This window comes from Tachyglossus aculeatus, chromosome 6 (genome assembly GCF_015852505.1).
Source record: "Tachyglossus aculeatus isolate mTacAcu1 chromosome 6, mTacAcu1.pri, whole genome shotgun sequence".
In the NCBI taxonomy this organism is placed as follows: Eukaryota; Metazoa; Chordata; class Mammalia; order Monotremata; family Tachyglossidae; genus Tachyglossus; species Tachyglossus aculeatus.
In genome coordinates, this window is record NC_052071.1 from 19,664,940 (window position 1) to 19,936,095 (window position 271,156).

General features: G+C 42.5%; 2 protein-coding genes across 6 annotated transcripts; both read right to left on the reverse strand.

The window, feature by feature from the left end:
* Positions 1 to 30,796: 30,796 nt before the first annotated feature.
* STAG2 (stromal antigen 2) lies at positions 30,797 to 183,652 on the reverse strand. 4 transcript variants are annotated; one of them, XM_038748534.1, is made up of 35 exons: positions 183,465 to 183,652; positions 175,486 to 175,865; positions 121,571 to 121,717; positions 118,810 to 118,888; positions 107,036 to 107,200; positions 101,693 to 101,789; positions 95,145 to 95,221; positions 90,025 to 90,229; positions 84,538 to 84,689; positions 82,459 to 82,532; positions 81,992 to 82,115; positions 80,703 to 80,801; positions 80,519 to 80,598; positions 79,207 to 79,314; positions 74,464 to 74,575; positions 72,107 to 72,224; positions 71,684 to 71,787; positions 71,016 to 71,108; positions 70,777 to 70,866; positions 70,092 to 70,295; positions 66,929 to 66,999; positions 65,939 to 66,026; positions 65,772 to 65,852; positions 58,536 to 58,628; positions 56,615 to 56,789; positions 55,058 to 55,197; positions 54,270 to 54,371; positions 53,511 to 53,659; positions 52,648 to 52,776; positions 50,088 to 50,293; positions 46,206 to 46,395; positions 46,008 to 46,121; positions 40,557 to 40,683; positions 35,548 to 35,625; positions 32,941 to 32,964 (listed from the first exon to the last, which is right to left on the reverse strand). In XM_038748534.1, exons 3-35 carry the CDS (start codon positions 121,612 to 121,614, stop codon positions 32,941 to 32,943), a joined length of 3,792 nt encoding a protein of 1,263 aa, XP_038604462.1. In that variant the 5' UTR covers positions 121,615 to 121,717; positions 175,486 to 175,865; positions 183,465 to 183,652. The 4 variants fall into 4 exon arrangements, with proteins under 4 accessions (XP_038604464.1, XP_038604461.1, XP_038604462.1 ...); XM_038748536.1 differs by lacking the exon at positions 46,008 to 46,121 and having other exon boundaries at positions 30,797 to 32,964; XM_038748535.1 differs by lacking the exon at positions 183,465 to 183,652 and having other exon boundaries at positions 175,486 to 175,873.
* A 49,500-nt stretch (positions 183,653 to 233,152) lies between these two features.
* Positions 233,153 to 260,698, reverse strand: LOC119929887 (X-linked inhibitor of apoptosis). Of its 2 annotated transcripts, none has more exons than XM_038748231.1 (7): positions 260,633 to 260,698; positions 255,545 to 255,671; positions 239,453 to 240,362; positions 237,617 to 237,716; positions 235,970 to 236,048; positions 234,375 to 234,411; positions 233,153 to 233,443 (listed from the first exon to the last, which is right to left on the reverse strand). In XM_038748231.1, the coding sequence occupies exons 3-7, from the start codon at positions 240,360 to 240,362 to the stop codon at positions 233,250 to 233,252; spliced, it is 1,320 nt and encodes a 439-aa protein (XP_038604159.1). In that variant the 5' UTR covers positions 255,545 to 255,671; positions 260,633 to 260,698; the 3' UTR covers positions 233,153 to 233,249. The 2 variants fall into 2 exon arrangements, with proteins under 2 accessions (XP_038604159.1, XP_038604158.1); XM_038748230.1 differs by having other exon boundaries at positions 239,453 to 240,367.
* Positions 260,699 to 271,156: the final 10,458 nt, after the last annotated feature.

Sequence of the window (271,156 nt, forward strand, 5' to 3'; positions counted from 1 at the left end):
AAAGTTTTTAAAATGATAGGTATATTTTAAGATGCTATTTTTGAAACATCCTTGAATCCAATAACTTTGTTATATACCAAGGAGTGAGAGACTGCTAGACATTGTCTTAGTAGCAATAGTATCCAATGTTTATTGTGAGCAGAGCAGTGAACTAGACACTGGTAAAAAAAAAAAATACTATTACTACTAATAATAATATTTGTTAAGCACTTACTATGTGCCAGGGACTGTGCTAAGCACTAGGGTGGATACAAGAAAATCAGGTTGGACAAAGTCCCTATCCTGCACTGGGGCTCATAGTCTTAATCCCCATTTCACAGATGCAGTAACAGACACAGAGAAATTAAGTGACTTGCCAAAGGCCACAAAGACAAGAGGCGGAGCCAGGATTAGAACCCTTGACCTTCTGACTCCCAAGCCCCTATTGTCTCCGCTACGCCATGTAAGGTAACAGCAGGACATGGTCTGGGCCTCCACTGGCTCACATCTAAGCAAGTCACTTAATTTCTCTGGACCTCAGTTTACTTCATCTGTAAAATAGGGATTAAATCCCCCTACCTCTGCTAGACTATTAGAGACAGGGACCGTGTCCAACCTGATTATCTTCAATTTACCCCAGGGCTTGGAACAGAGCTTGGCACACAGTAAGCATTTAAGCCTTTAGAGAAACAGCGTGGCTTAGTGGAAAAAGCATGGGCTTGGGAGTCAAAGGACATAGGTTCTGATCCCAGCTCCGCCACTTGCCTGCTGTGTAACCTTGGCCAAGCTACTTAGCTTCTTTGTGCCTCAGTTACCTCAACTGTAAAATGGGGATTAAGATTGTGAGCCCCACACAGAATAACCTGATTACCTTGTATCTACCCCAGGGCTTAGAACAGTCTTTGGCACATAGTAAATGCTTAACAAATACCATCATTATTATTTAATGCCATAAAAATAATAATAATAATAATAATTTTGGTATTTAAGCACTTACTATGTACATAAAGTAGGCATAATAGGAAAGGTCAAGTGATATCCCCTCTCCCAATGCCTCCGCCCTTGCTGATTCACCAGACCTTCCACTACCTACAGATTATTAAAAGCCCTCCCCACCCGAAAGACTAGCAAATTAGGAAATTATCAAAATAGTTCTTCCAAACTGTAAACTCCCTGTGGGCAGGGAACATGCCTACTAAATCTACTGTATTGTACTCTCCTGAGAGCTTGGTACAGTGCTGTGCACACGGTAAGCACTCAAATACCATTGATTATCAAGCCCCATCCCCCCAATAAAAAAAAACAACAAACCACACACACACCCCACCCCTGACTGTTAAAACCACACCGCACGGATCAGGACAAAGCTAACAGTGAAAATGAATTATAGAAATTTCAGCCAATCAAAACCAACTTTCTTCATTATTCAATAATGATCTTTTCCCCCTGAAACAAGCAATGCATCCATTAGTCAAGGTACTATTCTAGGACTTTAAAACCAACCGAATCACAGGTTAAGAATGATAACCTTAACAACTGTGGCTCCATCATCCAAAATGATTACATCTCTGGTAGGTCTTGGGTATAATAGAAAAAGCATCATTGCAGTAAAACATTTACAGAGCTTTGCCTGTTTTATAAACAAACATGTTGGCAAGATCTATTTAGCAGCAGGAAGCTTTTATGAAACAGCAGCCTTGTTCTCCATTAACATTCCTGTTTAATCGTTATTGCAGCTCTTGTTTCCTTTAAAAACTGTTAGGTGGCAATGGGGGATTTTTGTTTGTTTGGATTTTGCAAAATAAAACTTTTCCTTTCAGGATTTAAAACTAAAGTAAGTACATTAGTACAGGGGATGGTGCTGCTTTTGTTGCTTGTTTTGTTTTAACAAAAAAAAGTCTTAGTAAATTAGAGTGCAGATCCCAATGGGAAGCAGTGTGGCTTATTGGACAGAGCACAGGCTTGGGAGTCAGAGGTCATGGGTTCTAATCCTGGCTCCGCCCTTGTCAGCTGTGTGACTTTGGGCAACTCGCTTAACTTCTCTGGGCCTCAGTTACCTCATCTGTAAAATGGGGATTAAGACTGGAAGCCCCATGGGGAACAACCTGACCACCTTGTATCTACCCTACTGCTAAGAACAGTGCTTGGCACATAGTAAGTGCTTACTTAATACCATCATTATTATTATCATTAAATGAAATTGTTGTGGTGGGACGAGGGAGAAGAGGGGGAGAATAAGAGAAAGTGTACAAGCTCGGAAGAATAGACTCTCTTTAGGCTTGGAAAAAAAATTCACATTACTGGCAGGCTAAGATTTTATTGGGGTGCTGGCAAATCCCTGTCTGACAATCCCTTCCTCATCAGTGAATCAGACAGAATGCCTTTAGCCCTACTGTTGCATTTGTAACCCACTTGTCGGGGACTGTCTTCATCTCTGTCTTGGAGAGCTTCTGTTAAATTAACCCCATTTCTAATTGCTGGACAGCAGGCTGATCTGTTTTCTACGGGAGTGTCATGTATCCACCACAATTCCCCAATCATATCTCAGTTGTTAGCACTGAGCTGAGAGGGGGCAATCGAAGACACAATGACTGCCCACAAGGAGTTTACAATCCCGCATCATTTGAAGCTTGGTATCTTCAAGGTGCTTCTTCCATTTACCGTACTTAGTGTTATCCCATTGCAGGTAACTGAAGAGTAGCTGTTTAGGTGACTTCCCACCCAGCAAACTTCTGCTGTGATAGACAGTCCTTCTATGCTTAGGATCTAATGATGCTCTAGGACCTCATCGCTTAATAATAATAATAATAATAATGATGGCATTTGTTAAGCATTTACTATGTGCCAAGCACTGTTCTAAACACTGAGGTAGACAAAAGATAATCAGGTTGTCCCATGTGGGGGTCACAGTCTTAATCCTCATTTTACAGATGAGGTAACTGAGGCACAGAGAAGTGAAATAACTTGCCCAAGGCCACACAGCAGACAAGTGGTGGATCCGGGATTAGAAACCACAACCTCTGACTCTCGAACCCAGGCTCTTTCCACTAAACCATGCTACAACCCAATTATTATTATAACTATTGCATGTAAGTGGCACTGACAGCATGGCCTAATGGTTAGAGCCCAAGCCTCAGAGTCAGAGGACCTGGGGGCTAATCCCAGCTCCACCCTTTGTCTGCTGTGTGACCTTGGGCAAATCACTTCACTTCTCTGTCCCTCAGTTCCCTCACCTGCAAAGTGAGGATTCAGTGCTTGGTCTGTGCTCTCGACTTAGAATGTGAGTTCCATGTGGGACATGCTTATCTTGTATCTATCAGCTGTGTGACTTTGGGCAAGTCACTTCATTTCTCTGTGCCTCAGTTTCTTCATCTGTAAAATGGGGATTAAGATTGTGAGCCCCACGTGGGACAACCTGATTACCTTGTGTCTACACCAGCGCTTAGAACAGTGCTTGGCACACAGTAAGCGCTAAACAGATACCACTAATATTTTTATTATCTCCCTCAGCCCCTAGCACAGTGTTTGACACATAGTAAGTGCTTAATCATATTTATTGAGCACTTACTGCGTACAGAGCACTGTAGTAAACCCTAGGGAGAGTACAATAAAAAGTTGCATTGCTGTTCTTGTTAGCAAATATTACTACTATTATTTTTCCTACTTTCTTCTCTCACTTGACCCATCTCACCCTCTTCATTCCTCTCAAGCCAGCCTCCTCAGTGGGTCTCCTCATGTCTCCCACCTCTGACCTCTTGCTCACTATAAACTTAAACAGGTTACACAGTGCTGCCCATTTTCAAACCACATCTCTTTCAGAAAGGCTTCCCCAATTAACCTCTAATCTCCCCAGTTTATTACACCTCCTAAGGACTCAAGTTCAACACACCTCCCGATCCCCACCAACAAGAAGCTCTTCCTCTAGACCTTAAGCTCGTTGTGGACAGGGAATGTGTCTGTTTATTATATTGAACTCTCCCAAGCATTTAGTACAGTGCTCTGCACACAGTAAGCATTCAAATACAAATGAATGAGTGAATATGTACATCTTCTATACTCCGTAATTTCCATGAGACCATCACTACAGCTTCATTGTTCATGGTTGCTACAGACTATAAAAAAAAAAAGTTTGCGTACTGTTTCCTTAGGCAGGGGAATGATTTTTAGTGTATCTGCAATACTGAACTTAGTTCCTCAAAGGTGCCTAATTAACCTCAGGATGAGAATGCGGGCCCGGAAATAGCTGTCTTGTATTCTTGAATCAGTCCAGGTACTCATTTAGGGATGAAGAAGGATACCTCCTTGACAGCATGAAGATGGGAATTCAGCCCCAGAATATCTATGATAAGGGCTAATTTGAGACCACAGCCTCCTCTCTGCCTTCACCATCCTCCAAAAGAAAAATATGTTTTAAATTCCCTCTGCTACAGTATGTCAATCACTGTTCACCAAAAAGTGTTTTCTGGGGCAGACTTTCCCAAGCCAGTGTGCCTGCAGTTTAACTACACTCTGGGGCCACAGTGGGAAAAATTTAGAGCCCTGTAGTGATTTGGGTCTCAATGAAATAAACTTGGTCCCCATACAATGTCACCAAGTACCTTTTAAAATAGAAGAGAATCAAGTTAATAATTAAGCCTTTCATAAATAAGCCTGAAAAACTGCAGAACACAGTGGGATCCTTCCACTTGCTAATCCCTCAATGCCCTGGCTGAATATCCACTCCAGGAAAGAAATCCTTCTCATCCACATCAAACTCTCACAGATGGCAAAACCTAAACTTTTGGGAGGAATGAGCAATGACTAAGGGAAAGGGCTGCCTTTACTTCACCTGCATCAGAACAGGACCAAGAAGTATCCACTTTGATATTCAACCTAATCCCATGCCACATATAAATACCCTTAATACCCTATTTCCCCTATCAGTAATCTATTTTCATGCCTGTCTCCCCTTGTATACTTTATATTCCTTGAGGACAGGGATCATGTCTACTAATCAATTGTATTTATTGACCACTTACTATATGCAGAACATACTGTTTGGGGGAGTACAGTATAACAATATTACAGAGTTGGTAAACATATTGCCTGCTCAGAACAAGCTTACAGTCTAGAGGGGGGACACAGACATTGATACCAGCGCTTAGTATAGTGTCCAGTACTTAGTACAGTGCCTGACATAGTAAGCACTTAAATACCAATTATAAATAAATTATAGACACATATAAAAGTGCTGTGGGTCTGAGGGAGGGGTGAATAAAGGAAGCAAATCAGGGTGACAAAGACAGACCCCCTTTTCCTCTCCTCCTCCCCATCCCCCCCGCCGTACCTCCTTCCCCTTCCCACAGCACTTGTATATATTTGTACAGATTTATTACTCTACTTGTTTTACCTGGACATAATTACTATTCTATTTATTTTGTTAACGATGTGCATATAGCTATAATTCTATTTATTCTGACGGTTTTGACACCTGTCTACATGTTTTGCTTTGTTTCCCCCTTCTAGACTGTGAGCCCATTGTTGGGTAAGGACAGTCTCTAATATTGCCAACTTGTACTTCCCAATCGCTTAGCACAGTGCTCTGCACACAGTAAGCACTCAATACGATTGAATGAATGAAAGGGAGTGGGAGAAGAATGTGTCTGTCAACTCTTGCATTGTTCTTTCCCAAGCGTTTAGTACAATGCTCTGCACACAGCACTCAAATGCCACCGATTGATTGTTTTGGGCCCCTAAATGGGCATTCGCTCTACGACTCACAGTCCCAGGAGGCTCAATGAGTGGCACCAAAGCTCCCTTTGAAGTTCATATGATGCACTTGGCCCCTTCCCAAGAGATCCAGCTACCAAACCCACCTCAGGCTACTTGGGAGAAGCTCCGAAGTGGAACACTGGAGGTGCCTAGTAGCCCCTTGAGCAGCTACAGTCAGAATGCCAATGCTTTGTTCACTCCAAAGAGGGAGTGGAGTTCTTGGCGAGAGTCTGTCAAATTCCCTACGCCCCCTGCCACCTGTCTCCCCTTCTAGTCACTCATTTTATCATATTTATTGAGTGCTTACTATGTGCAAAGCCTAAGCACTGGGAAGGTTACAAGGCAATCAGGTTGTCCAACGTGGGGTTCACAGTCTTAATCTTGGACAGTGCCTAAAACTAGAAGTATTTTTAACCCATTGGCAGAATTCAGTAAGATCTAAATGGAAATCCTCCATACTCCTTACCTCTCATGAACAACTTTCCTGCCACCCATGAATGGAAAAAGAACCACAAGCCCAGACAACAAAAATCCAGAGACACTCTAACCTGCTGGATGATCATGGACAAGTCCCAGCTTCTCTGCACTTCAGGTTCCTCTTCTGTAAAATAGGGATAAAATACCTGTTCTCCCTACCTCAAGACTGTGAGCCCTGTGTGGGTTTGGGGCTCTGTCCCCTCTGATTATCTTGCTTCTACTCTGGGGTTTAGCACAGTGCTTTGGCACAGCGTATGCACTTAAATCCCATCATTCATGACAGGGGAACGCACAAGAAGGTCTGAATGCCTGGCTTACCACTTGACTAGACGAATAAAAATCATCTTTTCTGATCCGCAGATACATCTCTCACATTCTTTGAAGGGATAAATCAGAAAACTGGTATGAAGACTGAGTTCCTCCTAAAAGGTCACACTATCTGGAACTCTAAAAGAACCCAGGCTAGGAGTGAATATAACAACTTGAGGAAAAACTTCAGGGCAGAGGATGAGCAACGGGGCACAGACGGCTACAGATGGGTGGGAGAAAATGTGTAGGAAAATGGGAAGAGAGCGTGGTAGTGAAAGCCTGGAGGGGAGGACCTGGTCCTCTTTCTGAGAAGCAGGGCAAAGGGTGGAGAGAGCAGCAGCGTGGCTCAGTGGCAAGAGACCGGGCCTGAGAGTGGGAGGACATGGGTTCTAATCCCGGCACCGCCACTTGTCTGCTGTGTGACCCCAGGCCAGGCCACTTCACTTAGAGAAGCATTGTGGCTTAGTGGAAAGTGCACGGCTTGAGAGTCAGAGGAGGTGGGTTCTAATCCCAGCTCCGCCACTTGTCTGTTGTGTGATCTTGGACACGCCACTTAACTTCTCTGAGCCTCAGTTACCTTATCTGTAAAATGGGGGAGAAGATGGTGAGCCCCACTTGGAACAGCCTGATTAACTTGTATCTATCTACCCCAGCATTTAAGAACCATGCTTGGCACATAGAAAGCGCTTACCAAATACCATCATCATTGGGAGACATTGTGGCTTGGTGGAAAGAGCATGGACTTGGGAGTCAATCAATCAATCAGAGCACTACACTAAGCGCTTGGGAAGTACAAGTCGGCAACACATAGAGACAGTCCCTACCCAACAGTGGGCTCACAGTCTAGAAGGGGGAGACAGAGAACAAAAGCAAACATACTAACAAAATAAAATAAATAGAATAGATATGTACAAGAAATAGAGTAATAAATATGTACGAACATATATACATATATACAGGTGCTGTGGGGAAGGGAAGGAGGTAACATGGGGGGGATGGAGAGGGGGCCGAGGGGGAGAGGAAGGAAGGGGCTCAGTCTGGGAAGGCCTCCTGGAGGAGGTGAGCTCTCAGCAGGGCCTTGAAGGGAGGAAGAGAGCTAGCTGGGCGGATGGGCAGAGGGAGGGCATTCCGGGCCCGGGGGATGATGTGGGCCGGGGGTCGACGGCGAGACAGGCGAGAACAAGGCACGGTGAGGAGAGTAGCGGCAGAGGAGCGGAGGGTGCGGGCTGGGCTGGTGAAGGAGAGAAGGGAGGTGAGGTAGGAGGGGGCGAGGTGAAGGACAGCCTTGAAGCCCAGGGTGAGGAGTCAGAAGATAATGGGTTCTAATCCCAGCTCTGCCACTTGTCTGCTGTGTGACTTTGGGCAAGCCAGTTAACTTCTCTGTGCCTCAGTTACCTTATCTGTAAAATGGGGATGAAGACTGTGATCCCTTCGTGGGACAACCTGATTACCCTGTATCTCCGCCAGCACTTTGAACAGTGCTGGGTACATAGTAAGCACTAAACAAATTACCATTATTATTATTATCTGTGCCTCAGTTACCTCAGCTGTAAAATGGGGATGAAGACTGTGAGACCCACATGGGACAGCCTGGGTATCTACCGGAGCGCTTAGAACAGTGATGGGAGCATAAGTGCTTAACAAATACCATCATTATTATTGTCCATGCCTCAGTTACCTCAGCTGTACAATGGGGATGAGGACTGCGAGCCCCACATGTGACAGCCTGATTAGCAGGTATCTACCCCAGCAGTTAGAACAGTGCTGGGCACATAGTGAGTGCTTAATATCATTATAATAATAATAATGGTACTTAAGTGCTCACATGTGCCAAACACATTCTCTGTGCCTCAGTTTCCTCAGCTGTAAAATGGGGAATGTAAAATTGCAATAAGAGCTATTTCATAGAATGGCAGGTGAGGCAAATATGAGAAGCAGCATAGACTAGTCAAAAGAATGTAGTTCTGGGAGGCAGATTCTAATCCAGGCTCTTCTACGTGTCAGCTGTGTGACTTTGGACAAGTCACTTCACTTCTCTGAGCTTCAGTTCCCTCATCTGGAAAATGTGGTTTGAGACCGTGAGCCCCATATGGGACAGGGACTATATAATAATAATAATAATGGTATTTGTTAAACACTTACTATGTGTCAAGCACTGTTCTAAGTGCTGGGATAGACACAAGGTGATCAGGTTGTCCCACGTGGGGCTCACAGTCTTAATTCCTATTTTCTAGATGAGGTAACTGAGGCACAGAGAAGTCAAGTGACTTGCCCAAAGTCACATAGTTGACAAGTGGCAGAGCTGGGATTAGAACCCACGACCTCTGACTCCCAATCCCATGCTCTTTCCACTAAGCCACACTGCTTCTCTATCTGTATCCAACCTAATTTCCTGGTATTAACCCCAGCACTTAGTACAGTGCCTGGCACATAGTAAGCACCTAAAATACCACAATTTTTACTATTATTATTCACTTCTCTGAGCCCCAGTTTTCTCATCTGCAAAACGGAGATACCTGTTCTCTTTCCTACTTAGACTGTGGGCCTCATGTGGGATCCGATTTACTTGTACCCCAGAGCTTAGTACAGTGTGTGGAACATAGTAAGCACTTAAACACCACAATTATTTTTATAATTACCGTAACCACTGTCCCATCACCATCCAAGTGGGTAAAATAGACCTTCTCACCTCTTGCTACGAAGGGGAGGGGGACAAGGACGCTCGGTAGGGAGAAGATATTTGTAAGGGAGAATATCCGCTGCCCATAGCCCGCTCCCTAATCCCTATAGTTGCCTCCAATTCGATCAGTGGTATTCATTCAATTGTACTTATTGAGCACTTATTGTGTGCAGAGCACTGTACTATGCGCTTGGGAAGTACAAGTTGGCAATATAGAGAGATGGTCCCTACCCAACAGTGGGCTCACAGTCTAGAAGGGGGAGACAGAGAACAAAACAAAACATATTAACAAAATAAAATAGACCAAATATTTACAGAGTAATAAATACTTACAAACATATATACATATATACAGGTGCTGTGGGGAGGGGGAGGATGGTATTGATTAAGCCCTGCTGGGTGCAGAACACCATCCTAAGCATCTGGGAGAGTACAACAGGACTTGGCAGAGCCGATCGCTGCTCTCAAAAAGCTTACAGGTCCCCAGGGAGGTTGGGATGCAAAGAGAAAGCAGGGAGCAGGAACATGAAGGGAGCGAATGCAAGGAAGGGAGATGGCATGTGCCAAAAACACAGGGGCAAAAGTCCCTCTACCTAAACTAGGTTCTTCCTCTAATCTGATGAATCTTCAAATTTCTACCCCCACTATACCTCCCTGCCCTCCTCCATCCCACCCCTTGTCCCCAACCCCTCTCTACCCCGCACACCACAGAAAAACGCACAGTTTTAACCTTAAACCACTGCCCAGTATGCCGCCTGACCTCTCCTTAGCTTTTCTCTCTGAAGGATTATCATTTAGGGAACAAGACCTTCCCTGGCCAGAGCAGGATCAAAGAGAGTTTTAAACATGAGAAACTGGTGTAAATGCTAGAGAATCTGGGTTGTTAAATGCTCGTTTGAGTTATTGAGGAAGGGAGGGATATCTTTTCTGGATCTATTTAAACACATGATAATAATGGAATTTAATAATAATGATAATTGTCGTACTTGTTAAGTGCTTGCTATGTGCCAAGCACTGTTCTAAGTGCTGTGGTCAATAGAACACAATCAGTTCAGACACAGTTCCTGACCTACATGGGGCTCACAGTCTTAGAGGGAGAGAGAACAGGTGTATAATCCCCTCATGGTACAGGTGAGGTAACTGAGGCCCAGAAAAGTTAGGTGACTCATCCAAGGTCACTTAGCAGGTAAGTGGCAGTGCCAGTATTAAAACCCAGATCCTCCAAGTCCCAAGCCACTTTCCATTAGGCCACACTGCTTCTCTGCACAGTAGAGTCTCATGTGTCTCAGATGACTTGGGTGTGAGCCTGCCTCCTCGCTAAGCCTTTCCCAAACCTTCCATTCCATGAAAGAAAGCTGGATAGATTTATCATGAAGAAAATGATCAGAACATCCCAATGACACAAGGCGGGGTGAAACTGTACTAATGGATCTCTTCTGACACTCCATTTTTCTGTTAAACCTTCAATTAAGTTTTTCTGCTGTAGAGAGTACCCTCCCACACATTCTCTTTCCTCGCAACCATTCACACAGACACACACACATAAAAAGTTCTGAAAAGCACTTTAGAGAATCATTTCAAAAATCAAATCTCTCTTCAGCAACAATCGTATCATTTTTTAGCGGCAAACAATCCATAAACATGGGTATATTTTGCATGAAGTTTTAGGGGAAAAAAAAATCTAAATTGTTAAAGTAATTTCTAGTTACGCTAAATACATATCCCCATCATTGTTTTTAAGCATCTAAATATTTATTATTGGGAACCCATCATTTGTAATCTTTTTTCCTCAACCAGTTCTAGCAAGTCATATTTAAAAATACCCATATTGACTTCAAACGGCAAATTACTCTTGAAGACCCCTATGTCCAATCTCTCATTTTGATGTTTCATTTAAAAGATGTTTGTTTAAACTAGCAGCACGTTTTCCACAGTGCATTTGTACACTGGACCTCTGCCCTGTGTGTAAAATGGATGCGGTCAGGCTTCAGTTGCTCTATTGGCTGGGAGTCAGAAGGACCTGGGTTCTAATCCCAGCTCCACCACTTCTCTGCTGTGTGACCTTGGGCATATGTCACCGTTTCTCTGTGCCTCAGTTACCTCAAATGGAAAATGTGGATTGAGACTGTGAGCCCCACGTGGGACAAGGACCGCATCCAACCCGATTTGCTTGTATCTACCCCAGTGCTTAGTACAGTGCCTGGAACTAAGTAAATGCTTAAGAACTACCCAGTTGTTATTATTATGAGTACTTGGCATATGTGAACAGCTGCAACTGAGCTTGGTGGGATTGGGGTGGAGGAGAATGGAATCAGGCCTTGTGACCAGAGCTGGGGGAAACAGAAGCAAATTTGTTTTGAGCAAGGAACGTGTCTGCTGATTCTGTTGTGCTGTATTCTCCCAAGCACTTAGTACAGAGCTCTGCACATAGAAAGCACCCAATATGATTGATTGAAAATGACCACCTTCTATGCCAGGACAAATCCTGGGAATTTCTTTCCTTTTCCCTGGTCTCTGGTCTTTGCTTGGGTCAATAACAGAGGCTCTACCCATTTGGCTGAATTGTGGAGAGAGGATTCAAGTAGGGCCCCAAGGAGAGCAGTAAGTTAGGTAGTCAGTCTATCTTATTTGAGAGCTTACGGTGTGCAGAGCACTGTCCTAAGCACTTGGGAGAGTACAATATAACAGACAACACATACCCTGCTCAGTGAACTTCTGTTAGTGGAAATAAGAAAAGAGGACGAGATGAAAAGGCCGAGAGGCAGCCTGGCCCAGGGGTCAGAAGGATCCGGGCTCTAAATCCGGCTTCACCATGTCTCTGCTGTGTGACCTAAGACAAGTCACTTCATTTTTCTGGGCCTTAGTTCCTCATCTGTAAAATGGGGAAATGAGCCTTTGAACACCATGAGGGATAGAGACTGTGTCCAACCTGATTAGCTTCTATCTACCCCAGCATTTAGTACAGTGTCCGGCACATATTAAGTGTTTAATACCAAAAATAGAAAAAAAGATAATGTCAGGGACCAAGAAATGGACAGATTTTAATGCTTCCTTACCTCCTACACCTACAGCTTTTACCAATGAATCAATGGTAAAATATTGAGCGCTTACTATATATGGAACACTAACTAGGTTCTTATCCCCTAGAAGTCCAAAGTACTTAAAAACATGCATATTTTGAAATCTAGTTCAGGCTCACAACATCCATAGTGGGTGCGGCTCCTGTCCCTGTTTTCGAGATGTGCCCCCATAGGCCCAGCCACGTTAAGGCTTTTGCCCAAAGACACACAGCAGTGGTAAAGCTGAAAGCTCAGAACATGGCTATGCTGATTCCCAATCAAGAGTTTAGCCCTTAACCCCTGCAAAGAGAACCAAAGCCAAGCCATTGTTAAAACCCCGAGATTAAAGCACTCAAGTGCCTTGAAATAAAAGGTACAGTATCAATCCAAGGCAGGCCGTCAGTTGTGCAAATTCATTTGGGCCTAGACGGTAGTGGAGGTCTCCAAGCTTCGAGGTTACTTTCGTCATGTCTCTCTTTTTCACTTCAGACCTCCTGGCATTTCTCTTTCTCCAGGAAGAATCTCTTTCCACAGAGACCCAGCTTTTGGTTTGCAGAATGGCTTAGAGAAGCAGCGTGGTTCAGTGGAAAAAGCACAGGCTTTGGAGTCAGAGGTCATGGGTTCGAATCCCAGCTCTGCCAGTTGTCAGCTGTGTGACTTTGGGCAAGTCACTTAACTTCTCTGTGCCTCAGTTAACCTCATCTGTAAAATGGGGATTAAGACTGTGAGCCCCACGTGGGACAACCTGATCACCTTGTAACCTCCCCAGTGCTTAGAACAGTGCTTTGCGCATAGTAAGCGCTTAATAAATGCTATCATTATTATTATTATTTTAGCCTAGATTTTGTTGCTGTCAAAACAGCCAACTGCAGCGAGTAGTGCAGTGAGCCAGACAGGGGAGATTCTTTTGTTCCATGGTCCAAGCCCAAAGAACATTTGCACAGCCTGGGCACCGTCCCCAGGTGTCTAATGGCTCTGACCTGTGACCAGTTGAGCTGGCACTCTCTGGTGTCACGGGGCAGCCTTCCAATAGTCCCTCCAACCGGGGGATTTTCTTTGCAATTGGCAGATGTGAACAGCTGCTGCTGGGGTCACTGGGATGGGAGGAATGGAATCAGGCCATGTGACCTGGCCGCAGGGAGAGCGAGAGGTAAGTTATAGCGCCTGGAGATTTCTCTCCCCCTTTATATTGGACTCCGGTCCATGCTTGGATGAACTAAAGAGCCTTTGCCCACCTGACTGAACTGGTGACTAGACCCATCCCCCTTGTTCTGTGATCCCGGCTTAATTCTTTTCATCCAGGTGGCTGCCGATAACTAATTCATTAGCCATCCCCATCTGCAACCCCAAATGGCTCTGTGCCACCAAAATAATTACCCCCTCTCCCCCTCAGAATATTAAAACAGCTTCCTCCCTCAGTTCTTCAAGCAGTGCTACACTGCCCTCTTGGGTGACAAATCTCCTCAAATCTGAAAGGTAGAAGTTCCACATAAGCAGTGTTCATTGTGGAGGGACAAAACCACCAAGTGACACTCACAGCCAGGGAGGGAACGCTGGCGGATGTTCTGTCTCTCAGATCCGCCAGAGTAAAAGAAAAAAGAAAAGAAAACCACTTTTTTTTTTAATTTGCACCGTTATCACACTTCTGCTTGAAGAAGAATATGTGATGAAATCATAAACACAGTGCATTGTTGTCCCAGCTTGTTTCATACAGGAAGACTGATTGGAATAGACGGGTTATCTTAAAGCCACGCTGCAAATGGGAAACTCAGATAAGGGGTGACATTTCCAACGGGAAGCCTTGTGGAAAAGTAATTGATGGGAGAAGCTGTGTAGTTGGAAGAGAAAAAGAAAAAACCTTCTTCCTAATAAGAGCCTCACGGGGGTAAAGGTCGGGGATAAAGCCTGGGCTAGAAGCAGAATATTTTGTACCTGCAAGGTCATGAGGCCTTGGTAGGCTGAATCAAATAGATCCCCTAATTCTTTGGCTCCTCAAGGGGGGATGCGGGCAATGCTTTGATGATAAGAATAATTGTGGTGCTTGTTAAGAATGCATTACGTGCCAGGCACTATACTACTGAGCGCTGTGGTGGATAAAGGATAATTAGGATGGACAAAGTCCCTGTCCCATATGGGGCTCACAGTCTGGGGGAAAAGAGAACAGTTATTGAATTTACAGATGAGGAAACCAAGGCACAGAGAAGCCAAGTGACTTAACCGAGGTCCCACTGCAGGCAAATGGCAGAGGAAGGATTAGAACCCAGGACCTCTAACTCCCAAGCCCATGTTCTCTCTCCAATAGGTCACACTGCTGTCTGGGTCCAGGGGTTCAGTGGTTCTCAAATGTCCGTTCTCACTGGAAAGAGCCCAGGCCTGAGTCAGAGGTCCTGGGTTATATTCCCGGCTCTGCCAGATGCCTGCTGTGTGACCTTGGGCAAGTCACAACTTCTCAGTGCCTCAGATACCTCACCTGTAAAATGAGGATTAGGACTGTGAGTCTCCTGTGGGACAGGGACTGTGTCCAACCTGATTACCTTGTATCTACCCTAGCACTTAGAAGATTGCTTGACACAATGTAAGTACTTAATTAAGTATTATTATTATTAAATAGCTGATGCTTCGCAGGAGCTCTCAAAGGGATGGAACTCTTCGAAACTGTTCACATGGAGAGAATGTGTGGCCCTGGGACTGGTGAACATGACAGAAAACTATAAATTCCTCCAAGACTCCAGACAACTATCCTGGATTCACAGATGCAAACTACCCTGGAAATAGCCTCCTCCGATTACAGGACAATTAGTAGTAAGTTAACCAAGCCATTCAGTCCCAAGGCCAGCAAGGACCAAATCAATCTCTCTCTCTCCTTCTCACCATGGTCCTGGCTCCCCACTAAAGACTAAAATCTGTGTGGTTGTCCTATGTAGCCATCAAGGAAAAGAAAGGATGGAAATTCTGTGGCCACAGATTAAAAGGACCCACTCCAGGGTCTGTCAGAATTCCCAAGGAAATTAAATATCCCAGTGGTCTGAGATTCCCAGTTACATCCTCCGCTATCCAAGATGAATTTATCACTGAATGAGGCTTTGCTTCTAAGGCAAAGGTGCCATCTTCTGGCCGGGTGAAGTCCTTTCCAGCAGTTGTGTTTTATTTTACTTTATTTTTTTTTAAGGTAATTTGTATGTGCCAGACACCATTCTAAGCCCTGAGGTAGATTCATTCAATCGTATTTATTGAGCACTTACTGTGTGCAGAGCACTGTACTAAGCACTTGGGAAGTACAAGTTGGCAAAAATAGAAACGGTCCCTACCCAACAGTGGGCTCACAGTCTAGAAGATACAAGCTAATCAGGTTGGAAGTGGTCCGTGTCATTCATTCATTTCATTCAATCATATTTATTGAGCGCTTACTGTGTGCAGAACACTGTACTAAGCATTTGGGAAGGACAAATCCATAATTTGTACTTTTGCCCTGAGTCCCACCTGGGGCTCACAGTCATAATCCCCATTTGACAGATGAGGTAACTGAGGCCCAGAGAAGTGAAGTGACTTCCCTAAGGTCACACAGAAGACAAGCTGCACAGTCAGAACCCTGGTCCTTGCTCTATCCAGTAGGCCACACTGCTTCTTGTTTTCTTAACGAGATTCCTAGGCAGAGCAGCCCCACAGCAAAATGAAAATTCATGGCATCTCAGAGTCCTAACAGAGGGAGATGCCATTTCTACTGGTCCAAAACCGAGACTCCCAATGGGAATTCCAAAAACAGACAAGCCAGCTATTTGGTCAGGACTACTCCTGAGATGTACATGAAATGTGAACAATTACAGCAGGCTTCGCATTGCAGAGTTTTCAAAATGGCTCTGCAATGAGAGGGTGTTTTGCAATCGATTAATTTTTAAAATGGTAGGTGACGGTAGTATGAACTTGATCAGTTCTTGGGAGCTGCTAGTTAGGTGGTCCTTCACAAAGCCCACAGGATTCACCTTCAAAAACCTTCAGAAAAGCTGCAAAGCAAAGGCCTGGGGGTCAGAAGGACCTGGATTCTAATCCAGCCTCCTCCACTCATCTACTGTGACCTTAGGCAAGTCACTTCACTGGCCCTGAGTTACCTCATCTGTAAAAAAAATGGGGATTAAGACTCTGAGCCATATGTGGGACGTGGACTGTGTCCCACCTGATTACCTTGTACCAACCCCGGTGCTTAGAACAGTGCCTGGCACATAGTAATACCATTTAAAACAAACAAAACCCAGCAACAACCTGAGAAAGCCAGAATCAAGGCCCATAGCTGCTATCCTTCTTCCCACAATTTACATGCAAAGGAGGCCAAATCACATGATCAATGAGCACAATTTGGTGAGATTGCCGCGATAGGGTAAGAAAAGCCAGGTGGATGTGGTTTACTCATTTCGGGGCTAAGTTTTTTAAAAACAGCTTAGAATTTCAACCTCTGAAAACATGTTGGAGAGAGAAAGATCAGTTGAGCTATGACACTCAGAAACTGTGGTTTTTAACTGCAACTTATAAGAAAAGCAACACATTTGTTTCCTGGAACTCACAGTAGGCTACAAAAGGCAATTCCATGAGTAATGGACTAAAACTAAACCAAAAGCTGACCCTATTCAAGTATATATATTGAGCGCCTACTGTGTGTAAAGCACTGTGCTATGCGCTTGGGAAGTACAAGTTGGCAACGTATAGAGACAGTTCCTAGCCAACAGCGGGCTCAGGTGTTGGACCAAGTCCACAACCTAAACAACAACTAAGTTCTCATTTCTTCTACTCCAGTCTACGTCCTTGCATTTGGATTTGCACCCTTTCTTCACCCTACCATCAGCCCCACAAAACTTACGTACGTACCTGTAATTTCTTATAATGTCGTCTCCCCCTCTAGACTGTAAGCTCATTGTGGTCATGTAATTTGTCTAACTGTTGCATTGTACTCTCCCAAGTGTGTCTACCAACTCTATCCATTGTACTCTCCCAAGTGCTTAGTACAGTGCTCTGCACAAAGTGCTCAATAAATACAACTGATTTATGTATTTTAGCTGTCCATCATATTCCACTAACCTGTAAGCTCCCTCAGGGCAGGGAACATGTTCGTTCATTCAATAGTATTTATTGAGCGCTTACTGTGTGCAAAGCACCGTACTAAATGCTTGGGAGAGTGCAATATAACAATCAACAGACAAATTCTCGGCCCATGACAAACTAACAGTCTACAGGGTGAGACAGACATTAACATAAATAAGTTATAGATATTCATCATTCACTCAATCGCATTTGAGCACTTACTGTGTGCAGAGCACTGTACTAAGTGCTTGGGAAGTACAAATTGGCAACATATAGAGACGGCCCCTACCCAACAATATTTACATGTCTATCAAACTTTACTGTATTGTACTCTCCCAAGCACTTAGTGCAATGCTCTCCATACAGCAATTGCTTAATAAATGTCATAAAGCCACCCGTGGACAGAGAACACCCCACTAAACAATTTGGGCTGATGTGGTGCTCACAGGCCCCACAATTCATTCATTCAATTGTATTCATTGAGTACATACTATGTGCAAAGCACTATAGTAAGCACTTGGGAGAGTACAATACAATAACAGTCACATTCCCTGCCCACAATGAGCTCACAGTCAATGCTGGCACTTCTTCAGAGAGTGCCCACTCCAAGAATGAATAAAAATAAAAAAACCTGAGAAAGTTACCTATTTCCAAGTGTAAAAATCATATTTTCTTTTATGAGTTTAAAACACTTAAACTCTGTGATTTGTTTCCCCCGTTCCCCCTCCCAATTTTTTCTTTCCATAAGGAGTCAGGGTCTCCATTCTTTATCTCAGAAGACCTAATCCAACGCCTTCTCAACACCAGCTTTTCCCAGGTGAGTTTGCCAAGTGTAGTGATTGCATTTCTCTTGTTTCATTTTAAAAGATCTTACTTTCAAAATGTCTTGATATTCATAATAAGAGTTGTGTTAAAGAACTTACTACATGCAAAGCACTGTACTAAGCACTGGTGTAGATATAAGATAATCAGCTCCGTCATGGGGCGCACAGGCTAAATAGAAAAACAGCTCCTGAATCCTCATTCTGCAAGGACTTGCCCAAGGTCACACAAGCAGACAAGTGGCAGAGCCAGGATTGGAACCCAGATCATCTGACTTCAAGTCTTTCCATTAGACCATGCTGGGGCTCATCAAAAACTTCCCAGAACACTTATTTCAACCCTTTACTTCTCAGGATCATTTTTTTTTTAAGTACAAAAAGTATTGTCCACGGTCATCCATCTTCTTACAATTTTATCATCCTACAGACTGCTCGCTCACTTCCAAGAGTCATTAAATTAACAGCGTAAATGCTGTCATTATCTGGTGTAATATGAATGGAAATTATTTTCCAAAAATCCATGCGAACATATTGCTAATATTCTACAGCTAACCTTACTTCAATCTTCCTGTAACTTCCAACTGGTGGCATTCGAGTTGACGTCAATCACATCTTTATCTCTCGTGCTGCTTTCTCTAGAAGAGGCTGTCCCTTCTTCCACCCTCCCTAATGGGAAAAGGTGGAAAAGTTGTCCTGCTTTTGCTCTAGAACACCCCCACCTTCTCTTCCCTCCTAACAATGATTGTGGTATTTGTTAGCACCTATGTGCCAAACACTGAACTAAGGGCTTATGAGGGAGATACAAGATCAGCGGATCGGACACAGTCTCTGTCCCACGTGAGGCTCACAAGCTAAGGTGGAGGGCGAACCCATATTTCATCCCTATTTTACAGATGAGGAAAGCGACTTCCTCAAGGTTGCCCAACAAAAACACTGATTCAGGGGCCAGTGTTCTTCCCACTATGCCATTCTGCTTCTTTCGATCCCTAATCATCTATCTTCACCACCCTCTACAACTCCTAGTGGCTGTTACCTACTGCCGGCCTTCCTCGTCTCACCTCTGCCACTCTTTTTTCCTTCCTACTCTCACTCCCTTCATTCTACTCCATTCCTAGGGCATTTGAATCACAGTGCTGATGTGCTCTCCCACCCCCAGGCACCACCCACTTCCTCTCCCTGCTCAATTCTGCTGACCACCTGCTTCAACCCAAGAAGTATGTTGCCAACTTGTACTTCCCAAGCGCTTAGTACAGTGCTCTGCACACAGTAAGCGCTCAATATGATAGAATGAATAAATGAATGAAAGTAACATGGCCTAGTTAGTAGTGTGTGGGCCCGGGAATCAGAAGCACCTGGGTTCTAATCCTAGCTCTGCCACTCGTTTGCTGGGTGACCTTGGGCAAGTCATTTCACTTCTCTGTGCCTCAGTTATCTCATCTGTACAATGGAATTAAGATTGTGGCCCCCACGTAGAACAGGGATAGTATCCAATCTGATTTGCTTTTATCCACCCCAACGGTTAGTACAATGCCCAACACAGTTGGCACTTAAATACCACAAGTATGTAGGACACAGACTGTATCCAACCCAATTAGCTTGTACCTATCCCACCACTTAGTACGTGTTTGGCACGGGCTTTGGAGTCAGAGGTCACAGGTTTAAATACCAACTCCACCAAATGTCAGCTGTGTGACAAGGCAAGTCACTTCACTTCTCTGTGCCTCAGCTCCCTCATCTGTAAAATGGGGATTATGACTGTGAGCCCCATGTGGGACAAACTGATCATCTTGTGTCCTCCCCAGCGCTTAGAACAGTGCTTTGCACATAGTAAGCGCTTAATAAATACCATTATTATTATTATTGGCACATAGTAAGTGCTTAATACCATAAAAAACCCACCTCAGCCACACATCTGTGCAGACACACCCAAGATCAAATTGCCAGACTATAACCTACAGTCTTTCAACCTGCCCCCTCGACCATATTCCCTCCTCAGCAAACTTGGTCTTCAACCTATTCCATAACTTTTGTACCTCGAACCTAGTTCTCATAGCCCAGGTTACCATGTTTCTCCCCAGTCATATATACTGAACACTTACTGGGGGGGAAGTGCACTGTACCAAGCGCTTGGGAAAGTAGAACAGAGTTGATAGACACAATCCCTGCCCACAAGGCACTTTTAATCAATCAATCATATTTATTGAGCACTTACTGTGTGCAGAGCACTGTACTAAGTGCTTGGGAAGTACAAGTTGGCAACATATAGAGACAGTCCCTACCCAACAGTGGGCTCACAGTCTAGAAAGGGGAGACAGAGAACAAAACCAAACATATTAACAAAATAAAATAAATAGATTAGATATGTCCAAGTAAAATAGAGTAATAAATATGTCCAAACATATATACATATATACAGGTGCTGTGGGGAAGGGAAGGAGGTAAGACAGGGTCTTACAGTCTACCTGTCTCCTTGGCTCCCTACCCCAACTTCCTTGAGGAAAAGGTGCAGGCCTTCAGGCCCTTTTCAGATCCTCTGTTCCTGGCCTTCATGGCCCTGGTCACAGCAGGAGGAAATCCAGGCACTAGCCCGAATTAAAAGTTCACTCAGTTCTCTCTTCCACATTTCTATTCTTACTTCATCAAATCCCATGACCACAATTCCCTTTACCTCTTTCAAACTGAAGAACCTCCTCAAGTCCCCAGGGCCCCCTATCTTTTCCTAAGCCCTGATGACTTTGTCAAGTACTCTGAAGACAAAAATCGAAACCATCTGGTGAAAACTTCTCAAGTCTTCTCCATCTTTTGCTCACCATTATACTAGCTCTTGTCTCTCTCCTGCTTCTACAAAGTCTCCCATTTACTTTCTAAGTGCACCTTTTTGAACTCTGCCACACTTGCCCACACCTCTTATTTTCTATAGGGTCCATTCCTTACCATCCTCCTGAAACCCCACAAGTTCCAAGCTGCTTTCTCCGATTAATTCCCAGCATCCCATCCTATAAACTCATCGACCATTTAGATGATGTATGTACTTCATGATAATTCTCAGCACTTACAAATTCGCTCATTGAATGTACATTTACTTTCACTACTCTTTTGGAAAATACTTTGATATCTGTCTCCCCCATGAGAGTTAAGCAGGGGACACGTCATACATTTTGTATTCTTCAAGTGTTTAGCACAGTGTCCAGTGGGTGCACAGTGTAATTGTTTCTGTTGCTCATGATTGTATAGAATAAGCCATTTCTTGTGACACTGCTGATTGTGTTCCAGCACCTCATCATTGGCCAAGTTCATTCAATCATATTTATTGAGCACTTACTGTGTGCAGAGCACTGTACTAAGTGCTTGGGAGTACAAGTTGGCAGGATATAGAGATGGTCCCTACCCAACAGTGGGCTCACAGTCTAGAAGGGGGAGTTAACTAAGTTAACTTGTCTTAACTAAGAACTTCTTAGTTAAGACAACTCAAATCAGTGGCCTTACACTGGGCAATTTCCCCATCTGTAATTTCATTCAATGGTACTTATAGAGTGCTTACTGTGTGCACAGCACTGTATTAAGCACTTGGGAAAGTACAGTACCAACAATAAACAGACATTCCCCGCCCACAATGAGAGTTTGTTTTAATGTCTATCTTTGTAATAATAATAATAATAATAATAATAGTATTTGTTAAGCACTTACTAGGTGCCAGGCACTTTTCTAAGTGCTAGGGTAGATACAGGGTAATCAGATTTGAAACAGTCCCTATCCCACATGGGGCTCACAGTCTTAATTCCCATTTTACAGATGAGGTAACTGAGGCCCAGAAGTGACTTACCCAAGGACATACAGCAGACAAGTGGCACATCCTAGATTAGAACCCATAACCCACAGACTCCCAGGCTGTGCTCTATCCACTATGCCATTTAAACTGTCAAGTCATTGTGGAGAGGAATCATGTCTGTCAACTCCATTGTATTCATTCATTAAATTGTATTTATTGAGCGCTTACTGTGTGCAGAGCACTCTACTAAGCGCTTGGGAAATACAAGTTGGGAACGGGTTGGTCCGTACCCAACAGCGGGTTCACAGTCTAGAAGGGGGAGACAGACAACATATTAACAAAATAAAATAAATAGAATAAATATGTACAAGTAAAACAGAGTAATAAATCTGTACAAACATATATACATATATACAGATGCTGTGGGGAGGGGAAGGAGGTAAGGTGGGGGGGAGGGGGAGGAGGAGGAGAGGAAGGAGGGGGCTCAGTCTGGGGGCTCATTGTATTGAACTTTCCCAAGCGCTTAGTACAGTGCTCTGCACACATTAAGTGCTCTATAAATTCCCTGCTGCCTATTTTTCAATATTACTAAGGAGGGTGATTCCAGTCTCCTTAGATAATCCAAATATTTCATTTTAATAGTATTCATTAAGTGATTACTGTTTGCAAAGCACCACACTACTGCTGGGGGGAAAAAAATACATCAGTAAGAATAAGACATAGCATGGCTCAGTGGAAAGAGCCCGGGCTTTGGAGTCAGAGGTCATGGGTTCAAATCCCAGCTCCACCAACTGTCAGCTGTGTGACTTTGGGCAAGTCACAACTTCACTGTACCTCAGTTACCTCATCTGTAAAATGGGGATTAAGATTGTGAGCCCCACATGGGACAACCTGATCACTTTGTATCCTCCCCAGTGCTTAGAACAGTGCTTTCCACATAGCGCTTGAACACCAAAATTATTATTATTATTATTATTGTTAATACCTGGTCCTTAAGGAGCTAAAAATCTATGAATAATGGGGCAGGAGGGGAAAAATATAGGCAGATAAGCAAAGATAAAATAATAAAGACACAAAAACCAACATAAAGGAAAAGGACAGTGATCTTGGACCTTCCCAGACTGAGCCCCCTCTTTCCTCTCCCCTTCCCCATCCCCCCACCCTACCTCCTTCCCCTCCCCACAGCACCTGTGTATATGTTTGTGCAGATTTATTACTCTATTTCACTTGTACATATTTTCTATTATATTTATTTTGTTAATATGTTTTGTTGTCTGGCTCCCCCTTCTAGACTGTGAGCCCGTTGTTAGGTAGGGACCGTCTCTATATGTTGCCAACTTGTACTTCCCAAGAGCTTAGTACAGTGCTCTGCACACAGTAAGCGCTCAATAAATACGGTTGAATGAATGAATGAATCTTGGGGCTTATGAGAGTAAATGGACACCAAGTTGATCAAGTGAAATAGAATCCACCTGCTTCCTACGAGTATTGATGAACCTGAATTGAGTCAGCTAGCTATTGAAAAAATACTATGTCTTGGAGGTGAATGCAAGGATATCAGGTTGTTAGGCCTTGGGCCCTTCAAAATGACACCACAGTTCAGAATGTAAGATTGTTAGGGGCACGGAATGTGTCTGCTAATTCTGTTGTATTGTACTCCCAAACATTTAGCACAGTGCTCTGCACTCAGTGAGCATTCAATAAATGACTGATTCAGCTCCACAGCACTGTATAACAGAGTCACAAGGCCTTTTGTGAAAGCAAAAGAATTGATGCTTAATTAAGAATCAACTACTGTTTATTACAGGGCCCAGTCAAACATGGATGTAACATGTTCCAGGTGAGCAAGAATCCTGTCTACTGACTATTGAACTTACCTTTCCCAAGTATTTAGTACACTGCCGTGCCCACAGTAAGTGCTCAATACCACTGTTTATGCAAAAATTCAGATTTCATATTGTACTCCTCAAACAGCCCTATGCACACTACAGGTGCTCAGTAAACCTACTAATTGCTCTTTACTCAATAAATGCTCAATGATTTTTAAGGATCACTTATGAGATGCAGTTCTCTTCCTGTTAACCAGATCTGACTTCATCTTTTTACCTTAGACTGATATCTACTGTAAGCTTGTACTTCCCAAGCACGTAGTACAGTGCCCTGCACACCGTAAGCGCTCAATAAATATGACAATGAATGAAAGTCTCGTTCAATGCCAGCCAAGCCTTTTTATTTGAGTTACCTTTTGGTTGTTCTGGTAAAACCATTTTATATCTTTGCTAATATAAAGAAAGAATCACTTTATCTTGTGTTCTGAACACGCCCCAGTTCTCCATGGGCAGGGAATGTGTCTACCGATTCCTTTATATTAGACCCTCCCAAGCCCTCAGTGCAATAGTCTGCATGCGCTAAGCACTCCATTCATTCAATCATATTTACTGAGCACTTACTGTGTGCAGAACACTGTACTAAGCGCTTATACGATGGATATCGAAACTGCACAACTCAGGCAAGAGTTGTGGTCCCGAAAACCCTTTCAGGGAGAGTTATTCTGGCATTCATTCATTCATTCAATCATATTTATTGAACGCTTACTGTGTGCAGGGCACTGTACTAAGTGCTTGGGAAGTATAAGTTGGCAACATATAGAGACAGTCCCTACCCAACAACGGGCTCACAGTCTAGAAGGGGGAGATAGACAACAAAAAACAGGTGGACAGGTGTCAAGTCATCAGAATAAATACAAAAAAAAACAGATGCACATCATTAACAAAATAGAATAGTAAATATGTACAAGTAAAATAGAGTAATAAATCTGTACAAACACATATGCAGGTGCTGTGGGGAGGGGAAGGAGGTAGGGCAGGGGGTTGGGGAGGAGGAGAGGAAAAAGGGGGCTCAGTCTGGGAAGGCCTCCTGGAAGTCTTCCTGGCACAGTGTCTATCGGGTAGGGCCTGATAGGTCATGATTAAGCCATGGATCATTGCTGGCCATTTACCAGAGTAATCAGGGGCACTCTAGCTGGGAAAGAGGAGGTTCAGGACCTCAGGATGAACATCAACTCCAAATTCATTCATTCAATCGTATTTGAGCGCTTACTGTGTGCAGAGCACTGTACCAGGCGCTTGGGAAGTACAAATTGGCAACATATACAGTCCCTACCCAACAACGGGCTCACAGTCTAGAGGGGGAAGACAGAGAAGACAAAACATGTGGACGGGTGTCAAGTCGTCAGAACAAATAGAATTAAAGCCAAATGCACATCATTAACAAAACAGAATAGTAAAAATGTACAAGTAAAATAGAGTAATAAATCTGTACAAACATATATACAGGTGCTGTGGGGAGGGGAAGGAGGAGAGGAAAAAGGGGACTCAGTTGTGGTTCCAACCAGAAGGAAGATGGTAAAAGGGATACAAGTAGGAGAAGGGTACTATAATAATAATAATAATATTTGTTAAGCACTTACTATGTGCAAAGCACTGTTCTAAGTGCTGGGGGGGATACAAGGTAATCAGATTGCCCCATGTGGGGCTCACAATCTCATTTTACAGATGAGGGAACTGAGGCACAGAGAAGTGAAGCGACTTGCCCAAGGTCACACAGCTGACAAGTGGCAGAGCCGGGATTAGAACCCATGACCTCGGACTTCCAAGCCGGGGCTCTTGCCACCGAGCCACGCTATTCACCCGGGAATTTTCTTCAAAGGCTTATGCACCGTGTTCAATATTCAATTTACCACACTGCAGAGCAACAACAAAACCCAAAATTACCTAAGAACTCAAAGAGGTAAATCAAGTAAATGTGTGAAAGTAATCTTATATGCCACCAAAATGAAAAAATGGAAAAAAAATCCCAGAGATACAGCAGTCTGTTAACAAAGGCAGTAATATGATAGTCTCAAACTAGGTCAGCAACAGTGGGACAATATGATAGATTAACATGAGCAATGATGTCAGGGGCAGATAGCAATTAGGTTAGGTAATGTGTGGAAATAGAAGATGGGCCAGCTCCAGATAAAAATGTGGAGGGTACTAGAATTTAATTATGAACCTTAAATTACATTAATAAAATCCTGGTGAAGATTCTTTAGATGAAAATCAACATAAATTTATCATCTAACCCTGTTACCTGCACTTGCACCAGATTATAAATTTGGCTAACATACTATGAGAAAAATTATGTCTAATTTCACCATATTGTTTACCAATAAATCAGCAGTAATGTCATAAAAAAGTCTCTGACACAGCTTAACTAAATTATCTATTCGTATTACTTGAGTATCTTCCTAAACATCTCTTGCCCCTCAAATACCAGCATGATTTTCTCACATCTACCATTCAATAGCCTTGAATAATTAGCCTTCTCTTTCCTGCACATATCTATTGTAATGATTTCTAAACTTTTCTACCCGTACATCTATCATTTAAGAGATTTAAATTCTTCAACACTACTGAGTCCTGGAGAAACTGATAGTGCAGATAGGGAAATGAAGATAGATCCCAGAACAAGGAATTTTCATTCCAATTTATGCCAATATAGTTTTTCAAAAGGGTAATTTTTTTCTATTTTTTTCATGCACAAAAGGAATTCTGATGCTCTTAATTCACAACAACACTGCATAAAAATTTACCAATTGGAGAAAACCAAAAGCTAGGTAGAGTGTATATACATATATGTATATCCATACACATTTATATAAACCAGAAGCATTATTCTAGCTGCTTTGAATATGAATGCCCTAGACATCTGTAATTATCAATAACTCAAATACAAAAATCCTGTAAAGTATTTCTTTTTCCAGGTTACCTGAATACAATTCAGGATGAACAAACCACAAGCATCAGTTTTGGAACATGTATTCACCCAACCTCCACGGATTCCAGTTGTTAACAGAAGGGCATAAACTAGCCTAAACCCAAGCATTTCAGTTGTCAAGTATTAAGGCCTTATCTGTAAATACCCAAGCCAGAAAATTATTCTGAAGTCATATGCTACACTTTCCATTTCACCCCTTTGTCTGCAACCTTCAAACTATCTAATTCTATATTGCTGGTTTTTCTGAAATATCAAAAATAAATGATACCTACCTATAATAATCCACCCTGTCCCCAAAATCACCTGGAACTTTTCTTTATACATACACTAAAATGTTAAACGAGTTTTTAAAGTACCCATGCCTGATTTTCTGTCAGTAGATACTCTGACAATCCATTAATTCACTGTAAATATGGGCAAATACATTTCCCCAACAGACCTCAGGCACTTAGTACAGTGCTCTGCACCCAGTAAGTCCTCAATAAATATAATTGAATGAATGAAACAATTCAGTTTGCCACTTCTGCCTTACATTTAGAGAGATAAAAGGTATGTAAAATGATGAGGGTAAAACTTGCAAATTACAAATGAGTGTGAATGGCAACACTTAAAGCTGCTAAATCCTCAGAAGTTTGAGAACTTCCAGAGCAAAGATTTGCACATACCTGTTCCTCACAATGACTCCTCTTCCTCCTCCATCCTTTGAGAAATGACTACTATTCTTCCGGAGCAAGCGCTTTAAAACTTAAGTACAGGTGAACCTCATTAGAGGGAAGGCCAGGAAGAGACAGGTGGGGTAAATTAAAGACAAACACCCAGCCCGAAGTCACGAGTTGGTGGGTGGAAAATCAGAAAGTGTGTGTCCTGGGAAATCAATCATATTTTAATTTCCGAAGAGCTACAAATATGGCTCGAGGTTCAGTTGAACCCCCTTTGTTAGTGCGCTTTCTAGTCAATATATTTTTCATGACTGTACATAATTTCAACACACCTGGGGGAAAGGAAAGTTAATCAAGACCTCTGATTAACTCCTAGCCTGAACTAGATGAGTGCCAGGTGAGAGTGAGCAAGTTATGTAAACTGGCATGATTCGAAAGGCCCAAGATCATAAGGAAATTTGGCTGTATCTAAAACAATAAACTGTGTGCAGGTCTCAATTCTAATCATGTGAAAATATGAAAATGCAAATTTGTCATTGCCCCTTTAAACATCTTCAGATTGACACTAAAGAAAGTGAGGAATAATGCCTATGGACTTGACCTAAAACTTGAAAAGGACCATCTGTGTGAAAAAACCCACCTACTTACTATGCAAACATGGGTTCTCAATGACTATCTCTCAAGTTTACATTTCTTAACAAGGAGATGAACAATGGGGGGGGGCGGTGGCAGACATTGGAAACACCAGTTAATAAATGCAAAACAATTAACCTGTATGCTATTACAGGTAGCTGTCCCAAGAATTGGAGGAATCTCTGATGTTTGTAAATAGATTTACTTTAAACCCAAATTAAAAGCTTTTATTTTGTGTGGGCAATATGAAGGTATTTATATATATACCAATTTCACACTGCCATTTTTTCTTTGAATGGATTCATTAAAATAAAGTATTTACATTTACCTGACATTGGATAGTAAATTTCACCTTGTAAATCTCCCCCCCCCCCCCCCCCCCCGCTCCCACTCCCGATACCAAATAATAAACTTTGAATTTATGGCTAACAAATTTAAAGCTTGGTCATTACCAAAGAATAATGAAAAATGTAAACAGTAAAATTTAATTAAGGATGGGTAAATTAGCGCCAATTTATCAATTAATGTCTGTTTTTAAGGTCATGAAATAATGGGCTCAATGTTGAGATTTTTGTTATGTGTTTTCTGCAGGGAGACCTCCTAACTATTCAATTAGGGTTCTACCTTTGTGGAAAGCTAATCTAAATGGCACGTGGAGGCAATTTTACAGAATTCAAGTTGCTTGTTCATTGCTGTTTGGCCTTAATACCAATTATTTTTGTCATAAATCAGAACACTGGGGATTTTATATGTTAGGTTAAACTGTTTCTGACAGGGAATTCTCTTCCATGAGTGTCTTGCAAATGCCACCTGTTGCTTGGACTGTTGGTGGTGGCTCTTGGGTTTTTTTCCCCTTAAATTTCCACCAGCAGGCCATATTCTGGAAACTTCCCTGAGCACGGGACTGGGAGGCTGGGGACCTGGGTTCTAATCCCAGCTCGGCCACTTGTTTGCTGTGTGGACCTTAGGCAAGTCACTTGACTTCTCTGTGCTTCAGCTCCCTAATCTGCTCAATGAAGGTTCAATACCTATTCTTCCTAGACTGTGAACCCCACATGGGACTTGTTTATCCTGTATCCATCCCCAGCACTTAGTGTAGAGTAAGCACTTAATAACACTATTCTTATTATTTTAGTAGTAGTAGTATCATTATCTCACACCCAAGGAAGGAATAGAGCAGAATAGAATAGAATAAGGAATAGATCAGAGAGTGGAAAAACAGAAAAAGCTATCTCTCAAAGAGGATGATGGCAAATATCAGATTTCTCAAGGAGAGCTAGGTCTTGTTAGATACAGTGCCCCGAATATTGCTTAATTCTCTAGCCCAATGGGTCTGGGAGTTGGGGCACCTGGGTTCTAGTCCCAGCTTTTCCAGTAGCCTGCTCTGTGACCTCAGGCAACTCACAGAACTTCTCTGTGCCTCAGTTCCCTCACCTGTACAATGGAAATAAGATGCCTTCTCACCATCCCTTTGCGATTGTGAGTTCCATGTAGGATAGATGCTGCTTCATCGGATTATATTGTATCTACCCCAGCACTTGCGTGGTGTTTGACGGATAGTGTTTAATGTCAAAATGGTGAGTATTCTGCCCGCAGGGCATCATCTATCATCCAATAATTAATGATGGCATTTGTTAAGCGCTTACTATGTGCAAAGCACTGTTCTAAGCCCTCACCTCTCACAGATTGAACTGAAAAACAGAATTTTCTTCAGGGGAATTCTTTTCAAAAATTTTATCTAGCAGGCTGCACAGGGACCCGCAGAAAATGTGGCTGTATAGAGAATGTTATAAAGAGGTTTCATTGTATTTCGGCTCTTCAGATATGGAACTGACAAAAAAAACGAATCAACTGCTAAGCTAGTCACTACCCATCTGGGGACATGCACTTAATGATATTCTCCAGTAGCTAATGCACCTTCAAAGAAACACTTCGCTTCCAGGAAGGGGTTATTTTGGGCAGGGTAGTGCCTGATGTGTTTGAGATATATATATATATATATCTCAATAGTAGTTATTTCTATTACTAATAACCATTACTAATAGTAATTAATATATTATATTACTAATGTAAATTGCCAATCATTTCTTTTATTAACATATAATCCATAGCCACTTAATTACCTCATAACCTCAGAAAAAAATACAAAACTTATTCAAAAAATATTAACAGACTAGTGAGCACCATGTGGCTTAAGGCACCCTAAGGTAACTAGCCTTTGGTAGCCTGGGCAGTTTCTCAGAAGGAAATGCCAAACCAACAGCAACCGGGCTTCCAGTCCCCCAGCTATCACTTGCCCCGTTCACTGCATCTGTTATCCCGATTGAAGTTTAGTGAGCTGATCCAGACGGTACCCTAAGATAATTCCGACGGAGCAAGATGGAACCGCTGTAAGAAGCGGCTGAGAAACTTTCTGTGAACCGAGGGATGTGTTATGGCAGCGACAAAGTAGTTATGTGATCAGTAACTAGACTCTGGGCCACTGACAACAAAAAAAGGTTCCCATCATGTGCAGGTTGTGGACTACCAATTTCCTTTTCAGCACCCCTCTAAATCGGAATACGATAGCCCGAGAAATCGCCGGTGCATAAGACATAAGGTGTTAGTGAGTGTCAGTCGTTTATGTGGTAGATTTTTGGAAGATGATTACTGAATATTTTAAAGGGCCCAAGTACCTCCGACATGACCTATATTAGGAATTATTCTTTGGAAAGACACTTACACTTTTATCCCAAGTTAGAAAGCAGTTAAAACAATCATGATTGCGTAGCTTTTCTATTTTAAATTATTAACCCAATTAGTGCTTTATTCACATTAAAAAACTTGTACAATTTATTACAAATATAAAACAGTGCAGTTTTCCATACATTATCCCAACTCTGAGACAAACACTTAAAAGACATGGTAAAAGATTTAATTTCTATAAACATAACATTTGCATCAGGATCAACCTCATCTTAGCTGCCCCCCCCTTTCTGATTCCAAAAGATCAAACATACAACATACTGTAGGTTTATTTTTATTCAAAAAGTTACTGTCTCAAGACATAAATACAAATCAGAAAACAGTACAATTAGGACAATAGAATGTGGAGGACAACAGGTTAAGGTAAATATATAAAACATTTTTAGCTGGTTGAAAACAAAGCTGTAAGAACTGCTTTCACAAAGAAATACTCCTTCAAGAGTGAGAAAAATCAACTTAAGTTTAAAATCATATATACAGTCCTCTCAGCAGTTCTATTAAATGCAGTGGTGTGAAAAAGAAAAACAATATAGGCAGTACTTTCAGACATGAAGAATATTTGCTTATGGAAAATGAGTTAGGCAGATCGGGATTTGTGTTATCGTTACCCCACGACTTAGTAAAATAATTCTATTTTATCATGAGCCTTTAGATTATCTATGGTTTTTGGCTACCACAGCCCAATGTTTAATTTCTGAATCTAAACACAGGAAGCCTGTTTGTATTCGCCCACTTGGGGATGTCCTTGTATTGCGAGCATATTAAGGCATGGAATGATTAAAATAATATACCTCAAGAACTGAGAGACAACTGGCAAAAAAATATACATATGTAATATAAGTTAATATTTCCTTTAAAATGATGTCTAGCTGCCTAAGCCTTGCAAAATGAGTTGAAGTCAAGATGGCAGGTGGCCACTCTCTGTTTTAGACTGATTTGTGAAAGGACACAAAATGGAGTTTAAAGCTTAGCTTTCAAAGAATATTATGAGTTGTTTATGGACTTCTATTATCCCATCTAATTTACATACAGAGGAAATGTACTGTAACCTGTTAGAAGTATCTTTAACCTGAAGACTGCTTGCAAAGACAGATAGATAAAACAATATAAAATACAAATTTAAAAATCATTTTAAAGCATGAACATTCATGCTTTTCTATTTTTAAACATTGTTAAACTTTCAATATATTTCTGAAACCTCATAATTTTAAGTTGGAATTTAAAAGTAAGAAAAAACTAAACAAACTGCGCAATTATAAAATCAGCACCAATTTATATATATATATAATTTTATTTAAAATTTAGATCCCTATTCCCACACTCTAATAAGCTGTATAATTTTTGTTTAGAATTTTTCTGCAAACATACTACAATAAGCTTCTTTTATTTGGAGACAAAATACAGTGGCACTACTGGAAGGAATTTCACAACATTACATTTTTTCTTAAAGGACAAGCAAACTTTCAGGGTTGATAATGGGCAAGCATGTTTGAGATTTGTTACCTTCTGGGAGTTCAATGTTTCTGGTTATTTCTGAGAAGGCATAGAGAAGTTTTTTTGGATTTTAAAAATATCTTAAAATACATTTTAGATGAAAAAATTGTAAAAGTTCTGCTCGTAAGTTTACGTTTCTCCATGATTTCGGTATTAAAACAAAGATCCTTTTGATTGCAGTTTTAAGCATTTACAATTTAAAACGCCCAAACTCTTCTGTTCTACAACTCCAAGGTGGGAAAAATCAATCCATCTTGTCATTTCAGTTCATGGATGTAAACAGAAATCCAGCAGAGGAGCATGATTATTTAGTACACCCAGTAAATGTGGCGGAGAACAACTCCAATCTGTACCAGGTATCTCTCAGATTACTGTTAGATTCGAAAAGGAGGGAATACTTCTCATGATTCGGAAATAAGCTGATAGCACATAAATAAAATATTTTCTTTCCAACAAAAACTGTAGCTTATCCTCAATTTGTTTACTTGTCCTTTACTTTTCTGTTTTTCAGGCAAACAAAACTGCCCCTCAACGCACTTGATCTTGGTAAGCATGTCATAATTCTCCTTAGAGAAAAATCTGTACAGAATTTCACTGTATCTACCACAACTTATTGAAAAATTTCTTCTTCCACTTAGAAAATGACTTCACCACAGATTTCATCGCGGAACTGGTATTAAAACATGGACACCCCAAGAACCTACAGGAAGGAAAAGAAACAAATTAAGAGAGTACAGTGGTTGATGAAAAAAATCTCTGTTTGATCCATTTTGAACAGAAGGAAAAACCATGAGTAATACCTTTCAAAATGACACACTGTTACAGAAATAACGTACTAATTGACCGTCAACAATTCTCCTGAAATGCAGGTACTGTGTTCCACAAGAGCCTTACATTATGGACCAACACTCTCCTTCACCAATGTCAAATGCTCGATAGTTTGGCTATGTGCACCGTGGGTAGAGAGCTAATTCCAATCAGTAAAACAATTAATGGTATTTACTGAGAGTTTATAGTGTGCAGAGCACTGAACTGAGCACTCAGGAGGGTAGGCTACTAAAGAATTGGTAATAGACATGATCCCCTGCCCTCCAGGAGTTTATAACCTAGAGTTTTATGCAAAACACGTAATGAAAAATACCCAGCTTGGCAGAACTGACTGACCTGAGTCACAACACAAATTGTGGACAAAATAAAAATGATTTCAAGGCCACGTGATTATTTTTTTACAAGAGTACAGTGACTAAAAACCAGGATGGAAAACTAGGATGTTATTTACCTTTCACACATAACTGAGAGGACAGCTGAAAACAGGTTATCAAACCAAAGATGTACATTCTTGACAGAGTTCCTATTTATGAGTGCCCAACTGAATTGTGGAAATTACACTCTTAATGTGGATACAATCCAAATGCACGTAAAAGTATGCACAGACCAAATGCCCAAAAGCAACTCAGAAGGAGCCAAGAAAGGGGTATCACCTTTGTAAAACGGCAATTTTCACCTTGTAACATTAAAGATCATCTTTTTAGGGCTTTTCCATCTTTACAATATAAGAAAATCAGAAACAGTACTCAAAGTTGGGTGTGAAATTTGGAAAAAATGCCCAAGAATTGTAACTTTAGGATGCAATCAGGCTCCGGCTTTTAAGTTATCATTACCACATTACCTCTTATAAGAAAAAAAGTTACATATCTTAGAATATCAAAAGAACTGAAGAGACTACTTTCAAAAGTCAACAACTGATATCCTAAAATGTCAGAACATAACAGACCCAAGAGCGGCATTTCCTCCTTTGTCTTCACTTCTTAAACCCAAATCCATTTCAACGTGTCAGTGGACAGCTACCCAGAATCTAATACAATAACTGAATATCAGAGAATGAGCTTCAGCTGAAGCTGGCTACACCCAATTTTTTCTGTACTTTGCAACAGAGGACGTCCAATTTAAGAAGGAATAGCGAAAAAGGGCAAATCTGGCTCTTAATGAGTACCACAACTAAGAGAAATAGAAATGCTTGACACATTTCAGGCATTTAGTATCTTGGTAAAATGTGTGTTAAATCTGGCAGATGAATCGCTATTTTGAAAACAAGCTAAATTTTAATCTTGTTTAATTCTAGCATATTGACAAATAATTTGATCCTGCTGCCATCAAGTGGTGGATCTAATAAATTGCACACCGAAGTGAATTATGACAAGTCCCTATTTCAAGAACTACCTTTTAATAATAATCTTAGGCTGCCTCTAAGCAGCTATTGCTCACAAAAGCAAATTAAAAAAAAAAAAAAAGACTAGCCCTGACTTACTTTCTGACCCTCAACCGATCACAGCCTGTTTTAATTTTCTACGAAAAACACTGACCTGTTTTATACAATCCCCACAAAACTAAGTAACCCAAAATTGTAGAGCCTGTGTGTGACTGGTGTAATCCCTGAACTAGCCTCCAAAATTCGTCTCATCCAGAGAATGCCGCAAAAAAGGCCCCCAGATTTTTAATCGTGTTTGTTAAGCACTCGTAATTACGTGCCAGGCACAATACTGTGTGCTGGATTTATTGCTGTTAAGTTTCTGAAAAACATATTTTAATTGACAGTCTGACTATCCCTAAACCCTGATACGGATGATCTAAAAATAAATTTTTAGAAATATAATTAAGGACCTCACCAACAAAATTTGAAAAATTGGTGCTTCACAAATAAAAAAATTGCATACATTATCTTATGTTGCATCCAAGTACCCCATTAATGTGGAGGGTTGAAATTTTGCAAAGCCCATGTTACAAAAAAACCCTCAGTGTAGTGTTCACACCCTGCTCCACCCTACCCACGTGTAAATAACTGTGTCCTAACTTTGCCGTTGATTCCTAGGCAAAAAGCAGAGTGAACATATGCGTTCTGGTAGAATTGCATGTAGGACATGTGCAGAATCAACAAACATCAAAGTGGGGAGAAAAATAGTAAAATGACTGTTTTAATTTGGGGGCCTGGAGCTCCAGAGCTGAGTTTCAACAGTCATAAAAAGATATAATGACTGTTTTCAAGGAATGAAAATAACACTGAATAGGAGAAAATGGAAAAACCTAAATGGCCACCTTTCTCATTTTCCAAATTAACCTCCCCGACCTGCCATCATGGGTTAAAACAAATTAGATCTGAAACGTAACTTTCGGAGAGTTTCTTTTTATCTGATTTAACTTAACACAACTTATTTTTTTAAAGTTAAATTCAAGTTTTACATTAGTTTTGGCTTTCGCAATTCAGATGTACTTAAATGAAACCTACTGATTCATCCATAATTGAAGCGGGATCAAAGAAATCGGGCTTCAGTTCTGTCCTCTCTCTTCTGTTCTTTGACGGTGGCTAAGAAAAAAAAGGAAATCAGTTAACTTTCATAAACTCTCACAAAGCTTGTGACTGAAAATTGTAAATTCTTATTTATGAATTCCAGAGGACTTGAAAAACCTGAATTTCAAGAAAATAAGACATTCCCACAAAACCACAACATTTCAGGAGTGCAATTTTGATACAGTAATTTCCAAAAGTAAGGGAAAATAAATCAAATAAATATCTGCATACTGCAAAACTGACTGATACCCTATTTTAGAACGTCACTCACGATCATTCATTTGCTCTAACATCGCATTGCAACAATCTGACTTGAAAACCCAAGGACTCAATTCCATTTTTGAAATAGTGTTTCTTTTTAACTCGAGATTCTCCTTCTTCAAGGAACTACTTTGAGAGGCAGCTTCCTCAAAAACTACATTCAGTGGTACGTACTGTGTGAAGAGTGGCTTAGTGGAAAGAGCACAGGCCTGGGTTCTAATCCCAGTGCAGACACTTAGCTGTTGTGTGACTTTTAGGAAGCCACTTAACTTTTCCGTGCTTCAGTTTCCTCATCTGAAACAGGATGAAATACCTGTTCTCTCTCCTATTTAGGCTGTGAGCCCCATGTTAGACAGGAACCTGGTACATATTTAGAGCTTAACGAATTCCATAATAATTGCTTAGGAGGAGCGTACGGTTCAGTAGGGAGAGATGTGGACAAAAACTGTCCACGACACAAAAGGTAAATGAATAAGAGCATAATTGCCGACTAAGCAAATTAATAATTGAATAATAAGATAAACATGTGAAAGACTGAAAGGATAAGATGGAAGGAATGGCATGACAAGGAAGGAAAGAAGGAAAATGAAGGAATGATCTGGAAAGGGGAGATGAGGTAAAAGGAGAGGAGGAGGAAATGAAGAGGAGGGAAGGGAGAGAAAGAAAAAGAAAGGAATAAAAGAAAAAGGAAAGAACAGGAAATACCCGGAGAAGGAAAGTGAGGGAAGACTAAAAGCAGCAAAACACGAATAAAGATAAAAACAAGAAGAACTACAGTACATAATGGGAAAAGTGTCAAAAGAGCAATGTGTCTTAGTGGAAAGAGCCCAGGCTTGGAAGTCAGAGGACCTGGGTTCTAATTCCAGCTCTGCAACTTCGAGCAAGTCACTTTACTTTACACCAGCAGGTCACAGTCCAAAAGCAGCAACAACCTTTGAAACATTCAAGTACACGTAACTAAATTCCTCTATGATGTTATTGCTGCTATTTCCGCACCTCACCCCAACCCAGTCACCACCTTGGCAGAAACCACCTACTACTGTTGGAAGGAATCGGCAGTGGTAGCATAATCCGGACAAGTGCCGACAATGCAAAAGCGCAGTTTTCCCTGGGTGAAGAACTGACTATAATCACAGAGGCAGTGAAGACCTGAGCAGGGTGAAGCTCGTTGTGGGCAGGGACTGTATCTGTTTAGTGTTACACTGTACTCGCCCAAGAGCTTAGTGCGGTGCAAACAGTAAAGCGCTCAATAAATACAACTTAATGAATGCATGAATGAAGTGAAGCAGGGACAGAACCTAACAGGTTTCCTGGAATCCTGGGCCTGGGCCCGCCAAAAAGAGGTGGGAAAGGGCAAGTGTACACCCTCCTGGTTTTCATGATAACAGACTCACTAGAGTAATCTCAATCTTCATATCCCCCAGGTGGTTCTATTATCGGCTTCTATTATTTACTTTTAAAGAGCGAAACTTTGGGTAAATTCCACGGAAAACACACTACAGTTAAAGAAAAAAAAGGTGCTTTTTCAAAAATGGTATTTGTTACACGCTTGGTATGTGCCAGGCACTGTACTAAGTGCTGGGGTAGATACGAGCAAATCAGAGGCTCATAGTCTTAATCCCCATTTTCAAGGTGAGTTAATAGACACAGAGAAATTAAGTGACTTGCCCAAGTTCACACAGCAGGCATATGGTGGAGCCAACAACAGAACGCAGGTCCTTCTGATTCTCAGGCGCATGTACTATCCACTAATCCATTCTGCTTCTCAGCTTTTACCAGGATTTGCGTGATTCCTAACTTTTCTCTTGAGGAGATTCCTGACCTGAATTGAGCGCATGGAAAAACCTCTCAAAATTCTTCCACGAAGTATTCTGCACATTATATTTGTACAATCAACTAATCAGCAGCAGCATCTCCATGCCTCCCGGGAGCTGATGACTATGATATGTGCTTGAGACCGTATAAAAGAATTATGGAGCATGATCACTTCTCATGGAGTTTAAAATCTAGTAGGGGAGGCGCACACTATAGAGAAGCAGCTTGGCCTAGTGGAAAGAGCACAGGCCTGGACGTCAGAAGGACCGGGGTTCTAATCCCGGCTCTGCCGCTAATCTGCTGTGTGACCTTGGGTAAGTCACTTCACTTCTCTGTGCCTCAATTACCTCATCTATAAAATGAGGAATTAAGACTCTGAGCCCTATGTGGGACAGGGACAATGTCCAACCTGATTAACCTGTATCTTCCCCAGCGCTCAGTACAGTGCCTGGCACATAGTAAGCACTTAACCAATACCAAAAAAAAAAAACCCTAAAATAAAAACACTATAAGAAATTTCAAATAGGAGAAAGTGATAAAGAGTACGATGCATAAATGCTATAGGGAAGTGTGAATATCTAAGTATCCAAGGGCTTGAGGTTTGCCAAAGTGAAGTGGCATTCGAAGGGGGATATAGAGTTGGGGGGACAAGAGGCTGATTGGGGAAGACCTCCTGGAGGAGATGGAATACCAGAAGGACTTTGAAAATGAGGGGAACAGTGAAGGGAAAGGGTGAGGAAAAGACTGGCGGAGAGAGAGATAAGAAAGAAGGAGGAACTGTGAGGAGGTTAGTTTGAGAGCTGGTTGGTTCCCTTACCACAGCTGGGGTGTGGTAAGAGAAAAGATAAAGCAAGGATGAGAGCACAGGAGTTTCAGTTTTATGCCAACAGGGAACACTGGGGGTTTCTGAAAATCAATCAGTGGTATTTAGTGAGCACTATGCACACAGCATTGTACTAAACACTTGGGAGTGTACAATTCAACAGAAATTGGTGGTCACGTTTCCTACCCACAACAAGCTAGGGAGATGTAAAAGGAATGTTTTAGAAAAATGATCCAAGCAGCAGACTGCAGTTGTTAGATAAGGTTATGAGCACTCCCTGGGCCAGGCTTGTGGCAGTGTGGTTGGAAAGGAAGGGGTGGATTCTGAAACGTGCAGGAGGAAGATCCGGTAGGATTTGGCAACAGACTGAATACGGGGCTTGAAAGAAACAGAGGAGTCACAGATGACAGATAGCGATAAGGCGAGGAGCAGTGTGGCTTAATGGAAAGAACCCAGGCCAGAAAGTCACAGGACCTGGGCTCTAATCCCAGCTCTGGAACTTCGGGCACGTCACATAACTTCTCTATAACTCAGTTCCCTCAACTGCAAAATGGGGATTCAATACCCGTGCTCCCTCCTACTTAGACTGTGAGCCCCATGTGGGACCTGGTTATCCTTTAAATTCCCCAGTGCTTAGGACACTGCTTGATACATACTAAGTGTTTAACAAATGTCACAGTTATTGTAATGCCATGGGTAGGGGCTTAAGGGACTGGGAGGATGATGGCGTTGTCAATCCATGAAGGGAAAATTTAGTGAAGGAGAGGATTTGGGAGGATTTGAGAAGCAGCATGGTCTAGTGGTTAAAGCACAAGGCTGGGTGTCAGAAGGACCTGAGTTCTAATCCCAGCTCTGCCACTTGTATACTGGGTGACCGTGGGCAAATTGCTTCACTTCTCTGTGCATCTGCAAAATCGGGATTAAGACCGTGAGTCGCATGTGGGACTTGGACTCTGTCCAACCTGATTAGCTTGTATCTACCCCACTGCTTAGCCCAGTGCCTGGCACACAGTAAGTGTTTAACAAATACCACCGCGGGCAAAAAAAAAAAAGAAAGATGATGAGTTCTGTTTTGGACATCCATGAAAAGTTACCTATCGAAGAGGTTGTAGTTGAAGCAACTACAGTGCACAGCACTGTGTCAAACACTTGGAAAGAATACAGAGGCTCCCTGTTCCTCGGGAGGGGTTCACAGATGACCCATCCCAAAGGTGATGAGTGTAGGTAGATGGAGGAGAGGAGCCCAGGACTGAACTTTGTGGGCCGCCCGCAGTTAAAAACGGGAGGCGGAGGAAAAGTCGGTGGTGTAAGAGACACAGAAGGTTCAGGCCATAGGGGCAGGAGAACCAGAGTGCCTTGTCAGTAAAAACAAGGTGGAATCATGTTTCTAGGAAAGGGGAGTGGTCCACAGCCTTGCAGACAGCCAAGAGCTATAACGGGGATTGGGACAGAGGAGAATCCATTAGAATTGGCAAGGAGGGGTCATTGATGGAGTTGGAGAGAGTGACCTTAGTGGAACAGAGTGGGGATAAATCAGATTGGAGGATCAAAAGGGGAGTTGGGAGGAGAAGAAGCGAAGGAAACGGGCACATAAAACCCATTCAAGCACTGTGAAAAGGAATGAGAAGCAAAAGACGGAGCAAAAGCTGGTGGGCTCCCGAGAAGACTTTTGTAGGCTGGGGGAAATAGTGTTTGAAGGCAGAGGGTAAGGAATCGCCAGAGTGTGAGCCGCTGAAGACGATGAGGGAGGGAAAGGAGTAGACGCAAATCTTTTTATAAGGCAAAGAGGGACAGGGTACGAAGTGTGGGCGGAAGGCTACAGTTTTTTTTAAAGCTTGAGGGGATCTCCTCGAGACTCCTGGGAAGGAGGTAAGAGGAGAAGGGACTCCATTCCATATCAATCGCCACTAACAGAAGAAATAAAACTGCAATTCTAAGGTTGCTGCTGGGCCACCACTTGTAATTTGACTCAAACTACCTGATTTCCTCAATTACTATGGGAAAAAAATATTAGCTTTAACTTAAAAGAAAGTATTGAATTTCTTACTAAATCTATGTCCATGGTGTCAAAATCCATCCCTTCGTTAAGGTCCTCAATCCGCCCTTCAGAGGACATCATCACATCTTCCACAATCGGCTCCTCATCATCTTCCATTAGGCTTGTACCACGCCGACTAATGAAATAAAAAAGTGAACAACAGCGAGATATGAGTCACATCATGTTAAAAGATGTAAGCAGTACCTATAAAAATATCTCGATACCAATTTCAACTGGAAACAGAACCAAGGGAGAATGAGGAATTTCAGTTCAGGGATACGAAAATCCAATTATCCAGCGTCCAAACGAGCACCTTAGGTTCATCTGGCTTGACCACAGGAAACCGAACTTCAAGTTTATTCAGGATCATTTTAATACCTCAGACTCAAGAGTCACTAGATACTGTGGCTGGCTTTTTCAACAATACCATGTACAGATTGGGGGACTTGGCAAACACAATATCTAAATGAGGTCTCTGGCTCAGGTGAATCTGAAAACTGAAGAGCACGGGTAGACAAAAAATCCACTGATTAGATGGCCTGCCCAAAGCCCAGAGGTTTCTGGCCTTCACTGTACAGCCCCAGTGTTGAAGTGGAGAGGACTTCTGGTACACGAGTACACTGAACAAGCAGAGTGGTTTCTGGTCTTCAATTAAAGATAGCAGCTTTAGCATTTCAGGTTCATCGCTGCGCCTGCTGCTCTGGCGGCATATCAGACATGAAAACCTCCTAGCCCTTGCTCTGACGGTAAAAGCCAAGGCCAGAAACCTCAGGTTTGCGCACCTCAACCTCCCACAGAAAAAGGAAGAACGTAGGCTGTCAGCCACATGGATGACGGGTTGCGGGTTTGTCGAGAATATGCTGTATTTCCTTCGCATTAACTAAAATTAGGTTGAAAAAGTGGATTCTGCAGAGCTAATAAAACAGATACTTTTCTATTCGTTCAAGTACACACCGTCCCGCTCCCCTTCATAAAAATTATTTGCACAGAAAGAAGAATAACTTCAAAAGATCCCCTGGGTAGGAGAGGAAAAAAGTTTTTTAAAAAATCACATAAACAAGTAATAGCAATGACATTTTCTGAGAATATGAGTGCAATACACTGTACTAATCACTTGGGAAGCAGAACAGAAGGCCGAGACAGTTTCCCTGTCCAGAAGGACTTTACATGTTTCTATCAATGAGTTTCTACGTGCAGAGCTCAAAAAGGATTGGTTGCTCTACTACTCAAAAACCACACTCGATTAGCTACCCTGCCATGCCTTGTGTACAGTCTTTGGCTTAAAAGCATAATATTTTCTCTCAATACTTCTCTGGCTCTTGTTTGCAACTTTTCCAGCCACTGGCCTTGACTTTTTGACTCTTCACAGATGAGGACATGAACGTATAGTCATTTCCACAATAATACGGGACCCGATTGCATGACTTGCAAAGAAAATAGGATAGAAGAATTATGGAATCTTCTTCCCACAGTATGGGTCTGTTCTGGTATTACACAATCCACAAATTGGTGCAAGTAGAATCAGGGTAGGAAGAAATGGTTGCATATGCACTGTAAGTCAAGATGTAATACTGCAACTTTATAGTATTTACTACAATAAAATGACAGTAAACGGCAAACAGAAAAGCAGTGTGGTCTAGTGGATAGAAAGCATGGGCCTCGGGGTCAGAAGGACCTGGCTTCTAAACCTGGCTTGGCCACTTGTCTTCTGTGACAGCTTGAATAAGGTACTAACTTCTCTGTGCCTCAGTTACCTCATCTGTGAAGTGGAGATTAAGACTGTGAATCTCATATGGGATACGGACTGTGCCCAAACTCATTAGCTTGTATCCACCCCGGCACTTAGTACACTGCCAGGCCAGAAACCTCAGGTTTGTGCACCTCAACCTCCCACAGAAAAAAGAAGGACGTAGGCTGTCAGCCACATGGATGACAGGTTGCGGGTTAGTCGAGAATATGCTGTATTTCCTTCGCATTTACTAAAATTAGGTTGAAAAAGTGGATTCTGCAGAGCTAATAAAACAGATTTTCTATTCGCTCAAGAACACACCCTCCCTCTCCCCTTCATAAAAATTATTTGCACAGAAATAAGAATAACATCAAAAGTGCTTAACAAATGCCATATGAAAAAATGAAAACAAAACAATAACCAAAAAAAATAGTATAACTCATTATGCTAGTGGTGGGCAAGTACAGGAACTGATCAAAAATTGTCCATCAGACTGGTGTCTTTCAAGTGTCTATCTCTTAACCTTTCAATTCCTTTGAATCATTTGAATTTCCCAAGGTAAAAATCAATCGATTGTATCTATTTAGCGCTTACTATGGGCAGAGCACTGTACTAAGCACTTGGGAGAGTACAATACGACAGAATTAGCAGACATGTCATCAATCAATAGTATTTATCAATTACTCTGCATTGTGCTCAGTACTTGGGAAAGTAAAAGGGAACAGAAATCATCCTGACTGTCAAGAGCTTACAAACTATGGGGGAGACAGACACGAAAATAAATTACAGGTAGGAGGAAGGAATAGAGTTGAACAATATGAGAGGCAGTGTGGCTTGGTGGCAAGAGCCCGGGCTTGGGAGTCAGAGGTCATGGGTTTGAATCCCAGCTCCATCGCTCGTCAGCTGTGTGACCTTGGGCAAGTCACTTGACTTCTCTGTGCCTCAGTTCCCTCATCTTTCAAATGATGATTAAGAGTGTGAGCCCCCCGTGGCACAACCTGATGACCTTGCATCTCCCCCAGCACTTAGAACAGTGCTTTGCACATAGTAAGTGCTTAATAAATGTCATCATTATTATTATACTATGTGCATAAGCACAAAAGGGGAGGTACACAATTGTGATGTGGGTGTGTTCAAGTAACAGTTGAGGGGGGAATAGGTGGTAGAGATGAGAGGTTTATCAGAGGACTGCTAAAGAGGATGGGATGAGCTGAAGGAAGGGAATTCCAGGCATAATGGGGAAGGTGTGAACAAGAGCTCGGCCGCCAGACAGAAAACAGTGAAGCACAGTAAACAGGTTGGTATGAGAGGAATGTAGTGTGAAATCCAAGGTGAGAGACAAATGAGGATGAGGAATAGTACGGGGGAAAGAGCTGACAGCGTGAGTTAAAGCCAAAATGGTCAAGAGTTTCTGCTTGACGTAGAGTGGAATGGGCACCCATTGGAGGGTCCTTGAGGACTGGGGAAACATGGAACACAACGTTAGAGGAAAATGATCTGGGAAGCAGTGTGAAGTAAGGGCAAGAGAGGCTTGACACTGGAGGCATGGAAGTCTATGATAAAAACTAACGCAATAGTCAAGTTGGGGTATGACAAGTGCTTCAACCAGCATGGTGGCAGTTTGGAGAGGAAGGGGAAGACTCTAGAAAAGTTGTGGAGAAAGAACTGGCAATACTTTACGAAAGACTGAAAAGAAGTGTTGGGGGAGAAGTGTCAGGGCTAAGGCCACGATTATGGGCTTGAGCCCCGAGGAGGATGTGGTGTTGTCAACTGGGATTAGAAGGTTAGGTGAGAGAGGATTTGGGAGGGAAGATGAGTTTGGTTTTGCATGTCTTGAGCTTGAGGTGATGAAAGAACATCCAGCTAAGAATATCCTGGTGGCAGGGTGAGATGCGAGACTGCAGAGGAGGAGAGGACAGGACTGGTAAGGTAGATATGGGAGTCATCTGCATCGACATGGTACTTATAAATTCCCCAAGAGAGGAAATGGAGAATGATAAGACCCAGGAGGGCCCAGAAATAGACCTTAAGAGAACAACCAGTCTTCTGGACTGTGAGCCCGTTGTTGGGTAGGGACCATGTCTATATGTTGCCAACTTGTACTTCCCAAGCGCTTAGTACAGTGCTCTGCACACAGTAAGTGCTCAATAAATACAATTGATTGATTGTACTTCCCACGCGCTTAGTACAGTGCTCTGCACACAGTAAGCGCTCAATAAGTACGACTGAATGAATGAACCGTATAATAATGGAGGCAGTAGGTGAGCCAGTGCAAAAGACAGAGCCAAAGATAATAATAATAATGATAGCATTTATTAAGCGCTCACTATGTGCAAAGCACTGTTCTAAGCGCTGGGGAGGTTACAGGGTGATCAGGTTGTCCCACGGGGGGCTCACAGTCTTAATCCCCACTTTACAGGTGAGGTAACTGAGGCCCAGAGAAGTGAAGTGACTTGCCTAAAGTCACACAGCTGGCAATTGGCGGAGTCGGGATTTGACCCCATGACCTCTGAGTCTAAAGCCCGTGCTCTTTCCACTGAGCTATGCTGCTTCAAGATGGAGGGGGTGGTATGAGTAAAGGGATCTTGAGCCATACTCCTACTTCTTCTACTACATGACAACTACTGTGTTTGGTAGAACTGATGGTATTTGATATTTAATAAACTTTGCCTATGAGCACTGTCCTGGAATTGCTATTTTCTGTGAAAATCCCAATTTCACCATGAGGAAAGGCTGGGCTCTGGAAGTAGGACCCAAAAGGCTCTTTAAAAGTCATCACATAATCATAATGATAATTACCTCCCTTCTCTGGGATATAAATGAAAAGCCCAAAACAAAACAGAACAAAAAAAAAAGGCAAATGTAATGGATGTTAAATTGGATTCATGTTCTCCCTTAATTGTGTTTATTAGTTCCTCTCCCCAGGAGTGAGAGGTTTCACTGTTTTGAAAACCCAACAGTTCTCAGGGATATGGAGGTAGAGAAAGCTTATTATTGCTTACCAGATAATACAACGTTAGACTTAGGATGGAAGAAAGCTACTTGGATATTATTCTAGAGACTGCTGGGAAATATTGAAAAATGATTCTAAGGTCCAAACAGGCAACCATACAGAAAAGAAGAGAAAAAGGACATGTGTCCTTCATAGATAAGCAGCATGGTCTAGTAGGTAGAGCACAGGCTGGAGACTCAGAAGGACCTGGGTTCTAATCCCGGCTCCGCCATTTGTCTGCTGTGTGACCTTGGGCAAGCAACTTCACTTCCCTGTGCTTCAGTTCCTTCATCTATAAAATGGGGATTAAGACTGTGAGCTCCATGTGGGACAGTGCTTAGTCCATTGCTCTGCACACAGTAAGCACTCAATAAATATGACTGATTGATTGATAGGAACTGTGTCCAACCTGATTAGCTTGTATCTACCCCAACACTTAGAAGAGTGCTTGACAAATACCATCATTATTATGATCATTGTGCTAACATTTGCAGGGCTCTACAAACACCGTCAGTTCAAATCAGGAAATAAACTCCTTCAGGGCAGGGTCTGCTTCCTTCTGTTGTCCTCGCTGCGCATAGTATGTGCTCAAGAGATACCGTTAGTTGATTGAGGGCTATCAAATAGAAAGTGTACCCAAAGTATTTGCACCTCTTTGGCTGCATCAGTTCTATCGCTGCACGATCTAATAAACAAATCCTACATTTGTAACTTGTGAAGGCAAAGCAATCTCACTTACATGGCATGTTGAAGATTAGTTCGCAGTTTAACGTAGCTCATTGCCGCTCTCTCCTGCTGCTGCCTGGCTGCTTCTTCTTGCTGCCTTTGAGCTAGCATCCATGTTACCTGTGTGCTTCAAAGACCAATTTATTCTTGACTTCGAACTTTTCGGATGTAAATATCAAAAGAGGTTTATCAGTGCATCGTGGGCACTTACTTGTAATCAAGTGGGGTTTGATGGTGTTCCGGCTGAATTGGATAGACACCCATGAAACTCTCTTCAGGTCGTAATCTTTTGGGCTCCCTCATAATCGTGGAAGTGAGTTGCGGTGTCTGCATCATAACAGGTGTGGGCATTGATTGTTCTCTGTTCAACCACATACTATCACTACTACTGCTTTCTTCAGCTGCAAGGAAAAGATTAATAATCGGCACATTAATTAAGTAATGATAGTCAAAACAACCCGTTGATGGGGTGCAAGTGAACTGAATAGGGATTTGTTCTATAAATAAAAGATTAACCTATAAAAAAAAGTTTAACTTCTGTCACCAAACGAACCCATCAGCCTTGTATCAACTTCAAATGTTATAAATAATAACTTATGGTTTTGGTTAAGCACTTGTGTGCCAAATACTATAACCAATCATTTGAATTTATTGAGGACTTACTGTGTGCTAAGCGCTTTTATGTATTAAGCACTTGGGAGACTACAATACGACAGAGTTGGTAGACTTTCCCTGGCCACTGATATTTTTGTGGGGGAAATCTATACGATTGGCTGCAGTAATCTTAAAACTAGACATATAACACTTACGGGCACATCAATACCACTCACCCCACTCTGTCGCAAGACTGTAATGAAAGAGTGTACTGAATGCTCCCTGGACATCATAATAATAATGGTATTTGTTAAGAGCTTACTATGTGCCAGGCACTATACTAAGTGCTGGAGTAGATACAAGCAAATCGGGCTGCGCACAGTCCCCATCTCATGTGGGGCTCACAGTTTTAATCCTCATTTTACAGATAAGGAAACAGGCACAGGGAAGTGAAGTGACTTGCCCAAGGTCACACAGCAGACAAGCGGCAGAGCCAGGATTAGAACCCATGACCGTGTGATCCCCGGGCCCATGCTCTACCCACTACGCCATGTGCTCAATGTGCTATATACTAAGGTCTCAGGACCTACGCATCAGAAAAATGTCATGCTGTCTACACACTGGGAGCAATTTCCCAAGGATCACCAGAGAAACTAGAAATACAATGTTCCCTACTGAAAGGGATTCCATTGATCTGTAAACTAGAATCTCTAGCAAGAGCACGCCAACCATTTTGCACGTTTTCCCCCCCGGCCAGCATGTTATAAACACTAATTCTCATATAACTCTTTTGAAATGCTAGGCATATTTCATTTATTCAAATTATACTTCCTATTAAAAATCAAGCACTATTATTTCATCCTAAAGATGAAATAAGTAAAGTCTGAAGTAAAGTAAAGCCTTAAATAAAGTCAGTGATACCCTTTTGCTGTCAGAACCTGTTGTGATAGGTTACAATTATTAACATTCCCATCTAAGAGAAAAGGGAAAGGTGGAAATTCATATGCCAATGAACCCTAAAAGGTCAATGGCTAAAGGTACTGAGAACACGTGACCATATACTGAAATGTAAATTCTGCCCCCGTTATATCCCATATGTGGACCTCAACTGGGAAAAACAATGCTCATCTTGGATGTTTGCCTTTAGAGTGAGAACACTCACTGCTCTGTACCCTAAGTGGCACTGGGGCGATCAAAACCTAAATTCCAGTTCCGGGCCACGCTCCTGCAGAATGACGACAGCATGAGGCCTTAACGCCCCTTAGAAATTCTTCACTTTCAGATGGGCACAAACTCATCAGAACTTCAAAGGTCAAGGTGCATTTCTGTTTCTTAAAATTCATCCGCATTATCTTGTCCCATTTCTACATTCATTTTAGGTTACTGACCTTCCTCTGGAGGGACATTTGCCAAATCCCAACAGAGTGGTTGAAAAATATTGAAACTGCCTTTCAGGTTCCTTCTTGATATCTGTCAGTGGTATTCCCTGAGTGCTTACAGACGGCTTGGGGGAGTGTAACAGAGCTGGTAAGCAAAAACCCTGCCCACAAGAATCCCATAATCTAGTGGCCCAGACTATTAGTACGTGTGATCTGGACCTAAAATTTGGCCTTCATTTCCATTATCATGAATGAGCTGCGATCAGGGTACTCTTGCTCTCTCATACCCTTCATCTAGTTGGTTATTAGTTGTTTGCCACCCAAAGACTAAGCTGTTGGCAGCTGTTTGGGAACCAAAAACAAGCCAACACTTTTCAAAGAGATCACTGGAGTCTAAGCATACAAATACTTATAAAATAATTCAAGAGAAGCAATATGGCTTAGTGGCTAGAGAACCGGCCTGGGATTCAGAAGGACCTCCGCCACTTGTCTGCTGTGTGACCTTGGGAAAATCACCTAACTTCTCTGGGTCTCAGTTATCTCATCTGAAGATTAAGATTGTGAGCCCATGTGGGACATGGACTGTGTCCAACTTAATTAGCTTGTACCTTCTCCAGCACTTAGTACAGTGCTTGGCACAAAGAGAGCACTTAAACACCATTAAAAAAAAGTGGAACTTGACTAATGCAACAAAGATGTGGAAGAAGACAGGTGATGACCAAAGTTAGTAGGAATAGCTGATCGGGGGCTTCTGGCTTGGGGAGGAATTCCTATGGGAAAGCAAACTGATGGGACACTTTGGAGGGACAGAATGGCACTTTAGGGTGCCCAAGGCATCGAACTTCAGATCATCTTTAAGGATGGAAGAGGTAACGTGAATGTCCTTTCTCTCCTTTGTTCTTCCTAAGAGCAAGACATTAGCTGCTATAGGAATGCAGATAAAGCATTAACCTCAATTTACCAAAACCAGACCTTTGGTAATTAACTAAAGATGAGGTATAGAAGCAACATTTATCAGAAACTGTGTACGTTCAAGAAAACCTAACCAAGAAAAAATGGCTAAAACGCACAGAATGAATAGCTTCCAAAAACTAATCATGGCTCTGCTAACATCTTCTACATCATCTCTGGCTTCTTGATTTCATTCTGAGCAACTTTAGGTTAACACCTGTCTTATCTTATTCCGTCGAGTCGTTCCCAACCCATAGTGACACCACAGACACACCTCTCCCAGAATGCATTCGTTCTGGTAGTGTATCCACAGAGTTTTCTTGGTAAAAAAATGGTTGACGATTGCTGCCTCCTGTGCAGAAAACTCAAGTCTCCACCCTCCAATCTCTCCCAACCGCTGCTGCCCAGCATAGGTGAATTTTGACTTGTAGCAGACTGCCTTCCACTCACTAGCACTCCCCAAGCTACGAATGGAATGGTTGGACCTCTGCTTGACTCTCCCTCCCATAGCCACGACCGGTAGAGTCCTGGGAACTCTCCAGGTGCAATGCTGAGACAGGGGGGTTAAAACTTCCCCTGATTTATTTCAAAGGGTACTTGAGTGTAAATAGAACCTATATAAACCACCCTAAGTTACAGAACTTGAAAAATGAATTACAACGACAAATTATTAACATATGTAATGCAGCGGACTTAACGGAGGCTAGGTTTATCAGGAAACTTTTCAAACTAAATTGTACCGTTGAACTCAAAGAGTCATTTCCCACTTCCCCTCCTTAATGTTTGCAGGTACATGTTATCTGGAACCAGTTTGGACATGTCAATATTGCTGACCAAGATGGCATGCCCCTCTTATAAATATATTTTTGCCATTATAGACACAGAAGTGTGCGCAAACTGGACTATGAAACACAGGCAGAATGCATTCAGACTGTGAGTCCCATCAGGGATGAGGCCTGTGTCTGACCTGATTACCTTGTAACTACCCCAGAATTTAGAACAGTGCTTGACACATAATAAGCGCTTGTGGGAAGGGAACAATTATACCAAATAGGTTACATCGTACTCTCCCAGGTGCTCAGTGGAGTGGTCTGCACACAATAAGCACTCAATAAATACAACTGACTGATTGATTAGCAAATACTCTAACAGCAATAGAAAACACATACCCTCAGGAATTTTCCGTTTTCCTGTTGCTGGTTTTGTTTTTTTATTCCTTACAGTAGATCCACGACTACTAATACCACTTATGACTGACATCGTGTCATCATCGCCTCCAGCTAATAAAGAATTCCTGTAAGACATCAAGGGAAGCCACACATCTTCTCTTCGGAGAGACATCTGAAATGTCATGAATTTTTCCAGGTAAACGTACCTGAAGCAGAAAAAACACTGTTACGATATGCACAATGCAGACTTTTCAAAAAAAAATATATCTTCAACTGAAGTGTCAAGGTATAGGATTCCAAATGTACGCTTTATGGTTTAATAAAAGGCAGCAAGTGCTGAACCACCCTCCCTTTAGCACTACTTAAATAGTAACTGCAAGAATACAGTTGCATTCAGTTGCTTGATAAGGATCACACTTCTCTTGTCCTTCAGATGTCACAAGTTTATATATAAAAGTATGCACTGAAAAAGGCATATATTAACACACCTAGCATATGAATACACACAGTCATTGTCAAAGGGGTTCCTAATGAGGCTAAAATAAAGGCATAGCCCACTAATAATAATGATGGCATTGTTAAGTGCTTACTATGTGCAAAGCACTGTTCTAAGCAGTAGGTCATATTGGTCCAATTAAAAGCACTGTGTGTAAATTCACTCACACACAAACACGGTATAGAGTTCTGCACCTGGCAAGAGAGGGAGACTTCATATCTTCATTTGTACCACACATAGTTTGCTATTTGTTGAACTTGCTGTGTTCAAATTTTCATCTACATTTTGGCTGCCAGCTTCATGTAGGTAGTCAAAGCAAATCAACTAAATATAAGAATTTTCAACATACACAAGCACATATGTACATTGAATTCACAAAAAAATTGGTTTATAAGCAGTGTGGGGAACCAACGTGGCCTAGTGGAAAGACCACAGGGCTGGGAGTCAGAGGAACTGGGTTCTAATACGGGCTCTGTATGACCTACAGCAAGTCAGTTCACTTCTCCTGGCCTGTTTCCTCATCTTTCAAAGGAGGATCCAACACCTGTTCTTCCTTAGACTGTGATCTTCCTTAGAATGGGACAGGGATTGGGTCTGACCTGAAGATGCTGTATCTACACCAAGACTTAGTACAGTGCTTGGCACACAGTACAGGCTTAACAAATACCACGTTGTTATTATTGTTATTACTGGCAGGCGAGCTGCATATTCTGAAATCAGTAATCCTGGCTGCTAAAATTAGCAAAAATAAGATCATTTTGGTTACAGAGTAAAACAAATTTCCATAATACTTTGATCATCATCATCATCATCAACCGTATTTATTGAGCACTTACTGTGTGCAGAGCACTGTACTAAGTGCTTGGGAAGTACAAGTTGGCAACATATAGAGACAGTCCCTACCCGTCTAGAGATGATTTGACACCCCACCCCCATAAAAAACCCTCTCCCAAAAGATGACATGGAGAAGTAATATCTTGTTTTGAGAATGGGTTTGTTTGCTTCGGGGGTTGGCAACTGGAAGTGTATGGTGGCACCCTTTGTTTGATGCTCTTAGCACACTGCTTTCTAAGTGCTCGTATCTACATGGACCAAACTGGAGAAGGGTACAAGACCTAAAGACGCATCAGAAGAACCATCCAGCAGACTCTGAGTCCATGGACCAAATCAAGCCACACTACGGCCAAGCCCAACCCCAACATTCCCTCAGCTGAATTTTAAACACATGTGGGAGAAAAGTAACGACGAAGATGAGGTGCTGCCAAAGATCTTGGCTAAAGTATGTCATCTCAAGACTGCATGGACGGTTCCAGGGATGAGTGTTCATTCTTTTCAATTCCTAGAAGACTATGTATTGTCGTACTGTGTGTACGACAATAGTGTTGCATCAAAATACACTGACTGACTACTGAATATTCCGAAAAAGTTCATGCTTCCCCCGAAGTGCTTAACAATATACCAAGGAGTAAATTTAGGCACAGGAAGAAACAAGTGGCTTCCAAGGCCTTCTGAAATACACCGCCTCCAGGATACCTTCAGCAGTTAATTTATCATGTCCCCACCTATATCCCTCAACTCTCATATCAGCATTTTTGCACCTCTGAGCACTCAAGTACCCACAACCCCTCAGAGTACTTCTGTAAATCCAATGCACACTAATAGTTCCTCCTACTAGTAATTTGCTTTACTGCCTAACTAGATTGTACGATTCTTGAAGGCAGGGACAATGCCTACTAATTCTACCGTACTCTTTCAAGTGAATATTCCAGTCCTCAGCACACAGTTAGTGCTCAACTAATACATAGGATCGATTGATTGGGCTCCTCAGTTAATATTCTAAATGATAAACTATTCAAGTACATTTTGATAGCTCTGAATCCCTGGAATTCCTATTCCTTCAGTTACTGGAGAAATTTATGTTGCAAAAACAATACTGACACTTGGATTAGCTTTACAAAAGTTAAAAATAAATAAATAAACGGTATAACTTCTATTTGGGGATTTCATATTTAAATAACAAGTACGTAGATTTCCAAGTTGGAAAAGTATCTAACAAATACTTACACTGTTCTTTTATCTTGCCGGAGTAGTTTGGAAGAGAATTCACTCAGAATATCAAGAAATGCCAAGTTTAGAGGTGGGTGGCTCTCACCTTGAGGATTAGGTTCTTTAAATGCAAATTCTATGCCATCTCTAAGGAAAAAAAAACAGATATTAAAAAAGATAAATACACTTCAATTTAGGAGATAATTAAAGTGGAATAAGTGAATTAAACTTTGGGTGGTCGCACACTAGACGTATTTTAATGCTACTGTCCTCGTCAATGTACGTTTTGACATTTTCTCTCTTTATTGCTTCACTCTTCTAACCCATAGGCTTCCATTAGGTTTTTGTCAAATAGGATATGGTTCAGCTGCTGACAGTTTAACTAAAAAAGCAACTGCTCATTCAATTTAGGTATGATGTAACACCCAGATTTCTACAGTCCTCCAAATTTCCTGGAGACTGAACTATCACAGAGAAAATGAACATTCCAAAAATTTTCAAGATAGAAAAAACTATTGGGGTAATTCAGTCACAGAAATGGACAGGCACTTTTTTGGGAAAACCTGTATAGTACAATACAAAGAATTAAACTGGGTCTCCTCAACTTACATTGAAGAATTTTACATTACTCAATCAATGGTACTTATTGCGTGCTTACAGTGTACAGAGTAACATGCTGAGCACTTGGGAGAGTGCAATACAAAAGAATTCATAAACACATTCCCCTGCCCACACAAGCTCACGGTCTGCATTACCTGAACAATTAATCGTACTCCCTTCCAAAAAAAAAATCACCCTCCCCTCCCCCTTCTGAAACAATTCACGACCATCAAGATAAAAAGTAGCAAATGCTATTTGCAAATGAAATATGTGGTAATTACTTGTGTAACATGGCAATGGCTTCTCTTGTTTTCAACTGATCAAGTCCAAATGTTAAAGCAAAACGCCGAGCAAGTTCTTTTATACCACTGAATGTTGGTGACGACCTGTCAAAATTATACCCATTTTCCTGTATCATCTCATTGAACAACTGTTGGAATTAAAAAGAAATGTATCACGTTGTTATCGATACTTACAAACGCATTACTTACACCGTCACAATACATATTTTAGAAACGATGTAAAGTAAACCTATTAGGTTATTTTTTTATTGTTGTGTACAAAGACTCACTTCACATTTACAGGGAGCAGCTCTGAATAGCAACAAATTAAAGCTGAAATAATCATTTTCTTTAAATGAGAAAATCCAGAGAGAGAGAATGGTTCATTTATCTCTTCATCTAATGACAAGGGGCCTGAAGTAAAATCTAGTGATTTCTGCCCTCAATCCAGAATGCACATTAAAGTAAAATTAATGCCTTTAATTTTTAATGCTACTTTTTTCAGCTCAAGAATTTGTAATGGAAACTCTCTGAATCATACTTATCTACAGGACAAAAAATTTCAATAAAAAGGACCTATTCATAGCTATAAACTTGGAACTGCTATGGGTACTACTCTGGTTTATATTTTCAGTTATGAAAGTCATCAAAATCAGTCGGAACAGGATGTGTTTCAAAAAAAAATTATCAACAACTCTGACAAAGCCCTTAAATACTTAGATAAATTTTCTAAAACACTAACATGGTCAATAATCTTACCTGTTGTAAACTGAGTATAAGTGTCTTTGCACACTGGATTTTATCTATCTGCCTTGTTTTGCTCATTGTTTCCTTGATAATATCGCCGTAGTCATTATAATACTAGAAAAAATATAAATGTGTGTTTTTAAAATATATCTACTACAAGTGTTCAGAAAGAAGTACATTTACTCAGGACCCAATCAACATTTTCCATTCCTAGGAAGTAAGGAACACTATGGAAACCATTTCTAGGAAATCAACTGAATGTGTTCTCATGCGCAGTACAGAAATTTGAACGACTAGTATTTTCATAAGCTATTTAATTTGAGTTACTATTCCTTAACAGCACAAAAGGATAAAGCAGCAGCAATTCACTTACTCCTTTTCCACTGGAGAAGAACTCAATTATAATTAACAAATGGAAACCAACAAGCTTAGTCAGGAGCTCTTCCTATAGAGAAGGACTGTTCTGAACATTAGATAAGTTGATTGCTTTCTGTACTGCAAATAGACTAAGCAGAATCATCACGGGGGTAATACAAATGACGAATCTGATAGATGGGGATCTCCCATTGTAACAAAAATAGTTCAGGTCTATTCTAAATAGTTTTGTATAATTTATGAAAATAGGAACAAAGTATCCAACTAGTCAAACCACATACAGAAATAGAATTTGAGAGAATTTGATAGTCATCAGTCATACTAAAAATAAATGAACACAACTGCACATGCTTTACCTCATACTTAATAAAAACTTTATGCCTTGACAAACCACAAAAATGGGTTCACACAATTTTTGAGTTTACCTTCATGTATTGCTTGAAAATGTCTGCAGCAGTGTTCATTTCTACCACAGTGTAAACAATTAGTTTACAAAAAGCGGCGAGTAAATTTCTTCTCTTGTGCAATGCTTCAATCTTACTGGCCTCATCATCCTGCTGTCCATCTGGAAAAAAGTTCCAAATATTAAAGTAACTCAGTTCACTTCACTTTCTTACTAAGGTCACCCAATACATTGGATTCAACTCCAAAACCTGAGAAAAACTTCCAGTGACTCAAAAAACTGAGTCAAGTCCTTTTTCTTTCTAGGAATACATTCAAACAGCTATTTCAAGAAAAGCTCAGGAAGTGGTCACTAACACTCCAAAATACTAAAATACCAAAAGTTGCATCTTATTCCCCAAATACATTCCAAAATAAAAGGAAGTTTAGTGGTTTGGTCATTCTGGAAGAGCTGAGCCTCTCAGCACCATCTATTCCCCCTCCTTGGGACCTAGGAAGACTAGGGACATGTGAGGGGAAACAGAAGCACATTAAAAAAAAAAAAAACTAAAAAACAAAACAAAACTATACATTCTGCCAAAGTGAATGAAAGGGCATGCTATAAGATCAAGCTTGGTAATAATAATTCATAATTGGGGTGTTTGTTAAGTGCTTACTATGTTCCAAACACTGTGCTAAGTGACAAAGTAATCAGGTCAGACATAGTCCCTGCCTAGACATGGAACTCAGACTAAGCAGAAGGGGTACTGAATCTCCATTTTACAGATGAGGAGACTGAGGAACAGAGAAGTTAAGTGACTTGCTCAAGGTCACCTACGTAAGGAGAGCTAGAGTGATTGAGCGTGTCCCCATCCCTGTGGAGACTCCAGGTAATGAATTTTTTTTTTTTCAAAATTTGGGTTTGTGGTGTCTGACCCTGTCTTCTGCATGATTTTTTTCATGCATCCCATTCAAGTTTATCTACCTCAACTTGTCACTGTGCACATGTGCATTGGTGGTAGTTGGTTACCTGTTTATACATTTCTGCTTGTGTTAATGTATTTTTACTTTTGTTAGTCCTCTCAAACTTACTATACGGCAAATGACTTTGCCACCAGTGAAACTTCCTATAGCACTAAGTGCTTTCCACAGCAGGCTTCAATAAATGGTGTTACCTCAATGGATGAGTTTCAAGTACACACGAAGAAGGAGAACAAACATAGTGCTACCCAAGTTTTGCCTTCTCTAGTTCAACTGAGGGGTCTTTATATAAGCCCAGGCTTAATAAAGAAACTTCAACAAACAAATCTTCAGGTTTGCCTTCAAAATTTTGAACGAATTCACCACTGCTTATCCAACCTCTGTATATTTGATTTTTGTTTTTCCATCTCTAATGTTGGTGTGAAAAGGCATACTGGATAAGTAAAATATTTTGCTATATAAGAACTATTTAATCACCGGATGTCTGAAGAGTGCCACTAATATATAAAAGTACAGCAAGTTCAAATTAAAGTTTGGGAATCAATTCACATTTTCATCACTATTTGAGAGCTAAAACCTGGAAAGAACTCAAATAAACCCTTCAAAATGCATTCCCTTACCTGCACTATTGTTGTCATCATCCTGGTCGATGAAGACATGATCCAGAATGAAGCTGAGCAGTTCTGACTGTAATGAAGAATCGGGAGTGTATACTAGTGGCTCCAACATATCACGCCCTCCTGACATAATCTGGTGGCTGAATATCATCAACACATCACAAAGAATAGTGAAGGCCTGTATGAAAACGTTAAGAAAACAATATTTAAGAAAAATAAAAGATTTCTAAAACCACCTCCTCCACAGAAAAGTTTTATTTGTAATGAGACTGAAATGAAAAATGGCTATCTGTACCTTAAACTACCTTTAAAAGAATTAATGATGAAAACCAAGTTTTGATTAACATTATTGATTCCCTGCACACTTTCCCCTGCAATAGGAATTCACTGAAAGAGAATGTAAAGGGGGTTTTTTTTGTAAATAAGTTAAATGAATGAAATGTAAACCGCTATAAAAAATGTCCAGATTTTGGACGGTAACAAAATACCCATAAAGCTTCTGATCTGCAGTCATAAAAGTCCAGAAAGGGGGAACTGGGCAAAGGACCTCACAGGAGAGGAAGGACATGAACAAGGAGGACAACTGACACAAAGCTGTAGAAAGAGAAGGGGGAAGACGTTGGAGACCAAAAACCTCAGTGGATAGTTCCAAAGTCTGCAGGTTCAATTGGTTACTTCTCAGGCCCCTGAATAACATTTCCCAAGAATAGCACAAGGCTATAGGGAGTGCTCATCTACACCACTCAGCACATGATAACTCCAAGTAACTTGAGGAACTCTAAACTGAGCCTCTGGATGTGGCAGAATCATTCATTTATTCAACTGTATTTACTGAGCGCCTACTGTACTAAGTGCTTGGGAAAGTACAGTACAACAATAAAGTGGCAATTGACAATAAAGTACAATAATTCCCTGTCCACAATGATCTTACAACCTAGAGGAGGGGAGACAGACATCAATACATAGAAGTTACAGATATGTAAGTGCTGTGGGGCTGGTAGGGTGCTACAAATCTGCTGCCTGACCAGAAAAGGGCCATGGACTGCAAAGCATTTAGGCAGATTGAAGACACTGGATTTGATCTGGCTCTGGGGCCGGGTTACAACACATGCAAGACAAGTGCTTAATACGGTTCTCTCAATGCCATCGGCGCTCAATAAATACCACCGGTTAACTATGTAAAATGACACACGGCAATGTCCAGCAACCCTAAACCATATCAAAACAAGGCAAGCGGAAGAAGAGGGATAAAGGAGGCTGAAGAAGGCTGCAGAAAGTGCAGTGGGTTCAAACCTAGCCTATGCCCGGTACGTACAGGGGTATTGAGTGGAGATTATTTTGGATCTGCAGGTATCTGTGAGACTTGAAGAGCAGGAATTTGAGGGCTTTTCAGGAAAGCAAGAGGATACTGTTTAAATATCTCAATCGGTGTTCACTGAGTGCTTACTGTGTGCAGAGCACTGTACTTAAGTGCTTGGGATCTACACAGTGTTTCTCTCAATAAACACGACTGACTAATTGAAATAGCACTGTTGATTCAGACATGGCATTACAGCCTTAAGACAACTTCCAATCTAAACTGGGTGACATTGCACATGATTCTTACAGAAGGAGGAGTTTTCCTTCATTGTGTCAGGCTGGTAATTTGCCATGGCTTAAAAAAAGAAGTAAATTAACCTTGAAATAAGAAATTATCTAGTTTTCTCACATGACAAAAGGACGGAAATGATCTAACTGAAAAGGAAAAGGAGCTATTTGAAAGAGAGTAGCAGAACATGAGTAGTATATGAATTATCCCTTTGACAACAAAACCAAGTTTTGTGTAAAGTTGTAAATAACTTTAATAACATGTTACATTTTCATTTAATGAAATCACTTTAAAAATTTTTACTAATGACAAAAACGACAAAATTAAATTACAAACCTGTTCTTTAACAGCAGTATTCACGTTGGTCAAGTAATGCTGACAAATTTGACAAAACACCCTCATCTGTTTCTTTAAACGCAGCAAGTCCTCCTTTAAAAAATAATAGAAGTTGACTAACTAGGGAAGTATCTAAAATAATTACGGTAGAAAACAAAAGCAACATTTCTTACTTCCTTCACACAAACATCAACACCCTACAAGTGTGTTTCAGGCTCAATTAAAAAGAAAAACCACATTCGGCATTGTCGCTTATTCTGTTTGAATTTTCAGATCATAACTATATATTTCTAGAATTTGTCTTTAGAAGTTCTGTCACATCTTTATTATGTTCACATAATCACCCAATCACCACCCTCCCTGTAATCTGAGAGAAAGAAAAAAAATGATGCATGTTTTTAATGAACAAATCTCATCAAAACTATAGCCTAAAAAATATAAAAGATTTACCTGGCTCATGCCCAAAGGACTGTCAAGTCCAATCGGGAAGAAAAGGGCTAATGTCTGTGGCAGTCTTTTCAGATTGCTAGTTGTTCATGACAAACAAAAATGTACCCCAGATGAGTAGTCAAGATAGCTAATTTCATTTATGTTCTATACCTCTGCTATGATGGGCCGATAAATTTCTTGAATCCAGGCTATAACATGATGTAGTGGCTTTTAGAATATGCAGTTTTTGTATTTTACCTTTTATTAAATCATAAGGTCCTAAAATATTCCCATGGGCCTCAATAAAGCATACAAGTGCCAATGTTACCATAAAGCTACTAAGACTGATCTTATCCTAATTTGTTCCCATACTTACTTCTCAGAAGATTTCATACGCAGAAAGTTTCAATCGGGTTTGACTATACTAATTCTTTGAAAGCAGATTTTCTGCTCAAACTTTAAATTTTAAAATACATCCAATTGACATTAGGTTACAAACAATGTAATGTCAGGACATACCTGATCTGTTTGGCAGCAGTAGTTAACATGGTAAAATCATTTTTTTAACTTTTGAAGTTTTACGACCAACTCTCTAAAAGGTTCATTTCCCACATTCAACTAACATAATAATTTGTTTTAAAGAGTTACCTGCTTAAGTCTGCTGATGGAGGATTTTACTATCCTAACCTTTGTTTCTATCCTAACCTTTGTTTTTTAAAGGTACATCACTTGCACTAACACACTTAAAAGTTTACACAATTTTTTTCACAAGAAAATAAACCAGGGTCAAATTCCAATATGACAAACTTCAAAAACTACTGCACCACTGGCTGTTTTTGAAAAATATGAGATCTTTTTGAATAAGGGTGATTGGCTCACACAGTTTTATGCAGGAGGATTTATGAATGGATAAGCAGACGGTATTTACATTCACCACTGTATCCCTGAAAACAATGCCATGTTGCAATTTGAACTCTTCCAAGTAAGTTTCCCATCACATTTACCACTATCTTCAATGTCTCCACAAGCTCACAAGCCACATTACCTTTGATTCCTTGCTCTCTTGAAACTCTCACATTCAGTATGTCATTAAATCCTGTCAGTTTTTCCTCTCCAACATTTTCTATATCCACCCCTTCATTCCCCTCAACACTGTAAGCTCATTGTGGACAGGGAATGTATTTGCCAACTCTCATGTTGTACTCTCCCAAGCACATACTACAGTGTTCCACACATAGTAAGCGTGTGATAAATACCACTGATTAACTGACGTATGTCTCCCTCATTACAGTGTAGACTCCTTGTGGGCAGAGAAAATTCTTGTGCATCTTTTTTTTTTTTACTTGGTAGCCAGAAGGCATTCAACAAATACCATTCTCAATCCCTATGGCCACATCCCTGTTCCAAACACTCATCATACTCCCAATACACAAATGTATAGGTTTCTCTTCAATCAGTACTTTTTCTGCCTGAATCACTTTCTGACAAATTCCATTAGCATGTCTCTCCACTATTAAAAAACTTTCAACAGTAGCCAATACTCCATCTAACAGGAAGAAACCCCTGACCAGTGGTTTTAATGTACTTCTTCAGACCTCTCCCCTTCTTACTTTATCCACTATCATCTTCCACTTCACCAAAACTCACACTTTAAGCATGTTTGTTACACTGGATTAAATGGTTACAAATCTAATTTGGTATCTTAATCGGAAGGATTTACAAATACAAACATGAACTTCCATCATGTCAAATAGAATAGTGCTTTGCACATAGTAAGCGCTTAATAAATGCCATCATTATTATTATTATCAGAGGCAGAGACATGTGGGGCAGAGACCATTTATCAAAAGGTCCATGGGTAATTAAAAATGATAATAAATTAAGATGTGTTTCAACTAAATGATTTCTTCCCTGGTGTTGCAGCATGCATTCTTTCGTGTGTGTTCTCTTTAGCGCGCACGTTCTCTCTCTCTCTCCCTCTCTCCCTCTCTCAAAAAGAGTATGGTTAGGAATTCCAGGTGTGATAAGAATAGCAACCACACACTTTCACTTTGGGACTTCCAAATACACATGTTCCTTGTTCCATATTCTAAGACTTCCAACTCTAGCAGGGGAAAGAAAGAAATGGCCATATAGTCTGATGCTGGAAGAGTAAAAAGTCTTTAGTTGTCGATTCAGACCAGCCTCTTCTCTCTTGCTGCACTCCATGATCCACTCAGTCAGTGTGTCAGAGTCACCGACAGCTCGGTCGGTGAATCAAAAGATGAAATGGAGCCTGTAAGCTTAAATTTACAATAGAAAACACTAATTATGCTAAAAGATTTACACCAATTTAGTTAGGATACTGTGGGAAATAGTATGGTCTAGTGGAAAGACAGCATGCTTGGGTGTCAGAGGACTGAGGCTCTAATCGTGGCCCTGGGCGACCTTGGGCAAGCAGCTTAATGCTCCAGGCCTCAATTTCCTCTTCTACTAAATGGGGATAAAATACCTGTTCTCTCTCCCTTTGTAGACCGCGAGCCCCAAGTGGGACAGACCCTGTGACGGGGCTGGTTTTCTTGAATCTACCCACCAAACATCCTAATGTGAATCTGGCATATTATTATAATTCTATGTATAATCAATTGTGCAAGTGATTACGTCCCCTGATTGTCCATCAGTATTTTCACTTCTAGAATCTGCTCCTTCCTCTTCATCCGAACTGTTACCTCGCTGACTCAAGCGCTTATCACAGGCCACCTTTGCTACTGCATCAGCCTCCTCACTGACCTCTCCAACTCCTATCTTTCCCCTCTCCAGTCCAGGCTTCACGCTGCTGCCCAGATCACTTTTCTAAAAAAAAACCCCAAAAATACAGTCTACAGTTCCCCTATCCTCAAGAACCCTCAGTGGTTGTGCAGTCACCTCCTCATAAAACCTAAACTTCCTATCATCGTGGGCTTTAAAGCACTTCATCAGCTCGCCCCCACCTACTCTACCTCGCTGACCTCCTCCTACAACCCTATCTGCACACTCCACTCCTCTAATGCCAAACCACCTTCAGTAGCTCCACCTCATCTCTCTCACCCACTCTCGACACCAAGCCGATGTGCTCGCGAGGGCCGGGAACTCCCTCCCGTTTCCCTATCTGACAGCCCACCACTCTCCGGTCTTTCAAAATGACCCTAAAAATCACACCTCCTCCAAAAGGCCCTCCCAGACTGTGCCCTCATTTTCCCTTCCCTCTGCATCAACTACACATTTGGTTGTGTAGCAGGTAAGTACTTTGACACTCACCTTAGCTCCTTACACTGAAAAATGGGGCTTCAATACTTTAATCCCTCCACTCCAGAATGTGAGCCCCAGGTGGGACAAGAACTGTGTCTGACCTGACAATCTTGTATCTGTTTACCCCACCGCTTATGTACATACCCTTATAATTTGCTATTTCTCCATCTGTAACACCTTAATGTCTGTCTCGCCCTATAGAATTTAAACTCCTTGTGGGCAGGGATCGAGTCTGCCAATTCTGTGGTACTGTACTATCCCAAGCACTCAGTACGATGCTCTGCTCATAATAAAAACTCAGTAAATACCACTGAATGATTGATGCCTGTCTCCCTCAGGGTGTATTCTCCTTAAGGGGAGGGAACGTATCTTGTGCTTCTTTACTTAGTAACACACATACCATTATGACCATTCTGCTTTCAGAAGGTAAGATGGGGAAAATATTATCTGAACATTCTGGGGCTGCCACTTTATAACCAGCTTACTTGACTGACTAGTGTTAAGAAAATTATCTACAATACGCAATTGTATATTATGTAAGATGCATATGACAGATAGGATTTGATGTGTGCCTACACAAGGGCAGGGGGATGGGAAAAGTCATTTCCAGAAGAATCATTCAGTTGTGTTATTTTAGAGAACCAGCACAGCCTAACAGAATAAACATGAGTTTAGGAGTCGGGAGACCTGGTTTCTAGTCCCGGCTCGGCCACTTTGCTGCCGTGTGACCTTGGGCAAAGGTCCTAACGTCTCCGTATCTCAGGTTTCTCACCTGAAAAATGGGGATCAAGGCTTTGATCCCTTCACCCTAGATTGTGAGCCCCATGTGGAACAGGGACTGTGTCTGACCTGACAATCTTGCATCTATTTACCCCAGCGCTTAGTGTAGTACTTGGCACACGGAAAGTGCTTAACAAATACCATTATTTTTTATTATTGTCTCAGTTATCTGAACTAGCAAGACTGAGGTTAAATTAGATAAGACAAAAATACTGGATTTGAGAATCACAAAATACACAAACTCAATCTTATCTGGTTATCTAAATTCCTCCTGTGCCTGCAGCTAAATTAGCTACACATAGGATTAAGTTTTTGGTTCATTTAAACAGTATTTTGAACAAAATAAGGTTATTCAAACCAGCCTCGGTCTGGAAAAGAGATATTTGGATAATCATGTTCTAACGATAATTCGGATAATCATGTTCAAAGGTCTCAAATAACATAATACCATCTAGAATCTTTTTTCCTAAAAATTCAAAGCACTAGTACTACCATCATCTTATTTTTCCTAAATACATTCTTGTAAGAGGTTCAATAGGTTGGAGGTTGATACTAACTTAATTTTGTATTTAGAGAAATTGAGACAAAGAGGTTAACCACGTGCCCGCAGTTACTCCGTGAGTTAGGACTGAAACCCAGGTTTCCTAAATCCCAGCAGGGTTATTTGTTCTATCAGCGAGCAGTAATCTTGGGTGCTTCCATATTTCATTTAATTATATGTCATGCACTCCTGAAAATACCCTGAATGTCAATTATGAGTCAAGCCATTTTTTGCGTAATGGCCCATAAAAATATTATGACCAACCAAAACACCCTCCTATCCAACATCTCCAGCCAGACTATTAACACACGGGTTCAAACCTTTGTTATATCACAATGATCTCATTTTCATCTTGTGGTAAAATTTATAGATATTATCTACTTGGTTTTCCTATCTCCGCACTTTCCATCTCCAATCTGTACTACCCACTGCTGCCCCGATCATCTTCTGGAAGAGTTGCCCCTCTCACAATTTCCCTCTCCTCTATTCCTGCCAAAGATTTCCCATTTCTGTCCGCATCAAGCACAAACTCCTCATGGTCGGCTTCAAGGCTCTCCTCCAACTCCCCCAATTTTGCACATAAGCCATCAACCACTACTTCCCAAGCTAGCTCTCTTCTTTGCTCCCATGGTAAGCTACTTGTACCTCCCGCTCAACTCTCCCATCTCCATGCCATCGCTCATGTTGCTCCACTTGGCTATACAGTCAAGCTCTCCTAACCCAAAAGACTACAAGTTTTGTACATTCAAGCCCTCCTAAAATACCATTTCCTCAACTCCCAACACCCTGAGTCACATTAGCCACCTGCAATCTCTAGCACTTATATAAATATATTTACTTATGCTCTCCTTGGGAACTTACAAATATATGTGTAACTATATACTACTGCAGATTCGATTATTCATTCTGTTCACCCCATTTGTAAATATTATTATGCCAGTCTCCCCAACTGGCGTGTAATCGCCTTGCTGGCAGGGAATATGGCTTGTGCTTCTGTTGTAGACTCCCAGTCAAGCCTCGTGCCTTTGGAATACTTTGAAACTAAAATGATTAGGAAGGATTATGTTATGCACATGGTATAAATTTTACCATGAGGGTACTAGAGAAGCTGCATGTCCTAATGGACAAAGTAGGGTCCTGGAAATCAGAAGGACCTGGGTTCTAATGCTGGCTCTGCCACTTGACTGCTGTGTGACTGGGCAAGTCACTTCACTTCCCTGTACCTCAGTTACCTCATCTGTAAAATGGGTATTAAGACTGTGAGCCCCATTTGAGACAAGGACAGTGTCCAACCTGATTAGCCTGTATCTACCTCAGCACTTACTATAATGCCTGGTACATAGTAAGCACTTCATAAATACCATAAATAATAATAATAATAAAAAGACTTAGACTGTGTTCAATTTGATTAGTAGGAGCTTAACAAATGCCATAAAAAATGTTAACAACAAATGGTGATACTGTAATGTGGGGTAGTCCATTTAAATACTGTAATTTTTTTAACTATGAAAGGCTCAGATGGCAACTATCTTGCCCCAGCTCTTCCACTTCACTTTGTCTATACCTTTTCAAGGGATCTGAAGAAAGCAGCAGTGGAATCCAGGGAATGATGAGGTAATGACCCTCAACTGCATACCCAGTGCCACCTTAGAGAAGGAAGCTGGCAGCCCTGTGGAGCTATCTTATGGCAAAAGGGGTAAAAGCAGGGAGGTAACGCTGATTTTAGTGGTGTTGACCCTAAGGACCTGCCTTTGGGACTTTTCCTGAGCCCAAGGGGCAGGTGTGGCCTCCCTTCCCAAATCCAGGGCAGCTGACCCATCTGACCTCACAACACTGTCCTCCAAACTTCATGCTATTCCGACGTATTCCTTATGCCAGCTCATAACTGCAGTGCAGAAAAATGGAGCCCATCTTTTCATCCACAAACGAGCATTACGGTTACATACAATACAATGAATCACAAAATCATGGTTTTTTTGAAAAGACGAAATAGCTTCTGTTTTTAAATTAAATCACACTAAGGCATTTTATTTTCTTGAACAGGACCTGAATCACTTATGTACTAAAAATGGGAAAATCCTCCTTGGAAAATCGTGCCAGGTTTAATTGCAGTGAATGGTGGTAAAACAATGAATAGCAATTAGATTTGAACAGACTTACTTTTAAGTGGTTAACATGATATACCTACGACTGTCTAACACTACTGGCGCACAACATACCTTTGTGGAACTGCTTTCAGTAATTTTTGCTAGCTGCCAAAGGATTACATAGTGGGTACACTGCAGTGCATGAATGACAATCTGTAATTTAAAAAAAAAAGTGATTGCGATTAAAGGACAAGACTATTCATTTATCTGTAACAAGCACACAAATTTCAGATACAAACCTGCTCAGGCATGTCGCCATTTTCAATACCGGTTTTCAACAATTTGTAATTGCAACCAAACAAATCCCATCTTGAAAGATCATGGGCACTAAAAAGGAACAGAAAGTTTAATTAATTTCGAACTTAATACATTAAGTGTAGGGCTCTAATACATTAAGTGTATTAGACTTTGCTAACTTTGATAACTAAGCTTTCAATAATTACACCAAAATTACCCACAAAGATACAATTTCCCCCAAAGACACATCAGAATAAATTGTTTAATGACACTTTTTCCACGTTGACTAATTCAAAATTTAACTCATTCAAAATTTAAAGTGACTTCTCCTCCAAGATGCTTCCCCTGACTAAGCGCTCATTTCCACCACACCCCATGCCCTAAACCCTTCTCTCTGTGTCACATATGTGCTCAGATCAATACCCCTTAAGCAACTGACGTTCACCCCGTCCTTAGCCACACAGCACAAATGTACATATCCATACTCACCAATATACCCCCGACTGTAATGAATTGTACTGTCTGTCTCCCCAGCTACAATGTAAACTCCTTGTGGGAAGGGATTGTTTCTCTCAACTCCATTATATATTGTACTTCTCCCAAGCAATTACTCAGGTGCTCTGCACACAGCAAGTGCTCAATAAATACCACTGCCTGATTTATTATTGCTTAATGCTCTGCACATAATAAACGCTCAATAAATATGATTGAATGTAAGAATGAATGAAATGTATTTGTTTCCTCTCCAACTCCCAAGTGAGAAAGAGCATGGGACCGGCAAGTAGGAAACCTGGGTTCTAACCTTGGCTCCGCCACTTGTGTAACTATGGTCCCTTTATAAATCTCTGCCTCGGTTTCCTCATTTTTAAAATGGGGAATCGATACCTGTTCTCCCTCCTCCTTTAATTGCGAGCCCCATGTGGGAAAGGGTCTGCCAAAATAAAAAAAGTGAACTACCCTTTTAATATAAATGATCTGAAGATTTAACTTACTTGTGAAAAGCAGTGATCCTTTTTAATGTTGACAAAACCTGGTAAGCATCATCTTCATCAGGTTCTTCACCCTATTAATAATGTTATAACAGAGTATCGGGTATTAACACATTACATTACAAAGAAAACCAGTTCCGTAAAAGCAGTGACAATCTTAATACACAAAAACTCCAGATACTTTTGATGACTTTCAGTACTTCATCAAGAAAGCAAAAATCAGATGTTCCAAATCCCCACGACAATAAAACCCCACGTGACATCTAGCTATGTTTGGGGGAGAAAAAGACATTGTGGAACTATGTTTTCTGAAACATTTAAGTCAACAGAAACATTAAGTTTAGGTCATCGAGTCCCGTTTTCCCCTTGGATGTCTAAACTTAAACCTCACAATATGAGAGATAGTGTTTTCCTAAAATTCTCATATAATTTATGTGGAAGCAGATCGTCTCCTACCAAAGCACTGCAGGGGTTTCGTGGAAAAGTGCTACATAACCGTCCTCAGAGCTGTTACAGGAAAGGCATGTCAACTTTCTATTTTGAGTCCAGGGCCAAGCTTGGGACAGAATACTAAATGAATGGACACGGCAAAAAGAATGAGGGGGACCAGGGTATCAGGACACTGTTTCTAGTCCCAGCTTTGCCAATGACCTAGACTTTGTGACTCAGTTTCCTAATCTCTCAAATGGCAAGGGGGAGGGAAACGGGACCCCCTACCTATTTCTTAGATTGTGAATCCTATATGACCCAGAGCCTGTCTCGAATATTCTATCACCCCAACAGTTAGCCCATTGATTGGGACCTAGCTGGTGATTACTTTCATTACTGCCAGTATTATCAGGGAAGAAAAGCGGGCAGGGTGTGGAGAGAGGAGGAAGAAGAAGAGAAGAGGAAGCCGTCTGGAACTGTGGCCAAAATTCTTTAAGCCCCAGGGAGCAGCTCGGTTTCCTCAGCCTTCTCCAACCTGGGGTTATTGGTATTAGCCAAGGGACAGTGGCTTGGATCCTAGCCTGGGATGGGCTAGCACAGCCAGAACAGTTAGTTGTTGGGTGTGCTGCAACAGTACTTATGTTTCTCTGGGGTCCTTTTAAGCAGCCCAGCAGTTTGATGAACACAACGCCATCCCCACAAGGGCCGGGGATACGGTAGGCATCGTGTGCTGCCAGAAGGGCAGCAAGACGTAGAGCCAACGTTTCCGGATGGCACCGGCCCCTTCCTGACTCCAAGGGGCCCAGGGTACAACCTACAACGACTTGCCCTACCCAGGAAGCGGTAAGTGACGCCAAACCTAGCAGAGGAATAGTGTATCAGCCTCCTTGCTGACCTCCCTGCCTCCTATCTCTCTCCACGTCAGTCCGTACTACAGTTCTCTACATATGTGTTCAGTCCACGTTTCCCCACTCCTCACGAACCTCCATCCACCTCCACATCAAACAGAAACTACTTACTATCAGCTTTAGAGCACTCAATCACCTTGTCCCGCTCACCTTACCTCACTGCTCGCCTACTACAACCCCTAATGCCAACCTACCTCCACCTCATCTACCTTACTGCTGACCTCTCACTCACATCCTGCCTTTGGCATGAAACACCCTCCCCCTTCGTATCTGACAGACAATTACTGTCCCCCACCTTCAGGGCCTTACCGAAGGCACATGGCCCCCAAGAAGCCTCTCCGGACTAAGCCCTCATTTCCTCTTTTCTCATTCCCAAGTGCATCTCCCTTGCACTTGGATTCACTCCCTTTATTCACCCCTTACTCAGCCCCACAGTACTTAAGTACATATAATAATAATAATAATAATAATAATAATAATAATAATGGCATTTAAGTGCTTACTATGTGCAAAGCACTGTTCTAAGCGCTGGGGGGGATACAAGGTGATCAGGTTGCCCCACGTGGGGCTCAGTTATCATCCCCATTTTACAGATGAGGTAACTGAGGCTCCGAAAAGTTAAGTGACTTGCCCAAGGTCACACAGCAGACATGTGGGGGAGCCAGGATTCGAACCCATAACATCTGACTCCAAAGCCCGTGCTCTTTCCACTGAGCCATGCTGCTTCTCTATCCATAATTTATTTATAACATATCCATAATTTATTTATATTGTCTGCCTCCCCCCTAGACTGTAAAGCTCTTTGTGGGCAGGGAACATGTCTACTAATTCTGTTACACTGTAATCTAACAAGTGCTTATTTCAGTGCTCAGCACATGGTAAGCACACAATAAATATGATTGCTTGGAATCTGTACCAACATACTGACCCAGGATACTGGGTACTCAAAATCAGGGGGTTAGAACATATCCCTTAAAGACAAAGGAAGAGAATCGAGACCAGTGGCTCTCGGTGAAGTGGTGCGATTCCAGTTTATTCTATTCTGCTTTCCGTAATTTTCCTTTCCCTTATTTTCTAATTAATTTAGAGAAGTTAGACGGAGCATAAAAAAATAGAAGGAAGGAATTTAAAAATAATTTTAAATACGAAATAAACTTATTGGGGGGGGGACGGGACCCAAGACACTTTCAAATTCTAATTGTAACAAGAATTCTTTGAGATCAAAATAACATGAAGATGGGCCAAATTACTCATAGATCAAAATATCCGAAATGGGAGGGGAATTGCAATAATTTACAGGCTACATTGTTTTTTTTTTATTAATTAAAAACTGGCCCCACGGTGACCCCAAAAATTTTAAATAACAATTTAGTAATAATCCAAAGCTCCCTCAGATTAGAATTTTACAAATTCCTAAATGGATTTGCCTCAGAAAACTAAAATAAAACACCACGTTTGGTCCCAAAATAAAATGCAACATTCATTTAAGAAGGGATTCTATCAGATGTAAAAAAAAATGAGTGGAAATCACAGTAGCTTTTTGAATAATAAAGACATATGAGATTTTTAATGTCAAAAACATGCAAGTGAAGTGAAAATACGATGGGTTTCTGTGCCTGAATTGAGTGAATAATGGGAGAAGTTATTATGAATTATTTTTTAGTTCCTCCACGAATAGTTCTAGAAGACCAGCTTTCAGTGGCTGTCATATGACACTATTTATATACAGTCTTATGGATTGGTTCCACGATCCATGATCTCTTCAAGGGATAAGTTTAACAAACCAGGCCAATTAAGGTAAAAAACCCCAAATTACCAGTATCACGTACCTCTTGAAGAAAATCTTCAAGAAGTCGATTAAACTTGTCTGCTAATTCATCTATCAACTGACTTCTTGCGATATCAACTCTGTTGAATATTGTGAATTCTTCATTACAGAGTGCATGATAGGTTTTAGAGCATGCTTCCAAAACATCTGTATCTGTGTGCTTCTCTACAATATCTCGTATCTGTCGCAATAAGGCATCTAAATGCTGTAAAAAGTAACGAAACAGCTTGTCATTAAATAGAATACATATTTTACAAAAAAGAACAGGTCTCAAAAGGTATCGAAAGACAAAATAGTAGCCAGTTTTGGAGTAAGTGAATGGAGAGCTACCATGCACTGTCTCACTAGAAAAGGCTACCTAGTTTAAAGAGACACATAAAAATGGATTATGTAGTAGATCTGATTTTTCCACAGCACAAAAATAGAAGTGAAGGTTACTTTCTCTTTACATTTACGGCTCTTTTAAACATACTTTAAATACGCCTATTTCCAACTTTCATATATGGGAAACAATTTCTGCAATTTGATATTGCAATATTATTTAATGTATGATATTAATGCTTCAGAGCATATATTTGGAGGATATACTAGAGACGTTTCCAATTTCAGCCTCCTAAGGATCAAATTTCCCATGTCTGAAACTAGGAACTGGTTACTATTAGCTATTATATGCAAGTTGACTGTACCTTTTCTAACCGCCCAGTTGTATAGATTTCCAAATCAAAGTACTGTGGCAGCTGTAATAAGTTAGTCACTTTTTCTGCATCTATGGAATACTTAAAAAAAAAGAAACAAAGTTAAATTAGCACCAAATAAGCTTACCCAAAAGTTAAGTCTAATTATAGTTCTGGTTACATATTTGACATAAAAATATAGAAAAACCACTGTCTAGCCTAACGATTTGACACACAGATTAAAAACTTACTTTTGCTAATAACTGTGGAAGAGCAACTGCAAAAAGTTCAGTAATTTTAGTTCTGTCATCCAACTGTGTTTTCTTTTCCTTTGCCGTCAGCACCTGCAATTTTTTGACAATAAATACAAGGAAAAACAAATGCTGACTTCAGTTAGCTCTCACCAGATAGGCATTGACTTATTTTAATACATAATACCTTATTTATTTTTTAATAAGGATAAACTAGCACAATGAAATCAATAGTAACGATGGAAAATGTGCTACTTTAAAAAGCAAATTAGTCAAAAAGATATTATCCAAAAACAGTGTTCTGCTTCATTCATTCACTCAATCATATTTATTCATTCAATCGTATTTATTGAGCGCTTACTGTATGCAGAGCAGTGTCGAAGCGCTTGGAAAGTACAATTCGGCAGCAGATAGAGACAGTCCCTACCCAACAACAGGCTGGAGGAGGCTGAAGTTGAGGAAGCCTTTAATTTTTCCCTTCACATTAAAATATACCCACAAATAAATTGTATGTTTAAAATTTACCATCAGGAATTGTCAAATTAGGAGATAAAAAAATAAAGCTTTGTTATGACTGACACACACACACACACACACACACACACACTCTCTCTCTCTCTCTCTCTCTCTCTAAAACAAGAAAATTTGAAGAAAAAATATAGTCATACCCTTTTCCCTGTCCCTCTTCCCACAGGAGGATGGCATTCAGCTGCTTGTCGAATAGTGCAAAGCATTATTTCAATCAAAGCACTCTCCTGCCTATCCGTTAATGCTGTAGGAGAATAAAAACTTGAGTCATGTACATTCCTCTTGTAGAAATCACAGCACTACACTTCAATCAAAAAAATATCTGAGTGCTTACTGTACTAAGTGCTTGGGAGAGTACAATAGTGGTAGTAGATATGATGCCTGCCCTTAAAGGTTTTTACAATCTGTTGGAGGAGGCGTCAGGGGGTAAGAGATGGAAACTAAGACAGATTACAGAAAGGGGGAAACAATAAAGAATAAAGAAATGTACAGAACTGTAAAGGAGTGGGTGTGAGTCAGTGCTTAGGCCCTGATATAAAACATCAAATTTTAAACGTGCTTACGTTCCTCTCCGCTGAGTGGTTCTTCCAACAGCAAACTATTCATACATTCCCAGTCCTTCAAAAGCTCTGTAGCACAGTCCCACATGCTATCCACGAGGTAAGCTGCGTGTTCATGCAACTGAAACGAATAATCGTAATTTGTTTCCACCAGTAGAAGCAATGGCTCAAAAACATCAAGGGTGAACACACTAGTATCTTTATGAAAATATACTGGTAGCTTTGACATTAATTTTCCTAGAAAACTAAATCACATGTGTAAAAAATACGATTTCAGCAAATTAGCATTGGAAAAACCTTCTTTTGTTGTCAAATCTTTTGAGACTTCTCCAAGAGACAGTGTGACTTACTCATTATAAATTGATTTTTAGAAATAATTAATATTATTAGCATTGTCATTAAAGAGCCAAAGATATGAAGAGAGAAATGCTCAGAGAAAGAAAGTTCTGCAACAGCTGCTAGCTTCTAGCTCATTTTATATGCAGCTTGACTTTGTGCCTAATCACACTGCCTCAGGACTCATGTAAACGTTCACTTAATAAAATGCCAATAAAGGACAGTCATCCAGCCACTAAAGGACATCAGATCTAAAGCCTCAAAAACAGCTTTTAAAATGCACAGGATAAAAAAAACTTCTAGTTTACAAGCTTATTAAACAACTTCCTTAACTACAGATGCCCCTTACAAATGTTACTGCTGGTGCTGACGTAGGATCCATTCAGTCCAGCAGTCTGCCTTAAAGACAAGATGCTTGGAGAAACTGCATAATGGTTGTCCTCCTTCACAATGGCCCGATACCACTGGGTAGTAATAATAATAATAGTGGCATTTGTTAAGCGCTATGTGCTAAGCACTGTCCTAAGCGCTCGGGGGATACAAGATGATCAAGTTGTCCCACGTGGAGCTCACAGTCTTAATCCACATTTTACAAATGAGGTAACTGAGGCACAGAGAAGTTAAGTGGCTTGCCCAAGGTCACACAGCTGACAACTGGTGGAGCCGGAATTTGAACCCATGACCGTCTCACACCGCCGATTTTTCCCCATATCCCTATCTTCCTCTTTAGTAACCTATTAGGAACAGTATTCACTCAATCGTATTTATTGAGCGCTCATTGTGTGCACAGCACTGTACTAAACGCTTGGGAAGTACAAGTCGGCAACATATAGAGACTGTCCCTACCCAGCAACGGGCTCACAGTCTAGAAGTATGAGAAGCAAATGAGGTTTCCTGAGGCTGAGGTTTCCATCCTAGACAATGGGAACCATACATAATCTGGGCAAATTTTCCAAACCCTAAACTAATGATTCCAGAAACTGGGACGTTCACTTGGGTGGCATCCTCAATTGAAGCTCACTAGCAAATAAGCACCAAGATACAAGAAGCCTGCAAAGTGAGGAAGCAGCTATTAAAAGCTCCAAAATCTTTATTTCAAACTTGTGAACTTTGCCATTATAGCCGGGTTCTAGCGGAGCCCAAAAGTCAGCCCCTCCCCTATATGAAACCACCAATCAATAAATGGCATGTATTGAGCACTTACTGTGTGAAGAACACTGTACAAAGCTCTTGGGCAAGTACAAGCCAACAGAATTTGCAGGCATAGTCCCTGCCCATAATGAGCTTACAGTCTAGAGGGCAAGATAGACATGACTATGAATAAGTAATTATTCAACGGGGCCTGGCCTTACTTCCACTGTGTTTGCGTGTCCCATAATTGGGGAATAGGCCCAGAAATGAAGCCTCCAAAGATTCAAATCTGGCTGCCACCATTAGTTCCACTGTCCAACTCAATTTAGCACTCAGGCAACCCTTCGACTTAGCACTCAACTTAGCATTTAGGAAGCTTCCTTGGCCCTCACCCAGTATTTTTCTGATTGCAGGCAAGCTTTAGATGAGTGTAGGGCAGGCTACAAGATTCACCGCTGAAATGAAAAAGTCTGTGACAATGAAATTTTCTGAAATTTTTTTTATTCAGTTCTTCATTTCAAAACTAAGGTATCCCTGAAAATCCAGTGGAATGGAAAAGTGATTCTCTCACCCAACAGTTTTTAAATGGTGCCAGCTGCTAAGGATATTTCTGACAACAAAATAACAATTCCCTACTGGTTACAAATACTTCTTCTTGGAATAAAAATGAGTAGATAATGCTTTATACTAACCGAGCAGGTTAAATGCTCAATTCTACAAAAATTATTTATGTTGGGGCTTTGGTGCACCCATGTCATGCATTTTCCACAATTACAACTGACAGTTGGGAATCTACTATTTCTGACAACAATAACAATAAATCTTAGAACCTGATGCTGAAATAAGTGCATCTGCTAGGTGGTAGAAGGAAGAACAAGAAACTGTCCACTTACCTCACTTTCCAAGAAGAAAAATACCAATGTCTTGACAAGGTTGGCATTTGGACTTTGTCTTCCCCGTCTTTTGAGTATTCCATCATCTTCGGGATCTCTTCGACTGAAGAGCCTATGACCCAAGCACAACAACTTAAAATTAAAATTCGTGAACAAATTTTTCCTGAAAAGAAATTTCCAGTTGCCTAAAGTTTCAAATTATGGATACCCAGCAAATCCCAAACCATTTTGAGGATAGGGAAAAAAAATCATTTGCATACTACAAAGAATTCACAACACTGGTGTGTACGTGCTCTGATAATAATAGCAATGACCATGGCATTTGTTAAGCGCTTATTCCGCGTCATGCACTGGGCTGGGGTAGATACAATATAAGCAGATAGGACACAGTCCTGGCCCTTTTGTGGCTCACAGTCTAAGGAAGGAGAATAGATTTCTTAGCCCCTTTTTCCAGAGTAGCCAAAGAAGGCACAGACCAGTGCCTTGCCCTAAGGCTTCAGATCATGTTTTTCAAGGAGTTCTGGAGAACCATTTTGAACCCCAAATATTACCAAAGGTACAGGAATTTAGTTTCAAATCTAGTTGGCGCTGGTAACATTTTTGAATGGTATTTATGTTTTACTTCAATCAAGCATCCGGGCATCAATTACTGTCATCGGTAATTTAATACCATTAATTGGTTGACTGATTGATCAAGACGGGGGTCGAAGACAAAATCATGGCATATTACATCCCTGCCTGCAGTTCTGGACAACATATTTTAGGAAGAATCTAGTACAGCAATAAAGATCCTGGTCAGGACAATAAAAATTATCATGGGGGCAAAAAAGTTTCTATTTTGGGATGGCCTAAAAAGATCAGGACTACAAGCACAAAAAACACCTTTACTGGCATACCTAGAATTACAAACTAGCCCCTTATTCTTTCCTCCTGTTAAGGGACTGTTAAGTTTTCCTCCTAATAATAATAATAATTGTGGCATTTGTTAAGTTATTATTGGTAGCTGAGGGGAATTCCCAGAGTGAATGGACAATTGTTAGCAAGTTGTTAGCAGCTGTCCAGAATGAATGGTCCAGCACTAAGAGGTCGTTAGCTGCTAATGAGTTTTTTATGAAAGACAAGCAGCAAGGCCCAATGTATGGAGCAGGAGTCCGAAGAATCTAGTTCCAACTCTGCCACTTACTTGCTGTGTATCCTTGGGCAAGTCATTTCTCTGTGCCTGAATTACTTCATTTGTATAGTGGGGTTTAAGGCTGTGAGCCCCAAGACACAGGGACCATTCATTCATTCAGTCGTATTAAGCCCTTACTGTGTGCAGAGCACTGTACTATGTGCTAAGAAAGTACAATTCAGCAACAAATAGAGACAATCCCTGCCCACAATGGGCTCACAGTCTAGAAGGGGGGCGACAGACACTAAAACAAAGTACTATCTATGTTCAAGGTGATTAGCTTGTGACAATATCTGGCGCATTAGTAAGCTCTCAACAAAAGTTTTTCGGTCCAAATTATAGCAATAGCACAAAGATTCTGGCTTTGTGAATACCTTACGATCTTAATCAAGTTTAACAGATTAATGGTGAAGAAGAGACTGGATGTTGTAACGGGTATTTTCACTACACATTTTGGTTTTAAAGTTGTTTGAGGAATTAGCCAATGTGAGGTGCTTGGTGAAGTTGTGCTGTTAATAGAAGAAACAGCTTTTGTGAAACAAGTGATTGTCAAAACACTAATCTTCCTTAGTGTGGGATTTTGTAAGAAACCCACCATCTCTTTATAGACCTAAGAATATGGATTCAATGTTGCACTGCTTACTCCTTCATAATGATGTTTTGTTTTGAATGTGGCTCAGTGGAAGGAACCCGGGCCCTCCCTCCCTTCAGGCTTGTGTCTCCTCCTGCCTTCAGGACATCTCCATCTGGATGTCTGCCCGCCATCTAAAACTCAATATGTCCAAGACTGAACGCCTTATCTTCCCTCCCAAACCGTGCACTCTCCCTGACTTTCCCATCACTGTAGACGGCACTACCATTCTTCCCGTCTCACAAGCCCGCAACCTCGGTGTCATCCTCGACTCCGCTCTCTCGTTCACCCCCACATCCAATCCGTCACCAAAACCCGCCGGTCTCACCTCCGCAACATTGCCAAGATCCGCCCTTTCCTCTCCATCCAAACCGCTACCTCGCTGGTTCAATCTCTCATCCTATCCCATCTGGACTACTGCATCAGCCTCCTCTCTGATCTCCCATGCTCCTGTCTCTCCCCACTTCAGTCTACACTTCACGCTGCTGCCTGGATCATCTTTGTGCAGAAACGCTCTGGGCATGTTACTCCCCTCCTCAAAAATCTCCAGTGGCTACCAATCAACCTACGCATCAGGCAGAAACTCCTCACCCTGGGCTTCAAGGCTGTCCATCACCTTGCCCCCTCCTACTCACCTCCCTTCTCTCCTACCTCACCTCCCTTCTCTCCTACAGCCCAGCCAGCTCCCTCCGCTCCTCTGCCGCTAACCTCCTCACCGTGCCTCGCTCTCGCCTGTCAATCAATCAATCAATCAATCGTATTTATTGAGCGCTTACTATGCGCAGAGCACTGTACTAAGCGCTTGGGAAGTACAAATTGGCATCACATAGAGACAGTCCCTACCCAACAGTGGGCTCACAGTCTAAAAGGGGGAGACAGAGAACTGAACCAAACATACCAACAAAATAAAATAAGTAGGATAGAAATGTACAAGTAAAATAAATAAATAAATAAATAAACAGAGTAATAAATATGTACAACCATATATACATATATACAGGTGCTGTGGGGAAGGGAAGGAGGTAAGACGGGAGGGTGGAGAGGGGGACGAGGGGGAGAGGAAAGAAGGGGCTCAGTCTGGGAAGGCCTCCTGGAGGAGGTGAGCTCTCAGCAGGGCCTTGAAGGGAGGAAGAGAGCTAGCTTGGCGGATGGGCAGAGGGAGGGCATTCCAGGCCCGGGGGATGACGTGGGCCGGGGGTCGATGGCGGGACAGGCGAGAGCGAGGTACAGAGAGGAGATTAGTGGTGGAGGAGCGGAGGGTGCGGGCTGGGCAGTAGAAGGAGAGAAGGGAGGTGAGGTAGGAGGGGGCGAGGTGATGGACAGCCTTGAAGCCCAGGGTGAGGAGTTTCTGCCTGATGCGCAGATTGATCGGTAGCCATTGGAGCCTGTCCCGTCATTGACCCCCAGCCCACATCCTCCCCCTGGCCTGGAATGCCCTCCCTCCGCACATCTGCCAAGCTAGCTCTCTTCCTCCCTTCAAAGCCCTACTGAGGGTTCACCTCCTCCAGGAAGTCTTCCCAGACTGAGCCCCCTTTTTCCTCTCCTCCTCCCCACCCCCCCGCCCTACCTCCTTCTCCTCCCCACAGCACCTGTATCTATGTTTGTACAGATTTATTGCTCTATTTATTTTACTTGTACATAATAATAATAATGTCGGTATTTTGTTAATCGCTTACTATGTGCCAAGCACTGTTCTAAGCGCTGGGGAGGTTACAAGGTGATCAGGTTGTCCCATGGAGGAATCACACAATGTTAATCCCCATTTTACAGATGAGGTTACTGAGGCACAGAGAAGTTAAGTGACTTGCCCAAAGTCACACAGTTGACAGTTGGTGGAGCCGGGATTTGAACCCATGACCTTTAACTCCAAAGCCTGTGGTCTTTCCACTGAGCCACGCTGCTTCTGTACATATTTACTGTTCTATTTATTTTGTTACTGATGTGCATCTAGCTTTATTTCTATTTATCCTAATGACTGGACACCTGTCCACATGTCTCCCCCCTCTAGACTGTGAGCCTGTTGTTGGGTAGGGACCGTCTCTATATGTTGTCAACTTATACTTCCCAAGCGCTCAGTACAGTGCTTTGCACACAGTAAGCGCTCAATAAATACAATTGATTGAATGAATGAATGAATGAGTCAGAAGTCATGGGTTCTAATCCTGGCTCCACCACCAGTCAGCTGTGTGACTTTGGGCAAGTCACTTCATTTCTCTGTGCCTCAGTTACCTCATGTGTAAAATGGGGATGAAAACTGTGAGCCCCCCGTGGGACCACCTGATCACCATGTAACCTCCCCAGTGCTTAGAACAGTGCTTGGCACATAGTAAGCACTTAATAAATTCTATCATTATTATTGAGAAGCAGCATGGCTCAGTGGAAAGAGCACAGGCTTTGGAGTCAGAGGTCATGGGTTCAAATCCCAGCTCCACTGTCACCTGTGTGGCTTTGGGCATGTCACAACTTCTCTGTGCCTCAGTTACCTCATCTGTAAAATGGGGATGAAGACTGTGAGCCCCCCGTGGGACAACCTGATCACCTTGTAACCTCCCCAGCGCTCAGAACAGTGCTTTGCTCATAGTAAGCGCTTCGTAAATGCCATCATCATCATCAACAGCTGTTCAAACTGATTCTTGGGAACTTGCACAGTTTATATGATTTTAACAACTGTTTGAAGTTCTAAAATGTTACAGGACTGATCAATTAATTTCATCAAAGTGAGCGCTTCCTGGGTGCAAAGCACCGTACTAAGCATTTAGGAGAGTACAATATAAGAGTTGGTAGACACATCCCCTGCCCACGTCTCAAAGTAATTTCCCTTCACTGTATCTTTAGCTTTCTTAGTTATTACTGGAAGAAGAAATATATATTTTACAATAATGTTGGTTAAGAAAACCCATTAGAAATGAATACAAACTTCACCGAATGAAAATTCACTTACTTTTTATAAAGAAATTCTCCTGCTGCTACTGCTACTGGCCGGTGAGCTGAATAAACAAGATGGTAGACATTTTCACAGTCTTCGGCAGTCAGAACTTCTTCACTACTCCTAAAAAGCAAAGGTGCAAAAAAGCAATACAAATAATTGATTTTTTTTAAAAATAGTCTTAACCTGTGTTACTTGTTCCAGGAAAAAGGAAATAATTATTTAAAGGCTAATTCTACCAGAATTGCAAACTCTTAAAGGTGAGATGCCGATTCGGAATCATAAATGGAAAGTCCCTAGAGAGCAGCTGTGGGTAAACTATGAATAGCAAAGGCTGCCTTTACATATAATGGATGTTAAGGCAACAAAATTAGGAAAATTTGAAGTAATGGAGTCTCACAGCAAATAATAGCAAGACAATTTAACCAATGGGAAAAGTTAGTGGGACTCTACTCTGAGAAGGAATGTGGAGTAAAGTTAATATTATACTAAAGTTAATATTATAATTGAGAAAATTCCAATGATAAAATAGCTTGTGTACTCCTGACAGGAAGCAAACAGTTCTAAAATGTATTATTTAAAATACAAACTACAGATCTATTGTAGTTGAAATTATTGCACAATAACAGTTACGCTTGTTTTCAAGCTATCAATATTTCTAAAAACTTAGTTGTGTTCTTACTACTTCGTGTTTCAGGTAAAATTCCTTTGTCCTCTTGGACTGAGGATTCTTTTTCAGTTTGCCAGAGGTAAACCATCTAAGTCTGATTACAACAGGTCAGTGTGTCCTAAAACCTTTATAATTTTCAAAATGATTAAAGGCTGTTGGGACCTAAAGTGGTCCTCGAGATTAAATTCTCTAGAAATGTTTTGGCTCACATTCAGGGAGTATCCCTGAAAGAAAACTATTCCATGTACTTGAGTTCTTGAGTTCTGGAAGAATTATTCTTATGCCATGGCCCAAATTTGAGGACTCTGGAAAAATAACTATCTTTTTAAACAAGCAGACTAATCTTTTGGGGTTAGCCTATTTTGACCTAGGACTACTAACCTGCCATGGCTATTTGTTGATGCACAATTTTAAGTCACCCACGAATTTTTCATCTTTAAGCATCGTGATACATTCATGATTTGTTTTACATGAAGAAATGTGTTCCAAATAAGTTACATTCCCAAAATATTTGACAGATGATTGTTGTTTACAAATATGCTTGAGTGGGGAAAAATGGCTGACATAGTAACTATGTTGATGAATAGCTTTGAGTCAAATATTTTAGAGTTACATATTAAGTCTTTACCCAGACTTATGAAGCAGATAGATACTTACTGTAAAACAAGAGTGAGTAATTTTATTGCTTGTACAGCAACATCATATTCTTTGTCAAGAGTCATGGACACAATTCTATCCTAAGAACAGAAAATAAAGTATTAAAAATTCAAACAGGTGGGACAATTGTGGAAAAGCATTGTGCTTAAAATAATTTTCTTGACAAAAATCAAGCCAGACTAACCTTGAATCGACTGGTGAAGAGTTCTAGTTTGGAATTAAGCTCTTTGTTATAGTAAAGTCCCTGCAGAGCAGTAAGACACTTTAGTCTCACTTCCCCTTGCTAAAATAAAATTAAAAAAAATACATATTATATTTCTCACTTTTATCTTCAAAGTGCACTATATTTTTACTTGGAAATCTGAATTATCCAGCAAAATATTTAGACCTTTATTTACATAATCATTTACAGCACTACTCTTACTCTTTTACCCGCTAAATTTGGCACATTATGTCCAACTGTTTTCCCCCATTAGACTGAAAGCTCCAAGGGCAAGGACCATTTACTTCTTTTATTGAATGCTCCCAAGAGCCTAGTTCTGCACTCTACACACAGTAGGCACACTCAATAAATACTGATGATTATTTTCTTACTTGTTGTAAACCTATCTTAGCTTCAAATCAGCACCGATGAGGGTTAATTATTTTTTAACGTACCTATTTCAGTAAAAGTTCTAGGCCAAATTCCCATTCTGGGATAAATACACTCAGCTTAGTACAAAACCAATTATGTAATGAGGAAGAAATGTTTTCTCTAGCTCCTTCCCCTGAAATCCACCTTTCCTTCCTAATCAGCCAGGGGCAGTGTGAGGGTAAGAGGAAAACAAGAGAAGCTTAGTAGTACTTTGCAAGAGAAGGAGAGGAAAACAAAGGAGGGGCAAAAGAGAGGGGCAAGGAGAGGGAGAGGAGGGGGAACAAATTGGGAGAAAAGGAAAAGTTTTTTCGAGCCAGTATTAATTCAGTGCTCCCGTGCCAAACTGAGGTACCCCTCTGAACCTCTCCACCCAACCTTCTGAGGTTCCTTAGTTGGAGTAGCAGATCAAATGTGATTGGCCAGAGTTTCTGAGAAATTACCAGCAACTATGCTACATTAACACAGGTAAGAAGACATTGACTAAGACAGAAAATGAACTTGTCAAGAACTCTACAGCTATGTAGAAAATAATACAATTAGTGTGCAGGAATGAGACGAACAACAGAGAGTCTTTTAGATGTCCTTGCAATCTTAAAAAGTACCCTCATATAGGATGGAGTTGCATAACTTAAGTGACCAACTCCTAATGAGGATTTTTCCTTCATTCTTCCTTCTCTAGGTCTCTACTTAAAAATCCATTTTTTCTTAAACTCTCCAGATCATATCTGGTAAGCTAAACAATGGTTAAATGGCAGTTAGATAAGCAAACACTTAATAAAATACATCAGATGATGCTTTAGCGGCATTTCCAACCCAGAAGACTTCAACATCATTCTTACCTTGTCATGCATAGTCCAACCAACGTATTTTAAGTAGCTGTCATTAAGAAAGGCATCACTGTACATTTTCATCCATATTCCAATCTCCTCAATGCAGATAGCTCGGATTTCAGCTATTGCATCACTAAAGGGCAAATCCAAAGGATATTGATATGTGATCAAAACATCATCTTTCATAAATAAAAAATCTTTAAAAGGATTTATGTTATTTCATGTGCATTACTTTAGATTTCCTCTCTATTTTCTTTTGAGAAATGGAGGATGTGAAAGCTATCCACACTTTCCAAATGTAGAAAGTGAGGTAAAGAGGTAAGTAGCTTGTCCACAGTCACAAAACAAATTTCTGGGGAAGCCAGTACTAGAGACCTGGTGTCTTGACACCATAATCTAGAAATCTGCTCATTGAACTGATGGACAGCAAAACACAATCTATGCATAATTACGTAGGGCAAAGAGGCTGGGCTTACCGATATCTATGTACAAAAACCCCTTTAAATATTGCATTCATCATGTTTTCTATTTCATCTTGATTTTCTTGAAGCTGAAAATTTAAAAGAATACAGCATTATACAGAGAAATAGAGTGATACTTCGCTTCTGGAGGCAAATGTCTATTTGCAACTAGAACATAAAAATCTTAACGCTAAATTTTATCGGAACAAAATATTTCTACTTCGTAAGGTTTTACAGATAAGCACACCAAATGTTCTGAAAAGTCCATACAGTTTTTGCCTTTTGGTGGAACTGTAACTTCTGAGGCAAGGCAGCTTTATAAAAAGGCAAGTAACTCTGAATAACCCAGAATATCTGACCAGGCTGTTAAATATTTAGATGGTGGTTGATGGAAAATTACTTCAGTGTTTCTGAAGGGAGTTGCTTGCGCTGTAGTATTATGTACTGATATTAATATTAAAAAAGTATTACAATGTTTCATTATGTTCTTCTTCATAATGTATATCAGGGGAATAAGAAAATGAATAGCAACTCTTCTCTACACCAAGCACAAAATCAACCATATTGTGTGGAGGAAGAAAAATTTTGTGAGCTGGCATATTTTCTAAAAACTATTTGCAGGGCAGAATTACTCTGTGCTATATGTGTGCATGTTAAACATAGTTGATCTCATCTAATGAATTAGAGGGACTTCCTAAGTCAAACTTTCAGATTAGAAAATGTATAAGCAATGGAAAGTTCAAGTTTTTTTTTATAGTATTTGTTAAGCACATACTATGTGCCAGGTACTGTACTAAGCACTAGTGCTGGTGATGGACAGCAAAACCCAATCTATGCAAAATTACTTATGGCAAAGTGGTATGGACACAAGATAAGTGGGTTGGACACAGTCCCTGTCCAAAAAAGGGCTCACAGTCATGAGAAGCAGCATGGCTTAGTGGCTTGGGAGTCAGAGGTCATGGGTTCAAATCCCTGCTCTGCCACTTGTCAGCTGTGTGACTTTGGGCAAGTCACTTCACTTCTCCGGGCCTCAGTTACCTCATCTGTAAAATGGGGATGAAGACTGTGAGCCCCACGTGGGACAGCCTGATGACCTTGCCAGCGCTTAGAACAGCGCTTGGCACATGGTAAGCGTTTAACAAATTCCATCATTATTAATCCCCATTTCATAAATGAGGTAACTGAGGCACAAAAGTAAGTGATTTGCCCAAGATCACACAGCAGACAAGTAGGGGAGTCAGGATTAGAACCCAAGTCCTCTGAACTCCTACTAAGCCACAATGCTTCACATTCTTCTTGAACTTGTGGGGGATATTTGAATTCAAAGGAATTTTAAATGTCAAATATTTTCTCGCAAAAACTCACTTATCTACCCTCTTTTCTTAATTTAATTTAGGATGCAAGACACAAAGATATACCTATGGGTATCCTCAGAAAATAGGCTAAAGAGCAAGTTCCTCTAAAGAACAAGAAAACAAGCAAACTGTAAGAAACCCAAAAAGCATTTTCCACATCCAAGCATTACCCTGCGATTAGCAGGATGTACTACTTCATTTTGAAAGTGCCTAGCCGAAATAACAGTTAGTTTACTAATCAACAAATGATGATGGATTTTATTATTGTTTTGTAATTCATAAGGAATTTCAATTGGAGAGCAGATCATCAAAAATTTTTGTACGCCACTGCCAAACGGTATGTTGAAACATGTTTTTAACACTTTTATACCTTCATGAGTCAGACCCATAATTCAGCTTTAAAATACAGGAAGAAAAAATGACTGATATCCATTTATACTAGATAAAAGATGTGAGAAGCATTATTTTTCTTCCTGCATCACCAACTATTCAAATTGACCCATGTGTTATAAATAACCTAAAAAAGTATTTTCTATAAGATTAATTCGGCACCACATACTTTTTTTTTTCCCATTCTCATGATTAGCAGTCGACTGTATTTATTGAGCACTTATTGTGTGCAGAGCACTGTACTAAATGCTTGGGATAGTACAATATAACAAACACATTTCCTGCCCAAAACGAGCTTACAGCCTAGAGGGAGCAGAGAGATAGACTAACAATTAACTATTGCTCTTACCTCTTTCCTTTTCTGCAGAAGGAGTTCCAACCTGTCATTAGCTCTCTTCCCAATCATTTTATTCCGCTCTGCTTCATACTGCCGCTGAGTATTATCCATGTTAATGCTAAGATTTAATGCCACATTCACCAAAGCTGTCATCAACTTCATAGCTTCCAAAAATAAATATGGATAGAATTAATTAAATGGTTACAAGCTGCAACTGTTAATAAAGAAGTACCTGTTGAATCTAACTGCTCAAAGGAAAGTTTCAATACCTTTTTTTTGGATTAAAAAAACTGAGGGGTGTTTTTTTGGGAAAACTTTTGGCTAAATTAAAGTCTGAAGTCTAGATGTCATACTAAGTTTGCGAAAGCATAAAAGAATCAGAGAACTGGCAGGTTTATCAGGTGCTGGAATTCCTTGCCAAATTTACCTTTCTTCCAATGTTCCCGACTATTCTGAATAGAAGGGAAAAGTGTATAAATTAAAAAGAAAAGGAAGGGTGAGGAAGCAGTAAGACCAAATGGAGGATTGAAGAGTCAGTATTGCGTTCACGGCATCTAGCTAGTGGAACAATATTGAGTGACAGCCATTTTTACGGACCAGATTGTTTCTATTAGATCACATGCTCTTCTTCTTGAATGTCATGCGTATGCAGTTCTGACCTTTGCGGTGTTGGCTCATCTAATTTTCCTGAGACTGCATGTCCACCACAACACAGCAAAACAGGACTATCTCTGAACAACTTGCTACCGACAGAGGTAGATCAGTTGCTGGTCCTTTCACTCCTCCCAGGGAACCTATGAATTTTGGCCAGGCTAAGGTATTTTTAAAGGCTCATCAGTCCAACAGTGGCTATTCGGGATCCTCTCCTCATTTTAAGAAGCCACCTATAAAAGCAGAAGGGAAGATTTAACTCTCAGATGCCACAGAGATGTATTGGGTCAGATCACGATCATGGAAAACAGCCAGATTTCCTGATTCTCACATGCTTGCTGGTGGAAATAACCATTTGCAATAAACCAAGCTACCGTAGTCAAAATATGCTGAACGCAATCTTCCAAATTTTTGAAAGCAAAGTTGCTTTCACGGAAAAGTATGACAAAAATTACACCAACTTAGGTTACTGATTTTTCCTATTAAATTAGTACCTTTAAAGCAAGGTAAATGTTCAATAGTTTTGAGTTTTACTATGAGAAAAGCATATAAAAATTCAAGTTGCAATCCCTTTATTTGCTTCCTCCAGAAAAGTTACTCCAAATAGGGACAAGCATCTTGAAATGTGGAGTGATTTCACAGCTACCAGAGTTCTCAATTTATGAAATGGAGGGTAACTATTTTTTAAAGGCCTTGAGTACCAGAACCGGCTTTTTTTTTTTACCCTACTCTTAAATCAAATCTGTAGATAAATAAGAATGCTACGAACAACAGTTGATGAAAGCAGAAGATTTTGTAAGAGAAAAAAAGGATTATGCTACAATTGATGGGTATGGCTTTGAAAATAAAACGGGCTTCATTGAAACTATGTATGAATGCAAATATTTCAACCTCAGCTCTCATTACAGAGTAGCAGAATATCATTAGACTTTGATGTGTTCTACTTCATTGACCTTATCTATTTAACTAGAACAGATGTACTGGGATGGTAGGAGTGGAAAATTACTCTACCTGACAGCTTTACCCCCTTGGAAAGTCAAGAAGTGAAGATCAGGGGGATTCCAAATTTAAATATTAAGAAGTGCATTGTTCAAAACTTCATTTACTAGTAAGAAAGCTCTTAAAATCCTTTTCAAATAAAAAGACAAAAATTAAACTTAAGTTAGCATGTTCAATTTTTTTCTGCCAAATTTAAAATGTGTAGCAATACATATAATAGTGGACTAAGAAAACATCAAAATCACCACTGGCAAAAATGTTGATTGATTTTTAAATAAGCCAATAGTAACTTTCAAGGGTCCATTTCCCTTTTGTACGTTTGCTATCAATTCTGCCTATTGGTACTACGTAGTTTTTCTTTCAAGCAATCAATGCTACTTTTGCAGCGAACTTCATTAATAATAAGACTTAATAATAATAGCAGTAAGTGTTAAGTGCTTACTAGGTTTGCCAAGCACTGTACTAAGTGCTGGGGTAGACACGAGATGCCCAGTGCATGTCCCACACGGAGCTCACAGTCTTGGGGTGGGCGTGGGGGGCAAACAGGTATCTCACCCCCATTTTACCCAGGAGGAGCCTGAGGCACACCAAATTTAAGTGGCGTGCCTAAAAGTTGCCCAACAGACAAGTGGCAGAGCCAGGATTAAAACACAGGTCTGATTTCCAGGCCTGTGCTCTCCCCACTAGGCCACCCTATTTAAAATAAAAGGAGGGAGAAATGGTAAAGAAGGCCACAAAAGTGTTTTTTCATTAAAGCACTTAAAAAAGAAGATTCAAGTGATTTGAACCTCAAAGGTACAATACTCAGTGGGTATACATCCCCACCCCCACCCCCCAAACAGGGCCACGGGACAGAGCCAGGCAAGTCCAAACTCAAGAATACCACAAGGGATTTTTGCACAGCTGCTATTGAGATTGGGACTCACTACGACAAAGAGAGCCCTTCTCCTCATTTGGAGACTTGAATGGCAAGGAATAAAATGGAGGTTGTGTCAGAATCACCAGGTGGACTTGGCAAGAAAATCTGTACAGCTGCTGCCTTGTTAGCACAAAGGAGCCAAGGCAAATGGTGCCTTGGGATCAAAAGCTTAAACCACTCAGATCTGGAACTACACATCCAAACTATTTCTGAATGTGGTTTCCCCTATTTCGACAGAATCAACGAGCAAGGTGGAATTTCCTCAGCACTAGTAGTTTTGGTAGCATAGTAAGAGACTTTACTAAGTGTCTACCAGCTGCAGTACACTGTAATACCAAGCACTTGGAAAGTGCAAAACAAAGTGACGTGCCCCTTTCCGACAGAGGCCTTACACTCTAATGGGGAATGGGAATCCTGATCTTCCTTGCTAAACCAACCTCCTTGCTGAACTCCCCCCATCTCTTCTGGTAACATGACCAAGCCCCCGGTCCCAGAACAACACAACCTTGATATAGTCCTTAACACCTATCTTTTAATGCTCATATTCAGAATGTCACTAGATCCCGCCAGTTCTTTTCCTACAATAATCTCAGGATCCACCCAACACTCACCATCCTGTTTCCAGTTGTTGTCTTTTCATGATTAGACTACTATATCATTTCCCTGCATCCATCCTCCTCTCACCTCTTCCAATCTACACTACATTCCACAGTCAGGATCATCTCCCTATTTTTCTGCTCCCACCTGTCCCCTCCTAAAAAAAATTCCCAATGATCACTCATTTCATCTGCCATTCAACACTCCTATCACACTACAAGACTCTTCGCTAACTCCCTCTCTCTAAACTTTAAGTTCCTCTAGACTGTAAATCTGTTGGGGACGAGGAATGTGTCTACCAACTCGGTTGTATGGTACTTTGCCATGAGCTTAGTACAGTGCTCTGCACGCAGTAAGTGCTCAATAAATATTATCGATTGCCTATCTGTCCTCTTAACCTGCATCTACCAAGCCTGCATTCAATGCCTCAACGGAATAAGCCTTCCAGATGTGACACATACTCATCTCTCTAGTCCCCGGTCTCATGTACCGTTGTCCATGTGGCACTTCTTCTCACTTCAAGTCTACTGGATCCCAATTCAAGTCACCTACAAAGTCCACCTGTAATCTCACTTTCTCCAAGACAGTTTTCAGGATTATGTTTCTTACCAAGTCACATTCCCTAACTATGACTGCAGTACCTATGCCCTCTCACCCTCTATGCCCTATCCGTAACATTGTTGTACCTATTGCTTGAAATATTTATTCACTTTTTCATCTTTTTAGACTGGGTTGCAGTACGGTCAGTCTTTGATGAAAGCTATGGGTTGATCACATCCAAAGACCCTGTTGACGGCTGGCATGAGACCCTGCAGAGAAGGGGGAAACTATATTTTCAAGGAAACTAAAGGGCTGACATTACCTTTTTGCACCACAGTAAGGTATGAGTTTGAATGGAGCCATGCCCTGCATTTTCTACTTTCTAAATTGATCGATCCATCTCTCTCTCTCTCTCATAATGCTTAATTTGTGGTTTTATATCTCTCTTTCAATTTCTTGCAATCTTTTCAATTGTATCTCCACTTAAAATCCTATATGTTAACAGACTTGTGTAATCAGAGTTTGATTGTGCTTCTAAGTTCCCAGTTTCCTTTCAGATTTAGGCCAGATTGCACTTCTCTTTTATTCCCAGTGCCTGCATTGGTGGATCTTCTCATTCTAGGTTTTTTGTTTTTTTTTAGCAATGTGGTTCACATCTATCCCCACTTCCGATTTTTGTTTCCCCCCCTCCCGCCCACCTTCATAAATATTTTGAATCTTTCTCCCCCATGAAATAGTAAACCCCATGAGGGCAAGGATTGAATCTTCTCCCTCTGTTATATTCTCTCAAGCACTTCGTACAGGACTCTGCACTCAGTAGGCACTCAATACCTACAACTACTACTACTAGTTGATTCTCTTATTACAGACATTTTCACTACACACTTTGGGTAGAGTGCTGCTGGGGAATTAGGAAACAACACACCATGCATGAAAAGAACATGATGCAGTGTTGGGAGAAACTGTCTGCACAGTTACACACTGTCAGTTTTCCTTAGCTGTGTGAGTTTTCCTTAATTTGAGGTTGTTAGTTCTACAAGAACACAAAACCTGTGTTTTACGTATTATATGGTTATTCTGCTGGAGAATTGAAAGTCCCTTAAAAGCCAGAAAGTAGCAGCTGTGTTCTCAGAATCAGGTCTGAAAAGAGATTTTACTTATCAATAATTCTTTTCATCAGCAATCTCACAGCTCGGCTTGATTTAGCTACATAAGATGAGAATACAGAGATTCTATTAGATCTCAGTAGGAGGCTTTTGCCCAGTAGGAGGTTTTTACATGAGGCTCAGCCCCAAAAGCCACAGAATACGGCCCACAGTCACAAACCAAGTGCAGCCCCCTTCCATTTTGTGAGGGCTGAGGGAGAGGGCACCCAATCTTGGATGCTTAGCCACTTCACTTGAAGAGAAAAAACTGGTTCTTAATTACTGCCTGAAATCAGGGCTTTCAGTTACAATGGTTTAAACTGTATGCAGAAAGGGTAATTACCTGCAGGACTTTATAGCCCTGGAATGATAGTATTCATGAAGGCAGAGAAATGCTTCTTCAGAAAGAGAAATGTTGATTCATATTCAAAAGACCGTATATTTCCCAAAATACTATTATTGCACATAATAGGATACTATGTATGCTCTTTGAAGATAACCCAAAGGCCACTATTTTTCTTTTACTCTATGCAATTAGAATACGTTGGTAGATTTTTTTTCTGATCAGAATTTTTCATCTTTCAACAAATGAACCTTAACTTCTCCAACTACCAAACCTTAAAATAGATGAAATTCCTACATGCTGACCTGCTAACGTGCTAGTGTGTCGAAACGCTCGGACTTGAGAGTCAGACAATCCAGTAAGCAGTGAAATGACTGTGTCCATCATGTATTCGTCATATATGATACTATATTGACACTGCCGGACTAATACTCCAATGAATTCACAAAAACTGGATTTGAATTTCTTCCACTGAGGTCCGGCCATGGTGAGTGGATAATCTCCGCTATCCTGAAATAAAATATGAAAAGGTCAGTTCCGTTGCATGCTCACAACACGTTAAAAGAAATACACAATTTCTGCTAAAACATACAACGTAATATGTAAAAACCACAAGGGCTCCATTGAATGAGACCTAACAAAAATTAAAAACCCAAGTGAATGAGTAAATGCTTTTTGTTTGAAAAAGCAGTACTTCATCTACTTTCTCCAATTTCGATTGTATAGATTGGTGATGTGGTCTAACAGTGCTATATTGCCTATACTAACTTTTGGATTTTCCCAATGGATACTTGAAGATTGAAAAAAAAAATCAATTCCTATATACTGAATCTACCAGGTAAAAATAATTTAAGCCAATTCAGGATGAGTTTTATGATTTATCTAAGCCAATACAACAATGTATTGACAATAAAATCTGATATATTGACTATATCAGGTAAAAATAACTTAGCCCAAACCACGGTGAGTTTTTTTATTTATCTAAGCCAATACAGCAACGTCCAAAAATGCCTGGGAGATCTTGGGGAGGGAATTATACCTATGTTTTGGAAGCCTGGCACTTGAAGGCTAGCTAAAGTTCTGGAATCAATAGTTTTAACAGGTAAGAGTATGGCCTTCACCCTCCATATTTGACTATATTCAAAAAATACCTTGCAGTGTGATAGTCATTTTAAACACATGGCTATATGCAGTAGATTGAAAAACTAACTTGGCTTTGACACAATGTTCACACATCCAGGTTTTAAGTAAAGTGGCTACTGAAAGGAAGCCCTGATCTAATCATTTCTCTTTATTTTAGACATTTGTGGATCTTTGTGATTCTAATTTGATATTTTCTGAGGGGAATGTCTCCAATTTCTTAAATTTGCATTCGTCATCACAATTAGACCCAAATGGGAAAAACTGCACAAAAACTTATGAATAAAAAGCCTAGCTGTGACCCGCCCTTTTCAAACTGCTTTATCTTTGTCCTACCTGTATAGAAACGATCTGAAATTAATACAGCACCAAGAACCTTTCATTTGGAAATCAACATTATATGAGCTTGGACATCCAAAGAATTGATTTTTCCCTTTTCTTAAAAAAAACAGGAAAATTTTCCTCCTCATAACCAACTGAAGAAATAATGTTCCAAGACAATAATATTTCTTGTTTGATGAGCAAATTTCCATAATAATTATTTTAGCGACCTCACAGTATCATTTCATTGCAATGGTAATTAATAATATCAAATCTCAGTTTAATATTTCCATCTCAAATTAAATTTTAATATATTTTCACAGGCACTTGATTAAGTAACTACTATATACAGGTATGATAAACTGGACTATTCACTGCTATTCGATGGCCAATTATCCCATTAGTAAACTGCATCCCTCCTTCTACCTAATTTTGGCCCATTCCTTAACCCACTACTCTGTCCAGGTTCGGAAGAAAAATAAAATAGATCAATCTTAAACCACTCACTTCTATTACTTGTTAATGATTTTGGCAAGCAATTCTATGGACAGGAGGTTGAAATCACTTGCTCTTTGAATGAAGAGAATGTGTGTTTTGCTTCTGTTTAACTCTCAAGTGCTTATTATAATGTCCTCTGAATGCAGTAAACCCTCAATAAGTTCTGATGATTTTATTTCAAGAAAAAAATTGAAAAATAGATTTTAATTTTAACTTCAGTATCGGCGAGGCTCTACTGGGCAGGAAGAAAGTGATCCTGTATATACACAGAAGATTAACTGATCACAGTTGACCAGATTAAATGCACTTTCGTGCTGGGACAGTGGAAAGCCAAATTACAATTAGGTGAAAAAATATATATTTTAAAAAAGATTCCAAATTTAGGGAGTTTAACTGCACCTATCTTGGGATACTTTGAAAAAAATCAAATGTTATTAGAGAACCATTTGTCAGTAGCTTTGAAAGCTGAATGGAAGAATATGGTCCTGAGGACTGAATAAGAGTAACTATCGCAAACATTTTAGACGAGGCAGAAAAAAGGATGGCCCTGATAATCAGTTTAACACCAGACCTGATAAGACACTGGAACAAAACAATCTGCAGCCTCTTACAAATAGCAACAAAATCCTAGTATCCAACAAAAAATGGTATGGTAAAGATCCAACTGGGCCAGGCTAATTCCATTATTTTCTATGGTAAGAACCAGAGTCCAGGAAGCCAAGAAAAGGGGGTAGATTTTATCTGTCAAGACTTGAGAAAGACTTGTGATTCCATCCAACTTGATAGCCTTATCCACATAAATCCCTCTAGACTGTAAGCTCGTTGTGGGTAGGGAATATATATTATATTGTTGTGTTGTACTCTCCCAAGCATTTAGTATGGTGCTCTGCACACAGTAAGAGCTCAATGAATAGGACTGATTGACTGATAAATGTTCTCCTATACTGCTGTCAAATGGTTTTATTGCTGCTATAAGGTAATGCCCCAAAAGGTACTTCTAAATCACCGGGCTTTAGCTTAGAGAAAGTATCTCCACTACTAGCACTACTCAATATTTCAATCAACATCCTGGATTGCTAATATTTTTAGAAAGGAATCTGTTCTGTGGTGACAAAAAAATACAAAAACCACAAATACATGACTGGGAAAGACTGGCTAGACAAGAATATACAAAAATAAGTTTCCTCGGGGTCACAGTCGAACACAAACTGAAAAAATTATTATGTTAATGTATACGTTCAAAAAGTAAGGTGATGTTCAAAACCCAGGAAATACATAAGCTCTTCAAGGGCAGGGAAAACGTGTCTGCTAATTCTGCTGTACTCTCCTAAGTGCTTAGTACAGTGCTCTGCACATAGTAAGCACTCAAATATCGTTGATTGATCGATTTGTTCTGGTCACTGTTATGGCCACTACACTCTGAAGAGGACAGAGAAACTGGAGAGGATCCAAAGAAAAATGATACAATGGTTAAAGGATGGAAAATGGATCCTTAGAGGAATATCTAAAGGAAATCGCTTGGAAAAGTGAAATGTATGGGATGATTCAACAGTCTCTGAATTCATGGAAATTTTTTCAAGAATGATTATTTCTCTAGGTCTGCAGAAAATCAAACCAGAAGAAACAGGTTTCCATTAAAATGAGAGATTCTGGTTAGATTCAGTGATTTCTTGACTAGCGATAAAAGCCACAGCAACTGGCTTCTGAGAGCTGAATTTCAGTACAATATGCTGAATCCTGTAGTAGAGGCAGTGATAAAAACTGAAAACAAATGATCGACTACTTTTGTTCTTTTAATAAAGCTCCATGAGGCCTTCTATTTAACTATTTCATCGTAGAAAACATCTTTCTTGGTTGTACTTCATACAAGTAAACTATTGCTGCAAACCATGGCGATAACTGCCCTCTCATCTCACCACTTTTTGAAAGTACATGACAAAGTGGCCCGGATTAAATACTAAAAACATATTACAGACCAAACACAAACCCCTTAATCCAGTGGGTCTCCTACAAAGGTGACTCCATGATCTCCAATGGCCAGGCAGCAGCCTCATTAAACATGCACATTCTCACTTTGGTAAAGAATTCTTTAGTTCTAAAAAAACATTTTTAATAACTCAGGGTTTAATTCACGTCACTGCTGTGCGGTTTTGAAACAGCGTGGCTCAATGGAAAGAGCCCGGGCTTGCGAGTCAGAGGTCATAAATTCAAATCCCAGTTCCGCCAATTGTCAGCTGTGTGACTTTGGGCAAGTCACTTAACTTCTCTGTGCCTCATCTGTAAAATGGGGATTAGGACCGTGAGCCCCACGTGGGACAACCTGATCACCTTGTATCCTCCCCACTGCTTAGAACAGTGCTTTGCACATAGTAGGCACTTAACAAATGCCATTATTATTATTGCAGCAACCCAGTGAAGGATATTGTAAGCATCCCGCCATTAAAGTCAAATGACAAAATAGTAAGAAGTTGGAGTTGGATCCCAAATTCCATTTCACATTTAGGTGTGATCAGTTTCCTGATGACAAATATGGTATTGTTGAACTTGACAAGAGTTTCAAAATTGACTGGGAGGATTGGAAAAGACAGCGATTCACATAAATGCTATGAGTAGAACTTCCAGAGAGCAAAATGTTTTCAATAGCAAAATGTATTGCATATGAAGAAGTTCCATAGACAACATTAAAAAACAATTAATCTTTATCTGACCAAGAGAAGGCATATAGAGCACTGCCTGGAAGAAGAGATGGGAAGGGGTTTATCCAGTTCCATTTTTTTTCACTTGTATTTCTTTAGTAATACTTGAGAATAGAAAAAATTTCAAAAGTAGATGAAACACTTTTAAGCATTTCTACTACTGAGCATCCAAACTGAATGAATCTTACTTTTAGTATTCATTTAAAAACATTAATACAATATTATCTATCAACTCCCAGCAGTGGTATATATGGTTGCATTTGACATTCTTGAAAACAGTTTCAGTTGTGACCTAACCTAAAAATTTTCCTTTAACATGGACCTAAAGTTTCTAATTTGCCCTCAATAAAAATTAAAGTGTGAAGTCGACACAAGTAAATGCATGGCGGTTTTATCTAAAACATAAGAAAAAGCTGTCAATTAAAAATGTTTTGTAATAAATCGACTGCCTAGGAATAGCTTTCATTTTAATTTATTGGCAGTTACGATAACTTTAATTTTCACCTGCCTTTTTATTTTGTACCTGGGCAAATTATGCTTTGATTCTGGTATTAGAACTAAGGGATTTCAACACCCTCAAAAGGGAAAATTTCTTCTGACAATTTTACCTCCTCCCCCACACCAGGCCCACCTCCCAACCACAAGATCTCATCTGGGTTTGAGAATGTTGACCGTGGACAATTTACCTATTGGACACACTGCATTCTATAATTTGATAATAACTACAACAACAAACATCAAGTCTGCAAACAATTATGAAAAAAAGTTACCTCATCAAATTCTTCAGTCATTTTTCGAATTATTTCAGAATTCTGCATGTGCCGAAACATCTCCGCTGTGACAACTCCTACGATGGGCAAATGTTTCAAGTTAATAGAATGTATATTGAGGAGGTATAAATAATGCTTTTTGGTACGTAGAGTACTTTGAATGGTAAATGGTACTAAATAAATGAATCATTTTAAATGATAATGTCCAGGAGTAGGATTAATATTGAACCTAAAAATCATGCTGAATACTTACAGAAAAAGCACCCCCTGCTTCCCTCTGGTAAACATCCTATTATCACTATCTCTTAACGTAAAGCTCCATATCAAGAATTTGGAAGACTCGTGCTGAAAACCACAAAGGTTTGTGGCTGCGGACAGTTACGGTATTTGTTAGGCACTTACTATGGGCCAGACATTGTACTAAGCACCGGGACAGATACAAGCTAATCAAGTTGGACGCAGTCCATATCCCACATGGGGTTCACAGTCTTAGACCCCATTTTACAGATGAGGTAACTGAGGCCCGAAAGTGAAGTGCCTTGCCCAAGGTCACACAGCAGACAAGTGGCGGAGCCAGCATTAGAAAGCAGGTCCTTCTGACTCTTGGGCCTGTTTCCTATCTGCCGATGATAATAATAATAATAATGATGATGATAATAATAATAATAGTAATAATAATAATAATAATAATTCTGGTATTTGTTAAGCGCTTTCTGTGCCAACCACTATACTAAGTGCTGGTGTAAATCCCTGTCCCATGTGGGGCTCACAGTCACTAGGCCATGCTGCTTCTCCTGTTACTCAGTTACTTACAGATACTTTGAGCCCTTAAAAATTTGGGTGTAGTCAGAGATGGCAACATGACGCTTGATAGTGGACGAGCTTCTATCCCATGTGATGATGTAATAACCCAGTCACTACCTCAAAGAGAGGTCAGAAGGAGGTTAGCCTTAAAGGGACTATTACAAGAGTGGGACTTGAGGCAGTGGAGGTGCAAGAAACAAAAAGCACTAAAGTGTTAAAGGGAAAAATGAGAGGAGGTTAGGTTATTCAAAAAGGGGTATACTTAGGTGGGTGGGTCCATGATTAGGACTCAGAAGAAAAACTTAGTTGGTGGATGGTTAAGAGTGAAGGTAGCTATAAAGGCATGAAACGATCACTATGTTCTTTCAAGTGCCCTTCAATGCTACTGGAGAAGAACAAAAACAATGATAATAAAAATGATAATAATAATGTGTTTTGGTGTTAAGCGCTTACTTGGTGCCAAGCACCATACTAAACACTAGAAATACTGAATCCCCATTTTACAGATGAGGGAACTGAGGCACAGAGAAGTTAAGTGACTTGCCAATAGTCACACAGAAGACAGGTGGTGAAACTGGGATTAGATTCCAGATCCTCTAACTCCCAGGCCCTTGCTCTTTCCACAAGGCAAAGCTACTTCACTAAAACTAATATTGAACAGAATTCTACACTGACCTCACTTAGTAGTGTTTTTGTCTCAAGTTCATATAAAAGGAGCAGAGTCTTATGATAAACTAACTACTGGGATGATTGGGATGCTCAGGAGATGAAAAACAAGTTGAAGGGGCAAAACAAAATGATTGTTTCTACCATTCAAAATAAAACTCTTTTTTTTGCTGTATTCATACCATTCTAAAAAACATGTCCTTGGAATGCCACGTTATTATTGTTAAAATACTTAGTGTATTGGGAGATAACATACAATCTGAAAACCGAAACTTAAAAAACATGTAATTGAAATTTTTTGAACTGAACATAGTGAACAGTGGGCAAACTTCTTCAAAAACATAATTTAAAATAAAAAAATGAATTGGGGAATACAAACTTGTCTAAATTTACCGACCTCCCCTGGCAGCCTTGTTAATTGGGCTAAAGATTTTTTTTTTTCTCAACTTGAGTGTCCAGCTAGGTTCTTGAAAATTATCGCTGGTAGAAGAAACTGTGTTGGAAACTGTTGTAGAAGAATCATTTTTTGGCCACAGAGTGTTCTTGGGGCCACACTTGCCCCTTCCCTAAACTCTATTTGCCCCTCACTGCACTAAGGCCCTACTTTTAGGGAGTACAGGAAGCAAACATGACATTAATTCCAATACACCGTTACTTATGGTCAAAGGTCATTTTTCCATATTACAATTGAAACAATTTTCCATTTCCAGATAGATGCTTAGGAAGCCAACTATAATTCAACTTCCTGATTTTAAAAAATCTCCTAATAGAGGACAGCTGAAGAAGGCTCATTTAGGGCCTTCTTTCAAATCCAATAATGAAAAAATACAAATCGGCACCCAAGAAGCTATTATGCTTCTAGTACGAACATGAAAAAACGCTTCACCATAGGTAGGATAACTGACACTCTAGTAAATCTGATTTACAAACAACTATTTGGAGCAATTTTCTGAATAAAATTTCAAGAATTTGACATAAAAAAAGAAACAAGATAAATCGCTTCAAATTTTTTCTGGAAAAGGTTCTGTAATTTGAATAGGGGTGACCAATCTGCAACCTGGGAGCCCATGCCCATTTTCACTAGCTCCGCAGCTCAAATAAAAAGCTCGTTGATGTATGTTTGCTGGAGTGGCCACGCCGACATAAAAAGGATCTCGCTGTGTTTGCAGCGGATGGCAGGGTGTTGCTCTCCACCCTTCTGGGAGGTAATGGCCCCCCAAACCAAGAGGCCCTGCAGCTCACCTCCTCCCACCCTCCGTGTCACCCGGAATGCCCGCTCCCTGGATGAGAAATCGGTTTTTTGATCAGCGGCTCTCCGTCTCTTTTTCTTTAAGGCTCTGATTCATGAGGCCTGACTATCCCTGAATTGGAACATCAAAATTTCCCCAATAAATTTTCATTTAAATAAATTTTCAATTTAAATACATTTAGTAGAAAAGGCCCAGCTTTAATTATTGCCCTCCTAATAGTCCTAAAATCACTTTATTCTGGAAAAATGGTAAACATGGTTAGTGGATCTGTGTTTATTTTAATCTTTGTATTTTTTAATTCTGAATCTAATTAAGGATAAGTATTGCAATGATGAAAAATTTAAATAAAGATCAGTCTTGATAGACTTTGCTAATATTTAGTTGTTTATTATTTTGGCAAAATACCATAGCTGAAAAAAGATTACTAGGAAATAGGGGCGAGCGTTGGCTCACTGGAGTGACCAATAATGGAAGGTTCTCTTGTCCTCTGGGGCTAAGACTTCCACAAAACTTCCTCAGAGTAGACCTAGTTAACAGTATTAAAAGAACAAGAGTTCACTGACATCACAAAAGCAAAATGGTATTTGTTTACATTTTAGTTTTCAAAGGAAGGTACATTTGAAGGAATTTGGACCATTTCCTCCATCAAAAAGGACTGTCTTTAGAGAACGCTCATTTTCCTGTTCTAATTACATATCTGTTGAAGGGGTGAATTAAAATAGACTAGACATTAAGAAATTTACATTTTGGTTTTCTTTCATTTTTAACTACTGTTACAACAAATCAAGTTGTCTTTTCCCTAGTCTTTTCACCAGCATTAATATTGGTTTGTTTATAATCCATTTCTTTTCGATTGGCATTTCAAAGCCCATGGCTCATCTATCAGTATTGGAGAAAATATGTTAAGAAATTCTCCTTTAAGAAAGTCATAATGATAATAACTCTGGTATTTGTTAAGTGCTGATTTTGCGCCAAGCACTATACTCAGCACTGGGGTGTATATAACACACTTAGATCAAGCACAGAGCCTGACCCACATGGGACTCAGTCCTTAGAGAAACCATCTAACAGAAGCACAAAGTATTTTTTGACAATTGCATTTAAGGATATTTCAAATTTCTATACTACTTCTAACCAGTTGCAATGAACATTTTTAACTACATCGGTTTAAAGAGGGGTGGGGTGAGAGTAGGCTGGTCTCTCAGAATTCTGAAATGACTTGGGAAATTCATGCAAACATTTTGTTACTACATTTCAAAAAATTAGAGGGTAAGGCTGGATAAACAACTTGAAATTTATAACAGAAATGCAAATGGCTTTCTGCACAGAAAGCAAAATTCCTGTCTCTTTGGCCTGGGGAATTAATCCACATGGACTGAGAAGCAGCATGACCTAGTGGAAAGAACATGGGCCTGGGAGTAAGAGGACCTGGGTTCTAATTCCAGCTCTGCCACTTGTCTGCTGTGTGACCTTGGGCAAGTCACTTCACTTCTTAGTGCCTCAGTTCCCTCATCTGCAAAATGGGGATTCAATACCAGTTCTCTCTCCTACTTAAGATTGTGAGGCCTATGTGTACCTGATTACCTTATATCTTACCCCAGAGTTTATTGCAGTGTTTGGCATATAGGATGCACTAAACAAATGCCACAATTATTGCTATTATGATCTGCTATGGTATCTCCCAGCAGAAAGTTGTTTTTTTTTTACGCTGAGGCCCATAAAAAACTTGCATGAGTTGGTGCCCCATCCTTGTCTTTTGCAATCTAATTCTCTTTCCTTGGTGCCTCCCGCTTCTCTGCTTTCTCACCTGCTTTTTTCCATTATGCTCTGTCATCATTTCTCCTTCCTTTTCTTTGTTCCCTTGACTCCACTTACCTTTATTCTATGTACTCCAATTACTGCTTTTTTCTTGGCTCCCTAAAACCTGGGAGACTTTACTTAAATTGGTGAGGGCAAGATCTGTAGGACAAGAACTAATTCTACTCGGACTATCAAAATCTATTTTATCCTAGAAATGGTATGAGAGAGAGAGAGAGAGAGAGAGAGAGAGAGAGAGAGAGAGAGAGAGAGGGTGTGTGTGTGTGTGTGCGCGCGCGCACGCATGTACATATATTCATGTTTGATCTATGTTTCTAGGCAGATGTAGGGGAAATTCAAGGACCAGAACCAATAGGTTCAGGTCCCCATCTACCTTACAAAGGATCCAGCACCTAACTCGGTAAATTAGGATAGTGGGTGGGCTTTTCTTCATAAATGTGCATGTCTGTTGCTCCAAATTGCAATAAGTTTGTGATAGCAACAAAATTTACCAGAGTGACGCATCAAGGCTGCTTCTCAACATGTTGTATCACCGTTTTAGTAGCTTTGCCAACTAGACTGTTCAAAGGGGTGAGATGTGGTATAATAATGATGGCATCTGTTAAGCCAAGCACTATACTAAATGCTGGGGTAGATACAAGGTAGTTAGTTTGTGGGGCTGCGGGGCTCACAGTCTTAGTCCCCCTTTTACAGATGAAGGAACTGAGGCACAGAGAAGTTAAGTGACTTGCCCAAAGTCACACAGCTCATCAGTGGCGGAGCCGCATTAGAACCCACGACCTGACTCCCAAGCCTGTACTCTTTCCACTAAGCCACGCTGCTTCTCTACATGCATTAATGTCTGGACAGTGGACTCTTGAATTTTGTGAAAAGACAAAAGTGGCAAAGACTATCTGCAGATGAGCTATGTGCATGTGACTGCACAATAGCAAACATCTCAGGGCCATACAATTGCTCACTGAATATTTTGCACAAGCGGCTAATGTTTTTGGGCTGATGGTCTGAAAGACCAAACTTATGCTCCAACTGAAAGTCAACACCACAGGGCCTCCTGCTTCAGTGATATCCACCCATGAAGTCAATGGGAAGAAAACTATGATACTCACTAGCAGCTTCACAGGACTATATGCAGTGTTAGGATGACAAGATTCAAACCTATGATTTGGTCACTATGACTGCGTCTGACTTGGAAAATTCATTTCAATTCACATAGATGAGGAGAAGCCAAAGTCAGCCGTTATTTTCAAGTGTTCAACACTAGCCTTTACCTGGCTGGGTAAGTATTTTCTAAACTAAAAGGCCTGGTTCTCCTCCCCCTACCTCAACAAAGCTCCACACAAATGTGCCGCTTCAGCCTAAACCCCTACCTTGACTCCTCTCAGAATAGAACAGCTTTTTTTCCAAGCTAGGTAAGGATAATAAAGGATTGCCTACATTTTTCCAAGATGGGCAACTCTTCCCTGAAGATTTTACAACAGTGTTCTGTTTTTGTTTTTTTAAACCTTACAGGGGAGTCAAACTGAGCAAGAAGAACATCATCTTGCACAAAAATAGACTTGGAAAATAAGCCAGATATAAAACAAAGGGCTCGATTAAAAATAACCCATTTTCCTTTAGGTTCAATTTTCCTGGCAAGTAAGCCTCACAAACATACTTGCCTCATTTCCAACTTTCCCTCACTTGGCCTAATCTTCTTCCCAGTTTTTTATACAGCTAGGTCAATTATATATTACAAATTACATTATACAGTATACATTACATATTTATATTAACATCTGTCTCCCCCTTCTTGACTGTAAGCTCGCTGTGGGCAGGAAACATGTCTGCCAACTCTGTTGTGCTATACTCTCCAAGTTCTGCATACAGTAAGCACTCAATACTGATGATGATGAACTCAAAGTACCTTAGCTTAATCCATAAACAATGACTTTCTTTTAACAGGATAAATAAGAGTCAGAACCGACGAAGAGCAGTTATAAAAGAACTCTGTTTTCAAAATGCTGATCTTACCTTTACAGCCTGAACATTGAATAAAAAAATTGATGAGATCAAGAAGCGCTATGTCTCGGTCATGCTTGTATGACTCTATCCAGTCATCCACTACAGACTGAAGGAAGAAAAGAGGGAAAAAAACTATGTTAATTTTTCCCATATGCTAAGAGGCAATTTTGAGTCCTAAGGGAAGACAGGAGGAAAAAAATGTATTGTTGCCACACCGCAGCAGGTACATAATAATAATAATAGCATTTGTTAATAATAATAATAATAATAATGGCATTTGTTAAGCGCTTAATATGTGCAAAGCACTGTTCTATGAGCTGGGGGGGATACAAGGTGATCAGGTTGTCCCACGTGGGGCTCACAGTCTTCATCCCCATTTTACAGATGGGGGAACTGAGGCACAGAGAAGTTACGTGACTTGCCCAAAGTCACACAGCTGACAAGTAGTGGAGGCAGGATTAGAACCCACAACCTCTGACTCCCAAGCCCGGGCTCCTTCCACTGAGCCATGCTGCTTCTCATAATGATGGCATTTATTAAGCGCTTACTATGTGCCAAGCACTGTTCTAAGCACTGGGGTAGGTACAAGAAAATCAGGTTGTCCCACTTGGGTCTCACAGTCTTAATCCCCATTTTACAGATGAGGGAACTGAGGCTCAGAGAAGTACAGTGGCTTGCCCAAAGTCACACAGCTGACAAGTGGCAGAGCTGCGATTAGAACCCATGACCTCTGACTCCCAAGCCCGTGCTCTTTCCGCTAAGCCACGCTGCTTCTCAAAGGATTGGCCCACACCTGGTCTGACAATGGGAGCTCTAGGACAAAGTTCCCTTTGCTTCCCCATGTATTTTGGGAAACCCAGCCACTCCAAAACCAGAAATTTGAACCCGGTCAAGCCCTAGATTCCCTTACAGGTCCCAGGCCTTAAAGAACAGAAATCAAACTGAGGAGAATGGCTTTGAGTGGCTGCACATAGTAAGTGCTCAATAAATACGATTGATGATGATGGGACCCCACAGTGGCTTAGAAGGATTCCCTCAATCAGGGGAATTCTGCCAATGCCAATCCCTTAGGGAGATGCCTGCAGCTTTGAACAGGACCCATGAAGCCCCTTCTCAGATCCCAGTAGGCTAGAAGTCTGCAGGTGTTCTGGACCTCCTACCTCACCTCCCTTCTCTCCTTCTCCAGCCCAGCCCGCACCCTCCGCCCCTCTGCCGCTAACCTCCTCACCGTGCCTCGTTCTCGCCTGTCCCGCCGCCAACCCCCGGCCCACGTCCTCCCCCTGGCCCGGAATGCCCTCCCTCTGCCCATCCGCCAAGCTAGCTCTCTTCCTCCCTTCAAAGACCTACTGAGAACTCACCTCCTTCAGGAGGCCTTCCCAGACTGAGCCCCCTTTCTCCTCTCCCCCTCCCCCCCCCGCCCTACCTCCTTCCCCTCCCCACAGCACCTGTATATGTTTGTACAGATTTTATTACTATTTTACTTGTACATATTTATTTTGTCAATGATGTGCATCTAGCTTTACTTCTATTTATTCTGATGACTTGACACCTGACCACATGTTTTATTTTGTTGTCAGTCTCCCCCTTCTAGACTGTGAGCCCGTTGTTGAGTAGGGATCGTCTCTATATGTTGCCAACTTGTACTTCCCAAGCACTTAGTACAGTGCTCTGCACATAGTAAGCGCTCAATAAATACGATTGAATGAATGAATTAATGAATGAATGGGCCTGATGAATACAGAAACTCCAAGACACCTATGAACTCTGGTTAATTGCCCAAGGACAGAACATAGATATGCTATGCAAATTTGAAGCTTTTCATCACACCACTCAAAGAACATTATTTTTCTCTAAATACTTCCCCTATTTAAATCCCTGGGTTGGAGGAAATGGAATTGAATCACTGCTTCCTTCCCCTTCCTCCTCCCTGACACTTGCTTTGAGTGGAGCTGAACTGTCTTGGAAGTTCTGCTAATGTACGTTTTTCCCCTGAATTTGTCAACAGTGAAAATGATGATATCATTAGAAAACATTTCTTGACAAATTGTTCTGCTTACCATAGAGTGCACAAAACTAGAACAGGAAGATGTTGCTGAAAGTGTTCCATCAAGTCTGATGTAGTCTTAATGAATATGTAATATGAACTTCCCAACTTATTAATATTTTTTTAACTAGAAAATTCACAAAATTTATTACTGCCAAGACTGACAGAAAAAATTAAGGAGCAATATTTCGACAATTCGGTTGTCTCGGAAACTTGGTCACGCAAGCGTTATAACTTTGATTATTTGATTATCAGCTGTTTTCTGTTTCATTTTAATAGAAAAAGCATGCTTGTAGATAAAATTATAACTTTTGCTCTTTTCCAAAATGGAGTCAATTATTTACTAATATGTATCTACTTCTACTTTTATTCATTTAACCTAACAGAAACTACTGATAATTGCTAATCTCCAGTGGCTGTCTAATAGAACTCAATTAGAAATACTACTTAGCAATCCATTAAAACAAGAACTCAGTCACTGTGGGCAGAGAATGGGTCTATCAACTCTGTTGTATTGTACTCCCCCAGCCGCTCAGGACAGTGCTCTGCACTCAGTGAGCGTTCAATAAATACCACTGATTGAGTCAGTTCCTAAAATAACTTAGAATAATACAGTGCAAGATTAAAGAAGAAAAATTATTGGAATAAGTAATGCATGGACTGGGTATTTTTGTAAATTTTAGATAAGATTCATTCATTCATTCGATGGTATTTATTGAGCGCTTACTGTGCAGAGCACTGTACTAAGTGCTTGGAAAGTACAATTCGGCAATAGAGACAATCCCTACCCACAACGGGCTGGCAGTCTAGAAGGGGGGGAGACAGCCAACAAAACAAAACAAGTAGACAGGCATCAATAATATCAATATAAGTAGACAGAATTATAGATATGTACACATCATTAATTAAATTGAGTCATAAATATGTACATATACACACAAGTGCTGTGGGGCGGGAAGAAGTGGAGGAGCAGAGGAAAAGGGGGGCTCAGTCTGGGAAGGCCTCCTGGAGGAGGTGAGCTTTCAGTAGGGCTTTGAAGCGGGGGCGGGGGGGGGGGGGGGTGCGGGGAGTGTGTCCTGAGCGCTTGGAAAATCCAATTCCACAACAAAGCGGGACAATCCACCGACAGAGACAATTCAACTGGGCGCCGGCGACAGGGAGAGGAGCCAGGGGCTGTTGAAGGTGCTGGGAGAAGCAGCACGGCCTAGTGGATAGAACATGGGACTTGGGAGTCAGAGGTCATGGGTTCTAATCCCAACTCCGCCACTGGCCTGCTGGGTGGACCTGGGCAAGTCGCTTCACTTCTCTGGGCCTCAGTGACCTCATCTGTAAAATGGGGCTTTGAGACTGTGAGCCCCACGTGGGGCAATCAGATGGACCACAGATGGTGCTCTGCATGGATCAAAAGTGTTCTGGTGCATCTGAAACAGGGTATAAACTAGGGATGGGAAAGATACATCCTACAAGCCAAAACGGCTATGCTGTCCCCTATGGAGGGAGACTGTGGATTGGAAAACCGAGTCGGCAGTTTTTACATGCTAATTCTGTGTAGACAAAGGGGATAAAGGAGCTGTGGCAAATGGAGGTCTGTTCATCAGATGTGGAGTTGAGTGGAGGTAGCAAGGGACTACCATGAGTAGACGTACATCTACTACTATTTTCTTTAATGGTATTTGTTAAGGGCTCACTGTGTGCCAGGTATTGTGCTAAGCACTGGGACAGATACAAATTCATCAGGTTGGATGCTGTGCATGTTCCCACATGGGGCTCGGGTTTTAATCTCCATTTTACAGATGAGTTAACTGAGGCATAGACAAGTGAAGTGACTTGCCCACAGTCACAAAACAGATAAGTGGTGTAGCCGGGAGTAGAACCCAGGTCCTTCTGACCCCCAGGCCCGGGCTCTAATCAGTAGGCCTGGCTGCTTCTTATAATGAAAGCTCCTTTTTGTCAATGAAGAAGCCTAAATAAGCACAACACAGCGGGTGCTAAATAGCCTGATGAGTGGTCAGCCTGGTCATCAGGATGCCTTTCTACTTGTTTTATTTTGTTTTATCATCTGTCTCCGCCTTCTAGACTGTGAGCCCGTTGTTGGGAAGGGATTGTCTCTATAGTTGCCGAATTGTACTTTCCAAGCGCTTAGTACAGGGCTCTGCACACAGTAAGTGCTAAATAAATGCGACTGAATTAATGAATCTCTAGGTACTGCATGGAGCTACATACGAAGTCATTTCTACCCTAACATATTGCTTGGTTTAGATGATTTGGATTTACAGGTTTAGAAGGATTAGGGAATGTTCCTCCCACAAGGTTTGCTGGGGAACACTGCAATCGGCAAGTTGGTGCAAGTAGATTTGGTGCAGGAAGTAAAGAGGTCAGGCATACGTGCATCCTGTCAGTCATAGTTTGAATTGGCTACACTTCCCAGGCTCTGCCTCAGACACACCGCTGTGCAGGACAGTACAGTGTTTTACGTCTCTCTGTGACTTTACGACTTTGTGAAAAGCAGTGTGGCCTGGTTCTAATCCCAGCTCCACCACTTGACTACTAGGTGACCTTGCACAAGTCACTTAATATCTCTGGGCTTCAGTTTCCTCACCTGTAAAATGGGAAGTTGAAGCCTGTCCTCCCTCCTATTTTGACCGTGATCTCCACGTGAACATACCCCAGAACCTGGTACAATACTTGGCCCATTGTAAGCACTAAATAAATATAATAATAATGATACTAATCACAAAAATAATTAAAATAACGAGGACCAGACTACAGAACAATGTTAGTAATGGACATAATACAGAAATTTGAGTGGTCTACCTTTAATGCATCTACTCCTAAGCCACATAATGAAACAATAATTACTATGACACGATTGTCCCATAATGTGAGGCTCTTCAAAAATGTAGTTACCATGTTAAAGGAGACATGACTGTTCTTAAGGCCAGAACTGCCAAGAACAATTCAGTGACACTTTTCCTAAAAATAAAAATGTATACTATGGTCTTTTTCCTAGCTACACTGGACTGTTTACTTCAAGTATCTGTGGCCTTTATATTTCTGCACCTTGCAGCCAAGTTCCTCTTCAATATACTTCGAGATCATAAAAATTACATCTGCACCTACATGCACCTGGCATGTGGACTTCAAGTTGGTGAAAACTAATTCCTAATGCCACAACTTGAATTAAATTAAATTTCATTTTCTTGAATAAATTCTGGTATTTTTCTAAATAATGCCCCAGACCCACTTTCAGCATTACTATAATGATGTGAAACATTATGGCAGTGACAGTTCAAAAGGTCAAACATTACCTGCATAGCACTCTTGCCCATTTTAACAACTTCAAACAGCATCATGTTTTCCACTCCATTCTGTTGGTGATGCCCATTCATTCGATTTGGACCAGAAGAGGGCTTCCCTCCTCCATTGCCACCTTTTCCTTTCTCTCCTGGACCTTTTTTCCCTTTTTTGCAGGTCTAAATTGAAATCAAAAGCATTGCATTAATTTGCGTAGTTTCTTGCAAATTTATTAAAAAGAATAATAAATTACTGAGTGACTGAAGTTGGAATTTACTATGATCATAAAGGTCTTTGAGGCTTTAAAACAGCCACCTGAATTATGCACTTCAAAACAGACCCCACCATCCACCATTTGGGACTTAAACAGGAAATGCAATATTGTAACAATTCAGCAAAGAATTAAAAGAACAATTGGAATACCAACTGTAAGTTCCATTTATAATAAAATTAGTGATCAATTCATTATAGAAATTTTCTCTTCTTCACATTTCTGTACCTTGTACTCTCCCAAACTCTTAGCACAGTGTTCTGTGCATAGAACGTGCTCAATAAGTACCACTGATTGATTTTCTATTCCACCAAATTTCCAGGAAAGATAATTATTTTTTGAATGAACTCTGTATTCTGAATGGGGTGAGATTTCAAACCCCAGCAACATATGACAGCTAGCTAATTGTAGTTGTAGTAGTATTCATTAAGCACTCACTTGGTGCAGTGCTCCCTCAGGAAGTACAGAATAAAGAAGTGATACATTCTCTGCCTACAAGGAGCTTACAAACCGATTTGAGGAGACAAAAGTATTTCAAGAGTGATCAAAATAATTGTATGTATAAGCATATCTATAATAAGCATACTTATTTTAGAGATTTTTAAAAATATTTATTTTTTTTAAAGTATAATATGTATTAAATATTATAAAAAATACTTATTTTTAAGCATGCTTAGAGAAGCGGCATGGCTCAGTGGAGAGAGCCCGGGCTTTAGAGTCAGAGGTTATGGGTTCAAATCCCGCCTCTGCCACTTGTCAGCTGCGTGACCTTGGGCAAGTCACTTCACTTCTCTGGACCTCAGTTCCCTCATCTGTAAATGGGGATTAAGACTGTGAGCCCCATGTGGGACCTGATCACTCTGTAACCTTCCCAGCGCTTAGAACAGTGCTTTGCACATAGTAAGCGCTTAATAAATGCCATCATTAAGCATACTGAAAATAAGGTCCTAAGTGCCCAATTTGGCTGAATGGTTTACATGGTCTGGGGTGCTGGGAAATTAATTAGTGAAAGCTTGTTGAAAAAGGGCTTTGACTATGGTGTGCCCTGTCATCTGTCCGACTTCAGTGATCAATCTGTCAATCAATCAAAGGTATTTACTGAGCACTTTCTGTGTGCACAGCACTCTACAAAGTACTTGGAAGTTGATAAACATGATCCATGCCCACAAGGAGCTTACAGTCTACAGGGGGAGACGGACATTAGAGGCAGACATTAGGGTTTAGGGGTAGAAGAAACAAAATGAGAATATTTACATAAGTATTGTGGGGTTGGGGTGAATACCAAATTGCTTAAGGGCTGCACAGCCAAGTTCATAGTCAACGCAGAGGGGAGGGCAGATAGGGAAGGGAGGAAGTTCCCTAAGAGAACAACATGAACAAGGGGGCAGACGCGGCAGAGTCAAAAGCGTGAAACAGCTAAGAGGGAGAGAGTGAGTTGGAAAATAGACGGTTTAGAGAGTAGATATAAATGGTGGGGTGAGCTGATGGGCAGCCTAAAGCGGACTGGAATGATAATTAGAACAATAATAATAACAACACAGTACTTTTGTTAAGCACTCACTATATGCCAAACAATGTGCTAAGCGCTGCGGTAGATAACGGATAACATGGGGCTCACAGTCTAGGTAGGAGAGAGCACAGGAATTGAATCCCCATTTGGAAGATGAGGGATTTGCCCAAGATCATGTAGCAGGTAAGGTGGCAGAGGGGGGATTAGAACTCAGGTCTTCTGTCTTCCAGGCCGGTGCTCTTTCCACTATGCCACGCTGCTTCTCTGAGAGATGGTAGCACACAAAGGAAGCCAGGAGGAGATATGTGAGCCAAGCAATGCAGCAGCACATAGTATAGACTGGAGGAAGGCAGCGGCTGAAGCAATAGCTTCACTGTGATATGATCACACTTTGTACAAGGATAGTAGCAGTTTGGGTGGAGAGAAAGGGGAAAAAGAATCACCAATTGGGGGGGGGGGGGGGTAATCCCTAAGTGCACTGCACAATAACACAATTAAAATACAAAGTGAAAACTTCATATACTGTGCTCACAGGAAAGTAACTTGGACTCCAGATCCAAGACTATCACACCCTTCTTGGACTTCCTTATCATCTCTCCCATCCCCTGACACTAAAGTTACTCACCTTCAAATGTTTGCCCTCCATCACTCAACTCCACTTCTCTGCCCCTCTGCTGCTCTGAAGCACCGCCTACTCTCAGCCCTGGCTCCCATGGCCAGCCCCCACTCCTGCATTCAGGCAGTTGAATGCAGCTGGCGGAAACCACAGGGACCAGGCCCACATCTGACACTTCAAAATTCACTCTCCCCTGCTAGACTACAGCTCTGTTCTGCTCTTCACCCAGACTACCCAAATTTTAACTCACTCTTGAAGGACCCATCGCCTCCCTTCCTCCACCTCAGCACCTGTGAGCCACCTAAGCAATTTCAGTTACCACCACCCCCTGCAACAACTGTGGCAATTGTAGTGCCACTCTAATACTCCTTTTAGTTTCCACACTGGACTCCTTGAGCTCAGGGATTGTGTATTCTTAATCTGTTGTACTCTCCTACAGTAAGCGCAAAATAAATTATTGATTTACTGACTGCAAATTCCTCCCATCCAATTCTGAGGGGCTCTTCTCTGTCCCGATCCTCCCTGAAATGCTTTCAGACCTTGGTTTCATCTACAAAGTGCAACTTGACCAGTTCTCCTCTTTGCCCACTGCTCCTGCACCTGTCTGCCTGCCCCTCTGGTCAGTAAGCCGGTTATGGGCAGGGAACGTGCCTACAACTTTGTGGTATTGTGCTCTCCCAAATGCTTAGTACGATGCTCTCCACGTGGTACGCGCTCAATAAATACCATTGATTGACTGACTGACCCCTAACCATGTATCCCAAAAGGCTCTGTCCTGAGCCCCCTCCTCTTCTTGCTCTACACTCACTCTTTCAGGGAGGTTGTTCATTCGCACTTCCAGTCTGATGACCTCTGTAGTCCCTCATGTATTAAATATTATTCCCTCTCATCTGCTCTTTCAACCTTTATTTGTATCGCAGTAGTCTTTGTTCTGGAAAATCTCTCTAGCCATGTACCAACTGTCAACTGCCAGATCCAATGCCTCTTTTTTTCCCTAATTGCTCCTTGCGTGATGAGGAAGAGGGAAAACCTAGGGGAAGAAGTATCCAATGCCTCTTTTTTTCCTAATTGCTCCTTGAGTGATGAGGAAGAGGGAAAACCTAGAGGAAGAAGTCTCTAATACAAAGGCTTCTGGATGAAAAAGAAGACTGATATCTCCACTCTTTTCAGGATCAAAGAATCTGGTAAAGCACGGCAGTTGAGGTTCCAATAAGAGTGCACAGAAAAGCATAAAATGCCTAGAGAAGCAGCACAGCCTAATGGATAGAGCACAAGCCTGGGAGTCAGGAGGACCTGGGTTCTAATCCCGGCTCTGCTGTGTGACCTTGAACAAGTCACTTCACTTCTCTGTGCCACCTCATCTGGAAATGGTGATTAAGACTGTGAGTCCCTTGTAGGACATGGACTGCTTCCAACCTGATTAGCTTGTATTACTCCAGTGCTTAGTAGGGTGCCTGGCCCATAGTAAATGCTTAACATATACCATTAGGAAAAAAAAAAAAGCTTGGGTGCTCCCTGGGAGTAAAAGTGTCATTAGTTTTAAAGGAAAAAAAAAAAGTATAATAGTGCTGCTTTATGATGTGAAAAATAGGTTCCAGTGCTGCATCACCTAGGTTCAGCCGTATTCCCATAGAACTGGAGTTCACTTTGGTCGAGTGTGGGTAAAAGCCCAGATTTACAATCTAGGCAAGACTCAACTAATTCATCACAGCTAGCTGGCACACACATGGTCCTTAATAAGCTATCTTCACTCACAACAGTCCTCTATGGGACCTGAAGTGGTGTGGGGCAACTAAGTTCATAATGATTTTGAGGGAATATAAAATGGGACAAGTAATCTCACTGAAGAGAAGTCAGGTAATATTACCCAGCAGCTTTTCCTTTACCCTAACCTAATATAATTGATTCAGACACATTTATAAATCACACGGGTACACCAGACCAAGGCTCAAACTTGATCCCATAAGAGACTGATGAACGATAAAATAAAAACAATTATTACTGTTCTTCCCGTGAGTAGATTCCTAGAAAATCAGAAGTAAAGCAATTTAAATCTTTTTTTTCCACAAGAATAAAAAAAGCTATTTGAAACTACTTTTAAATCACGTAGTTTGTTTACTCTCTGATCCTGAAAGCTGTCTTCATGGCAGGAACGTAGCCTATAAGCTTGCTCAAATGTGTGTGCACCCATAAAGAGATAAGGAAGAAGCAAAACGCAGAAGTTAATGCCCAAAATCCACAACAGAAATATCAGCTGCAGCCACTGGCTGACTACATATTTTATTTTTCAGGTTGCTTCAGGAGTATGTTTAATTGCACATGTGCTCTTGAGCTCCATTTCTGCATGGGAGAAAGTGAGTGCCCAGACCTCAAGACAACTGGAGGTAATGGGGCCTGAGGTCCCCCAAATTTGTCAAAGTTACCACTCATGCAGGTGGACACTTAGTCCTGCACACCACTGCTGCAGGAAAATGGTGGAAAATGGAGTCACTTCAAGGCACAGAAATCTAGAGCTTCCAAGGCTCTCAGTCAACTACATAGGACACCAAAAATACTCAGGGAGAGGACTAGGAAAGGAACATATACAGTGGGGACAAATCTGAAGGGAGTAGCGAGAGGACGGTCGTAGAAGACAGCGAACAGACAGAATGGAGAAAACAGAAAAAAAGACACTACGAAACTATGCAGACAAGTGGGAAGGATGCTGGGGGGGTGAGGGAATCTAATAAGGGAAATGAGAAAGTTTGACCTAAAAGAAGGCAGAAAGGGTAGTCGGGAAAAGTCGACCAATCAATTGTACTTACTGAGCGCTTACTGTGTGCACAGCACTGTATTAAGTGCTTGGGAGAGTATAACATAACAATATAACTGACACTTTCTCTGCTCACAATGAGCCAACGGTCTAGAGGGGGAGACAGACAGTGAAATAAAAGCCTCTTGGAGGAGCTGTGCCTTCAATAAGGCTTTGAACGGGTCAAGAGTAATTGACTGTAGGATATGAAGAGGGAGAAGAGTGATAGTCACATGGAGTGAAGAAGAGGACATAAAAATGGGAGCAAAGGAAACAGGGAGAAAGAAAACTAGAGCTGCAAGCAAAAAATAAACGTGGGTGAGAAAAGAAACTGAGTGATGGACATCATCATCATCACCATCATGAATGGTATTTATTGAGCCCTTATTGTGTGCAGAGCACTCTACTAATCACTTGGGAGAGTACAATAAAACAGAGCTGGTAGTCACAGTCCTTGACCAAAATGAGCTTACAGTCTAGAGGACACAGGACAAAAGAAATAGTCTGGGGCCAAGGGAAAGCAAGAAACAAGAAAAATGGGAGAGAGACGAAATGGGCCAAGTCTAGAAGGAAAGAGGCAAAGTAAGATCAGGAACCAAAGAAGGGAAGAAGATAAAAATCCATTCTCTAATTTGCTGCCAGGATGATCACGCATCTCTCCAAATGCTCAAAGATGTCCAATGGCTGCCCATTTCTCTCTGTCTTACACAAAAATCCTTACCCCTGGCTTCAAAGCCCTTCTCCATCCAATGCTACTCCTCCACTCACCTTCTAACTACCCCTACTTGACTTGCACACCTCCAACCCCTTCCTTATGCTGCTCCCCCGGGGGCCTGGAATGCCTACCCCCTTACACAAACCCACCAGACCTCAGCCCTCCTAAAATCCCACTCCTCCATTCAGCAAGCCTGTTCCAATTCATTACCTGAACACCCCAAACCAACAGCCAACCCTTTCGCTTGTGTCTGTGCGTGTTTCAATATTCTCAAACCTCATCCTGAAGCCCTAATTCATTCTCTATCTGATACTTGTTCTTCCAACTGATCCCAATAATTGAAAAGCTGTCTCTCCTACCAGGTTTCAAGTTCCTTGAAGGCAGGGAATGTGTCTTTTGCTTCTGTTCTTCTTTCCCTAGTGCTTACTGTAGTGGGTCACCCCACACTATAAACAATGTAGAGGCTCTAATCATGCCAGGGAGGACTAGAATGATTTTCTATTAAAATTTGCTGTTTAATAAGGAATGGAAGATACCGCCACTGCTCTCTTCAGTGTTGAGATCATCAATAACATTTCCCTGAACAACTTTATTAAGTTTTGTTTACAAAAATGAGGGTGTGGGTGACATTTAACAGCTGTTCCTAGTAGCTCTAGTAGATGCTAAACAGTAAGCAGAATCGGCAATGTTCTGAGTCAAATCAGTTCTTAACTCTGGGGGTAATCTTTCCAATTTGGGGGTGGGCTCCTGAGTACTCCTGAATCCTCCTCAGGGCTATAAATAGAACTCAGGCACGCAGAGTTCCTTGGCAGCCCTTAAATCTTTAAGGGTACTACTCCCCCGAGCCTTGTGCTATAGGATAGGGAAAACTTCACTTGGATTCAAGTTCTGCCCCCTGAGATACACCCAGAGGGCCACCCTCACACCCACCAGGATTGTAAATAGGATCCAGGTATTTTTTGAGAGGACAGATATGCCATCATCATTATTATTGTTAGTCTTGGATTCAAGTTCTGCCCCCTGAGATAGACCCAGAGGGCCACCCTCACACCCACCAGGATTGTAAATAGGATCCAGGTATTTTTTGAGAGGACAGATATGCCATCATCATTATTATTGTTAGTCTTGGATTCAAGTTCTGCCCCCTGAGATAGACCCAGAGGGCCACCCCCACACCCACCAGGATTGTAAATAGGATCCAGGTATTTTTTGAGAGGACAGATATGCCATCACCATTATTATTGTTAGTTTTCACAAGTATTGCTGTTATCCCTCATTAGGATTAACAATGTCATTTCAAATTGAGTGTCAAAACAGTGATGCTTATTTGGGAGGAGAGGGAAGTGTTGTACTTGGATAAGTTCGGTATGCTGACAATAATTTGTCACTCTAAAATGAGTACATAAACAAACACTTACTCACTCTTTTAAATAATCTGGCATTTTCTAGTCACTGCAACCTGTGGGAAACTTCTCAGTGCACTCGTCCTTCTGGCTGTTTTAATTATTCTTGTTTCTACCAAACAATGCACCTAATTGTCAAGAATTAAACTGACACAATTTCACATTCTAGAAATGATGGATAAATAGTTGAAAATACGACTACACACTATTTAACTAACTTCTGGAAGCACCTGTGCCAACCCATTAGAAGCAACTGAACTTATTTCCTCCTGCTTTTCTTGCCCTTGTTGACTCATTCCTACAGATTTCTCTTTCCATTTTTTCTATCCACTTGCCTCTCGAACGCTCTGCTACTCGAGGCCCTGCTATCTGACCTACCTTTTTCGTTGTTCGCTTTTGTCCCTCCTGTTCTTGCATTGCCTTGTACAGCTCTCACCTTTCTTTGATTTGCCCCACTCTGCTTGTCTCTCTTCCTTTGTGCCCTCTCGGTCCGACTTGGTCTTTTTCAGCTTCTCATCACCTCCCTCCCACCATCTGCTCACTATATGCATTCCTTCTGTCTCTCTCCGCCTTCCCAATTTCGCACTGCCATCTCTGCCTTGCCCTCCATTTCCCGGTAACGGGCATCTATCAGTACCGGGTTGGGTGTCCGGGGCTGCGGCAGCAGTACTCAGTGGTGAGACACGGCCTTACCTCGGTGTCAGCAGGAAACAGGGGATCAAGGTGACAGACAGCAAGGGACTTATAGATGGATCTAAATGAACCTTGAATGAGGAAACAGCCCGACTTTAATACATAGCTTGCCGATGAATACAGGGATCCTGCCTGGCATCGGCCAGGAAAAGGCCACCAGACCACATTAAGAGGTACTAACGTAATACTAATGATGGTATTTGTTAAGGGCTTACGATGTGCCAGGCACTGTTCTAAGCACTTATGTACCACCGTTGGCCTATGCACACGTAGAGGGAAATGGCAGTTCCATTAGAATTGACTTACGCAGAGTTAAATAAATGTCATCTTCTGCCATGAGAGATTAAAACATCAGAGCATTATGTAATGCTTCAATGGCGGAGAACAACGATATTGCTGGGCCAGTATTCTGATGCCTGAAAAAAGACCACGTGATGGTTGTCTTTTTACAAGTCTAGTCACGTGGTTATGGACATGGACGGCATTCTCTTGTTGATATTATCTCCCTCCACTATTTCCTAAGGAAATCAATTCCTTGTTTACAACCCGCTGTGTGGAAAAAAGTTTCTTAGAGGTGGTAGATTTAAACGCATCAAGCCTCAAGGGTGCCCCATTGATGTTCTCTTCTGGGATCTGGTGAACTACAATTCCATGTTTGCCCCATCTACACCATTCATGATTTTGGGGAAATTAAGCATAACCCCTCTCATTCCTGTCCTTTGAAATATGAAGGAGTCCTCATCTTTCCAGGTTCTCCTCAAACTGCCTCTTGGCTGCATCCTGGCTGCCCTTATAAAAACATAAACTCTAAATGAAATTAGAAAATAGGGCAGCAGGAGGCAGAGAGGTACTAAGGAAAGATATCAAGCAAACTGAAATAAGCAAACAGGCAGGCAAAAGCAGACCATACCGACCAAGAGTACTTTTGTTTCATTGATAAATTAAAGCAACATTTGTGCTCTATGAATTCATGTCTTTTATGAAGATGAATGATTCCGTAGCATAAGCTCTGGGTAATTCATTTTCCTTGCATCTCTATTAAACTGAGGCTGCTTTAAATGAGGAAAAGAGTGTTAAAATAATGAGGCAAGAAGTTAAATCTACAGTCATTTCGGTCACCAGTAGTAACCACAGATTCAGCTCAGAGGACAGATTGCTCTGACCTCCCCCAACTCCCTCATCACACAAGTCAGGCTCGATACAGTTTCCCCAGCCCATCGACCCACTCTTCAGGCTCCCTCCCCAAGTCTTGCTGGGAGTTTGGAGCGGGTACCAAGGGTGCTTTTGTTCATCAGCTGACGGAGATCAGACAGGGTGTGCTAAAGCTGAGGAAAACCCTTTGGGGAACACATCAACGCCTCTGCCCCTCCACCAAACTGGCGCTCTTTCTGTGAAAGCTTCAACTCTCAGGATAGACGAATGCCACTGCAAGGTAGTTTGTTGCGTGCCTTATTCTTTAGAGAAGACTGGGTCTGAGGCTTGCTATTCCAGCTCAGGTTCTTGGGGCACAAGGCCGGCCATCATTCTGGTAGTTCCAAACAGTTCAAAGCCCCGAACATCTTAAAATGTGCCACACTTCAACTCATGCATCATTAACTCATGGAGGCAACGTAAAGTATGGCTAGGGCTTGGCACAGCACAACCCGTTTTACTCCTACTCAGAGCTCTACAGCTTCTTATTGTTTGTTTGATCCTTAAATGATGCAACAGGAATCAGGATCCCCATGCCACACTTTTTACTGAATGCCTGACAGAAAGGGGTCAAAGGGGGAGTCCTCTACAGAAAAGCAAACTGAATAGCAGTGTGTTACAGGCATCTCCATCTCCAAATAATAAAAGCGAAAATTAGAATAGAATGCATTCCAAATTATTTGCAAATGGATTACCTGAATGGGTTTAAGCCTCTTCCATTCTTAATGTGATCTGGGTTGTTTATTTCACTGCTCAGGTAGTACCCAGAGATATATCATCTATCCAAAAATTCTGCGGCTTCTTTCTTCTGAGCCAGCGAGTTCTCATCTCCTCCACAAGCATTTCTGCTCTGGCCATTTTCCTCTCTTACTTAGGTTATCAGTAGGCCCCAATATGTTGTATCTACCCCAGCACTCAGTATAGTGCTTGGCACAGACTATGGGCTTAATCAAACCCCATAATTATTATTATCACTCTGACCACCAAGTCTGACCAGCTAACTCACCAATAAAACTCCAAGTGAGCTGCTAATCAAATATTTTCCTTGGTCTCACTTTACTATTCTATTTATTTTACTGTGTTAATGTTTTGTTTTGTTGTCTGTCTCCCCATTCCAGACTGTGAGGCCGCTGTTGGGTAGGGACCAGCTCTATATGTTCCCCCTCTCCCACCTCTCCATCCCCCCCCCCCGCCTTACCTCCTTCCCCTCCCCACAGCACCTGTATATTTGTATATATGTTTGTACGGATTTATTACTCTATTTATTTTACTTGTACATATTTATTTTATTTTATTTTGTTAATATGTTTTGTTGTCTGTCCTCCCCTTCTAAACTGTGAGCCTACTATTGGGTAGGGACCGGCTCTATATGTTGCCAACTTGTATTTCCCAAGCGCTTAGTACAGTGCTCTGCACACAGTAAGCGCTCAATAAATACGATTGAATGAATGAATGAGTGAACATTTGTCTCCCACCAAAGTGCCCTCTTCACCACCAATCAACCAATCGAGGATTTACTGGGTGCAGAACACATTTGGGAGAGTACAATACAACAGAGTTGTGAGACACAATCCTGGCCCACAGAGGCCTTCTTTCTTTAAAAAAAAACCCCGATTCCCATCCTTGTTGCTTTGTGGAGACAATCCCTCCCCCATCACCGTCTCACACACACTACTTCCCTGCCCTACTCTATTCCAAACATGCCCACTCTCTTAAAAAAAAACCCCAAAAAACACTACTGTTCTCCCCATTTCTCTCTCCGAGTCCTATCTTTCTCCCTCCACCTACACCCCCGTTCTAGTCCAGTCTTGTTCTTCACATACAGTTTTCCAACATGTAGGGCCTGTCTGCTCTGCTCTTCTCCCCTGCCCACTCCAATGATGTGGGTCATAAGGGTGGCAGGGGAGAAGCTTATTTTGGGGGCCGGGGGAGGTGGGGTGGAGGAGGGGTTAGCGCAGGAGGTTTGGAGCAGTGATGGACAGGAGACCAGCACAGCAAGCGAAGGCTGCAGGGGAGAGAATGGGGATAGGATATAGACAGGAAGGATTCAGAGGGAAGGATGACAGGGAGGGCTTACCTGAAGATTTCAACAGGGACAATTTTGCTGCCACAGGCAGTGACAGAGAACAAACTAGTTGGCGTGAAACATGTAACCGGGAGTCTTTTCTGAGAGGAGATTGGAACCAACACGCAAGCAGATAAATTACTTTCCAAACGTCTGAATGTCGGGATGGCTACCCACTCTTTCGATTAGGTGTATTAGTGTTACCTTTCGTTAGCATGAATAGGTAGCAGAGGTGATCTCGACAAGAATTCAAGGAGGCCAGAACTGACATTATTAAGTGAAATTTTACATGTGGTTAAAACAGGGTAACATGTCGCTAGTGGATGAAATGACTTCTTTGGGGCTACCTGTGGAGGTTTCAACTAATTCAGGCTTATGTTTTCAAGTTTGCAAGAGACTGTCTCTCCACAACACTCGTGTTCACAGATGCAGTCTCGCCATCGGCAGCATCTCCTGCAGGACAGCACTAAATTGCCCACCAAATTATTAGCCAACCATAAACCCCAAATGAACTGCATATATGCTGTACATACTTTTCCTTTGCCTTGCTTTTGGCTTTTTCCTTCAATGTCCTCAAAGTCTGTATCAGAAGAAAAATGTGTCTCTGACTCCCTGTAACAGCAGGACAAGCAAATATTTAAAACTTTGATAAAAAAATATATTTTAATTCCATGTCTTAGCCATGTAGTCTAAACACACCTCACTTAAGCAGGATTTCTCATTAAGATACATATAAAGAAATGCCCTGCCAATAGTACTTACCATAACACCTAAGTTCCCTAGAGGTGAGAGGCCATGTCAGGTAATCACTATGGTATCTGCTCCCAGATGTCTAAAAGATGTGCCACCACAGGTTGTGAAAGGAGGCTTGGTCTTGGACAAAGTAAGTGTGTCTGTGCAAGAGAATTCCACTCTCTTCTCCCATTAGAAGTCATAGAGGAGGAGCCCCTTTCTGCTTTAACGCTACTCAAAGCAAGCCTATACATGACATCAGTTACTTTTTCCAAGGAATTTCAAGATGAAGAAAAGTGCTGCCAGGCCTGCAATGGAGTAGATGGTAAGTTCTCACCCCATCCAGTGAGCAACGCTCCTTTTCTATTGTATCGGTTCCCTCTGCCCTCCCACACTTGCTGAAGAATAAGCAATAGCTACTCGGGTACATTATGATTTTCACCCCCCTTCCCCGCGATCTTCCCCACAGTAAGTGGAGAGACACCAAATCAGGAGCTTCAGTGTATATAAAACAGCTCCTAATATTAGTTTTCCTAGCATATTAACAATCCCTACCACTCCTTACAAACATGGGCCAAGGGGTTGTCTATGGCCCAGTTTATTAGACTCAGATCCTTGCCTTCCATACCAGTAGCACTTTCTCTTGAGAATTCCTTCTTCACAGATCATAGGGGGCTCCAACCATGGATGGGAAAATACTATCTCTTTGGCTCCAGCCAATGGTAAGACTAGAAATGATCTGGATGCAAAGGCTAAGATGAAAATTCCTATGATTTGATGGGGTTGCAATCCACTTTTGGAGAAGTAATCATACCATAGTCATTACCTGGCATGGCCACTTTTATACATCTTGGGAAAAATAAGAGGTCTCACATGTGTGTAAAATCAATTATTACATCTTAATTAAACTACAAGAAAAGGATAGAAGCCCCATACAAAATAATGTTTCAAAGCCTAGCAAGAAAAGTATCTAACTCAAGATGACTAGATAAGTGACTGTACTGAACGGCTAACCTGATTCTTTACCAACTCTTAGTAGCAATCCAATCCATTTTTGGAATCAGAACATTTAGAGAGGCATCCGATATAAAATGAAAAGCGAAAATGCCATTAATTGACTCACTTCCTGGTCCCCTTAATAACAAATCGTAAATATTCCGAGATGAGGTGGCAGGAGCTTTTTAACCATTAATTAATTCCCCTCCGTCTACTCTCCATTTAAAAATAATGATACTGCACTCACTCGCAGGGTTTTGTCATTTAACAGCCTCTACAAAAAATAAGTCCGCGTCAAACATTTACAAAAAACTATCAGTTTTCTTTAGATAGGGGAACTGAGTCTTGAGGCACTGCAATGACATGGTCGACATCACGAAACCAACAGGAGATGTGGAAATACAGTCAGATCTCCAACTCCCAGATCAGTGCATTTTTTTCCAAATAGGCCATATGGAATTTAAAGATCATCTATAAATCATGCTCCTTGGAATGAGTTATTGCTATATCTATGCCCTCAGCCAGGACGATGGAAGGATACCTTTAAGTATACTCACAAATATCCAACACAAATATTATGAATTGGTATGGAACCTCGCTACTGAGTTCCAAAGTTTCCACCATTAATCTCAGTCTTTACTCCATTCCTGTGGTATCAACAGCGGGGGACTGGCCAATTTGGCCATTCACAGAGGGAGGAACTTTTGCACCCAGGAAGTGAAAAATTACTTAAATGATTTATGTAATGACGGTCGCAAAATAGGCTTAAAGCTCAGTCCTCCCCTGGTAATTCTCAGTAGAGGTCTTCAATAAATGATTCTGTTTCCCAGTATCACAGAAGGTTCCTTAAAGCTTGCAGTGTAGCTTAATGCCACAGGTGGATTTCACACATGATTGATAAGCAACTGTCTACTTTTAATTTTAACGTGACTTTCAGACCGCTCAGAATTAGAGGGTCAAGAAAGGGAAAACGATCAAGCCAGATCAAGAGGTTGGGGGGACCAAAGTTAGGGTCAAGTGCTGTCTCAATGATTCTGAATTTCAGCACCTCCAAAATGAACTGAACTGTGAGATTCAAAAGCACTGGGTCAGGAGTTATTTGTGTGTATTAGAAAAAGTTAAGCTCAACGTAGTATTAAATTTTTAACAAACTTCTTGAGAAGATTAGTTTAGCTAAGTTAGTTGGCTATCTTTTTTTTTTACAAGTGACCACATACAATGTCCACTTAAAGATGCTATTTACAACAAAGTTTAATTTAATTGCCTAATTTTTATGATGGCTTTTTTTGACAAATTATTCAAAAAAGATTTGAATTTCAATCAACGTTTTAAGCCGTGTAGTGAAATATTTGATAAAACTACACTAAAAATTCTGGTGACATCACAGATGATTCCAACATCAAGATTATACTAGTGTTTATTCTGAAATCAGCCTTGCTACAAATAAAGGTATTTTCTATTTCCCCAGTGATTGAAAAAGCAGTACTTTAGATTACTGAAGCTAACAACGTTTTTAAGGAAAAGTGTATTTGTGATTAAAAATCACCACTATTACAAATTACTTACTGGAGGAGATTAAAATCAGTTGGTATTTCTGGAGCTGCTATCATTTCTTTATCATCTTCTGGAACACCACAGTATTAGAAATACTATGTTCATAAATTAACGTTTGCAAAGTGCAAGTATACTTCTTTCTTCTGTGATAGACAATTCCTAAAAAAAAAGCAGGCCATGTTTATTGCTGAAAGCTGAGAAAAGGGGAGATGCAAGATTATCATCTTCCAAAGCTAAGTGAGCCCTTGCTCTTTCAGTAGGTCTGGCTTTTTAGCTCCTTTAAGATGTTGATTATTAGTCCCACTTACAGAATACCCCGGTAATTAAATAAAATATTTTAATCCAAGAAAACTTTTTTAGAGTGCCGCAACTGCAATTAAAATTTTGAAAATGGAATTGGGTCTTCATGCTCTTCACTGTGATTTTAAAGATTTAGTCTGGATAACAAAGAACATTTTCCTGTTTTTCCCCAGATTACCGAGCACCCACACACATTGTGCATTTACAAATAAAGAGGGCTTCTCCTGTTCACTACCGTGATAGGAAAATCGTATACATTCTGCCTAGAAAAGAGGACCACAGAGAGTCCTAGATCAAAACTTAGATGATACTATGAACAAATAACACTGAGTAGAGAAAGACCAAGAAGCAGGATGAAGAACAGAATCACATGGGGGAGATAAGGAGTCATGAAATAATGAAAAAATAAAAATGGCTTAAGCCTAAAGATCAAGAGCAAAAGTGAGGCCAGCACAAGAATCATGTAAAAAGCCCCATGTGATCCCTTGCTATTCCAAATATATGCAGCCCTTCCCCTTCGTTTCTCAGCTCCCTTACCCTGCAAACCTCAAACAGGGCCTGTGTTTGACCTGATTATCTTCTATCTACTCCAGGGCTTGGAAAGCACTTAACAAGTACCCCAGTTATTATTTACAGTGGGAAATGATCCTGTTGACAGCTCCAAGCCAGAAAAGATGGTGGCAAAATATGCCACTCACTGGGCCGTCTTCTTCCACTTTCCTCCATTACACTGTAAACTCTGCAGGGGCAGAGACTTTACTGTATCCTTATTCTTCCTTTCAGAGTAATTGGTACAAATAAGTTCCTCAACTAACATTATTATTCCTGATAAAAAAAATAACCTTAAATTGGCCATGTAAATGTATGAGAAGCCTATGTATGTATGGAGTGGGAAAAGCCTGGGCTTGGGAGCCAGAGGTCATGGGTTCTAATCTCAGCTCCGCCACTTATCAGCTGTGTGACTTTGGGCAAGTCACAACTTCTCTGTGCCTCAGTTACCTCATCTGTAAAATGGGGATTAAGACTGTGAGCCCCACATGAGACAACCTGACTACCTTGTATCTACACCCCAGCACTTAGAACAGTGGCACACAGTAAGTGCTTAACAAATATTATTATTATTATTATTATTATTATTATTATTATTATTATTATGAAAAACAGCATGGTTAAGATAAATATCTCATTTGATTGTAGTAGCCTGGATCATCTACTCCAGCCAATTTTAGAATTTTTAATAAACGCCATTTGAATGACAAACAGACCAAGCTCTTTGTCCTTGTATGGCTCAACAGTCAAGATGTTGAGAAGCAGTGAAACAGCCAAAGTTCTGGAAGGATGAGGAGCAAGAGGCATAAATCAATCAACCGATCAAATTACATGAGTCTTTACTGTATGCACAGCACTATACTAACCACTTGGGAGAGTAAAATATAATAAAAGTTAATTCTACCACTATCTTGGTTTCATGTAATACCTATCTTCTAAGGATTGCTCCTAAATGCATTCGGCCAAAATTACTGCCTTATCAAATTGAAATTGAAAGTGACAAAAATGCATAGCATATGTTGTTCTAATCGACTATTCTTTAGATATTCTCCTCTAAACTAAAATATCCAAGCCTGGCTTAAGATAGGCAAAGAACACAGAAGTTTTTCAGACATTAGAAACATTCCCACAGTTCCAGTACAACAAAAATGAAGGATTAGTACAGATTTTACTAATAATTACAATATATACTGGATGTCAGTCATGTGAGGCCCAAAGGTTTCCAGGCACTAAGTTTGCAAAGGAAATCACTCTTTGTAAGGAGAATATGTAGGATGATCACGGGGGACGGGTGAGAGGGGAGAGACTCAATATATTGGGACAAGAGAAGAGCAACCAAGAGATTTCAGGAAAAGGGGTGTACATATCTTAATTTGGAAAACTTAGGGAAAATTGCCCTGTATTTAGGGGCTTTTTTTAGCTGAAAAGTCAATGGTTTATACAAAAAACAAAAATCAACATGGAATAAAATATGCAATAAGAAACTTATATGTGAAATTCACAAGAATCACAAAACCAGTCAGCAACTTCCTTATAAAAACCATAATTAAGTTCTATTCTCTGAATGCAATTCACCTTGTTAGGTCAAATGATTTGTCTCAAAGAACATTGTGCAAACTATTATAGGTCTACCCCGGGTTACAATTACCCCACAATATAAGCCGGCGGCAGTTTGGGGACTTAATCCACATTTGAACCGATGGGTTAACATTCGAAGCAAAAACTAAAAGTAAGTAAATCCCCACTGCTGTCCCCCCCGCCCCCGGGCCCACACCACCACCTTCCCTAGGGATATGATAATAAACTGTCAATAAGGAATGGATCTTGGCCAAAGCTCTGACCTCAGTTTGCGTCAGACTTTCGAGGCACTGAAGACGCCCCCCAAACTGTGGGGGCAACTTAATTTAGAAATGGATGAGATGCCGATGAACTGACTGCACCTCCTACCAAGGAATCTTTACACAATGACCTCACCGACCTCTGGTCCAAAAGCAAGATGCTGACTGAAAGAACCAGTTTGGGTGTCTTCACCACCAGAGAAAAAATGTTGCATCAGTTTTCAAGAAGGAAGATGAATTTATATGACTGGAGAAGATCCTAAATGGGGAAAGCAGTTCAGAGGAAGTGTTCAGAAGAACTTACCCTTCTACAAGATGCTTTGTACCAACTCTACTGCACTCTCCTAAGCTCTTAATACAGTGCTTTGAACACAGTGAGAGCTAATTAAAACCACTGATTGACTTTGTGAAGAATAAAGCTGATGAGCAACCCAAATTACACAAATGATTTACTACAGTTGAAAGGTCATCATCGCACTTTACTATTATTAACTCATTTCATTCTAAGCTTTGAATACTTCAGTAAGTTCCCTGAGGTCAATGATCTTGCCTACAAAGTCTATTGTCTTCTACCAAGCATACAGAGTGCTCAGTTAACAGTACATGCTTAAAAAATGCTATTGATTAATAAAGATTAAGCAAGAGAGACATTTATCGTTACAGTGTATAACATGTACAGCAATGATTTTCCAAAGGTTCTGAAATGGATCCCTAGTTATAATATGCAACTCTATGGGGAAATACAGCATGATACAACCATTCACATGACACAACCAAATATAAGAAACACAGTCCAATTCTACCATGAGATACACAGGTACCCAGTAATTAGTGTGAGCAGACAAGCCATTCTAACTTTTAAATCCATAAATCCACTTTGTAAGAGTGTGGAAGCTGGGATTTTAAAAGGAAAAATAAAGGGCAATGTTGAGATTATGGGAAGTGGATTAAACTAAGCAAGCATGTACTCCATTCCATAGAAACTGAATAGGTTTTGTAAACTACTGGTAGATAATACACAATTACAAACATATCTATATTGATATTGCTTTTTCACACACCTACAGTGCTCCAAAAGCAAATTACAATTTTAATTCAAGTAAAGCTATTTTCACAGCATAGCAAAAATCTGCTCTTTCCACTCCAGCCAAAATGCTACCATGCTGATCCAAGCACTTATCCAATCCCACTCTGGTCTCCCGGTCTCCTGTCTCTCCCCATTACAATCCAAATTCCAACTTGCTGACTGGATCATTTTTCTCAAAACAGTTCAGTCCATAACTCCACACGTCTCAAGGACCTCCAGTGGTTGCCCATCCACCTCTGCAAACAGAAACTCCTTAACACTGGCTTTAAAGTGCTCAATCAGCTCACTCTCTCTTACCTCACCTCATCCATCTATTACAGCCCAGCCCGTACACTTCTCTCTTTAGCACCAGTTTACTCACTGTGCCTTCATCTCCTGTATCTCACTACCGACTCCTTGCCCATGTCCTCCCCCTGGCCTAGACCTCCCTCCCCTTTCATATATGATAGGCCACCACTCTCCTTTCCTTCAAAGCATTATTACGGTCATGTCTCCTCCGAAAGGTCTTCCCTGATTAAGTCTTCTTTTCCCCAGCTCCATCTCCCTTCTGTGTTGTCTTAGCACTTGGATTTGTGACCTTTGGGATTTAATATCTGCCCCACCCTCAACCCCACAGCACTATAATTTATTATATATATTATAAATATAATATATATATTATATATATAAGTGCTATGGGGTTGAGGGTGGGGCAGATATTAAATCCCAAAGGTTACAAATGTGTATATATATACACATATATATACATACATATATATATACACATATATAGTAAGTGCTTAACAAACACCATCATCATTATTATTATATATATTATAAATTATTTATATCAGTGTCTGTTTCCCCCACTAGGTGGTAAATTTGTTGTGGGCAGGGAATGTGTCTGCCAACTCTGTTGTACTGTACTCTCCCAAGTACATGCACATGCTGCTGTTGCTGCTGCTGATGAAAGTGAATAGCTGGTCATAGTTCATCGATAACCTACATTTTATGTTCTGTCATTTATGGATTTAGTCGAGTTTACTTTTTAAATTGGCAAAATCCTAACCAAAAAATTCTAATGTTTTACTCTCAAATTAAGTTCTTTGACCAGAGTAAAAAAAAAAAAAATCAAAACACCCTTTTGTATGATTTTTTTAAACAGAGTCTGTTTCATATAAAATAATTACAGTGTTTAACATTCAAGTATTCAACGCCACAGTGGAATTACAGCATGAGTTTACTATGGAAATGCATTGAGTCATCATAAGGTGTTCATAAATAAACACTTTACTTTAAAAATAAAACATATGCTAAAAGATCACAAGGTGGAGCTCTCACTCAAAGCTAACTAAAGAAACACTGAAAGAGGTCACCCAGAGGTTGACCTAGTTTTTTCTTCAAAATGATCTTCAAGAGGGCCTTCTAAAAATATGAGGCATTGAACTTAATTTACAGATCACTTGTTAAAAATGAACTGTTTCCACAACTTGTGGGAAAATTTAAAAATCTGAATTACCACATAACTTGTCACCAAGATTTTCTTCATTTGCTCAATTCCTTTCAAATGCCGCTTCTTCACCTACATGTTAAAGGCTATAAAGATAACAATAAAGTCAAAGGATTCAAATCCTGTTCTATCTTTCCAATATGGCATTTTCTCACACTTCACTACACTACCTACCGTACATTTTGATTAGCAGCATGTTCATCCAATATCAAAATTTTGATTTACAACTCAAGAGAAAAGAAATCTAGTGATACTGTTGCCACCTCAGATTTTAGGGAAAATGTATCAATACCCTCATTCAAATGAATTTCTACTTCTGAGATATTTAGCTATAAAATTAGGTATTTTAAAATGAGACTTTAAAAGTCATCTAAAGCTTTGGAAATTATACTTACTCAATGATAAATCTAGGAGGCCAAGAGCCACTGGTTAAAGTTTAAGTTTCACCATTATTTCTAAGCTTTTAAAAAAATTCTTCTAAATCCCATTTTCTGTTGAGGTATTTAAATGCCAACATGTATATTCCATTTCAGTGTCAACATGAATAAAGATTTCACTGACTTTGAAAACTGGTCTCTAAAATCTTACAATGTGAACAAGTGAAGAGTGGTTTTAAATTCCAAAATTTATTTGATTAGAAAAGTAAGAGAGAATTGCTTTCCATTATTTCCAAGCAAATATCAGACGAACTACAAATTCAAAGAGTGCTTTCTTTTTATAAAAGGAGACCAGCCAAGCAATTACTGATTTAATCAATGGCATTTATATTGAGCTCTTACTGTGTGCAAAGCACTGTACAAAGCGTTTAAGAGAATATGATACGAGTAGATGTAGGCAATCCCTGTCCGCAAGGAGCTTACAGAAAAGAGGGGAGCTATACATTATAATAAATTATAGATGGATTTGTACTTAAGTGTTAATGGGCTAGGTATTTAAAAGTGAAAACAAGAAGTGGGCATTTTGTGTTATATACTCTCAAATCAATCACTGGTATTTTTGAGAACATACTGTGTGCAGAGCACCATATTAAGCATATGGGAAAGTTCAATGCAACAGAGTTGGGAAACACAATCCCAGCCCACAAGGAGTTTACAGTCTACATGGGAGAGAGACATTAATATAAATTACATGTAGGGGAAATAATAGAGTATAAGAGCCCGCACCCTCTGCTCCTCTGCTGCTAATCTCCTCACCGTGCCTCGTTCTCGCCTGTCCCGCCGTCGACCCCCGGCCCACGTCCTCCCCCTGGCCCGGAATGCCCTCCCTCTGCCCATCCACCAAGCTCGCTCTCTTCCTCCCTTCAAGGCCCTTCTGAGAGCTCACCTCCTCCAGGAGGCCTTCCCAGACTGAGCCCCTTCCTTCCTCTCCCCCTCGTCCCCCTCTCCATCCCCCCCATCTTACCTCCTTCCCTTCCCCACAGCACCTGTATATATGTATATATGTTTGTACATATTTATTACTCTATTTATTTATTTATTTATTTTACTTGTGCATATCTATTCTATTTTATTTTGTAGTATGTTTGGTTTTGTCTCCCCCTTTTAGACTGTGAGCCCACTGTTGGGTAGGGACTGTCTCTATATGTTGACAATTTGTACTTCCCAAGCGCTTAGTACAGTGCTCTGCACACAGTAAGCGCTCAATAAATACGATTGATGATGATGAAAACAAAACATATTAACAAAATAAAGAAAACAGAATAAATATGTACAAGTAAAATAGAGTAATATAAATGTACAAACATATATACAGGTGCTGTGGGGAGGGGAAGGAGGTAAGGTGGGGGGGTAGGGAGGGGGAGGAGGGGGTGAGGAAGGAGGGGGCTCAGTCTGGGAAGGCCTCCTGGAGGAGGTGAGCTCTCAGTAGGGCTTTGAAGGGAGGAAGAGAGCTAGCTTGGCGGCTGTGTGGAGAGAGGGCATTCCAGGACAGGGGGAGGACGTGGGCTGGGGGCTGATGGCGGGAGAGGCCAGAACGAGGTACGGTGAGGAGGTCAGCGGCCGAGGAGCGGAGGGTGCAGGCTGGGCTGTAGAAGGAAAGAAGGGAGGTGAGGTAGGAGGGGCGAGGGGATGGACAGCCTTGAAGCCGAGAGTGAGGAGTTTTTGCCTGATGCATAGGTTGATTGGTAGCCACTGGAGATTTTTGAGGAGGGGAGTAATATGCCCAGAGCGTTTCTGCACAGAGATGATCCGGGCAGCAGTGTGAAGTATAGACTGAAGTGAAGTGGGGACAGGAGGATAGTAGATCAGAGAGGAGGCTGATGCAGTAATCAGTTGGGACAGGATGTGAGATTGAACCAGCAGGGTAGCGGTTTGGATGGAGAGGAAAGGGCAGATCTTGGCGATGTTGCGGAGGTGAGATCGGCAGGTTTTGGTGACGGATTGGATGTGAGGGGTGAATGAGAGAGCGGAGTCAAGGACGACATCAAGGTTGTGGGCCTGTGAGACGGGAAGGATGGTAGTGCCGTCAACAGCGATGGCAAAGTCAGGGAGAGGGCAGGGTTTGGGAGGGAAGATAAGAAGTTCAGTCTTGGACATATTGAGTTTTAGATGACGGGCAGACATCCGAAAGGAGATGTCTTGAAGGCAGGAGGAGACACGAGCCTGAAGCGAGGGAGAAAGAGCAGGGTCAGAGATGTAGATTCACTGAGCTAAGCTAATCACTGTACTAAGCACTTAGGCGAGTAAAATACAACAAAATTTACGGTTACCTTCCCTGCCCATAACAAGCTTACAGTTTAGAGGGGAAGACAGATGTTAGTATGAATCAATGATTTGTAATATATAACTTAAAGCTATGTACACAAGTACTGTGGGGTTGGGGTGAATATCGAATGTACAAAGGTCAAAGACCTGAGTTCGCACATGACACAGAGGGGAGACCAAACTGCGGGAAAGAGGGCATGCCTGCTGTGTGACCTTGGGTAAGTCACTTACTACCCTTGGGTCTCAGTTTCCTCATCTGTAACATGGGGATTCAATATCTGTTCTCCCTCCTACTTACGACTGTGAGCCTGATGAAGGGCAGGGACTCTGTCCAACCCAATTATCTTGTATTTACTCTAGCGCTTGACACAATGTAGTAAGCACTTCAATACCACCACCATGTTCATAAGTACTGTGGGGCTGGAATGGGTATCCGAGTGCTTACGAGGTACACGGCCAAGGGCACAGGCGATGCAGAGGGGTGAGTTGGTAGGGGAAATGAGGATTTAGTACATACTCCTATTGGAAATTTTCCTTTTGCAGTTTACAGACAAGTATTAAAATAAATACCAACATATGGATTTCACTATCATTGGTGTCTTAAAATATGTATATATATATAAATTTGTCAGTATTTAACATTTGGAAATCACAATAATTTGCTTCATAATAGAAGATAGTCTTATGAGAAAATACGACATAAGTTCCCTCTGGGTTGATAAAGAGTGTACCCATTATTATTAAGATACCATTACACATAACATTTCCAAATATCTTCAGATATTAATCCATGAAATATTAAATAAAATGAAATAATACTCTGGCAAGTATAATTTTCAGGTAACCAACTAACAAAGGCTGAACACTACAATGATATAGCAATGAGCAAAATTTCAAATATTTATTGATGTTAAGTAGCAGATCAGCTTTGTGCTGTCTTCCCCAAAATAAGGCACCCGGCTTTTACAGGCTTCATATTGAGGTGTTTCACGCAGCTGGAGAGGAATCGGTTAAAGTCCTTACCAAATTATGTCAACAGGTATGGCTAACCATTCAAAGGCCATCTGATTGGAAGGCATCAGTTTACATTCGAATATCGAAGAACGGAGATACAACAAAATATGACAATTATCGTACAATTTCCTTGCTCTCTCATGCCAGCAAGGCATTGCTAAAAATGTACACAGTATCTACCTAAGGGAGATCTAAACGGTATGTGAATTGTCTGATGTTCAAGAAGGATTCCGGAAAGGGCGAGGGACACAAGATATTATTGCTGATGTCCACTGGATAATTCAAAGAGAGGTCAGTATGTGCTTTACTGATTATAGTAAGGCCTTTGACTGCATGGATCATGAGAAGCTCGGGAGCACATTAAGGAAAATGGACATACCAGACAATTTAACTGCACTAATACAGCACCTGTATGTCAGACAGGAGGCTATACTACCAAAGGATTATGGAAAAACTAATTGGTTTCCTATTAGTAAAGGTGTAAGACAAGGATATATCTTATCACCTTATCTGTTCATTCATTCGTTCATATTTATTGAGCGCTTCCTGTGTGCAGAGCACTGTACTAAGCGCTTGGAAAGTACAATTCAGCAATGAAGAGAGACAATCCCTGCCCACATGGGGCTTACAGTCTAGAAGGGGGGGAGACAGACAGCAAAGTGAACAGACATCAATGTAAATAGAATTATAGATATATACATATATACATAAATGCTGTGGGGCGGGGAGGGGTAGAGCAAAGGATCAATCTGTTCATCCTTTATGCCGAATACACAGTGAGAGAAGCCAGATTGGATCAAATCGAACAGGGAGTTAAGATTGTAGGAAATAATATAAACAACCTTTGTTACGCAGATAATACCAACCTGCTAACAGAAAGAGAAGGAGATTTGAAGGGCTTACTACTAAAAGTTAAGGAGCAGAGCAAAAAGATGAGCCTGCATTTGAATGTCAAGAAAACAAAGATCATGACAACGGGAAGTTTTAACACGCTTATAGCAGATGGAGAAGATTGAAATAGTTGACCATTTTTCTCTCCTGGGGTCGATATCAATAATAACGGAACCAGTAATCAAGAAAACGCCGAAGATTAATTTTAGGAAGAATTGCTGTGAAGAGCCTGGAAAAAATTCATGAAATGTGCTGATGAAACTATTGCCACAAAAATTCAAACTGTCAATTCTACGGTGTTTTCAATGACAATGTAAGCATCCAAAAGCTGGACAGTGAAAAAACAAGGTAGAAAGAGCATCGATTCTTTTGAAATGTGGTGTTGGAAAAGGCTTTTGTAATGCCATGAACTGCCCAAAAAACGAACAAATGGGTTTTAGAACAAATTTAGCCAAAGCAGTCTTTGAAAGGCCAAATGACTTGATTTAGATTGGTATATTCTGATGATGATGATGATATTTGTTATGTTCTTACTCTGAGCCAAGCACTGTTCTAAGCACTGGGGTAGATACAAGAAAATCAGGTTTTCCCACATGGACATGGGACATGTCCCACAGTCTTAACCCTCATTTTACAGATGAGGCAAGTGAGGCACAGAGAAGTTAACTGGCTTGCCCAAGATCACACAGCAGACAATTGGCGGAGGCGGGATTAGAACCCACGTCTTCTGACTCCCAACCCCGTGCTCTATCCATTAAGCCATGCTGCTTCTCTGCAGATGTGTTTGATTTTGGACACATCATCAGGACTAATTCTCTGGAGAAAACTCTCATGCTAGGAAAAGTCCAGGGAAAATGTGGAAGAGGCAGACCAGCAGCTAGATGGATAGAAAACATAACAACGATAACGGAAGAACCATTAGCAAGATTATGGATTATGGCAGAAGATAGGACGTTCTGGAGAAAATATATCCATAGGCTCGCTATGAATCGGAGACGACTCGACAGCATTTGATAATATTAAACAACTAACTGAAAGGCCGAACACACTCAAAGAAGCTGCAGTGACATAACAATGAGCAAAATGTCAAACGTTTATTGACATTAAATAACAGGAGTTATTTGGGTTAGCCATTAATGTAGCACTTCCTAACAAATGTTACAAGAGAAAGTGCTGTCAAGGAGAAACTAGAAGGTTTTTCAGACAAGAGAGGCTCTCACCCAAGAAGATATGCAAATGAGAGCAAACTGCTTCAGGGAATCAGCCAGGCACTATGGACTGAGGATAAAATTGAAGTCATCTATCAGCCCACAACGGGGTACCATATGTCACAACCAAATATCTACAATGGTAACGAGGAAAAAAAAAATTATGTCAGGCCAATGTCAAATTCCAAATTCCAGTTAAACCTCACTGGAAGACAAGAGTCTCAATAGAAATTCCTATTTTAAAGCTTCAGTGATCAAATACTCAGGTGCTGATAAAACCAAGTTGGCAGGTTCTCTATATCCTTGCTTCTTGCTCCTTTCTGCTTTTGGTCCATTTCACTAACCACTAGTGGCCTCCCTGGACAGCGAAGGGAAGGCTAGGTTTACATCAATCCATTCTGTTTATGTTAAAATGACCGGGGAAATTTTGGTAAAAGTAGACGCAGGAACAAAACTTAAAAGTGACCTGTTCTTTCTCGAGGTGAACTTCTTTAATCCTGTTGAAAAATCAAGCACCTATAGTGATGTCCATTTCCCAGCAGTATCTCAAGGAGGGAAGTCCCACATCCTCTCAAAATCGACTCCCGCCACTCGTACCTCTGACCCCATCTCTTTACACCTCATCAAAACACTTGCCCTCTCACTTCTTCCTTCACTTTTCAACTGTTTCTCCCCATTGCTTTCAAATATGCTCATGTACCCTAAAAGAACTATCTTTAAAAAAAAAAACTCCCTTGACCCCAAAGCTCCCTCCAGTTATCTCCCTATCCCCCTCTCACCATTCCTCTCCAACCACCTCAAGTGAATTGTCTGACACTCCCTGCTTCCTCTTCCTCTCCTCCAATTCTCTCCTTGATTCCCTCCAATTTGGTTTTCATCCCCTTACTCCATGGAAACTGCCCAATGGTCACCAATGACCTTCTTGCCAAATCCAACGGTCTCTACTCCATCCAAATTCTCCATGACCTCTCAGCCACCTTCAACAAAGTGCTCTGCACATGCTAACCACTAATAAATACCATGGATTAATCGAGTATCTAAATCAAACTAAAAACTAGCTCTTGTCCCATTTAGCTGGGTTACATCAGGAAAACCCAGGGCCTTAATGAAAATATGAAAATAATGATGGCATTTATTAAGCACTAACTACGTGCCTCCGTCTCCACTAAAAAAAAAAAAAAAAAAAAATCAGACTGCGCGCTCTCACTCTCCTTTTCTCCCACCGCCCCACTTTGCCCCCCACCAAACACACCCACCCACCCACACCCCATGTCCTGAACAGGAGGCTCACAGTCCTGGGGCTGGAGTTAGAGGCAATGAAAACAGAAGAGGGATCAGGTATTCTATCCCCACTTTGCATAGAAGGAAAGTGGAGCACAGAAACGTTAAATGTGTACTTAAGGTCACACAGCAAGCAAGAGGCGGAGCCAGGAAAGGTCCCTGGCCCTCCTGGATCTCAATTCTGTGCTTTTTCCACGAGGACATGATTTCTCCATTTTTGTTAGTGGCAGTAGCAGTAGTATCTGAGCTACTGATGTTAACCATCTGTCCAGTATACAGTTGTGAAATCCCTAACCCGTGGAACGAAAAATTTGGCAGCAATTTGAAGCTGGCAATAGCATTTTTCCCAAGATGACTGGCAGAGTTGAACAAAACGTGCATGTTTACTGCTAAATCTGCTAAGCTACCCAAATGACACCAAATACTGAAGTCTCCTTCCATTGGCTAAATGCAGGTAAGCACGAGAACAAGGGTGAAAGAGAAAAGAGATTTCACATAAAACCCTCCTGCACTTCAAAATCTACAACGTTTGGCAGGAGTTTTTCAGTCATTTCACCTACTACAGAGTATTATTACTCCTCCTTCCTCTCATTAAAAAAAATAAATAAAAACAAATTCCTTATTTTCTTTCTTCAGAACTTTTTCATTTCATGCTGTCTCCATATATCAGCGTCCCCTCCAATATTTTCATATGTCTATTCATCAAGGTGGGCAAAGACCTCAAGCACATGTAATAATGGATCCAACACCTAAAAACAAATGAAGAATTTAAGTAGTACACTCACTCTCCTAAGCACTTAGCATAATGCTCTGCACAGAGTAACCACGTGGCTTAGTGGAAAGAGCACAGGCTTGGGTTCTAATCCTGGCTCCATCACTAGATTGCTGTGTGACCTTGGGCAAGCCACATAACTTATCTGTGCCTCAGTTACCTCATCTGTAAAATGGGGATGAACCCCACGTGGGACAACCTGATTACCCTGTTTCTACCCCAGCACTTAAAACAGTGCTTGGCACATAGTAAAGGCTTAACAAATTCAATTATTGTTGTTATTATTATTATTAATTATAATGTCATTGATTGATTGGTTGACTGATACACTAGTAACCACTCTGCTCCCATTGAGCACCCACCACAAAATGGCCCTCAAAAGCATAATGGAGATAATGATACTCTAACACCTTAAGTACCAAAAATGTTGATATTTGGTACAGCATTCCTAGAACTGACAATCTTCTATACACATCAAATTAAAGGAATGCGAGTACACTCAATTCTTCCATAACACATGAAGGAGTGTGGCCTAGTGAATAAAGCATGGGCCTGGGAATCTGAGGATCTGGGTTCTAATCCCCACTCCACCCCTTGTCTGCTATGTCACCCTGAGCATATCACTTAACTTCTCTGTGCCTCAGTTACCTCATCTGTACAGGGGGATTAAGTCTGTGAGCCCCATGTGGGACATGGACTGTATCCTACCTGATTAGACTTATCTACGCCAGTGCTTCACACAGTGCCTGGAACATGGTAAACACTTAACCATTAAAAATACACACATATACACACCCTCACGGCTTGCATGTTGACTAGAATGCTGTAAAGGAATTGGTGAATGCTCTTTCTACAAAGTCAGTCTATCTGGATAGAACATTGCTGTAACGCTGGAAGAATCAGCTGTGTGCAGGTGGCACCAGCACTACAATGTAGAGCTTTCCTTAAAGTTGAGTCCACTTAGGACCTAAAAGCCTCGCGTTTTCAGAACTGAGTATATTCTCAGACTGAAGATTGACCATGTAGCCCAGTTTTAATCAAGTCGGTCCTGAATTTTATTGGCAGTCCCTGAAAAATGAAGATAAATATACAAATATCCCAGTTGCAACTGTTCCACCTAAACTGGTTAACCGTCTCGCAAGAACTGAGGGCTGAGCTAGCCATTGTAAGCAACCAGACATCCACAGGCAAGGCTACGGTACGCTAAATGTAGGTCACAAAATATTCTGGGACTTGAAACATGGGGGTTCAACACCTGTTCCCCTCCTACTTAGACAATGAGCCCCATGTGGGACCTGATTATCTTGCATCTACCCCAGAGCTTACTATAGTGCATGGCACATATCATAAGCGCTTTACAAATACCACTACTATACTACTGAAAGATGGATAGCCAGAAACTGTGTTTAGCCACAGTTTTCAACAAAAAATTAAAACGAAAATTAGAATTCAAAAAAAAAAAAAAATCACACGATCCCCACCACAGTGTGTCGGTCCTTTTCAGGTCATGAGTGAGCAGCTACCTATACAGTTCTACACCACCATTTAGTTCATTCTTATGCAGTTTATCTACTACTTTCAGGCTTTCAAAATCCAGGTCTGCATTCGGGAATAGGCTTGTTTTTCACCCTCCAACACAGTAGTCCAGAGGGTGCCATTTCTCAGCCCTCCCAATCGCAATCCTTCTTCATACTTGTTCTAATGTAGTAGTTCTTGAGTTTTTAGCCTAGCGACTTCCCCACCTTAGCCAGCTCAGCCCCATCCCCGTATATTGTGAGCCCCTTGAGAGCCAGAGACTATATACAATTATGGTATACAATTGTACCATAAGTGCCTTTCTTCTTACTCTGTTCCAGGCACTGTACTATGCATTGGAGTAGATGCAAGATAATCGGGTTGGACACAGTCCCTGTCCCACGTGGGGCTCCCAGCCACAATCCTCATTTTACAGAAGAGGAAACTGAGGCCCAGAGGAATGAAGTGACTTGCCCAAGGTCACAGAGCAGACAAGTGGTGGAGCCACAGTTAGAGCCCAGGTCCTCTGACCCCCAAGCCCAGGACCTTTCCACAAGCCACGCTGCTTCTATATACTTTCACCCATGCATTGTTTCCCAGGGTTTAATACTGTGCTCTGCCCATGTAAGCAGTTAATAAAACCATTTTTACTACTACATCCAATTTTCTCCTGATATCCACGAGGAAAAAACAAAGATCTCCAGTACCCCTTGTCCGAGAGCATTACGAATCAAAGTTTGAAGCCCAGTCTGAAGATTGAAGGTGAATCAACGTTATTTTCTATGGCATTTGTTAAGCGCTTACTTGGTGCCAAGCTGTGTATTAGGCGCTTCGGTAGATACAAGATACTCAGGTTGGACACAATCCCTGTCCCATTTATGATACTGACCTTCTTGGAGGCAGGAACCATATCTCCTCATTTTCATGGTACTTTCCCCCATCACCTTAAGCTGTCTAGAACACTGGAATCGGACAATTATGCCTGAGAACCACCCTTGGGTTCTGAAGTATAGAAAAAGCTTCATTAGAAAAAGACAAATGTAGAGAGGCATGTCCCTTGTTTGTTGTTTTGGTTTTTTTTTTAAAGGGCTACAGTTATCACCAGGAGTTTCAAGGCCCCGGTTTCTACAATCTTCTGAAGCTCTCTTGACAGCTCAAAGGAGATTGCTGCCAACAGTCCGAGAATTATTGATGGAAGGGGCAAACTTTACAAGGAAATGAGTGAAATGAGCATTAGAGTTGCAAGAATGGAAATTTAACAGGAAAAATTAGTTTTCAGCTATTCAAAGAGAGACAAAATGGCACCGCAATATATTCAATACACACAACGGTCATAATTCTCACTGAAATTTAAACCCATTTGGAGCAGTAGGTTGTTTTTTTTCCAAAGTATGACCTATAGACGACTGGAGAGCAAATTCCCAAGCCCACTATATCAAGCCTCATACACACCAGGTGCCCAGAAGCAGTTTGAAGAGAAGCAGTGTGGCTAGTTGACAGAGCATGGGCTTAGAAGTCAGAGGACTTAAGTTCTAATTCAGGCTCTGCCACTTAGCTGTGTGACCTCAGGCAAGTCACTTCACTTCTCTGTGCCTCAGTTACCTCATCTGTAAAATGGGAGTTGGTTGTGAGCCCCATGTGGGTCATGGACTGTGTCCAACCTGACTAGCTTGTATCTACTTCAGCGCTATGTACAGTGCCCAGCACAAAGTGCTTAACAAATACCATTAAAAAAAGGAAAGCTGTCCCTCTCCATTCACCCTTTTCTTTTGAATGCTCAAAAGCCTACATTGATCTGACACTATTTTTTGAACAAGGCTAAATCCTCATCCTCCCAATCATAAAATGGCATCATAATCGGAAGGCTGGCCTCATCCATTCCCCTCAAAAGGAAAGGGGAAATCTCTCCAGAAGCTGTGGAAAGTGCCTTTCTTCAGATTGAAGAGACTGAGAATCAAACTACTGGAGTTTAGGCTTTTTTGTTGTTAGTTTGTTGTTGTTTTTAATGTACCCAGTTTCCACATAAAGGGAAAAATAAAAATACAATCCATACTCCGTGACTCCTCTTTAAAAAAATTCTGCCCAGCTAACAGGTGGACAGCCTGAGAGGGTAAGTCAATCGGACCAACTGAGAGCAGAGGAATAGTGTCCCATGTGTCAACAACGACATAATTATGTTACAGTGACTTAAGACAATGGTATCAATGTGATGACCTTTCGTGGCGACGTCATCACACAAGAACAATACCATGACGCCGATGTTGACACTGGTAGCAGTGGTTACCTCCAACATGGTCCATGAGGCAAATTCAGCAGTTTACTATAATGCTGTCAGGCTGGAATACTGAAGGAATTGGTAATCTTTTTTCTTTCACATAAAGAAATGCACTAGGCTTATTTTGGTACAAAACAAAAATAAATCAGTAAGTTGGAATAAGTTGAGAAGCAGCATGGCTTAGAGACAGGAGACCGGGCTTGGGAGTCAGAGGATGTGGGTTCTAATTCCGACTTTGCCATCTGTCTGCTGTGTGACCTTGGGCAAGTCACTTAACTCCTTTGTGCCTCGGTTGTCTCATCTACAAAATGGGGATTAAGACTGTGAGCCCCACGTGGGACAACCTGATTACCTTGTATTTACCCCAGCGCTTAGAACAGTGCATGGCACATAGTAAGCACTTAACAAATGCTATAATCATTAATCAATCAATCATATTTATTGAGCGCTTACCGTGTGCAGAGCACTGTACTAAGCGCTTGGGAAGTACAAGTTGGCAACATATACAGACGGTCCCTACCCAACAGTGGGCTCACAGTCTAGAAGGGGGAGACAATTTTTACACATTATTATTATTATTATTATTTATTGTTATTATTTATTATTATTTATTATTATGACTATTGGAATAAATCCTGTGTGAAACAACTGTTTTTCTCCGAATTGTCAAATTAGAACCCAGGTCCTCTGACTCTCATGCCTGTGCTCTTTCCACTAGGCCATGCTGCGTCTCATTTACTGAGCACTTTAACTGTGTGTGTGGAGCACTACTACACTAAGCACTTGGGAGAATTAATTGTTGGATGGGGGACTTGGCAAAGGAAAGAAAAACCTACAGTGGGTCAGGGCTATTTCAAAAACAAAAATATCCGCAAAAATGGGACTTTGTGGAATAACTTCTTCCATTTGCCCTTTCACCCCCCACCCCCCAAAAATACAACAGAAATCACATACTACAGAATATGATAGTATTTAAGGTAAATGAGAATGCAGTGCTTTTTAGCAATACTGCTTGATTACCTGTTTCATAATTTTTTAAAATCAGCAGCAGTACATTATATGAACACTAGCCGGAGCCATGTATTCAGGTGCCATGTAGACTGAAGACGACTCCAACAAAATGTGTTTGCTATCAATATTGGACATTCAAGGCATAGATTCCTGATCAGCACTGGAATGTACCCTGGGAAAAAAATTTGTCCCGCTAGACTGTGAGCTCCTTGTGGGCAGGGACAGTGCCTGCTTATTGTTATATTTTACTCTCCCACGTGCTTAGCACACTGCTTAGCACGCAGTAAGCGCTCGATAAATACGACTGGATGAACGTAGCAAACGGACCAATACACAATCTGAAATCATCATTTCTGGAAGGTTTTAAAAACAGGGAATCCATGTCCATCAAAGGAAACTTTTGAGTAGGGAAAAATAACGAATAATCTACAACTATTAAGAAATGAAGATGGTTAGGGTACAACTCTTTTTCAGAGATACGCAAAATTAGACTGTAAACTCATTGTGGTTGTGGAACATGTCGGTTATATTGTAATTGTACAACAATTTGCTTAGCACAGCGTGCTCTGCACACAGTAATCGCTCAGTAAGTACGACTGACTGACCACCAAATCTTTCAGTTCCACAGAATACAATGACATGAGCTGAGAAACTCCACCTCTTCCATTCCTGAGGAAGTATGTGGTTATAAGGGACAGAAGCAGTGTTGCCAAAAAAACCTCTACTATCTTATATTTCCACTTTAACACCAATGAAGTTAAAATTTGATTACAAAACTTAGGTGGAGATCAATCATGAAATGACACAGGGGCCATCATCATCATCTAAGATAATGGACAAACTGTAAACTCCTTGAGAACAGGAATAATGTTTTTGCTACTCATGGATTCTTCCAAGTGCTTAGTTCAAAGTTCTGCACACAGTAAATGCTCAATAAATACCATAGACAGTTGACCCTCACGGTATCAAGGGTACTATTTCTTAACTTTTTCTTTTTGTATTTATGGTGGGCTTTTTTTCCATTGGTATTATTAAGCGCTTACTAAGTGCCCCAGTGTGTTCTAGATAGATACACAGTAATCTGGCTGGACACAGTCCCTGTGCCACTTGAGACTCACTGTCTGCGTAGGAGGGAGCAGGAATTAATCCCCATTTTACAAATGAGGCAACTGAGGCCCAGAGAAGTTAACCGAGTTACCCATGGTCACACAGCAGATATGTGGCAGAGCCGGGATTAGAATCTGAGCCCTCTGACTCCCAGGCTTGTGCGCTTTCCACTAGGCCACATTGCTTCCCATTGATTGGTGGTAGACCACATTACACTTTAACAATTTTTACCATATAACGAGCTTGACATATTTTTTGCTAATGATCAATTATCAACTGCCTGTGAAGATGATAGGATGAAACAAAGGGAAGGAGAAGTATCTTTCACGGTCTTGGAAAACACCTAATGGCAGTCAAGTTCATGTTAATGAGGACATAGAGCTGGAAAAAAAAAACTGGAAAGGACTGACCATGTCCACCACAATATAAACATAGGTTGCTCCCTGATGAGCTGAAGGGTTTGCTCTTTACAACACTTAGTGTGGCTTTTATTTCTAGTTCTTAGAAGCCCTATAAATCACAAATCAACACATTCTAAAATATCAATTTTATAAACAGAGTATTCAAAAGCCAAATTATTTCTAGAATATAAAAACGCGTGAAAAACCAGCAGAGCTTCCAAGAAAAAAAAATACCAAGTGACCTAAATCTCTTTCCCAGTGGGTTTTTGTTTACAGCATGCAAGGCACCTCATCATCTAACCTAACATCACCTAACAAATAACAACTGAGGCAAAAGAGAATCAGTCTTAAAAAACAGGAGATAGGATAGTCTTGCCTACATTTAGCTTTCATAGCTATGAAGAGAAATCTGAAGTATTCAGAATCAGAGAGGATAGTAAGAGACATACTTGAAAAAAACTAATGGGTAAATCACAATTAAAATGAATTTTGGAGCTTTCGTTATAGACACACGATTTGCAAAACTGCACTTATTTCACACTGTCTCTTGTTTCTTGACTCCTCCTTGCTCACACCCCACATTCAGTCGGGTGCAAAATCCTGCCAGTGCTTTCTCCATACACCCAAAATCTGCCCCTTCCTCTCTAACCAAACCACCACCAAACTGCTCCATGCACTTTTCATGTCCAGCTTGACTACCCCATTAGGCTACTTGAACTCCCTCCCCGCACTCAATCACCAATCCCATACTTCACTTGGCTGTCCAGATCATCATCTTTCTAAAACGTTGTTCTGCAAAGGTCCAGTCCAATGGTTTCCCATTCCTCTGTAAATCACGCATAAACTGCTGACCATTGGCTTTAAAGCCCTCAAACAGATAAATCAATCAACGGTATTTATTAAGCGCTAACTAGGTGCACAGTGTTAGGCAGTTTGGAGAGTGTACTAACTGGTAATCAAGTTACCTGTCAAGAAGACCCCCTCCTACTTTTTCGTACTCTTTTTTCCCACAAAATCCTAGCTCACAATCTCCACTCTTCACGTTATGCCTCGTTCTCACTCTCACACTCCCTGCCTCATGGCTGGAACTTCCTCCCTGTGAAATTCAACTGATCACTGCTCTCCCCATAACCAAAGCCCTTCTTTATTGGGAGAGTGCAATACAACAGAGTTGGAAGACACAATGCCTGCCCATGAGAAGATAACCGTCTAAAGGGGAAGAGTGGCATTAAAATAAACTACAGATACGGAACACTACCTACCAATACTACTTCCCTAGTGTACTGAAAATATGTAAACATGTTCATGTTGACACTTGGGATGTCAAATTTAAGGAGCTCTGGCTGACACCAATCCAAGCTCATTTCTACTACTCCTTCATGCTTCAGGAGGAACAGTTGAGTAAATAAATACACCCAGCTCTTTGCATTCTTGCAAAATTTGTCTTGTCTTATCTTGTGCTGTGGACACATCTCTCCCAGTACGCTCACCTCCATCTGCAATCGTTCTGATAATGGATCCACAGAGTTTTCTTGGTAAAAATACAGAAGTAGTTTACCACTGCCTTCTTCCATGCAATAAAACCTGAGTCTCTGCCCCCGATTCTCTCCCATGCTGCTGCTCCCCAACACAGGTGAGTTTTGACCTGAAGAACAACTTATGTTGTAGTAACCCCCGCGTGTTGAACACCTCAGAGAGTGTACCCACTAGAGAACGTGGCCTTCAAGGACATTATTCATTTATATATGTAGCTGAGTAGACTAATATGGAGCCTGCAATCCACGACCCAATGTGTTTACATGAATACTGCCTTGTGGTTTGCACCTTCAGCCATGGACCTTATTTTAGGGCATAACTTCACCTCTTTACTTCACTAGTTATACAATATCTCTTATACAAAACAAACACCCTATTTCTAATTTATGTACTTTTCCCAGATTCCTACAGGTGATGCTGAATGACTTTTTGTGCCGTGATGTATCCTTGTGTTTTTCTACTCGCTCTGCCAGTTATCAAAAATTAAGCTCACTACTTGCCTCCCAAGTATCTTCATTCATGATATCCACCATTCACTGGGCTGTGGGAGATAGACAAAGAGCTGGCAAAAGCGAAGGAGATGAATCGACCAGCATGGTAAGAGGAGAACTAAGACAGGCATGCGTCAAAAAAACCAAAACGAAACAAAAAAAACCAAGGCTAGTTAGTAGCAGGTAGCTAGGGAACAGTCCATAGTGCCAAAGAGGCCTAATGCATAAAAAAAAAAAATTGGTGGCCACTGACATTGACTTATTATGTTCATGGGCTATTACCATTGGAAATTAATTTTATGACCAAAGGCAAAACACTCGCTTCCAGGTTCTCAAAGTTCTCAAACTTAGACGTAAATGAAGCAGATTAAAAATACTGGGAATCACCTACATAGAAATGGTGGCGGAACACTTAAGTGGATAAACACCTCAAGAGAATCAGTGTAGAAAAGTAAGGGCACCCAGAACAGAGTCTTGTGGAATTCCCACTCAAACAGTTGAAGGAAAAATGAAGAGGCAGAAAATAAAAATACAGAGAAGCAGACAACTTGTAAAAAGTCAAACAGGAGAGTAGTGTTTCTGCAAAACCAAGGTGGGAGGGAGTTTCTAGGAGAAGGGGGAGATTAGCAGTGGCTAAAATTCCAAAATGCAATTCCAAGGGTATAGTTTTTTGCAGGGCAGGGGTTTAATGTCATCTGTCAAGTGCTTACTCTTTGCCAGGCACTGTACTAAGCCCTCGGGTAGATACAGGCTAATCAGGATGGACACAGACTCTGTCCCACATGGGACTCACACTCTTAATCCCCATTTGACAGATGAGGTAACTGAGGTACAGAGAAGTGAAGTGGCTTGCCTAAATTTACACAACAGAAAAGTGGCAGAGCCGGGACTAGAACCCAGGTCCTTCTGACTCCCGGGCCTGTGCTCTCTCCATCAGCCTGCCTGCTTCTCCATCCCAAGGGTTTTGGCTGGGATATTGCCAACAATAGAGACAATGGGAGGTCACGAAAACTGCCGATTTGGTAATCTGAGGGAAAGGGGGGCCGACTGGAAAGAGCATGGGCCTGGGACGGAGGTCCTGGGTCCTAATCCCTGCTCCACCACTTGTCTGCTGGGTGATCTTGGGCAAGTCTCTGTGCTTCAATTCCCTCATGTGCAGAACGAAATGGCTACAAGACTCAAAAGTTATAAAATCAGGGATGAAAATTGCCATTAAAAAATATGTATTACTTATCACACTGTAGCTACAGCATGGCTCCCAGCTGCCCTGTGGTCTTCAGCAGTAGCATCCTCTTCAACAACGAGCATTATTTTTCTGTCTACATATTCAAGAAACTAACAAGCCTGAGCCAAGACTACAAGGACAACCACTGAAAATGCAGCAAGTCGTTCTTCCTCGAGAAATCAGGGCCCCAGTTTCTTCCACTACTCATTCCATTATGACCCACAGCACCTATGTCCCTAACCGTAATTTACTGATTTACATTAATGTCTGTCTCCCCCTCTACACTTAAACTTACTGTGGGCAAGGAATGTGGCAGTTACATTGTTGTGTGGCACTCTCCCAAGTGCTTAATACAGTGCTCTGCACTGATTCATTTTCCTGAATGATTGATTTTCCTGTGGCTGTGTGGGGCTTCAAAGACTCGGACTTCTTGGGCGACACTACCCTCTGTAGGGCAGTTATTGATCATGGTCTATCACAATGGTACACTTTTATCATTTCTGTTGTTTTCTAAATTGGTCATTTCCAACATTTCTTCTGATCTGCCCTTCAGCCAGGCTTGATACAATGGGCTGAAGGGTCATGTTATTAACAGGAGAAAAAGTCAGAGGGAGAAAAAGGGAAGGAAAATAGGGACTTCACTGTCACTCACATGGCTGTCTTCTGTGACCGAATCATCCACTCTCTACTGTCATTTCTGGGAGTGGAGGTCAGAGGTAAGGGCTAGAGAGAAGGTGCACCAGACCAACTCCTCCTTTTAACTTTAATGCCCCTTTCCTGTGAATTGCCTCCCTCTGGTCCAAGGCCCATCCCTGAGGTGTGAAGTTTTTCTTCAATTCTAGCTCCTCCTGAGCCTGTCTTCTTCCCGCCACAGTCTCAGCTGTCCCCACCCGTTTCCTCCCCCTGACTTCAGATGTTCCGAGACCGGTTTGCAGAAACTAGTTCTCTCTCCCGTCCATTACCCCAACACACTCATTTTAGCCCTCTATTTTCTTGGTTTCAGTGGAAATGTAGCACTGGCTTTGGACATCAGGAATCAGACGTTTTGATGATGATGATGATGATAATAACAATAATAATAATGATGGCATTTATTAAGCGCTTACTATGCAAAAAGCACTGTTCTAATCACACGGCCAAATTAGGTGTTCGAATCCTTTCCTCGACACCTATATTGCTCACCCGCAAGAGGGTGTTAAACTGAGGTACCTATCCTCTCATGTGACACAGAACAACTTCTTCACTGTGTAAATGGCACTGTCCACAACAAAGACACCTCCAGTACATCGGATGTATCTCATTCCGTACTAGTCACAACCCTTGAAAACTCATTTCCTTCAGGCTACCAGCTGCTGCACTTGCAGATCTGAAACAATGCTTAATACATCTTCGTGAATTCGATTAAATAAAATCAATCCCGATTTCCCACCTTTCTACCCCAATGTCAGGCAAAAGTGTTTGAAATTCTTGTATGTGCCTTTAATTTTGAAGCACCACTTTCAAACGTAATAGCCAGATAAGGGGTGGATCAGTTGTTTCCACTAATACTATTCCCTCTTCCAATTAGAAGCGTTCATTCTAATATAGGTGTGAATAGTCTTAGCCAGATTGTGTCACTCTTTTTCCCTCCTCTGCTGAAACTTAGCATGGGTCTCCCTGAGGTCAAAATACATCACATTGTTTCTGTTTTCACTGACCCTCGATACAGAGTTAAATTTTACTGAATTGAAAGCTTCCTCACATCCTCCCTCTGGCTTGGAACTTCCTCCCCCTTCATATTCTCCAGATGACCACTCTCCTCACCTTCAAAGCCTTATTAAAATCACTTCTCCAAGAAACCTTCCCCAATCAAACCCTCATTAAAATCACATCTCCAAGACACCTTCCCCAATCAAACCCTCTTTTCCCCATCTGCCCCTCCCTTCTGTGTCACCTATGCACTTGGATCTGTACCTTTTTAGCATTTGATAAATGCACTCCATCCTCAGCCTCACAGCACTTATGTTCATATCTATAATTTATTTATTGATATTAATGCCTGCCTCCCCCTCTAGACTGTGAGCTCCTTGTGGACAGGGAACATGTAGCTGCTCTGATGCATTCCCCCAACACTCGGATCAGTGCTCTGCCCACAGTAAGCACTCAATATAGGAGAGTGATTGAGTGACTGAATGAACTACGCTAAATGACTTAGTTGTTGACATCTGATGTTGAGCTTGGCTCAGGCATGATGCTAATAAAACTGCTTGAGAAGTCAGATTCGGCCATCACAGTCATACAGAAGGTTGGACCCCACCAGTTTTATAGCTCTTCAATCCGGCATGACTATCGAAGACTCACTGCTGCCACACTATCTCCCAAATGATCTGCGGGGCCTCTCATTCAGGTCCATACTTGATCTATTCATTCATTAGTTGATATACTTCCTAAGTAGTGAGATCCAGTCAGTTTTGCAAATCAAAGTCTCTGGTGACTGAACTACTTGCACCAACAACAAAACCCTACGAATAACCCCCACACCAAACCGAAACTCCTTACCATCAGCTCTAAGGCACTCAATCAGCTGTCCCCCTCTGACCTTACCTCACAGATATCCTGCCACAACCCAGCCCACACATCAATCCGAAAACACCCATCACCTCACTGAACCTCAACCTCACTTATTCCGCCATGACCCCTTGCCCTGGCACTCCCTCCAATTTCATATCTGACAGACCACCTCTCTTCCTACCTTCAGAGCCATTCTAAAATGACATCTGCAAGAGGCCTTCCCCGACTAAACCTTCCTTTCCCCTGCTCGCTCTCTCCACGCCTACGCATTTGGTTCTGTCCCCATGAAGCACTTGATGTTCTCCCCTTCCTCAGCACCACAGCACTTATGTACATATCCTTATAATAATAATAATAATAATGATGATGACATTTGTTAAGAACTTACTATGTGCCAGGCACTGTTCTAAGCGCTGGGGAGGATACAAGGTGATCAGGTTGTCCCACGGGGGCTCACAGTCTTAATCCCCATTTTCCAGATAAGGGAACTGAGGCCCAGAGAAGTGAAGTGACTTGCCCAAGGTCACACAGCTGACAGTTGGCGGAGCCGGGATTTGAACCCATGACCTCTGACTCCAAAGCCCAGGCTCTTTCCATTGAGCCACGCTGCTTCTCCCATACAGAGTCACTTCCCTTATCTGTAATTTATTTTAATAATAATAATTATGGTATTTGCGAACCACTTATTATGTTCCAAGCACTGTTCTAAGCGCTGGAGTAGATATGAGGTAATCAAGTTGTCCCACGTGGGGCTCACAGTTTTAATCCCCATTTTACAGATGAGGTAACTGAGGCAGAGAGAAGTTAAGTGGCTTACCCAAGGTCACACAGTAGACAAGCGGCGGAGCCAGGAATAGAACCCACATCCTCAGACTTTCAAGCCTGTGCTCTTTCCACCAAGCCATGCTGCTTCAGACTTTTAATGTCTGCTCCCCTGTAGACTGTAAGCTCCTTTTGGCCAGGGTTTGTGTCTACCAACGCTATTGCATTGTATCTCTCACACACTGAGTACGGTGCTTGGCCCATGGCAAGTGTTCGTTAAATACCATTGATTGAACGATTAATGTTGCAAGCTGAAAAGTTTGTCTGACAACAAATACAGAAGTGCAAGAAACAAGAATGCTTTACGTTCTTGGTATGTCTCCTACATCTCTTCACACCATCAACAGATCTTAGTTTGGTACTGTAGTACTGAAAAGACTGTGAGGTGCTTAAAATCACTTAAAATATTGCTTCCTATGATAATCAGAGTACCTTGATTTGGAAGGGTGATCTGGGACCGGTTTCCAGATTTGAGGTCCCTATGTGTGCTGTCAAGCACAATAGCATAGAATAGGGTGCAGTGGACTGGGTCCACTACACGGCCATACTTTATCCCAAAGGTGATAAGCAAAACATTGAAACAAGATACACTTAATATCATCACCCATTACTCAGACACCCATTACATCAGGAAGTTTGCCTTAGGATCCTGGTGAGCGTCTCAAAATAGGCATTTATGCCTAGCAATTGCCAAAACCAAGATCTGTTGATGGTGTGAAGAGTTGTAGGAGACCTACCAAGAAAGTAAAGCATTTCTGCTTCTTGCACTTCTGTATTTGTTGTGAGACAAAGAACATGTTTGCTGGAAAATGTTTTAGGCTGAAGGCACACTGCAGATCCGACAGTGAGCAGTTGGCGACGTTTTTTAGTGGCCCGCTCGAAAGGCATCCTCACCAACAAAGGAGACCGGTGAGGTTCCCTCCCACCCAAGAGTCCCACAGTCTGCTCTTGCATCTGTTTTTTTCTTGAAGACGGTCGACCATATATTCTGGGAAAGCTTGCTGTGGATTTCCAAGTCTTAAGCAATCTCGATGGACAAAAATTTCTTTAGGAATGCCACCTGACCCAAGGGCTGAACCATTTATCAGTGAAATGGTGACTTCTTTCGATGCTGGAATCAAACCCCAAGCCTTCACATTTTGGCTGGTTGTCTGGGGTCTCATAGATCTTCTCTTGTAAGGAATGCTATCTGAGCACCATGGAAATGTTGCTGAATCCCCACAGGAGTGGCTTCACTGGCAATCTTCAGCATTGTTGTGTCAATGAATAGGGACTGTAATTGCAACTTTAATTGATGAAGAAAATCTTTCAGGCTGGTTATCAATACGATTCTGGTTCTCTTCTGCCTCAGTACCCCACCACTGGCTGCACCACAGCCTCAGCTCGATCTCGGGCTCCTTTTGGTTCTGGCTACCTTGTGCCTCAGTACTAATGCTGACACTGAAAAGGAGAGTTTTTATAAAAGGATCTGGTCAGATCAAAATCTAGGTAACTGTGCATGAGGGATTTCACTAGACTGATGGTAGCAATGCCGAGGTATGAAAAGAGTGGCGGGATCCCATGGGACTGAAAACCTAAATAGCAGCGATTTACTCCTGCTCACTGTGTAAACCAAAGATTAGCTTTCACCTCCAAATGCTAGAATGGCCTTGTCACACCACTCTCAGCTTATACTAGCAACAAAAACAACCTAGCAAAATATGAATCCAACAGACAAGCCTGTTCAAAGTTCAACGCCTAGAAAATAAAGACACCGACAAGGATCTCTTTGAAATCACAGCATTCCAATTAGATCAATGATCCTTGGGTACAACAACTATTTTGTTCCCAGAGGTGCCATCAAGCAGGTAGCAAGGCACACCACCAAGATTATTTTGATGAACATGGCTTGACTATTACATTTTTACAAATACCTCTCCATTTGTCCAACACTTGTGAAGGTAACCTAAGTCTCTACCCTTATGACTACCAAGTTTAGCTGCATGACTTGCTTTCCCACAAGCTTCGTTCAGTGCCCAGCACATAGCAAGCGCTTAATACCACTGATGTTGATGACTACCCAACAATTTTGATATTTACATCCTGATTTAGGTTTACAACCTCAAGCTCAAAAGGTAACTATTGTGTAACCCCTCCTCTCCCTCCATCGCCTCTCTCTTCTCCCTGTCTACTCTTGGCCCCCTGGCCCCTAGGGATCCTGACGGTGGGAGTGGTAGCAGTACAGCTCCAGGGATTGCCAAGCCAACTCTCATCCTTCATTTCTCCTTCTCCCTGGGCCTCAGTTTCTTCAACCACAAAACAGAAACGGCAGTATCTACCTCTCGATCTTCCAGAAAGGTTGTGAGGCTAGAAATGAGACAAAGTGAAAGAGCTTTGGAAAATGTAAGTGTACTTTATATATTCTAAGTACTAGTTATCTGCTCAAAGCGTTCCTCTTTTGTAACTCCTGACCCTCCCTGCATTTATTTTCAAACTCTTCCTTCTTTTCTACATCTATTCAACATCCAACAATTCTCCATTCATGTAATTTTTGACACTCGGCGATTCTAAAGATGGGGCCTTGCCACAACGTACACAAGCCTGTGGAGAGAAAAAGGCTTATGGGTGAGTAGTTAGCGCTATCATCCAATTTCCATATCCTGTTAACAAATATATTTCTAAGGGTCCAAACCCAGCTTAAGAATTGAAACTATGCCTCATAGAGATGCATAACAGGATCTTCTAAACTTAGCATCCACATTGATGGATGAATGGTTGATTTTATCTGTACTAAGGTATAGAAAGTCTGGAAACTCAGACTGGCCCTACCATAATCTATAAAGATTGGCCCCACTATAATCTATCAGCTGATATGATTTATTTATGTAACTTTTCTAAATAGGTAATATTTATTAAGAATTGAACATCATCTTTCTACATTATAAATTGAAACTCCTAATAAGCTTATGTTTACTACCTTTAAAATCTAGTCGTGCAAATTTAAAAATTTTAATCCGTAACTTTATTTTTGAATCGCTGCTCTTTATCCAATTAAACAACTGCACAGAAGCAAAAGGATGTGGGATGCTCAAGCTTATGCTTGGACTTCTTGAGGAAAAACTTGGAAGAATGAAATTGCTTTTGTGTTCTGGTTTCAAATGGAAAAACTACCTAGATCGAGGAGTGTCTAGATAAGCTATCTGGGCATTTTGTGGAAATCATGAAATGTCATATGACCAAATCTAAACACAGCTATCGATACGTTATATCTGTTAACAGCATGGCGTGGTAGAAAGACAGGGGTGTGAGAGTCACAGAACCTGGGTTCTAATTTCAGCTTGGCCTGTTGCCTGCTGTGTGACCTCGGACATGCCACTTAACTTTTCTGTGCCTCACCTGTAAAATGGGGATTCAATTAGCCCGTCCTATTTAGACTGTGAACCCCATGTGAAACAGTCCCTCTGTCCAACCTGATTATCTTGTATCTATCCCATCTCTTAGAATAGTACTTGACACACAGTAAGTGCTTAACAAATACCATAACAATTTAACGGCAATGTTGGGCACCTTTCAGAATTAGTCATTTGATTATCTCTATGTTATCAAGACAGGAGTCAATGTTCCTCAGTTATAAAATAGGTGTTTGGGGGGTTTTTTAAATCCTAAGCAAGAGGCACCATGTAAGTATTTCTAAACAAAGTTTTCCCAAATGTCTTAAATTTAGATAGGAGAATACCCTTTGCAAAATGTGTGCACCAGAAAAAAACCTATAACCAAGACTAGCAGGTAGGGTCCAATTCACATCAGTTCACACTTTCTTATCAGTCAAATCCACGGAAATGTAGGGATGCTGGTCTGGGAGACCTCGGGGTGACCTTTGCCTGAAAGCAGCTGGTAGAATGTGGAGAACGGAGCAATACTTTTTGGCAGGGGGTGCTGTTAGACATGGCTGGAAAACCCAATCTCTACAACTAAAGAGACTTAGAAAGACAAAAGATTTTTCGAAGACTAGTATGTCCTAGGCCTCAAACAAGTATGAGGGAGAGAGTGAGAAGAGAATCAGAAGTATCTTATTTTGGATGACAAGAGCTGAAGCAAAAGCATTAAGCAGAGAAGCTGTATTTGGGCAAGCACTCTACCATCATTTTCTGCCTCTGTCACGCACACCTCCAACCACCCTCCAGCCTCGCCCTGGACTTTTTTTGCAATTTACATGGCCTCAAAAGAAAAAAAACAACAGGAAGGAACGAGTTGAGTGAAGTCCATCTACTAGATTGTACTTGAAGCCCAAATTGACTGCCAAACTCTGGAAAAGAAACATCTGGAGTTGGGCATTCCAATAGGCCCAAATTTGATTTAGATTGCATAGCCAACCCTTGGGTGAATTCCAGATCACCCTCTGGGACTCCACCTAGCAGTAAACTCCTACTTTTCTAACAGGAACCTCAGCTGAGGGAGTGATGCAGTTTTGAATCACAGATAATGAACATTCTCTTAAGCTCTGAAGATATTCAAGGGGTCACTTTTACTGCCACACAGCAATGAGACTGACCTTTTTAGCTGCACACTCACCAATAGGTGAATTTAACTCAGTAGCACCTTCTGTAAGTATGAATCAATCAGTCAATATTATTCATTGAGCAATTATTCTTTGCAGAACACTGTACTAAATGTCAGGGAGAGTACAATGGAGTTAACAGACAGGATCCCTGCCCTCGATCAAACTGTGGAGACAGATACTAAAGTTACAGGTAGGGGAACCACAGAGTTTAAAAATCTGTACATCAGTGTGACAGAGGGACTATATGTATACAAAATATTTGTAGACATTATACACATGAATTCTCTCCTGCCCCCCTCAATCTCGCTGCTACCTACACACTTCAGGGCTACCAGTTAAACCACTCACCAGAAAAATCCTATATCAAGTTACTCTGTAACTAATTACTATTTTCACAAGGTTTGGAGGTTCCCATAAAGTTCCACCTTTTATAAAAATACAGCCTGTTCTCCTAAGAAATGAAGAGGAAGTGGAACAGAAGAAACAAAGAAATAGAAACAAAGAAAGGGGTGACAGAAGTGGTATCAGAAGTTCCTATCTCCAGATCAAGACCCATTTTTCATGATCTGACTTGGCGTTTGCCTATGGAGAAACAATCTCATGGCCAACTGATCTAAATCACACTACACCCTCTAGACATTATTTTTTCCATCTTCACCTCCTGGATTTGGGAGAGGAAGGGAATCAAAACCAAGATTCTTCATTAGAACTTAAAAAATGATTCCCTGCTCAGGAGCACAAGGGTTTTGGCAACTAAGGCACTGTGGGCTCTTAAGACCACTCCTGCTCAGAGCTGTCTTCAGGCTTCTGCCCATCATCACCAGAGTCCAAACCCCTTAACCACACACACACACACACACACACACACACACACACACACACACACACACACACACACGTCATGAGTCAGATACACTTTTAGAGCTGACTTCTCAACCATCACAAGGCCGGAAACCTATAGCCATTTGGAGGCAAAGCTGGAATAATAATAATAATAATAATAATAATAATAATAATAATAATAATAATAATAATAATAATAATGGTATTTCTTAAGCACATACTATGTGCCAAGCACTGTTCTACAAAGGGCTTACAGTTTGAATCCCCATTTTACAGATAGGGTAACAATCAATCAATCAATCAATCGTATTTATTGAGCGCTTACTATGTGCAGAGCACTGTACTAAGCGCTTGGGAAGTACAAATTGGCAACACATAGAGACAGTCCCTACCCAACAGTGGGCTCACAGTCTAAAAGGGGGAGACAGAGAACAGAACCAAACATACCAACAAAATAAAATAAATAGGATAGAAATGTTCAAGTAAAATAAATAAATAAATAAATAAATAAATAGAGTAATAAATATGTACAACCATATATACATATATACAGGTGATGTGGGGAAGGGAAGGAGGTAAGATGGGGGGATGGAGAGGGGGACGAGGGGGAGAGGAAGGAAGGGGCTCAGTCTGGGAAGGCCTCCTGGAGGAGGTGAGCTCTCAGCAGGGCCTTGAAGGGAGGAAGAGAGCTAGCTTGGCGGAGGGGCAGAGGGAGGGCATTCCAGGCCCGGGGGATGACGTGGGCCGGGGGTCGACGGCGGGACAGGCGAGAACGAGCTACGGTGAGGAGATCAGCGGTGGAGGAGCGGAGGTTGCGGGCTGGGCAGTAGAAGGAAAGAAGGGAGGTGAGGTAGGAGGGGGCGAGGTGATGGACAGCCTTGAAGCCCAGGGTGAGGAGTTTCTGCCTGATGCGCAGATTGATTGGTAGCCACTGGAGATTTTTGAGGAGGGGAGTAATATGCCCAGAGCGTTTCTGGACAAAGATAATCCGGGCAGCAGCATGAAGTATGGATTGAAGTGGAGAGAGACACGAGGATGGGAGATGAGAGAGAAGGCTGGTGCAGTAGTCCAGACGGGATAGGATGAGAGCTTGAATGAGCAGGGTAGCAGTTTGGATGGAGAGGAAAGGGCGGATCTTGGCAATGTTGCGGAGCTGAGACCGGCAGGTTTTGGTGACGGCTTGGATGTGAGGGGTGAATGAGAGAGCGGAGTCGAGGATGACACCAAGGTTGCGGGCTTGTGAGACGGGAAGGATGGTAGTGCCGTCAACAGAGATGGGAGAAAGTCAGGGAGAGGACAAGGTTTGGGAGGGAAGACAAGGAGCTCAGTCTTCGACATGTTGAGCACAGACACAGAGAAGTTAAGTGACAAGTCCAAAGTCACGCAGCTGACAACTGATGGAGTCAGAATTAGAACCCACAACCTATGACTCCCAAGCCTGTGCTCTTTCCACTAAGCCACCCTGCTTCGGTGCTGCTATCTCAATCAATTCATCTGTCATACACATTCACTGAGCGCAGATGACTATAATAAGCGCTTGGCAGAGTACAATATAAAAGAGTTGGAAGACACGTTCCCTGCTCACAACGAGCTTACAGTCTAGGAGTCCCTGTTAGGTTTTTTCATCTATTTTACACATTGATTTATTATATTTTTAACTGCTCCCATCATCTCTAATTCCTCTTCTCCACATTTGTCCCCACTCACCTATGTTGTGAGCCTCGTGTGGGATGGGAACTGTGTCTGCACTGATAATCCTGTACTCACCTCAATGCTTAGGCCAGTGCTCGGCACACAGTAAGCCAATACTTTACTAAGTAACTAATAACCTTCCCAAATTTGTAGCTCACTACCCTGCTGAGAGGAATAGAAAAAGAGTACTGCTATCTGCTCTTCTTCCCCAGACTGGTCACCAGTTGAAGCCCTATATGGCCCTAGGCCTGACACCTCTGCCCCAAGACGTGTAGGCAACCCAAATTGTCAAGTGCCAACCCCTTCTGGGACTCACCTACAACTCTATTCCATTCTAACATGCATGTTCCAGTGTCATTTGGTACCTACAGGTCAGATTACTGATCATGTGTGATGTCATTACCACATACACATGACTGCCAAGATCAGCCAGTCCACATTACAAGTGAGGACAGGCCCAGGCTAGAGAAAAAGCGTTGTTAGCTTAAGTACAGGTGTGCCCACACTTGTCGGACTTTGGTCAAGCGGGGCCTGAGAATTTGGCCATAAATACAATTCATTCATTCACTCAATCGTATTTATTGAGTGCTTACCGTGTGCAGAGCACTGTACTAAGTGCTTGGGAAGTACAAGTTGACAACATATAGAGACAGTCCCTACCCAACAACGGGCTCACAGTCTACAGGGGGGAGACAGACAACAAAACAAAACATGCAGACAGGTGTCAAGTCGTCAGAACAAATAGAATTAAAGCTAAATGCCCATCATTAACAAAATAAATAGAATAGTAAATATGTACAAACAAAACAGACAGTTAAATCTGTACAAGCAGATATATATATATATGGGTGCTGTGGGGAGGGGAAGGAGGTAGGGCTGGGGGGGGTGGGGAGGAGGAGAGGGAAAAGGGGGCTCAGTCTGGGAAGGCCTACAATGCAACTCAATGGACATTTTTTGAACTCTTATAGTACAAAGAAATCAAAGATTTGATGAGAAATAATTGCTCTCAAGATGCAATTTGAGGGCCCAGCACTTTACCAGTATAAGAAAGTACCAATCGTGTGTCTCGGGCTCAGCCAAATCTAAATTCTATGATCCCTGCTGATAAATCCAAAACTTGCTTCCCTTTTTTCTGTCAAGACAAGGATACTGCATTTCTCCTTCAGAGCACTAACTGTAGTATCCTTTCCATAACTCTTGCTTGACTTCTTGGCAATGAAATAATCAATTAGACCAGGTCTATAAGAAGAATATAAGATTGAAGGTAATTTAATTAAAGTTAATTTAATTCATCTTCCTCTCAAATCTAAAATTGCTTAACACCCTTTGTGGGAATTAGTTGGGCCTTCTAGGTATAAACGACAAAAAAATTGCTCTAAGTAAATCAAATTACAACAGAAATATGGAGGTGCAGTGAAGAATATTCTACAGCTGTGTACTTCCTTTAGTTTGAGGAGGAAAATAAGTTTTTCTCTCTTGCTCAACTCCCTCAGCCTTTCGGATGATGATCGAGAATGAAAGCCAACACTCGTTTCCAAAACTCTGGCTTCCTACCATATTTTCAGGACCCTTCTCACCGTCACCCATTCTCTTTTTTGAAGCTGAACATGACCTGCTGAGTCAGCAGCATACCCAATTCTCTTATAAAGCAAGGGTTGCAATTTTGCAAAACCCCACATTAAGGAAAACTCCCCCTGTAAACACTCACCTATTGTAAACACCACACATGCAAGCTCACGGGTAGTTCCTTGGGTAATGGTGCACACCAATTCAAACAGACTTCTACTGTCGGAGTAATGGCCCCCAACTCTGGAGTTGTACTGCAACCAAAACACACACTGCAAACGTGCTTCACTGAAGAATTGAGTGGGTTGTTTTGGGGGGTTTTTAATTATCACCTCTACATTATAATCATTGAAGAGCATCTGGGTAACTCTGGATCCATTTTCTCTGTTTGACTGACCATTGTGTTTCTGAGGTTAAGACAGAACAAGCAAATACATTTTTTTGCAACTGAGTAATTTGCAAACCACTACAAAGTCCAGTCAAATCACTGTTTTCCAAAACATATTCTCCCACAGGACCTCTTCCACCTTTCCAATGCCACAAAGAGATATTCTTCATCATCTCTTCTTCTCCCATCACTCAGTCTGATGGCCTTCCTTCCATCTTCTAACGTGCTCATCTTTCCCATTCTAAGAATGACTTCCTTGGCTCCCACTATACTCTCCACAGAACTAGCAAGTTTCCCTCCCATCCTTGTCCAAACTCCAGCTGCCTCCACTTCCTCTTCAACTCTCTTCTTTACCCACTAAAATCTAGTTTCCACCCTCTTTACTGCACTGAGACCGCACTCACTGAAGTCACCGATGAGCGCTTTTCCTTGCCACATCTAAAGATCTCGTCTCTATCCGAACCCTCCTGAACCGCACCGCACCTTTCATAATAATAATGGTACTTGTTAAGCACTTACTAGATACCAAGTACTGTTCTAAGCGCTGGGTAGATACAAATTAAATCACGTTGGACAGTCCCTGTCCCACCTGGGGCTCACACTCTTAATCCCCATTCTACAGATGAGGTAACTGAAGTGCAGAAGTTAAGTGACTTGCCCAAGGTCATTCAGCAGACACATGGCAGAGCGGGATTGGAACTCAGGTCCTTCTAACTCCCAGGCCCATGCTCTATCCAGTAGGCCATGCTGCTTCCCCACCACGGACCTAAAAATGCTTTTTAACCTGGGTTTCGCCAACCCAGTTCTCTCTTGATTTTCCTCCTTCCTCTCTGGACCACTCTTTTTCGGGCTCTTTTGCTGGCTCCTCTTCTATCTCTCCCTATCTGCTGGTGACCCTCAAAACACCATTCTGGGTCTCCTATTCTCCTCAGTTTATTCTCTCTCATCCATTCAAACGGCTTCAGCGTCCACCTTCATGCCTGAGGCTCTCTCCCTAGCTATAGTCTCACACTTTTTCTTCCCTGTGGGACAGCCCCACTTAGCTATCCCTTGGCATCTTACGTTCAATCTTTAAAACTGAACTACTCATCATTCCCTCTGCCACTTCAAGGCTTCTGTCGACAGGAACATCTTCCTGGTCTCCTAAGCCTGCATTTTCCGTGACTCCTCTAACTCTGCAACAGAGTAAAGTGTGATGCTCTTTTTCCATTAATTTTTCTTAAATAGCACATTTGTAAATATTTGAATAGATTGCCAAGAAAATAAATACAACTTAAGACTAGAAAAAATCTACTCCATAAACCAGCTTTACCCCCTCCCCGCCGCCCCAAAAAAGTCATTCTGCCACAACTGTATGCTAGCTCATGATAATTTCTCTATTCTTTGACCAACAGTGGAAGTTGTGGACTCACTTAATCTGGATTAGAGCGAGTGGTGGGTCGTCTGTCCCGCCGTCAACCCCTGGCCCACATCCTCCCCCTGGCCTGGAATGCCCTCCTTCCACACATCCGCCAAGCTAGCTCTCTTCCTCCCTTCAAAGCCCTACTGAGAGCTCACCTCCTCCAAACGGCCTTCTCAGACTGAGTCCCCTTTTTCCTCTCCTCCTCCCCATACCCCCAGCCCTACCTCCTTCCCCTCCCCACAGCACCTGTATATATGTTTGTACAGATTTACTACTCTATTTATTTTACTTGTACATATTTACTATTCTATTTATTTTGTTAAAGATGTGCATTTAGCTTTAATTCTAGTTGTTCTGACAACTTGACACCTGTCCACATGTTTTGTTTTGTTGTCTGTCTCCCCCTTCTAGACTGTGAGCCCATTGTTGGGTAGGGACCATCTCTGTATGTTGCCAACTTGTACTTCCCAAGAGCTTAGTACGGTGCTCTGCACACAGTAAGTGCTCAATAAATATGACTGAATGAATAAATGAATGGTGGGGAGAAGAATGGCTACATTCCCAGACACTAATATTCATTCATTCAACATTTGCTTTAACTCACTGTTTTTATCTATCTGCTCTCTCCTCCCATTACAACCCCATTCCTGCTCTTTACTTTTTACAAGTTTTCTAACTTTACCTTGCTCACAAGCCTTCCACCTCCAACCTTTTGGCTCATGCCTTTCCAACAGTTTGGAAAAACCTCTAGCCCTGCCAACCCAGAGTCTTCCTCTCCACTTTAAGTCCTCCTAAAATGTCACCCCTCCCAAGGAGCATTCCCTAGTTCCCTAACAGCATGAAATCATTCCCTAATTCCTAACTTTTCTGGTCATCACCATCCTCAAAAATTAATAGATTTATCTCGTATTTATTTCTTCATTATTGTTTATCACTAAATTATAAATTCCTCAAAAGGAAGGATCATGTTTATAACCTCTTTGAATGTTCAAGTGGCTAGTATAGTCCTCTGCCTGGTACATATTCAATAAATGCCACTAATAATAGATTATCTTGTCCCTGCCACTTTCTCCACTCTTTTCCTCTAAATGAGCCAATTAAGAATTAATATACCAAATTAAGGGCTTTTTTTTAATGATCAGCTATACGCGAGGAAGGAGACTGTCAATCTAGTGTGCAATATGAACTCTACGGGACCCAGCAGCACACAAACAGGTAGTAGGAGGCCTCTGCCTCGTGGCGTGGAATTCGATGCCTGCAGGAGCGGTTTTCTTTTGCCACATGCTTTGAATTAAAGACGGCTCTCGGCTCCAAAGGGACAGTTTGGCACCAATGAGTACTGCTTTGCACGGTCCTTGTGGTCAGGAGCATGCCTTGAGCTTCTGTTGTATTTCCCAAGCACTTAGAAATTGCACTGCACTCCGTAGGTGCTCCAATACCATAACTACTAGGTACGCGGACGAGTGTGAGGCATTGTTGAGGGCATATCGTGGGAGGCCTGGGCAAGGAAAGTGAGGAAAGATGGATGGGGAGGAAGTCCAGATGAGAGGAGGGGGACACGAGGGGGAGGGATGATGAGGGGCTTCTGGCAAAACCCTAAGACAGCTTGAAATGATTTCTAAAAAAAAATTCTTGAAAGAGAAGGAGGCTGATTTGGGTGGTGGCAGTGAGAGTAGGAAATACAGCAGCTGCAGAAAATGGACAGGGGGAGTGTGTAAGAAGGATAGCTGGCTAGGGGAAATGGGCTAGCGAAGGGCCCAGCCAGGGGGAACTCAACTGCTCCTCCCCAGGGTTCCCCACCTAAATGGCTCTTTTCCATTCATTCAATCACATTCACTGAGCGCTTACTGTGCCCAGAGCACTGTACTAAGCGGCTAGAAGAGTACAATGTAACAAAGAGACATATTCCTGCCCTGCTTAGGTGGCTAATTTGACTCCAGTGCTGTATTTCAGAAATCCAATACTCATACTGCATTAACACAGTCTATTTTTAGAAGATAACGTGTTTTTATCGAACAACTTCTTGTAACTCTCTTTCAGTAACTAGTACAACTTGCAAACATCATACAACGCTACAGCCATTTTGAATGTTGTCTGAATGGCTCTTGGGAAACAAAGAAGACTGTCACGCAACACCCACAATGACTCGAGTCTGAAAGATCTGAAAATAGTTTACCCATATCAAAATGATGGAGTCTCCACCAAGAACGGCAGATGGGACCTCAGAACCGAGAACCTACACAAAGAAGTTGCTATTGAAATTGAAAAACTAATCCTTCACACACCAAGCACTGAATGTCAAAACTCACACTCTCATTGCAAACAGACTGTATTTAACTGCCATATAAAAAACTGCATGCAAGTCAGGTACACAAGAAATGAAATCTGAAACCAATGAGCAAGTAAATCAAAAGCAATTTTGGAATTTAAACAACTCCTTAAAATCCTAATTAATTTCACCGAGCTTGAAACAAAGGCCATAAACCATGGATCAGAAATAGCAACCGTATTACTCACTGACCCATATATTCCTTGCATGTTTCACACAGGGCAGCCAGATTGCTACAATTTCTCAACTCTGAGTAAACAATAATCCATCAGGAGAATCACGGAGCAGCCACTAGTCACAGCATATGTTCATTTTCCCTTTAACTTAGTTTACCAACAAAACAAAGAAGAGAATCCCAGGCTATATAGAATCACTAACTTGCTCACAAAATTCATCACACACGGTAACGTCAAGGGACTTAAACTCAGAGACTCAGCAAATCAAGAGTACTTAAATGGCACTGACGGATTTGTTGAGTATTACCATTTACAACATTTTTACATATAGTCAATCTCTAAAAAATGAAGTAAAAATGAACAGCATGAAATCAATTTCAAATATCAAATAATTCACCTCGGTCCACTGCGATATAGCTTCAGGTAATTACCCTTCCAGGTACTGATTGATTTCCTCCAAACATACATTTGATCCATAGTATATACATGGCACGCTTACTTTGTGTGCAGCCCAGTACGTTGGGAGAGTACAGCGATTTCTAGACACGATCCCTGCCCTCAAGAAGCTTACAGTCTAGCAGGGAAGACAGACGCTAAAATAAATTACGGGAAGGAGGAAGCAACGTATGTACTCACTGGGGGAGGGGTGGGTTTTCATTTGTGCTTCAATGTCGTGATCTTCAAGTTTCTACTCTAAGGGAGCCAGCCTATTTCTAATAAAGATGGTATTTGTTAATTTGCTTCTAATTGACATACCTGGTTTTCTACGATTTACCTCAGCTACGCCACATTGCCTGAAATTTTGCTGTCTTTTTTTTTTTTTACACATTTATGCCATTTACGGCTATAAGCATTCACCGATCGCTCTGTATCCCTCCCACCAAGCACTTAGTACCGTGTCCTGTATATAGTATACCCTCAATAAACACCACCAATTAGCTGATTGATTTTCCCACTTCAGCTTGGCATAAAAGGAGCTATCTAGGTGGGCATCCTCATATTGTTCACTGGCTGATATGTCCTGCCGAGCAAAGAAGTGATGTAACAAGCATTGCTTGGACACCAGAACACTGATTTTGTTCTAAGATTTCATTACTTCCAATCCTGTCTTACCAATCCATCTAAAGTATGGCCCATAAAGTGGCAGCAGTGATGGACTTGGCTCTAGCTCAAAGATGCATTCGGCATTTCTGTTCCGTCCAGGTCTCACAGTCATAAAGCAGGGTAGACGGCTTCAAGTACAGACACAGAAAATGAAATGCTGAGTATGGTCTCATATCTGCTTCAAATCCATCGACATTTGCAAATGGTCAAGAACTGGACCATTACCTCAAGAGCAACATGGAACTGGAACAGCGTGACTTCTTGCTCTTCTTCACCCACCAGTGACGTCCCAAGGACTATCACCAAATCCACAGATCCAGCCCAAAAATTTCAAACAGAGTTCTTTACATTCTAAAACTTTCCTTAAGCTGTTTGGACCGAGATAGGTCAACTCCAAATCTACACCATATACTTTCCAAAGCTACTCCTTGCTACTAACAGAACACCAGAATAAACTCACAATCAGGCTCTCAAAAGTCATCCCCAAGCATAGATGTCCATGAAAACCACTTAAAAAAGGCATTGAGACAGGGCTGACCAAATCTCTTTGAAGCCCTGCCACTTGATTTCTTTGAGGCTTACTGTTTTGTTTCCTTTTGGCCTAGAAATGTGATAATTCGGCAACTTGATTACCCTGGAGCAGATTGACCAATGTTTCCAAAAATAATTGGATAAAAAATGATTCAAATAACAAGTGATAGTCAAAACCCTTCATACATTTGGAATAGCTCAGCATGAAACTGGCCTGAACTCTTAACTTTAAGACATGAATTTTTAAAAAAAAGGAAAAACATCGCTCTCTTTTCACAAAAACTCTCATGTGCATGTACATTCACGTGATTTTTCTAGAAGGCAAGTATTCATGTGTGTGCGCAAACGCAGAGCCTGTCAGGGTGTGAGCTAGGTTTGGGCCATCCTCAGTCTCTCATTTGGGATCACATGTAGTTAATTGGACTTAGAGAGGTCTACACTGGAAATGGTCCTAAACTCACATTGAAATGGGGAGGGATGTCACCCAGTGGGCTTGGCCACTCCATGGAGTAGACGGCAACACCCAGAGGGAAATTCATCTTGTCTCCTCTCTCATCTAGACTCTGCAGTGCAGCCGGACCCAAGGCAGAAGACACAAACAAGGGATGCAAGTCTGCCAGAGGCTTGGACAAGTCAGGCTGAGCCTCAGAGTTGCAGTCTGTGCAAAGCTCCTATGGAACCTTCCAAATTCTCTGGACCGTTCTCTGGACGTACGCTCTGGACCATTTTCTCCCCAAGTCCCCAGGGCTCTGGGGAGCTTCCTTCAGGGAACCGTTCTGCAGTTAAAGGGCTGGACAAGGAAGAATTGAGGGGTGGTACCAAGGAAATCCAATGCACCTGAGCATATCTGTGTGCAAAATTTGAACAGACTATATCCGGTTCGAATTATCCATGCTTCAACTCTCCTGTACTGCTGAGTTGCTGACAGAAACTGGTGACTTGACACAAAAAACCCGTCAGGCCAAACGACTGACCAAAAAAAAAAAAAAAAAATAGATTTATCAACTTGGTAAAACAAAGAGTCATGTACACACAATTTAAACAGTGAATTTTGCTGCTGAATCACGTTGACCCCACATTCAATTATTGTTCTGGCTCGTTTTGCTAGCAATGACACATTTTACTTCTTCCTGGACCTCAATCCAATTTTCTATCTTCACTTTTCAACTTCTCCACAAAGTCCGCTCTTGCATACATAAACACTTTGAATTTTCTAAACCTTGAAATGCAATCTGGGAAAGGACAGAGTATGAAGGAGCAGGAGGAAAGCACACAAATGTAAACAATAAAAGCATGTGCACAGAATTCTCTCCTTTACCTCAACAATTTCAATTTTTTAAATCCTCTATAAAAGCCTACTGTTTCTTGGAAAAACTTACTGGTACACCATGTTGGGCTTTTAAAGACAATCTGTGCTCCCCGATAAATTAGATGTGATTAAAAACAGCAGCAAGAAAATAAATCTTTTCCCAGACACACAGCTCCTCAGATCAGAATCATTTTTGCTCATTGAAGAACCAGTCAATATCACAATAGAAAACTTAATACCCATCACAAAATTTTGAAATAAAATTTTACATTAACTCCCCATATGCAATCATTTAAATTACTAAAGCACATCCACTGATAGAAATTAGCAATGACCAATTGAACCCCAGACAGATGTGCATTTCTATACAACATTAAATCATATTAATACTTTGTCTTACTACGCCGATATTTGTCAGAGTAAATGAACAATTTGCACTCAACGATGTAATTCTTCTCACTCAAAATATCAATCTTTATGAGCACGAGGACATTTTCCATATCATATGAAAGAACACAATAAAAGGTAATCACCACAGTGAGGAAATATGTTTAATTTTAAACTGAAATTTCAATTGTAAATGTAGATTAGTCACCACAAAAGGCTGCTGACCTGCACTCAGGAAAACTGAATAAATCAAAATGTCTCTATTAAATGCCCTACTGGACCTTTACGTCCACCAAATGATGGGTCATTTGTTCAACCCCATCTCCACCAATTTAAAGGGGCTCAAGAATAAAAACATCTCACATTCTCTTGTTGACTATGGTGACGTATTACCAGAGGCAAAAAAAAAAAAAATCAAACTAATTGGAAACACTCTTCATTCCTAACTTTCACCCTAACATTCCAAGGGAGTGCTACTAGAGTTAAATACCCTCAGACTGACGGACACCTTCACCCTTGCCCTTGGGAGAACCATATGTTAGAAAAGCAAAATCAAATGGGATAAAGATTGGAAAAGGAAAAGGAGGAACTATTAACACTTTAAAAAGAGAATGGAGCGATTGCTGGAAGCTGCTTTACATGGCAATTTTTCCCTTTGCTGACAGCCTGGTTAACAGCAACAAAAATATCTCGGTTTCCCCTGGATTGTTATAACCGGGTTAGCTGTTACTATATGGCAGCTTTATGGCAAAGCCGTATCTTCTGCTGCAAGCTTCCTCTCCCTCATTCCTTCTCTTTATCAGCGTAAGCCTGGATGACTTTGTATAGGAGCTCATTCTTGAGGAGGAGGGTCTCTCTCAGCTGGCACTCTAAAGGGTATTTTGTCCAAATCACCTCTTCTCTCCACAGGTCAGCGTGGCCTAGTGGACAGATTAAACGCTAGGACCTGGATTTAATTCCAGCTCTGCCAACGGTCTGCTGTGTTGGGCACGTCACATCCCTTCTTTGTGCCTCAGTTACCTCATCTGTAAAACGGGGATTAAGACCGTGAGCCCCATGTGGGATGTGGACTGTGTGCAACCTGATTATCTACCCCAGTGCTTAGAACTGAGCCTCTAACACATAGTAATAATAATTATTATAGTATTTAAGCAAGCGCTTACTATACGCCAAGTACTGTTCTAAGCACTGGGGTGGATACAAGGTAATCAGGTTGTCCCACGTGGGGCTCACAGTCTTAATCCCCATTTTACAGATGACGTAACAGGCACAGAGAAGTGAAGTGACTTGCCCAAGGTCACACAGCAGACAAGTGGTGGAGCCGGGATTAGAACTCACGTGCTCTGACTCCCAAGCCTGGGCTCTAGCCACTAGACCATGCTGCTTATCCATAGTAAGTATGCTGCCACATATTAAGCGTTCAGCAAACACCCTAAAAAACAAAAGAAAAAGTCCCAGCGTGCTCCAGGTGACAAGGAGATTTAGTCCTGTCCATTCTTCCCTGCTTTGAGGATAGAAGCAGCCTCCAGACACCCAGATGGGTAAAACTTTCTTAGGAGGGGCAGGAAGATGAGCCAGGAGGAACAAGTCTACGTGGGACATAAGGAACCAGACCCCAATCACTCAGCTCAACTTCCTTTCCACTTTCCTAGGCCGCACAGTAGGAAAGCTAGTAGGTGGTGGTCAGGGGAGTAACAATTGGTGAAGACATTGACTCATGTGGCCCTAACCCCCTGGGTGGTGGCTCCAATACAAGAGGAACAACCCACCCACCACCCCAAACTATGAGATATCACAATTAGCAAATGTCATTCAGCTTGTCTTCCCAATTCCTTGGCTTTGCGTTTGCAAAATGTCACAAGGGAAGTGCAACTTTTAGGTGACAAATATCAAAGGGATGCTCTTATGGTGACTTTGCCCAAACCAAACAGTGCAATTTCTAGTCGGCTTTATCTGAGTTATTTTAAACCAAGTTATTCATTCATTCAATCGTATTTATTGAGCGCTTATTGTGTGCAGAGCACTGTACTAAGCGCTTGGGAAGTACAAATCGGCAACACACAGAGACGGCCCCTACCTGACAACGGGCTCACAGTCTAGAATAGTATATAGTCTTTCGGGAGACTGTCAGAGTATGGAGGCAGCATGGTTCCGGGCTCCAATCCAGAGTAAAGATGTGTAGACTTGTAGTGCTATTGTCATCTATTGTCTTCTCTCTCCACCACATGTGAAACCTGGGTCATACTCAGCCGCTCCATCCTGCTGCTTGGGCGGTCCCACAAACGTGGTTTACAGGGCCATACTCGATAGCAACAGATGGCCAGACAACATCATGAACCATCAAGTTCTGGGACACAGACAGCAACCTAGCAACAAAGCTATGTTCACTTAACCTGGCTACTCAACGAAGGACTTTGGGGGGCGGGGGGTGAGAAACGAGAATGAACGACAACAGGACACCTAAACAGCTGCTATAAGAAAAGTTTCGACTGAGAGAACGAGAGCCAGGAGGACAGAGGAAGTGTCTTAAGAATGAGGGCAAACAAAGACTCAGACAGTGCTACAACCCAACACGAGGGCAGAAGAAGTGTCTTAAGAATGAGGTAAAACAAAGATTCAGACAATGCTACACGCCAGCTGAAAACTGGGAGTAACGGCTATGGCCAGACCTGCAGGGACCACTGTCATCTATAATGGAGTAGCTCTCTTTGAGCAAAAGCTTCATAAAGAAAGACAAAACCAGGAAGCAAAAGAAAACAGCACCAAGCCCTGAAAACATTCAGTACAGCTACACGAGACAACCTTTTTTGCGCATCCAGAGTGTCCCGTGCTGTTGATCCCACATCAGCCTTTCCAGGCTCACACACACTCAGAGGTGAACTTCACCATCAGTGGTTGCTTTTTCAAATATGAAGGATAACTAGGTATAGTAGACATAATTATAAAGCCTAAAAATCACACTGCACATCTCCCACAGGCCAAGTTTCCTTATGATTTCGCTACATGTTTTGGACAGAATGGGCTGACAAATCTAGGAAGCATCCTTCTAATGAATGAGCATTGGTCTGGATGTAATCAGTGCAGTATGAAAAAAAAAAGCTGTGCACATGCTCATGGTGTTAGACACAGCGTGACTGTAACATAGGTTTTCCTGAAGATGAGTTCTGTCAGGATGGTAATCCTTGCATTCAAGAACTATAAGGATGACATAAGAATGAAAAAAACATCTTCACACTTCCTATGATGCCTAATTTATACACTAGCAGGAGTACCCAGAATTGCCCAGGAATGATGGGCTTAAAATATCTGAAGTCTATTCCTCCACCTCCCTTCCTTGCCACCTTCTCCCCAACACGGGGGCACACACACACACACAAACACACACACACAAAAAGAGGGCCCGTTGAAACAGTTTCTGGCAAGTGAAATGTTTCTCCCAACTTCTAGCCCCAGGTCTTGATCCTTTAGTCAGCCCCAGACCAGGGATAGCACAGCTGGGGCCCTGACAGGGGGAAGTGGAGGCTGTTGAAGCCCAGACTCACGGTCTCTTAGCTGCATGCACAGTGTAAACTCCTTGACAAAAGGGATCGGGTCTACCAAGTCTATCATATGGTACTCTCCCAAGGGTTTAGTGTACAGGGCTCTGCACACAGCCAAGTGCTCAATGTGGGCAGGGAATGTGCCTGTTGTATTGTTAGATTGTACTCTCCCAAGTGCTTAGTACAGTGCTCCATATACACTAAGCACTCGATAAATACGAATGACTGACTGCTCAATAAACACCACCGACCGATGGTAGCAGAACTGTCACTTGGGAGATCCTCCTCGGTGGAGCCTCTTTTCGGTTCTCCCTTGCCGCTGAGAATCTTCCCACCATTTGCCCCTTTCCTTTCACCCTCCCTCCCTACTGCGAAGCCCCAGAGGCTGAAGAACTATCTGCAGTTGCCCTGAAAAATCGGCCAGTGGTCCAGGTAAGAGCAGGTGCCCACAGCTGTGCCCCTACAACTACTCCCCCCCAAAATACTGCCTCGTCCCACAAGCTCCTCCTGAACATCCTATACTTATTAAAATTTTGCCAACCAGAGTATTTAGTCCAATAAAAGAAGTAGTATATACCACTGCTTCAGCTTTGTAGGATCCCGTAAACCAAGTGGTATCGAAGGTAATCTGTCAGTCCATCAATGGTATTGATCGAAGGCTTACTATGTGCCTAGCACTGTACTAAGTGCTTGGGAGAGTACAACAATATAACAGTCACATTCAGTGCCCACAACGAGTTCATTCAATCAGTCATATTTATTGAGCGCTTACTGTGTGCAGAGCACTGTACTAAGCGCTAGAGTTACAGTCTAGAGGGGAGACAGACATTAATATAAACAAATTACTGATACGTACATATGTGCCGCGGGGCTGGGAAGGGGGATGATTAGCTTTGCGAAAACAAATCCACCACCGAACAAATTCTGCAAAATAGATGGCATTACAGGCTCCGTTATGGTATGCCAGCTTCCACATGTCCTTTTCCCCCCTCCCCCTTCCACACTCATGGGCGTGGGCTGGGCTTCGACAGGATTGATTGATTGTGGACACACCACTGGTGCTTTTCTCCCCACCCCCAACCCCTGACGGTCAGGATGCAGATCTGAAGGTAATGGAGAGGGTTGGGAAGTAAGGACCCCTGCTCTTCTAGTAGTCTAAAAATTTGGGGTAGCATGCCAGCCTGCATCGGACCAATCTGCTCTCCCTCACTCGATCCATCGATGGTTGTTTATTGAGCACTTATTGGGTCCAGAGCCCCATACTAAACATTTGGAAGAATACAACACTAAAGGGGAAGTAGAGATGATCCCTGCCCTCAAGGACCTTAACGGACTAGAAGATGAGCTTGACCACTTTGGGAAGCTAATCTACCCAGGTAAGGACTTGGCTGGATTGGACTGACAGAGCAGAAACCGTGGGGGAGCTTTTATTCTGTGCCAGGAGAAGCTTTAGAAATGTGCAGATCACTTAAATGAGGAGGGAAACTAGGAAAGGGGGCCCTAAAATTGCAAGCCACACCTAAACCCAAACTAGATTCACCAGAGGGCTGCAGCTGTACAGCTGGTGTAAATGAAAATCAAAAACCTTGCCTTCCAAAAACAGACACACACACAAAAAAGATAAAACTGTCACAGAACATCAGGATGCTACGTGACGATCCACAGTCAGTCGTTCAACGAGCAAAATAGCACGTGAGCCGGCCCAAGCTGAGTTGACCCCACAGTACTGAGCAAAACACCACTCCCTAATGAAGGCGAGATCCCTGGTCACTCCTTTTTCGGAAGAGGTCTTTCCTCTTCTGAACAAATGCTCACAGGACCGGAGGGCTAGACAATCGGCTAATCACTCGGGGTCTCCCATCTTCCCAATCTGCCCAGGGCCTTTAATGAGTGTTTAATGATCCTAAGCTTCCCTCCAACACAATCATTAGAGCACAGGCCACTCTGATGCTGAAACCAACTAGGAAAAAGAGCCCGTCGGACTTTCGGCCCGCTAATCGTACCAACCGCAATATCTGCCTGTGCGACGGCTGCTCTGTCAGAATGGCGGGACGTAGGGCCCAGGAGAAACGCCCCCCCCCACCCCCTTCTGCAATCTGGGGATGGCGCCTATAATAATAATAATTTTGGTATTTGTTAAGCGCTTACTATGTGCCAAGCACTGTTCTAAGCACTGGGGGAGATTCAAGGTAATCAGGTTGTCCCACATGGGGCTCACAGTCTTAATTCCCATTTTCCAGATGAGGTAACAGGCACAGAGAAGTTAAGTGACTTGCCCAAAGTCACACAGCTGACAAGTGGCGGGATTAGAACCCATGACCTCTGACTCCCAAGCCCACATTCTTTCCACTGAGCCACGCTACTTCTCTAATAATAATGATGGTATTTGTTAAGCACTATGTGCCAAGCACTGTTCTAAGCGCTGGGGTAAATACAAGGTAATCGGATTGTCCCACGTGGGGCTCACAGTCAATCCCCATTTTATGGATGAGGTAACTGAGGCCCAGAGAAGTTAAGTGACTTGCCCAAGGTCACACAGCAGACAAGAGAAGCAGCGTGGCTCAGTGGAAAAGAGCCTGGGCTTTGGAGTCAGAGGTCATGGGTTCAAATCCCGGCTCTGCCAATTATCAGCTGTGTGACTTTGGGCTAGTCACTTAACTTCTCTGGGCCTCAGTTACCTCATCTGTAAAATGGGGATTAAGACTGTGAGCCCCCCCATGGGACAACCTGATCACCATGCAACCTTCCCAGGGTTTAGAACAGTGCTTTGCACATAGTAAGCGCTTAATAAAATGCCATTTTAAAAAAAAGTGGTGAAAGCAGGATTAGAACCCATGAGCTCTAATTCCCAAGCTTGGGCTCTTGCCACTAGGCCAGATCAAGAGCCTATCCCTGCCCGCCTTATACCGGAACAGCAGGGAGGAGTTGTTAGGGCCACAAGTAGCCCTGGCCACTCCTCGGCCATGAGAATGCCAGGTCCAGCGCCTGGGTAGGGCCTGAGGAGCCTCGCCCATCTCCAATTCCATCGAGGAACCCACCCACCACCCACTTCCCCGGCTCCACTCCGGCCCTGCTCCAGCCAGGCAAGGAGAATTTCTTTTTGTTGTGAGCAGGGATCGTCTCCACCAACCAGCCCAAGTATCACACTTTCCCAACCACTCAGTACGGTGGTCTGCACGCACTAAGTGCTCAATAAATACAAACGATTGTGTTCGGCTGCTCTAAGTGCTGGACTCTGGACACCCTACACGAATGACGAGCCGAAAACGCCGACCTTTTAGCTACAGTGCTCTGCGGCTCCTACTGCATTTATTGTTGCCTTTTATCTTCTTACGCTACTTTGCTTTTCCGTATGTGTCCCATCTACCTTCAACCCTCCTGATCTTATTCTTTAATTCTGAAAGCCTTGGGGGCCAGAGACGATTACTAATTCTCCTCCTCGTATTTCTTTTTTCTCCAACCCCTAGTCTAGTGCTCTGCAAAGAGAAGACTCTCAACAAATACTCCCGAATGAATGACAAGCTGATTCTCCGGTATATCTCCTTACACAAGTGCGCTAAAGGTGAAACATGGGCAACAATCGCTGAACGACATCAGACTGGTAAATTCAACAGCAGTCTCTACTCAAACATCGGCTTGGTGGCAGTGGCGATAATTTTTACCTTAATGAATAAACAAAAGGCATTTTTGGTCCCAAGCCTAAACCGCGACGCCTTTTTGAGACTGTCCCCCAAAAAGGATCCCCTGGACAAATGTTCACTCGACTGCTGCTCTGCCTTCCAAACACACCCGATCCATCCTATACCTTCCCTGCCCACTGTGCCAGACGATTTGCCAATTGGAAGCTCAACCACCCCAACAGTTTTCACGTCAACCTTCCGGAGAATGAAGACATGCAGAAGAAACCTACGACGATAAAACAACCCTTTTAGGGACCGTGAAGGGACCCAATCTGGCTCTACCAATGTGACCAACAGGTGGGTGTCACTTCAAAATACCCTTCACCAGGGCAGCCCTTAAAACGGATTGCTCACAGAAGACAACAGGGCTAACTCTGCTGAGAATGACCCTGAGATTGAAGTTACACTCGGTTCTGCTGCAAAGCGTCTGCACGACACATTTTAGCCAGAAAGTGGTCAGGGAATTAAGGAACGTTTGTCTCGACGACACATGAGCCTGCATGGATACAGTGCGCTGAAGCGTGGGAAGAAACAGCCAGTGCACACGTACCCAGTGTCAGAACAGGTGATTGTTTCAGCAGAAGTGCCCAGGGAACTCACAACACCAACAAAACAGGTGCACTTTTCAACATCTATTTCGGAGAACACAATTTCTTAGGAATCATTCGGGCTAGGTAAAGAGACCCCCAAGAGGAAGAGATTCAAGGTTAGGTAGTCCAAACCACACCCAAAAACTTCCAGGCATCCCAGGAGTACATTCTGACCCACGCAACCACGACCACCACATGACCAGTGATGAATGAGGAGCTCAAACCAGAAGGATTTTTACGGAGTCCATAGCAGAGCCCGTTGTTGGGTAGGGACCGTCTCTATGCTGACAACTTGCACTTCCCAAGTGATTAGTACAGTGCTACAGTGCTCTGCACACAGTAAGTGCTCAATAAATACGATTGAATGAATGAACAAACTCTTCCACACCATGAGGACACCCTAGGAAGTATAGTTTGCCTTCCAAAATGTAATGCCCCAGCTTTCATTCTAACATGTCTCCACCGTTCCCAATACCTTGAAAAACAATACAACTCCTGGACCTGACAATAACACCAGCTGAGCTCTACAAGCATGGAGGGAGGTGTACTTAGTCACCGGCCCGGATTCTTCCTAAAAATGTAGGGCGCCGACAAAATGCCACGGGATTTCCAAGAGTCAACCCGGCCTGACCTATAACAGCGTGGCCGATAGCCGCTAGTCGGGCCGCGTAAGGAAGAAGCAACATGAGAAGCTGTGGGGCCTAGTGGACAGACCGCGGAGCTGGGAGCCAGGGGATCTGGATGCTTCAAATCCCGGCTCCGCCACTTGGCTGCTGGGTGACCTTGGGCAAGTCACCTAACGTCTCTGGATCTCAGTTCCCTCATCTGTAAAATGGAGACGAAGACGATGAACCCTATGTGGGACAGGGACTCTCTCCAACCTGACAATCTTGCATTTACGCCAGCGCTTAGTCTAGTGCTTGGCACGCGGGAAACACTTTACAGATGCCGTTTAAAAAAACCAAAAATGTAAACTACAGGTTACTTCAGGTACAAGTAGAAGCATACGAAGAAAAGCAGCCCTGCCTTCTAACCTTCAAAATAGTTGAGCCCCATGTGGGACAACCTGATTACCTTGTATCTCCCCCAGCGCTTAGAACAGCGCTTGGCACATAGTAAGCGCTTAACAAATGCTATTATTATTATTATTATTAACACAGTCCAAGACCAAAGTTGGAGAGGAGTAAGCAGGAAAGAGTCCTGGAGAGGTGAGGAAGACAAAATGGAAGTAGGACCACCCCTCTTTCAACAGCCCGTCACCATCTCAGGCAACCTAACGCAGTAGCCTGCTTGCTCATTCGTTCATTCACTGCAGCATCAGCTCACCTTACCCAAACCCCACCCACGAAGAATGGAGTCAGAGGTTATGGGTTCTAATCCCAGCTCCACCACTCGTCTGCTGGGTGACCTTAGGCAAGCCGCTTCACTTCTCTGGGCCTCAGTGACCTCAACTGTAAAATGGGGATGAAGACTGGAAGCCCCACGTGGGACAACCTGATTACCCTGCATCTACCCCAGCGCTTAGAACGGTGCTCGGTACATAGCAAGCGCTTCACAAATACCATCATTATTATATCTGCACCCTAACCTTGATCCTCCAACCACCCCATGCTCTGCTTTGCTGCCACTGCCCATGGGGTGGGTTGTGTAAAGCACGGGTGTGCAGGTTCCTAGCACAGGACGGTACTCTAAGGACGGCACCTAAGAATCGGTCAAGTGCCATGGATCCACCATTAGTCTGAAGAAAATTTAGATGACATACCCTCCTCGGCAACGCGGGTGAGCGCCGTCACCTCCAACGCGTCGGCCCACCGTGCCGTAAGCCCCTGCTCCCTGCCGGGGAAGGGAGGGTTTGAGCAGGGACTGAATCCTGCGCAGCTCGCCTCGCTTCTAAAACAGCGTGCGAAGCAGCTTGGTCTCATGGAGAGAACACGGGCCTGGGAGTTGGGGCGGGGGGTGCCCAGGTCCTAATCCCGGCCTGTATCCTGCCTGCTGGAAGACAACCCTTAAAACTCTGGGAAGGCTGCTACTAGGTTTGGAACGAAGAACTGTGTACCTGGCATGGGTTTCCTCTTTGGCTTACGCAGCCCTTGTCATCGTGACTTTGTTTATCGTGCTGCTTATTATAATCCCCGCACCTTGTCTTTAATTTCTTACCTCCGTCTAGAATGTGAGGCCCATTGTGGGACAGGTCCTGTGTCAGAGCTGCTATCATCCTAACCAATTTGGCGCTTAGCATTCATTCATTCATTCATATTTATTGAACGCTTACTGTGTGCAGAGCACTGTACTAAGCGCTTGGGAGCACCGTCTCCTGGTGAGCCCTTCCTACCAAAATTAACTCCACAGGGAACAGGGATGGGAGCACGGCCTAGTGAAAAGAGCTTAGGCCTCAGAGTCAGGAGACCAGGATTGTAGCGCTAGCTCCGTCATTTGCCTGGCCGTGAGAGTGCGGGATGAGTTTTAAAAAATATACATATATATCCCCCGTGTCTCAGTTTCATTCATAAGATAGGGATAAAAATACCTGGTCACCCTCCGTCAGTGAACCCCGGCGGGAAGACGGGCCATATATCAACTGGACGCCTTGAATCTAGCTCAGTGCTCAGCACAGCGCTAGGCACATCGTAAGATGCTGATAAATACCCTCGTTATTTCCTCGGTTGTTCTCTGTCCAAGGAAGCCTGGACAGTCAGAGGGAAGGGAAACCAACAAGAGGAAAAGAATATATATATGTCCTGCGGGAGATTTCAAGTTAGAATATAATACCAATATAGCCTGAAAATTCAAAAGCTCAACCGGGAGCACAGTGGCCTGCCAGGGTGCCAGAAGATTTTCCCTTCCCTTCAACACCACCCAGGGAGCCTGCCCTGCCCAGGTGGGCAACAAATGCAGCCTAACGGAAACAGCACACACACATGGAAGTCAGAGGACCCCGCTTCTAATCCCAGCCCCGTCATTTGTCTACCGCGTGACCGTGGACAGGTCACTCAACTTTTCCGTGTCTGCTTCTTCCACTGTAAAATCATCCGTTACATCTACGTAGATCTGGAGCCCAGTGTAGGACAGGGATCGGGTCTAACCCGCATATCGTGTATCTCCTCCAGCACTTGATACAGCGCTGGGGCACAAAGTTAGCGCTTCACAAGTGCCACTACACAAAGGTCTCTCAACAAACATTTATAAAGTTGGGATGGTTGTGCCTGTTGGGACTCGAGCGCTGACCCGCTGCTACAATGAAAAGCCTGACTCCTTTCTGCGGTTCTTATTGCGTTTATTGATATACCGTGACTTTGCTGTTTCTAAATCACTGAGTCTTTCCTTGTGCGTCTGTCGCTTCCCCTTCTCCCTCCATCCACTCTATTCTTATATCGCGAGTCCCCGTGTAGACTTCCCTAGTTCTCTGTATGGCGCTCTGCACACGGCGGGCTCTTGATAAATACTTTTGACGGAGTTACAGATAATAAAGATCTGAAACCCATCGCTGAGGCAAATGCTCAGCACACCAGACCCCTGATCGGCAGATGTGGGGAGGGGCATCAGTACATTTGAGCGGCTCCCGTAAGGCGATCTGAAATGGTAAAACCATAAATAGGGTGGACAGAATAAACGCTCTGAAGCCACAGTGAAGCCAGACCTTGTACGACGTAGCCTTCGAGTGCAAAATGGGAAAGAGGAGCTGAATTTAGGTCAGCCTGGCAGGCAGCAATCGAAAACAGGCGACAGTCTATTAGGAGAGGCTTTGGGAAGATCACCCAAAAGGAGAAACAAAAACAGCATCGGGTACCTTGGGAAGCAAATGCAGCGATGCTTCAAGAGGCAATTTTTAAGCATACGCCGCAGAAGGGACTGTCAGACACGTTATCTCCTCCAGCTCCACGGAGAAGAGTCTGTATATAAGGCCACCTTCCAACTTAAAAGACGGCTATTAGATTAACACGGCAAGTTCACTGTGTGTGTCAGAGGTTCCTGACCAATCGATTTTCAGCAGCGGAAAGGTCAGGAGGAGAACCGGAGGGTCAGGAAAGAGCTGTCCGCGGGTCAGGTCTCTCGCTGGGTTTCTAGTTCTTCTGCCCGGTTTTCCCCTCTGCCAGTCTTTCTGACCATCTGCGCCACCTTCCCGGGCACGGCCCAATTGCCCTAATACAGGACGTTGAGAGACGTTGCCTACAAAGGTCAAATTAGAAAGATGCACAGAATCTACCATTAAAAAGCCAGGAATTATCTATCCTCTTGTCTATCCTGAACAAAGTTCTAATCGTCAATTTTCTCCCGGCGCGGATCAATACGTGGGATTTTTTTTCTGCCCATTTCAGACAAAATTGGGATGCGCCAATACGGAAAATACACTACTGTCATTTAGCTTTCTGGTTACCCCAGCTACATTTCTAGGCAGCGCACACAATTTCTGACGAGGGATCCCAAGCTTAGGTTAAAAAGCCAAACAGCATTTCTCACAATTACATTTGGGCTACTTATTGATAAAAAGCAAACATCTGGCAGGGTTTATTTTTAAAGCCTGAAACCGAAACCACCGTATTCCCTGGAACTCCACCCCCACCCCCATTTGAAAAGCTTCCATTAGCCGAAGTTCACGGAAGAGATTTGATTTGAAGTTCCTTCAGGGCAGGGGCTTCGCTTCTATCGGGTGTTCCGAAGAAACCAGCGCCGTGTACTCTGCACCCGGGAGTGGTTCGATACTGACGATGACAACGCTATGAAGGAGTCTGAAGGGCGACATCAGGTTCTGGGCACCCTAGGGTTCTTTCCACACGTTCTTTTCGTTTCCTCCCAGAGCTTAGTAAGTTAGCACTTTCCAACCGAAAAATAGCAGCGTATTTGTTGGAGGGCGTTATTTTCTTCCTATCCTCCTGCAACTTGCAGCAGTGTACATTTAACCTCGTCAACACTGAGTAAATCAGAGAGCGTTTGCAGTCGAGTATTATTAAAATAACTGATGCAAGCTCCTCGGGGTGGGGGTAGGGAACGGGTCCATCAACCCTGTGGTACCGTACGCTCCCGGGCGCTTAGTACAGCGGTCTGCACACAGTAAGTGCTCAATAAATGGCCTTGATTGATAAAAAGGAATAGCCCAGTGGGACTCAAATATTGGTTGCCCGTCCAACGGCAAGCAGGCGACAACAGGCCATGAGAGAGAAGTTAAAAGCTGCAGGCAGGACGTCAACTAACAATTTAAGTGTGTTGATATGGCAACCACATAGTGTTCGGGTTTTTCCTGTGCTTTGGAGACGTGGTTAGACATGGATCAAGTGGGGAAAAGAAACTACTGTATTTAAGAGCACTTCTTGTTTGATCCAAGTTGCCTCTGATGACAACTGAGTCTGGAATATTAGACATCTGTTTCATTGCACAGCGTATTAGTTTCCGTTTTGGGGTGTGTTTTGGTTTTGGGTTTTTTTTTTTTTTTTTTTAATGGTATTTGAGAAGCGCCCACTCTGGGTCCAGCACCGTACATGCTAAGTGCTGGGAGAGGAACAAGCTCATCGGGTTGGATGCGATCCATGTCCCACTTGGGCCTCACAGCCTTACTCCCCATTCCACAATCGAGGCCCAGAGAAGTTAAGCGTCTTGCCCAAGGTCACACAGCAGACAAGTGGCAGATCGGGGGATTGGAACCCAGGTCCTTTTTGACTCCCAGGCCGGTGCTCTGTCCACTAGGTCACGCTGGTTTCTGTCCTTTTCATGCTGTTTCTGTCCTTTTCGTACTTAAATACCGTCTCCCCAAAGACCGCAATCTCTGTCTAATCTGACTGTAATTTAGACTCACTCATTTAACATACCCAATTTAAAAGACGAAAAAGGGCTTTTTCTTCCATCACAAAGGGTCTTTTCAAAGCTTAATTGACCCGTGTTATATATACAGATATACTTATCTATATGGTATATAATTATATATAAAATGTGCATATACAATATTGAAAAACAATTGTTCCCCGATACTCACGGGGTTTTGCTAGAAGCAATAAAAGAGAAGTCGCAAAAACATATAAATCCTACCATTCCGTGAGTAAAAGTCCCTAAAAACCTTTTAGTTTTAATTTGCTTAAAACTAATCCTTGAATTCAAGCATGCTGCTAAATGAACTTTTACCATCTGAAATGCCATTTCTGATTTCCATTATTCCAGACCTTTAGACACTGAATAAATTCAAACAACAGATCACGGCAAAAGGACGTGTTATTATTTAAAGACAAAAAAAGGTAGAAAAATGGGGCTACGGAACCATCTAAAAGAACTTTGGAAAGCATTTTGTCAGCCTAGCAGTTTAGGTGGTTAACTTTTCACACCGAAGAAAAATAACACCACATTTCACGGACTATTTTTATTCCCGACAATTGAGTCGATTTTTCTAAGAGAAAATATTGAAATATTTTATAGAGTCAATTTCCAAACACATTCTGAGCCACTGATTTTTGTCAAGATGGGAAACGATGGGCTCTAGTCCTTGTCCCCACACAGAAGTCCCCGTCTAAGTAGGAGGAAGTAGCATTTAATCCCCATTTTAGAGGACACCGTAGCCCAGAAAAGTTAAGGTACTTGTCCACGGTCACACAGCAGACAAGTGGCCGAGGCGGGATCAGGACCCGGGTTCTCAACTCCCAGGCGCCTGCTCTTTCCGCTACTTCATACGGCTAAGGCTCACAGCCCTCTACCCCATCTCTTCAACTCTGGGTCTACCCTGCCTGCCAAGTTTCACAGCAATAACCAATTCCTTTTTGGAGAATGGAAGTTTCCTGCTTGTTTTAAAAACAAAAAAAAATCAGGAAAACCGATGGAGGAACAGACACACAGACACATTCATTCACTCAATCGTATTTATTGAGCGCTTACCGTGTGCAGCACGCGCGCGTGCACACATATTTTAAATTGCTAGCTACGGTAACTAAAAACGAATAAAAAGGAGGGGTACTTAACGGTAATTCTCCTATTCTACGTCAAAGGTCTTAAAGGTCGGAACGGTCTTAAAGCGTGAACTCGAGAAACAAAATCCACTATGGTGGTTTCAAAAAACTTGACTTTTCTTTTCTTCCAGGTGGAAGCAGCACTAACCAAAAGACTTGCTTTCAGGAGCAAACCAGCGAAAAAAAAAAATGGGGCCTGAAGCCCCAAAAAAAGGCTTTCCTAAGGGCAGCCGAAATAGTGGGGAAACCCAACGTGAGGCCGCCTAGGTCACCTATCTGGTAGGGGTCCCCCTCTAAGGGTATCTGGGCAGCATCTGAACGCAGAAAGCTGTAGCGGGACTTTGGTCTTGCGCAGGGGGGGAATTGGTGCAAACAGTAGTTGTCTGGCACGGTTCTGCTGTAGGTACCACTCAAGTAGAGAAGCAGAGTGGCTCAGTGGAAAGAGCACGGGCTTTGGAGTCAGAGGGCATGGGTTCAAATCCCAGCTACGCCACGTGTCAGCTGTGTGACTCTGGGCAAGTCACGTCACTTCTCTGGGCCTCGGTTCCCTCCTCTGTAAAATGGGGATGAAGACCGTGAGCCCCCCGTGGGACAACCTGATCACCTTGTAACCTCCCCGGTGCTTAGAACGGTGCTTTACACGTGCACGTGCTTAATAAATGCTATTACTATTATTACTAAGCATAAATCCCCATCTAATTCATTCCTCACCTCCGCCGTTCAGAAAGATGGCGTGACTCTATAAAAGAATCCAATCGAACTAAAACACACGACACGAGGCACGCTACTGATTGGAGGCGTTCTATTAAGAGTCGAGAACACGATAGGGTACGACGACGTAGCAGCTACGGTCCGGGGCCGAGAGTCGGCGGGTCATGAGTTCTAATCCCGCTTGGGTGCCGCGTGACCTTGGGCGGGTCACGTCCCTGCTCTGGGCCTCGGTTCCCCTCCTCTGCCAAACGGGGACGGGAAACGGCGAGCCCCCCGTGGGACGGGGACGGTGTCCAGCCCCATCTGCTTGGATCTGCCCGGGCGCTTAGTACGCTTACCTGGCACACGGCCAGCGCTTCCCCAGTACCACCACCATCATCATCATCATCATTACCGTTGATGACAGTAATTTTTAAGGGGTGGAGCCGGGAGAGCTGGGCCTGGGGCCACGGGTTCCCAGAAGGCCCCTTCTTCTTTCTCTCCCAGAGAGGGGGGTCCTGGCCCAAAAGGGGCTCAGTCCCGTGTGGTCGCCCCCCACCCCCCACCCCGCCATGGCTAACGGTCCCCAGGGCGCTCCTCGCCCATGAGGCCCTAGGAAAGCATTCATTCGCTCAATCGTGTTTGTTGAGCGCTTACTGTGTGCAGAGCGCCGGACTGAGCGCTTGGGAAGTCCAAGTTGGCAACATCTAGAGCCGGTCCCTACCCAACAGTGGGCTTCCCAGGCTAGAAGATGGGCCCGAGCCCAGCCCAAGAAAGGGCCCCGTGGGGGAGGCCCTGTGGGAGGGGGAAGGGCTCCCGGCTGGTGTCGGCTGAGGAGGGGGGCACTGTGAGAGGACGGGGTGGGGGGCCCTGTGGTTGGGGGGGGGGGGGGGCGAGGGCCCCCTTCAATCAATCAATCAATCAATCGTATTTATTGAGCGCTTACTATGTGCAGAGCACTGTACTAAGCGCTTGGGAAGTACAAATTGGCAACACATAGAGACAGTCCCTACCCAACAGTGGGCTCACAGTCTAAAAGGGGGAAACAGAGAACAGAACCAAACATACCAACAAAATAAAGTAAATAGGATAGAAATGTACAAGTAAAATAAATAAATAAATAAATAAACAGAGTAATGAATATGTACAGCCGTATATACATATATACAGGTGCTGTGGGGAAGGGAAGGAGGTAAGATGGGGGGATGGAGGGGGGACAAGGGGGAGAGGAGGGAAGGGGCTCAGTGTTGGAAGGCCTCCTGGAGGAGGTGAGCTCTCAGCAGGGCCTTGAAGGGAGGAAGAGAGCTAGCTTGGCGGAGGGGCAGAGGGAGGGCATTCCAGGCCCGGGGGATGACGTGGGCCGGGGGTCGACGGCGGGACAGGCGAGAACGAGGTACGGTGAGGAGATTAGCTCGGGGGGTCGCGTAACTTCCCGGGGGGTGTCGGCTGAGGGGGCCCCCCTCCCCCCCGACCCTTGTGGAGTTGGGGGGGCTCCGAACCGGTCCCGTCCCGGCCGCCTGGGGGGCGGGAGTGGGGGGGGGAGGACGACGACGGAAGTTCACCGGGGCCCGCCCCCGCCGCCGCCGCCGCGCGCGGGGGGGTGGGGGTGGGGTGGGAGTGGTCGCCCGGCGCCGGCCAATCGGGGCTCAGAGGGCGGGCGGGCGGGGGTTGGGGGGGCACCCGGGCGGAAGGCGGGGCCCGCCTCCCGCGCCCGCCGGCGGCCAATCCGGGCCCGGCCCCGGGACGGCCGGGGGGGGGGGGGGGGGGGGAGAGGAGGCCGGGGCCCACCCCCCCGCGCGCACCCACAGTGACGCACTTGGCTAACCCCACTCCCGCCGGCCCGGCCCAGCCCGGCCCGCGCCCTCCGCCGCCCGGAAGCCCGCCCTGCTTCCCCTTCTGCCCAAGGGGCGGGGGCGGCCCCGACCCCGAGCCGAGGGAGGGCGGGCGGGCGGGCAGGCTGGGCGGTCCCGGAATGCCCACGTCGGAGCCCCGGGCGGGACCGGGGGAATTCTCACACAGGCCGGACCCCCGCGCAGGACGCCCCGCCTTTTCGTGTTTCGGTTCTCCCCCCCGCCCCCCCCCCCCCCGGGGGTCACTTCAGGCACCGCCCCACGGGCCTGTGGCTTTTCCGGCTCGCTCCTGCCCTCGGAAAAAGTTTGGGAGCCGTGGAGGCGGGAGGCGGGAGGCGGGAGGCGGCGGGCGGGCCCAAAACAAAAGGAAGGAAGGAAGGAAGACCCACCGGCCCCGGCCAAACCGGGGGGGGGGCACGCGGGCCCCGGGGAGAAACGTGGACGGGGCCCCGACCCGAGGGACAAAAAAACCAACACGGCGCTGCCCGCCGAGGGAGGGGAAGGGGCGACAAACACACAACACACCCTCACAAAACAGGCTTCTGGACCGTGTTGGGGAGGGACCGTCCCTCTCTGTTGCCAACTTGGACTTCCCAAGCGCTTAGTCCAGTGCTCTGCACACACTAAGCGCCCGATAAATACGATTGAGTGAATGAATGAACAGGAGAACACACCGTAACGCACACCCACACGAGAGTCAACTTACTAATATGGTATGGAAACCAACTTGTTTTGTGGTGTCGCCCGTCTCCCCCCCCACCCCACCGCCCTTCTGGCCTGCGGGACCGTCTCGTTCACTCAATCGTATTTACTGAGCGCTTACCGTGCGCAGAACGCTGTACTAAGCGCTTGGGAAGTGCAAGTCGGTAACATAACTGCGGGCCCGCCGTTGGGCAGGGACCGTCTTCTATACGTTGCCAACCTGTACTTCCCAAGCGCTCAGTACAGTGCTCTGCACATAGTAAACGTTCAATACGATTGAATGAACGGATGAATGAATAACAGGACGATCAGTGGTGCTCTCCCCAAACGCTTCGTCCAACGCTCTGCACACAGTAAGCCGTCGATCGACACCACCGAATTCACTCATTCGATCGATCGCATTTATTGAGCGCTTACTGAGCGCTTGAGAAGTACAAGTCGGCAGCACAGACTGTCCCTACCCAACTACGGGCTCGAGGAATGATTGTTTTTTTCCCTTCGGAAAGGAGGTCACGCGAAATTCCCCCGGCGCCAAGGCAACGGGTCAGGGGGGCGTTTGGGCAGGCGATCAGTCGTGTCGACTGAGCGCTTACCGTGTGCGGAGCGCTCTACTGACCTCTTGAGAAGTACAAGTCGGCAGCACAGGCCGTCCCTACCCAACTCCGGGCTCAAGGAATGCTTGTTTTTTTTTTTTTCCCTTCGGAAAGGAGGTCACGCAAAAATTCCCACAGGGAGCTGTTTGGGCAGGCGAGGCTGCAAAGTTTCCCTGGGCCTCCTTGTCCGCCCCGGGCAGGGGGGCACCGGGTCCGAGGGCCGCCCCCAAACTCAACCCAAAGTGGCGCCAAAGCGCGCCTCCCCCCGGTCCGTCAGGCCCCGGTGCCGGTCCGGCTCCTTCCCCCGGCTCGGCCGGTCGGGTGGGGGCGGCCCTGAGGCCTCCGGCCCCCGGAGGGCAGGGGCGGGGACGTTGGGGCCTTGGCCGGCCGCCCCGCCGCGCGGCGCGGCGCCCCACCATCTTGGTGCCCGGCTCCCCGAGGGGCCGCCCGCTCCCGCTCCCGCTCCGGCCGCCGCCGGCCCGCTCGGTCTCTCCCCCTCTGTCTATCTGTCTGTGTGTCCGACCCCTCGCGTGGGGGCCTCCCTCCCTCCGTCCGTCCGTCCGTCGGCCCGCCCGCCCGTCCCTCCCGGCCGGGCTGAGGCGGAGCGGAGGCCTCCATCTTGCGCGGCCCCGCGTTCTCCATTTTGGGCGCCCGCGCGCGGCGGCGGCGGCGGCGGCGGGAGGGGGCGAGGGCCGGGGCGGGGGGGGGCCTGGAAACGGCCGTGGGGAGCGGCCCGGGCGCGCGGGCGGTGCCCCCCCCACCACCACCACCACCACCGTCCGCCCGCCCTGCCGCCGAGCCCCCCGCCTCCACCGCCGCCTCCATGTTACGGGGCCGGGGGCCGCCCGCCGCCGCCAACGAGGGGGGTCCTCCTCCTCCTCCTCCTCCTCCTCCTCCCCCTCCTTCTCTTCCTCCTCCTCCGCCCCCCGCCCCGGCCGGCGCGCCGCGGCCTCCCCGGAGCCCCCGCCAAACTTCCAGAAGCTTCGCCTCCGCCATTTTCTAACTTACCTCCTCCTCGTCGTCGTCGCCGTCCCCTGGTCGCACGGCGGCGGCCGCGGCCCCGTCCGTCGCCCGCCCTTCCGCTGGGCCGCCGGCGCGGAGCGGGGCTGGCCGCGCGGGCTGGGCCTGGCCGGCCCTGGCCGGCTGCTGCGCGGCCTTCCTCCTCCTTCTCCTTCTCCCGCTCCCAGTCCCGGTCCTCCGGGGCGTCGGGCGCACGGTGTCCGTGGGCGGCGCGGCGGCCGCTGGGTTTGAAAGTGGCGGTCGGCCGCCCCGCACCGCGCCGCTCCGCTCCGCTCCGGCGGGGGCTCCTGGTTTTTTTTTTTTTTTTTTTTTTTTTGGTGGCGCTTCGGGATTGTTTGGGCTGTGCGCCGGTCGGCGGCCGGGAGGCGAATGGAGCGCGCAGGCGCCACCTGGCGGCCGCGGCCCCGCGCCCGGCTCCCGTTGGGAGGGGGCGGCATCTAGCGGCCGGGCCGCCGCACCGCAGCCGGAGGCGCGGGGTAAACAACGCGCCGTGCCCGCGCCTGACTCACGCCGTGCCCGCCGGCCCGGGCGGGGGGCGCGCGCACGTACGTACGTGCGTGCGCGTCCCCGCCCCCGCCTCACGGTTGGGCCTCCCGGTCGACGACGACCCACCTCCTTTTCCACAAGACCCGAGGGGAGGGAATCGTCGTCTCCTGGTCACCCTTTCAGGAGCCTTTTGACATTCGGCTTGGTTCCTCTTTTTTTAATCATTATTTTTTTTATCGATCAATCGTATTTATTGAGCGCTTACTGTGTGCAGAGCACTGGACTAAGCGCTTGGGAACTATAGAGACGGTCCCTACCCAACAGTGGGCTCACAGTCTAGAAGGGGGAGAGAGACAACAAAACCAAACATACTAACAAAATAAAATAAATAGGTATGTACAAGTGAAATAAATAAACATGTACAAACATATATACATCGTTATCTTTCTAACCTTTTCCAGAAAGGACCTTCGCCTCAGCGTCGGCCAGGAGCAATAAAATCGCCGGTTTCACCCCCGCCTCAATCAATCAATCAATCATCAATCAATCGTATTTATTGAGCGCTTACTGTGTGCAGAGCACTGGACTAAGCGCTTGGGAAGCCCAAGTTGGCAACATCTAGAGACGGTCCCTACACGACAGTGGGCTCACAGTTTAGAAAGGGGAGACAGACGACAAAACCAAACATATTGACAAAATAAAATAAATAGAATAGGTATGTACAAGTAAAATAAATAAATGAACGGAGTAATAAATATGTACAAACATATATACAGGTGCGGTGGGGAAGGGAAGGATGTAAGGGGGGGGATGGAGAGGGGGACGAGGGGGAGCGTCCAGCCTCAATCCCCGGATTCATTCATAATAATAATAATGTTGGTATTCGTTAAGCGCTTACTATGTGCAAAGCACTGTTCTAAGCGCTGGGGAGGTTACTTTGTTTTGTTAATAGGTTTTGTTCCCTGTCTCCCCCTTCTAGACTGTGAGCCCGCTGTTGGGTAGGGACCGTCTCTAGATGTTGCCAACTTGGACTTCCCAAGCGCTTAGTACAATCAATCAATCGTATTTATTGAGCGCTTACTGTGTGCAGAGCACTGGACTAAGAGCTTGGAAAGTACAAGTCGGCAACATACAGAGACGGTCCCCACGCAACAACGGGCTCAGAGTCTAGAAGGGGGAGACAGACAACAAAACCAAACATATTAACAAAATAAAATAAATAAAATAGTACACAGTAAGCGCTCAATAAATACGATTGAATGAATGAACTTGTACTTCCCAAGCGCTTAGTCCAGTGCTCTGCACACAGTAAGCGCTCAAATACGATTGAATGAATGAACTTGTACTTCCCAAGCGCTTAGTCCAGTGCTCTGCACACAGTAAGCGCTCAATAAATACGACTGAATGAATGAACTTGTACTTACCAAGCGCTTAGTACAGTGCCCTGCACACAGTAAGCGCTCAATAAATACGATTGAACGAATGAACTTTTACTTCCCAAGCGCTTAGTCCAGTGCTCTGCACACAGTAAGGGCTGAATAAATACAATTGAACGAATGAACTTGTACTTCCCAAGCGCTTAGTACAGTGCTCTGCACACAGTAAGCGCTCAATAAATACGATTGAATGAATGAATGAAAATACAAGGTGATCAGGTTGTCCCACAGGGGCCTCACAATTTTAATCCCCGTTTTACAGAGGAGGGAACTGAGGCACAGAGAAGTGAAGTGACTTGCCCAAAGTCACACAGCCGACAGTTGGCAGAGCTGGGATTTGAACCCATTACCTCTGACTCCAAACCCCAGGCATTCATTCATTCAATCGTATTTCTTGAGTGCTTACTGTGTGCAGAGCACTGTACTAAGCGCTTTGTAAGTACAAGTTGGCAACATATAGAGACGGTCCCTACCCAACAGTGGGCTCATCCCGGTCCCAGGCTCTGTGGATTCCTTCATTCGATCAGAGAATTCAGAGGAGCCGCGTGGCTCAGTGGAAAGAGCCCGGGCTTTGGAGTCGGTGGTCATGAGTTCAAATCCCGGCTCCGCCAATTGTCAGCTGTGGGACTTTGGGCAGGTCACTTCACATCTCTGGGCCTCAGTTACCTCATCTGGAAAATGGGGATTAAGACTGTGAGCCCCCCCAGGGACAACCTGATCACCTTGTAACCCCCCACTGCTTAGAACGGTGCTTTGCACATAATCAGTGATGGCATTTATTAAGCGCTTACTATGTGCAAAGCACCGCCTAAGCACTGGGGAGGTTACATAGTAAGCGCTTAATAAATGCTATTATTATTATTATTCAATCGTATTGAGCGCTGTGTGCAGAGCACTGGACTAAGCACTTGGGAAGTACAAGTCGGCAACAGAGACGGCCCCACCCAACAACGGGCTAACAGTCTTTATGGTGATGATGGCATTTGTTAAGCGCTTACTATGTGCGAAGCACTGTTCTAACTGCTGGGGGGGATACAAGGTCATCAGGTTGTCCCACGTGGGGCTCACAGTCTTCATCCCCATTTTACAGCTGAGGTCACTGAGGCCCAGAGAAGAGAAGTGACTTGCCCAAGGTCACGCAGCAGATATACGGCAAAGCCGGGATTAGAACCCCTGACCTCAGACTCCTAAACCCAGGCTCTTTCCACTGAACCACGCTGCTTCTGTATTTAATTAATTAATCAGTGATGGCATTTAAGTGCTCACTATGTGCAAAGCACTGTTCTAAGCACTGGGGCGGTTACAAGGCAATCAGGTTGTCCCACGGGGGGTTCACAGTCTTAATCCCCATTTTACAGATAAGGTAACTGAGGCACAGAGAAGTTAAGCGACTTGCCCGGAGTCACACAGCTGACAATTGGCGGAACCAGGATTAGAACCAACGACCTCTGACTCCCAAGCCCGGGCTCTTTCCACTGAGACACGCTGCTTCTCTGTTATTTATTGAGCGCTTACTGTGTGCTGAGCACTGGACTAAGCGCTTGGGAAGGACGGATCGGATTCGATTACAGAGCCATTGGAAACTGGTTGCCAAGATGCCCCCGGCCGACCAGGGCCTAGCCGGTTGGGTCAATTTGTCGCCAATTGCTAAATGAATTGCTGTTTTAAGGTTAACGGAAAAACCCGATCAACAGTTCCACGCATCAACAGTTCCACGCATCGTCCTGCCAATCTCTTGCAAGTCAAGCAATAAATAAATGATTTTTAAGTTGTCCCTCTGATTTGCAGCTAATTGAATATGGGCGCCTCCCCACTTTATCATGCAAAAAGGAAAACTGAGTGCCTCCATTTTGGTGAAATCATTTTTCAGCTGGAGAAAAGTCAGCTGCTTTTTAGGAGAGCTAAGTTTAAAAAAAAAAAAATACTACCGATAAACGGGTTGACATTAAGCATTGTATAAACATGAGTGGGTCCAGCATGTCTTCCTTATACTCAAAATAGTAATAATATTGATGGTGATGTTTGTTAAGCTCTTACTACATGCTAAGCTCCGTTTAAGTGCAGTGGTAGATCCAAGGTAATCAGGTTGTTGCCCCTGGGGCCCACAGTCTTCATCCCCATTTTACAGATGAGGTCACTGAGGCCCAGAGAAGTGAAGTGACCTGCCCAAGGTCACACAGCTGACAAGTGGGGGAGCGGGGATTAGAACCCACAACCTCTGACTCCCAAGCCCGGGCTCTTCCCACTAAGCCACACTGCTTCTCTGCCTCTCATACACACACAAAAAGAGTCCAACCAAATGTAAAACAAATGTTGGACTATCACATCAAGTGCCTAAACGGTCAAATCCCCCCACAGCCTAAGCAGGATCAGTCAATCAATCAATCGTATTTATTGAGTACTTACTGTGATTAGAGCACTGTACTAAGCGCTTGGGAAGTACAAGTCGGCAACACATAGAGACAGTCCCTACCCAACAGCGGGCTCACAGTCTAGAAGAATGGATTAGTGAGTCCGTTTCATGAAAATATCAGGCCCAAGGATGTTTGAACATATCAGATAACGAGATAATACTGCCAAGACTCACAAAGAACTAATTCTACCCAATACGAGGACTGGTGCTGTTTATAATAATAATAATGATGGCATTTTTAAGCGCTTACTATGTGCCAAGCACTGTTCTAAACGCTGGGGGATACAAGGTAATCAGGTTGTCCCACGTGGGGCTCACAGTCTTAATCCCCATTTTCCAGCTGAGGGGAGTGAGGCACAGAGAAGTAACTCACCCAAAGTCACACAGCTGACAAGTGGCGGAGCTGGGATTAGAACCCATAGTAATAATAATTATAATGGCATTTATTAAGCGCTTACTAGGTGCAAAGCACTGTTCTAAGCACTGGGGAGGTTACAAGGTTATCAGGTTGTCCCACGTGGGGCTCACAGTCTTAATCCCCATTTTCCATCTGAGGGGAGTGAGGCACAGAGAAGTGACTCGACCAAAGTCACACAGCTGACAAGTGGCGGAGCTGGGATTAGAACCCATAATAATAATTATAATGGTATTTATTAAGGACTTACTAGGTGCAAAGCACTGTTCTAAGTACTGGGGAGGTTACAAGTTTATCAGGTTGTCCCCTGTGGGGCTCACAGTCTTAATCCTCATTTTACAAATGAGGTAATTGAGGCACAGAGAAGTTAAGTGATTTGCCCAAAGTCACACAGCTGACAATTGGCGGAGTCGGGATTAGAACCCATGACCTCTGACTCCCTAGCCTGATGCTCTTTGCTCTGAGCCACGCCGCTCTTATCAGTAATAAGGCCAGGAGCCGTGAATGAATCAGCTTTCCTTTTGTGCGCCCGGTTGCCCGCAGCTTTTGAGGCAAGTCAAAGGGAGACCTTTCGACTCGCTCAATTTGCAGTGTTTTTCGAAAATATTTCATTGTGCTACATGATATTTTGGCATCAGGGATAATCACCCTCCTCTATCATACAGACTCTACACAGTCTGTATCTTTTATCTGTAGTTTCATTTAACATGACAGAGTTTAATACTTCCTTTCTACTGAGTTTAGTTGAAGCGCCGATCCTCCTCGGCGGGAGTTACGGCACCGTCTGCGAGCAGGAACGAATGTTCTTCCTCAAAATTTGGTTATTTCCGTATATTGCCAAGAGTGCTTTCAGTTAAAATTAGCGTTGCTCAAGGCCTCCAAATAAGGCTCGCCTCTTGTACGGGCATTGTGCAAACTTATACAACTCAGGGTCATACCCAGGCAGGGAACCATGCCAGAATTTTTGTTGTTGTTGTTAATAGCTACATACTTTGCCCAGAGAAATAATTAGAGGTCTCAGAAAAGCATTCTCTTCAAATCTTCAATCACAAGGTAAGTCTGTTTGTCAGACATTTGGAGACCCTTAATCTGTGAGGAAGATTAGGTGTTAGAACCCATCCACATATATATGTATATATGTTTGTACATATTTATTACTCTATTTACTTTGCTTGTACATATCTATTCTATTTATTTTATTTTGTTAATGTGTTTGGTTTTGTTCTCTGTCTCCCCCTTCTAGACTGTGAGCCCACTGTTGGGTAGGGACAGTCTCTATATGTTGCCAACTTGGACTTCCCAAGCGCTTAGTACAGTGCTCTGCACACAGTAAGCGCTCAATAAATACAATTGATTGATCGATTGATCCTGAAATAAAACGTTTTGGGGTCCTTCTGGTGCTCATGTGATTATTGCCCTGTGAACATTTTTTATGGTAATTTTAAGCCCTTACTCTGTGCCAGGTGGTGTACTCAAATACCATAATTATTATTATTATTGCTAGGCACTGGGGTAGACACAAGCTAACCGGGTTGGAAACGATCCACTTCCCACCAGGGGCCCACAGTCTAAATCCTCGTTTTACGCAGATAAGTTCATTCATTCATTCATTCATTCAATCGTATTTATTGAGCGCTTACTGTGTGCAGAGCACTGTACTAATTGCTTGGGAAGTGCATATAGAGATGGTCCCTACACAACAGCGGGCTCACAGTCTAGACGGGGGAGACAGACAACAAAACAAAACATATTAACAAAATAAAATGAATGGAATAGATAAGTGACTTACCTCAGGTCGCACGGCAGACAAGCAGTAGGGGGGAAATTGGAACCCAGATCCTTCCGACTCCTAGGCCTGTGCTCTGGCCATCATCAGGTCGTGCTGCTTCCCGTTTTATTCCCTTTGAACCTTCTTAGCAAACTCTCTTACTCCAGATGGTAACCAGAATCATTACTTGGTTTGAGTGCACAAATAATCTGCTAGTAGTAGCTAACGAGTAGCCAGAATGAATCACTAGAGGCGTCCTCAGCATTTGATGTCTATCGTTGGCTGCCCATCTAGCAATCATGCCCTGAGAGCACTTCTTACCTTAGGACCTTTTAAAGTAATGCGAGAAATACTAGTTGAAAGAGTGGAAAAGGGTGAGAATGAGGGGATAAGTGGAGAATAGATAATGTACTCAGTGCTTACTGTGTGCAGAGCACCGTACTTAGCACTTGGGAGAAATACAATACAAAAGAGTTGGTAGACAGGTTCCCTGCTCCCAATGCTAGAGAAGCAGCGTGGCTTAATGGAAAGAGCCCGGGCTTTGGAGTCAGAGGTCATGGGTTCAAATCCCGCCTCTGCCAATTGTCAGCTGTGTGACTCTGGGCGAGTCACGTAACTTCACTGGGCCTTAGTTCCCCCATCTGTAAAATGGGGATTGACTGTGAGCCCCACATGGGACAAACTGATCACCTTATATCCCCCCAGTGCTTAGAACAGCGCTTAATAAATGCTATCATCATCATCAATGAGCCTAATGAAAACAAAAGTATAAGAAAATGGAAGAGTGACAAAGGAATAAGCCAAGCCACCAAAAACTGTTTTTCACCTGAAGAACCACCCTCACCCCAACAAATCCTTACATGGCCTAGTGGAAAGAGCATTGGAGGTCGTGGGTTCTAATCCCGGCTCTGCCACTTGTCAACTGTGTGACTTTGGGTAAGTCACTTCACTTCTCTGTGCTTTGGTTACCTCATCCGTAAAATGGGAATGAAGACGGTGAGCCCCACGTGGGACAACCTGATTATCTTGGATCTACCCCTGTGCTTAGAAAAGGGCTTGGCACATAGTAAGCGCTTAACAAATACCATCGTTGTTTAAGGGCTTGGCACATAGTAAGCACTTAACAAATACCATCGTTGTTTTTATTATTGTCTATATTGTAATAATGATGGTAACCGTCTACATGTTTTGTTTCATTGTCTGTCTCCCCCTTCTAGACTGTGAGCCCGCTGCTGGGTAGGGGCCGTCTCTGTTGCTGATTTGTACTTCCCAAGTGCTTAGTACAGTGCTCTGCATACAGCAAGCGCTCAATGAATACAATTGAATGAATGAATTTGTTAAGTGTTTACTAATAATGGTGATATGTGTTAAGTGCTCACTATGTGCCAAGCCCTGTTCTAAGTGTTGGGGAGGTTACAAGGTGGTCAGGTTGTCCCACGGGGGGCTCACAGTTTTAATCCCCATTTTACAAATGAGGGAACTGAGGCCCAGAGAAGTCAAGTGACTTGCCCAAAGTCACACAGCTGACAATTGGCGGAGCAGGGATTTAAACCCATGACCTCTGACTCCAAAGCCTGTGCTCTTTCTACTGAGCCATGCTGCTAGGTACCAGACACATGTCCTTATATTCTTCCACTCTCCCTATCTTTAATTTATTTGAATATCTGCCTCTCCCACTAGATGGTTACCAATATGGGAGCAGGGATCATTTCTACCTACTCGACTGAGCACACAATCAGTGCTCAATATTTGTTAAATGCCATCGATTGATTGATTCTTCTCTTCTTCTAAATGATTTTAATAATTATGGTATTTGTTAAGCGCTTATTATGTGCCAGGCACTGTGCTAAGCACTGGGGTAGATAATTGGGTCAGATGCAGTCTCAGTGCTTATTGTACAGATGAGGGAACCGAGGCCCAAAGAAGTGAAGTGTGATTTGCTCAACGTCCCCCAGCAGATAAGCGGCAGAGCCAGGTTTAGAACCCATGACCTTCTGACTCCCAAACCCGTGCTTTATCCATGTGTCTGTCTCCCTCGATTGCAAACTCTTGGCGTGCAGGGACTGTGTCTTCTGCTACTTGTATTCTCCCAAGCACTGGTTCGGTTCTCCCAACACCGTAGCTGCTCCAGAAACTCTTGGCCGACGCTAGTTGAAACAGTATCTCTTTTTCCAAGTTACTGGTGTTTCATTCATTCATTCGTTCAATCGTATTTATTGAGCGCTTACTGTGTGCAGAGCACTGTAGTAAGCGCTTGGAAAGTACAATTCGGTAACAGTTGAGACAGTCCCTCCCCAACAACGGGTTCACAGTCTAGAAGGGGGAGACAGACGACAAAACAAAACAAGTACCATCAAAATAGATTAATAGAATTATAGATATATACATAGACATCATTAATAAAATAGAGTAATAAATATGTACGACTATACTCAAGTGCTGTGGGGAAGGGAAGTGGGTAGGGCAGAGGCAGGGAGTGGGGGCGATGGGGAGGAGGAGGAGCAGAGGAAAAGGCGGGAGGCTCAGTCTGGGAAGGCCTCCTGGAGGAGGTGAGGGCTTTTAAGGGAGGAAGGGAGCTAGTTTGGCAGATGGGGGGAGGGAGGGCATTCCGGGCCAGGGGAAGGACTTGGGCCGGGGGTCGATGGCGGGACGGGTGAGAAGGAGGCCCGGTGAGGAGGTGAGCGGCGGCAGAGAAGCGGAGGATGCGGGCCGGGCTGGAGAAGGAGAGAAGGGAGGTGAGGGAGGAGGGGGTGAGGGGATGGGCGGCTTTGAAGCCAAAAGTGAGGAGTGCTTGGTTATAGCTTACTGTCTAACCAAGAGTAATAGTAATAAAAATAATAATGATGGCATTTATTAAGCGCTTACTATGTGCAAAGCACTGTTCTGAGCGCTGGGGAGGTTACAAGGTGATCAGGTTGTCCCAAGTGGGGCTCACAGTCTTCATCCCCATTTTACAGATGAGGTAACTGAGGCCCAGAGAAGTTAAGTGACTTGCCCAAAGTCACACACAGCCGACAAATGGCAGAGCAGGGATTTGAACCCATGACCTCTGACGCCAAAACCTGGGCTCTTTCCACGGAGCCACGCTGCTTCTCTAAGTGCTTCTCTAGTACATTCCTATGCCCTGATCCGATGTTCCTGTTGTTTTCCAGCTTCCAACTTTCTAAGACATCTGTGCAAAGGATTAGTTTATTTTTTGGAGGGGGGGAGTTGTTCTTCTTTTGTCGATGCTTTCATTCTTATTTTGGCCCCCAGCCCCAACTACACCGATCTGAGAACAAAAACCTAATGATTGCTTACCAATCCATCCATCAATCAGTTGTATTGATTGAGTGCTTACTGAGTGCAGAGGCCTTTACTAAGCCCTTGGGAGAGTACAGGATCACAGAGCTGATAGACACATTCCCACAGCGAGCTTACCAGATGAGAGAAAGCACAGTCGCCTCTACTACTAACGAGGTTTTAGAAGTATTCTGTTCTAGGACCTTGGGCTACACCCATTCTCCTCACTAGCTATCTCGCAGTGCCTCCTGAAGGGCTTAGAATAATAATAATTATTATTATTAGTTATTATTATTATTATGGTATTTGTTAAGCACTTACTATGTGCCAAGCACTGCTCTAAGTGCTGGGGTAAATACAAGGCTATCAGGTGGTCCCACGTGGGGCTCACAGTTTTAATCCACATTTTACAGATGAGGTCACTGAGGCACAGAGAAGTTAAGTGACTTGCCCAAAGTCACACAGCTGACAAGTGGCGGAGCGGAATTAGAACCCACGACCTCTGACTCCCAAGCCCGGGCTCATTCCACTAAGCCATGCTGCTTCCCCGTTTGATATCAATCGATCTGTATTTACTGAGTACTTATCATGTGCAGAGCATTGCACCAAGCACTTGGGAGCATACAATATAACAGAGTTGGTAGACATATTCCCTGCCCACAAGTTTTCAGTCTAGAGGGGGAAACAGGCATTAATATAAATTAATTATGAGTATGTAAAGCTTTATTAAGGCTTTGAAGCTGGGGAGAATGGTAGCCTGACAAATATAAAGTGGTAGAGAATTCATTCATTCATTCAATCGTATTTATTGAGTGCTTATTGTGTGCAGAGCACTGTACTAAGTGCTTGGGAAGTACAAATCGGCAACCTTTAGAGACGGTCCCTACCCAACAACGGACTCACAGTCTAGATCCAGGCTAGAGGCAGGATAATCACAATGATAATAATAATTAAGGTATTTGTTAAGTGGTTACTAAGTGCCAGGCATTATACTAAGCGCTGAGGTGAATACAAGAAAATCGGGTTGGACACAGTCCCTGTCCCATGTGGGCCTCACAATCTCAATTCCCATTTTACAGATGATGTAACTGAGGCCCAGAGAAGTGAAGTCTTCTAGACTGTGAGCCTGTTGTTGGGTAGGGATTGCTTCTATCAGTTGCCGAATTGTACTTTCCAAGCGCTTAGTAATGATAATAATAATAATAATGATGGCATTTGTTAAGCACTTACTATGTGCAAAGCACTGTTCTAAGTGCTGAGGAGGATACAAGGTGATCAGATTGTCCCTCATGGGGCTCACAGTCTTAATCCCCATTTTACAGATGAGGTAACTGAGGCACAGAGAAGCTAAGTGACTTGCCCAAGGTCACATAGCTGACATAGTACAGTGCTCTGCGCACAGTAAGCGCTCAATAAATGCCAGTGCTTAGAACAGTGCTTCGCATGTAGTAAGCACTTAAAAAATACCATCAAAAAACCCCAAATAAATACGATTGAATGAATTGTATTTGAGTGACTTGCCCAAGGTCACAGACAACAAGTGACAGAGCTGGGATTAGATGTATGTATGGACTGAAGCGGGGAGAGACAGGAGGCAAGGAGGTCGGCGAGGAGGCTGATGCAGTCATCAAGACAGGATGGGATACGTGCCTGGATTGAATGTGGTAGCAGTTGGGATGGAGAGGAAAGGAGGGGTTTGAAGTGATGGTGAGAAGGTTGAATCAACACGGTTTGGTGACAGATTCAATATGTGGATTGAATGAGAGGGATGGGGGGTCGAATATAAAACCAGGTTTGTGGGCTTGTGAGACAGGGTGGAATTTGGTGCCATGCTGTCGCACGGTTTCTGAAATGTAGTGGCTGGGGTGTTCGCCTCACCCGCGACAGGTCCCCGTTTTGAAACCGGATGGAAACCTATTTCTTAGAGAAGCAGCACGGCTTAGTGGAAGGAGCACGGGTTTGGGAACCAGAGGACGAGAGTTCTAATCCTGGCTCCGCCACTTGTTTGCTGTGTTACCTTGGGCAAGCCACTAAACTTCTCTGGGCCTCTGTTACTTCATCTGTAAAATGGGGATTAAGACTGTGAAACCCACGTGAGATAACCTGATTACCTGGTATCTACCCCAGCTCTTAGAACAGTGCTTGGTACATAGTAAGCACTTAACAAATACCATTATTATTATTATTATTACAGTGATGGGAAAGTCGGGGAGGACGATGGGGTTTGGGTTTGAAGATAAAGAGTCCCGTTTTGGGCGTGTTAATAAATTTGAGGTGTTAGCCGGGCATCCAAGTGAGATATCCTGAAGGCAGGAGGAAATATGAGACTGCAGAGAAGGAGAAAGATCAGGGCTGGAGATGTAGACTTGGGATTCTTAAGTCATAGTCCATCTCTGCTCTCTTATACTCACCAAGCCCTTAGTGCAGAGCTGCACACACAGTCAGTGTGCTCAATAAATACCGTTGATTGATATGGGAACAGGTGAGACAGTGGGGCTGGGTCGATGTAAATCATCACCACTACTGCAAAAACAACCCAAGCTTATGTTTTTTTCCCCATATCCCGCAACTTTCCCTTCTTAAGGAATGGTTACTGACCAATGCTTAGCTGAATGGCACGAGTCCAGAAAAGCTTCACCGCTGTATTTTCATAGACCATGTGTACCAGAGATTGTCTCTCAAATACACAATCTCTCCTGGATGCAGTTTGCTACCAACAGCTTTTTTTTTTTTTCACGGTATTAAGTGCTTACAAAGTGCCAGGCACTGTACTAAGCACCAGGACAGGTACAAGCTAATTAGGTTGGACAGAGTTCCTGTCCCACATGGGGCTAACAGTTTTAATCCTCATTTTACAGATGAGGTAAATGAGGCCCAGAGAATTTAAGTGACTTGCCCAAGGTCACACAGCAGACAAATGGCAGAACCGGAATTAGAGCCCAGTACCTTCTCACTCCCAGGCCCGGGCCCTATCCAATCAATCAATCAATCAATCAATCGTATTTATTGAGCGCTTACTGTGTGCAGAGCACTGTACTAAGCGCTTGGGAAGTACAAGTTGGCAACATATAGAGACAGTCCCTACCCAACAGTGGGCTCACAGTCTAAAAGGGGGAGACAGAGAACAAACCAAAACATACTAACAAAATAAAATAAATAGAATAGATATGTACAAGTAAAATAGAGTAATAAATATGTACAAACATATATACATATATACAGGTGCCGTGGGGAAGGGAAGGAGGTAAGATGGGGGGGATGTTAAGGGGGACGAGGGGGAGAGGGGCTCAGTCTGGGAAGGCCTCCTGGCCTATCCACTAGGTAACCCTGCTTCTCTGCCAGAGGACAAAGATAAAGACAAAAAGCCCGCTTTCTGTACTCTGAAATATGTCTAGTGAGTCCCCAAACGCTTACTAATAATTTCAAAATCTGTGCCTTGAATATTTAAAAGTCCCTACCTCTATGACGCTTATACTGGGATATTATCCCAGTGATGGGCAAATAGTCTCCATTTCACAGGTGGTGAATTAGACACAAAGAAATTTTAAGTCCTTAGCATACCACACAACTTGAGGTCGGAATAACCAACCGGTAAAAGAACCCAGCTGAACTCAGAGTGTAATGCTGCATTCACCTTAGTTGCACGGCTTCCTGTACATTCTTTAATAACTGATGCATGCATTTATTAACATGCTGTAAAGCTGGACGCCTACCTTCTACTTCCTGGTGTTTGCACATAAAAAAAGGCTTGCTAGCAGCAATTAAGCTGATAACATGCTGCATAATGGGTGGAGCACCCCAAAATTATAAAACGAGGTCAGCCTGTGGAATCTTTACTGAGCTGTTTTGCGCTTGATTGGTGTTTGTAGAGTGCTTTGAGGTGGTCGGTTTAAAGTCCGCCTTATAAAGGCAAAATGTAATTTATCTTGGTATTTTGGGGATAGCTCACATCTAACATTAAAGGACCGAGGGGGAAATAAAAAAGAGCTGCAGTTACCAAATGGAGCTTACATACATTTCTTTGAAAAAAGTGAGTAGCAAATAATACTCTGAGAAAGACAGAAAAAGAATAGCCAGCGGAACAGCACCATTTGAATATGTTAAAAACGTGTGATAATTCTAAATACAAATCGTTTGAAAAGATTTCAAGGTGCAAAGCAGAGGTGTGGACATGTTAGACTGTAAGAGCATAGGAGAAGGAAATAATTACCGATTTTAAATTAAATGATTTCACTGAATTTAGGGATTTTTAATTTTAAAACAAAATACTTTTCCAAAACGTATAAGAGGCTTTAAACATGAGCGTAATTTTAAAGTAGTCATTGTGTTGGAAGTAATATTTTTTTTTTTAGTTGACTTCTGGAATAAAAGCAAAACTATGCTACACGTTTTGTTACTTTAAAAGGAAAGAGATGGAAGGAAGATGAATGATTTAGATCTGAATTTAGAACTAAATTGTACCAAATGCAAATTAAACATTTTTCACAGATTCTGCAAAACAGTTTGCATTGGAAATGCTCATTTCATCAGAAGCACACTGAAAGGTTCGGATAAAAGCAGAAGAAACTTCGAGCAACTTTGGGTCGGATAAAAGCAGCAGAAACTTTGAGAAACTTTGGATCTTACATAAATAACTGATAAAAGTATAATAATGCAATAATCAGTATGAATACCACATAGCTATCCTAATTGAGAAAACAGCCAGGTTCTAATGCAGTTATCACTTAAAATTCTAGTTGAGATGTTTCATCTAAGCCACTTTGAGGTTATTTTTGAACACTGGGGCTTTAAAACTAGTTGCATCATTTAAAGAATTTTCATCAAAGCGAGTAGAACACGAGAAAAGGAAAAAAAAAATACCTTCCTAGGTGTCCACACAAATTAGAGTTACCAAGTCATTTTAAAAATCGGTCATTCTCTTGTGCTATTAATGTCCCCAAAAGTTGAGATCAAATTGGAGAAGAAACTATTCACTCTATTTCCCGTAGTCATCTATTCAAGCCTGTCATTGGGCAAAAAGTCAGGAAGTCTCAGAACCAGGTTCCTCTTCATTTCTTTGGTGGGAGGAGTAATTATTATTATTAATAATAATAATAATAGTATTTGTTAAGCACTTATTATATGCCAATCACTGTTCTTAAGCGCTGGAGTAGATACAAGGTAATCAGGTTGTCCCACGTGGGACTCCCAGTCTTAATCCCCATTTTACAGATGAGGTAACTGAGGCACGAGAAGTTAAGTGACTTGCCCAAGGCCACACAGCAGACGAGTGGCGGAGCCGGGATTAGAACCCACGTTCTCTAACTCCCAAGCTCCTGCTCTTTGCCACATCCACGCTGAGTAATGGCCCCTGGTTTGGGAAAATGGAATTCTATCCTGTATAATTCCCACCTGCATAGTCTCTTCTAGTGCTTAGTACTATGCTTATCAACTTTTTTACTCAGTAAATGCTTAATAAATACCACTACTTTTGGATAGCATTAAAGCTACATTATACTTTTTAATTGCTTTCAATTTCCTCCCCCCAAATAGAATTTTGAGGATTAAAAATAAAACAAACATTTAGGTAAAGCTGATAGTCTCTTAATTTCTCTTAATTTCAGGAGAAGCAGCGTGGCTCAGTGGAAAGAGCACGGGCTTTAGAGTCAGAGGTCAGGGGTTCAAATCCCAGCTCTGCCAACTGTCAGCTGTGTGACTTTGGGCAAGTCACTTAACTTCTCTGTGCCTCAGTTACCTCATCTGGAAAATGGGGATTAAAACTGTGAGCCCCCACTGGGACAACCTGATCACCCTGTAACCTGGGGACAGCGCTTAGAACAGTGCTTTGCACATAGTAAGCGCTTAACAAATACCATTATTATTATTATTATTCTCTGGCAGTCTCAGTTTTAATGAGGACATGTGTTGGTTTCAAAAGATTATCCTCAAAACTCACCTCCGAAAGAGTTGGCAAAGCATCCGTTTAAGATGATTTCTAGCTTGAGTTTTTCATCAGAAACACAAAGATTCACAGAAATACTCCCATCCAAATTTCCATTTCAGGTATCAAAATCATTCATTCAGTTGTATTTATTGAGCGCTTACTGTCTGCAGAGCATTGTACTAAGCGCTCGGGAGAGTACAATATAACAATAAACAGACACATTCCGTGCCCACAACGAGCTCGCAGTCTAAATGTCAAAAGCCAAAGGGTATCCACGTTTTCCAGAAGCTGGCAGTGAAATTTGGGTGAGGCAGAGGAAACTAGAGCCAGTGGTAATCCAGAGCGGCCCTCTGGCTAAATTGCCATCCGCATAGGCCTGACAGAAAATCAGCAGTTCAGAAACTGAAAGGGGATGGCTGACAAGTCCACTTTCAAAAGTGAACTGTGTCGGGGCTATTCATTCATTCAATCGTATTTATTGAGCGCTTACTAATAATAATAATGATAATAATAATGATGATGGCATTTATTAAGCGCTTACTATGTGCAAAGCACTGTTCTAAGCGCCGGGGAGGTTACAAGGTGATCAGGTTGTCCCACAGGGGGCTCACAGTATTAATCCCCCTTTTACAGTTGAGGTAACTGAGGCACAGAGAAGTGAAATGACTTGCCCAAAGTCACACAGCTGACAAGTGGTGGGGCCGGGATTTGGACCTACGACCTCTGACTCCAAAGCCCATGCTCTTTCCACTGAGCCATGCTGCTTCTACTGTGTGCAGAGCACTGTACTAAGCGCTTGGGAAGTGCAAGTTGGTAACATATAGAGACAGTTAGGCCGATGCTACTGAATTCACACCTTCCAGGATCAGCAGGATGCCTCCTTTGGCTACTTCAGCACTCACATACACAGTCATGGTATTTATTATTAATCATATTGATTTGCGTTTCCTATTGGGCAGTCACTGTGTTAAGCACTGGGGGTAGATGGGAGTTAATTACTTGGAACATAGTCCAAGTTCCACTTGGGGTTCACCTCCCCATCTCCACATTTCTGAACCATTTTGATCCCTTTCTCACATTCTTTCGTCTCCCCATCCCTTCACTGATGGTTGCCGACTTGGCTATCCATGTGAATGTTCCCGACAACCTCTCCTCTGGCTGCTTCCTCCCTTCAACTCCAACATCTCTGTGTTCCCCACACCTCATCCACTCACCAATTTGGACACGCGCTTGATCTCATCAACTTTAGCCAACTTCCCCAATTCTGAAATTCCACTTTCTAACCACAACATCCTCACCTGCCTTCTCTTTCCACACTCCCCCTCCCGGCAAAACTGTCCTATCCCCCCCACAGAGACCTCTGATTTCCAGGCCATCTCGAGTTTTCAAAAATCTCCTGGATCTCCTCCGCAGTACGCGTCTTCTGCTCTTGTTCACAAACTGCAGAGCCCTGCTGGCAGAAATTCCGGACACCAGGTCGACCTCGTTCATCTCAAACTCATCCTCTCCTCTGCTCGACATAGTACTTCTCCATCCTTATTAAACTCCCGTGTCCACTGCATGATCTGCTGTACAGTTTCAGCCTCCTCTTGCCCCCTCTTGGACTCTCCCATCCTCCCAGGAATATCTCAAGAAGGCATCTCCTGCCTCCTTTTAAAACCCACCCTCTCGTCCAGCACCTCCAACCCCAAACCTTCACACCTTATTAAAACGCTGGCCCCTTCCCTAGAGAAGCAGTGTGGCTCACTGGAAAGAGCCCGGGCTTTGGAGTCAGAGGTCATGGGTTCACATCCCAGCTCTGCCAATTGTCAGCTGTGTGACTTTGGGCAAGTCACTTAACTTCTCTGGGCCTCAGTGACCTCATCTGTAAAAATTCCAGCACTTAGAACAGTGTTTTTGCACATAGCACGTAATAAATGCCATTATTATCATTCATTCATTCAATCAATCGTATTTATTGAGCGCTTACTGTGTACATAGCACTGTACTAAGCGCTTGGAAAGTACAAGTCGGCAACATACAGAGACGGTCCCTACGCAACAACAGGCTCAGAGTCTAGAAGGGGGAGACAGACAACAAAACAAAACATGTGGACAGGTGTCAAGTCATCAGAATAAATAGAAATACAGCTAGATCAATCAATCAATCATATTTATTGAGCACTTAGTGTGCAGAGCACTGTACTAAGCGCTTGGGAAGTACAAGTTGGCAACATATAGAGACGGTCCCTACCCAACATAGTCTATATGCACATCATTAACAAAATAAATAGAATAGTAAATGTGTACAAGTAAAATAGAGTAATTAATCTGTACAAACATATATACAGGTGTTGTGTGGAGGGGAAGGAGGTAGGGCGGGGGGGGATGGGGAGGAGGAGAGGAAAAATTATTATTCCTTTTCCAAATGCCATCTTCAACCACTCAATTTCCAATGGGTCCTTTTCCACTTCTTTCAATCACATGTATTCCCTATCCTAAAAAAACCAAAACTTCTCCCTTGATCCCACCCACCAGTGATCACCCCATCTCTGTTATATTGTACTCTCCCAAGCACGTACTAAGGTGCCCTGCACACAGTAAGCACTCAATAAATATGATTGATGGAAAGTTCCAAACTCCTCCAGTGAGTTATTTTCTCCTCCACTTTCTCTCCTTGACCCCCTGGAATCTGGCTTCTGCTTCCTCCCCTCCCTAATGTCACCAAAGGTCGCTGCCTTGCCAAATCCAACAGCCTCAACTCCGTCCTTATATTCCTCCACCCCTCAATTGACTTCTCCTGGAAAGGACTGCCGCGTGGCTCAGTGGAAAGAGCATGGGCTTGGGAGCCAGAGGTCATGGGTTCAAATCCTGGCTTCGCCACTTGTCAGCTGTGTGACTTTGGGCAAGTCACTTAACTCCTCTGTGCCTCAGTTCCTTCATCTGTAAAACTGGGGTGAAAACTGTGAGCCCCACGTGGAGCAACCTGATCGCCTTGTAACCTCCCCAGTGCTTAGTACAGTGCTCTGCACACAGTAAGCGCTCAATAAATACGATTAAATAAATAAATGCCATCATCATTATTATTATTATTAAAGGCTATCTAACTTTGGCTTGAACACCTAACGCCTGTCCTCTCCTAGTTCCCCTTCTAACTCTCTTTCACCAGTTCCTTCTCTGCCTCCCACCCCTTAACTGCAGGCATCCAGCTTGGCTCAGTGGAAAGAACCCGGGCTTTGGAGTCAGAGGTCATGGGTTCAAATCCTGGCTCCACCAATTGTCAGCTGTGTGATTTTGGGCAAGTCATTTAGCTTCTCGGTGCCTCAGTTACCTCATCTGTAAAATGGGGATTAAGACTGTGAGCTCCCCCCGTGGGACAACCTGATCACCCTGTAACCTCCCCAGTGCTTAGAACAGTGCTTTGCACATAGTAAGCGCTTAACAAATGCCATTATTATTATTATTATCCCCCTAGATTCAATTCTGAGCCGCCTTCTATTTTCCACCTACACCCACTCCATAGGGTTTGCTAAGCGCTTACTATGTTGTGTTGGGGCAGATACAAGAAAACAAATGGGCCCTAAAACTAAGAGGGGGAGAGAACAGATATTGAAAACCCATTTTAGAGATAAGGAAAGTGAGGCCTTGAGAAGTTGTGTGGCTTAATGGAAAGAGCATGGGCTTGGGAGTCAGAGGTCGTGGGTTCTAATCCCTACCCCGCCACTTGTCATCTGTGTGACTTTGGGCAAGTCACTTAACTTCTCTGGGCCTCAGTTACCTCATCTGTGAAATGGGGATCAAGACTGTGAGCCCCAAGTGGGAGAACCTAATAACCTTGTATCTATCCCGGTGCTTAGAACAGTGCTTGGCACATAGTAAGCGCTTAACAAATTCCAAGATCATTATTATTATTAATATTATTATTATTATTAAGTACTTTGCCCACAGCAGGTAAGTGGTGGACCTGGAATGAAAAACGTGGTCTCTTGATCTCCCATCCTGTGCTCTTTTAACTGGGCTACACTGCTTCTAATGAACTGAGGCACAGAGAAGTTAAGTGATTCACCTATGATCACACAGCAGGCAAGTCAGGATAAGAGCACAGATCTCCTGAATCTATCCTGGGTTTTTCCCACTAGGCCACATTTTCTTATTGTAAAGCAGAAAAAAAAATTCCATTCTTCTATTGAGAGATAATCTGATTCAGCTCATTGCCTCCAGGAAAATTACTGATTAAATCATGTAGAACATATATTTCCTCAAAGATCTTTGGGGATGGAGATTACATATTCTCCCTTATTAGTTTATTCCAGGTCTCAGCACTCTGATAATCTAGAAGTTCTTCATTTTATCCAACCAAAGTCTCTCCAGCTTTAACTCACTGTCTTCTTATTTGGTTGTTATAGAAAATGGAGATAATTGATTCATTCATTCATTCAATCGTATTTATTGAGCGCTTACTGTGCGCAGAGCACTGTACTAAACGCTTGGGAAGTACAAGTTGGCAACATATAGAGATGGTTCCTACCCAACAACGGGCTCACAGTCTAGAAGCAGTGTGGCTCAGTGGAAAGAGCACGGGCTTTGGAGTCAGAGGTCATGGGTTCAGATTCCGGCTCTGCCAATTGTCAGCTGTGTGACTTTGGGCAAGTCACTTAACTTCTCTGTGCCTCAGTTACCTCATCTGTAAAATGGGGATTAAGACTGTGAGCCCCCAGTGGGACAACCTGATCACCCTGTAACCTGGACACAGCGCTTAGAACAGTGCTTTGCACATAGTAAGCACTTAATAAATGCCATTATTATTATTATTATTATTATTATTATTATTATTAGAAGGGGGAGGCAGACAACAAAACAAAACTTGTCGACAGGTGTCAAGCCATCAGACCAAAAAGAATTAAAGCTAAATGCAAATCATTAACAAAATAAATAGATTAGTAAATAGGTACAAGTAAAATAGAGTAATAAATCTGTACAAACATATATACAGGTGCTGTGGGGAGGGGAAGGAGGTAGGGCGGGGAGAGGGGGAGGAGGAGAGGAAAAAGGGGGTCAGTCTGGGAAGGCATCTTGGAGGAGGTGAGCTCTCAATAGGGCTTTGAAGGGAGGAAGAGAGCTAATTGATCAGCATTAGTCCCATAGAAAAGCTTCAAATTCCTGAAGACGATTATTAAAAAATGCTAATAATAATAATTACGGTATTTGTTAAGCCCTTACTATGTGCCAGGCAATGTACTAAGCACTGGGGTGGATACAAGCAACTCGGGTTGGACACAGTCCCTGTCTCATTTAGGGCTCACAGACTCAATCCCTGTTTTACAGATGAGGTAACTGAGACACAGAGAAGTAAAGTGACTTGCCCAAGGTCACCCAACAGACAAGTGGCGGAGCTGGGATTAGAACCCGGGACCTTCGGACTCCCGGGCCCATGCTTTACCCACTATGCAATGCTGCTTCTCTGTACTAAGTGCTTAAGAGGGTTAACGCACTAGACCCCTGCCCAAAAGGAGCTTACAGTCTGTGTTATTTCCCAAGTCTTGTGAGCAATTCGGGTACCACCCTCTATGACAGACCAGACCAGTACGGACTGTAACAATCCCTAGTATCCTCCTGTTAATGCATCGATCACTCACTCAATCCATCAACAAATCCTCTTGGATTCTCCTCAAGGCCTCTTGGAGATGTGATTTTAATTCAGCGCTTAGAACAGTGCTTTGCACATAGTAAACGCTTAAGAAATGCCATAAAAAAAAATAAGGCTTTGAAGGTGGCAAGAGTGGTACTCTGCCAGATATGAAGGGGGAGGGAGTTCCAGGGCAGAGAGACAGGACATGGGTGAGGTGTTAGTGGCGAGATAGATGAGACTGAGGTATGATGAGTTGGTTGGCATGAGATGAGCAAAGCAAGCATGCTGGGTTATAGTAATAATAATAATAATAATAATAATGGCATTTATTAAGCGCTTACTATGTGCAAAGCACTGTTCTAAGCGCTGGGGATGTTACAAGATGATCAGGTTGTCCCATGGGGGGCTCACAGTCTTCATCCCCATTTTACAGATGAGGTAACCAAGGCACAGAGAAGTTAAGTGACTTGCCCGAAGTCCCACAGCTGACAAGTGGCGGAGCCGAGATTTGAACCCATGACCTCTGATTCCAAAGCCCGGGCTCTTTCCACTGAGCCACGCTGCTTCGGAGCTGAAATCGGAGTGGTGAGGTAGGAGGGCACCAGCCGATTGAGTGCTTTAAAGCCAATGGTAAGGGTTCCTGTTCGTAGTAGAGGTGGATGGGCAACCAGTGACAACCAAGGTAGTACAAGTAATGGTATTTAGGAAATGTACTCGGGAAAGTACACAAAACTACAAGACACATTTCCTTCCATTCTGGGGTATTTTCTTGTACTGCAGCTGAGTTCCAGCTGGTTCTGGTTTACACTCAGCACTAGCCAAAATGAGCAATGGAGAAAACTGGCAGAGACCCTTGAAGCAGGTGCCCAGTGCTTAGAACAGTGCTTTGCACATAGTAAGTACTTAACAAATGCCTTCACTATTATATAGTAGTAGTAGTATCCATTGTATTCTTCCAAGCATTTAGTGCCATGCTTCACACACGCTAAGTACTCAGTAAATGCCATTAATTAATCAAGGCCTACTGAAGCAGTGTGGCTCAGTGGAAAGAGCACGGGCGTGGGAGTCAGAGGCCATGGGTTCAAATCCCGGCTCCACCACTTGTCAGCTGTGTGACTTTGGGCAAGTCACTTCACTTCTCTGGGCCTCATCTGTAAAATGGGGATGAAGACTGTGAGCTCCTCGTGGGACAACCTGATTACCTTGTATCTACCCCAGCGCTTAGAACAGTGCTTTGCACAAAGTAAGCACTTAACAAATACCATTATTATTATTATTACTGAATGCAATACTCTATATTAAGAACTTTGGAAAGCATAGCATAAGCACCAGATATGCTTCCTCCCCCACAAAGAGCTTCCAGTCTGATGGGAATGATGGGCCCAGCATACTACCAAGCAATGGAAAGAAGGGTAAAGGATTTTGATTGATGTGGAGGAAGAGAGTCAACTATTTTTTGGCGGTTATAAAGAGAATCATCAATGGTCTTACCATCCGCAGGCCTGACTTCGGCCTTTATTTATTGAGCACTTACTGTACGCAGAGCGCTGTACTAAGCAACACAACAGAGTTGGTAGATACGTTCCCTGCCTACAGCGAGCCCACAGTGAGCTTTCGGTCCTGGGTGGGGGGGAAGGAAGATGTGTGCTGAATGATGTTTTGGGAAAATGATCTGCGCAACTGTGTGGAGTATAGAATGAAAGGGGGAGAGACTGGAGGCAGGGAGATCAAACAGGAGGCTGATAATTTATCCCAATTCCATGACTGCTTTTTAAGGCTAATTTATATTTGCCTTTGAACAAGTAGGAGTCCCAGATCTTTATTCCCTCTACATGCGATTATCCAGTCTTTTCCTATTTCATTTCTGTGTAATTCTTTCTCATTGCACTAACCTGAAGTTGTTCTTATTGACGTTTATTCCATTTTTGAAAGTCCGTTTCTCAAATTTGTCTATATAATTTATATAGTGAAGTTTATATAGAGAAACATTCCCTTACCTTGGACTGGATTTTGGAAAATGGTGCCTAACAGAAGGAGAACTCTCCATTTTCCTTTTATAAGGGGAGATACTACCTACAGTTCTCCATCTGGATGTCCGCCCGCCACCTAAAGCTCAACATGTCGAAGACTGAACTCCTTGTCTTCCCTCCCAAACCTTGTCCTCTCCCTGACTTTCCCATCTCTGTTGACGGCACTACCATCCTTCCCGTCTCACAAGCCCGCAACCTTGGTGTCATCCTCGACTCCGCTCTCTCATTCACCCCTCACATCCAAGCCGTCACCAAAACCTGCCGGTCTCAGCTCCGCAACATTGCCAAGATCCGCCCTTTCCTCTCCATCCAAACCGCTACCCTGCTCATTCAAGCTCTCATCCTATCCCGTCTGGACTACTGCACCAGCCTTCTCTCTGATCTCCCACCCTCGTGTCTCTCTCCACTTCAATCCATACTTCATGCTGCTGCCCGGATTATCTTTGTCCAGAAACGCTCTGGGCATATTACTCCCCTCCTCAAAAATCTCCAGTGGCTACCAATCAATCTGCGCATCAGGCAGAAACTCCTCACCCTGGGCTTCAAGGCTGTCCATCACCTCGCCCCCTCCTACCTCACCTCCCTTCTCTCCTTCTACTGCCCAGCCCGCACCCTCTGCTCCTCCACCGCTAATCTCCTCACTGTACCTCGTTCTCGCCTGTCCCGCCGTCGACCCCGGCCCACGTCATCCCCCGGGCCTGGAATGCCCTCCCTCTGCCCCTCCGCCAAGCTAGCTCTCTTCCTCCCTTCAAGGCCCTGCTGAGAGCTCACCTCCTCCAGGAGGCCTTCCCAGAATGAGCCCCTTCCTTCCTTTCCCCCTCGTCCCCCTCTCCATCCCCCCGTCTTACCTCCTTCCCTTCCCCATAGCACCTGTATATATGTATATATGGTTGTACATATTTATTACTCTATTTATTTATTTATTTATTTATTTTACTTGTACATTTCTATCCTATTTTATTTTGTTGGTATGTTTGGTTCTGTTCTCTGTCTCCCCCTTTTAGACTGTGAGCCCACTGTTGGGTAGGGACTGTCTCTATGTGTTGCCAATTTGTACTTCCCAAGCGCTTAGTACAGTGCTCTGCACATAGTAAGCGCTCAATAAATACGATTGATTGATTGATTGATATATTAAAGTTGATATTTCTCATTTGAGTTATCTGGAATCCTGACTCTGATGGTTGCTACAATCTGGAGACGAATTAGACAGGCATTTCCTGTCTTCAGAGTGTGTCTACCCCACCCAATATAGCGGTATAGTTCAAATTTGATGAACATGCTTTTTGCTCCTTCAACCTGGACATCAGCGAAGCTACTGAGTAAAAATCCATTTCAGGACACATCCCTGGAGATTTAAAACTCAAGACGTGTCCTTCATTTAACACTGAGGGCTGGGGGACGACCCTGGCAGTGTAATCCTCCACTCAGGTTTGTGCCTTCTATGTGGCATAGTGGACGGGAGTCAGAAGGGCACAGGTTCTAATCCTGATTTTCTGCCACTTGTCTGCTGTGTGGCCTTGGGCAAGCCACTTCACTTCTCCATGTCTCAGTCCCCTGATCTGTAAAAATAATAATTATGGTATTTGTTGAGTGCTTACTGTGTGCTGAGCACTGTTCTAAGCACTGGGGTAGATACAAAGTAATCTGGTTGTCCTGCATGGGACTCACAGTCTGAATTCCCATTTTACAGATGAGGTAACTGGAGGCCCAGAGAAGTGAAGTGGTCTGCCCAAGGTCACACAGCAGACAAGTGGCAGAGCCAGGATTAGAACCCACATCCTTGGACTCCCAAGCCCGTGCTCTGTGAGCCCTCTGTGAGGCAGGGACTGTGTCCAACCTGATTTGCTTGTATCCACCCCAGCGCTTAGTACAGTGCCTGGCACATAGTAGATGCTTAACAAATACCATAATGAATTAATTAGAGTAGTAATAGTCAAGACTTCAGTTTCCCACCTTGGAAAAGATGATGTCATGGGAGACAGTTGAGATTGTATCTTTGCTTCTTACTTGGATGGTTTGGGAAATTACATTTATCAAGCACAGTTTTGCACTTCATAAAGTCATCTTGGTTATTTCCTAGTATCTTATTCTCCGAATTTAACTAATCCTGGGAGACGTGCCTGGGTGTTGAAAACTGGCTTCTGTCCCACTTCCTGGTTATCCCTTCTCCAGGCCAGAATACTTAAGAAAGGGAGAGGAGTGTAAAGTATCCTAGAATGCATGACATCAGGCCCTACTGATTTAAACACAACCAGGTTTGAAACCAAAACACTTAACCATTTCTTTTTTCTTCTGGTTTGACTTTCCAGCCTTCCATCACAACTGGAACATGCCCAGATCAACGGTTTTCTTTTGATCTCTTTTGTAAAGATGGAATGAAAAAAATATATAACAAACCTCCACCTTTTCTCGGTCATCTGAGGTCAGCCTTCCCCTCTTTTCTACTGGGGAGAATCATTTTCCTTAGCCCTATTTTTTGCCTAGTATAATTGAAGAATTTTATATCTTTTCATGTTTCATGCTGGTCACAACTCCTTTCCCCCTTTAGATTTTCTAATCTTTTCTCTACCCAATTGTACTGTTCTTTATACTCTTCTGTGGTGACCTAATTTTAATTTTTGGTACCTTTTCCATTTACCCTTTAGATCTTGGAAGAATTCTAGGTTTAGCTAACTAGACATTTTTTACCTTTCTTCTAACTTAATGGAAAGAACATAGGAGGGGGAGTCAGAGAAACAGGGTTCTAATTCTGGCTCTGCCATTTGCCTGTTATTTGATCTTGGGCAAGTTAATTTTCTCTGTGCCTCAGTTTCCTTACCTGTAAAATGGGGACTAAGAATCTTGTATCTACCCCAGCACTTAGTACAGTGCTCAGCACATAGTAGGTGCTTCACAAATATCACTGTTAGCTTATTATTATTCCCTGAAGTTTGTTCAGAATGTCTTATATTTAATAATGATGATACTTGTGGTACTTGTTAAGCACTTACCATGTGCTACGCAATGTACTAAGACCTGGGGTGGATACAACCCCCTCCTTCCTCTCCCCCTCGCCCCCCACCCCCGTCCATCCCCCCCCGTCTTACCTCCTTCCCTTCCCCACGGCACCTGTATATATGTAGATATGTTTGTACATATTTATTACTCTATTTATTTATTTATTTTAGTTGTACATATCTATTCTATTTATTTTATTTTGTTAATATGTTTGGTTTTGTTCTCTGTCTCCTCCCTTCTAGACTGTGAGCCCACTGTTGGGTAGGGACTGTCTCTATATGTTGCCAACTTGTACTTCCCAAGCGCTTAGTACAGTGCTCTGCACACAGTAAGCACTCAATAAATACAATTGATTGATTGATTGGGTTGGACACAGTCCCTGTCCCACGTGGGGCTCACGGTCTCAATCCCCATTTTACAGGTGAGGAAACTCAGGTCCAGAGAAGTAAAGTGACTTGCCCAAGGCCACACTGTGGACTTGTGGCAGAGCTGGGATTAGAATCCAGGACCTTCTGACCCCCAAGCCTGTGTCTATCCACTACGCCATGCTGCTTCTGTAACAGTTCTTAATATGCCAGGGATATCTGTCTAGTGGTGGATATTCTTTCTTTATTATAAACTAGGCCTATTACAGTAACAGGCAGTGCAATCCATCAATTAATCCATGGTATCTATTTAATCAATGGCATTTATTGGGCACTTGCCAGGTACAGACCACAGTAGTAGTAATAATAACCACAATCATAGGAATAATAACAATAAGAAGAATGGTATTTGTTAAGCTCTTATTAGGTGTCAAGCACTGATCCAAGTGCTAGGATAAATAATAATAATAATGATGGCATTTATTAAACATTTACTATATGCAAAGCACTGTACTAAGCGCTGGGGAGGTTACAAGGTGATCAGGTTGTCCCATACTCATACTCTTCATCCCCATTTTACAGATGAGGGAACTGAGGCACAGAGAAGTTAAGTGACTTGCCCGAAGTCACACAGCTGACAATTGGTGGAGCCGGGATTTGCAAGCTAATCAGGTTGGTCACAAGCCCTATCCCACATGGGGCTCACACTCTTCATCCTCATTTTACAGATGAGGTAAGTGAGGCACAGAGACGTAAAGTGATTTACCCATGGTCACACAGCAGACAAATGGCAGACCCGGGATTAGATCCCAGGTCCTTTTGACTCCCACGCCTGTGCTCTATCCTCTAGGCCAAGCTGCTTCTCTATACACTTCGGAAAGTATAATTCAACAGGGTTGGTAGAAGTGATCCCTGGCCACAAGGAGCTGACAGTCCACAGGGCACAGATCTGCCTGTGACCATAAAATCCTCATCCCATCAAGAGTCTGTTAGAGCTCCCCACCAAAATCCCCAAACACTTCACTACGATGAGGAGGTGAACCTCCAGGAAGTAGAGGAAAGCCTACTGGTGTTCTGCACACAGTAGTAATAAAATAATAATAATAATAATAATGGCATTTATTAAGTGCTATGTGCAAAGCACTGTTCTAAGCGCTGGGGAGGTTACAAGGTGATCAGGTTGTCCCACGTGGGGCTCATGATCTGTAGCTCCTGCTTGCCAAATCCAACGGCTCATACTCTGTCCTAATCCTCCTCGACCTCTCAGCTGCCTTTGACACTGTGGACCACCCCCTTCTCCTCCACACGTTATCTGACCTTGGCTTCACAGACTCCGTCCTCTCCTGGTTCTCCTCTTATCTCTCCGGTCGTTCTTTCTCAGTCTCTTTTGCAGGCTCCTCCTCCCCCTCCCATCCTCTTACTGTGGGAGTTCCCCAAGGTTCAGTGCTTGGTCCCCTTCTGTTCTCAATCTACACTCACTCCCTTGGTGACCTCATTCGCTCCCACGGCTTCAACTATCACCTCTACGCTGATGACACCCAGATCTACATCTCTGCCCCTGCTCTCTCCCCCTCCCTCCAGGCTCGCATCTCCTCCTGCCTTCAGGACATCTCCATCTGGATGTCCGCCCGCCACCTAAAGCTCAACATGTCGAAGACTGAGCTCCTTGTCTTCCCTCCCAAACCTTGTCCTCTCCCTGACTTTCCCATCTCTGTTGACGGCACTACCATCCTTCCCGTCTCACAAGCCCGCAACCTTGGTGTCATCCTCGACTCCGCTCTCTCATTCACCCCTCACATCCAAGCCGTCACCAAAACCTGCCGGTCTCAGCTCCGCAACATTGCCAAGATCCGCCCTTTCCTCTCCATCCAAACCGCTACCCTGCTAATTCAATCTCTCATCCTATCCCGTCTGGACTACTGCACTAGCCTTCTCTCTGATCTCCCATCCTCGTGTCTCTCTCCACTTCAATCCATACTTCATGCTGCTGCCCGGATTATCTTTGTCCAGAAACGCTCTGGACATATCACTCCCCTCCTCAAAAACCTCCAATGGCTACCGATCAATCTGCGCATCAGGCAGAGACTCCTCACCCTGGGCTTCAAGGCTCTCCATCACCTCGCCCCCTCCTACCTCACCTCCCTTCTCTCCTTCTACTGCCCAGCCCGCACCCTCCGCTCCTCCACCACTAATCTCCTCACTGTACCTCGCTCTCGCCTGTCCCGCCATCGACCCCCGGCCCACGTCATCCCCCGGGCCTGGAATGCCCTCCCTCTGCCCATCCGCCAAGCTAGCTCTCTTCCTCCCTTCAAGGCCCTGCTGAGAGCTCACCTCCTCCAGGAGGCCTTCCCAGATTGAGCCCCTTCCTTCCTCTCCCCCTCGTCCCCCTCTCCATCCCCCCGCCTTACCGCCTTCCCCTCCCCACAGCACCTGTATATATGTATATATGGTTGTACATATTTATTACTCTGTTTATTTATTTATTTATTAATTTTACTTGTACATTTCTATCCTACTTATTTTATTTTGTTGGTATGTTTGGTTCTGTTCTCTGTCTCCCCCTTTTAGACTGTGAGCCCACTATCGGGTAGGGACTGTCTCTATGTGATGCCAATTTGTACTTCCCAAGCGCTTAGTACAGTGCTCTGCACATAGTAAGCGCTCAATAAATACGATTGATTGATTGATTGATTGTAGCTATCACTGACTGATTAATTGATCTCCCAAGTATTTAATATTCATTCATTCTTTCAGTCGTATTTATTGAGCACTTAGTGTGCAGAGCACTGTACTAAGCACTTGGGAAGTACAATTCAGCAACAGAGACAATCCCTGCCCACGAGTTCAAAGTCCTAGTACAGTCCTCTGCACACATTAAGTGCTCAATAAATGCCATTGATTGGCTGCTTCATCTCCCAAACGTTTAGTACAGTGCACCATACACATTCAGTAAATATGATTGATTGACTGATTGATTCAACACAAGTTCTTGGTTCCAAAACCTTTATGACTGGACTGGGGATTATCCGTTGTTTATGTCTGGAGACTCCATGGTGTCCTGGTGTTCCTATTTGGAGGGTGTGAATAAACTCACTACTGTTTACCAAAAATAATTTAATTAGAAAGAAGATAGGATTAGTTCTTTTTTTTAATACTTAGAAATGCACCAAACGGTAATTTTGCCCTTCTCCTTATTCTGCTGGGATCTCTGGACAAGTGTATGCAAGAGTCACATTTTCCTATTGGACGTTTTTAAACTAGATTTTAAAATTGTCTCACCTCTGCTGCTGCATTTCCTGATTTTGTTTTTATTCACTCTCTTCTTCTCCTAAATTGCTCGGTGGTGATCTTTGCCCACTTGTCCTAACCTACAAAACAATGTACACTATAGATAAGGGCTGAAGGGTAAGTATAAGTAAGTATGTAAGTGCTTAGAACAGTGATTGGCACATAGTAAGCCAAGCGCTTAGTACAGTGCTCTGTACACAGTAAGCACTCAATGAATACAATTGAATGAATGAATAGTAAGCGCTTAACAAATACCGTCATTACTATAGGTGCAAGGGATGGTTGATGAGTTTATATGACTTGTGATGCTGGGAATGACTTGAGGAAGGTTTACTGTAGAGACCAGTGTGAGGATTTTGCTCTCTTTACTGAGCAAAAGAATAAAGTGGTAACATGAGAAAGGAAGGGATTGTGCCTACCAACTCGGGTACTGCATGTTCCAAAGCGCTCTGTACAGCGCTTTGAACACAATAAGCACTCGATAAATACCACTGCCTGATCGTTTGATGAGAAAAAGAACAAGAAAAGCCTCTCTTAATATTCTTATAAAGAATAAATGGAAGGAACACGTCTGGAAAAACACGATAGTTTGTAGTAATACTCTTCTAAACCAAGATTCACCATAGATCTCAAAGCATTTGCAGGCCATACTTGCTTTTCAGAGCACCTTTGAAAGGTCAGTATTACTACTCTCAGATGAAGAACTAAGAAGATACAATCCTCAAATCGTCATCCCTCACCCTGCTGAGCTGCTCCTAATTTTTGAATTTAGATTACTAGGCCAAAGCTTCTATTTCTGTTTCTATTCCCCAACTCAAAAAAAAATGCTTGAGGAATACTTCAGAGGGTTTTATGGGATGGTTTCTTTTCCTTTAGTAACAGAGAAAGGGTTCCATTTCTGAGGGAATGTGGGGGTTTGCGGACAACGGGCGATTCAAATGCCAGCACTCATATACCGGGCACGGGCCTAGATGAGATAAAAGCGACAAATTAAAATAAATATTTTGATGGGAAGTCCACCTGATGCAGTGAATAAACTTCTTTATCTTATAGAAATGCGGGTGAAAGTTCAGTCCTCAGAAAGAAACAAACAAGTGTTCCACCCAGGGCAAAACCTTGAAATAAAGTTAACAGACTTGAGCCCCTGTATGGGCCATAACCCATAGGCTTCAATCCTTCCTCCATTCCCAACAAGGATCCATGGGACCACAGGTGCTTTATGCTGCATTCCCCCTCACCTCATCCCCCCTCCTCCACCTGAATGCCTTCCTACTGTTTTAGGGCAGGGTTTCTGTCTGAGAACCCCCCCAAGGGGCCATTACTCAAGTCTTTGGTCTCTCCCCCCACACCCCACCCCAGGAAACTATCAATAAAAGTAGTAATAAAAACCTGTGAAGAGGGAAGGAATTTCCATTCCTTCATCTGCAGAACAAAGCTTGAACTGGCAATGGAAGTGAGAAGTGCTCCATCCCACGGTTAGCTTTCTTTTGATCAGAAATTTAACTTTCAAATTTTCCACCCGGGGCACTGGGGCTCACAGTTGAGGAGCCTCTGACCTCCTCCAGTAGACCATCAGAGGGAAGTAGCCATTTAAGAGTTTGGGACAGTTTGAACAGGACCCGGGAGGGGTGAGAAACCTGAGAAGCTGAGAGATGTGCTGCTTTGTTTTATTTTATTGTTGTTGCCTCTGCATGTTTCCTTTTTTCTCTTCCCATCTACCTTGTTCCTCATCCATTAGATGATAAAGATTAGATTAGAGAAGCAGTGTGGCTCAGTGGAAAGAGCCTGGGCTTGGGAGTCAGAGGTCGTGGGTTCTAATCCCAGCTCTGCGACTTTGGGCAAGTCACTTAACTTCTCTGTGCCTCAGTGACCTCATCTGTAAATTGGGATTAAGAATGTGAGCCCCATGCGAGACAACCTGATTACTTTGTATCTTTCCCAGTGCTTATAACAGTGCTTGACACATAGTAAGCGCTTAACAAAAGCCATCATTATTACAGAGCTGTGGGTCAGGGATCTTGTCAAATTAATGTACATGTTTCTTCCCAGCAACTTCCCATACTGTATCACCTTAATATGATTAACCACTGACTGAATGATTGGTTGAATTGGTACACTGAAGGCTGAATCAATACACGATCTTAATTTGATTCTATTACATATGGCAAGCTCTGGGCCTCAATGGAACAGATATCAAAACATTAAGGAGTGAAGTCAGGAATGAGCTAACCAGTCTGGATAATTCAGGCCTAAGTAATTTTAATTAGCAAATAGCTGGGCTCAGCTGGGTGAGAACAAGATAATCAGGTTGGACACAGTTTCCCAGGTCTCACATGAGGCTCACAGTCTAAGTGGATGGGAGAATGGGTATTGAATAGGGATTTTACAGATGAGGAAACTGAGGCCCACAGAAGTTAATTGACTCACCCGAGATCACAAAAAACAGTCCCAGTTCAGAAGCTTAAATGGGGTAATATTTTAGGGAGCCTCTTAGCTATGCATAGCCACTTATTCCTCTGCCAACTTCATAAACCCACAATTGAGGCTGGATCCCGAATTTTGGGTAAAACGTCTTGAGGTCTGTCCGAGAAAGGAGCTAAGGAAGTGTTTAACTAGCACAGATTATGATGCAGAGTAGCTTCACTGGATAATTGCTCAAGCCTCCATTTTTTTTTTTTTTTTAGTTTTGCCTGTCTGGATTTGGGGTCTGAACAACGAAGCTTTAAATGAAACATCATTATTGATAACTGCTTTATGCCAGGAAAAAAAATTTAAAGATTTAATAATCTGCTTTTTTATATCAGCATTAAGCATTTTTTAATTGCCATAACTTGTTTTCCACAACTGCCCAAGTTTTTAATCAGTCAATCAATGGTATTTAATAATAATAATTATGGTAATTGTTAAGCACTTAATATGTGCCAAGTACTGTTCTAAGCGCTGGGGTAGATACAACCTAATCAAGTTGGACACAGTCCCTGTCCCACATAGGGCTCATAGTCTTAATTCCCATTGTACAGATGAGAGAACTGAGGCCCAGAGAAGTGAAGCGACTTGTTCAGGGTCACACAGCAGACATGTGGTGGAGCTGGGATTAGAACCCAGGACCTTCTGATTCCCAGGCCCGTGCTCTATCCACTAAGCCACGCTGCTTCTTTGTTGAGTGCTTCTTGTATACAGAGCACTGTACACTAAGCACTTGGGAGAGTTGTACTTCCCAAGCGCTTAGTACAGTGCTCTGCACATAGTAAGCGTTCAATAAATACGATTGATGATGATGATGAGAGTACCATGTGGTAGAGTTGGTAGACACAGCCATAAGGAGTTGACAGACAATAGGGGGTGACATTAAAATAAATTACAAATAGGGGAAACGGCGGAGTATAAGGATAGAAGTATAAGTGCTGTGGGACTTGGGTGTGGTGAATATCAAGTACTTAATAATAATAATAATGATGGTATTTGTTAAGCGCTTACTATTTGCAAAGCACTGTTCAAGGGGTAATAATAATAATAATAATAATAATAATAATAATGGCATTTATTAAGCACTTACTATGTGCAGAGCAGTTCTAAGCACTGGGGAGGATACTAGGTGATCAGGTTGTCCCACTTGGGGCTCACATCCCCATTTTACAGAAAAGGGAACTGAGGCACAGAGAAGTGAAGTGACTTGCCCGAAGTCACACAGCTGACAAGTGGTGGAGCTGGGATTTGATGCAAGCGCACAGGACCCTCAGAAGGGAGGGCAAATGAGAGCTTTGTCAGGGAAGGCCACTTTGAGATGTGATTTTTAGGAGGGCTTTGAAGGTAGGGAGAGTGGCGGTCTGACAGATATGAAGGGGGAAGGAGTTTCGGGCTGGGGGAGGACGCCGGGCAAGGGCTTGGTAGCGTGACAGACAAGATGAAGGTTCAGTGAGTAGGTTGGCATCAGAGGAGTGAAGTGTTTGGGTTGGGTTTTAGTAGGAGGTAAAAAAATCACTTTTGCTTTTAAATCATAATCTACAACTTTTCAGTTACAAGGTACAATTACAATTACGATTACTTTTCAATTTCAAGGTACAATTCTTTGAAAGTATCGGAGTAAAATACTGTGATGGTATTTTTTAAGTGCTTGCCATGCGCAAAGCACTGTCCTAAGCACTGGGGAGGATAAAAGGTGATCAGGTCGTCCCATATAGGACTCACAGTCTTAATCCCCATTTTACAGAAGAGGGAACTGAAGCACAGAGAAGTTAAGTGACCTGCCCGAAGTCACACAGCTGACAAGTGGCAGAGCCGGAATTAGAACCCGCGACCTCTGTATTTGAAGGGTTAGCAAATATAAATAGGAGACTAAATAACTTGAAGAGTAATCAAAGAATGCAAAAAGAAATGACTATCCTTTTGAGAAGGACAAACAGTCTTTCCAAGGAGAGTTCAGTCAATCCTTGCACTTCATCAAAGTACAGGTCTCTGTTAAATTCCCATAAGGAAGTACTTCGATATTCAAGTCCTTTAGAAAAAGAGAAAAGATTTGAAATAAGTTTTTCGGCAGTCTCTCTGGAGGCCTGGAGGGAGACTTGGGATTTTACTTCGTTTTATCCAATTCTCCTGGAGACGTCAGTGAAATGTTCTTGGACAAACACACACACGTACTTGCACCTTTTTTTGAAGGCATATTTTAAAAGATACTATGAGCTGGGCTCCACCTAAAATACTCAAGTGTTTAATAGAAGAATACATTCATAGTGCCCTACCCAGAAATTCACAGCACCATTATATCAGCTAATGGAATTAAATGAAATTCCCAATATCTAAAAAAGGACAAAAAAAGAGAGAAAATTTCAGTGTTCCTTCCAGAAGGCGAATCCGACAAATAAATATAAATTAGTACCTACAAAGAAAATCCATATGAAAGAGACCAATACCTGTTCAAACAAGAACATTTTTCAGGCAATACAACTATCTTTTAAAATGGTAAACGCACACTACTTCAATTACTACAATAAAGTCCCCACCTTAAAATTTTCAACTCTTCTGAGTAAATCTAAGGGAAAAATAAAAATCAAAGTTGGTTGCTCTTGGGCTCTTCATGATGGCTTTAATCAAAGCTCTTGTTAGATTTGCTCCTGAATTCAGACGGAATTCACAGGCCACGCCTATTTCAAGCCCTCACTGATTTTGTGAAAGATGAATCCTTGGTCATTTCAAATGTGGTCAGTCCAAAGGAGATAAAACACGGTTTGCCAAATTGTCGAAATGCACGTTTCTAGGATGATCAGGTTCCTACTACAAATAACTTTTTCCCAACACAAACCCTGAGTATCCTAAGTTAGTTTGCCCTTCTCCCACACCTTTAAAATTGCTTTGAAAGCACATGTGCAGAGAAAGGCCCTAAAAATGGATTTATTCAACAACCCAGAGTAGCGCTAATCTGCCCATTCCAAACCATTCCAAAGCTTGTCTAAATACAAGACAGTTGAGTCAAACTCATTTGCAAGCATCATGTTCCAACACCAAGCATCTCGAACATGACACTCTCTTGTGTCTCAACCAGTTAGCTTGGTTTTTCCAGACTGGTGATTAGCACAACGCCTGATGACTCTGCCCAGGGAGCACGGCGACATTGGGCAACACGTACCCAGTAGCTACAACCTTCGCATGCGTGACAAATGATTAAATGCCAAAACATCCTTAAATTGATGCTACTGACGGTGAAAATTAGCGCCAGTGTGGGTACGGAAAGATCCTGTGGCTACTTTGAATGAAGCAGGGCATTTGTGGCCATATTTTCTTGCACTTTCCCACTTGGGCCCATTTTGGCCCACTTAGCCTCAGATCTAGGGTTTTGACCTCGCACATAACCTGGACCAACTATATTAGAAAGGCCATTTGGGCTAGTTTTCTTACCATCAGTAGGAAGGGTGTTCGAATGAGTTTTGCAGAAGGGGTTCTGGGTTGTAAGGGAGGCATCCCTAATCCCTTGCTAAATTCCCATGTGGTCAATTAGATATGACTGATTGGAATTTTGGTGATTTTATAACCTCTGCTGTTTCTATTTCCCTTTGGTTACGTTACCCGGTTTTTATTTTCCCTCCAGGTCGCAAACAAAAGGACGACTAAGAACTGTATTTCCAGCAAGAAGATGCTCTTTGGAGAACAGGAGAGGATGAAAAAGGGTAGCAAAACAGTTGATAAATACAGCTCTGAAAAACTAATCTTTGCAGCTTTTATCATGCATATTTAACAGAGATTAAGACTGCGAGCCCAACGTGGGACAGGGACTGTGTCCAATTTGATTATTTTGTATCTACCCCAGCGCTCAGTACAATGCCCGGCACAGAGTAAGCACTTAAATACCACAATTATTACACACATCCCAACTCCTCAAAAAGTTAAATAGTTGCTTATTATTATATATTATACAACATGTATATAATATACATTATACAATTATGTACTATACAATATTATTATTGTAATAGTAATAAAAATGGTAGTGATGTTTGTTAAGTGTTTATTATATGCCAGGCACTGTATTAAGCACTGGATAGGTACAAGGTACAATGCCCGGCACAGAGTAAGCACTTAAATACCACAATTATTACACACATCCCAACTCCTCAAAAAGTTAAATGGTTGCTAATTATTATTATATATTACACAATATGTATATCATATAATACACATTATACAATTATGTACTAAACAATATTATTATTGTAATAGTAATAAAAATGGTAGTGATGTTTGTTAAGTGTTTATTATATGCCAGGCACTGTATTAAGCACTGGATAGGTACAGTGCTATCCACTGCTTAATGTGGATAAGTAAACAATGTTTACTTATATACCAGGCACTGTATTAAGCACTGGATAAGTACAAGGTACAATGCCTGGCACAGAGTAAGCACTTAACAAATACCACAATTATTACACACATCCCAACGCCTCAAAAAGTTAAATGGTTGCTTATTATAATTATATATTATACAATATGTAAATCATATAATACACATTATACAATTATGCACTAAACAATATTATTATTGTAATAGTAATAAAAATGGTAGTGATGTTTGTTAAGTGTCTATTATATGCCAGGCACTGTATTAAGCACCGGATAGGTACAAGGTACAATGCCTGGCACAGAGTAAACACTTAAAGAATACCACAATTATTACACACATCCCAACTCCTCAAAAAGTTACATGGTTGCTGATTATTATTATATATTATACAATATGTATATCATATAATACACATTATACAATTACATATTAAACAATATTATTATTGTAATAGTAGTAAAAATGGTAGTGATGTTTGTTAAGTGTTTATTATATGCCAGGCACTGTATTAAGCACCAGATAGGTACAAGGTACAATGCCTGGCACAGAGTAAGCACTTAACGAATACCACAATTATTACACACATCCCAACTCCTCAAAAAGTTAAATGGTTGCTAATTATTATTATTATATATTATACAATATGTATATCATATAATACACATTATACAATTATGTACTATAAAATATTATTATCGTAATAGTAATAAAAATGGTAGTGATGTTTGTTAAGTGTTTATTATATGCCAGGCACTGTATTAAGCACTGGATAGGTACAAGGTACAATGTTTATTTACATACCAGGCACTGTATTAAGCACTGGATAAGTACAAGGTACAATGCCTGGCACAGAGTAAGCACTTAAATACCACAATTATTACACACATCCCAACTCCTCAAAAAGTTAAATGGTTGCTTATTATAATTATATATTATACAATATGTAAATCATATAATACACATTATACAATTATGCACTAAACAATATTATTATTGTAATAGTAATAAAAATGGTAGTGATGTTTGTTAAGTGTCTATTATATGCCAGGCAGTGCATTAAACACCAGATAGGTACAAGGTACAATGCCTGGCACAGAGTAAGCACTTAACGAATACCACAATTATTACACACATCCCAACTCCTCAAAAAGTTAAATGGTTGCTTATTATAATTATATATTATACAATATGTATATCATAATACACATTATACAATTACATACTAAACAATATTATTATTGTAATAGTAATAAAAATGGTAGTGATGTTTGTTTAGACTGTGAGCCCACTGTTGGGTAGGGACTGTCTCTATATGTTGCCAACTTGTACTTCCCAAGCGCTTAGTACAGTGCTCTGCACACAGTAAGCGCTCAATAAATACAATTGATTGATGAGAAAAGTGAAGCACAGAGAAGTGACTCACCCAAGGTGACATAGTAGACGAATTGCAGGTGTGCAATTCGTAAGAGTAAGAGCTCAATAAATATGATTGATTGATTGATTAAGTGTTTATTATATGCCAGGCACTGTATTAAGCACTGGATAGGTACAAGGTAATTAGTCCTCACAGTCTTAATCCCCATTTTACAGATAACTGAGATACAGAGAAGCAGCATGGCTCAGTGGAAAGAGCACAGGCTTGGGAGTCAGAGGTCATGGGTTCAAATCCCAGCTCCGCTACTTGTCAGCTGTGTGACTGTGGGCAAGTCACTTAACTTCTCTGAGCCTCAGTTCCTTCATCTGTAAAGTGGGGATTAAGACTGTGAGCCCCACGTGGGACAACCTGATCACCTTGTATCTTCCCCAGCGCTTAGAACAGCCCTTTGCACACAGCAAGCGCTTAACAAATGCCATCATTATCATTATTATAGAGAAGTAAAGTGGCTTGCCCAAGTTCACACAGCACACAATTGGTGGAGTCAGGATTAGAACCTAGGTCTTTCTGCCTCCCAAACTCCTGCTCTATCTACTAGGCCACACTGCTTCTCTATTCCTCCTTTCAGATCATTTCTACCTCTGGCTTATCAAGACCTTCTCGGGAGACTACCTGCGACTTTGTATCTTGCCCCAGGCCTGCCCTGTGACTGCGCAAATCTCTTAATTTCTCTGTGCCTTCATTTCCTCATTTGTAAAATGGGGATGAAATACCTGGTCCCCTTGCCCCTTAAACTGCAAGCCCCACTTGGGGCCCAGCCTGTACTGATCTGGTTGTCTTGTGTCTACCGCAGCATTTGGTACAGTGCTTGCCATTTAGTAAGCCATAACCGCCCCCCAAACCAACGTCACAACTACCATTATTATTACTTTCATTCACTCATTCAATCGTATTTATTGAGCGCTTACTGTGTGCAGAGCACTGTACTAAGCGCTTGGGAAGGACAAGTCGGCAACATCTAGAGACGGTCCCTACCCAACAACGGGCTCACAGTCTAGAAGGGGGAGACAGAGAACCAAACAAAACAAGTGGACAGGCGTCAAGTCGTCAGAACAAACAGGATTAAAGCTAAATGCACATCATTAGCAAAATGAATAGAACAGTAAATATGTACAAGTAAAATAAATAGAGTAGTAAATCTGTACAAGCATATATACAGGTGCTGTGGGGTGGGGAAGGAGATAGGGCGGGGGGACGGGGAGGAGGAGAGGAAAAAGGGGCTCAGTCTGGGAAGGCCTCTTGGAGGAGGTGTGCTCTCAGTAGGGCTTTGAAGAGAGGAAGAGATTTTATTTACAGATAATAATAATGGCCTAGCAGGAGACCGGCATTCCTTAGACCTGAGCCCCAAGAGGGACAGGGACTGGGTCCCTTGGGAAGCAGCAGGATCTAGCGGAAAGACAATGGATCTTGGAGTCACGGCATCTGCATTCCAACCGACTTGTAATACTACTAATAATCATGGCATTTGTTTAGCGCTTACTATGTGCAAAGCACTGTTCTAAGCGCTGGGGGGGATACAAGGTGATCAGGTTGTCCCACGGGGGGCTCACAGACTTAATCCCCATTTTATAGATGAGGAAACTGAGGTTCAGAGAATAATAATAATAATGATGGCATTTATTAAGCGCTTACTATGTGCAAAGCACTGTTCCAAGCGCTGGGGAGGTCACAAGGCGATCAGGTTGTCCCACGTGGGGCTCACAGTCTCCATCCCCACTCTACAGATGAGGGAACTATACTATATATATACTACTATACTATAATAAGCGCATAATAAATACAAGGGCTGCTTTGAGAGAAGTAGCATGGCCCAGTGGAAAGAGTTCTGGGACCTGAGTTCTAATCCTAACTCCACTATTTCCCAGCTGTGCGACCTTGGGCAAGTCACTTAACTTCTCTGTGCCTCAGTTACCTCATCTGTAAGAACAGGGATGAAATCCTCCACCTTCAGAGGATTTGGACCGTGAGCCCTGCCTGGGAAAGGGACTGGATGTGACCTGATTATACTGTATCTACCCCAGCTCTTGGTACAGTGCCTAGCACACAGTAATCAATCAATCAATCAATTGTATTTATTGAGCGCTTACTGTGTGCAGAGCACTGTACTGATCGCTTGGGAAGTACAAGTTGGCAACATAACTTAACTAGTACACAGAAGCAGCATGGCCTTGTGGAAAGAGCACGGGCCTGGGCGTCGGAGGACCTGGGTTCTAATCCTGCCTCTGCCAAATGCTTGCTGTGTGACCTTGGGCAAGTCACGTAACTTCTCTGGGTCTCAGTTTTCTCATCTGTAAAATGGTGACTAAATTCCTGTTCTCCCCCTTAGGCTATCAGTCCCATGTGGGACAGGGACCGTGTTTTATCAGACTATTTTCTAATCTACCCCACTGCATAGCACATAAGCCCTTTAGCACCACACTTTTGATTACAGTACTTCAAAATATATTTTAAATCAATATTTACCACAGAATCAAGCGGCGGAAAGAAATGCTGTTAGTGAACTCTGGTCCCTTCTCTTCTACAAGACATTTGCAGCTGTGCAACTTTGCAATTAATGCAATTTAATGTCCATGCGCTTCCCCGAACCCGGGTTGGACTGAGGCCTCACTGCAAGTGATATCTAGAAGCAGCATGCCTAGTGGGTAGAGCAGGGCCTAGGAATCAGACGGTCATGGGTTCTAATCCCCGCTCTGACACTGGTCTGCTGTGTGACCTTGGGCAAGGCCACTTCACTTCTCTGGGCCTCAGTTACCTCATCTGTAAAATGGAGATTGAGACTGTGAGCCAACCTGATTTGTCTGTATCCATCCCAGCGCTTAGAACAGTGCCCGGCACGTACTAAGCACTTAGAACAGTGCTTGGCACACAGTAAGCACTTAAATACCATTATTTTTATTATTAACATAATCCATAATAATTAATATTATTACCCAGCTCCTTTCACTTAGCCAAAACCTTTTTGGGCATTCACCATAGCATAATGAAGGCACATCTCCAAGAAGCCCTCATTTCCTCTTCTCCCGCTTCCTTCTGCATTGCCCAGCCCCACAGCACTTATGAAAATATCCACAATTTATTTATATTAATGTCTGTCTTCCCTCTAGACTGTAGGCTCACTGCAGGGCAGGGATTGGTCTGTTGTGTTGTACTTTCCCAAATGCTTAGTCGAGTGCCCCGCACATAGTAAGCACTCAATAAATAATATCGATTGATTTCTTCTACTTGCTCCTCATCCACCTCCACCTGTTGATCAAGCCAAGTTGCCTTTTTTAAGTCGTATTTGTTAAATGCTTACTATGTGCCAGGCACCGTACTAAGCGTGGGGTAGGTACAAGCTAATCAGGCTGGGAACCATCCATGTCCACATGGGTTTCACAATCTTAATCCCCATTATACAGATGAGGTAACTGAGGTACAGAGAAGTGACTTGCCCAAGGTCAAAAGACATGTGGCAGAGCCAGGATTAGAACCCAGATCCTTTCGACCTCCAGGCCCGTGCTTTTTCCGCTAGTCCACGCTGCTTCTCTTTGTTTTATGAGGGAATGTTTTGGCAAGATTTTTAGGAAATTCTACCAAAATTACATTTAACCAGATGGTCAGAAGCAGGATGATTTGCTAGTTTGCTTTTTATTTTTCTTTGTAACAGTCTAAGAAAATCAGGGCATCCCCTATGCACTGTATCCAGTAGCCTGGGAGTGCAATATTTAGGAGATGTTGTATTACAGACTTAGGAAAAAGCTTTACTATTACTCTAAAAGGCTAGAGAGAGAGAAACACGTTTTAAAAGAATATTGTACTTTATTGAACAGAAAAAAATAGGTTTTAATACCTCAGACTAGGGCTGTCGGAATATTCAGAGGTAATATTAGTCAGTAGTCTATATTAATATAAAGATCCACCTCATAAAGCTCTAAAATAATCATATGCACTAATATAGTACTTTACTTCATAATTTTACATTATTTAAAAATTAAATAAATCAGCAACAATCCAGCTGGACTAGACATATTATACAATGAGAAATAAACAGAAATCTTTCCACAAACATGAATCTTGTAAGCCTATATATTACATTTTCATTTCAAGCTACTTAAATATTCAAACTAGAACAATGTAGCCTATAAATCATATTTAAAGTATAAATTCCAAAATACTAAAATACAGTTGATTTTTCATGAATGAAGCAGTCAAGAAAAATCAATCAACCTTCATGTCCAAAAAACTTCAGACACAATCTTGACACAGACACAATTACAAAAATTAGAAAATTCTCCCTCCTAGTTATTTCAAAAGGCCTGCCAAAACTTTCCTTGTGGTATTGGGACCCCAGCTGACATTATCCTAATATACAAGGTTGAGAGAAATTGACTATAAATTGTAAAGAAGTGGAAAAAGAAACCAATCAATCAGGAAAAATTCAAACCTGGCATACATTCCAAAAAAGACAGTTGTTTTAGATGTCATCAGAATCATACATAAAAAGGCAAATAAATTATTTACTTTGCCTGGAGAAATTATATTTCACTTTGAGCAGCAGAAGCATTTTATGCTATAAGATGAAGCAGCATATTGTTCAAAATGAATCATTATGTAAAAGGTGGCAGATTAAGCCCAATTTTCCCCAGGCACAAAGAGGAGGTGGGGGAAGGTTATTAGAATGGTGCCATAATATGACGGAAATGAAAGAAGTAGAGAATTTCCCATTTCTGTTCCGGTGCGACACTGACCCAAAATGACCCACAGCCAAACTGTTCTTATCTATTACTAGAAAATACTTAAAAAGCAGGACCATTACAACAATTCTGTTGCTCCAGCTAAATCCTCTTCCTTGTAATAGGTACATTCTATTTAAACTTGGTTTACCTATTCCCACGATCATAAAAGTCCAGACACTGTAGCCCTCGACCTCTCTCCTACCAGTGAAAACTTGGTAAATGGGGCAGTAGAGTCAGAAGGTTTGGCCTCAAGGGATCAAAATCAGGACTTTTCCACCTGTGTAAACACAAACTAGTAGCAAAATTAGCAATAATATATTTAAGATGATCCAAATAAAGTATGGGATTAAAAACTAGACCCAGGTGAAAGTTCTGTGAGGGCCCCAGTGACAGTAGCTGAAACAGATTCCCAAACACAATGATAACTGAAGTCAGGATTGAATCAATATCACAGGTTGGTAAGGAAAATACCAAGGTTGAGATTTACAAGAGCTACTTAAAGCCACAGGGGTTCAAATGTACGGGGGGTAGGCTTAATCATCTAATTAATAGAACTCGGATACCACGAATTTTGGCAACGATGCTGCCGGAATGTTTTACTAGGGTAAGTAGCTGGGAAAAATCTAAAATAATCATTTATATTAAGTGGTGTGTGCACAGCACTGTACTAAGTGCTTGGGAGAGTTGGTAGACACGTTCCCTGCCCAACAGGAGTTTATAGTCTAGAAGAATTAAGCCCTAAATTAACTCACTCTAGCTTCCGACTTAAACCAGGCAGATTTTTAGCAGATAGGAATACATTATCACGTGGAATTGCTTATGCTGTAGTCCCAGCCAGTAGCTAATTCAAAGCAAGCTGCCCAGGAAAACAAAAACTGATTGAATGTTGCTATTTGTTAAGTGCTCACTATATGCCAGACACTATACTAAGCGTTGGGGTGGACAGAAGCAAACTGAACTGGACATAGTCCCTGTCCCATGTGGGGCTCACAGTCTCAATCCCCATTTTTACAGATGAGGTACCTGAGGCACAGAGAAGTGAAGTGACTTGCTTAAGGTCACACAGCAGACACGTGGCAGAGCCAGAATTAGAACCCACTGAATTATCCTAGCTTCTGGTTTAGGAAACCTCAGCCCCATCCTTGGACAATTAATAATAATAATAATAATTATGGTACTTGTTAAGTGCTTACTATGTGCCAAGCACTCTTCTAAGCGCTGGGGTAGTTACAAGTTAATCAGGTTGGTCACGGTCCCAGTCCCTCATGGGGCTCGTACTCTTAATCCCCATTTTACAGATAAGGTAACTGAGGCCCAGATAAGTGAAGTGACTTCCCCAAGGTCACATGGCAATCATGTGGCGAAGCCAGGAGTAGAACCCAGGCCCTTCCGACTCCCAGCCTTGCTCTATCCACTAAGCCATGCTGCTTGAGGAGCCAGCCTTCTTCCAGACTGTCCCAATAGCTTCAGTGGGATAGGTGGATAGTGATGGGCTCCCACTGCCTTCCCAATAATAATAATAATAATAATAATAATAATAATAATAATAATAATAAAGATGGCATTTGCTAAGCACTTACTGTATGCAAAGCACTCCTGTCAGGCCTGACACTTTGCTATCTAACAGATAGAGAGGATGTTTAGCAGACCTGGTTTCCTCTCTACCTATATAAGGGTTCAAGGAACCAAAAAACTCATCCGTACAAAGCAGAAATGGGGCATGATCAACCAGAGCAATTCTGGCCCTCAGCAGGCAACCAAAATACAACGAATTGGTAAGATAGTCTTCATTCATGTGGCACCAAAGTGTGTAATTTTCCACTCATTTAACAAAAATAGGAAAAAAAAATTGGGGGGGAAAAATTTAACAACTTCAAACTAAATATTAGATGACCAAAATCAAGCTAACAAAAGTCTGAATGAGCAAATTTTACCCACATAAAAAGCCCAAAGTTAAAGGACATGTAGCAAAATAAGAAAATTGTGGCACACAATAAACTCTTCATGAACTGCGGAATAATTGACTTGAAAAATAACATTCCCCACCCCAAAAACAAAGAAGTTAATAAACATACACTGATCTGTATGTGCTCATACAGTGCTCTGTGCACAGATGCAGCGTGGCCTAGTGGAAAGAGCAAGGGCCTGAGAGTTAGAGGATCTGGGTTCTAAACCCTCCTCTGCCACTTATCTGCTGTATGACCTTGGTCAAGTCATTTAATTTCCCTGGGTCTCAGTTACCTCATCTGTACAACGTGAATCTGGGCTGAGTGTTCTGTGTGGGACAGGGACTGTTTCCAACACAATTATCTTGTATTTATATCAGCACTTAGTACAATGCCTGGCTCACAGTAAGGGCTTAACAAATACCATTTAAAAAAAAACAAGCACCCAATAAATAACCCTGATTGAGTCTGAAAGATCTGTGATCAGAGATGGACTGTAAGCTCATTCTCTAGACTGTAAACTCGTTATGTGCAGGGAATGTGCTGCTAATTGTCGTATTGTACTCTCCCAGGTGCTTAGTACAGTACTCTGCACATATTAAACGCTCAATAAAAGCCATTGATTGACTGATTGATTAGATGTTGGCTCCATCTCTGGCCCCCTGATGGAGGAGGAAAAGGAGGAGGAGAAGAATGAGGAGGAGGAGGAAGGCACAGTGCCTGCCACCATCTTCATCATCCTTGTGAGGGTAGCCTTCCTCTCCGTGCTCCCTGGGGGACCTCTCGGGGATGAGGTTGGAGGCTGAGCTGCAGAGTTGGTTGGGGTGCAGCACAAAACCCGGGAATTGCAGCCCCAGCCCGCCAGCAACAGTAGCTCAGAAACAGGGATGGGAAATGGCCTAGAGATGCAGCTCCATAGACTTTGGATTGGTGCCCGGTGGTGACTGTGAATGCCTTAACTTCCCACCCTACCCCACCAATTTTCTCCCATTTCCCTTCCTCGTCCCGTCAATGTCTTGAGCTCTGATGTCCTGGCCCGAGTTCGCTTCTCCAAGTGAAAAGTTGGCCCAACTGGAGGGAATCGACTGAACTGCCTGGTGGGTCAGTTTTGCAGCTAAGCCCGACGGGCTTTTTTGAAAAGCAGCGCCTGCGTGGGTTCCATCTGCGTTTATTTTGAGCCGGACATGACTTCACGCCTTTGTTTCTCACAATCTTCCCGAGATATCAGACCCCTCTCTCTTTGGGCGGCGCGAGAGGCAGAGGCTACAGCTGCAGTTTTTTTCCAGGACCTAGAGTCTTCCTATTCCTCATCTGCTGAGTCAGTCCAATTGGGGAAGATGGGTCACCTTGTCTAGATCCAAGCATGGCCTGTGGGGCAGTTCAGTCCAGACCTATATATAATCTGAACACTGAGAGGTCTTTTATAAAATGGAAACTGGTGGGCTCTCGGAGACTTTCAAGAATTCCAACCACATTCTCTACACCACAATTCCGAAAATAAAACTTGATAGCCACGTCAGCTTCATGCATTAAATTTCATCACCCAAGAACATGACTGCTCTTCAAAAAAAACAAACACACTTTTAAAATTGAACATTCCAGCTTTAAACAGCCACCAGCCTTAATGAACTAACTTGGACTAGGGAAAGCTTTTCATCTCTACACTGTCTGGGCTCTAGGTGTCACCTATTAAACTACTGGGGACCCGGGCCTAGAAAAAGGCTCCTGAAAAAATATATTTTAAAAACCAAAATACTTTTATCCCCCGTGCTAAAGCTCAACAGCTTTTTAAACTACAACTTTAACCTACTAGGAATAACCAAGATTAATCTGAACAGAAATACTGTGGTTTGAGTGGAGGGGAGCAAAATTATTTTCGACTTATTTTGAAGTTATTTCATTATTTTACATCGAAAAATCTCATATTATAACTAAAAATAACAAATTAAATTAAAAGAGACAACTTTAGTAGCTTTGTCTACCAAATATATTCAAAGGGGACGAGTTTCGGTAGTTCTTTTAAACTCCACTATTTCTCTCAGTAATAACACTGCAATGTAAAATGGTCACCACATCATAGAGATCCCTTTATGAAATGCTAGGAAGACTTTGTGTATATATGAGAATGATGGTCACCCAAGAATGTTTTCTTGGCCAACTTTCTGTCCAGTATTTTTAAAAATGGCATTTTTTCTTTTATCCTTCTCAGTATTCTGGAAATGATAGGGAAAATGATTAGGTGGCAAGAGAGATCTGCTATTTCCTCCTTCTTCCCCTTTAATCATAACTGAGGTGAAGTTTATTTTTTTTTTTTTAACACAAGCTTGGAAAAGAACCTGCTTGCTGAAAGAGGGGAAAATGAATAGGGGCAAATGAAACTACTGCATTTTCCTCTCACTCATAGGCTATTTATCCTAGTGCTTATCATAGTCCTTGGCACAATAATAATAATGGTACTTGTTAAGTGCTTACTATGTGCAAAGCACTGCACTGGATAGCACTTAATACTGTTACAATGATTATTGGCTCACTACAGTAAACTCGTTGTGGGCAGGGGACGTGCCTACCAACTCTTTAGTATTGTTTTCTCCCCAGCACTCAGTACAGTGCTCTGCACACAGTAAGCACTCCATAAATACCATGGATTGATTATGGATTTTAAGTTGTGAGCTAGTAGCAACGCTCTGGGAAGGTAACTAAGAGAGTCAAACAGTGAGTCCAACTCATGTTTTGTATGGTGGAGGGCGAGGGGCTGTCTCAAATTTCCATTTCCTCTATCCCCCACACTACACGGCTGTGCTTGAATGTCTACACTCTCCTGACTATACAACACTGGCTAGGCTGTGCCCAGGAGCCAAATCTGGGCAGTAATTCTTCCCTTCATCCTAGGATTGTGGTTCAACTTCCCAGAAGGGCTTGGCTAGGCCTCTTGCTCAACAGCTCCAGGAATGCCCACAGCTAAAGGAAGAGAGTCATGCCACTTGCTCAAACAAAGGGATTTGTAAGATTATTCCTATTACTTATGAAAGGTAACCATGTGGAAAGTCTAATCAATCTATAGTATTTATTGAGTGCTTACTGTGTGCAAAGCACACAGTACTAAGCACTTGGGGGAGTGCAATATAACAACAGAGTTGGTAGACCTGGGCCCTGTCCCAAAACAAGCTTACAGTCTGCCTTCTAATTTTTATCAAGCTAGAAAGATTTTATTTGGACTTAACACCTTCTAAGGGGACCGTGAACCGTGATGGGGAAGTAAATGAAAAATAAAATATCCAGAAATACTTTTCTAACATGTAAAAAATTCACATGGCACAGAATAAGATTTATGGATAGTTTCTCTATTTTGGGATTTACCAGTAAAACTCTAGCTGAATGATTACTGGGTTTCAATCGGGGGGGCGGGAGCAAAATTTCTTTTGATTCTTAGTTTGAAGTTATTTCATTATTTTTCACTGAAAAATCTCATTAAATTATAAATCTATAAATAAATTATGAGACAACTTTAATAGGTTTGTCTAACAAAAATATTCAAAGGATGAGTTTTTATAGTTCTTTTAAACACCACCTTTTCTCTCTATAAAAGGATTCCATTGTGAAATGGTCACCACATCATAGGGAATCCCTTTATGAAATGCCCAGCTGTGCTAGGAAGGTTTTACTAATCCTATGAGGGCTTGAAAAATTTAAGAATTTACATCTGAATAGCTTTTTTTTTTTAAAAAAAAAAGCAAAAACAGTCAGTAGCTGTTTTTTTCTTTATTACCCTTTCAACAAATACCCCCAGGGGGGCAAAAAAACATGTTTCTGGATCCTGCAACATTTCACAGAATAGTTGTTACCCTACAAGAGGAGTGTAGTCTAATGGAAAGAGCGTGGCTCAGAAAATCAGGAGACCCTGGCTCTGTCACTAGCCTGATGGTAGATCTTGTGCAACCTTTCTGTGCCCTAGTTTCCCCATCTGTAAAATGGAGATAAAACATCTGCTCTCCCTACCTGTGAGCCCCATATGGGACAGGGACTAAGAACCTGTACTTAACCCTTGTTTGTGGCACATCGTAACTGCTTAATAATTTGAATCCCTCAACTAAGGTACAAACATAAAAACCCAGGAATGGATCTGATTTGGTTCATTCCACCCAAACAGGGAATTTATTTTTTCCATTTGATGGCTTTGAAAAGGAAAGCCCAAATATCTGAAATTGCTCAGATTGTTTCATGAGCCAAATCTACTTCACAAACTTGAATATTTCATACGGGCATCCTCTATTATCAAATGACGTGGTTATTTATCAATAATTCTGTCGCCTTCAGTTGAGTAAAAACAAATTGAAAAAATAAATGAAAGAACTACCCAGCTAATTTTCTAATTCATAACCCAAATAATCTATTGTTGGAGTTTTCGGACCGATTTAGATTTTACACACTTAAAGAATCACAATTTTTGTTATCCATGCTTAGTAAGATCTCTAATGATGCACAAATACAAGGCTGTTACCTTGTTTCTAATTATAACTGTGGTATTTTAAGAGCTTACTAAGCGCCAAGCATTGTACTAGGCACTGTGACAGATACAAGATAATAATGGTGGACCGAGGCCCACAAGGGGATCACAGTCTAAGTAGGGGGGAGAACAAGTACTTAATCTCCAATTAAAGATGCGGAAACTGAGGCACAGAGAAGGACTTGCCCGAGGTCACACAGCACACAACAAACGAAGCTGGATTAGAAGCCAGGTCCTCTGACTCCCAGATTTATGCTCTTTCCACCAAGCCGTGCTGCTTCTGATTTACAGATTCAAGCTGGATAACTAGAACACATCTCCCCAACACCTCCTAAGACATAAAAATTTTCTGCCGGTAGTTAATGATAGTGCAGCACACCGGACACTTGCCCACCGCTTCGCCACATTCTTTGCAAGCAACCAGATGTCCGCAGGGAAGAAAAACTACAGCAATATTTTTATCCATGCAGATTTTGCAAAGCTTTTCCTCTTGCAAACGTCTTAGCTCCTCTTCAGGACTAATCTCTACAGAGGGGAAAAACAAAAAAGTAGTGAGTAGATTTTGGATTACTACTAATGGCTTATTTTGCCTCCTTTCCCTTGCTAACTGATTTGGTAAGCATTTCCCTAATGCAAAGGCAGGTCCTTCACTGTAGGACCTTTATAACCGTGGTCCCCAAATCACTCACGGGATGAGGGTTATTGTGCTAGTTAGCCGATTCATTTTTTGTCAGTGGAAATCAATATCAAGTAAAATGATGCCTTCTATTCATATTTTTCCATACAGCTTTTATGAACTCAACAAGGAAAAACAAAAATCGACCTTAAAACATAATGAGCTCATGAAAAAAAATGGGTAGCGTATAAAGTTATTTTTGTGGCTCCTAAATCCCAAATGCCAAGAAAGGTCAAGTTATAAGAGCTGTTTCCGAAATTCTAGCAAGGTAAGAAGATCTTAGATTCCACTATATTCCAGTCATCTGTGTTAAGGTATAAATGACTAGAAGTGGATAAGATATTTTTACTGGTCTTGCTCCTAATCAATCCATGGTTTTTACTGAGGGCTTACTGTGTGCAGAGCACTGAACTGAATGCTTGGATGAGTACATAACACACAATACTTGCCCTTAGAGGGGTTTACAATCTAGTGAGGAATTTACAGTTTCCTATGGTCACAACTTGACAGATGGAGGTATGTGTGTGGTAAAACTTACACAGCATAGCTCTGGCCTCCACCAACCCAGCTCCCATCCCCTTCTCCTTTCATGCTCACTGCCCTACTACAAGATTCTGAAATACTATTATTATTGTTATTACTACTAGGCATTTGTTAAGCACTTACTACAAGTCAAGCACTGCACTGATATGAGTTAAGCAGATTGAATACGGTCCCTGTCCCACGTATGGCTTACAATTTAGGTAACATCATTATTCCGATCACCCTATTTAACAGTACCTTTAGTCAATGGTGGCGGTGTCTCATCAGCTCCTAACTAAAACAGAAAAATGAATTAGGGTTAGAATCATTTTTAAGAAAAAAAAAAGAAGGTACTGGTTCTGTTTCGGACAACTTTATTCTCATTAATCATTTCAATATTTTTATTCCTTCAACCTATATCCTTAAAGATTTCTAAATATTTTACATTATTTTTCTAATAAATGAAAGGCTTAAAAATGCAATGCACTGCACACCAATGCTTAGAGATTGTTTCGAGAAGATTCCTTTTATGTCAGCGGGCAACTAAAGGAGCCAGTTATTTTTTAATCTTTAGGCTTACACTTATTCAAGCAATACTGTCCTATGCGCATGGGAGAGTACAACAGAGCTGGCAGATGTGATCCATTCCCTCAAAAATCTTACAATCGAGTGGAGGAGACAGGCATTAAAACAAATCCCGACTGGATTACTGTATCAGCCTCCTCTCTGATCTCCCATCCTTCTGTCTCTCCCCATTTCAGTCTATACTGCACGCTGCTGCCCAGATTATCTTTGTGCAGGAATGCTCTGGGCATGTTACTCCCCTCCTCAAAAATCTCCAGTGGCTACCAGTCAACCTACATGTCAGGCAAAAACTCCTCACTCTCGGCTTCAAGGCTGTCCATCACCTCACCCCCTCCTACCTCACCTCCCTTCTGTCCTTCTCCAGCCCAGCCCGCACCCTCCGCTCCTCTGCCGCCGCTCACCTCCTCCCCGGGCCTCGTTCTCGCCTGTCCCGCCGTCGACCCCCAGCCCACATCCTTCATGCCCTCCCTCCGCCCATCCGCCAAGCTAGCTCTCTTCCTCCCTTCAAAGCCCTACTGAGAACTCACCTCCTCCAGGAGGCCTTCCCACACTGAGCCCCCTCTTTCCTCTCCCCCTCCCCATCCCCCCACACTACCTCCTTCCCCTCCCCACAGCACCTGTATATATGTTTGCACAGATTTATTACTCTATTTTACTTGTACATATTTACTATTCTATTTATTTTGTTAATGATGTGCATCTAGCTTAACTTCTATTTATTCTGATGACTTGACACCTGTCCACGTTTTGTTTTGTTGTCTGTCTCCCCCCTCTACACTGCGAGCCCGTTGTTGGGTAGGGACCATCTCTATATGTTGCCAACTTGTACTTCCCAAGCGTTTAGTACAGTGCTCTGCACACAGTAAGCACTCAAATACGATTGAATGAATGAATGAATGAAATTACAGCTAAAGGGAAGCAAGAGAGTTTAAAGCTATCTACATAAATGCTTCTGGTGTGGGAGGAAGTGTACCCAAGGCTTGAGATGACATGGAAGTGGTGAAGTCGCAGTCGGGGGTAGAAATGAGGTGGAAAGATGAGAGATTAATCAGGGAAAGCCCGCTGAGGGAGAGTTGATTTCAACAGGGCCTCGAAGATGGGATGAGCAGTGCTTCTGCTACTAATCTGCTGTAGTGATTAATCTACTGCAGTGCTTAATAATCAAGCCACAATGACTACCTTTTAACATTTAAACTTTAGGATGGATAATTATTAGATAACAACACATTTGGAAATGTGTATAAAAGTATCTAAAAATCAATACTCACCACAGAATCTTCAAGAGACTGACTCAAGTGAACATTGTTAATAAACTCTTGTCCCTTCTGCTCAACAAGGTACTTGCATCTATGAAATCAAAAGAATATTTTGTGACCGATAATATTACACATTCATGATAATAATAATAATAATGATGGCATTTATGAAGTGCTTACTGTGTGCCAAGCAATGTTCTAAGCGCTGGGGCGGATACAAGGTATTCAGGTTGTCCCACATTGGGCTCACAGTCTTCATCCCCATTTTACAGATGAGGTAACTGAGGCCCAGAGAAGTGACTTGCCCAAAGTCACACAGCTGACAAGTGACAGAACTGGAATTAGAACCCATGACCTCTGACTGCCAAGCCTGGGCTCTTTCCACTGAGCCACGCTGCTTCTCATAATGAACTTCTCATAATGAACTTCTTTTAAAACAGATTTCACACAGAGCTGTATACTAGTATTATTATTTATTAACCCAGTTCTGTAGTGTAAGGGTTACATTCTAGCGAAACCTCGTGAAGGAGAGTTTACGCTGTAGGTCGTTGTGGGCAGGAAATGTATCTGTTTATTGTTTATATTGTACTCTCCCAAGCACTTAGTATAGTGCTTTGCACACAGTGCTCAATAAACATGATTGAATGAATGAATGAATGAATGTAGCTCTCTTCTGTTCCAATGCTACATTCATGAGAACATGCACTTTCTTTGATAATGTAGCATGTTAAGTCCAGGACTCTGTTATCCAAAGAAAACTGCATTCTAGCCAAAATGCTTGTTGAGAACATGGGATATGGCACCAATGGACACTATTTCGTTTTTGAAAATTAAGATTTAAAATGATCACTAAGAGCCTTAAGAACCTATTATTTTGGAGACAGAAAAAAAATTTGCCTAGTATATATTTGTTTTCTTTTACGAAGAACTCCAAATTTATAATTGCTAATCTTCTTTAATTTGAAGTTTAGATGTTTGAAGTTTAGAACTTTTAGCAAAATTCTGAGACTAACTTCAAAAATTTTAATTAACATTTCTCTCCAACTTTCTCACTCCAGGACATCATGGTCTGTGCAAAGACAAATCCTGTTCAATAAAAATCTCTTGCATTTAAGAACAACACATTCTATACCTTTGGAGATTAAAGCACTGTAATTTCCTGAAATTGTCCATTCCAGAGCTTTATAGCCAGTTTCACAGGACTATCATCCCAATTTTATAACTTTGGAGTCTTGTAAACATTCAGTAGTTAACCTCAAAGCCTGTCCAACCTAATGAAACTAAGAGTTCAATTCTGATTGTTAAATTTCCTTTGGTTTCTTCCTAAAACATAGTAAAGGTGCAAAAGTGGCCATGATCCTCCCCCGTCAACTAGACGCTGGATCCCAAAGCCTTCCCTGAAGGCTAATGTCTCCACCTCAGAAGAGAAGTGTCCTTTTAAAAAAGATGTACATTTGCTAATCCAAAAGAAGCCTCCACTCCCAATTTGCTGTTAACTAGGGCATTTGCTTACCTCATTTCTATTACTCAGGTGTGAATTTTTTGCCTTCTTTAAGGCAAAAAATTTTTCAAGTGGCAAGGGTTTTGAGCCTTCCACTCTAAGTTCTCCAATTCTCACTTTATTTTATGAATATGATATGAATATTTAAAATGCCTTACCCTGGAAACCATTTAGCATGTTGCTCCCAAGGGTCTTCATTTGGCTTCCAATCAGTTAACCCTCCTCCACAATGAAAGCAAATAACCTTATCTTGCTCACCTAAGAAAACAACCATTAAGATTATAGCCTTTTTATAATATTTGAAAAACAAGCTTCTGCTACAGTCACGTCTGTGTATATCTGTGTGTTTTTGAATAGAATAAAAGCATTTTTAAGCTCTCAAATTAAGACACAAGCTACCCCTTCTGCGGAATTGATGCTTAGCATTTTCACTAACTTTACTTTGAGATAGAAAGATTTTAGATATAACTAATTCTAAATTTAAAATTAATGATCTAAAATCTTTAACCCTAAAGATCTAAATCATAAAAGTTATATTTCCCAATTCAACATTCAATTGTTATAAATGCCAAAACATGTTCCATGTCACAAAATGTATTTACTACAGATTTATTATTAGGGCAATGATTTATTTCCCGAGAGCATTGACTTGTGAAAATAAAGGGCTTTTAAAATAGCAGCGTAACATTTTTCTGCAATTATTTCAGGAGGCAAAGAGAACCTTGACATACCACCAGGGGTTTATGGATAACGCCACAAACTAAATGGTACTTACATGTGGAGTGGGGAAGGAAATGTTGGTTACACACTGATCTTTTCTGGCCTCACCCTCCTACAGACATCAATTTTCCCTCAGTGATATCCTCGTCAAACATAAAGAGTTATACTACAAAGATCTCTCATTTCCCCACCCTGTTCACCCTCCCTCGTACAAGGCCTTTGCAGTTGGATATGTATCCCTTAACCACTTTGGGCAAGTCACTTAACTTCTCTGTGCCTCAGTTACCTCATCTGCAAAATGGGGATTAAGAATGTGAGCCCCACATGGGACAACCTGATTACCTTGTATCTACCCCAGCGATTAGAAGAGGGTTTGGCACGAAGTAACCATTTAACAAAATACCATCATTACTATTTGATACTCACCCTATCCCAGGCCCACAGCAATTTTGTTTTAAAAGGTATTTCATAAGCGCTAATTATGTGCCAAGCACTGGACTGAGCGCTGAGGTAGATGCAGGCTAATCAGGCAGGACACACTCCAGGTCCCACTTACGGGCTTAAGTCTTATGCCCATTTTACAGATGAGGTAACAGGTACAGAGAAGTGAAGTGACTTGCTCAAGGTCACACAGCCAACAGGTGGTGGGACCAGTATTAGAACCCAGGACCTTCTAGCTCCCAGGCTATGTCTCTTCTTTTGCGCTTACTTATATAGTCACCACTTTCCCTGCCTGTAATTTATTATAATGTCCGATTCCCCACCATTAGATTGTCAACTCCTTGAGGGCAGGGATTGTGATTACCAACTCTACTGCACTGTACTCTAGAGTTTAGGATAGGGTTCGGCACAGGAACACTTGATAAATACCACTGATTGAGTGAGCGACTGACTGAAAAACACACCAAAAAATGGTCAGAGTCTGAGGCACTGTATGGGTGTGGGGAAAAATACAAATACTGTCAAAGCAGCATTAACACTTTTTTTAAAAAAGCATTTTGATTGTGTTTCTGTTCAAATATTTTGTTCGAGTGGTCCATTACATGAAAACCAATAAACATACAAATGAAAATGTCCTTTGGGTTGGGACATGAGGATAAACAATCACATACTGAACTACTTCTGTCACTGTAAATAATGTAGAGCCAGTTCAAACCCTTCGTGCACTCATACCCAGATAAATGAATCATTTTTTGACTAAATGTTTGTCTAATGTTTACTAGCTCAGGGGTGGTAGGGTCATTTTCATTAGACTGGTCTAATCAACAGTTTACCTAGTGTATAAAATCCTGCTCTTGCAAGCAGCTCCTTGTCAACGGAGTATGCCCAGCTCTCAAAAGTGTGGATCCGGGCTTCAAACTCTGCCATGGCCGGATTCCTCGGGAGATGAGTTGAATGTGAGTAACTCCTCTCGGAAGCGATGCTATCAGATTCAATTTCAATGTTTCCAACATCCCGGCCCAAGACAAAAAGACACTTCGGGAAATGCCGTTTGTGCTCCGACCACGGACGGTCACACGGCTCCCAGTTTTTCAACTTTCCACCACAACAGAAGCATTCTACTTGATCGTCGATACCTGAGTAGTACAGTCCAGCTCTAGCTAACTGCCCTGGGGCTAACAGGGTATATTCGGGCCAATTCTGAAACGTCTCTAGTCGGGCTTCTTCGCTGCACATGGCAGGGTTCTTCGGGAATACCGTTTCCGACAGGTCGACAACCTGCCTCGTTCTCAAAAGGTAGTCCTGATGAGTTTCGGACGATCTGCCCAAAGCGTGGTGAGCTGGATTTCCTGGGCAGTCTTCCCCTCGACCGAGCTGACCGTTTTGGAGACCCGCGTTTGCTAAAGGCGGAGTATCGTTCTTAAAATGACATCCATTGACAAACCTGCAGTTGGGGGAAATTTTTCGGTGCCTCCCAATTGCAGAGTCACCATATTGCCACCTATCTACGGCTATACGACAACTGAAGCATCGCACGACATCTCCTTCGCCCGTGTAGAGGAAGCCAGCCCGGGCCAGAGTTGACGAAGAAACGGGGCTATTACTTGGAAAATTAGCAAAAGTTTTTAATCTGTTGTGCTCCTCTGCAAATTCTTCATCTTTATTAACCTCTGAAGGAACTGAAGTTTTGAGTTCTTCTGGGCTGTTACAGGTCATTTCTTCGTTCCAGCAGGGCTTTGCCATCTTTCCTTGGAAATGGAAAAAAGAACATCCCTTTACAATTAGGTAACAAAGAAAAAAAAATTGAATATACAAATACAAGGAAATCATCCTCAATTTTTGACATTTTTCTTTTTCCTAAGAAAATGAATAGTGAAATCAAAAACTACAGTATTTCTAATTTTTAAGTTCTTAGAGTATCTTTGCTAAGTATATGTATACCATGTGATACATACAGTCATTTCTTCTAGAAATGCCGGGATTGCATTCTCCAAGAATCTGTCCTTCTGATGCTCCACCTGGTTTCATTCAGAAAATGCGCAGTGTTGAAAGACTGTTCCTTAATTCCTCAACAATGTACAATGTAAACACTGGCTATATCTGAATACATATATCTGATTATCTTCTATCTTCCCAGAGCCCTTAGCAAAGGGCTTTGCCACATAGCAAGAACTTATTAAGCCACAAAAATAGTAATAATAAAAATTATAAGATGATTCACTGAATCTCATATACATTAACCCAGCTGAAAGAACATTAATGATAATAATTGTGGTATTTAAGTGCTTACTATGTACCACGTACTGTACTAACCCTGGGGTAGATTCGCTCCACGCAGATTGGATACAGTCCCTGTCACCCATGGCCTTACAGTCTAATGGGGAAGAGAAAACAGGTACTGAATCTCTACTTCTTACAGAGAAGCAGCGTGGCTCAGTGGAAAGAGCACGGGCTTTGGAGTCAGAGGTCATGGGTTCGAATCCTGACTCCACCAATTGTCAGCTGTGTGACTTTGGGCAACTCACTTAACTTCTCCGTGCCTCAGTTACCTCATCTGTAAAATGGGGATTAAGACTGTGAGCCCCCCGTGGGACAACCTGATCACTTTGTTACCTCCCCAGCGCTTAGAACAGTGCTCTGCACATAGTAAGTGCTTAATACATGCCATCATTACTATTACTTCACAGATAAGAAAATTGAAGCACAAAGCATTTAAGTGGTGAAACAAGATTAAAACATATGTCTCCTGACTACCACTCTTGTTCTCTTTCCTCTAGGCCCTGCTGCTTCTCCACTGATTTATTTTTATTTTTCTAATGGTATTTCTTAAGGGCTTATGTGTCAGGAACTGTTCTAAGCACTGGGGTAAAGGCAAGCTAATACAGTCCATCCTCATTTAATAGATGAGGTAACTGAGGCAGAGAAGTTAAGTGACTTACCCAAGGTCACATAGCAGACAGGTAGCATTGTCCCTGCTGGCAGGATTAGAACCTAGGTCTTTCTGACTCTGAGGCCAATGTTCTACCTACTAGGCCATGTTACTTCTTAGGAAAATGCTTTTAAAAAGTGCAGAAATACAGATTATAATGATGGTCATTGTTGTTGTCATCTTATGCTGTCAGGCTGTGCCCGACCCATAGCGACGCCACGGACGTATCTCTTCCTGAATGCCCCACCTCCATCTGCAATCATTTTGGTAGTGAATCCATAGAGTTTTATTGGTAAAAATACAGGAGTGGTTTACTATCGCCTCTGTCCGCGCAGTAAACCTGAGTTTACTTCGACTCTCTTCCACGCTGCGGCTGCCCAGCAGAGGTGAGTTTTGACTTGTAGAGATTGCCTTCCACTCGCTAGCCACTGCCCAAGGTAGAAATGGAATAGGTATGCCTCTGCTTGACTCTCCCTCCCATAGCCAAAACTGCTAGAGTACTGGAAACTCTCCAGATGCGACCCTGAGATGTTAATGATGGTCATACCAAAATGATAAATAATCCCTATTTATTCAATGCATTTCCAGCTCAAAAAAAAAAGTACTGTGCAAAGATTTTTTTGAAGTTTTCTAGTGGTTTACCTTAAGAGGAGCAACAGTTTTATTCATAATATTACACTCTACTATAATATACTATATATATATATACACACTATATATATACACACCATATACTATACTATACATATATATATACATACTATATATACTATACTATATACTATATTCTATATATATATATACTATATATACTATTACTATAATATTACACTCTATTACACTTCCTCACCGGGCCTCCTTCTCACCTGTCCCGCCGTCCACCCCTGGCCCACGTCCTGCCTCTGGCCTGGAACGCCCTCCCTCCACACATCCAAACTAGCTCTCTTCCTCCCTTCAAAGCCCTACTGAGAGCTCACCTCTTCCAGGAGGCCTTCCCAGACTGACCCCCCCCTTTATCCTCTGCTCCTCCTCCCCTCCCCATCGCTCCCTTCCCCTCCCCACAGCATTTGTGTATATTTGTACACCTTTATTACTCTATTTATTTTATTAATGATCTGTATATATCTACAATTCTATTTGTTTTGATGGTACTGACACCTGTCTACTTGTTTTGTTTGCTGTCTGTCTCCCCCTTCTAGACTGTGAGCCCATTGTTGGGTAGGGACCGTCTCTATATGTTGCCGAATTGTACTTTCCAAGCGATTAGTATAGTGTTCTGCACACAGTAAGGGCTCAATAAATATGACTGAATGAGTGAATGACACAACAGTAGCTGGACAAACTGACAAATATGAAAGCTAGAGAGGCTGAAAGGCGTCACAAATGGGCCACATTAAGTCAAGTGGGCTGGACTGGGGATGTCACATGTCACCTGGAATGCCCAGCATCTGTCCAGATCTAGGGACGCAGATGGGGAAATCAAGTGGGGTCCTGAGCACTGTCCCTTATCCAACCCCAGCTGGGGGGTATGACCCCTCTCCCTACCTGCCCTATGAGTTTCACACCTTGCTCTTATGAGAAGCATCTGGCCCACTGGAAAGAGCGTGAAGCTGGGTGTCAGAGGACCTGGGTTCTAATCCCTGCTACGTGACTTTGGTCAAGTCCCTTCGGTTCTCTGGCCTCAGTTCAGGATGGCCAGCTTGTGGAGCGGCACTGAGAGGTGCTGGGCATGGGAGCTCACCAAGGCTACAAACAAATCGGTCTAATTCTGCCTCCCATTTCAGGAGGGCTCCCAGTAAGGGAAATGAAGATGAGCCAAGAAGAGCAGCATATCCAGAAAACTAAGGAGAAAGAGTGGAGGCCACAACTTCTAGCCTAGCTACATTGTAACACCCTAAGAGAAGGGGAAAAAACAACAGCAACCTCACAACTTAATATGTAGACCCTAAGACACTCAATACAAATTGATTGAAAAAAAGCCTATGACCTAACATAGCAATTTAACGTGCAGTCTAAAAGTTGATAGTGGATTTTAAATTTACAAGACATTCTCATTTCGAGGTGGTCTACCTCATCCTTTCAGAGACACATATGTACCCTAGGAATAATCAATGCTTATTTGCAGAGAAGTTTTATATGACAGTTAAGAAGGTAAAAAAACATTTTTCTGTCGATTCATTACTTCATTTAGGCATCAGTAAAAATGTACGTGATTTACAAATGGCAACATCAAGTCAATCTTGCTAGGTATCAAATGTCTCAAACCCTCTAAACATTTGTGTCAGTAGGCTGTCAACAAAAATTCGGGATGAAAGCAGCATCAAAAAAAGAAACCTGAGATTTTTATTTGCAACAGATACAGTGGTAGAATCTGATGATTACTGGAGGGTATAGCAAATACTCTGTTTATAGCATGAGAAGCTGTAATATATGAAAAGTAAACCTTGTTATGTATGAATATTCATTACCCACTTTAATAGGCCACAAGAAGTTAACGTAATTTTTACTTCCATTCTCAAGGAAAAACAAGACCACAATCTTCAGATGATTCAAAATGAGATGCGTTTCCACACCTCGTTTGAAATCCTAATTCATTCATTCAATCGTATTTACTGAGCACTTACTATGAGTAGATCACTGTACTAAGCTCTTGGGAGGGTACACCAGAACTATATGTTGTACTAGGCTCACTGTCACAGCAATCTATTCAATAAGGCTAACTTATTTGAAGTGTAAACTCATTGTGGGCAGGGAACGTGTCTACCAACAAGTCACTTCTCTGTGCCTCAGTTCTCCTGTTCTCTCTCCTCCCTTACACTTTGAGCCCCCCCGCAGAACAGAGACTCTTCCCCACCTAATTACCTTGCAGCTACCCCAGTGCTTGGAACACTGTTGGACACACAGTAAGCAATTTACAAATGCCATAAAAAAAAACAAAAAAAACCCCTCTGCTGCACTGTACTCTCCCAAGCACTTAGTACAGTGGTCTGCACACAGTAAGTGATTAGTAAACACTATTGATGATGAGAAGTTTGCTATTTTGTGAATTCTACTGACTATGGCAGCCAGAGATTTGGGTAGTATATTTAGCTGGCAAATAATGCAGTAACAAAAGAATACGACTAGAGGTAACTCTCGACCAGAGCATCCCTTAAATTGAGGCCAACTTGCCTCTTTACAAATCAGTGATATTTACTGGGTGCATTACTTTGTGAAGAGCACTGAATTAACTGCTTGGCAGAATACAATACGGTTGGTAGGGATGACCCCGACCCACCGTCTAGAGGGGGAGACAGACATTCAATTACAAAAGGGACAGACTAGAGAGATATTCATTCATTCATTCAATCATATTTATTGAGAGCTTACTGTGTGCAGAGCACTGTACTAAGCGCTTAGGAAGTACGAGTCGGTAACATATAGAGACGGTCCCTACCCAACAAGGGGCTCGCAGTCTAGAAGGGGGAGACAGGCAACAAAAGAGGATGGGAATGGCCAAAGAGGTATGGACCCAAATGCATAAGCAACGTAGAAGGGAACGTGGCTAGGATTGGGAAAAGAGAGGACAGTCAGGAAAGACTTCCTGGAGGAGACACAATTTTAGTAGGGTAACTCTCTCCACCATATTTATAGGCTTTTTTGGCACTCTACTCTATTCGCAATCTTTGTTCTTGTCCTTTTAAATAGTATTTGTCAAGCGCTTACTATGTGCCAGCACCGTATTAAGAGCCGGGGTAGATACGAGATCAGGTTGGACACAGTCCATGTTCCACATGGGGTCACAGATGAGGGAACTGAGGCACAGAGAAGGTAAGTGACTTGCCCAAGGTCACACAGCAGACAAGTGGTGGAGTCAGGATTAGAACCCAGGTTCTTCTGACTAGGCCGTGCTGTTTCTCTTCTTAAGCCCAACTACTGGTCAAGCCTGACTCTTGTCTCGCCTGACTCTGGCCCCATCTTAATGCAATCCCCACGGCCTCAATTCCCTTACGCCAGACCTCTGGCCTCCCCGCCTTCAAAACCCTCTTAAAATTCCAAAAGCCTTCTCCAAACAGCTTTCTCTGATGAATAAACCTTACTGACCTCTGATTCTGATTAACCCTAGGGTGGCCTCTTGCCCTTGTGTAATTATTTGTTCCCATCCTCAGTATTTGCATGTATATTTGATATTTCTATTTCTCAGTCTCACCCACTGGAGTGTCATCTTCTGTAAATTGTGTGGGGCAGGCACCCTGTTCAATCTGATTATTTTATGGCTACTCTATGCAATAAGCACTTAATACCATCATTATTATTCTTTTTATTGTACTCTGTTACTTTATTGTTCTCTTCAAGTGCTTAAGATAGTGCACTGCACTCAATCAATACCATTTCTATTACTACTGCTTATAACACATTGGTTCAAATATAATAACCACATTCAGAAGCAGCAGTTAAATAAGCACTTAAGACATTAAGATTCTCCTACCTATTTACCACCTTTTCCGTTCTTTTTCTTTACCGCACCTCAGTTATAGTCTCTCAACGCTACACTTATGTGTACACATTTATGTGTACAGGCACATAACTTCTTCAAAACATAAATCTCCTCACGTTGACCAAATCTGATCAGTATTAGAAACGCTTATTCCACTGTCCCTCTCAGCTTTCTTCTAGACTCTTGACTTTCTCTACAGCCTTTAAACTTTTCAGGATAAACGACAAAATTGAACTGAAAGCCCCGATAGTATTTATACTAATACTCCCTTTAGTGGGTATGGGTATTGGGATATTGTGCACATTTTCTTGGCTAGTAACCGACATAGAGATTTCATGTATTTGGTGTATGTTGCAATTTGGGTTGCTTCTTACTGACATGCTTTATTGCTATCATTCAATCAGTGGCATTTACTGAGTGTTGACTATGTGCGGAGCACTACACTTGGCACTTGGGAGAGCATATATCTCTGAACAGGGCTATTTCAACTGAATGCCTCTACAAAATCAGCCTCCTTCAATGCATCCCTAGTTCACTCCCATCTTCCTGATCCTGTCACACATGTTAGCGCTCCTTTGTCTGTTTTTAACTGCCTGCTTTTCTTATTTGTAGGTATGCTCTTAGTCTATCCTGCAGCATGACTGTCACTTTGGGTCTGTCTGTCTTCCCTTCCTTTTAGGTTGTATGCTCCAAGTCTGTAAGCTTCTTGACGGCAGGACTCATGTCTACTTACTCCTTGTCCTATTCTATCCTGTCAAGTCGTCTCCGACCCATAGCGACGCCATGGAGGCATCTCTCTCAGAACACCTCACCTCCATCTGCAACCATTCTGGTAGTGGATCCACATCCACTACCACATGGATCCACATGGATCCACATCCACATGGAAGCGGTTTACCGTTGCCTCCTTCCGTGTAGTAAACTTGAGACTCGACTCGCTCATGCCGCTGCTGCCCAGTACAGGTGAGTTTTGAGTTGTAGGAGAACGCCTTCCACTCGCTAGCCACTGTCCAAGTTAGGAATGGAACAGAAAGGCCTCTTCTTGACTCTCCCTCCCGTAGTCGAGACTGGTAGAGTACTGGAAACTCTCCAGATGCAACTCCGAGGGGGGCTACCTATTTCTACTGAAATAATAATAATGATAATTGTGGTATTTAAGGCTTACTATGTGTCAGGCACTGTACTAAGTGCTAGGGACCATACAAGTTAATCAGGTTGGACACATGAGGCTCACAGTCTCAATCCCTGTTTTACAGAGGAGGCCCAGAGAAGTGAAGTGATTTGCCCAGGGTCACACAGCAGACAAGTGGCAGAGCCAGGATTAGAACCCATGACCTTCTGACTCCTAGGCCTGTGCTCTATTCACCTCTCTCCCACGTGCTGAGTACAATGTCCTGCAAACAATACGTGCTTGATAAGTACTACTGATTGGCTGAGAGTAGGGTTCATACCTTTTATATCTATTGCATATTTCCAAGCACCCGGTACAAGACTCTGACAGGTGCTCGATAAACATTATTGGTGATCATTCGGTATACCCAAAATGGCAGGAATCTGTAAAAACTCTCGTCATACTCCATGAGAGTGCTCTGACCAAATACCAATGAAAAACAAGGCTTTTCTCATAACCTAAGCCCTTTATATTACTGTAAGACAATGACTTACCATTTCACAGCAAAGGAAACTAAAACTTCAGTAGCGAAGTGCACTACTTCTTAAATTCCAGTTACATAATTCCCCACTGGGCACTCAAACATGAATTCAAATATATGTCTTGTGCATAAGAAGACTCCCATTTCAAATCATCACCCCAGGTTTCACTTTCGCCTTCTAAAATGAAACTCCTTTTAGAATCTCTTCACAAAAGGGAACTTCACTGGAGCCATAACAGAACTAAATGCCAGAGAAGAGTCACTTGGTGAATTACTCATACCAGACAGATTTAAGGCCCATATGATACCACTCATCTTGGAAAATCCAGTGACATCATAGCACTTGGCACCAATATCAATGAATCAATGGCTTGCCAGATAAAACCTGTCATATAGGAGCAACCTATCTCTATGTTTCCATAAAATTACAAATATTTTGCAGACTTTAGGAATAGCATTAAACAGAAGATTTGGTACACTACGGTTTTACAGATCACAGAAAGAACTAAGAGAAACTCTATGTTCTTAAGCAATGACTAGTTTACCTTCTCTAGGTGAAAGTTCACCAATAATACCTAATAAGGTAGGCTTCAATATACATGATCAAAAGTATTACTTTGGTAATTATGAAGCACTTGATATGTGTTAAACAATGGGGTAGAGGCAAAAGAATCATATCAAAGAAATATTGAACTTCCATCTGAATATTTCCTTTGGCAAATTTTAGATATCCTTCGCTTTCCCCAGAGAATGCACACTGAAAAGCGTTCATTCATTCACTCATTCATTCAATAGTATTTATGGAATGCTCTGTGCAGAGCACTGTACTAAGCGATTGGAAGAGTACAATGTAAGCACAAACAGATACATTCCCTGCCCACAATGAGCTCACTGTCTAAAGGCAGTTCCAGGTAAAATGAGCCACAGGAAAAAAAAAATTCCAGACCAAATACGATAAAAATGGACCTATTAACGTGTACTCACACACACCCACCCAACCACACACACCCCACTCTAGTTCTCTCTCCCATTTCATCTCTGTAAGGCCCCAATTCAGCATTAGCTTGGTCCTTTGGCATAGAAGCCATCTGTTTCATTTGAGAGCAGTGGGATGAATCTGAGGGACTATGAAAAGAATGAGCTTCCAGTTATATATACATATATCAATCAATCAGTGGTATTTACTGAGCGCTTACTATGTGAAAAACACTGTTCTAAGGTCTTGGGAGAGCACAATACAATAATAATAATAATAATAATTTAAGTACATACTAGGTGCGAGGCACTGTACTAAATGCTGGGGTGGATACAAGCAAATCAGGTTGGACACAGTCCCGGTCGCACATGGGAACCCCCATTTTGTACTTTCCAAGCGCTTAGTACAGTGCTCTGCACACAGTAAGTGCTCAATAATTACTATTGAATGAATGAATGAATTTGACAGATGAGGTAACTGAGGCCCAGAGAAGTGAAATGACTTGCCCAAGGTCACACAGCAGACAAGTGGCAGAATCATGACCTTCAGACTCCCAGTCCTGCTTTATTCACTAGGCTTAGCAGACACATTCCCTGCCCACAATGAGTTTATAGCCTAGAGGAACTCCTTCCCTGGTTCCCAATAGAGGTTCAAGGCATTTGTGGGGGGCCACAGAGCCAGGTGGGGAGGGGAAAGAACAGTAAGCAGGGCACAAGTCTCTGCAAAGGTCCAGAACCTGGTAGAGTCTGGCAGGGGCAAACAAGACAAGTCCCTGGCCTGGAAAAGACATCTCCAGACATTTTAGGGTCCTAGGCATATGGAAGAGATGTGTAAGATGGCACAACACAATATAAGAAACAGAAGTCAGAAAGAGAAAAGAGGTGCCCCTTTTTCATCCTTCATCTGACTGTATGGAAGAGATGATCCTGGGCCTGGATCCCACCTCGAGTCCTCTCAGGGGCCTGAGAAGCACCTGCCCTGACCCGATGCAATGAGTTCAATCCCTTGCATTGACTCAAAAGTAAACCCCAAATGAAGCCACCTTCATTTCCTGTTCGCCCCAATCTACCTATGGCAGCCCACCCTGTCCAAAACACTTTGGAAGTGAGACTCAGGGCTTCACTCAATTGTATTTATTGAGCACCTACTGTGTGCACAGCACTGAATTAAGCGTTTGGGACAGTACAATATCACAGAGTTGGTAGTCACGGTCCCCACCCACAAAGAGCTCACTCTCACACTCCAAAGTCTAGGGTGTGGGTATGTGGGGCGGAGAGAGGTCATACTCCCTTCTCTACCCAAGGCCTTTGGGTACGGCAGAGGGAGAATCAGCCAGGAGCAAAATACCGACAGCCTGACATGGAGAGGGCAGCCTGTAAGCAAACGGCTCGAGACGCCTTCTGTGACACAGAAGGCATCATTCATTCATTCATGTACAACCACGCCACGCATTACCACTTTTTGGTATTCAGATAAATTCCAAAAACAAACTCCTTTTTCATTATACAATCTGCAAAACAGATGATGAGTTAGGAAGCAGTTATTTTAATAACAAACCTCTTGGGGCATATAAAGGCACCAATACAACCATCTTAACCTTAAAGGCTAGGACTAAGGCTTATGGTGTACAGTGCTAAGCACTCAGTACAGTGCTCTGTACACAGTAAGCACTCAATAAATATGACAATGAATGAATGGTGCAGGGGAGAACCTTCACTTGTTTTTCTTCAATTCTTATGAAGCTCCAGTGACACAGAAAAGAAAAAAAAAAACTATTCTAAAAGCATTATACATTGAAGATAAAAGTTCATATCAAATCAGATATCCTATACAACTTTCAGAAGCGCTTAACCAATTAATAATGGCCATTCTAATTTTTTTCCTATTGTTTTCTGATATTTTCTTGCAGCCCTCTCCTTTTTAAGATTTCTCAGGGTTAAAGAAAACAGCTTAGGACACTCTTCTGAAGGGTGGCACTCTGACCTCTCCTTCAAATATCTTGAAGTATTAGTCAGACACGTCCAATTTAGGACTAGCAGCTCAGTCTATAAACTAAATTTCATTATTATACCACCTAGGTGCAACTGTGAAGAAGAGAGGAAAAGACGTGTGCACAACTCTGGCTGCCAATGCTTAAAAAAATGTCCCTGATAGGACTGAAGAAAATGCTACAAGGAAAACATGCAGTAATGCAAAAGTTGAACTTTAAAAATTAGTAGAGACCTCTGAAACTGGTCCAATCTCTTCCTGTATTCTTCTCTTTCTCCCTTTCTCTCTCTTTCTCCTTCCCCATCTCCCCATTTGCTCCCTTCTTCCCTCACCCTTGTCTGGTCTTGCTTCCCTCTCTTCCATCTTTCTCTGCCCTCAGTTCTCTCCTATGCATCAACGTCCCCACGATTAATTCATCCCTGCCCCCAAATCCCCTACCACTTCCATCGTATTCCGCATCCTCAGAATTTCCTCTGTCCCAATCCTCTTCATTTGGGAAACAGAACAAAGATGAATGGGGACGGCAGAGTGACTCTGGCAGCATCTACATTCATCCAGGTTAATGGCATCTTCTCCCCTGGAATAATTCTCTGCATCTTTATCTTTAGGCTGTTGTCACTGACTGAAATAACCATTTAAGTCTGAGAGCCTTATCTGCTAAGTGGCTAAAGATCTTCTTGGTAAACTAGGAACTTTGGAAATGTGGGTACAACACATTACAATGCCCTAACTGATGATCTCTAATGGTCAGAAAGAACTTGTGCTTCTCACGGGATGTCTAATTTACTACCTGAAAATTCATTCATTCAGTCGTATTTATTGAGAGCTTAAGTGTGCAAAGCACTGTACTAAGCACTTGGTAAGTACAAATTGGCAACATATAGAGACGGTCCCTACCCAACAACGGGCTCACACTCTAAGCAGCGTGGCTCAGTGGAAAGAGCACGGGCTTTGGAGTTGGAGGTCATGGGGTCAAATCCCGGCTCTGCCACTTGTCAGCTGTGTGACTTTGGGCAAGTCACTTAACTTCTCTGTGCCTCAGTTCCCTCATCTGTAAAATGGGGGTGAAGACTGTGAGCCCCCTGTGGGACAACTTGATCAGCTTGTATCCCCCAGAGCTTAGAACAGTGCTTTGCACATAGTAAGCGCTTAACAAATACCATTATTATTATTAGAAGGGGGAGATAAACAAAACAAGTAGATAGGTGTCAATACCATCAGAATAAATAGAATTATAGCTACATGCACATCATTAATAAAATATAGTAAATATGTACAAATAAACAGAGTAATAAAGATGTACAAATACATACAAAAGTGCTGTGGGCAGGGGAAGGGGGTAGGGTGAGGAGAGGAAAAAGGGGGGCTCAGTCTAGGAAGGCCTTCTGGAGGAGGTGAGTTCTCAGTAGGGCTTTGAAGGGAGGAAGAAAGCTAGTTTGGCGGATGTGTGGAGAGAGGGCATTCCGGGCCAGGGGGAGGACGTGGGCCGCGGTGGATGGCGGGACGGGAGAGAAGAAGGCCCGGTGAGGAGGTTAGCGGCAGAGGAGCAGAGGGTGCGGGCTGGGCTGGAGAAGGACAGAAGGGAGGTGAGGTAGGAGGGGGCGAAGAGATGGAGAGCTCTGATGTCAATAGTGAGGAGTTTTTGCTTGATAACTTTAGACTGAATGTGTTCTAAAATAGGAAGCGGTTGCTTCAATCCTTTCTCTGGAATTAAGCAGTTTTAAGACTGGGAAAGCAGCGCGGTCTAACGGAAAGAGCCTGGGCCTGAGCCTGAGTCAGAAGATGCGGTTTCTCATCTCGGCTCTGCCGCTTGCTTTCCGTGTGAACTTGGGCAAGTCGCTTAACTCCTCTGTGCCTCAGTTCCCTCGTCTGCAAAATGGGGATTCAATACCTTTTCTCTCTCCTACTTACACTGTAAGCCTTATGTGGGTCCTGATTATCTTTTAATATAGTGCTTGGCAAATAATGAGCACTTAAACATCACAATTATTAGTACTATTATTGCTACATTAAAAGGGAAGACAAACATTAATATAAATTAATAATTTAAATAATAATGACAACAATCCATGCTACACATTGTTAAATGATATTCATTCGAAAGAGCTGCTTGGTGGCATAGTAACAATGTTTACGAATCAAAAATATAGATTTTTACATTCCTGCTCTAAATGGCAAACCCAGAGGTACTGAAATTTTTAAGTGCTAATTCCAGAGGTGCAGGGTTTAATGCTCAGCACAAATTAAGCACTGTTTTTCAATAATGGCAATAAGATGCTTAGAAGCACCTTGTGATGGCTATCCTCCTTGATATATGTTGCTGATTTGTACTTCCCAAGCACTTAGTACAGTGCTCTGCACATAGTAAGTGCTCAATAAATATGACTGAATGAATAGTAAGCGTTCAATAAATATGATGGAATGAATGAATATCCTATAGTTGGATATGAACCAAAGAATGATCCTAAATGTTCCTTTTTACATTCCTAGCTTTCTGTCTAGACTTTGTCATCCAGATTGAATTTATCCAAATCCATTTTGTTCCTTTTTCAGCCTGCATGACTTCCTGTGGAAATTAATTCCACACTTAACAACACATTGAATCAATCATATTTACTGAGTGCTTACTGTGTGCAAAGGACTGTACTAAGTGATTGTGAGACTACAATATTACAATATAATAGAGTTATATATATATTTCTATCTCTCACTGAATGAAGAAACATTTCCTTTTGTATGATTTGCACCTACCTCCAAATTTCAATCAATGTCCTTCCTGGGCTGTGAAATTTCGTGAACAAAAATTTTGTTATCCGGTGCTAACAAACCTCACGATACTATACTAAGCAAGCACTTAGTATAAGTGCTTAGCGCAGTGCTCTGCACACAGTAAGCGCTCAATAAATACGACTGAATGAACTCAGTGAATATATAGCTCAATTATGTCCCCTACAATCTTTGTCTTTTAAAGACTGGAGTCTTAATATTTTCAGTACATTCTTATAGAAAAACATCCATTCTCTTGTTAATCTTGGATACTTTTCTCTAGTTCTATTACATCCTTCCGAAATAATTGGTTTCAATAATTTGGTTTTGAAAACCAAAACTGCACATAATATTCTAAGGTGGATCTCCCACAGTTTCATGTAGTGGCACATAAATGCCTTTTATTTTGTTTCCTTGGTTCTCCCTGCTGATGCCCTGCATTTTGCTTCACTTTTTTGACTGCTGCCAATCACTGTACAGTAATGGTATTTCCCCAGAATTTAACATATGGAAGACTTTCATAGGCATTCTTTCCTATGTATTTGCAGTAACTACTGACAGGTGCTTTGGGAAAGTCAGAATATTTTAGAATGGTGTGGGAGATAAATTAAAAATCAAAGATAATCTAAATACGGTAGAACCATTTTTATCTGGGGATGTGGATGTGTGCTCTTTGGAATGAACGGAGTCACTTTTGAGAACACTAGCATGGAAACCCTACCCTGATGGTTATGAGCAATGTGTAAAAATAGAAACAGAAAGGGCATTCCTTCAATACAGAATAACGATGTCACTTTCTCCAGTACCCCAAATCATTTTGGGACTTTCCTCAGCTGATTAGATGCTTGCCCAAGATAATGTGGCAGAGCTATTAAAAAAATGTTTTCTTCACTTAATTCTGCCTGGCTCAAGTCAGATGCAATTCAAGAGAAATTGTTTGGTAGATTCATGAAGCAAACATCAATCAGGAAAACCTTCTATTTTTTTCCTAAATTATCCCAAAAAACTGCTTAGAAAAAGTTACGAGTTTACCCAGTTCTCCTATAGCCTGAGAGCTGCATTTTGGCAAAGCATCACGTTAAGGAAAACTAACAATATAGTACCCATTCAGTTCTTCTGAAAACTTGGTATACTCAACCTAAACATACTCACAGTGTCAGGAGAACATTCCCTAATTCCTTAACAGAGTTCTATCCAAGACATGTAGTAAGAAATTTATGACTGTCTCTATTGTTGAATTGTACTTTCCAAGCACTAAGTACAGTGCTCTGCACACAATAAGCGCTCAATAAATACAACTGAATGAATAAGTCCAACCTGATTAACTTGTATTTACTCCAGTGCTTAGAACAGTGTTTGGCACAGAGATAGTGCTTAACAAGTACCGTAACTAATATAATTCTTTGTGCTTCAGTTACCTCTCCTGTAAAAATCGATGGGACGTGGACAGTGTCCAACCCGATGATCTCATATCTACCCCACCGCTTAGTATAATGCTTAGTACGTAGTAATCACTTAAATACCATCAGAAAATAAACAAGCGAACAAGGTGTCATATTATTTGGGTATCTGGTGCACAACCTTCCTGAGTTGGTTAGATTAGGGGTGAGCAATTGATGAGCTTGGGAAATCTTGCTACTGCCTGAGTGGAAGGCTTAGAGGAGAGGATGAAAGAAAGCAGGAGGGAGCCAAAAGTGGAAGACAGTGTTTACACAGCACAATTGGAGGCATTTCAGTCTGCAATGGGAACTAGGTATCACCAAGCCTTCTGCAGTCTCCTCTTGATATGTTCCCATACTTGAAGACTGACTGTAAGCTCATTGAGAGCAGGGAATGTGTCCGTTAACTGTTATAGTCTACTCTTCCAAGTGCGTAGTACAGTGCTTCGCGCACAGTAAGTGCTCAATAAATACGACTGAATGAATGACTGCAGTCAGGGCGCAGAGATTGCTAACTGTCTCTATGGCAGGCTCGGAGTACTCTACAGCTTAGTTCCATTTTAGATGTAGGAAATGAATCAGATTTGTTTCCAGACTTCCTCCTTGTCTAGTATGATCAAAGTTCAAAGATGAATACCCTTCTAGTTCAGGTACAGAGATATTTCTTAGCCTCTATTTCAATGTCATTTTAATTTACCGCTTGAGACGTATAAAATGATGACAGGGAATATCAACGGGTTCAGTCGCTTTTACTCCCAAGGTTTCCACAGCTCCAGATCCACTTCTGACTTTAAACTTGATGAATCACATGACGTTTCAGAGACCTACCAAAAATTGAAGATTTTAATAAGATACTTTTTTCGATACTGTAAAAGTTCATCAATAAAAGAAAAAAATACTTCATGAAAACCTTTAACCACCATGTACTATAATACATATATATACATATACACAAATTGGGAAAAAAGGGAATAACGGCTTTAAATACAGTAGTTTCTCTAGAACATGCCAAAGGCACATCTAATATAAATTAAATGGCCTCCATAAAATACATGCATCTGAAAAAATATTTTGAAAATATTACATATCTATGTCCTGTGGGGAATGTGAACAGAAATTGATGCTGAGGAGATACATTATGCTTCTAGGAGAAAAATGACATATCTTAGTTACTGAGCACTTACTCTGTGCAGAGTATTGTGCTAAGAGCTTGGAAGAGTACAATACAGGAGAGTATGATACAACACAATCTCTGCTCACAGTGAGCTTACAGTTTACGAGGGGCACAGACATTAATATAAGAAATTATGGATATGTACACGTGCTCTGGGGCTGAGGCTCGTAGGTGGCAATGTATTTATTTAGAAAAAAAAAAAAAGAGATACCAGATAACCCAGTTTGAAAGGAAACTGATTTGACAGTCCTAAATAAGTTCCTCTTCCAAGAATTAACCAAGCTCTAACCTCTAGACTGAAGGCTCCTTTTGGGCTGGGAACATGTCTACCATCATCATCATCATCATCATCAATCGTATTTATTGAGCGCTATGTGCAGAGCACTGTACTAAGCGCTTGGGAAGTACAAATTGGCAACATATAGAGACAGTCCTTACCCAACAGTGGGCTCACAGTCTAAAAGGGGGAGACAGAGAACAAAACCAAACATACTAACAAAATAAAATAGAATAGATATGTACAAATAAAATAAATAGAGTAATAGTTACCAACTCTGTTGCACTGTATTCTCCCAAACGCTTAGTACAGTGCTATGCACGCAGTAAGTGCTCAATAAATACAATTGATTAGGACCAGTCCCTGTTCACTCCAGGTTTGCTTGACTCACTGTGGGCAGGGAATGTGTCCACCAACTCTGTTATACTGTACTCTCTCAAGTGCTTAGTACAGTGCCTTGCTCATAGTAAGCGTTCAATAATTATGATTGATGATGGTGATGATGACGACCACGGTCCTGAATGTTTCCACCAACTCCGCTGTACTGTACTCTCTCAAGTGCTTAGTATAGTGCCTTGCTCATAGTAACCGTTCAATAATTATGATTGATGATGGTGATGACGACGACCATGGTCCTACTTATGGCACTCCCCTATTGGGGGGAGCCCCGAAGCCCGGATTTGGAGGAAGAGGGTGGGGAGAAGGGGCATTTTCAGGCCAGGGTTTCTCTGGTGGGATCCCTGCCCGCCAACTCCGTCCCGGCAGCTTAACCCAAAGCCCATTTCCGTGGCCCGTGGGTGGGCATCAGGCCTCCACCACATGAGGAGATGTTTCAGGACACGTTTCCCCATTGCTCAAAAATCTCCAGGGGTTGCCCACCCACCTCCACATCAAATAAAAACTCCTCACCATCGGCTTTAAAACACTCAATCACCTCGGCCCCTCCTACCTCATCTCGCTATTCTCCTACTACAAACTTCGCTCCTACCGCTCACCTCACCGTACTTTGACCTCGTCTATCTCGCTGCCACAACCCCTCGCCCACGTCTTGCTTCTGACCTGGAACACCCTCCCTCCTCAAATTCTCAAATCTGACACATCCGAAGTCACTTAACTTCTCTGTGCCTCAGTCACCTCATCTGTAAAATGGGGATGAAGGCTGAGTCCCACGTGGGACAACCTGATCACCTTGTCACCTCCCCAGCGCTTAGAACAGTGCTTTGCACATAGTAGGCGCTTAATAAATGCCATCATTATTATTATTATTGTAACCTCCCCAGCCCTTAGAACAGTGCTTTGCACATAGTAAGTGCTTTAATAAATGCCACCATTATTATTATTGTAACCTCCCCAGCCCTAAGAACAGTGCTTTGCACATAGTAAGTGCTTAATAAATGCCATCATCATCATTATTATTGTAACCTCCCCAAACCTTAGAACGGTGCTTTGCACATAGTAAGCGCTTAATAAATGCCACCATTATTATTATAATTGTAACCTCCCCACTTATAACAGTGCTTTGCACATAGTAAGTGCTTAACAAATGCCATCATTATTATTATTATTATTATTGTTGTAACCTCCCCAGCCCTTAGAACAGTGCTTTGCACATGGTAAGTGCTTAATAAATGCCATCATCATCATTATTATTGTAACCTCCCCAAACCTTAGAACGGTGCTTTGCACATAGTAAGCGCTTAATAAATGCCACCATTATTATTATTATAATTGTAACCTCCCCACTTATAACAGTGCTTTGCACATAGTAAGTGCTTAACAAATGCCATCATTATTATTATTATTATTATTGTTGTAACCTCCCCAGCCCTTAGAACAGTGCTTTGCACAAGGTAAGCGCTTAATAAATGCCATCATTATTATTATTATTGTAACCTCCCCAGCGCGTAGAACAGTGCTTTGCACACAGTAAGCTCTTAATAAATGCCATCATCATTATTATTATTATTGTAACCTCCCCTGCGCTTAGAACAGTGCTTTGCACATAGTAAGCGCTTAATAATTGCCATCATTATTATTGTAACCTCCCCAGCCTTTAGAACAGTGCTTTGTACATAGTACGCGCTTAATAAATGCCATCATCATTATTATTATTGTAACCTCCCCAGCCCGTAGAACAGTGCTTTGCACATAATAAGCGCTTAATAAATGCAATCACTACTATTATTATAACTTCCCCAGCCCTTAGAACAGTGCTATAGACATAGTAAGCGCTTAATAAATGCCATCATCATTATTATTATTGCAACCTCCCCAGCGCTTAGAACAGTGCTTTGCACACAGTAAGCTCTTAATAAATGCCATCATCATTATTATTATTATTGTAACCTCCCCTGCGCTTAGAACAGTGCTTTGCACATAGTAAGCGCTTAATAATTGCCATCATTATTATTGTAACCTCCCCAGCCTTTAGAACAGTGCTTTGTACATAGTACGCGCTTAATAAATGCCATCATCATTATTATTATTGTAACCTCCCCAGCCCGTAGAACAGTGCTTTGCACATAATAAGCGCTTAATAAATGCAATCACTACTATTATTATAACTTCCCCAGCCCTTAGAACAGTGCTATAGACGTAGTAAGCGCTTAATAAATGCCATCATCATTATTATTATTGCAACCTCCCCAGCGCTTAGAACAGTGCTTTGCACATAGTAAGCGCTTAATAAACGCCATCATTATTATTATTGTAACCTCCCCAGCCCAGAGAACAGTGCTTTGCGCACTGTAAGCGCTTAGTAAATGCCATAAAAAAAAGTGGCGGAGCCGGGATTTGAACCCATGACCTGTGACTCCAAAGCCCGGGCTCTTTCCAACTTGTACTTCCCAAGCGCCTAGTACAGTGCTCTGCACACAGTAAGCGCTCAATAAATACGATTGATTGATTTCCACTGAGCCAAATGCCATCATTACTATCGTCAGCGCTTAGAACAGTGCTTGGCACATATTCACTCATTCATTTCATTTAACAAACGCCATCATCATTATTATTTATTATTAGTCATTCATTCATTCATTTCATTTAACAAATGCCATTACCATTATTATTCATTATTAGTCATTCATTCATTTCATTTAACAAATGCCATTACCATTATTATTTATTATTAGTCATTCATTCATTTCATTTAACAAATGCCATCACCATTATTATTTATTATTATTCATTCATTCATTTCATTTAACAAATGCCATCATTATTATTTATTATTCATTCATTTCATTTAACAAATGCCATCACCATTATTATTTATTATTATTCATTCAATCATTTCATTTCATTTAACAAACGCCATCATTATTATTTATTAGTATTCATTCATTCATTTCATTTAACAAATGCCATCATCATTATTATTTATTATTAGTCATTCATTCATTCATTTCATTTAACAAATGCCATTACCATTATTATTCATTATTAGTCATTCATTCATTTCATTTAACAAATGCCATTACCATTATTATTTATTATTAGTCATTCATTCATTTCATTTAACAAATGCCATCACCATTATTATTTATTATTATTCATTCATTCATTTCATTTAACAAATGCCACCATTATTATTTATTATTATTCATTCATTTCATTTAACAAATGCCATCACCATTATTATTTATTATTATTCATTCAATCATTTCATTTAACAAACGCCATCATTATTATTTATTAGTATTCATTCATTCATTTCATTTAACAAATGCCATCATCATTATTATTTATTATTAGTCATTCATTCATTTCATTTAACAAATGCCATTACCATTATTTATTAATAGTCATTCATTCATTTCATTTAACAAATGCCATTACCATTATTATTTATTATTATTCATTCATGCCATCACCATTATTATTTATTATTATTCATTCATTCATTTCATTTAACAAACGCCATCATTATTATTTATTATTAGTCATTCATTTCATTTAACAAATGCCATCACCATTATTATTTATTATTATTCATTCATTCATCTCATTTAACAAATGCCATCATTATTATTATTTATTATTATTATTATTATTATTGTTCTCCCGCTGGGGTCCGGCCAAGCCCGAGGCCCGGGGGGTAGGGGCGGGGCGCGGCGCCGTTGCCAAGGCAACCAGCGGAGGGAGCCGCCCCCCGCCCCCAGGGGAGTGCGCAGGCGCAGCCATCCCCGCCGCCCGCCTACCAGGCCGCGGCGCTAGCGCCCCCTGCGGTCCCCAGCCGGCAGGCCTACGACCTTCCACCCTGTGCCCGGGCCGGGCCGAGCCGGGCCGAGCCGAGCCGAGCCGAGCCCCCGGCCCCCCGCCATTGTGTCACTTACCCTCCCGCCGGGGGGGGGGCGGCGACGGCCCAACCAAACTTCGGGCCCGCGGGCGCCGGGGAGCTCGGCGAACGGCGCCGAACACTTCCGGGGAAGGGTGCGAGCATGCGCACTGGGGGCCTCAGCTGCGCCTCACCTCCGGACGGCCCGGGGTTTGAGCCAAGGAGGGCGGGGCTTGGGTCAAGGGGGAGGGCCTGAGCCAATGAGGGCGGGGCTTGGGCCAAGGGGAGGGCCTGAGCCAATGAGGGCGGGGCTAAGGTCAAGGGGCGTGGCCTGATCCAATGAGGTCCGCGTTGGGCAAGGGGGGTGGCCTGAGCCAATGAGGTCGGGCTTTGGGGTAAGGCGGCGTGGCCTGAGCCAATGAGGGCGGGCTGTGGGGCAAGGGGGCGTGGCCCGAGCCAATGAGGGCGGGCCTTGGGGCAAGGGGGCGGGACCTGAGCCAATGAGAGAGGGCTTTAGGGCAAGGGGGCGGGCCCTGAGCCGATGAGGGCGGGGCCAGGGCCGAGGAAGCCTGACCTTCCCACGCTTCGCACTTTTCATTCATTCATTCATTTAATCGTATTTATTGAGCGCTTACTGTGTGCAGAGCACTGTACTAAGCGCTTCGGAAGTACAAGTTAGCAGCATAGAGAGACGGTCCCTACCTAACAGCGGGCTCACAGTCTAGAAGGGGGGAGACAGACAACAAAACAAGACATTCATTCATTCAATCGTATTTATTGAGCGCTTACCGTGTGCAGAGCACTGTATTAAGCGCTTGGGAAGTCCAAGTTGGCAACGTATAGAGGCGGTCCCTACGCAACAGCGGGCTCACAGTCTAGAAGGGGGGAGAAAGACAACAAAACAAGACATTCACTCATTCATTCAATCATATTTATTGAGCGCTTACTGTGTGCAGAGCACTGTATTAAGCGCTTGGGAAGTAACAAGTTGGCAACATGTAGAGGCGGTCCCTACCCAACAGCGGGCTCACAGTCTAGAAGGGGGAGACAGACAACAAAACAAGACATATTAACAAAATAAAATAAATAGAATAAATATGTACAAGTAAAATAGAGTAATAAATATGTACAAACATATATACAGGTGTGGTGGGAAGGGGAAGGAGGGGGCTCAGTCTGGGAAGGCCTCCGACAGAAACAGGGACACTTGTCTCTGTCTGTCTGTCTCGCCTGTCTGTCTCTGTCCGTCGACCATCAACTAGGTCTCTTTTGGGGGAACCGAAATGGAGAAGTGGTCTGCGCTGGGCAGCAGGTAGCCTATTTTGGGTAAAGAAAGGAACAATTAAGTTGTAGGGGAACACCAGCTGCACTAGCCCATTCTTTTACAGCAAATAAGCGTGGCTCAGCGGAAAGAGCCCGGGCCTGAGAGTCAGGGGTCGTGGGTTCTAATCCTGACTCCGCCACTTGTCTGCTTGTCTCCTTGGACAAGTCACTAAACTGGGCCTCAGTTCCCTCATCTGTAAAATGGGGATGAAGACTGTGAGCCCCATGTGGGACAACCTGATCACCTCGTATCTACCCCAGCGCTTAGAACAGTGCTTGGTACATCCCGGCTCTGCCACTTAACTTCTCTGTTCCTCAGTTCCCTCATCTGTAAAATGGGGATTAAGACTGTGAGCCCCACGTGGGCTCCCCCCCAGCTCTTAGAACAGTGCTTCGTACATGGTAAGCACTTAACAAATACCATCATTATTATTATTAAACAGGAGCGGAGGTGGGGAATCTCTTGGTAATGCAGTAAATTTGATGAAGAAATAGGTGTTTCCCATCCCGTGAAATTCTCTCATTACAAACGTTTCCCACGGGGTTTCGATAGGTCTCCTCACAAAAGAATTTCCCTGTTGGCAGGGAATATGACTAGTGCTTCTGATGTACTTTCTATAATATTTAGTACAGTGCACTCTAAGTGAGAGCATTTAACTCATTCATTCAGTCGAATTTATTGATTATGTGCGGAGCACCGTACTAAGCACATAGGAGAGTACAGTACAACAGTAAACAGACACATTGACATTCCCTGCCCATATCAAGTTTACAGTCTATAAATATTACCACCACTGCATTTTTTTTCCACCAATAGAACCAGTTGCCACGAATCAACAAATGGCATTTTTTTTGAGTACTTACTGTATTAAGTGCTTGGGAGAGTACAAAAGAATCAGTAGTTTTGTTCCCTGCCTACAAGGAGTTTAGAGGGGGAAACGTTAAATTACAGATACAGGAAGTGGGAGAGAGTAAGTGTACGTAAGTGCCGTAGATCTGAATATCAAGTGCTTTAGTGGGTAGTAATAATAATAATGATGGTATTCGTTAAACACTTACTATGTACTTCCCAAGCGCTTAGTACAGTGCTCTGCACACAGTAAGTGCTCAATAAATACAAATGAATGTGCCAGGGTGGGAGTCAGTTCCTGTCCCACATAGGGCTCACCGTTTTAATCCCCATTTTACAGATGAGGTGACTGAGGCACAGAGAAGTGGATGATTTGCCCAATGTCACACAGCAGACAACTGGCAGAGCCAGGATAAAACCCGTGACCTTAAGATTCCCAGGCCCATGCTCTATCCCATAGGCCAAACTGCTTCTCAATAGAGAAGCAGAATACAGATCTAATTGCCTAGGCAGAATAGAAGTAGAGCAAGTAGGGGAAAGAAAGGCCTCTTGGAGGAGATGTAATTTTAGGAGAGCTCTGAGCATTGGGAGAACGGTGATCTGTCGGGTATGTTGCCAACTTGTACTTCCCAAGCGCTTAGTACAGTGCTCTGCACACAGTGAGCGCTCAATAAATATGACTGAATGAATGAATGAAAGAAGGAGGAGGTAGACAAGGGGTTGGCGGCAAGGTAGATGAAACTGAAGTACAGGGAGTAGATTGTGTGGTCTGTTTTACAGAAGGAAGATGAAATTACTTTTGTTGAAACCCTGGATATTGGGACACCATCTTCACTTTAGGGAACATTCCCTTTTCTCTCAATAACGGGCAGGAGATGGGGGAGTGGGGAATGACATTAGATGTGTGAGACTGAAGTCCTCCAGGATTCTGGTTCCCTTGTACTACAAGCCCAAGAGGGGCTCCGAGACCAGAGTGTGCTCACACCTGTATATGAGTGTCCAAGTAATGAATATGATCAGAGACTGCTGAATCTATATGTAAGACCACTTTAGCTGAGATATTCTCAAGCCCAGGACAGTTGTGTAATTTTCTACAACTGCCTAGTACAACTGATACAAATTTGGGACTGTCCTGGTTAACCTGGGACAGAATGTCCATTTATCTCAAGTTGAGGCTTGGGCATTGTCTCGGGAGATGTACCAGGACCCTAGGTTGGCTACAGCTCCTGGAGGGACCTGGGACTGAAGGCCAGAGGAAGCTGAAATAGTTCATAGACATACTCAATTCATTTGATAGTGTTTATCAAGCGAGCATTTACTGTGCAAAGAGCCCCATTCTGTCTCTGAGTCAATGGTCTTCGAGTGCCAACTATATACAGAGCACTGTTCCGAGTCTTTTGGAGACTACAAGGTACAAAAATGATCCCTGTTGCTCAGTGATCTTACAATCTAATGGAGGAGGCAAACAAAACAATTTTTAGTGCCAATTGTCAGCTGTGTGACTTGGGGCAAGTCACTTGACTTCTCTGGGCCTCAGCTACCTCATCTGTAAAATGGGGATTAAGACTGCGAGCCACACTTGGGGCAATCTGATCACCTTGTATCCTCCCCAGCGTTTAGAACAGTGCTTTGCACATAGTAAGTGCTTAAAATGACATTATTATTATTATATTGATATATACAAACAATATGTGCAAAAGTATTGAAGAAGGTGCTTGGTACACAAGTCCTGAGGGTAGTGAAAAAATGCTGAGGTGATAAGAAGATGTGATTTTGGGAGAAGAAGAAAAAATAATCCAGGAAAGCCTCCTGTGGGAGGTGAGATTCCAGATTTTTAGGTAAGGGGGGGACTTGGCCATCTTTGAAGGTAGAAAGAATCATTAGAAATAACTGGAGTCAGCAAGAGTTTGAAAAAATAAATGAAATCTGTAAATTAATTTCTACATAAGTAATCTGGGTGCTAGTTAGGAATGACTCTTTATGGGCAGGGGATGTGTCTGTTTATTGCTATATTGTACTCTCCCAAGTGCTTAGTACAGTGCTCTGCACACAGCGCTTAATAAATACGATTGAATAAAAATGATTGAATGAAAGATATAGGGAATGCCTCCTGGAAGAGGTTGGTCTTGATCAGTCCTTTGAAGACATAGAGAAACATGGTCGGGTGACATCAGGTCAGTCACAGTTCCTGTACCAGGAGGGGCTCACAGTCTAAGCAAAGACGAGTTAGTGAAGTGCACTGCACAAAGCTCTCAGAAGCACAGAATAACCAAGTGATGCATTCCTACTCACAAAGAGTTTACACTTCAACAGGGAACAAACCTAAAAATATTTACAACTAGAGAGATCAAAATAAATTGAGCTGACATATATACCTCAACACTAACGAGAGGTGAATAAACTCATAGGCACTACAGTAGGCTGAAGGGATGATACAGCTCAAGGTGGTGGGATATTATTTAGGGAAAGCTTGTTGGAAGAGGTGGGATTTCAGGAGGGATTTGAATGTGGGGAGAGCTGTGGTCTGTCTGAAGTGGGGAAAATAGGAAGTTCCAAGCCCTGTAAACCGGGTGTGAGCCCACTGTTGGGTAGGGACTGTCTCTATATGTTGCCAATTTGTACTTCCCAAGCGCTTAGTACAGTGCTCTGCACATAGTAAGCACTCAATAAATACGATTGATGATGATGATGATGGAGGAGGGAGAGTCAAAGGCAAGGCGCAGCTAGCATCAATTAATCAATGGTATTTATCGAGCGCTTACTGTGTGCAGAACACTGTACCTAAGTGCTTGGGAGAATACAACAGAGTTAGCAGACACGTTCTCTGCCCATGAGCTTACAGTTATTATCTATCAGAGTTGCCTGGAATTCACTAATTGAATATACTTTATGCGAAACGGAAGTATCTACCTAGAAGGGGAGGCAGACAATATAAATAAATTATGTATATATACTTAAGTGCTGTGGGGCAGAGGGAGGGCTGGAGAGATAGGGGGTGATAATTGAAGCCAGGTAAGCAAATGAGCTCTTAGAGAATGTGAGTCCAAAGCCTGAAGAGCAGAGGTCCCAGAATCCAAGCTTAGGGAACACCCTCGGTGACGGGATGAGACATTGAGGAAGAGCCACTGAATGAAGCTGGAAAGGAGCAATCGGACAGTAGGAGAGCCAGGGCTAGGTCTGTGTCAGCAAAATTTCAGTCCTGATAGTGTTTCCAGGAGGAAGGGTGTGGCCCACGGTGTCAAAAGCAAGAGAAAGATGATGGAGGACCAGGTGATCTATAGCCCTTTGGCCTTGGCTCTAGCCAACGGGGTCATTGGTGACGTTGGAGAGATCGGCCTATTTGTTACTCTATTTTACTTGTACATATCTATTCTATTTATTTTATTTTGTTGGTATGTTTGGTTTTGTTCTCTGTCTCCCCCTTTTAGACTGTGAGCCCGCTGTTGGGTAGGGACTGTCTCTATATGTTGCCAACTTGGACTTCCCAAGCGCTTAGTACAGTGCTCTGCACACAGTGAGCGCTCAATAAATACGATTGATGATGATGATGATCGGCCTCAGGGGAGGAAATTGTCCTGGGGGATGCTGACACCTGGTGGATACCGATGGACAGTTTAGTAAACGGGTGGAAACTTGCCATTTCTGGGATTATGGGGTAAGAAAATTTCACAAGTAAGGGCCACCCATCACCTTTGGAGAAGCAGCGTGGCTCAGTAGGAAAGAGCCCGGGTTTTGGAGTCAGAGGTCGTGGGTTCAAATCCCCGCTCCTCCGATTGTCAGCTGGGTGACTTTGGGCAAGTCACTTCACTTCTCTGGGCCTCAGTTACCTCCTCTGTAAAATGGGGATTAATCAATCAATCAATCGTATTTATTGAGCGCTTACTGTGTGCAGAGCACTGTACTAAGCGCTTGGGAAGTACAAGTTGGCAACATATAGAGACAGTCCCTACCCAACAGTGGGCTCACAGTCTAAAATTCAGATTAAGACTGTGAGCTACACGAGGGACAACCTGATCAACTTGTAACCTCCCCAGTGCTTAGAACAGTGCTTTGCACATAGTAAGCGCTTAATAAACGCCATTATTATTATTATTATTATTATTATTATCACCTTCACGGGATTGCCATTCTAAATTCCTCAGGAACAAAATTCCCTTTCCCTTCTTTCAGGTGGTATAATTGCCCCGATGTAGTAATAGCGAGAAGGCCTGGTGCCCTCTGATTTCTCCCCCCACAGGACCATATCAATGAACGATTGTACTTCACCAAACACTGAGTACTGCACACAGTAGGTGTTCAGTAAATACTATTGTTGGATGGATTGATTGACTGTACCGTGGCTCAGTGGAAAGAGCACGGGCTTTGGGATCAGAGGTCAAGGGTTCAAATCACAGCTCCACCAACTGTCGACTGTGTGACTTTGGGCAGGTCACTTAACTTCTCTGTACCTCCGCTAGAATCAATTAATCAATGGTATTTATTGAGCGCTTACTGTGTGCAGAACACTGTACCTAAGTGCTTGGGAGAATACAACAGAGTTAGCAGACACGTTCTCTGCCCATGAGCTTACAGTTATTATCTATCATAGTTGCCTGGAATTCACTAATTGAATATACTTTATGCGAAACAGAAGTATCTACCTAGAAGGGGAGGCAGACAATATAAATAAATTTTACCTCATCTGTAAAATGGGGATTAAGACTGTGAGCCCCCCGTGGGACAACCTGATCACCTTGTAACCTCCCCAGCGCTTAGAACAGTGCTTTGCATGTAGTAAGTGCTTAATAAATGCCATTATTATTATTATTTGGAGTCAGAGGTCATGGGTTCAAATTCCTGCTCTGCCAATTGTCAGCTGTGTGACTTTGGGCAAGTCACTTAATTTCTCTGTGCCTCAGTTCCCTCATCTGTAAAATGGGGATTAAGACTGTGAGCCCCACATGCGACAACCTGATCACCTTGTATCCCCCCAGTGCTTAGAACAGTGCTTTGCACATAGTAAGTGCTTAACAGATACCATCATTATTATTATTGCTTGTGACTACTATTTCCCCTATCTGGAATTTATTTTAACATCTATCTCCCCCTGTAGACTGTAAAATCTTTGTGAGCGGGGGTTACACCCACCAACTCTATTACTAATATATTTTCCCAAGTGTGCAGCATAGTGCTTAGCACCCAGTAGGTGCTCAATAAATACCATCGATTGATTAATTCAGTGGTCAGTTTTACTCACAGGCAAAAAAAAATTATGGGAATTTCTGATAAACAATAAATGGAAGCATTTTCAGCCTGGTTTTCAATACAATCAGTGGAAAACAGTCAGTGCTGTTTTTGATCACATTTTGTTGTAGTTCACCTGAAATCACCTGGTTGAGATCTGGGCATACAGGTGTTTGGCCTTTTTTTATGAGCTAGGCCCTTAATTGATCCAGCCTTCTGCCTGATTGATAGCTTCTACTTTTCAATCAGCATGCAAATGCTGCTCAGTGAACCAGTAGTATTTGTTGAGTACTTTGTACACATATTTAGTACAGTGGGAGAGAGTGAGCATGGTAATTAGTAGACACAATCATGATAATAATAATAATAGCAATTATGGTACTCATTAAGCACTTACTGTGTGTCAAGCATTGTATTAGGTAAATATGAAATAATTAGGTTGGGCACAGGTCCAGACCCAGATGGGGCTCACAGTCTAAGGAAATGACAGATAGACATGACCCCTGTGCTCAAGGATTTTACAATCTACTGGTGGGAGGGAGACAGGGGATAAAATTTATAGGTAGAAGTAAGGAATATAAATATATATATTTAGAGAGAGAGAGAGATGAGTGTAAGTGCACTGGGGAGGTGTGAGTTCTCAAGTGCTCTCAAGTGACATGAAAATGCTGGAGTGGCAGTTGGGGGATGGAGAGATACTATATTGATCTCCTGGAGGAGATGTGATTTTCAAAGGGCCTTGAAGATGGGGAAAGATGGGGTCTGAGGGATGTGAAGGGGAAGGGAGTTCCAGGGAAAAGGTAGGATGTGACCAAGAAGTCTTGTTGGGGAATATATCTATTAATAATAATAATAATAATGGCATTTGTTAAGCACTTACAATGTGCGAAGCACTGTTCTAAGCGCTGGGGGGGATACAAGGTGATCGGGTTGTCCCACGGGGGGCTCACAGTCCCAATCCCCATTTTACAGATGAGGTAACTGAGGCTCAGAGAAGTTAAGTGACTTGCCCAAGGTTACACAGCAGACATGTGGCGGAGTGGGGATTAGAACCCATGACCTCTGACTCCCAAGCCTGTGCTCTTACCGCTGAGCCACACTGCTTCTCATGTTATACTGTTGTACTCTCCCAAGTGCTTAGTACAGTGTTCTGCACACAGGAAGTGCTCAATAAATACAACTATGAATGATGCCCAGTGAAGTCTACAGGGATAGGCACATCAATTAATTTATCAAAGATATTTATTGAGTGCTTACTGTGTACGGGGCACTGTACTAAGCACTTGAGAGACAATAATAATAATAACAATAATAATGACATTTATTAAGCGCTTACTATGTGCAAAGCACTGTTCTAAGTGCTGGGGAGGTTACAAGGTGATCAGGTTGTCCCACAGGAGTCTCACAGTCCTAATCCCCATTTTACAAATGAGGTAACTGAGGCATGGAGAAGTTAAGTGACTTGCCCGAAGTCACACAGCTGCCAATTGGTAGAGTCAGAATTTGAACCCACAACCTGACTCCAAAGCCCATGCTGTTTCCACTGAGCCACGCTGCTTCTCTACCAATGCTTGTCTACCAATACGGAGTTGGTGGACAAGTTCCCTGCCCACAAGGAGCTTATAGTCTAGAGGGGGAGACAGACATTAATATAAAAAAATTACAGATGTGAACAAACATAAATGCCGTGGGTCTGGGGGTGGGGTGAATATTAAGTGAACGTAAATAGTAAGTAGGGTGGAGAGAGCTGATTGAATGCCTTAAAGCCAATGATTAGGAGTTTTTGCTTGATCTGTAGAGGTAAGGATACCCACTGGAGAATTTTGAAGAGCCGGAGATGTGTGCAGAATGACATTTTAGGGAAACGATCCTGTCAGCAGAATAAAATACAGAGTGGGGAGTGAGGAGGCAGAGACGTCTGTGAGGAGGCTGATGCAGTAGTCAAGTCAGGATGTGACAAAATGCTTGGACCTGTATTATAGTAGTCTGGTTAAAGAAGATAGGATATTTTCTGGAGATGCCGTGGAGGAAGAATTGACAGGATTTAGTGACAGACTGAGTACAGTGGTTGAAAAAAAGTAATTAAGGATAAAACCAGGGCTATGGGCTGGAGAAACAGGAAGGATGGTGATGTTGCCAACTAATGGAAAAGTTAGGTGGTACAGAGGATTTGGGAAGGAAGGTGAGGAGTTCAGTTTTAGACATGTTGAGTTTGAGGAGCGAGAGGGAAATTCACATAGAGATGTCCTGGAGGCAGGAGGACACGGAATAGCAGAGGAGAGAGGTCAGTATTAGTGAGGAAGATTTGGAAGGCATCGAATAGAGGCAATACTTGAAGCTGTTGGGCCAGATGAGCTCCTTAAGGGAGTGAGTGTAGATGGAGAAGATAGAGGACCTCAAAGCAATATATCACTGGTATTTATTGAGCACTTATTTTGTGGGGAGACTGTACTAAGTGCTTGGGAGAGTACAAAACAGAGTTGGTAGCCATGTTCCCTGTCCACAATACGAGTCAGGGGACCTGGGTTCTAATTGCAGCTCCATCTCTTGTCAGCTGTGTGACTTTTTTTAATGGCATTTCTTAAGTGCTTACCACGTGTCAAACACTGTTCTAAGCAGGGGGTAGATATGAATTAATTAGGTTGCACACTCCCTGTCCCCAATAGGACTCACAATCTAAGTAGGAGGGAGAACAGGAGAACTGAGGTACAGAGAAGTCAAGTGGATTGCCCAAGGTCACACAGCAAGCAATTGGCAGAACTGGGATTAGAACCCAGGTCCTTTGTCTCCCAAGCCTGTCCTCCTTCCACAAGGCCATGTTGCTGGTTGGATAAATCACTTTAATTCTCTGCCTCAGTTCCCTCATCTGTAATATGGGGATTTTAGGCCGTCAGCCCTATGTGGGACAGGGACTGTGCCCAATCTGATTATCTTGTACTTACCCCAGTGCTTAGTACAATGTCTGGCACATAGTAAGCACTTATCATAAAATAAACCAACCAAACAAAAGATTTTACAGTCCAGAGGGGAGGACTGAGATTTGAGGGGCACCCACAGTTAGGGAGTGTGAGGCAGAGGAAGAGCGACTGAAATGGATTGTACTGAGAGGTAGGAGACCCAGAAAAGACGGTGTCAGAAAAACTAAGGTTAGTAGTATTTCCAGGAGAATTGGATGGTTTACAGGGT

Bases quoted from the DNA above. Each gene is read 5' to 3' on its own strand.
- LOC119929887 (XM_038748231.1), bottom strand. From the start codon at position 240,362: ATGGCAAAGCCCTGCTGGAACGAAGAAATGACCTGTAACAGCCCAGAA. The intron at 237,717-239,452 runs GTAAACTGTTGA...TTGTTTTCTTAG, and splicing joins AGCAGGATTTTATACACTAG to GTGAGCAAGATAAGGTTATT. The intron at 234,412-235,969 runs GTGAGTATTGAT...TTTCTGTTTTAG, and splicing joins AGTCTCTTGAAGATTCTGTG to TTAGGAGCTGATGAGACACC.
- STAG2 (XM_038748533.1), bottom strand. From the start codon at position 121,614: ATGATAGCAGCTCCAGAAATACCAACTGATTTTAATCTCCTCCA. The intron at 66,027-66,928 runs GTAAGTTAAATC...GTTCCTTTTTAG, and splicing joins AGGATCACTGCTTTTCACAA to TGCCCATGATCTTTCAAGAT. The intron at 32,965-35,547 runs GTAGGTTTCATT...TCCTTCCTGTAG, and splicing joins CTTCAATTATGGATGAATCA to GTTCTTGGGGTGTCCATGTT.